The 288,358-nt window shown below is 40.9% G+C and overlaps 4 protein-coding genes, 1 long non-coding RNA gene, 2 other non-coding genes and 1 pseudogene across 15 annotated transcripts; 4 read left to right on the top strand and 4 right to left on the bottom strand.

The window, feature by feature from the left end:
• Positions 1 to 25,562: 25,562 nt before the first annotated feature.
• Positions 25,563 to 41,945, top strand: KLRG2 (killer cell lectin like receptor G2). Its single transcript, XM_060020984.1, has 5 exons — positions 25,563 to 26,419; positions 32,663 to 32,764; positions 33,491 to 33,636; positions 41,109 to 41,212; positions 41,699 to 41,945. Exons 1-5 carry the CDS (start codon positions 25,630 to 25,632, stop codon positions 41,817 to 41,819), a joined length of 1,263 nt encoding a protein of 420 aa, XP_059876967.1. The 5' UTR covers positions 25,563 to 25,629; the 3' UTR covers positions 41,820 to 41,945.
• A 16,543-nt stretch (positions 41,946 to 58,488) lies between these two features.
• Positions 58,489 to 128,849, bottom strand: LOC132431236 (putative RNA-binding protein Luc7-like 2). Of its 8 annotated transcripts, none has more exons than XM_060020975.1 (13): positions 115,567 to 116,048; positions 113,610 to 113,701; positions 112,571 to 112,654; positions 102,711 to 102,781; positions 101,041 to 101,135; positions 82,397 to 82,495; positions 79,272 to 79,382; positions 75,394 to 75,537; positions 70,884 to 71,060; positions 69,358 to 69,449; positions 67,137 to 67,166; positions 63,413 to 63,604; positions 58,489 to 59,763 (listed from the first exon to the last, which is right to left on the bottom strand). In XM_060020975.1, exons 3-13 carry the CDS (start codon positions 112,606 to 112,608, stop codon positions 59,586 to 59,588), a joined length of 1,227 nt encoding a protein of 408 aa, XP_059876958.1. In that variant the 5' UTR covers positions 112,609 to 112,654; positions 113,610 to 113,701; positions 115,567 to 116,048; the 3' UTR covers positions 58,489 to 59,585. The 8 variants fall into 8 exon arrangements, with proteins under 8 accessions (XP_059876958.1, XP_059876956.1, XP_059876957.1 ...); XM_060020973.1 differs by lacking the exon at positions 115,567 to 116,048 and adding an exon at positions 114,449 to 115,469; XM_060020974.1 differs by lacking the exon at positions 113,610 to 113,701.
• Positions 128,850 to 129,367: 518 nt separating this feature from the next.
• Positions 129,368 to 129,440, bottom strand: TRNAR-CCU (transfer RNA arginine (anticodon CCU)). Its single transcript has one exon. It is a non-coding gene; the product is annotated as a tRNA-Arg (tRNA).
• A 6,002-nt stretch (positions 129,441 to 135,442) lies between these two features.
• Positions 135,443 to 156,998, top strand: LOC132431235 (uncharacterized). Its single transcript, XR_009520688.1, has 4 exons — positions 135,443 to 135,567; positions 136,026 to 136,191; positions 145,983 to 146,120; positions 156,880 to 156,998. It is a non-coding gene; the product is annotated as an uncharacterized lncRNA (long non-coding RNA).
• Positions 155,669 to 223,175, bottom strand: UBN2 (ubinuclein 2). Of its 2 annotated transcripts, none has more exons than XM_060020971.1 (17): positions 222,501 to 223,175; positions 216,556 to 216,651; positions 197,068 to 197,169; positions 191,989 to 192,126; positions 190,983 to 191,086; positions 188,466 to 188,955; positions 183,460 to 183,530; positions 179,910 to 180,039; positions 177,153 to 177,271; positions 176,532 to 176,645; positions 175,806 to 175,949; positions 175,026 to 175,076; positions 172,782 to 172,824; positions 167,138 to 168,688; positions 160,725 to 160,956; positions 160,203 to 160,292; positions 155,669 to 157,050 (listed from the first exon to the last, which is right to left on the bottom strand). In XM_060020971.1, exons 1-17 carry the CDS (start codon positions 222,972 to 222,974, stop codon positions 157,001 to 157,003), a joined length of 3,999 nt encoding a protein of 1,332 aa, XP_059876954.1. In that variant the 5' UTR covers positions 222,975 to 223,175; the 3' UTR covers positions 155,669 to 157,000. The 2 variants fall into 2 exon arrangements, with proteins under 2 accessions (XP_059876954.1, XP_059876955.1); XM_060020972.1 differs by having other exon boundaries at positions 216,556 to 216,648.
• A 16,431-nt stretch (positions 223,176 to 239,606) lies between these two features.
• IFT56 (intraflagellar transport 56) lies at positions 239,607 to 276,005 on the bottom strand. Its single transcript, XM_060020970.1, has 18 exons — positions 275,900 to 276,005; positions 275,256 to 275,393; positions 272,827 to 272,919; positions 270,796 to 270,910; positions 269,272 to 269,321; positions 266,982 to 267,127; positions 265,889 to 266,060; positions 259,922 to 259,996; positions 256,057 to 256,159; positions 254,704 to 254,759; positions 253,529 to 253,582; positions 251,546 to 251,609; positions 249,293 to 249,381; positions 248,984 to 249,067; positions 247,745 to 247,814; positions 246,858 to 246,964; positions 243,604 to 243,737; positions 239,607 to 242,102 (listed from the first exon to the last, which is right to left on the bottom strand). The coding sequence occupies exons 1-18, from the start codon at positions 275,900 to 275,902 to the stop codon at positions 241,991 to 241,993; spliced, it is 1,665 nt and encodes a 554-aa protein (XP_059876953.1). The 5' UTR covers positions 275,903 to 276,005; the 3' UTR covers positions 239,607 to 241,990.
• On the top strand, positions 242,922 to 242,994 carry TRNAE-UUC (transfer RNA glutamic acid (anticodon UUC)). The gene has a single exon. It is a non-coding gene; the product is annotated as a tRNA-Glu (tRNA).
• LOC132431360 (large ribosomal subunit protein eL36 pseudogene) lies at positions 263,758 to 265,522 on the top strand (annotated as a pseudogene).
• Positions 276,006 to 288,358: the final 12,353 nt, after the last annotated feature.

Here is a 288,358-nt window from a genome sequence, read left to right as displayed (position 1 = left end):
TCCTGTGAACCGTCCCTTTCAGAGGCTCCCTTCTCACAGCCCCTCGCCAAGTACAAGTCCATTTCATCTGTCTGGCCGCAGCCTCAGTCTCCTTACGGTCTCCCTCGGCTCTTGCTTCCTCCTGTCTCAGCACCAGAGGCATCTTCCTAAAATGTGAACCTCACCAGTCCTTCAGGGCCCCCTCTACCTGTGGGCTTGGTCCAACTTCTTCTTTTTTTTTTTTTTTTTTTTGCGGTACGCGGGCCTCTCACTGTTGTGACCTCTCCCGTTGCGGAGCACAGCCTCCGGACGCGCAGGCTCAGCGGCCATGGCTCACGGGCCCAGCTGCTCCGCGGCATGTGGGATCCTCCCAGACCAGGGCACGAACCCGTGTGCCCTGCATCGGCAGGCGGACTCTCAACCACTGGGCCACCAGGGAAGCCCTGGTCCAACTTCTTACAAGGCTACAAGGCCCCTCTTTCAGGCTTCATCTCTTTCTTCCCCTTCTCTGCTGGCCCCAGACACACCCAACTGTGTTCTGTCTTTCCTCCAGGCCAGGAAACATTCTCTCCCCTCTGCCTGAAATACGTTTCCTCTTGGTCCTTCTCATCCCAACCTGTAGCCCCTCACACACCAGTTTGCCCACGTAACGTCTGCTAATGCTTCAGATCACACATCCTCTAGGATGCCACATTCGTTTGGATTCGATTCGGCAGACTGTAAGAGAAGACCCCAAGAGCAAAGGCTTAGACTCGAAAGTCCAATAAAAGAAGTCTGGAGCTGGTCAGCCCAGGACTGGGCTGAGCTCCGAGGTCATCAGGACCCAGTCTTCTTCCCTTGGGCAGTGTTTTTACCACCTTCTAACACACTCCGTGTACCTGTCTCTAGAGTTCCATCCCAGGTAAACCTGGGTCCTCCTACGTCTCCGGATACAGGCTCCTTTTCTTAGGGTTAGATCATAGGAATGAGTCCTGCCCACAAACTCAGAGGTTGGGGGGAAAAATTTGCCTTTTCCTTTAAATTAACTTAATTGTAACTTCAGGTCACCATCTGCTAAGGTGGTAGCAAATTCCAGCTCATTTTTTAAATTGAGATAAAATTCACCATTTTAACCATTCTAAAGTCTACAATTCAGTGTCTTTGAGTACATTCATAATATATTCACGACATAGTGCGACCATCATCACTATCTAATTCCAGAACATACCCTAAAGAGAAAGCTGGTCACCCCTCATCTCCCTCTCCTCCAGCCCCTGCCAACCACGAGCCTGCTTTCTGTCTCTATGAGTTTGCCTAGCCTGGGTATTTCATATCACTGGAATCCTACACTCTGTGGCCTTCCGTGCCTGGCTTCTTTCACTTAGCACGTTTTCGAGGGGCATCTGTGTTATAGCATATGTCGGTCCTGCATTCCTTTTCATCTCGGTCTGTTTTGAAGGCTGTTGTCCTTCCTAGGTGGTATCAGAGTCCCTGAGGCTTATGAAGGAGACCCTGGCTGGCACCTGTCCTCCGAGCCGGGCAGGCCCTGCTTCCTGGCTTTCCTGGGATACGGAGTCTCTGCTGGGGCTGGGGCTCTGGGGCCAGAGCTGCCTGTCCTGGCCACCGAGCCATGTGGCGCCAGAAGGCTCTCATGGAGTAGTAGTGACCCTGCTGCCCTGGAGGAGTCCCCAGACCTCTCTGCCCTTCCCGGGCAGGGGCCCGCCCTCCTCACCTCACCGCTTCTCCCAGGGCCCCCTCTCTCCAGGACACCCCATCACCTCTTCCGCGGCCTTAGGTTTTTAGTACAGATCAGCTTCATTTTCAGGCTACCTTGCTGTCTGCCCCACCACAATTATTAAGGCAAAGACATACAAAGCCTGGCGAATTGCTTACAGTTAGGAAATATGTAGAGAGCCAAACAAAAATTTCATGAGAATAGGTTATCCTGCTACCTGCCAGAGTGTCATGGTTGGCCCTGCATCCCCACATGCACTGAGCAGTTCTGGAACGTTGGTGTTTACTAGACCAGGAGGGCACAGAGTTGCGAACCCGAATGTGCAGGGGCAGACATTTGAAGGAAGGAAGGAAGGAGTAAATCCTACCAGTGGGGGCTGTGGGGGACCCCCTCACTCAGGTCAGTGGGTTATTGCCAAGTGGCCATGCTGCTCCAGTGTTAACAGCGCTTCCCAGCATTTTGGTGTTTTCCAAAGGGGTTGGAAAGATGAGTTGTCATATGAAACTTCATAATTTTTAATTCTGGCAAATAATTCATATTTTAATAGAAAACTTGTATAAGCCCAAAAATAACAGCCACAGCGCGCGCGCGTGCACACACACACACACACACACACACACACACACATATCTACATGATTGATTCAGCCTCTGGGCTCCCAGTTGACAGTCTCTGATTTAAGGATACACTTGATGTCAGGGACCCCATGTAGCACAAGACATCACAAACCCGTAGATAAATTGTCACTGGATAAGACCCCTGAAGACAAATACCTCCTAATTAGGCAAGGGCCTCATTTGCTGGCCTGTCTCCCCGTCTGGAAGGAAACTTCCTCACTGCTTATTATGTGAGGATACGGTGTGGGTCCTCATGGTTACGAGCAGGTGCTGAACTCGGAGGATATTAGGAAAGGTATTTCCATATGGATGAGGGCTGAACCTATATGCGGGTTGTAAGTTTCTCTGCTTATTCCTTTGGAGTAGGCTTGAGAAATCACACCGCCTACTCCCCATACATCAATGAAATCACCTGAGATCTGCAACCAGACTGCCTATTACTGTGGGACACCAGGAAGGTCTTAGCTCTTGGCAGTAAGAGGAGTAGGAACAGATCATTTATAACAACAAACATAAATAATTCACTTTACTGTCCGTAAGTTAATAAAGTGAAAAAATTGTGAAACCAACACAAGGAGAAGACTAAGTGCTGGTGGTAGAATATATTTTATTACATGGCTGTGTTTTGGCATAGTTTCCTTCGCAGAGTCTGTTCTTGGCTGTCTACAATCAAATTCTCATTGCCAAGTCCATGTGAGTATTGTTGTATAATTCACTGTGCTGCTTGGAGCCATGGGGTCTTCAAGGTCCTTCTTCCTTGGGTTCAGGAAGACACTGTCCTTTTTGTGGCACAGAGGAGACATCCTTCTGGTGAAGAAGTTCCTCTCCACCGGGGCAGAGCCTCCCCTCTGTCAAGTTGATGTGTATTTCTCTCTAGAGCGCGGCTCGTCTTGCTGAAATAAGTCTCCACTCCCCTGTCCCGTCCGTCTTTGTCACAGGGCCCCCAGTGATGTGATGGTGTGGTTTGTCCTCTGCTGGGTTTTGGTTTTGTTTTGTTGCGTTTTGTTTTGGTTTTGGCTTGCACAGTGCAGCTTGCGGGACCTTAGTTCCCCTGGGCGGTGAAAGCGCAGAACCCTAACCACTGGACCTCCAGGGGATTCCTAGGTCCTCGCTGGTTTCCATCAGGCCAGATGATGACTCTGAATCTTTCTCATCCTCAACCTAACCCTAATACACTCTCTATGCTGGCGACCCCAAGTAGCGCACACAAACAGATTGTTCAAGCAGAAATACTGAGGGTAGTCAAAAGACTTTGGCCAAGAGATTTTCCTATCCCAGAGCCAACTGTGAGACACGCTGAACAATGATACTGTGGCCCAGGAAATGAGCGTCAGCTCCTGGACGTGGGCACACCAAAAGAGGATTGTGGTGAGTAAATCTTCGAAGCGCCGGAATAATTTTGTATGGCCAGTGGTTTCCCGAAGGTTGTTCTCTGGAAGGAGGAGAGTCCACAGAAGTTAAAGCACGTGAAAGTGAAGGGGAGGGTAGGCAAGGCAGCAGCTGCGAAATCCCTGCGGCGTGGGCTTTTCTGCATCCAGGGAGAGAGGCACCGCGCTGGTGCAGCAGGGCCTGGAGGTCACCCTGGGACTGAGGCTTTGTGAGCTGGTGTGGGTTTCTCTGACAACACGATCCGCTTGGGATTTCAGGGGGCTTCCAGGCTATTTGTGTCCCAGTGCCATGGAGTAGGAACAGAACCACTGACTGCCCAGCTCACAGTCCTGACTCTGTCCCTTACTTCGTCGAGGTTTATTTGTCTAACTTCCTCCTGCCTCTGTTTTCCTCATCTGAAAATCAGCATCTACCCCAGTGGGTTGTTACGAGTAATGAGTTCCTGTAGGCGAACACGTACGAGAGACACCTAAGTGTCAGTTCGCGGTACTCGCCTCCTAAGTCCCGACTTTCTCTCTTGCCGTTTTCTGCCTCTCAGCCTGTGGTCCCTGTGCTCTCGGCTTGTTGCAGAAAATTCAGCTTTTCCAACAGCGCTTGACCGGACTCTCAGCCGTATTGGATTGCAGGTCACAGGCAGAAAGGGCCTCTCATGATAAAGCTGTATCTTCTTCTTTCTGTGTATGTTTTATTTTAACTTTAGTAAAAAAAACACGCAACATAAAATTTACCATCTTAACCATTTTTCAGTGGCATTCAGTACATTCATTTTGTGCAGACATCACCACCATCCACCTCCTGAACTCCTTTCATTCTGCAAAACCGAAGCTCATTACCCATCAAACAACTCTCTGTTTCCATCTCCTCCCAGCCCCTGGCAACCACTGCTCTACTCTCTCTCCCTATGAATTTGACTAGTCTAGTTACCTCATATAAGTAAAATAGTGCACCTAGTCTGAGTGGCCACAATTTAATTAGTTGCTTCATTACTGGGTAATGAGAATGGCCAGCTTGCTGCCGAGAAGAGAAGGCTCTCCACCTTCCTTGACTCAGCCAATTCCATATTCCAGGGTCACTTGCCAACCCCCCTTCTTTTTTTTTTTTTTTTTTGCTGTACACGGGCCCCTCACTGTTGTGGCCTCTCCCGTTGCGGAGCACAGGCTCCGGACGCGCAGGCTCAGCGGCCGTGGCTCACGGGCGCAGCCGCTCCGCGGCACGTGGGATCTTCCCGGACCGGGGCACGAACCCGTGTCCCCTGCATCGGCAGGCGGACTCTCAACCACTGCACCACCAGGGAAGCCCCCAACCCCGCTTCTTGATGCCAGTTTCTATAGCAGGACTCTTCCTAGGGTGAGCTACAGAAAGCCCTACCCAATTGGGTTAGGCAAAAAAGGAATCCATTGGCACATGTAACTGAAAGTTACACGTGAGCCCCAAAAGGGCTCCAGGTAGACCTAAGCCAGACTCTTACACTGTGTCATCAAGGCCAGCAGCTCTGTGTTTTGGTTCCATTCTTCTCCATTCTGCCTGCCTACTCAGACTCCACACAATGGAACGTGCTCCAGGACCACACCTCCCCAGATGCAAGGTCAGCAGGAAAAAGAGAGCTTCTCTTCCCTAAATAATTCAGTTAAAGTCCTGGCCCTGACTGACCTTGCCCGCACCCAGGTCATGTGTCCACCCCAAACCAATCTCTGTGGTAAGGTCTGGGTCATATGTCCAAGCCTGTAGCTGAGGTCAGGGTCATCCTCACCCAAATCACACGACTGAGAGTGGGGAAGAGACAAAGAAAATGCTACTGTCACAGGAAGAAAGGGGACAGGCTGTTAGGCAGGAAAAAACAGCAAATGTTTGCCATATAGACAGTGGAATAGTAAAGCCCTTTAAAAAGAATAAAGTAAATCAGTATTTGTTGATTTGGAGCAATCTCCAAGCTGAGTTAGAAGGAAGCAAGATGCAGAAAAGCAGCAGAGTGTGTGTCCACCTGTGGCCACCAAAAGATGCGTATGTGTTCACGTACGCGTGTGTGCTTGTACAGGCCTGAAGGTTTTTGCGAGAAAATACAAGAAACAGTTCACGGGTATTTACCTCTGTACAGCGGAACTGGGGGGCATGGGACTTCTTTTGTTTTCCGTCCTTCTGAATTTTTAGCTGAATATGTGTACATTTTCATTAAATATCAATTTACCAGGCCCCACCTTTAAGTCGTATTCAGAGCATCTGTGTTAGACTTGTTACCTCACAGGAACTGGGGAAGATCACTGGGTCCGTGGAATCTGTGGCCTGGCTGAGATTTTGACTGAGGGGCAATGGGTCTGGGATAGCGAGGCCCCAGGGCCCCGGGCCAGGAGCTGGGCAAAGCAGAGCCACCTGTCATGTTTTCTATGTCAGGGGTAGCGGCTGGGGAGCCCTTCAGAGGGAAAGGGGAGCTTGGGACTCAGCTCTGAGAGCTCACAGCTGGGCACTGTCTTCCTTTTTCAGGAACAAAGCGAAAACTAGCATCTGGGTGGGCCTGGATTTGGGGTCCAAAGCGTCTTTGGAAGGATCTCAGAGCAGCTACAAGTCCCCTCTTTGGCACCCTGGCCCCAAAGGTGCCCCCAGAAGTGCTTGATTTTACCTTGGCCGTGAACCCACTTACCATTATTTATATAAGGTGATTACCGTTTACATCTAGATATCGTGTAGCAGAAACATTCTGCAAATTGCTAAAACGTCAAATCAACTCTGCGGTATCGTTTCTAAGTGCAGGGACAGCGTCTGCCCCTGTGTGTTAAGACTTCATCACGTGCTGCGCAGGTGGCTGGGCCATCTGCTTACAACCTTCCAAAATTAGGAGCCCAGGAGACACCCCCAGACTCGTGACCCAGGAACTGCCAGCCACTTTCACAGACACCCCACTTCCCCAACCTGAAAATCAAGCCAAGAGAGATCAAAAGCTCTTCCTTCAACAAATTCTTTAACAATTATTGAGCATCAAATACACACTGGGCACATTGCTAGATGCTGGGAATACAGAGGCCAAGGACACACCCAGCCCCGGCCCTCGGAGCTTCATGATGAGAGCCCGAGCAGCGGATGGAAGCTGAGCCGCCTGGTGAGCACACTGGCTACCAGCTCTGAGAGTGAGAGGGCAACTGTGCTCAGCATTTCCTGATGGAAGCAACCTCTGCAGGCAAGAAAAACTGTTCCTGGCCAAAAGATTGACTTCACAATGAGAATGATGTCTCAGGCATTAGCCCTCTCCCTGGAGGGTAACAGGAACCTGCAAGTGACCCAAAAAACTTGCACCAAGTCTTTGTTGTATTCACCAAATCTGACTTTGTACTTTTTTTCTAAAATGACAAAAATAAATTTTTAAAATTATGAAGTTAATACATAAGCTGTTTTCATGCAAACAATATATAAATTTTTTAATTTTAAACTTTCGCTTGCATTTGGTATACTACATATGCTTCTAAGTACTTTTTAATATAGGTAAAATAAATATTTATGATTTTTTTTTTACAAAAGTTAATACATTCTGCAACTTGCTTCTTATGTCACATCATATAGCTCTCTTGCATTCTTTTTTAATACTTACATAGAATTCCACAGTTTGGAGACACCATAATTATTACTACTTCATTATTCTCCTAGGGATGGACATTTAAATTGTTTCTAATTTTTTAATAGCACAGGCAATGCTGCAATGAATATTCTAGCATATTTACTTTTGTGCCGTTGTACAAGTGTTTCTTTTTTTTTTTGGCTGTGTTGGGTCTTCGTTGCTGTGCACGGACCCTCTCTAGTTGCGGCGAGCGGGGGCTACTCTTTGTTGCGGTGCGTGGGCTTCTCATTGCGGTGGCTTCTCTTGTTGCGGAGCACGGGCTCTAGGCGTGCGGGCTTCAGTAGTTGTGGCATGCAGGCTCAGTAGTTGCAGCTCGTGGGCTCTAGAGCACGGGCTCAGTAGTTGTGGCTCACGGGCTTAGTTGCTCCGCAGCGTGTGGGATCTTCCCTGATCAGGGCTCGAACCCATGTCCCCTGCATTGGCAGGCAGATTCTTAACCCCTGTGCCACCAGGGAAGTCCCTGTACAAGTATTTCTATGGAAGAAGTTTCCAGAAGTGGAATTACTGGGTCAAAAGTTCTCTGAAATGGTTCAGCTTGAGTTTGAAGTGAAAATACTGTGTAAGTAAACATTCTGCAGAGCAGAGAGTTATTAAATAATGCACAAGATGAATTATTCAGAGTGATATTTAAAGCGTGCCCAAGGGTATGCTTTGTGCCTTTGGGCTGCCTTGTCAGAAATGTTCCAGTTTCCTCGTGAGGACAGGAAGTCAGCAGAGCAGGATTCCTGAGCCGGGGTCTCCCTGATCCCACTGACAGGAACGTGTGAAGGGTTTTGATGGCAGCATCAGAATTATTCACGGACTGAACGCATCAGTTGATCACACAAGAGGATGGATCACACGTGCGCATGAGGAGCCCTCAGACTCCTAAGTGCCGTTCTGAAGAGAGAACAGCACACCCAAGAGGCATTTGGGTGTCAGCACCTGTCCTCACACAGCACCTGATCCTCTTCCTGCTTAGGTAATAAGCTCCGGGTCAGTTTCTCACTTACTCAAAACTCACACTGTATATACTTGCTGTCTAAACCTCTTTTTTTTTCTTTTGGCTGTGTTGGGTCTTCGTTGCTGCGCGGGGGCTTCCTCTAGTTGCGGCGAGCGGGGGCTACTCTTCGTTGTGGCGCAAGGGGTTCTCACTACGGTGGCTTCTCGTTGCGGAGAGCAGGCTCTAGGCTCGCGGGCTCAGTAGTCATGGCACGCGGGGCTCAGTAGTCGTGGCACGTGGGCTCAGTAGTTGTGGCTTGCAAGCTCTAGAGCATGGGCTCAGTAGTTGTGGCACATGGGCTTAGTTGCTCCACAGCATGTGGGATCTTCCCAGACCAGGGCTCGAACCTGTGTCCCCTGCATTGGCAGGCGGATTCTTAACCACTGCACCACCAGGGAAGTCTCCAACATCTCTCTGATTGAATAACTTTCAACCTGAGAGAAGTGAGGGACCAAGCATCATATTTAGCCCCAAGTTCCCTGAATCTTACACAGTGCCTGGCACACAAGCGGTCTTGGCAAATGCTTCTTGTAGTATGGCGCAGACTAATGTCAGCGCTAGTTGGGCTGTTAATTTACTACTGGGCATGGGTAAATCACCTCCCTGCTGTAAGCCTCAGTTCCCCATCTCCCTGCTGGAGTTGTTTCAGGGCTGAAGTGAACCGTACACAGAGCCCACAGTATTGTGAATTGATATAAAAGGTGAGGATTAGAAAGTGGCCTCCGTATGTGACTTTTCAAATATGCCCAGACATTAAGGAACATTTTGGGGTCTCAAAAGCAGGTTAGAGTTTGTTTTTCTCACAGACATTTTACCATTCAATTAAATAGGGATTCAAAGTTGTAAAAAAAAAAAATGCTGTTTCCTGTAATACTAAAACTGTTTTCATTTTGAGTGGGGTAAGAATACAGCCTTTGAAACTTTTTTTAAAAATATATTTATTTATTTTTGGCTGCACTGAGTCTTCGTTGCTGCACGCGGGCTTTCTCTAGTTGCAGCGAGTGGGGGCTACTCTTGGTTGAGGTGTGCAGGCTTCTCATTGCGGTGGCTTCTCTTGCTGCGGAGCACGGGCTCTAGGCGTGCAGCCTTCAGTAGTTGTGGCTCACGGGTTCTAGAGCGCAGGCTCAGTAGTTGTGGCGCACAGGTTTAGTTGCCCCGCGGCATGTGGGATCTTCCCGGACCAGGGCTCGAACCCGTGTCCCTTGCATTGGCAGGCGGATTCTTAACCATTGCGCCACCAGGGAAGTCCCTGAAACATTTTTATGTTCCCTGGTTTGGCTTTGAAAACGACTGGTGAAAGTTTCTCTGAAGCTCCGCCCCCTCCCTCATTCGGTTTGTTTATTACCCACAGGTGACACCGATGGCCTCGCGGAGCCTCGAGCCTGAAGCCCTGGACAGGCATGTTCTAGAATGCCTGAGCCCAGCATTTTCGGCATTTTCGCAGAGCCGAGTGAATTCACACCAAGCGTGAGGTCTAATCGGGCCACAGAAAATTCGCTCTCAAGGGCCATTTCTTCTACCTTAACGGACTCATCGATAACTCAAACGCGTCGATTTTGGTGCCGTGATATGCGTGACTGTGGAGCAATTCCACAAGCTTCCAAGCACACTGCAGACTTTTATTATTATTGTGGTGGTGGTGGTGGTTGTTTAAAGTGTACAGCTGTGAGCACACAGAGCCACTCTGGTTTTGTGTCTGGTTTTGCCGCTTCCGCGAGCGGGCGCCACCTTCGCGGTGGCCTTGAGCCCGGAGGCTGTGCCTCGGAGGCCCCCGCTCAGCAGGTGAGTGTTCTCTCCCCATCTCGCAGGGCTCACGTCCTTGCCCTGAGATACTGCTTCACCTGAAAACAGCATTTGGGGGGCAAAACAGGTCCCAACCCGGTAACGAGGGGTCACTTCGCGTCTGCGCACAGCTCCGGGAGCCCCGGGTCGCTGGGCTGGCCCCTGGGTCGTCTGCTGGGGAAGGACCCCGGGACTGGGGGAGGAATTGCCCTCTGGAGCCACGCCTCCCGAGCCCCCGGGCGGACCCGAAAGTAAGCACCTTCCGTATCCGGCCTCTGCTGTCTTTGATTCCCTCCAGGGACCCCGCCTCGAGAGAAAGAGGCAGCCCGGCGGCGGGCGGCTTCCAGCAGCATTTTGCTTTCCCTTTACACAGGGTCGCCATCTAGTGACAACAAGGATGTACTACCACGTTCTAACTTCGGCAGGCTAGTGCTCCAGGTGTGGAACGTTCTGGTGAGTGCGGGAAAGCTCTGTGGTGGGGACTGGAGCCAGTTCCAGGCCTTGCTGGGGGCGGATGAGGGGCAGACCTTCCCTGCCCTGCAACACGCGGCCTGGGGCCATCTCCGCAGGGGGCGGTGGGTCTGGGGCAATGGTCGAGTCCGACCTCGGGTGGACAGTGATTTGTTCTTCAAAAGGGGAGGCCGGTGGCCCCCCTGAGTTCGGCTCTGAGAGCCACACTCGGCATAGGACCTGTCTGGAGGAATTCTGGCTTAGGATACCCCACTCTCTGTTGGGACTGGGAAAGGTGTTCGGGAAGACAAGGGTGCCAGATGGAGAGCCCAGATGGGCCTGCCTCGTGCCCTCCCTGAGCACACCTCCAGTTACAGACTCTGCAGATGGGCGAAGGGAGAGGGCTGACCTCCCAGGTTCCTGGAACAGTCTGGCCCTGAGCTACCTCACCCCCGCCATGTCCACTTGCTCCAGAACAGACCCAAGGGGCAGGTGCCTTCTGCAACTCAGCAAACATTCAGGTGGAAAGAGACTCCAGTCTCCTCTTTTTTAGAGGCCCCCGTATCTTTACTAGGGATTTCTTTGTAGCTGTCAACTTGGCTTCATGGAGGGAAAGCACCGTACCCCACATCCCCACTCTTTCAGAGAATAGCTTCTTTCCACAAGCACTGTGCTCCCAAAGGCGGCTGACCTCCTCCCCTCCTTGTCCTATATTGAGGGGGATGGGGAGAGGGGAAAGAGGGAAAGTTCTCAGTAGTCACCGCTCACTGAGCCCTGTGGATAGGTTGCCATATACGTTTGTGCAAGTTGCTCACTGCACAAGGGCGCCTGGCTGGGGGGGCCACTAGGATCTGGAATTCAGCTCTTACCTGATCACAAAGCCACGCCACCTGGAGGAAGGGGTACACTTTTCAAATTTACCTGCTCTCGGTGATCCTGCCTACAGGGGCCCCCTTTTCCTAATTCTCACAGATAGGGGCCAGCTGCAGCTTTTGGGGAGTTGGGTGATGCTCCTTGGAGAAGAGGCGCCTGCATGGAGCCCCAGCCCAGGACTCCTTGGCTTCTGTGGGCCCCAACTCACCTCTCTTCTCCCACAAGTAGAAATCCCCCCCGAGGTGCTCAGTGTATTAGCTGGAGCGGCAAACCTATTCCAGTGCTGCGGTCTCCATCAAGGGGCTCTGCTGGGGAGAAACGGCAATACTACTCTTGCAGAGGGTTGGTATTTGATTATAAGATTTTCAGGCAGAAGACATGTCTTTGCACCATTCTGCTGACTCTAGCCCAGTTCCTCAAGCCAGCCTGTGAATGGCTCACCTTCATTTCTCTTGTCCCAGAATATCTCAGATACACACACACACCTCTATAGACAGAAAGGTCATTACAGTTCCAGTGGACAGAGATTTAGGTGGGCCTAAGGGTGCGTTTATGTTTCTGCCACCTGGTCTATAAAATCTGGGTAGTTTAGCACCTTTTGATGTTTGAAATGGGACAGTGAGGCGTTTCCTTGTGGCCTGTCAAAGGCCCAGGTCAGTGTGTTTGTTTCCTAGGGCTGCTGTAACAAAGTATCTTAAACATAAATGTACTGTCTCACAGTTCTAGAGTCTAGAAGTGGAGATCAAGGCATCTGCAGGATTCCTGCTGAGGGCTGTCAGGGAGAATGTTGCCTTTCTCCTAGTTTCTGGGGGTTTGCTGGCCATCTTTGGTGTTCCTTGGCTTGTAGCCGCATGACCGCAGTCTGCCTTCATGTTCACATGGTGTTCTCTCTGCATGCATGTCTGTGTCCAAATCCCCCCTTTTTACAGTGGGTTAGGGCTCACCCTAGTGACCTCACCTGAACTAATTACATCTGCGAGGACCTTATCTTCCAATAGTCACACTCTGAGGTACCGGGGGTTAGGAATTCAACATACGAATTTGGGAGGACACAATTCAACCGATAGCATTAAGATCCCCCCAAAAGATAGCACTAAACCCCTCATCTTCTACCCATTGCCATGGTGACAGGAGGAGGGGAGGCTGGAGGGACAGGGAAGTTCAGCTCAGAAAAGCTACAAGAAAGCTTTTCTTTCCGTGTCAGGTTGGGATCAGGAGACTGTCTGATCCCCACGTAACTGAAAAAATCTCTAAGACAGACAAGCCAGACGGTCTCATGTTTATGCATCTCCAGACCACAAAGGAGAGAGAGGTTTTGGTAGCCCAAACAGACCCTGAGCTGTCTCAGCGGCCAGAGAAACACAGGTCTGTGGAAGGCTGGCCTGCTCAGCCAGAGCCGTCATGGTCCTTGCAGGAGGTTGCCCGTTAGGCTTTTGAAATTATACATTGTCTTAATCATCACTGTGAAGGTCTCCTCAAAATTAACAATAGCTTAACTGCCTGTTTTGGTTGTTGCATTTTGCTTGCAGAAATGGCACAGTTCTGGCTCAAAATCACAGTGTCTAAATCTTGAGCACTGTGGCCAGACTGGCTCTCCTGCCGCCTGAGTCATGGTATTTCAATCTGCCACATATGACAGTCACATAATCCCACTTTGGGGCTCTGATAAGACAGGTGGAAAACAGCCTTCCAATGGCCTGTGAAAGCTTCATGGGCAAACATGCAGTGGAATCGATAAGCCAGCTGGCTAGAGCTTCAGCCAGAAGACCAGGGGTCCTTACATTGCTGTTCATGGGTGGGCTTCAGGGAATCTGTGACCCCCAACACATGTATTTTATTAGGGAGAGGGTTCCCAGCATTCACTGAAGATTCAAAGGAATCTATAGATAAACCAGTTAAGAAATACTGCCCTAAAAACTCCCATCCCCCCCACGTCTTTATGGTAAATGAGTAAAGTCAATTTTCTTCTAAAGCACAGAAGCTCGTCATGAAATTGGGAATTGTTACTGATGGGAGCAAGACCTTTAACCTCGACAATGGTTATCTCCCAGTCTGGACCCTGAAGTTCCTGTCAAGGTTATGCATGTGGATCTGTAATTGGGAATGTGCAGGCTAGGTTCTGTGGTCCCAGAACGGCATATAACGTGGCTCCCTGTGGCCTGGGCTCTCTGATGGGTCCCCAGTAATAGAAGTGTCTGTTCCTTCATGGAGAAGGGTGAACCTTGATGGAGTCCATGAACTGGGTCCCAGGATTGTTAGGGATGTAAGACCCTTCCCCCAGAAAATCCTCCCTAGAGGGTTTTTATTCACATCAACCAGAACTGAGTGGCAGACAACTTCTACTTGACCAAAGGATTCACGATGTTTGTATTTAAGACAGACGCTGGTCCAGCGCCCCCTCTCTCTCTCTGTCTTTCCGTCTCTCTCTCTCTATTTGTCCAACCCGTCTCCACCACTCTACCCTATGATAAATAAATAGATGACAGATCGCTATTAGATAGATACATGTACATCCATGGTACACGGTAGGGAAAGTTCTCAGTCTGAATTACTATAACAGGGACAGCCAGATATCAACTTTTTTTTTTAATAATTTATTTTATTTATTTATTTTTGGCTTTGTTGGGTCTTTGTTGCTGCGCACTGGCTTTCTCTAGTTGCGGTGAGCTTCTCTTGTTGCAGAGCACAGGCTTTAGGCGCGAGGGCTTCAGTAGTTGTGGCACGTGGGCTCAGTAGTTGTCGCTCGCGGGCTCCAGAGCTCAGGCTCAGTAGTTGTGGTGCACGGGCTCAGTTGCTCTGCAGCATGTGGGATCTTCCCAGACCAGGGCTTGAACCCGTGTCCCCTGCACTGGCAGGTGGATTCTTAACCACCGTGCCACCAGGGAAGCCCAATATCAACTTTTACAGAAATAAAAGAAGAAATTTTAGCAAACTGTTTAAACTATTTTCTTAAATAGATTTCCTTCACAGCCAGAGATCTTCAGTAGCCTCCTCATCCGACATCGGGGTTCTTCACCAACTGATGAATTTGGCTTTTATTTTGGGGAAAGAAGCCTCTTTTTCTCTACTTGCTTGCATTTTTGCTTTAACGTCTTCTAGCAAGCTGGGGTGTTTCGATGCACATGGACAGCACCTGGGAATATCTCCGCCTCACTCCGTGCTGTGACCACCTCAATCCGGCCATCCCTCTCCTTGTACTTGACAGACTGGCAATCTTGTTACACTCATTACCGTGCAGGACTGGGTAGGGTCTGCACAAATACGCTCGCTGTTTGGAAAGCTTCTGCATGACATCACCAAGAGTGAGGCGTAGTGAGATCCCCCTCCCCAGCCCAGCCTTCTGCACGGGTGTTAGTGACAGTGAGTCACACTGTCGTGTGCTCCTGGTCTCCCTTCAAGGCTGGGGTCTTTACCAGTGTTATTAACCTGGGCCCAGGAAGGGCCTCACAAATCCCATTTCTGTGACCGTGAGGTGCCGGCATCAGGCTGGCAGGGAAGACGCGAGGCCGGGACTTGGAGGCAGCGTGTGGAGAATCCCTGGATTCTCCCTCTTGAGGAGGGTGGGGGTCCCTGCGACGTCTCACACGGTGTTTGTGTGAGACCCCTCCTCTTTCTCACATGGAAAGTTGGAACCCTTCCAATGCCTGAGACAGGTCTCAGGAAGCAGGCCCGCCTGGGGCTGAAGGTGGCTGAAGGGGCTCAGGGGAGGCAGGTGAGAGGGAGCCAGCACGGAGCACAGAACTGAGATGGACCAGGGCCTAGGAGGGCAGGTGACCCCATGCCTCCGACAGGCGACCCCACATGCCTCTGACAAGCAGAGGTAGCCAGGTCCGTTCAATCCCGACAGAGCCAAGTCCAGGGCCCGAAAGACAGTCAGGGGATCCCTAATGGGCTGTGCGGTTGCTGAGACCTTTCGTCTGACCTTTTGTCCCGAGCGACCTTGGGCTGCCTGCTGGCTCCAGTACCACCATCTAGCCTAGCATCTAGCCTAGCATCTAGCCTAGCATCCAGCCTAGCATTCCCACCTGCCCGGGAAGACCAGGCTCTTTGTCCTCACTGAGGTCTGCACTGCCAGGCCTACAGACGGTAGTTGGGGTCTTACAGGGAGACCCCACATCTTCCTCTGTGATCAGTCACCCACTGGGGCCTGGGCACAGGGTCTAGCAGAGGGTCTCTTGACCAGGGTGTGCATTCAACAGCACAGGCCGTGAGCTGCTTAGCCCCGGGCGCCCCTCCTCTGGACGCTGACGTGAGCAGGTTGGGCGTCTCTGGAGTTGAGCATCTCATCCCCTCTGCTCCTGACATAAAGAGACAAAGCTGATGTGTACAAAGAGTCTGATGCGAGGTTAGCCGTCTCACTCTCCTATAGACTCATTACCAAAACAGAGAGGTATTTTCTGCTTCTTCCTCTTCAGAGGGCGGTTGGACTTGTTGTCCTGGAAATTGAGGTGTTCCTAGCCCCAGGAGAGAGTCGAGTGCTTTCATTTTTAAAAGCCTAGACTCATAAAATAATCATAACACAGGAGGTTTAGGATAGAGGAAGACTCCAAGGACTGAGTCCAAAAACAGCCCAAGGATGGAGGAGACTGGGCGGGGACAGGTGTTCCCACAGTGCCAGAGACCTGCCCTGGAGGGACAGGGAGGGGGCAGGACCTCAGCCGGGGGAGGGCATGAGTGGATGCATGTGGAGGCTGGCTGGCCAGGGAGGAGGGAGTCTGTAACACAAAGGCTGGATTTGTCGGGGTTCTTCAGAGAAACAGAACCAACAAGGATATGTTTGTATGTATATTTCATATGTTTATATTTCCTATCTGTATAATTAGGAGCTGACTCACCCCCTTATAGAGGCCGAGCAATCTCATGGTCTGCAGTTGGCAGGCCGGAGACTCACTAGAGCTGATGGTGTAGTTCCAGTCTGAAGGCGGGAGGAGACCCAGGTCCCAGCTGCCCGCACCCACATGCGAGGGGTGGGGTTAAGCCTGGTAAAGACCAGCACCTGGAGGCTAATCTGTCTCAGGCAGAAGCAGCAGCACAATCAGGACCCAAAACCCAAGAATGGGCCTCCTCTTTCAAGGCACCAATAAATCCTGGGGTCCTTGTTTAATCTGCTTGCGAGAGGGAGCCCTGGAAATTGACTCAGAGTGAAGTTCTCATGCATCTTCGTAAGTGGCAGCTTGAATTGGATATCGTATGACTTAGGAAAATAAAGCAAGGTGACATTTCTTGCCCTTGAATGTTGAAAAGCACATCACTACCCATTCTGCATCTTTAGGAGCCCTGCCATCACAACAGTGATGCAGAAATAAGAAAGGAAGTTGATAGGATTCAACTAACACGTCGTTAATCTCTGCAGCTATTACCTAAGGTGAGGGGTTGAATTTTTTTTAATTTATTTATTATTATTATCTTTTTTTTTTTTTTGGCTGTGCCAGGTCTTAGTTGCAGCACGCGGGGTCTTCGTTACGGCACAAGGATCTTTAGTTGCAGCATGCGGACTAATTAGTTGTGGGATGCGGACTCTTAGTTGTGGCATGCATGCGGGATCTAGTTCCCTGACCAGGGATCGAACCCGGGCCCCTGCATTGGGAGTGCGGAGTCTTACCCACGGGACCACCAGGGAAGCCCTGAGGGGTGGAATTTTATAGAATGGGAGGCAGAGGTCAAGGATGGTAAGGATTCTGGGTATCAGTTCCCATGTGGGAGGGTATCCCACACAACCAATCAATTCTCAGACACCAGCTGGTTGTTCCACAGTTTAGCTCAATTCTGACACTGTCTACCTGGAGATAGTCAGATCCCACAGATTAAGGACTGAGTCCCACCAGACTGCCACCACTTCAGGTGTCAACTGAAAGTCCAGGTTGTCACCTGTACTTATAACCAACTGGCTATACAGCAGAGGTTCCCATGACCCCCTCCTTGTGTTGGATTAATTTGCTAGAGCGGCTCACAGGACTCAAGATACCAGTTTACTTACTAGATTACCAGTTTATTATAAAAGGATATAACTCAGGAACAGCCAGGTGGAAGAGATGCATGGGGCAAGGAATGTGGGCAGGGGCGGCAGAGCTTCCATGCCCTTCTCTCCAAGGGCACCACTCTCCCTGCATCTCCACATGTTCACCAGCCCAGAAGTTCTCCAGACCCCATCCTTTTGGGTTTTGATGGAGGCTTCATTACACAGGCATGATTGATTAAACCATTGCCCATTGGTGACTGATTCAACCTTCTGCTCTTTTCCTGTCCCTGGAGATCAAGGGTGGTACTGAAAATTTCAGCCCTCAGGACTTCCCTGGTGGTCCAGTGGGTAAGACTCTACGCTCCCAATGCAGGGGGCCCGGGTTCGATCCCTGGTAGGGGAACTAGATCCCACCTGCTGCACTAAGAGCCCTCATTCCACAACTAAAAGATCCCACATGCCGCAACTAAAGAGCCCGCATGCCGCAACGATGATCCTGCATGCTGCAGCTAAGACTTGGCGCAGCCAAAATAAATAAACAAATATTTTTCTTTAAGTTGAAATTCTTAAAAAAAAAAAAAAAAGGAGCAAAGAAAAGAAAGTTTCAGCCCTTTAGTCACATGGTTGGTTCTCCACCCTTTGGTGTGGCCCAAAGTCACCTTACAAACATAACAAAAGACGCCTTTGTTGCTCTCATCACTTAAGAAATTCCAAGGGTTTTGGGAACTATGTGCCAGAAATGGGGACACAGGCTAAATATATATTTCTTTTTCTTTTTTTTTTATAAATTTTTTAATTTTTATTTTATTTTTGGCTGCGTTGGGTCTTCGCTGCTGTGTGCAGGTTTTCTCTGGTTGCGGCGAGCGGGGGCTACTCTTCCCTGTGCTGTGTGAGCCTCTCATTGTGGTGGCCTCTCCTGTTGTGGAGCACAGGCTCCAGGCGCACAGGCTTCAGCAGCTGTGGCTCACGGGCTTAGTTGCTCCACGGCATGTGGGATCCTCCAGGGCCAGGGGTCAAACGCATGTCCCCTGCATTGGCAGGCGGACTCCCAACCACTGAGCCATCAGGGAAGCCCCTATATTTCTTATAAAATGCAATATCGCAGATGGTGTTTCCCCAGACACAGTGATTGAACCTGGAGATCTCTGGACTCTCATCTGAAAAACCAGGCTGTTGGGGCTTCCCTGGTGGCACAGTGGTTGGGAATCTGCTTGCTAATGCAGGGGACACAGGTTCGAGCCCTGGTCTGGGAAGATCCCACATGCCGTGGAGCAACTAGGCCCGTGAGCCACAGCTACTGAGCCTGCGCGTCTGGAGCCTGTGCTCCGCAACGAGAGGCCGCGATAGTGAGAGGCCCGCGCGCCGCGATGAAGAGTGGCCCCCCTGCTCGCCACAACTAGAGAAAGCCCTCGCGCAGAAACGAAGACCCAACACAGCCAAAAATAAATTAATTAATAAACTCCTACCCCCAACATCTTAAAACAACAACAACAAAAAAAAACCAGGCTGGTGGTCACCAAATCACACATATACCAGAATTCAAGACTATTGACACATGGTGGGGGAGGTACTGTGGACATGGCTCCCCGCTCCTGGCTGCAGGGAGCTCCTTGAAGGGAGGAAGCCAAGAAAAGGCAGAACAGGAGCTGGAGCCACCAAGATAGATGATGGAGCCCTAGTGACGGGACCACTCAGACCACAAGAGAATAGTAAACTCTAGACCAGGCAGGATCCAGTCTAAGTGGGGGTGAGATGGTTTTCTTTTCCTTTTTCTTTTTTAATAAGGTCTTTCCTTTTTTATTATTTATTTATGTATTTGTGTATTTAGTTATTTATTTGGCTGCGCCAGGACTTAGATGCAGCTCGCGGAATCTTCGTTGCCATGGGGGGGATCTTTGTTGCAGCATGCAGAATTTTTAGTTGCGGCATGCGAGATCCAGTTCCCTGACCAGGGATCGAACCCGGGCCCCCTGCGTTGGGAGCATGGAGTCTTACCCACTGCACCACCAGGGAAGTCCCGAGATGGTTTTCAATGGTGAGTTTTCACCATGGGCTAAAGCGCTCAGCTGTCTGAGTCCATAAGAGGAGGGTGGGTGGCCAGGACCCATCAAGGCACTGACAGCTGGGCCAGGCTTGAGCATGAGGCTGAGACCTCCAGAGAGTCTCAGTGGGAAACAGGGCAGAAGGCCAGGGAGGCAGAAGAGCCCTGTACTAAGGGGTTAGACGGGGAGGCTGATGAGAGATGAGAGCTGTGCCCCAAACTTACCAGCTACCTGCACAGTAGTGTTGAGGGACCCCTTATCCTTCCCAGCTGGCCCTCCCCGCCCTTCGGTTCCGGGCCTCAGTTTTGTTGCAGGAAGGAGAACCCTTTCCAAGGCCCGAGAGTGGGCTCTTGTCTAACACTCGGAAATGCATTGTCCGAGGAGACACACGTGCTGACACAGCAAGAGACTTTATCGGGAAGGGGCGCCCAGGTGGAGCTGGTAAGGGAACCCAGGAGGACTGCTCTGCCACGTGGCTCGCAGTCTCGGGCTTCATGGTGATGGGATTAGTTTCCGGGTTGTCTCTGGCCAGTCACTCTGGCTCAGGGTCCTTTCTGGTGGCACGTGCAACCGCTCAACCAAGGTGGATTCCAGCGAGGAGGATTCTGGGACGTTGGTAGGACATGTGGACGGGCGTCTCCTCTCTCCTTTTGACCTTTCCCGTATTCTTCTGGTTGGTGGTGGCTTGTTGGTTCCGTGTTCCTTACCAGGACCTCCTGTTGTAAGATAACTCATGCAAATTGTTACTGTCTTGGCCCGGCCAGGGCAGGCGGTTTCAGTCAGTGTTTCCCTAACAGTTTGGGAATGGGGACTGCCAGTGATAGGTTATCACCACCACTGGCGGCAGGTCGCACGGGGCAGGCAAGGGTCCCCCGCGTCTCAGGGGACTAGAATGTCTGGTGTGTCTCTGTATCAAGCAGTGCTGGAAAAACTTGCCAAATTCTTGTATTTGGGAGACATTTTCTTATGTTCCACTTTTTTCTCCATCCCTCTTTTTCCTGAAAACGGCTTTTTTTTTCTGATTATATAAATAGTTACCACCTTTGTCTTGAAATACACATGCTCCAGCTGTTAACATCTTAGCTTAGACTTAACATCCACATTTAGTCAGCCTTCCTAGTTATATACTCTAGGACTTTGTTTAGAGTTCGCGAGGCGTGCTTTGACTTGGGAGATCCCGATGCCCGAGGACTCGCTAGGAAGTCTCCTCTGCGGCGGGCTGACTTGGCTCCCGGTGGGGGGCGGGGGGGTCCTCCACATCTGGATGCCGCTCACCGAGGTGCTTCTGGGCGCTGCTGTCTTCTCCTTTTGCTGCTCTCAGACTGTGGCTCTAGGGGTCCCACGCAGCCTGATGAAGTCTTCTGCGTAGCAGCGGTGTGAGGCGGTGGGTGCTGGGGGGTGCTGGGGGGTGCTGCTTCTGCACTCATGTCCCTTTGTCCCCCCTCATCTCTTTCTGCCCCTGTCTTCTGTTCCCTGCACTGCTCCCATCCAGGTCTTTCCGGGTGTTGAGCCCCAGACCCAGAGAGATCAGCTGGGTGTGCCTCAATAGACAGTGTTACTATCTATTCATCAGGGCCGTCTATTCACACAGGTCAGTAACTCCCAAGCCCCAGTGCACTGCGTTGTAGCAGATTCCGGGATGGCGCTCCCAGCAAGGGAGGATCTTTGTTTTGACATGCCGGGAGCAAGCAGACGGTGGCTCAGGGAGCTGTTTTCCTGTCCTGTTACGGCTTCCAAGTCTCCTTGGATGAGCTTGCACGCGTCCAGGTGGAATATTTTCTCACCCCCGTTACAGCCTTACCTTTACCTGCTCACCTGACTGAAGGCCACCGTTTGTTCCTCCACTGGATTCACGTTTGTCTCTCCTCTAGCTGCAAGCGGATCCTTCACTAAATAACTGAGGCAGAAACAGGATGCCTTGTCCCTCCCAGCAGAAAGCTAATGTCCCAGAGAACAACAGGGATAAGATCGGGGTAAGGAGGTGGCTGGTGGAACTTGAAAGCGAGGCCCCGGCTGCTGAGTAACTAGGTCAACTCCTGCTCCTTGGCCCCAGCCCATGACTTGCATGGACCAGAGACTGGGAAAGAAACGTCCAAGAGCCCAGAGGACGAGGGGAACAAGATGCAGGAAACGGGGAGAAAAGACGTGTTTGGCAGTCGCAGATGCATGACGGCATCGTGAGTCTTCCACTTAGGAGTTCTGTGACCCTGGCAAGTACCTCAACCTCTCTCACTCTCAGTTTCCGGTAAAGAAGGAATTTTAGTGTCTTCCTCACCGAGTTATTGTGAAGAGTATTTACTCATAACAGCCGAATGCACTGTGTGAAACTTGATTGGATCCTAGTTTGAAAAAAATTGGGGGAATTTAAATACGGTCTCTGTAATATCATCTAGCATGGAGTACTTGCTCATTTCTTGGTGTAAGGATGGTATGGACTTCTGCAGAATACTATATTCGTGGGCGATACATGCTGAAGTATTTAAGGCACAAGTTTCGCGAGGTCTGAAGCACATTCAAATGGTTCGGCAACAAAAAGTACATTAGCATGGAGAGAAAGACAAAGCAAATATGATGAAATGCTGACTGTTAGAGTCCAGGTGGAGGGTCTTTAAGAGTTCGCTGTGTGTGCTTTCTATTTTTCTTAATGTTTAAAATTTGTCAGAGAAAAATCGGGGGAGAAAAAGAAGAAATGAGACAAGGTATGTCAAGTACCCTGCACAGCGCCCCATTCGGCAATGTTTATTTCATAAATATTCATAATATGTCACCAAGGTGACATCAGCCAAGAGCCGGGGATGGGCCTGCCAGGTACTGTCCTGGGGTTACAGCAGTGGCTGCCAGAGGGCCGGAGACAAATAGTAAACAATGAAACAAATATGTGAACACGTTGGCCGAAGACAGTGCCGAGTGCTATGAAGACAGTCACAGGTGAGGGACCAGGGACCCGGGGGTGGGAGTGCCACACTGGCTTGGCTGCCCCTGAGCCTCTGAGCAGGTGGAATGTGAGCTGAGGATGGACCGTGCCAGGGAGCTGGCGGTGCAGAGACCTCCCTCCGCCACCACCTGTGCATCCAAGGACCCTAGAAGAGCTCAGGATGCCACAGGGGGTGACATCGGCCAAGAGCCGGGGCTGGGCGTGTTTGCTTCCTCTCTAGGAGCAGCCAGCCATGGCTCAGTTTATGCTCTTACAACTCCTCAGTTTGCTCAGGTGGCCCCGGTACCATCAGCCTCCTGGAGCAGTGAACTCCGGGAGGGCGTGACAAGGGTGCCTGCTGAGCCACTTCCTGGAACCAACCGGTGATCTGGAACGGGCCTTAGAGGGAATCTCCATGGCCCTCTTCACAGGCCCTGAGACTGGCAGAGACTTCTCAGTAACACAATTAACAAAGTATGTTCAGGAGGCTTCCCTGGTGGCGCAGTGGTTAAGAATCTGCTTGCCAGTGTAGGGGGCACCGGTTCGATCTCTGGTCTGGGAAGATCCCTCATGCCGCGGAGCAACTAAGCCCGTGTGCCACAACTACTGAGCCTGCACTCTAGAGCCTGTGAGCCACAACTACTGAGCCTGTGCACCACAACTACTGAAGCCTGCCTGCTCTAGGGCCCACATGCCACAGCTACTGAGCCCGCGTGCTGCAACTCGTGAAGCCCGCGCGCCTAGAGCCCGTGCTCCACAACAGGAGAAGCCTGCGCACCGCAAGGAAGACCCAATGCAGCCAAAAAAAAAAAAAAGAAAGGTATGTCCAACCTCATTCGTAACTCAAGAAATTCAAGTTGAAATTTCACCCATCAGATTAGTAAAGACTAAGGAGAATGGAAATATCAAGTCCTGGTGATGCTGTGTGGACGACCCTCTCTCATCCTTCATTTGCTCAGCCTCTTGTGGGTAATCTGGGTCATTTGGGCCCTGTCCATCAAATTTGAAATTGTGACCACCCTTTGGTTCCATTTTAATTAATCTATTCTGAAGATATCATCAAAGAAGTGATTTTTTAAAACAATGTAGAAGGATGGTCACTGAATTATAATTGTAGCATTTGCAGCACTGCAGGAACTATGTCACGCAGAAGGAAACAACCCAAATGTCCACCAGGAGGAGACTGCTTAAATAAATCATGTATAGGTATGCATTTAATATGAGTGGAGTTTTGGAAACAAAATATATGTACGTGTAATAGCAATCGAGGTCAGTGTATGCATAGAAAAGACATCCAGAAGACTGTATATTGAAATGTTAATAACAGATGTCTCTGGGGCATGAAATCCTGGGCACTTTCACTTTCTACAGTGTGTCTTTCTGTAATATTTAAACTTTGTATCACAAGCATGTGGAGCCCACTTCTCTTGCTGCCCTCGGTCTCCCCGCTTGTGACCCCTCAGCGCCAGTGCGCGCCACCAACTTCCCACAGGCACTGTGGTCTACAGTTCAAATTCAAGATGGAATTTAGATGGCCCTGGGTGCCTCTGAGTCTGAGCCCAGCCCAAGGTGGTGGGCTGTGGCCGGGGGAACCAGGCCTTGGCGTCTCCCTCTTAGGGACCATGACACAGTGACGCACATCATGTTTTCCTCGCGGACTCGCTCTGAGCCAAAACACGTGTAAGATAAGAAGTCTTTGATTTTATAAACTACATATGTGATGATCGTCATCCCAGGCGAAGATATTTAAGCAGGAAAGCCAGTCAGGATGCTCCCCTCTCAGCTCCTGTCCACACCGGAAATGAACAAGCAGCCCATCTCAACAGGGACAGCGGCTGACTCTGAGAGGTGAAATAGAGGGACAGAAGAGACCTTTCCTTTATATTTTATATACTTTTTGAACTATTTTCATATTTTTAGTAATCTTTATTAGCCCTAAAAAAATAACTTACTATATGCCATCTCTTTAAAAATTGAATTTTTATGTAAGAATATACATAAATACCTTCTGTTTCTAGAAAGTGGAAACATTGCAGATAAGGTTAAGTCTCCTAGACGTTCCCCCCTGCCCCAGCCCAGACAATCTACAGCAAAATCCACTAGTATTATCACTTTGGTATGTATCTATCTTTCCACATCTTTTTAAATGCATTTTCAGGCATATATATATATATCCCCACATTAAATACATAGCCTGGGGTTGGTAGAGATTAAACATAAAGTGTTTTCATATAGTGCTTTCTTTCTGCTGGACTTTTTCTCTCAGTTGCTTGTCTTCAGGGAGCATCCTTTGCAGTAGTTTACCTCCCCTCCTAAGATCCTTCCCCTCCACATCCTGCTTCCTTCCCGTCTCTCAGGAGTAGCGAGTCTGTGGTCTTTCCAAATGCTGCTACCAAGATCACTCCAGCAGAAGTCCCTGGGGTAGAGTTGCCTGATTTGGCAAATAAAAATATAGGAGGCAGGTTAAATTTTAATTTCAGATAACGAATACTTTTTAAATATAAGTATATCCCACGGAGCACTTGGGACGTTCTTATACAAAAAACAAAAACACTATTATTTATTTATTTATCTGAAATTCAGATTTAACCGAATGGTCTGTATTTTATCTGCCAATCCTATCCTGGGGCACTTGTTAAAAATTGGCCTTATCCCCTTATGAGATTCAGTAGGTCTGGGTGGAGTCTGCCAGGAATCTGTATTTTTTTCATGGTATTCAGATTACTGGTCAGGGCTGGGAACCCTGTCCTCCACACCAGGCTGGCAGGGGACCAGGCTTCTCCCGCCGTGAAAATACACATTTTCAAGCTTATTCATTTCTCAGTCTTTATTGAGTTAGCCCAGTAGGAGTCAGGCCTCCAGAGTACAGGTCTCTGGGACTTCTGCCTTGGGGGAGTCCTCTAGGTGTGCCGCTCCTTCCCTAACTCTCAAAAATCAGCACGATGGCAGAGGGCTGGAGGGGGAAATGGGTGGGGCCAGAGACAAGGAAGAGAGAAGGGTCTGCGCTCTGGGCTCCCCCTTACCCGTCTCCCGGCTCTTTCTGGGTAACCCCTCAGCCAGACCCTTCTGCCCCTCTCTTCTCCTTCGCCAAGTAAAGGCGAGGCTCGGGGCCTGAAGGGGCGTGGCCAACAGAACCCGAGCCACAGCCAATCCCAGCCGGGTCCTTGGCTCGGAGGAGGAAGTGGGTGTGGCGACGGAGAGGGGCGTGGCTTGACGGTTTAGAGCGACTCGTCGGAACCAGTCCCGACCCGGGAGGCGAAGCTAACTCCCTACCTGGGCCCGGGTGCATCCCGCTCGGCACCTCTCGGCTGCTCCGCGTATAAAATGGAGGGAGCCCGGGCGGCGTCGGGGGAAGACCAAGACGGAGCCGAGTTCCCAATGGAGCCCTTGGGAAGCCGGGTCCCGGAGCTGGAGCAGCCCCAGGTCCCCGCGGAGGAAAGACGCCCTGAGAGTCCCGAGAGCAGCCCGAGTCTGGCTCCCGCAGTGAAGGAGGAGGCGCGCGCGGGCCAGGACCTGTCGGGCGGGAAGAAGTTGCCCTCGCCTCGACCCGCGCCCCTGCGGTTGCTGCCATCCAGCCCGGGCTACAGCGCCTTCCGCCGTCAGGAGTCGGCCAGCCCGGAGCTGCCGTCGCCGGGCCCAGCCGCGGCTGAGCAGCCCCGGGACGGCGAGACGCCGGGGGCAGAGCAGATGCTCAGGGCCGCGCCCGGTGAGCCGGCTCGGGGCGCCTGGGCCCCCATGGAACTGCAGGTGGACGTGCGCGTGAAGTCCGTGGGCGCGGCCGGCAGCAGCTGCGCGCCCTCGCCGGCGCCCTCCACGCGCTTCCTCACCGTCCCGGTGCCGGAATCGCCGGCCTTCTCCCATCACGCCTCCCCAGCGCACCCGCTCCTGCGGCTGACCCCGTCTCCGGGAGGCACCTGGGGCCGTGGCACGCCGCTGGCCGCAGCCCGGACGGAGTTAGACCTCGACGCCGAGGGTTGGGCCGGTCCCGCCGAGGGGCGCGCGGAGTCCCCGGGATCCCCCACGTGCCGCTGCCGCTGCCGCTGCAAGGAGGACGCCGTGCTCCACGCCGAGATGGACGGCGACAAGAAGCTGTCCCGCGTCATAAAGCTCGTAGGTAAGCGCGCGCCGGCGCCGGGAGCCGCGCTCTCGGGTGGGGGTCGACGAACGTGAGGCCCGCCTGCTACCCACCCAGCGTTGGGCCAGTGCGGCGGAGGAACCCCACCCGGCCTCTCTGGCGTAGAGTCGGTAACTTTTGGTCTACGTAATTATAATCCAACTTGCTGGCAGTAAAAGAATAAAACCGCTATTCTCCCTCCCCGACCCTCCAAGAACTTTCCCGTTCGCTCTTGGTGTGCGCAGCGTCTTTGAGAAGTAGAGGTGGAAGGAATTCCAGGCGAGGGGAGGTCTTTCAGGATCACGTGACGGCGGTGGCGGCCCGGCAGCACCGCGGTCTCCCGACTCCTTGCTTCGGCTCGCCGATCTCTCGCAGGTCCAGACTCCTTTTTTCCCTCTCGTATATTGAGGACCAGTTGACCCCTAACACTCATCCATTCAGCAGCTACTGCTGCTACTGCGTGGGGACTTCGGGCCAGACTGTGCTAGGGTGTGTGTGAGTTTTTTTGTTGCCGCGTGGCGGGTGGCGACTTGCAGGGAAGAAGAAAGAGCCTGAAAAATACAAAAATCCTGGACAAGGAACCAGAAGGGAGTGGCTGGTGAACTTGAGGGCATGGGAAAGCTTCCTGCAGCTAAAGCCCTGAAAGCTGAGTAGGAGTTGGGGGTGGTAGCGCGCCTTCTGGCTGGAGGGCCTGGAGGCCTCCCCAGGAGACAACCTGCTGAAAGCTTGACCGGTTGAGAGGAGACCGGTCAGCTAGACAGGCTCCAAACCCCGAGGGCCTCTATGCCAGGGGTTCTTAGACATGGTAGAGTTCAGGGGCTCTAATCACGCGGGGACTTTTGCAAAGTTGGGTGTGAGCACATTTTCTGCACGAGAGGTGTATCGTTTTCTGGTGCTGCTGTAACAAATTGGCACAAACTTAGAGGCTTAAAATGGCACTAATTTATTATCTTGCAGTTCTGTAAGTCTGAAGTCTGATATGGGCTCAAGAGACTAAAGGCCAGATGGCAGGGCTGTGATCCCTGCTGGGGGCCCTAGGAGATGATTGTTTCCTTGCCTTTTCTAGCTTCTGAGGGCGATTGAGTTCCTTAGCTCATGGTCCTCTGTATATTCAAAACCAACCAGGACTTCCCTGATGGCGCAGTGGTTAAGAATCCGCCTGCCAATGCAGGGGACACGGGTTCGGGCCCTGGTCCGGGAAGATCCCACATGCTGCGGAGCAAATAAGCCCGTGCACCAGAACTCCTGAGCCTGCAAGCCGCAACTACTGAGCCCACATGCCACAACTACTGAAGGTCGCGCGCCTAGAGCCCGAGCTCCGCAACAAGAGAAGCCACCGCAATGAGAAGCCCACGCACCACGACGAAGAGTAGCCCCCGTTCTCTGCAACTAGAGAAAGCCCGTGCGCGGCAACGAAGACCCAACGCAGCCAATAAAAAAGAGAAAAACCAGCCAGTGTCAGGCTGAACCTTTCCACTGCCATCTCTGGGGCTGTCCTGTCCTTTTGCCTCCCTCTTCCATTTATGAGGACCCTTGTGATGACATTGGACCCACCCAGAAATTCGGTATAGTCTGCCCATCTCAAGGTCAGCAGATAAGCAACCTCAATTCCATCTGCAGCCTTAATTCCTCTGTGCCTTGTAACCTAACATATCCACAGGTTCCAAGGATTAAGACGTGGACTTCTTTAGGAGGACATTATTCTGTCCACCACAATGAGTCTGTAGCTTTTTTTAAAAAATAAATTTGTTTATTTTATTTATTTACTTTTGGCTGTGTTTGGTCTTCGTTGCTGCGTGCGGGCTTTCTCTAGTTGTGGTAAGCGGAGGCTACTCTTTGTTGCGGTGCGCAGGCTTCTCATTGCGGTGGCTTCTCTTGTTGCAGACCACGGGCTCTAGGCACGCGGGCTTCAGTAGTTGTGTGACGTGGGCTTCAGTAGTTGTGGCTCGCGGGCTCTAGAGTGCAGACTCAGTAGTTGTGGCACACGGGCTTAGTTGCTCTGCGGCATGTGGGATCTTCCTGGACCAGGGCTCGAACCCGTGTCCCCTGCACTGGCAGGCGGATTCTTAACCACTGCACCACCAGGGAAGCCCAAGTTTGTAGCTTTTTTTTAATCAGATTAATAATAGGAGAGTCTGTGACTAAAAGGGTGGGATGATAAGGAAGTGAGGACTCAAGGAAGTGAGTCGTGGGGAGGTAACATGGTTGGATTTTTATTCTAGAAAGTGAGCTCTGCCAGCACTGTGGAGGAAGGTCAGGACAGGCATGAAATTGAAGGAAGGGAGACCTTAAGAGGTGATAGCACCAGTTCCGCAAGAGCCGATGAAGGTTTGATCTATGGCAGAGGTGGGAGGGAGTGTTCAAAGGTTGAATTAGAGAGTGGGGCCACTGCCCTGATGAAGATGCGCTAACAGGAAGAGTGGGGATGATTCCCGAGTTGCTGAGCTGGGTAGCTGAATGATGGATTGATTGGGTTGTCCTTGCAGAATGGAGAATGGGGGAAGAGGCGTGGGAGAAATAAGCAGGTACATTTGGGAGTTCCAGGTAGTGATGTCATTTAAAGGGAGAGGAGCCAGGCTTCCCTGGCGGTCCAGTGGTTAAGACTCTGCACCCCCTGCACACCTCCATGCTGTGTAGCACAGCCGGAAAAAAAAAAAAGGAAGAGGAGCCAGCCACAGACTGGGAAAGGAAAATGTAGGTGGTAGGAAGAAAATCAGGATGCAGAGAAGCAGAAAAAGGAGAGTTTCTGGAAGATGTGGTCAGCAGTGTCCAGTGTCCAGGGGAGAGGCAGACTTTGGGACTGGATGGTTAGGGAGAGCTGCCACGTGGAAACAATACTCTGGACATGAGGCAGGTAACCCGGGGGTGTGGAGAGGAATGACGTCAGGGGAGGGAGATGCCGGGCAGGAAATACTGCAGGGTGCATGCAGACACTTGATGCTTTGCGCTTCCTCTCTGGGAAGTGTGGGATTAAAGAACTTTCAAGTTCCTGGCTGAAGCTTGGTCTGAGAGAGGCTGCTTGGATGAGGATCTCTGCATTGTGGTTTCTGCCTGTGGTGGCCTTTACCGCCTAGATCAAGCTGGTTACAAGAAGAGGGCACACTAGGGCACAGGCTCAGGGACTTGCCCAGGCCAGTGCGGTAATGCTGCCACCCAGCTGTTTCATGTCCCCTCCTTGTGAACCCAAGAGGGAGGAGACCACTGTGGAGAGGGTTGGAGACGTCACTGCTTTGTCTCTTCCCTTGCTTTTTGGGGCAGATGTCCCAGAGGCGCTGTCCAGGTGTAAACTGAAGAATCAAGGACTCAGGGAATGTTCTATATGGGAGCCCTCAGCCCAGAAGAGAAATTGGCTTTTGCAGAGAGCCTAAAACTGGGGGGGAGGGACTTCCCTGGTAGCACGGTTGGTTAAGACTGTGCTCCCAGTGCAGTGGGCCCGGGTTCAATCCCTGGTCAGGGAACTAGATCCCACATGCGTGCCGCCACTGAGAGTTCCCATGCCACAACTAAGGAGCCCGCCTGCCACAACTAAGACCTGGTGCAACCAAATAAATAAACAAATAATAATTAATTTAAAAAATAAAGAAATAAAACTGGGAAAGAGCTGGATCCTCAAATGGAGACTATTCCCCTTTAGGTGTTGGTTCAGAGTCACCTCTTCTGGTCCCCAAGGCAAGATCAGGTGTCCCTATTCCATGCTCCACGGGCCCTTGTGCTGCCCAGCTCCAGCATCCCTCTTGTAAGTATGCTCCCCTGGATTCTGAGCCCCGCGGGCCATGGCAGGTGACAGTCTAGCCTTTCACTGAATCTCCAGCACCTGGCACTTAAGTGCTCTGTAAATCCTTACTCAATGAGTAGCACTAACCTCAGAGTGCAAGCACGTGTCAGAAGCGCTTAGTCCCATCCCCGTCCGGGGAAGGGGAGAGGCAGTTGGATCTCAGTGGTTGTCCAGCCTTGCTGCCGCCTGTCACATTGTACTCAACACATCAGGTGTGGAAGATGTGAGGAAACGGCCATCCTGACCCTGCCCTCCAGCAGTCCTCAGTCTGGGCAGGAGAAAACAAAAGCGCCTGGCAGTCTGGGATGGTGCCAGGAGGGGTACATTCAGAGGAAGAATGCTCTCAGTGCCTGGAGGAAGTGGAGCTGGGAGAGGTGATGTCCAGCATGGTCAGGCTCCGCCGGGAGAGCAGAGGCCACCGGCCGAAGTAGATGGACCTGGAGGCAGTGACACAAGCAGGCCTCTCACTGGCAGGAGCCCTTTGAGCCCCTGTGCTGAACTTTGTATTTGGAAGTTTGTATTTTATTTTTTTTAATAAATTTATTTTATTTATCTATTTATTTTTGGCTGCGTTGGGTCTTCGTTGCTGCACGCCGGCTTTCTCTAGTTGCGGTGAGCAGGGGCTACTCTTCGTCGCGGTGCGTGGGCTTCTCAATGCGGTGGCTTCTATTGTTGTGGAGCACGGGCTCTAGGCGCGCGGGCTTCAGTTGTTGTGACACGCAGGCTCCAGTAGCTGTGGCTCACGGGCTCTAGAGCTCAGGCTCAGTAGTTGTGGCACGGGGGCTTGGTAGTTGTGGCTCGAGGGCTCTAGAGCGCAGGCTCAGTAGTCGTGGCGCACGGGCTTAGTTGCTCTGCGGTATGTGGGATTTTCCCGGACCAGGGCTCAAACCTGTGTTCCCTGCATTGGCAGGCGGATTCTTAACCACTGCACCACCAGGGAAGTCCCTGTATTTCATTTTTTAAGATGCCCCCCTGCCCCCATTGGATAAACTAAGTCGCACAAAACCTGGCTCCACCCCAGCCATGGGATTTGACTAGGAGGAAGCAGAAGGTGTTTCAGTTGTGGGGTGGGAAAGGTAGTTGAAATGTAGACAATGACGATGGGATGAGCAGTGAAGAAAAGCAGCAGAGGGTGTGACCCTGGAGATGTCAATCCCAGATACAAACAGGAAATCGGGTGGTGGGTATATACAATGTCCATGGTCTTTTAAATGGAATTACTCTTTTCAAAGTAATGGAATATTTGCCACAGACTAACGCCTGCTGTTTCAGGCTTCGGGAAATATAATGATTGAGTTCTTAGGACCCTCACACTGATTATGTGGCATTCCTGACCCTCATCCCCAAGGTTTGGGTGGGTCCTGGGCCCCTTGCAGCGAGGTGTTTGCTCTGATTGATTTCACGCCTGAGTCGTGGCAGAGGTCAAGTTCTGAGTGCTCAGTTACTTCAGATGGGTGTGTCTTTCCAGGTGGAAAGCTGCTTATAATTCTGGCTGTGATTAAGCATTTACTATGTTCTACTCCTCGAGTTTTCCCCTCTGACTTCCCTGGTTACTCCATCTACAGGGCAGGGTGTGGCATCGGAATGTGTTCTTTTTTTTTTTTCTGGCCACGCAGCACAGCTTGCAGGATCTTGGTTCCCCGACCAGGATCGAACCTGGGCCCCCAGCAGTGGAAGCACAGAGTCCTAACCTCGGGACTGCCAGGGAAGTCCCTGAACATGTTCTGTCTCTGAGCCTTTGCACCCTTCCTCCCACCTGGAGTGTCCTCCTGTCTTCCTTTCGCCTCCACAGCCTCATTCCAGCCATCTGGTCCCCTAGGTCCTTGGGCGGCTGACAACTCACATCCATCTAGCGCTCTGCAGCCCGAAAGGCGCTCTCTGTGTGAAGCTTCGTTAGTGGCCTCCAGTGACCTGGAGAGATAGAAGAGGTAGATGTGATTCCAATGTTAAAAGGAAAACCACCAAGAACACTTGAGGGGCCCATAGAGTCAGGACTCGAACTTGAATTTGGGGGTCTGTCGAACTCTGAACCTAGCCTTCATTCCTCTCTTGTGTGGAGTTTGATCTCCTGCTACCTTTGCCTGTCCCGTTAGCTCCCTGAGTGCGGGGCCCTTGCCCCATCCTTGGAGCTATTTGTGCCCTATGTCTAATGCACATCAGATGCTCAATACATGGTTCTTAGCCACTTTCTTTCTTGAAGAGAATCTTACGTCTTCTAGTTATTTAAGAAGTGGAATATCTTCTAGCAGTTTTCTCCGAGGTATGAGAAAACTGCTTATAATTCTGGCTGTGATTAAGCATTTACTATGTTCTACTCCTCTACTCCCAAATTGAGTGGATTATCCTGGTGTCTTGGGCCTGAGGGTGGGCGATGAGGTGGGCATGTTGATGGTATAGGAGTCAGCATGGTCCTGAGTTGGGACCATCTCCTAACCTGTGTCTCCTGGTTGTCCCCTCCCCTCCCGCAGGGCTGCCCATGTACATGAGGTCCCTGCGCTGGGCCCTGGCAGTCATGGCCGTGCTCCTGGCGGTGTCTACGGTGGCCATTGTGGCCCTGGCCTCGAGAGCAGGTATGGGACCTCCCCGTCCCCTCTCCTCCCCCTCTCCTCCCCTGCTCCCCCAGCAGGGTGTCTAGTCCTTCTAGCTCCTTTGTGAGAATTAGAAAAAGACATGCCCCCCACGCAGATGCAGCGTGAAGACACAGGGCTCGGTGAGCAGAGGTAAGGGAGAAGAGCCCCTTCCTTCTGTGGACACAGCCTGCACTTGGAGAGGCCTTGTGCACAAGCTGTGCAGCCTTCCCAGGGCCTGCCCGCCTTGCTTACCCCTCCAAGGCTTGCCAGTTCCATGCCTCCAGATTTGCCCCCTGATTTTTTTTTTTTAATTTATTTTTGGCTGCGTTGGGTCTTCATTGCTGCACGTGGGCTTTCTCTAGTTGCGGCGAACGGGGGCTACTCTTTGTCGCAGTGCACGGGCTTCTCATCGCGGTGGCTTCTCTTGTTGCGGAGCGTGGGCTCTAGGCATGCGGGCTTCAGTAGTTGTGGCACGTGGGCTCAGTAGTTGTGGCTCGCAGGCTCTAGAGCACAGGCTCAGTAGTTGTGGCACACGGGCTTAGTTGCTCCGCGGCATGTGGGATCTTTCCGGCCCAGGGCTCGAACGTGTGTCCCCTGCATTGGCAGGCGGATTCTTAACCACTGCGCCACCAGGGAAGTCCGCCCCCGCCTCCCCGATTTTTGAACATCCACACATTCAGCTCTGTACGGTTTACCCTGCACTCACTGATGGTCTCTGTGCTGCAGGGGCCAGGTGCCAGCCATGCCCCCAGGGCTGGATGTGGTCCATGGAGCACTGCTACTACCTCTCTGCCGAAGCTGAGGCCTGGGAGGCCAGCCAGGCTTTCTGCTCAGCCCACCATGCTACCCTCCCCCTGCTGAGACACACCCAGGTGAGGAGCGGGGGAGGTGGGCAGGAGAGGGGCGTGGTTATCATTACAGATTACATTCTCAGTACTAGAAGGAACCTCAAAGATCTAGTCCAACTCTGTGTTATAGAAAAAGTCACCAAGGCCTGGAGAAATAAAGTGACACGCAGGAGGACCAGACATCAGGTCTCCAAGATGTTCAGTTTGCTCTTCATTCTAAGAAGTGGAAGTGGAGCTGGGGAGGGCTGGAGCGGAGATGCTCCCATCCAACCTGGTGACCAAGCACTTAACAGTGAGCTCAGGAACAAGTCTGTGCTGGCCGATCTGTGGGAGAGACACACGTGTACTCTCTGAGAGGTGGTCTGGAAAATAAATTACATTTAGTGGGTATTCCAGTCAGGTATTGCTATAATAATACTGGGTAACAAATCACCCCAAAAGTCAGTGACTTAAGACAGTAGGCATCTCTCTCTTGATCGCTGGTCTGTGGGAGGCCCGTGGATGGGCTAATGTGGGCTGAGTCTGGCAGGACAGCTCAGCTTCGGGATGCAGACTGGCTGCGCTTGGCCTGAGCCCGTGGATTGGGCTTGTGTTTGCTCCATGAATCTCGCGTCCTTCTTCTTGAGAGAAACTCTTTGTAAGAAAAATGGCAGGAGGGCAAGAACTGAGGACTTCTCATGTCATATGTGCTAACATTCCGTTGGTCAAAGCAAATAACATGGCCAAGCCCAACATCAAAGGGACAGGGTAGTATACTCCATGCCCCACTCCCACCCTGGGGGTGGAGGGGGAGGAGTGAATATTTGCTGAATAATAATCCAGTCAGTGGGTCTGAGGGTGGCTACAAAAAAGGACCGATAAACTGGATCCAAACCTTGGCTTAATTTTATCTAACTTAGGGCAGGTGCCAAGAATTTATATTAGCTGTTCTAATATGCATGAAAAAGCACCATTCTTTCAGTCAGTGCCTTAATAAACATTTACTGAGCACCTGTACTGCGTTTGGCACTGGGGATTCCATGAAGAGCCAGCCTCCACCTTCACGTGACTAAGAGCAGCGAGTGAGGCAGAGAGTAATCTGGAAATCTTAGAAATAGATGTTTAATTACTATATTGATCTATGCTATGAAGGGAAGGTGCACGATGCTCTGGTTATATATGACAGGAATATGTGATTGAAGGTCAAGGTGGGCAGGGCAGCGTGGACCAGAAAAAAAAAAAAAAAACCGGGAAACTAAAAACTAGTTCAGGAGATGGACAGACAGCCTCCTAGAATCCTCTGTCTCCTGCTTCAGTCTGGACTGGCTGCTCACGAGGCCTGCTACCCAGCTATTGACTTGGAATTTCTTTTTACCTTCATCCTCAATATACCTTTGCCTCTTTCCTGTGTGAGATCCCGTTTCCTAGATTCCATGTCTTTTCTTGGTAAAGCACACCCTCTATAAATTTGCTGGAAGACATTTGAGATCTCTCATGTCTAAAGATACTTTTATTCTAACCTCTCATTTGATTGATAGCTTGGCTGGGTACAGATTTCTAAGTTGGAAATAGTTTACCTCCAGAATTGTGCAGATTTTGCTCCATTGCCTTCCACCTTTTAGTCCGACCACTAAGAAGTCTCATTCACGCTGATTCCCAACCCTTTGTATGTGACTCTTACCAGCCCCCCTACCCCAAACTCTGGAAATTTTCAGGGTCTTCACCTTTGTTCTTATTCAGTGTTCTGAAATTTAACAATAATAGTCCTTTGTGGGTCTTTTTCTTCATTTTTATTTCTGCTGCCTTATTTGTAATTTTAAGAACTCTTTTTGGTTCTTCAAATGTTCCTTTTGTATGGTGTCCTGTTCCTGTTTCAAGGATGAAGCATCTTATCTCACTGTAAATACTAATTATAGTGTTTTGGAAGTTTTCTTCTGCTCCCTGCATTATCTCTGCTTTTATGCAAGTGCTTTTTATTCTGTGCCTTGGCATTTTCCTATACCTTGCCTCTAATATTTGAGCACTTTGGGGCTTCTCAATACAAATTAGCATGTTTCTCAGCTTCCTCCCACTCCACCCTTTCCTTGAAAAATCACTAGGCTTTCTTGGGTCCGCTAAGCCAATCAATGTTGTCCAGCTTCCAAAATTTTGTTGACATTTCTCATCTGCTGTTATCTCCTCCCATTCTTATATCCTTTTTCCCCCCTTATGTTATTATTTAAGGAAGTTCCCTTCTGTTCCTGTTTTACTAAGAGTTTTAAGCATGAATGAGTCTAATTTCATTGGATTTTTTTTGCATACATTAAGATGGTAATATCTTTTATGTTTCCTCCTTTAATCTTGTGGTTATTATTATTATTTTTTAAATTCTTGGCCTCTTGTAATAAGGTTTATTTAGCCAGGATTTTTTTCTTCCCAAAATACTTCTGTATTTGAGTTGATAATTTTACTTAAGATTTTCTCACATATGAAATTTCATTTCCTGCCCAGTCCTAAAATCAAAGGTATTCCACCCCACACTGCAGGGGAGGCAGCTTCTGTAGTTTTCTTTTCTCTGGGAGAGTTCTCATGAAGTGGATATAAAAATCTGCTGGAGAAAATGTTTTACATGAACATGGATTATTTTATTACCAGGAATAACACATTTTTCCAAAAAACATGGGGAAATGAAAAAGATACAATGTAGATTGAAAAAAGTCATGTGTGATCCCAATATGGTAAATATATATGCAAAGAAAACATACTGAACGGAAGTATATTAATAGCAGTTATCACTGGAGTCAAGATTACGAGCGATTATTTTTCTTCTTCTTTAAAGCTTTTTTAAATTGTCTAAATGTCCTACAAATAGTATGCACTATGATTGGGGGAAATACTAGCGTAATGGTAGCCCATGGAGGCAAGAGATCAGAATGTAATGTTTTCTGCCCAACCCAGCCTGGTTGCATCTACAAAATGAAGGCCAGTGGGAACTTGGTGAGTCCCTAGAGAGTGCCTGGACCCGACGAGGGGGGCGAGCTGGGCAGGGACTTAGCGGCCCATCTCCTGAGTCAGACCCACTGAGCACAGCAAGTGTCATCAGAAAACTGGTGAAGTAAAAGTTCCCTGCCCTCGGGCCTCTCATCAGACAGGTTCAGTCCACCATGACCTCGGACATCGGCTGAACAAATGGCCTCCCTGTGGCTGGGGGTCCTCAAAGAGGGGAGATGAGCCGAACTACCCACATCGCAAACGGAGCTTGAATTCTTTTAAAACTAAGCAAACAGGATCAATCATTTGTAACACAAGTATATATTCAGAAAATATATCACAAAGTTTGGATAAGCTTTTTCCAAAAAGGAGCTTCCAAAAAGCCCCTTGCAAAAAGACCAAAGTGAAGATTTGGGTCTCAGGCAGTTGAAATCCAGAATATGAGGACCGTGGAGCTCTGGAGTCCTGCTGAGTTCTGGACAAGGGCCAGAAGCTGCAGGAGGCACCAAGGCAGGTATGGGGAAGAGCAGCGGAGGACAGGCTGGCCGCTAGCAGAGGCCAGGCTCCACGAGCTGGGATGCGAGACCCCAGGGACACGCCAAGGTACCAGTAGTACACGCAGCCCCAGGATAGACATGTCTCGTCCTCCCCAGAGGTTAGAGGAAGGAGCGAGTTTCAGTGCCTCTGTGCCGCCAGTCATCAGACTCACTGGCCATTGCTTTAAGGTCAGCTTTGTTTTGCAGGGTCGGGGAAGGAAGAAGCTTCCTGAAACGTACACGTTGACTGTAAGCCACGTTTTGAGTGCAGAAAGATGAAAACACGAATAAATATCATAGGATTCAGAAAATTAAGTAGTTTAAAACATTTAAATATTAAAGCAGAAATGTTTGAAGGCAGAAAGTAGAGTGGTGGTTGCCAAGGGGAGGGGGAAGTGGGAGTTGTATAGTGGGTGCAAAGTTTCAGTTGGGGAAGATGAAAAAGTTTTGGAGATGGGGGTGGGCGATAGTCCCACAACAGTGCGAATGAACCTAGCGCCACTGAATTATACACTTAAAAATGGTTGAAATGGTAAACTTTATATATATATTTTACCACAGTTTTTTACTTTTTTTTTTTTTTTTTTTTGCGGTACGTGGGCCTCTCACTGTCGTGGCCTCTCCCGTTGCGGAGCACAGGCTCCGGACGCGCGGGCTCAGCGGCCATGGCTCACGGGCCCAGCCACTCCGCGGCATGTGGGAACTTCGCGGACCGGGGCATGAACCCGTGTCCCCTGCATCGGCAGGTGGACTCTCAACCACTGTGCCACCAGGGAAGCCCTACCACAGTTTTTTAAAAAGAAATGTATGAAAGGATGGAAAACAATTTACCTTAATTTTAATATGTAAAATATGAGATTTCAGGTAAATTCTGCTCAGGATCACATTCCCCTCCCCACACGTTGGTGGCAAAGTTGGATATGCACCAGCTGGAGTAGATGGAGGCCCCAGAGACCTGTGCCATTACGGAGCAGTCCTTTGACTGTGTAAGTCCTGTGTAAGCAGTTCTTACACAGAAGTTTCTAGAATTTACTTATATCTCCAGGCAATGCTTTTCCCACACCATAATTTTTGCTAACAATGGGAACAGGTTAATGGTGTCTGAGCTGCAAGGAAAAAGACGGAATGGAGTGGGTGGAGCTGGGTGGGGACAGGCCATGGCTCCTGTCACCAGGAGGCCCAGAGGGAGAGCCACATGGCCTGGGGTAGGACAGAGAGAAGGGAAGGATCACCTTGGCAATGCCAAGGCATCAAATGAGGTCACATATGTTGGAGTCGGACACGAAGCTTTGTACACCATCCAACAGACTGGAGGCGCCTCATTTAATGAGTGTGTACTACATGCCCTTGGCTGTGTGCACAAAACATCTCCCCATTTTACAGAGGACCACACTGAAGCTCTGAAAGGTCGGGACTTAACTAGGGTCACTTAGCTTGCAAGTCACAGGACCAGAATTTGAATATGGGGTGGCCTAGCCCCAAAGCTCTACTCTGCAGTGATAGCCCCCTTCTCGGCCCTGGGAGGAGCTCCAAGCTCTGGTGTGTCTTCCCGATCAGGCAGCTGATTGCTGCCAGGAGGTCGGGGCTGGCCAGCAGGAGCCCCGAGTCTGCTGCAGCCACGGCAGTGAGATGCTTGGAGCTGCTGTGCCCTCTGACTCGCAGCTCAAACCCAGCCCAGGTTCCTTCTCATCCCTTCCAAAGCTCCCACCCAACCCTGCCCAAGGGCCCCAGCCTGTGGAGTCCAGCCAGAGAGGAAATGACCAGCCCAGGAGAGGCTGTACGTGCGCCTGATGCAGTCTGGCCTTTGGGATTTCAGAAGGGGTAAGGTTGGCACCCTTCAGTCTGGAAGTTCCTTCTGGCTCTTCTCCCAGCTGTTGACCAGCTGATGTTCTCTTGAACGTCTGCACCAACACCTCTGGGAGCAGGGCTGGCCTGACAGCCCGGTTGTTACCTGTGGCCCTTGCTGGTTATTGGCAGTGACACAGGGGAGGGGGGCCAGTTTTGTTGAGCTGGTCTACTATGTGCTGGGCTGTCGTGGTCAGTGGTGAATAGGGCAGGCACCCGGCGCTCACCAAGTTCACTGTCTGATACTGAACACTGACCAGGAAGCCAGCCAGCCAAATGCCACACACCATGCTCTAAACTGTGAAGGTTGAGGCAGCCCAGGGGAGGGGGTCAGAATGGTGTCCCTACAGGAAGTGACCTTTAAACTGAGACCTCAAGGACAAATAGGAGTGTCACCAAGGGGATGGGCTTTCTAATCCCCAGGGTTAAATATAGAGGTTTTGTCTCTGTCAACATAAACACTTTCCTAGGGAAGAACTGAACATACATCAAATCTATGTCCCTTCTCGTCACTAACGCGAATGTGTGCTGCTCGGCGTGGGCTCGCTGGCGTGGTCTGCTTTTTTCCACTCGGCGTGATTTTGTATCCACGTTTCCTTGCGTAACTGCATCTTCCGTGTGCTCATCATCTTTAACAGCTCTGTGAGTTTCCATCATGTTGATGTCCCAGAATCTGCCTAGTTATTTCCTGACTGCAGAGCATTTGGGTGGTTTCCATTTTTTCTTTACAAATAGCAGTGTGATAATTTTGCGAAAGTTCATTTTCTCTCCTTTATGTACTTGGATTTCTTCCCCAAAGTGGAATTACCCGTCCGAGCAATAGGAACTGTGTTGCCACTCTTTTTTTGTAGCACAGATTATGTTCTGGAAAGACTGGGCTGGTGTGGACCACTGTCCCCACCTCTATCCACGAGTCCCCTGCACCAGGACTTACAATATTGAAACATCTTTTTCCAAGTTGAAACTTTTTAAATACGATTTTTTGCTTTAATTCATTACTAAAAATAAGATGACGCTGGGGACAATTATTTAAAAGAAAAAAGCATCTCCGCTAGCTCTCTAACATACTTGTTTTGCTTTTTGTTGTTCCTCGTGTGTCTGCGCCCATGTGCGTACACATTTTTTCATTCTTATAATCATGCCACAACTTTATTTTTATTTATTTATTTTTTTAAATAAATTTATTTATTTTATTTTTATTTATTTTTGGCTGCGTTGGGTCTTCGTTGCTGCGCGCGGGCTTTCTTTAGTTGCGGCGAGCGGGGACTCCTCTTCATTGTGGTGCGCGGGCTTCTCATTGCAGTGGCTTCTCTTGTTGTGGAGCACGGGCTCTAGGTGCGTGGGCTTCAGTAGCTGTGGCACACGGGCTCAATAATTGTGGCTCACGGGCTCTAGAGCGCAGGCTCAGTAGTTGTGGCGCACGGGCTTAGTTGCTCCGTGGCATGTGGGATCTTCCCAGGCCAGGGATCGAACCCGTGTCTCCTGCATTGGCAGGCGGATTCTTAACCACTGCGCCACCAGGGAAGTCCATGCCACAACTTTACTTTAGCTTTTTCACTTACTATAACCCTTCATGTACTATGACTTTTCCCCATGTTGCCCCAGGGACTTCATACTCACCCTTATTTTGAATGGTCTTCATAATACTTCCGGAACGAATACAATGTAGTTTATGCTCTTGCTGGCGACTGCATTGTTGACCATCTGCTCCCTGGCCGCCTCTGCAGCCTAATCAACCCTAGCGCTCTTCTCCTGCCCAGTGAGGCTACTTGCTGTTTGTCACCTGGATTGCTTTGTAGGCTCCCAGCTTTGCTCATGCCCTTCACCCCCTCTTCTCTGAGCTGCCTCGTTTCTCTGTCCGCTCAGTACCCATCGTGCATTGCTCGTGGGGATGGGCGATCACGTCCTGTCTCCCCTTGGGGAGGGCTGAGATGGGATTGCCCCCATTTCTGGTCCTCAGTCCTGAGCACAATGCCCGTCAACCAGCAAGCACCTAATACAGCCTCCCAATTCCTGGTGTTTGGGGAGGGATGAGTCGCTTCTCTAGCTTGTGGAACTGGGAACTTGCAGAAACCTGGGATGGGGGATGGGGTAGGGGGACGGAAGCCCCAGGTGAGCCGTGTCAGTGGCCCGAGAAGAATGACGAGCTGCTTTTCTCTCTCTCAGGACTTCCTGAGCAGATACCCAGTCACCAAGTACTCCTGGGTGGGGGCCCGACGAGGCCCCCAGGGCTGGCACTGGATCGATGGGACCCCTCTGCCACCCCAGCTGTGAGTGACCGTGGGCCTGGGTGGGCAGCCCCTCTTTCCCCAACACGCTAGCATTGGGCCCCCAGTGTGACCCACGTGATACCACAGCAGGCGCCAAAGGGGCTGGAGGGCTTCCCCTCCACGTGCCAGGTTCACCCCCCTGCACCACCCCCAGCCTAGGATGTCCCTTGGTTTCATTTAGTCCTCATCACCCCATCCCTTGTTTGGGTCCCACGCATTCACCCAAGAAGGACTGTCACCATGTTCTATGGATAAGGGGAGTGCTGCTCAGAGAGGTTTGGTGGTTTGCCTAGGGCCACACAGCTGACTCCCTGGGGCAAGAGGCGGGGCACATCATCATAACTCCTGCCTCAGAGCTCTTTCCAGACCCCCCCCCCCCCCCCCCCGGGCTCCATGCAGCGATCCCAGCGGTACCCAGGCAGCGGGCACAAGGGCTGGGAAGGCCCGTCAGCCTGAGTACCTTCCCTTCCTCTCGCCCTTCCCCAGACTCCCGGAGGAAGACCAGCAAGAACCGGATCTCAACTGCGGGGGCCTGGAGGGAGGCAAGTTCGTGGCTTCGGACTGTGCCTCCCCCAGACCCTGGGTCTGCGCCAGGGGGACCAAGTGACTTGGGTTCTGCCCGCCCTGAGCCTGCTGGGGGAGGCCAGGCTGAGAGCCGGGGCAGCCTCCTCCCCGGACCCAGGCCTCCAGGTCTCCCCGCTCTGCTCAGTGGCCCCGCCTCGGCGAAGCAGGGAGCGGACTCCTGGCGCAGGGAGGTCGCATCCCCGGGATAGGAGACGTTCTGCGGCCCCGCGGCTGAGCGCCCATTTGAGTGTCCAGCTGCTGAAGCGGATTTGTTCTGTGACCTTGTGGGTTTTTTTGGTTTTGCGTTTTTCCTTCTGAGCCTCAGTTTCTCCCTCATTAAAACGGCCACTTCTCATTCTCCCACTTAACCTGCCTAGTCACAGGTGTGCACCCTTTCAGGCCTAGAGGGACAAAAAGGATGAACGGTCACAGGTGATCCCAACCTGGCTTCTCATCGAGCCCAGGAAGTGAGTCTCCCATTTCGTGGCCTTGGAATTTGGCAGCGATGACATTATTGCTACAAAGGCCACTTCCAGGCGGCCACGCACGCCGACAGCATCCAGAGGGCAGCGCGCGAGACGTGGCCACCCCGGAGGAGAGAGGAAGGAGGGTCCTGTCCCCACCCCGGGGGTTGGCAGAGAGTAAGGTTCTTTGCGGTGACTGGCGTGTGGGACTGGCGGGGCGTCCGGCCAGCTGATGCCCAAGGCTGGGAGGACGCAGAGAGAACACACCCCCTCTTGGCCGGCGAAGCCACCACAAAGCTTGGGGTCCGAGGGAGAAAGGAAATCAGAAATGTGGGGAGGCGTGAGGCTGCTCTTCCTGCCACAACTGTGAGGACCGCAGCCTGAAGGTGTCTCCCACTGAGGTTCAGTGAAGGGCCTCCGGCCTGGAGGGAGTGGCAGCAAGGTGGGGGGAGGGTTTGCTTAGCCTCCAGCCTGGAGAGACTTCCTCAAAGGACAGGAGACTGACTGTACCGGCCTCTGGTCGTGGTGCCAGTCATGTGCAAACCAGCCTTCCTCTTTAAAGGCAGACCAGGTGTCCGAGCTCCTCAGAGAAACCTTTACTGGTCCATTTGAACTAAGAGCTCGTACAGAGTGCGGGGCTGCCCGGGAGAAACGGATGGAGAGTGCTAAGAGCACACCTGACAGGCAATAAAAATCTTAGACGCACTCTGGTGTTTCTCATGGCTTTCTTTTTATTTCAACTACAGATTAACCCCAGAGCTTGATGACATGCTCAGGTTGAACTCGCTTCAAAGCCCTTCTCGGCGAACGTCCGTGTCTGGTGGTGTCAGGCTGGTTTAATGTCAGCTTCAGGGCCACCAGCTTGGGGCCCTCTGGGCTCGGTGCTGTTTAGAATCGCCTGTGGAGCTTAAAAGATCCAGGTGCCCAGCGTGGGTGGTGTGATGCTGGGGCCTGGAAATCAGAGAGTTTTTCAGCTTCAGTTGGTGGGGAAGGGGAGTAAGAAAGTGACCTTTGACCTGCCGAAGTAGGAAGCTCCTAGTTACTGTCCAAAGTTGGCAAACGAAGGAATAGCAGTGTGCACTTATTATTTAGAAATGTGGAAACAAATACTAGAAGAGATGGCAAAAATCATTTAAAGTGGTTGCCTTAAAACTAATCTGATGCCGATAGAAGTCAGGACAGTAGTTGTCTTGGTCTGGGGGGAGGAGTATTAACTGGGCAGGGGGACCAGGGAATATTCAGGGGTGCTGGAATGCTCTAGATCTTGATCTGGGTGGAGCTGGGTACATACGTAAAAATTCATCAAGCTATATACCTAAGGTTAAAACACTTAAATGCCTGTCTCCAAGGAACAGGAGTGAGGTTACAGGAGTAGTGAGGTTTTTCTTCTTTTTCTTAATATACCACCTTTAGAACTATTAACATAAAACCATATTCACTTTTTTTAAATACCCATATTCATGTACTACTTCGATAAAAAGAGAAATTATATTTTTTGCAAGGTCCAAAAGATTCTGACGTGCAGCCTGGCTTGAGAGCGATGAGCTTCAGAGAGCATTCCTGTGACTGCCTTTTCTTATAACCTGTCATTATTTCTTTCACCGAGGTACATTTTCACAAGTTGCAGCCTCGCCTCACCTTCCGAGCGTGTCTTTCCCTTTCTACTAAGTGGAAGCTGGAAGGGTTCCACAGCAGGCTGGTCTGCGTGGAATTCCTCTGCGTAATTTTTCTAGTTTCTTTTCCCACCAGGCACTGCCAACGGCTGTTGTCTGAAATCCACACTAATAACGTTACCCCCAGAACCGGTTTGTTTTTTGGAGCTTTGGAGAACTGCCTCTGACACAGGCTGGCCCAGCAGCTCACAGCGGCCTCCGAGGTTACAGCTATGGACACCTCGTTTGTGGAAGGGTCACCTGTGTGGAGCACACACGTCCTGAGATTGGGCACAGGGAGCGACCCCCAAGTCAGGTTTTTACCAGCTTTTCTGGTAATTCTGATGCAGACAGTCTGCAAACCACATTTTGAGAAACGCTGTCTAAAAGAGCCCGTATTGCCCCCAGGGAAAAAAAAATAGTGTGTAGATATTTTGTCAACTTCACTGAGGTAAGAAAATGCACCCATCTCAGGAGTACCTTTTGACAACTGTTGGCACCCGTGTAACCACTGCCAATCAAGATGTGGAGTAGTTCCAACACTCCAGATAGTTCCCTCGTGTCCCTTTGTGGTCAATGTTCTCTTCTCCCTAATCTCCAACCCCAGGCAAATTTGCATTCTGTGTCTACAGATTAACTTCAGCTTGTTCTAGGATTTCACAGAATAGTCATTAAACGTACTCTTTTGTGTCTGCTTCTTTAGCTTAGCACCAGGTTTTAGAGACTCGTTCAGGTTGCCCCAGGTATCGGTAATAGCTCCTTTCTTTGTAGGGACAGATCACAACCTGTTTCTCTTCTCTCTAGTGGGTGATACTGCGGTTGTCTCCAGTTTGGAGCTTTTATGAATACAATGCTGTGGACATTCGGATTATCAGTCTGTGTATGGACGTGGGCTGTCAATTTTCTTGAGCGCCTCGGAGTAGGATTACTGGGGTGTGTGGTAAGGATGTGTTTAATTTGTAAGAAACTGCCAACGTGTCTTCCAAAGCCGCTGCGCCATTTTACAGACCCGCCAGTAACATACCAGAGTTCCGGTAGCTCCACATCACCAGCAGTCGGTGTTGCCAGCCTTTTCACGTTTAGACATTCTAGTGGATGTGCAGTGGTATCTCAGTGTGGTTTTCATTTGCACTTTCTTTTTTTTTTTTTAATTATTTATTTATTTTCGCTGTGTTGGGTCTTCGTTTCTGTGCGAGGGCTTTCTCTAGTTGTGGCAAGCGGGGGCCTCTCACTATCGCGGCCTCTCCTATTGCGGAGCACAGGCTCCAGACGTGCAGGCTCAGTCGCTGTGGCTCACGGGCCCAGCCGCTCCGCGGCATGCGGGATCCTCCCAGACCAGGGCTCGAACCCGTGTCTCCTGCATTAGCAGGCAGACTCTCAACCACTGCGCCACCAGAGAAGCCCTCATTTGCACTTTCTTGACGACCGATGTTAACTTCTTTTCAGGTGCTCGTGGCCATTCGTATATTTTCTTTTGTGATGCTCATACTGATGGTCCAGAGCCCATATTTGGAGAACCCTGCCTAAAAGACGCATATGCCCACCAGGACAGAGCATTTTAAAAGTGATGATACAAATGGAAAAATCTAAGATCTCCCCCCAACTTTGTGAAAATTTTCAAAATACAGAGTTGAAAAAAATGACATGACAAACACCCAGCTGCTCTCTACCTAGATCTAACAACTGTTGACATTTTGCCACATTTACTCTATGTCTGTATATACAAAACTGTCAAACCATTTGAAAATGAGTTGCAGACATGAAGACACCTCACCCCTAAATACTTCAGCACACATCTCCTAAAAATAAGAATATTCTTCTACATAGTTGCAATTCTACCATTACACTTAATGAAATTAAGTTCATATTCAATCTGTGCTCCAACTTCCCTAGTTGCTCCATTAATTTAAACAAAGGTCCAGTCGGGGTTTAAGCACTGTTAGGGGTTATCACTTGAGTCTCTTTCAACCTGGAACTTCTTCCCTGTAACATGGACTTTTTGAAGAGACCAGGCCAGTCTTGTAGAGTGACTAATATCTCAAATGTGTCTCATTTCCTGTAAACTGAAATGAGGCTTCGACTCAATATAAACATTGAAAAAAAATATTTTTGCTGTTGTTGAAGTATAGTTGACTTAAAGTGTTGTGTTAATTTCTGCTGTACAGCAAAGTGATTCAATTATACATGTATATACACACATTCTTTTTTACAATATAAACATTTTTGACAGGAGTAGTATGTGATTCACATTTCATCACCTGATAGAGCTTAACATTGATTTCAAGTAATTTGCACCAAATTTTCTCAAAAAGAAAAAATTCAGGGAGCTAAAACATGTAACTCATATATCCAAATTTGGATAAATTTGGGCGTTTCCTCTGTTATTCTCAGCTTTAGAGATAGTATAAAAGTAAAATAAGGCTACATAAAAAGGTTTTAGAAATGATACAGTTCATTTGCGCCTTTGTTGTTCCCTCCTGGGACATACCATTCACAACGTTATGCCAGGAACAGCCTCAGGCTCAGGAGCAAAGCGATGTTGGGCAACTTTGTCGTGACCTTGGGTGACCTTGGCTTCGCTCTGTTCCCTCCGTAAAATGGGCGTGATAGGATACAGCTCCCACCAGTGCCACAGTGATGCGCAAATCAAGTGAGACCAGGTGGGTCAATGTATGTCAATAATTCACTCCACGTTCGTTGAACATCAGTTGTGTTTCTGCGCCGGGTTTGTGGGAGGATGCAGAGAACAAGATCCATTCCCAGCACTTGGCCTGGCTGCCAGCGTGAGGGTGTGTTCAGGCAAAGGAATCACTGGGGATGTTGGGGGTTCTCCCTTATCTGCTCCGACCTCCTGCGCTGACTGTGGAGCAGCCGTGTGGTCTGACAGTGACCCCAGTTTGGGGGTGGAGGTGAGCAGGGATAACTTGGGAGGCAGACCTGACACATCGAAGCCAAACGTGCTGGTGGCGCAGTCCCAGTCCCCTGGCCATTGTTTGGTTCTGGAGCCCAGGCCTAAGCCAATCAGGGATGTCACTAACTGTTCCAAATGGGAACACGCCCCAACCGGGCCCCGGATGTGAGAAAAGCTTGCCATGCTCTTTACAGACTCAGGATGCCATGGTATTGAAACGGTGCGTGATGATGGGTCAAATCCATTCCACCTGCCTCCGGTAATGGAGGTAATTGAGGTCGTTTTAACACTTGCCTGTCTCCCAAACAGCACGTAGCCTGAACATGAAGATGTTTTGCCTGAGTTACTGTCCAGGAACTTGGAGTCTCAGATGAGCCGGTTAAGGCTGGATAGGATCACCCACCCTCCAGGGGTCACACATGGATGTCAGCTCTGTGACCTTTCACACGTGCAGAAGCCTGTAGCGTAGTTACGCCTGCGCAGAAGGATGATTCCTGCACCTTTTTCCAATCACCTTTCCCCACAAGCCCCACCCCTCACGCACCCTGCTTCTTTATTTGCCATCCTATAAATACCTGAGCCGCTCGCTTTCCCAGAGGCGGATTCGGCATCTGAGGTTTGTCCTCCCCTCTCTCTCCCCTCTCTCTCTCTCTCCCCTCTCTCTCTCTCCCCTCTCTCTCTCCCCTCTCTCTCTCTCCCCTCTCTCTCTCTCTCCCCTCTCTCTCTCTCTCCCCTCTCTCTCTCTCTCCCCTCTCTCTCTCTCTCCCCTCTCTCTCTCTCCCCTCTCTCTCTCTCCCCTCTCTCTCTCTCCCCTCTCTCTCTCTCCCCCCTCTCTCTCTCCCCCCTCTCTCTCTCCCCTCTCTCTCTCCCCCCTCTCTCTCTCTCTTTCCTCTCCTCTTCTCTCTCTCTCTCTCCCCACTCTTTCTCTCTCTCTCCCCTCTCTCTCTGTCCCCCTCTCTCTCCCCCCTCCCCCCCCACTCTCTCTCCCCTTCTCTCTCTCTCTTTCTCCTCTCTCTCTCTCCCCTCTCTCCCTCTCTCCCTTCTCTCCCCTCTCGGCTGGAATAAACCCACTCTTTGCCCCAAACTTTGGCGTCTCAGCGTTTGGTTTGCTGTGCGACGGGCACGATAAACCTGGTTGGGTAAAATTCGGCGAGCCGGGCAGGAGGGGAAGTTCAGATGGACCTTTTGCTTGGGGCTTTTTGGCCCCTTGCTGGTACAGAGAGCACGTGGAAAGGTCCAAGCAGCTGCCTGGTCCATTTGTTCCACGACCGTCCCCAAATTTCCCCTGCCAGGTGCCACCGACGTTTCATTTTGCAGCAGACGGTTTTGGGTTTGGAAGACATCTTGTGGGTGAGTAACTACGTTAAAGAAATCCAACTGTGCTTAAATTGTCCGATAATCCTGACCAGATCGTGGGCTGGGGGCCTGCCTACCTGGAGGGATTCTGGCCGACAATATAGAAGGTTACAGGTGCTGAGTTACTCTACCTGGGTTAGAGGCCCGGGGTTTTTGTCGTTGGTCTTGTTTGTGTCCCTCTGTGTCTGATTGTTTCCGTTGTTAAGCTTTGACTGCTGGGGATTGAGCTTGGTGATGGTGGCAAGGACCCTTAGAAAGACTTCATTATTGTGACCACCTGGAAGCAAAGCCCTTTCAAAATGGGAAAGGTTAATTCAGTTCCCCCTTGCAGCCCTCTAGGCTGTATTTTCCAAAATTGGGAGACGTTCAGTTATGAATCCATGGAAAAGAAAGTGATGGTATTTTTTTTTGTAACACTGCATGGCCATAATATCCTTAGTCTCCTGAGCAAAATGGCCTGTAAGTGGATCCTGAATTTACAATATAATTCTGCAACTAGATTCATTTTGTAAATGAGAAAAAACATGGGATGAAGTACCTTTAGATACAATGTTTGTATCAGAATAAACCTACGCAAAGAAGATGTAAGGTTATGGTCCAACAGGAAGGGAAGGAAGGAAACCTGTTTTGCTTCATGCTATTTCAAAGGAGGATGATTTGCCATTGACCCTATGTCATGGGGGCTGTTGCCCTTTCGTTTCCACTGTCTGAGCCACAGCCTCCGGCTTGGGCCCCTCTGGTCTCTGAGGGTCGAGAAATAGGAGTGAGCTCCCCCTTCTCATACCTGCTGCTGGATTTGGCCAGGGAGCTGCCCAAACTCAGGTGGGGCAACATCCAGCAAGGCGAGTCCCCACTGGGGGTGTGGATGCTGGGACCGGGCAGCCAATGGGGTTGATCTGGGTCCACTCCCACTTTCAACTTCAGAGTTATTTAATTGTAAGAACACTATGCCAACTTACAGAGATGACCCAAAGAGAATGGAAATACCTTTTCTCATCCTTTTTTTTTTTTTTTTAAACTCCAAACCTGACCTGGGCAGATGTTCAAAATTTATTAAATACCCTTCTCACTTCAGAAGAACATAGAATGGTGCTGGATAAAGCTCGGGAGGAGGCAGATGTGCTTCATGTAGACACCCCTGGCAGGCGGTAGGGGATGCTGGGAGCGTGGCTATATCAACAGGGGATCCTCATTGGGATGTGAATGTTGGGCGTAGGCCAAAACTCGAGTATGATTGAGATTGTATTCTTGCGGGATTTCAAAGAGGGATGCCCAGAGAAGCTTTAATAAAGTACAAGAGGTAAAAGGGAACCCAGATGAGGCTCTTTCAGAGTTTCTCGTATGGGTCTCTGAAGCTTAGAGGCATTATACAGATACAGAGTCTGAGGCCCCAGAGAATTTAAATATGGTTCATATGACTTTTATTGGTCAGGTTCCCCCCGCCCCGCCATATACAGAGGAAACAGAAGGTGCTCTTGGAATGCCGAGCCTCAACCTCTTGAGATTGCCTTCAGTTTCCAATGGCAGGGACCAGGCTCAGGAGAAAAGGGAACAAGAGAACGAAACAACAGGCCACTCTGCTGGCGGCTGCCTTACACAGGGAAGAGCCGGACCAAGCTGAGGACCCTACGAGGGACTTGGCAAAAGGTAGGAGGCCCCGAGCTTCTACTCGAACTGGGCAATCAGTAGTGGGATTTCTACCACCGTGAATACTGCAAACAGGAGGGACCCTGGAAAACAGACTATGCCATCCTAAGGAAGATTCTGGAAGAAGGTAAACAAGTGGCACATCAGATGGCTGAGCTACCTGAGAACGATAGGGACCCAGGGGCTCCCCTTAATCCTGCCAAGTCCATCAATATCTCGCATAGAGAACCCCCCGTGACTAGGACAGTAAGAAATCAACTTGTGGACTTTCTGATCAATACGGGGGTCACTTACTGCTTTATTATTATATTTGGCTGCATGGGGTCTTCATTGCTGCGCGTGGGCTTTCTCTAGATGTGGTGAGCTGGGGCTACTCTTCGTTGCGGTGCACAGGCTTCTCATTGCGGTGGCTTCTCTTGCTGCGGAGCACGGGCTTTAGGTGCGTGGGCTTCGGTAGTTGCAGCTCAGGGGCTCAGCAGTTGCAGCACGCGGGCCCTAGAGCGCAGGCTCAGTAGTTGTGGCACGGGGGCTTAGTTGCTGTGCAACACGTGGGATCTTCCCGGACCAGGGATCAAACCCATGTCCCCTGTATTGGCAGGTGGATTCTTAACCACTGTGCCACCAGGGAAGCCCCCCACTTACTCTGTTTTAAATATCCAGCTTTCTAAACTTTCTTTTGAGACTGTGTTTGTAAATGAGGTGTCTGGAGAAAACTTGAAAAAGCCTGGTCTCCAGCTGCTAGACTGTCAGATGGGGAAGGCTCATCTGAAGCAGCTTTCTATGTTGTTGTTGTTGTTGTTGTTGTTTTGGTCGCATGGTTTGCAGGATCTTAGTTCCCCAATCAGGGAGTGAACCCTGGCCCTTGGCAGTGAAAGCGCCAAGGACCTAACCTCTGGACCACCAGGGAATTTCCTGAGGCAGCTTTCTATACGAGACTTACTAAATACCAGGGTTATCTTTGCACCTGGACAAATGGACATGAAAGTACCACCAGAGCAGGCTTGCACGTTGCAGGCTTTATTGTTCCAACCCCCAAAAGGATAGCCTACAGCCATTCCCAAAGGGACACTGCAGAAGGTGATTTAAAAATTTGCCCACAATATTTGGAGAAATCCGGGCAAAAGAGTTGAGGGAACTTCAGCTAAACGAGGGAGCCCTGCTCCAGTATGTGGGTGATCTTTGATTGCTAGTAAGACAAAGGACATCTCAGACCAAAATACGGTTTTGGCTATGAACTTGTTGGTCGAACGAGGCTATAAGGTGTCCAAGAAAAAGGCATAGACTTCTCAGCCCTCTGTTAAACATTTGGGTTTTGAACTCTCACATGGACAGAGAGCCTTGCTCCCTGATGGAAGGGAAGCTGCAGCCAGGGTTGCAGCTCCTACTACCAGGAGACAATTTAATTACAGGACTCCTGGGAGTGTCTGGGTTCTGCTGCATTTGGATCCCCAACTTTGGACTTGTAGCAAAACCCCTTTAGGGAGCTCTTAGAGGAGGAGACGATGAACCTCTAGACGAAATCTTGAGAGGATAAACATCCGGTGGACCAGCTCAGTCCTCAATGGACGGGACCTCCTGAGGAACGTGACGGGAAATAGAGACTGTGCTGCAGAAGGGAAGCCGCACCCCGGATCCTCATCCAAACCTCAGCTGGTTCCAGACTCCCGACACTGACTTCTCCGAGTGGGCAAGGGAACCCCTAGCAGATCTTAAGCTGTGAGAAAGAAAATAAGGTGAACAAGACTGCTGCAGTGTTGGCTTTGGTTAAGTAAAATTCTTCAGAAGGCAAGTGACTTAAATAACGTGTTAGGTTACCAGAATGATTTCTTTTGTCTCCTCGGTATTTCTGACCTCCCAGGCTTGGAAGGACAATTCAATGATTAGGCTTTCTCAGACTGGCAAAAGCAGGTAACCTCTCTACCTGTTGCCTATGTCACCCAAAACCTTTTTTTGTATTTGACCATGCTGACCCCCTTGGTTATGCCTGTCATCAATTTTTCAACCACCCGCTACGTTCACTGATTCTTAGGATAAAAAGCCCTCAGATGTAGCATCAGGTTAGGCTAATCAACAGAATTTCCCGTCCTCTGTTTTTTAACTTAGCTGAAATTTGGTCCTCTCCTCGTGTCCTCAGATAAGACCATCCTGGTGTCTTCCCCCTTCAAGAGTCCACTTGGTCAGGATATTGTAGCAATCGTACTTACTTTTCCCAGCCCATGTCCCTTCCATATTTAATATCGAAGTGTTTCAGCCCAACTGGTAACGATCGAGACAGTCTAATAGGTAAAGGTAGGTCACAGATCCCTGGCTTGACGTGGGAAGTTTATCAATTTGTCTGGCATTCTGTGTGCTCCCCACCCCTGCGAAGGTACAGCTTTTTGGTTTTGATTACCAACCTCGGGCCTATGAATGCTGTGACAGCTGCCACATAGGTGCCATTTGCTTATTGGGATCAAAATGTTAACTTGATCAGGAGCAAGAGAATATTTTCAAATGAGCACTAAACAGTTTCATTACTCAAGTCCTTGTTAGGTCTACACGCCTTATCAGCAGGAAGTATCCAGGGCGGGCATTGCCATTCTTCCCTCAAGATTGAGGAATGAGGGACTTGCCGGGTGGTCCAGTGGTTAAGAAAACGCGATTCCACTGCTGGGGGCGAGGGTTCGATCCCTGTTTGGGGAACTAAGATCCCACACACTCAGTGCGGCCAATAAAAATAAAAATTAAATTTTTAATGCTTTATTTTTTTTTTAAGTTATAAAGATTGAGGAATGATCAAAAGATTTGGGGGACCGAAACGGTGCATGAGGATTAATCAAATCCACTTCACCTGCCTTCACTGATCAAGGTTGTTTTAATACTTGCATATCTTCTAAGGCCCGTAGCCTGAACAATAAGATGTGTGCGTGAGTTATTTCCCAGGAACTTGGACTCTCAACTGCATCTACTGCAGCTGAGCCGGTTAAGGCTGGTTAGGACCACCCACCCTCCAGCTGAGCATGCGTGGGTGCCTGCTCGGTGACTTTCCCAAACTACAGAGACTTATAGCTTAGTTACGCCTGCGCAGAATGATTCCCGCGCCTTCTCCCAATCGCCTTTCCCCACACGCCACACACCTCAGGCCTTTTTTTTTTTTAATTAAAGTATAGTTGATTTTACAATGTTGTGTTAATTACTGCGGTACAGCACAGTGATTAAGTTATACACGTACATTTTTTATATTCTTTTCCATTATGGTTTATCATCCAATATTGAATATAGTCCTCTGTGCTATAGAGTAGGACCTTGTTGTTTATTCATTCTCTATATAAAAGCTTACGGGGAGCTCCCTGGAGGTCCAGTGGTTGGGACACGGTGCTTCCACTGCAGGGGGCCTGGGTTCGATCCCTGGTCGGGGAACCAAGATCCCAAAAGCCATGCAGCACAACCAAAAAGAAAAACCAAACAGAAAGCTCATATCTCCTCACCCCAACCTCCCACTCCATCCCTCCCCCAACACCCTCACCCTGGCAACCACAAGTGTGTTCTATGTCCGTGCTTCTGTTTCATAAATAGGTTCATTTGTGTCATATTTTAGATTCCACACATAAGTGATAGATGGTATTCATCTTTCTCTGACTTCTCTTAGTATGATAATCTCTAGTTGCATCCATGTTACTGCAATTGGCATTACTTCATTCTTTTTTATGGCTGAGTAATATTCCATTGTATGTGTATGTACCACATCTTCTTTATCCATTCATGGACACTTAGGTTGTTTCCATGTCTTGGCTATTGTGAATAGTGCTGCTATGAACATAGGGGTGCATGTAGTTTTTGAATTATAGTTTTGTCTGGATATACGCCCAAGAGTGGGATTGCTGGATCATATGGTAATTTTATTTTTATTTTTCTAAGGAACCTCCATACTGTTTTGCACGGTGGCTGCAACAGCTTACATTCCCACCAACAGTGTAGGAGGCTTTTCTTTTCTCCACACTTTCTGCGGTATGTTATTTGTCGACTTTTTAATGACGGCCATTCTGACTGGTGTGAGGTGATACCTCATTATAGTTTTGATTTGCATTTCTCTAATAATTAGCAATGTTGAGAATCTTTTCATGTGCCTGTTAGCCATCTGTATGTCTCTTTTGGATAAATGTCTATTTAGGTTTTCTGCCCATTTTTCGATTGGGTTGTTTGCTGTTGAGTTGTATGACTTGTTTGTGTATTTTGGAAATTAAACCCTTGTCAGTCACATTGTTTGCAAGTATTTTCTCCCATTCTGTAGGTTGTCTTTTCGTTTTGTTTATGGTTTCCTTTGCTGTGCAAAAGCTTGTAAGTTTGAGTAGGTCCTGTTCCTTTATTTTCGGTTTTATTGCTATTGCCTTGGGAGACCTAAAAAAAATACTGGTAGGGTTTATGTCAGAGAATATTTTGCCTATGTTCTCTTCTAGGCGTTTTATGGTGTCATGTCTTGTTTAAGTCATTAAGCCATTCTGAGTTTATTTTTGTGTAATGGTGAGAGGGTGTGTTCTAACCTCATTGATTTACATGTGGCTGTCCAGTTTTCCTAACACCACTTGCTGAGGAGACTGTCTTCTTCCCATTGTATAGTCTTGCCTCCTTTGTCGAAGATTAATTGACCGTAGGTGTTTGGGTTTATTTCTGGGCTCTATTCTGTCCCATTGATCCATGTCTGCTTTTGCGCCAATACCAGACTATTTTGATTACTGTAGCTTTGCAGTAGTGTCTGAAGTCTGGGAGGGTTATGCCTCCTGCTTTTTTTTTTTTTTTTTTTTTTTGGTGGTACACGGGCCTCTCACTGTTGTGGCCTCTCCTATTGCGGAGCACAGGCTCCGGACACGCAGGTTCAGCGGCCATGGCTCACAGACCCAGCCACTCCGCGGCATGTGGGATCTTCCCAGACCGGGGCACGAACCTGTGTCCCCTGCATCGGCAGGCGGACTCTCAACCACTGCGCCACCAGGGAAGCCCTACCTCCTGCTTTTTCTTCTTCAGGATTGCTTTGGCAATTCTTGGTCTTTTAATGGTTCCATATGAATTTTAGGATTATTCTAGTTCTGTGGAAGATGTTATGGGTAATTTGATAGGGATAGCATTAAGTCTGCAGAATGCTTTGGGTAGTATGGCCATTTTAACAATATTAATTTTCCCAATCCAAGAGCATGCCACCCTGCTTCTTTATTCATCATCCCATCACTACCCTGAGAGCCCCTTGCCTTCGGGGAGGCAGGCTTGAGATTGGTTCTCCCATCTCCTACCTCAGTTAACTTGCAAAGACATCCTCTCTTTGTCTGAAATCTTGGAATCTCAGCGTTTCAGTTCCTTGAATGTCAGGCAAGATGAACCTGGTTTGCTAACAGTTTCTCTTCATCTGGATATCTGGCTCTGTGCTAACCTGAGAATGAAGGTGTCACATGGAACTCAATGATGTGAGCCAACAGACCCTTCCTTGTGTAAGGCTGTTTGAGTTGGATCTTGTGTTACAAGCACCCAACAGTATCCAGGTAAAGGAGTGCATTGTGTTTGGGACCCTAGGATCCTCTCCCAGAGCATCGTCTGCAGGTTCTGGTGCTGGCACTTCCTATGTGGCCTCACCTTGCTGGATCCCTGACTGAGAACCCAGTTCTGTGCGTCTGAATGCCTCGCTTTCAGCCGGAACCGTGCCATGCTGGCACGTAGTTTGGTCTGACCCTAGGTGTGCTTGTAGACCCAAAACCTCTGACATCCTGGTTTCTGCTGGTACTTGGAGAACATGTAGGTACACCTCACAGTTCTGAAACATCTGCTGCCCCCAGTACCTCACAGAGCCCTGCTCACCTGTGGCCCCAGCACCACTCTACTGGTAGTCCCATACCTAGCCCCCCCCAGTCTGCCTCTGCCATCAAACCCCTGTTCTCAGCCCTCTCCTGCCTTTCCCAACTCTGCTGAAGGTGAGATTTTTTTCTTTTCAAATTGCAACAGGTAATGAAAAGAAAGAACAACTTAGTATTTATTGCATTATTTATGCCCTGGGAAAATCTGGATACCAGTAGTCAAGGTATAATGAATAATGGATGTAAATAGCTTTTTTCCAGATAGGAAAAGCAGACAAGAAATTTCCCCCCGAAGTATCAGTATAGCATATTGTGCCGGATCAAGGTTCTGAAGATTCTGGGCTGCACCAGACCTAAACCTAAGAGATGCGAGGAGGGCTTGGGGGCAGGGGAGGCACTCAGGAAGCTCAGGGCAGCAGCTAATTACCAACTGAGGGGTATGTTTCAATGGCTTAACAATCTGCATAGCTGTACCTGTTCTTAGTTGAGTATCTACCTTAAATGCTTTTATTAAGCATACTTTTATTAAGTTATGTAATATTTTACTTGGATCTTTAATGTTAAACCCTGTAAGTACTTACGATTTTAAACTATCACCAACATTTGTTTATAAAAATTTACAGTGATGGGCTGTTACCTAACACTACCCTTTTGAAAAGGTACCATACTGAATGACAAATTACATTTGTCACAATGAATGACAAATTACTACCTTGAATGACAAAACTGTAATGCATGCTGGGCTCTGGCTCAAAGGGCTAATGTTGAAAGCTGTTATGAAATTGTATATGAAAGTAGGCTCTTGAACTTGGAGGGTAAAAATACCAGGAACTTGATAAATCAACCCTAAAACTAAGGTTTAACTTTTTATCATAAAGGTAAGAAAGTCTTACTGGGAAAAAACGAGTCTCCTTACAAATGGAGGGTTTTTTCTTTTGAGTTGATACTGTTGATATAGCTCAGCAATGCAGCTTTGGGGAAAATGCTTGCTGACAGTAAAATGAGGGTCTTAAATAAAATTAAATTTTTTTTTTTTTTTTTTTTTTTAATTTTTGGCTGTGTTGCGTCTTTGTTGCTGCATGCAGCCTTCCTCTAGTTTTGGAGAGCGGGGGCTATTCTTTGTTGCAGTGCACAGGGTTCTCCTTGTGGTGGCTTCTCTTGTTGCGGTGCACAGGCCCTAAGCGTGTGGGCTTCAGTAGTTGTGGCAGGCGGGCTCAGTAGTTGTGGCACGCAGGCTCAGTAGTTGTGGCGCAAGGGCTTAGCTGCTCCTCGGCATGTGGGATCTTCCCGGACCAGGAATCAAACCCGTGTCCCCTGCATTGGCAGGCCAATTGTTATCCACTGCGTCACCGTAAGTCCCTAAAATGAGGGTCTTATTGAAGGAAAATACTTAGCATAACATACCCAGAGGATCAAGTGTTCTTGTAAATGTGACTAAACTTTCTCTAAAGATAACAAAAAAAATACCAAATTGTGTATGAGAGAGACTTTAGGGTTATTCTAACTCAGAATGGTTACCCTGGCTCAAGGATGACTATCAAAAATGTACATTTACTCTGAAGTCCAAATACTAGCGGTGGGACTTCCCTGGTGGCACAGTGGTTAAGAATCCACCTGCCAGTGCAGGGGACATGGGTTGGAGCCCTGCTCCAGGAATATCCCACATGCTGCAGAGCAACTAAGGCCGTGCGCCACAACTCCTGAGCTCTAGAGCCCACAAGCCACAACTACTGAAGCCTGCGTGCCTAGAGCCTGTGCTCTGCAATAAGAGAAGCCACTGCAATGAGAAGCCTGTGCACTGCAACGAAGAGTAGGCCCTGCTTGCCACAACTAGAGAAAGCCCGTGCACAGCAATGAAGATGCAATACAGCCAAATAAATAAGTTAAAAACAAAAACAAATACTAGCAGTATCTAAGCCACAGAATTGTTCTAAAAGGATCTTTTAAAATGGGGTTATTCAGGGCTTCCCTGGTGGCACAGTGGTTGAGAGTCCGCCTGCCGATGCAGGGGACACGGGTTCGTGCCCCGGTCTGGGAAGATCCCACATGCCGCGGAGCGGCTGGGCCCGTGAGCCATGGCCGCTGAGCCTGCGCGTCTGGAGCCTGTGCTCCGCAACGGGAGAGGCCACAGCAGTGAGAGGGCCGCGTACCGCAAAAAAAAATACTACTACTACTACTACTAAAATAGGGTTATTCAGTTCAGGAACATGCAGGTGAGGTGACCCGCCATGGGCCCAGCCCCTGGATGATGATGATGTCCTTCACTGGCTATTGCTGACCTGTTTGTTGGTGGCCACTTAGATATATGTGGTATTTAACTCCACATATATCACTATGGTGGGTTAGGTTCCAGACAGCCTTCCTTGCACCTACCAGCTTAACCTTTTGGACCTCATTCCACACCCTAAGGTACTAAGGATTGAAGAGAACAGCACAGACCACTAGGAACAAAGTAGATAACAATTTCTGAGCAACCAAAAATAAATGGGTACTGATGCAGCTGGGTCTCCGATAAAACTCTGTATGAACTGAATGTGTGGAACCAAATATGGCAGGAAAACCTCATTTAATGAGGCACAACTTGGTAAGCTGGGAACGTGAGGTTTGTCCCCTTTAGATGTAAATCTGATGTCACTTAAAATGATTAGTTTCAGTTTCTGAGGCTTACGTTCCTGTCACATCAAATTTGTTAAAACTTACGGAACTAAAGATAGAAATAGTCCTTGAAAGGCTCTTAACTATACTCACTCACAGACCCTTATTTCATTATATTCTTGTTTTTCAAGAATCTCAAGTTTTAACTACTGTTTAAACACGAGTGGGTATATAGCTTTTCAATGCAGAAATCGTTAGTCTCATTACACTGGTTACACCATGTTTTTATTTCAATTTGCTCAATGTGAAGAAAAACAAAACAAATAAACTCAATTTCTTCTGCAGGTCTGGTCCTTCTCTACAGCGGTTGTTACAGACAGTCCTGAAGTAGCTGGAATACAGCCAGCAAGGGCCCAGGTGGAGCAACAATTCATCTTGCATCTGTAAGTATATATTTATTTCCTTTGGTGCCTTGCACAGTAAGGCACTATTAGTAACAGAATAGAAATGGCCACAGCAAGTAGTTCTAGTGACAATTTACTAGACAAGTTACAGTTTAATGGTGGTGGTGATTTTCATTTTATTATTTTTTACAATAAGGGTGTAATCTTTATACTCCACACACACAAAATAAAACAAGAAGTGCTTATGAAAGAGTCCCTGCCCCCACCCCCCATCTCAAAACATCCTGAACATAGCTATTCAATAGAACAGAAAAATCAAGACATGTTTGATTTCAAAATTTCAATAAAAAAGCAAAGCATGTAATGCAACAGCTGTTCAACCTCCCACTCTAAAATAGGCACCGTTAGACAAACAAAACTCCCGGTACTTTAAATTTCTCCAGCACACATTCCAGTATAAATGTTCTGAACTGTAATCAGCTAGTAATTAATAATGGGAATAGAACCTTAGAACAGAAGTTATATTGCTTCCCTGCACCCCTTTCTCTTACAGTTAGAGGGTAGAGGTATCAGGGGATACGGAGTCAAAGGAAGAAAAGAAATTCCCAAAGTTTGTTTTTTGGACGAGAAAGGAAGACAGCATTTTACAAATGTTCAAAAAATCCCAAGGCAAGTAACACAATTCATTCACTATCACTCCTACTAGAAAGAATAAAGACATCAGCAACTTATTATATAAAACTGTACTTTCAGAAGTGTATTACAAGTTCACCAGAAACTATGGATGTAGTTTTAGGCTTCATCAAAGAAAACAAGTTCAGATCAAGTTAGATGCTATACACCTAGCCTAGCTGGATCGGTGTCTGGAACTGCTCACTGTGTCACCCTGAACAGCTGTAAACTAAACAATAGTATGTAACTCCAGAGGAAGCTTAAGGATTGAGGATATGTACACAGCTAATTATATCTCCCCTGCTTCGCGCTCTTCAGAGCTCCTCCTGTCTTCTGATCTGCCATTAGCGCTCTCATAGGACCGCTTCTTATCTTTTCGATCTCTGTCACGAGGTGATCTGTCTCTTGAATTCCTGTCTCTGTCACGTGATGCTAAGTCTTGTTCTCTGAATCTCTCTTTTGAGGATCTGAAAAATATTAATTTGAGGAGCAAAATGTGTTGGGAAACCCAAAATCCAAATGAAAGAATCGGATAAATATTAAGGTACTGATTAGCTGAAGATATACAGAATGCATCCAAGAAAAGAGCACTACTGTATTTGACAAGGGTACTAAAACAAGGAGATGGATGAAGACAAATAGCTAAGGGTCAAAAACCATAAGCCAAAATGATTTACAGGACATTCTCATTATCTTCGAGGCAACCCTAAAGCTTCTCCAGTTCATAGCAAACATATTTAATATAAAAATAATATATAGACAATACCTTAAAGATGTTATCCAATGTTTTAAGAATATACAATAGAATGTAGATTCCCAATCAGATGGAAATCAGTGGCTTAGGACAGGGGTCAGGAACCCTTTCCTCTTTGCTGTCTGCCCAGAGGGTTAAATATTTTAGGTGTTGCAGGTCATGTGAGTGTGGGATACTCTTCCTTTTCTTTTTGTCAACCCCTTAATATAAAAACCATCATCCATAGCTCCCTGGCTGTATAAAAACAGGCTGTGGAGCCACATTTGGCCTGCAGGCAAGTTTGCCAACACTCAGGTAAGAGAACTAGTCAATGATATGGCTTTGAGCAACCATTTATTATTTAAAACTCTGCTTTATTCCTGCGGAGTTAGCTCATTCAACCGACAGAAAAAGATACAGAGAAAGATGATCACACTGTAATAAACCTTGATTAACTGTAACTGTTTAATACCACCTTTCCATTCCCATACCCAAGTCAAGAAGAAAGGTAATAAGCTCATACCAGAGATTCAATCAAAAGGAAACCCAAAGGACATTAGGGGATCAGAATTAATATGGAATCTTCTATACCTTCAACATCTAGAATAAATCAGTAACATATTACATTTATTTGGTTCTTCACGGGTGACATGGTACTTTTACATAATTCTCTCACTTAACCCACATTCAGAATTAGGATCTGAGGTCTGATTAAGTAATACTTTCAACTTCTAAGGCAGGGGAAAAAGTACTACCCTACTACCCAGTTTTAGAAATACAGTTAAAAAGGATTAAACCAAAAAGGTTGAAAGATTAAATGTCAATTTCTGGCATTCTACTTAATTAAGGTTTTAATAAGCTTAATTTAAAAATAATGTGTTAAATCATACAGTGCACATTCCTATCCATGTCTTTGTAGGAATGGAATATGAAGAGAGACGATTGAGATGATGCCTAAGAATAAGGACACGCATTGCTGGTAAGTCCCAGAGAAATAAGAACAAACTGTAAGTATCAACTAGTATTCTGCCAGAGATTACAGTGTCCTTATTACAGAAGCAGTTTTCACTCAGTATTTCACTCAAACTATCGATAATCCTGACAAAGCAGGCACCCTTCTACTAAGTAGATAAGGAAAGACAGGAGGGGTAATTAGATAATTTGGCCAAGGCCACTTTCATCCAAGTAGTCTGACTCTGAAGTCTGCACTGTATGTGTCTGAACGCAGCAGAAAAATGCAAACGGTCCTCATTTACCAAGGGTAACTGTTACCCGGAAAGGCCACAAGGAGAATCTACTTATATTGGAGACCAGTATCTCACAGTTGGAGCAGGAGAACGGCAAGTTATAAAAGACCTTTAACTGGGGCTAACCTTGAAATTTAAACTCAACTACTATGTAGGAATAACTTGATATTCTCTTTTATACAGTAACTGTAGATGGTAGTAGCAATTGTCTGCTAATTTTTGGCAAAAAACAAAATATTGCTTTGAAAAAGTAATTTGAGTATCAAGATTAGAAGTGCTCTTGGGAACAGAATAATTTTACAAAAATAATCCTCTTTATTAACAACATGCTGAAAATACTAGATGAGGGGTGTCAGGTGGTATGGTGGAAAAATTTCCTATATGTCTTGATTAACAGAGGAAACCTTAGGGACTAGGTCCCAGAAGAGGAGACTTCATGCCCTCTCTCCATCCCTACCACCAAAAACGACATTTAAGAGTTCAGAGACATCAGAAAAAATGACAGGTAGCCAAGCTGACAAGAGAAATTATCTAGACCTATCAACCAGCAAAATGATTCTTAAAATTTACAGTGCAGGTAAGATTCCTGAAGAATTGTTTTAAATGTATTTTTCTGGACACTGTACTGTGTGCCTAGTTTTAAGAATGAGATAAGTGGCCTAGAATTCACACCATGCGGAGCTCTGCCCTCATCAATTCCCTGCTCATTCTCTGCATTTGCCTATAATACCCAGAATATTTTTCCTACCTGGTTTTATCAATCGGATTATACCCACTCTAGGTTTTAGGCTATTCCCTGAAGCCATTTTTGTTATTGTTGTTGTTACTCTGGTACTTCCCTCACCTAATCTCCTGTATTATTTACTCTGATATCCAGTTTAGCACTTTGTCAGTGCTCATTATTGTCAAAGATGTTATTAGTCCTGTGTCCTAACTCACTTGAATAAAGCTGCTCAACTACATTATACTTATTTTTTAATACAGTAGAAGGGATACAATTATTACTGATTTAAAGTCTCCTGAAGAACTACTTGGTTTTCTAAGAGTGGAACTTAAATGTTCTCACCAAAAACAATAAAAATATATGTGAGGTGATGGAGGTGTTAATTAACTAGATGGAAGGAATCCTTTCACAATGCATATGTAGAGCAAGTTACCACAATGCCCACTGTACATGTCTTACAACTTGCTTTGTCAATTATGCCTCAGTAAAGCTGGGGGTGGGGGAGGGAACCTACTTGGAACAAGGCAAGAATATAAGGAATAAATAAAAGAGCCTATTATATCCAACGCAGTTTGTGAGCAGTTTTGGGGAAAGGCTAGCTGAGGGGGAAAAAATAACAAAATCTGCAGAAAGCTGTTAAAAATTTATCACGAACTTTATGTGGAGTAATCCACAGAAAACTTAAGATTAGTAGATACTAGGCACTCAAAAAATGTTTCTGTTCCATAGAAATGACCTGGCTTAAGGGCCATAATGGGACCTGAGAAGTTTGGGGAGCTTGGTCTATACAGACCATGAGTGCTTAAGGCTCCACCACATTCTAATCCTTTGTCCTGATTAGATATTCAAGTCCTTAAAACATACCTCACCCTGGGTCTGCTCTCCTTGCACGTTTTGAATTTTCATGCCAATGACGTCTAACTTCCTTTAAAATTCTGAACCTGCCCAACTAACTGTATACAACAATGCATATCTACAGTGCAGAATAAACAAGAGTATACGGAACGTCTGCTCTGAAAAAGTACACCAGCTCAAAGAAGTTCAGAAAACAGTAAGTCAGACAACTCTTAATGAAAGGACTTCTCAGAGTCCCTAATTCACCAATACATACTGGAAAAGCTCTAACAGTACTGGTACCTAAAATTATTTGCCCATAAAGTACTTTTTCCCAAGACACACTAAGCAGAGAAAAGCCATAACCTCTGCACATATTGGTTCCAATTTCTTACTCTTGCTCATAAGTATATTCTTTCTGAACTACCCATATATTCAGGAAAAAAAATGTTATACACTCACACACAAATGTGTACAAATTAGCAGATGCCAAGTTCAAACCACCAGTATTCCAAACCACCAGTATTCCAAGTCTAAACTGTAAAGGTAGTTCCATATCCTCCTATGGACCTCAGTACCTCCTCCTGGATCGCTCTCTGCTCCTGTCTCTAGAACTGTGCCCACTTCTCTGGTGGCTGCGGCTGCGACTACGGCTGCTGGAGCGGGACCTGTGGCGATGGCGTTTCTCTCGGGATTTGGATCGAGTTCTCCTTTTCCGTTCCCGTGACATGGAGCGAGACCTATGTCTGCGATGCTCTCTGGACCTGGATCTACAAAAGAGAGTTAGTTTTTAGCTTTGTTGGCACTACATTTCTCATTTACTAAAGCCTCCTCTTTAAAGAGAAACTATCCCTCAGTAGCCTTATTTAATGCCAATACTATTTCAAATCAGCTAAATCTATGCTAAAATGAATTGCTGATATATTAATAACTACAAACTAGAATTTTGAAATAAAAATTAAACAGTAGTTCTCAGAGGTCAATCAGTGTTGTATAAATTTACATCAGTAATATTTTTTACGAAGGAAACAATCTGTAACACTACTACATGCCAGGGATTGTATTATCTAGATGCTTTAAGGACAATTTCATTTAAACTTCTAAGATTTTTAGTACACTTTAGAAACAAAGTATGTACCTGATGAACATGGACAGAAAGGAGACACAAGATAAAGAATATTGTTTAGGATAAAGTTACTAACTTGCTGAATTGAAAAGGTTATATGACCATTGAAATAAGTTTAAATGCCCACAATGTGCGTTGTCAGTGTAATCAAAACAGTTAAGACAGTTCTCTATTCAAGTAGTACATAATTTATTTGGGAGGAAAAAATTAACATGCATAAATCATTTTAGAGAACTTTAACTGCAAAAAAAAAAAAAAAGTATTTACTTTTTGTAGGTGTACAGAGAAGGAAAAACACTTCTGTAGCCTCCGCTGCGTCACAAAACTAACTTGTGTATTGTGTCTGCGGCCAGGATGAGGATGGCATATATAGAGGACGTAAAACATTTGAGGGAAAACAACGGGGAAGAAAGGTATGAATTTTGTTAACAGCCGTTTTCAAAGTCTTGGAAACATTCTAAACTGGATTGTGACAGCTGTACAACTTTAATTTACTGAAAGTCACTAACCAGCACACTTAAATGGGTAAACTTATGGTATGGAGTGTAAATTAAACCTCAGTAAAGCGCTTTTAAAAATTTTAAGTCACTTTAAAGAATGAGGTATTTAATCAAATTATGAGAAGAGTGAGTTCAAAAGCACATTATTCAGATGATGTAACAACCACAGCTAAATAGAGTACTTTCACAATTAAATATTTCTGAAAAGAAACAGAGGGAAAAGATAAAATTCATTCCATACGAAGTTTTTATCAAATGATATTTTCTTTTATCACTCACTTTGAGCTATTATAACAAATTATTTCTCCCAGCGCGTAATTTCATTTTACTAGTTGTCTAGTAACACCATTTACTGGGTGCCTACTGCACTGCTCTAGGAACTGGGGAGACTGAGCAGCAAATACAGTCCTTAACCTCAGGGAGCTTATACTCTGGAACGAGGCCTACACAGATACGTAGGCAGTAAATAAAGATAGGTCAGGGAATAATGAAGGGTAAAAATGTAGAACGAAAGGAGGTGGTCATCTTTTGTATCGAATAAGCAGGAAAGGCTTTTCTTATAAAATCACATTTAAGCAAAGATGAAATGAAGTAAGGAAATCAGCTCATCAGCCAGCTCAGAGAAGACTGCTTCAGGTAGAGGGAACATGGGTGCAAAGGCCCTAAGGTGAGAGAAAGTTCAACATGTCAAAAGAATAGAAGAAACCCTTTTGGCTGCAATGAAATTAGCAAGGCAGAGTAATATCAGGAGTCTAACAAGCAGGATGACCAAGTACTTTGTCACTCAAACCAGGATGCTCTCAACATTAAATTATACAGAGGGAAAGGGGGAGCTATTAATAAATATGCTAAGAAATAAACTGTAACTACCCTAGGGCACATTCATCACTCTATAAAGCCATGGTGAGGATTTCAACTTCTATGAATGAAATGGAAGACCTTTAGAGGGTTTGAAGACAGGGCTGATATGATTTATTTCACTTTTTAAAGAACTCATTCTGGCCGATGTGTAAAAAACAGACTGAGGCGAAGGAAAGTGGACAACAGAAACAGAAATTAAGAAATTACTTCAGAGGCTATTGTAAATAGTGAGGTAAGAAGTGGCTTGGACTAGAGTAATAGAAATTAAATTTCTGGCCTGAATATCTAAAGATGTTCTATGTACAAAGAATTTAAATCTCTCTTCAACAAAGGGAGAAGCTTGCATTATTAACCAACCGGTAAAAAAGAACAGTATTGTCATTTAATATTTCTACTTCTCATTCTGGATTGAAAAACTCAACAACAATGTAAGTTAGTTGACACAACTGGTCCTGTTTCATGCCTTAGTTTTTTCGTGTTTTAAAGCAGAAATACCGCTGAAAGATGCTAAAAAGTAGTAGGACATCTAATGGAAACATAAGGTTTTTCTTTCATAACAACAAATGCTCTAGTTTACAGGGAAAAAGTTCTTGGGAAACAGTTACTCTTCAGAGTCAAGAATACTCAGAAGGTTTCAAAAAAGAAGATGTGATTTGAATAAGGAATGGTAGGATTTGAAAAAACTGAGAAAGGGCACTGTGCGTAGGCATGGACTCATTTGAGAAAGGCTCAGGGGACTTCCCTGGTGACGCAGTGGTTAAGAATCCACCTGCCAATGCAGGGGACACGGGTTCGAGCCCTGGTCTGGGAAGTTCCCACATGCTGCCGAGCAACTAAGCCCGTGCGCCACAACTACTGAACCTGTGCTCTAGAGCCCAAACTACTGAACCTGTGCTCTAGAGCCCAAACTACTGAACCTGTGCTCTAGAGCCCAAGAGCCACAACTACTGAGCCCGCATGCCACAACTACTGAAGCCCACACGCCTAGAGCCCGTGCTCGGCAACAAAGAGAAGCCACCACAATGAGAAGCCCGCACACCACAACGAAGAGTAGCCCGCGCGCAGCAACAAAGACCCAACCCAGCCAAAAATAAATTTATTAAAAAAAAAAAAGGCTCAAGACAGGAATGAGAGAACAGCAAGTGAAGAACTAAGAAGGATGAAGTGCACCATGTTTCCTCACCTTAGAAAGAGAAAAATTGTCAGAAACTAGTAAAAACTGTGTTTAAAAAAAAGGCTTCAAAGCCCACAAGTATTAGTGCCAAAGGTCAAAACAAAGTGTTATCTTGTTCTCTTTCTATTTAAAGGGGCATTTTAAAAATGCCCCTTCAAAGCTTTTTGGGATCACTGTACAAGGGGAGAAGTAATAAACTCAAAGTCTAGATTGGGTGCAAACAAACATTTTCGTTTCCCCCTTAATTAACTCACCATGGATTCCCTCATTCAAAATGTATCCAACTATTTATATTTTGAACAGGTACAACCTCTCAGAATGTGTTTCTTAGATGTACGACCCAAACTGATTTTTAAAAATAAATCCCGTCACATGTTTACTCTGAGCTTCTAAAGATTTTAATACAATGCTCTGAAATATTTCTAGCTTTCTCTATACTCCAGGGCACTTTGTGATTTTACTCTGATAAAACTAAATTGTAGCTCATGAGTATCTTCTGACCAACTTCTCAAATGACACTGCTCAAATGTGAGCTACGAAAGAATTAAGAGTACTAATTATTCATTTTAAGAAAGATATTTAATCTATAAAAACTACCTTTGGAAAACACAGCTTCACAACTTATCTTGTATAATACCTACCTTTTAGGATTCTTGCTATGTGATCGAGACCTAAAAAAAAAAAAAATCTATTTTTAGAACAGTAACTATAAAAAAGGAAGAAAAGGTACAATGTACTGTTAAAATTACATCCTCATTTCTAATTTTTATGTTAGTTTTATAAATATAAGGCTTGTATGTATGTACACAAATTTTTCCAAAAGGCACCACAAACTTTACAGACTTCACCACTCTGGCATACCCCTTACCTAGGCTACCTGGCTCTAAAAAAAAGAATATGCTCCTAGAAGACTAAAACACAACACAACTCACTAAATCTCCAAAAACCACCTCCTAGCCTGGAAAAAATTCGTTATTTTTATCTCTGTCATTTCTTCTTTCCCTCTGGGAACAGAATAAAATTTCTGATCTGTGAGACAATACTTTGTAATTATCACCTCACACTGTAATCCCTAGAACACTCAATTCAATCATACAATGTTTCTTAATATGACACACAATACTCTTACATAAAGTACTCTTCATATTTCCTAGCACATAATTAAAGCTCAACAGATAGTAATAGCTAACGTTACGGTTACTAGGAAGTCAGTCACAGGGGGTTTTTGGTGGAGAATATATACCATGGTTGCAGCATGACTTCGGATTCAGCCTGATGTAAATCTTAACTGTTTCCATCACTCACTATCTGTGTGACCTGGGCAGATTATGTATCTTCCCTCAGCTTAGTCTGTCATTTGCAAAAGAGGGATAGTAATAACAATTTCACAGGGGGCTTTCAAGTATTAGATGAATATAGGTAAATTCTTAGTGCACTGGCTGACACATCATAAGCATCAAGTGACAGTAATTTTTATCATTATCCTTTTCAATACCATAGGTGGAATCCCATTTTGTGTGTCATTTTCTACTTACTAGTAATTTCCTCATCTTCCATACTTAGGTCCATTTCTGAAACAGTGTTAACATTTTATAACTAATGTTAAAGGTAATTTGCCATTTGTCATTAAAGAAGTAAGATGTGATGTACTTTCTCATTAACTTTACACATGTGAAAATGTAGTCCTGCAAAGAACTTTGTTTTTCATTTGACTATCACCTCAGTTCAATAGTTTATACTAGTGGCACTATATTCTGTTGAATTTTAGCTTCAGCTGAGATTTCAAATACCATTGATATTGTCTTAAATATTACAATACTGGGCAATATTTCCACAGAAACTTAGTATACACAAAAGAGAACAGAGCTAAAGCTCTGAGGTAAAATTCACCAGGAAATGAAGAACATATATATCAACGGAAGAATGACAGCAGTTCCTCTAAACGGGAACATGTCCATATGTAGCTGTGTTTTGTTTTGTCATTACAGTGCAAAAAGATTACCTGTTACAAGCCATGTAACACAAATGAAGTCAGTTTAAATGTCCTGAAATAGACTGAGTGTAACAGGATCAAAGCTTGAAAGCAGCTGACATAACCTAGTCCTGTATTATCAAAGATTTTAATTAATTTAGGGACATCTGCTGAAGAGAAGGTATTTAAATTTCAGAGATACGTAATACAATTAAGGGAACACTATTAAGTTAGAACTACACGTAAATGTTTTGTGGCATACCCCTCCCATCTGAAAATTGCTGAATTTATAAACATGATGCCACACAACTTGCTGCCAATGTGTAAAAGTGACCCAGAACATGTAAACATTCTAAATATGAAGAATATGATTTTATCAACTAATGTCAATATAAAAAGAATTGTGCACATTTAGCTATTAATAAACGAATAAAAATTTTAACAGTTTATAGCTCCTAAACTGAAGAAATACAGAATCGAAGTACAATGTAAAATAATCAATGAAAGAAGCGGACAAAAAAATACCCAAAACTTCTATCAACAAGTATATATCATAAAATAGTTCCATGCCAGCCTGGTACAAAGCTAGCCCATTATGAAAATCAGAGGGCTAGAAAAGGGCCTTGTTATATATATATCTTGCTAAACATACAGATGTGAAGCAATCATTATTCCCTCTTCCATACATTTTGAAGGAAATCTCCTTAACTTAAACAGCCATAAGTTAACATACTTGAATAAACATTGTTTCACATGGTAATATTTTTAAGAGTAAACAGAAATTTCTCATGTCCAGATTTATTAACATCTACAACCTTGTATAATCACATCTCTTTTTAGAACCAGGGATGTTCAACTTCAGATACTTGGACTACTCAATTACTCCATACCTCCTCAGCTTCTCCCTTTCTTCTCTCTCCCTTTCTTCTCTTCTTTTCAGGCGTTCCTGGTTTCTTTTCTCCTGCTTCTCAGCTACAACTCTCTTAAAAAACAATGACAGTTCAAATAATACTAAATGAGAAGCATTATTTACTGGGCCCATTCTTAGTGAGCATTATCCTAAACTTTACCATATCTAACATTAAAAAGTTTTTAATAAGAATTCATTTTGAAGATTTGTCAGGTATAATCATTAAGCTTACAAGTCTGGTTTCCAAACTCTTTCCCCCCTTCCATATAAAATTTCATGTTTCTCCATGACTTCTTAATATTTCAAAGTCACTTTCACGAGATTTTTCTCCTCTTAACGTCTTCTGAACTCTAAACTCTTTAAAGATTTCCAATATAGAAATGTCTTCTGTTGACTTCTAGTTACAATCCTGAGGCTGCTGCTTTTAAAAAGTACCAGTGAAATGCTAAACAGTTCTGTTGCTAGGTCTATATTTGCAAAGGTTCCCAATTAGGTACCATTTTTGAGTTTTAACTTCAATCCAAACAATCATTTGCTATAGTGAAACTCTCTTTGTAATTTCAAAAACTTTACCCAAGGTCATCCTAGCTACTCCAAATACTGAGACGAGCTCACAGTTAACTACAAATATGGAGACGTGTCTAGGTGATTCTGATTCCACATTATTTTAAATGTCAAACTATGGATCCTGGGTTAATTTCAGTGATAACTGCACAAAAAGTCACTCCCCAGTGTTTCCCATCTTTCAGACAGTCCTCAGTTCATGACAAAATGCTACAGTGCCACCATTTTTTTAAAAAACTAGCCACATCAGATTGTTGAAAAGTAAATTGATCCTTTCCATTGACTCTGCTTATGTTCACCTCTTTAGAAATAACCTTTTTTTTGTTTGCTTATCTTCTCAGAACTCAGCAGACGAGTAAGAGCTGTGTTGCCTTTCTCACAACAGCCTATATATTTAATCGACAGTGATTGTCCTTTTTAAAAAATTGGTTTCTAAGTCCTTTCTGAAATGGGGGCAAAAGCATAAAACTAGAGGTCCTACCAGTTTGCTATTTAGTGAACTGCAAAATATTTCAAATAAATATTGGATCATTTTTTCAATCTTCCTTTAAAGTAAACATCATACTAAATTACTATTCGTTTTATTAAAAAAAGAAAGTATCACTGGAAATTTTAGGCATTATTTTAGAACCCAGTTTGCAAGGTTCCTCCCTAATTCAACATCGTATCCAAGACAAAATAGTACTTCCTCCCAGAGTAAGAGGATTTTTAAAGTCTGTTTCTCAGATATCATCCATTAAACAAGCTGGTATTTCCATTTACAATCCTACACTATTCAGTATGAATTGTTAACAGAATCACAGTTAAGAATAGTCTTGGAAAAAAAAAAAAGAATAGTCTTGAATCACAATCAAGAATACTACACAAAAAGACAACTTACACAGATCAAAAGAATGAGTGGCTATACTGGATGAAGTGAGGGATATTAATTTACCAATGTACCTTTAATTCTTCAAGCTTCTCTCTTATTTCAATAAATCCCAGGTGCAGTTTACCCCCAAAATGATCAGCCAGTCGTCTGTCATTATCATGAAGACCTAAATAGGCAGAGCAAACTTCACAGACTCGAAGTTTCTGCTGCTGGAAACTGGAAGCTGGCATAGAATTCCGATAAACTTCCTAAACAAAAGTGACAGAAACAATGTTCATATAAACTGCATTAAAATCATACAATTACACAAAATACACTATGTTTATACCAAAAATGTTTCTAATGAACACACAAAAGCATGACTATTTTGTCACGAATATTACAGATTCCCCATTACCCCAATCCTCTGTCCTCGGGACTTCTCCATTGGAAATGAAAGATCAGAGCCTCTTTTGTCAAGAAATACCATAACAGTAACATGATACAACTTTCTTAAAAGGCTTTCTCAATGTTCTGTTTCCTATAATTTTCGTTAAAAATGAGATGTAGCAACCCCAAAAGTATACATCAGTGAAGGATCAAGGAAGCAGCAGTTGCTCATGCTTTGGGAGAAGGACTGCATGTCTTCCATACTATTACAGCTTCCTTCCACTGCCTTCCTGCCCACATATCATTTCCCCCCTATGTAAATGCAGACAGGGCGTACAAATGATAAGACTTCCCATCAAACAGAGTAGCTCTAAAGACAAAGATGAAAGGTGTCTTATGGAGATTAAGATGTCTTGTACTCAAATCATTTTATTTATATTAAGTTCATTAATGAAATAATAATTATTAGTGGATTTGCGTATCCACTCTACTCTTTTTCCTTATTAACAGGATTCTGATTTTTGTTTGAGGCAGCAGCATGGCCAGCTAAAAACATTACATTTCCAAGCTTCCATGTAGCTTTTGCTAAGGAGATATAAGTGGACACTGCTTGACAGAATCTACAGGAAAGTTCTTTAAAAAGGAGTCAACAGATTCAGACGAAAATCATCAACAGCTGCTATAACCTGTGGATCAAGAAGCAATGGAAAACAGAATACTTACAATGTCAATACCAAGACACTTACTAATTACAAAAGGGAAACACAGTAACTTCACAGTGGAAAAATAGGTAACATCACCAGAAATGAACAAACCACTAACACATGCCTTTTGATAAGGCTGTAGCATTATTTCAGTGGTATTCCTCTCAAAAATCTAATGAGAGAGAAATATTAGACAAATCCAAAGTGAAGGACATTTTACAGAATAACTAGCCTATACTTTTCAAAACTGTCAAGATCATGTAAAACAAAGACTGAGGTACCAGATTATATTAGACTCTAGAGAAACATAACTAAATGCAATACGTGATCCTGGACTGGATCTTAAACAAAAAAAATTTTCTTTTCTCAAAACGAACATTATTGGGACAACTGGCAAAAACTGAACAAAGTCTTCAGATTAATTAATAGTACTGTATCAATGTTACTTCTTAATTCAGATAACTGTACTGTGGTTACATAATAAAATATCCTTGTTTTTAAGAAATACACATTGAAGTATCTAGGGATAAAGAGGCAGCATATTTATAACTTATTGTCAAACTGTTAAAATATACACACACACTCATGTAGGAAGGAAATGATAAAGCAAATGTGGTAAAATGTTGAAGAGTCTGGGTGAAGGACATAGGGGAATTCTTCACACGATGTGTTAACTTTTCTTAAAATATTTCAAAATAAAAAAATTTTAAAAAGGAAAACTGAAAACACAACACACAAGACGAGTCAACTCAACTTTTGTGCCTTGTCATTCCTCCTCTTTCTACTTACGCATAGAGGAAAGGCTTTAGGCTTAGTGGCCATAGTGCTACCACAAACTGATAAGCATAAAGATGAATCCACATAGTAAGGGTGGCTGCACTTAAAGTTAGAAGTAGCTTGTATGCTAGATGGCATCATGGAGCTACTGTACCAGCCCCAGGCTTCCTAACCTCAAGTATTTATTAAATGAGAAAAACAAAACCCTTCTTTGGTTCAGTCATTGTAAGTTAAGTTTCCTATTACGTACAGTTGAACACAATCTATAATAGGAAAGTAAACATTTTAATGCACTGTCCTAAGTAAAAATCAACTGATAATACATAACAGGCTAACAATATTGAGCTACTGGGTAATACTAGTAAATCACCAAGTATATATATATATGAAATTTTATGAAAACTCCAATATATGGAAGGAAAGTAATAATGATTGCTGGCTTCATTACCCAAGAGTCTTCTGGGGAAATAAACTAGCTATAAAATACTTTGTGCATTTTAAAATTCATAGTATTTATTTTCTGGATTGATATTAACTACATTTCAAGAAATCCTAATATTAAGACATTAAAACTATCTAGAATGGCTACTTGGTATATCTTTTCCCAGCCTAGAACCTTTACTCTGTGTCTTTGTATTTAGAGTGGGTTTCTTGTAGCTAGTATATAGCTAAGTCTTGTGGGGGTTTTTTGTTGTTGTTTTGTTTTGTTTTAAATCTAGTCTCACAATCTCTGCTTTTTTTTTTTTTTTTTTGCGGTACGCGGGCCTCTCCCGTTGCGGAGCACAGGCTCCTCTGGACGCGCAGGCTCAGCGGCCATGGCTCACGGGTCCAGCCGCTCCGCGGCATGTGGGATCCTCCCGGACCAGGGCGCGAACCCGCGTCCCCTGCATCGGCAGGCGGACTCCCAACCACTGCGCCACCAGGGAAGCCCAATCTCTGCTTTTTAATTGGATTGTTGAGACCATTTACATTTAATGTAATTATTGGTACACTGGGTTTAAGTCTACCATCCCACTATTTATTTTCTATATGTCCAATCTGTTGTTTGTTCCTTTTCTCCTGCCTTTCTTTTGGATTAAGTATTTTTTAGGATTCCATTTTATTGCTACTATTAGTTATAACTCTTTTCTCCCCTCCAGTGGTTTCTCTAGGGTTTATAGTACACAACTTAACTTATGAAGAAAGCTGGAGAGTCTTTTATTAACGTAAGATAAAGGAGATTTCAAAACAAGGGACATTAACAGGGACAGAGAAGGACATGTCAAAATAATGAAGGGTTAAATTAATCAAAAGATACAACACTCCTAAATGTCTATTAGCCTAATAACAGAGCTTCAAAATAAAACAAAAACTGACAAAATGAAAAGCATAAATAAACAAATCCACAACTATAGAGACTTCAACGCTCCTCTCATAGGCAGAAAACTCAATAGGATACAGAAGACTTGAAAAAATCTATTAACTACCTTGACTCAATTGACATTTATAGAACACTCCATTTAACACAGCAGAATATCATTCTTCTCAAGTACAGATGGAAAGTTCACCAAGACAGACCATATGCAGGGCCACAAAACAAGTATTGACATATTTAAGAAAACTGAAATCACACACATGTTCTCTGACCACAACAGAATTGAATTAAAATTAACAGAAAAAATCTGAAAAGAACAAACAAAAAACAAATCCAAATATGTAAAAACTAAACACATGCCTTCAAAACCCACAAGTTAAAAAAGAAATCACAAAGCAATATTAGCAAATATTTAGAAATGAATGAAAATAAAAACACAATCTATGAAAATCTGTTTCATACCTTCTAAGCTACCATCGTGCTTAGAAGAAAACTTACAGCATTAAATGGTCTAAAATCAATGATCTAAGGGGTGTGGGGAGGGAGGATTGGGAGCTTGGGATTAGCAGGTGCAAACTAGTATACATAGGATGCATAAACAACAAGGTCCTACTGTAGAGCACAGGGAACTGTATTCAATATCCTGTGATAAAACAGAATAGAAAACAATACATATGTATAACTGAGTCACTTTGCTACAGAGCAGAAATTAACACATTGTAAATAAACTATACTTCAATAAAATTAAAAAATAAACCAATTATCTGAGCTTCTGCCTTAAAAGGCTAGATAGTAAGAAAAAATTAAACCCAGGTGTGATACAGTTAGGAACAATGGAGACTATGGTAAAGAGGAGAGTACACTTTCATCCAAAGGCATTCGATTTTCTAAAAAATATCAGGGGGACCAAACAAAATAGAACTTTGTCTGCAGGATATCAGATTTTGATCTGTGCTGTGGAGGAAGAATGAGAGGAGGCTCCCAATGTGTTAGCAGACTGTACTAAGTAAGAAGGGAGAATACTATAGTTGCATGGGCCATGGAGTAGGGGGTAGGGTATCATAGTGACCATGTATATGAAGACTGCACGTGTGTGGATTGTGTGTGAGACTGTTGTGTATGACTAGCTAGTTTAGTTAATTTCATTTACTAGTTATAAATTTCAATAGGATCAATGACTCTAAATTCCAAAACCACCACTAATTTTGATATACAACCCATTAGTATGATACAAACTAGTTAAATATTTTTAAACTGGTTTAAATTTCCTTTAATAGTAGAAATAGTAGAAATTTTTCAATAATTTCTAGTCAAATATATGTTCTTTAGAAGTACAGACACTAAGGCTCTATAAACTACCATAAAGAATTTAGTTACCTCTGCTTCTCTTTTCTTTGCCCGTGCTTTCTCTACTTCATCCATTACTTTCTGGGATTCCTCCACATTCCCTTCAGCTCCTAGCTGTTCCACCTTAGCCAACAATTTACCGATTTCTTCATTTAACTCATGAACACGTTCTGCCTGGAGAGAATCAGAAAAGATCATGAATACAAAGCAGAATGTACCAAAGTTCAAAATATTGTATAAAAAGACATAAATTATCTAAGGCAATATGAGTATAACTAATGCTTTCTGAGCGTATCATAAATGAACTGGTGGGACATCAAGATGTTTTGAGCCTGCCTGCCTTTACTTCAGTGAATTCAGGGGTACAACTGATCTCAATGTAACTATTACTTCTCAACCTCTGCTCCGGCAGTGCATTCCAAGTATAAAATACATTTTTGTACACAATTTGGCTCTCTGTACCTTTCCAAACTATCTCTTTCTGTTCTCCAACTTCACAACAAATCTACACTTATAGTTTCCCAAACTTACCCTGTTGTTTTCTTCCTCTGTGACTTTGCACGTACTGCTCCCTCTTCCTGCGATGTCGTCCATTATTACCTCCCTTACCTGCCTAGTGTATGTCTGTCTATTCAGTAAGATTCAACTCAAGAGTCTATTATGTGAAGCACTGGTGAACAATCAATCACCACACCTTACCCTCACTTAAGACACTTAAGCAGAGAGGGCAATACCCTCCTTTGTGCATCTTTGTATCTTCTATGACCATTACTTTTATATATATCACACCACTTTAAAGACATCTATATACCATTTTTGTATTTCCAATGCCCAAGAAATAGCATACGCTCAAACATGAGTAAAAGAAATGAACTGGAGGATGTTCTTTAAAGCAAAGATATGGCTTTAGAGTCCAACTGCCAAACCAATTGACAGCCATGCAATTTTGGCCATATTACGTAACCTGAATCTACTTCCTCATCTGAGAAGTACGGATAATCTCACAAAGTTGTGAGAAACGAGAAAACCTGCCTGTACATGCACGCAGCACGTTACTGATATTCAGTAGACAAGCATGGCACCCTTCTCTCTTAGTCCATGTCTTTCCATTAGGATTAATTCTTGCCTTGCGTTTTGATATGCCTCCTCCTCACCACCACCATCATCGTGGGAATCTAGTTCATTCTTATTGTTTTAACAGCATATGATAACATAAACACAGTCTTTACTTTGGCTACAAAATAAGTACTCAGCCTGTGTGGCCAATAATATTAGTAAAGAAGTTTTTGTTTTCGCCTTTGGCTGCACTGGGTCTTAGTTGTGGAGTGCGGGCTCAGTCATTGCAGCGCGTGGGCTTAGTTGCCCCATGGCATGTGGGATCTTAGTTCCCTCACCAGGGATCAAACCCGTGCCCCCTGCATTGGAAGAAGGATTCTTAACCACTGGACTACCAGGCAAGTTCTGCAAAGAAGGTTTTGATTTGAAATGGACATCCAGTCCCAACAAAGTAGTGTGCCAGTAATCTTTCCTTCTTAAATTTACCTCAATCCAATATATTTGTCCCTCAAAGAAATCCCCAACTCTGTTATCATTATCCTACCACTTTTAACAAAATGTTATCTTCTGTAAATACCTGCCACAGAATGACTGCATTAACGACCCAAACTCTTCACCCTTCCTGCATCTGTGCCCTTTGCTACGTAACTAAGTACCATCATAACGCTGACTCTGAACCTGGCCATGTACCTGGCTTTGGTTAACAGGACGGTAGCAGATATGACATAGGGGAAGGCTTAAAAAATGCTTGTATGACTGGGCTTGATACTTTTGCACCTCTGCTACCACCATGGGAACATGGCCAGGCTAGCCTTCTAGGCCATAGTTCAGCAGCCTCCAGCCGACTGGAAGACATGTGAGTGAGCCCAGCTGAGACAGGAATGACTACCCAGTCAAGTTCAGCCTAAGTCACTGATTATAGACTCATGGGCTACATAAATATTTAATGTTTTAAGTTTTGAGGTAGTCTGTTAAACAGCATTTTTGTGGTGATATATAACCAATACAATACTGTATAAATCAATATAGCTGGGGTCTAGCCAACACCTGTGGATCTCTTTCAACCATGAGAAATGAGATTCCTTGTACTTTAGGATACCCATCTTTACAGTCCCCATCTTAAGGGAACTTTCCAGAAAAAGTTGGTTAAAGGTAACCCTCTCCTCAAACAAAGGAATCCATTTCCCTTTGTACACACATATATGAGCACTATATTTAATCACGTCACCTAAACTCTACTGAGTAACTTTGTCTCCATTCTGCGTTTTCATAAAATGTGCCAGACTATACTGAATAAAGTAGTAGTCAAACCAACAAAAGTCAATATGTGGACTTTGAATTCTGATTCAACAAACCAACTCTACACAGGAAAAATGAACACATTCTGGATATTGGATAATTTTTAAAAATTGTTACCTTTATGGATGTAATTTTGTGGTTATGTTTAAGAGGTGAAATGATATGACGTCTAGAATTTGCTTTTAAAATAATGAAACAATAGCACAAGACTGATGGCTTCGATCCATTGGGGTTCACTGTACTTTTCTATTTACTTCTTGCATATAAGTAGTCAACAAAACATTTTTAAAAGGTAGTGAGTAGAGTAGAACATCTGAAGAATACTCAAAACTCAACATTAAAAATATGAGCAATCCATTTGGAAAATGGGCATAAGACATATACAAACATTTCACTGAAGAGGTTATACAAAAGAGGTTATACAGTTGGCAAATAAGCACGTGAAAAAAATGTTCAGCATCAGTAGTCATTAGGGAAATGCAAACTGAAACTGCAGTGAGATATCACCACACACCTTTCAGAATGATTAAAATGAAACACAGTGGCACTTCCCTGGCGGTCCAGTGGTTAAGACTCCACACTCCCAATGCAGGGGGCACAGGTTTGATCCCTGGTCGGGGAACTAAAATCCCACATGCCACACCGCACGGCCAAAAAAAAAAAAGAGAAGAAAGAAACATAGTGACACCATCAAACGCTGGCATGATGTGGAGAAGCTGGGTCACTAACACTGCTGGCAGCAATGTAAAATGGTGCAGCCACTCTAGAAAACAGTTTGGCACTTGCTTTCAAAACTAAAAATATATTTACTAAATGATCCAATAACTGTATCCTTGGGCATTTATCCCACAGAAATGAAAACGTATGTCCACACAAAAATCTGTACGTAAAGATTTACTGCAGCTTTATTGGTATTAGCCAATAACCGCAATGTCCTTCCCAAATGTCCTTCAATATATGAATGGTTAACCTGTGGTATATACATACCATGGAATACTCGAAAATAAAAAGGAATGAACTACTGATGAACAACCTGTATGAATAGTAAGGAAGTTGTGTTGAGTGAAAAAAGCCAGTCTCAAAAGGATACATACTCCATGATTCCACTTACATAATATTCAATGATATTACATAATTATAGAGATGGAAAATACATTAGTGGTGGCCAGGGCCTAGTGGGGAATGGGTGTGGCTCTAAAGGGGTAACACAAGGGAGTATGTGGTGATGCTACACAGTTAAGTAACTTAATTATGGTGGTAGTTACCCAAGGAACACGTGATGAAACTGCACAGAGCTATACACACATATGCCTAACTGGTGAAATCTGAATTAAATGTAAGGATTGGCCCAATACCAATTTATTGGCTTATGATACTGTACTGTAGTTGTGTAAGATGTTAACCTAGGGGAGGCTAAAGGAAGAGTATGTAAAATTTCCCTATATATGTCTTTGCAATCTCCTATGGATGTAATTATTTCAAAATAAAAAGTTAAAACAAAAGTAGTGAGGTAGAACTATACTTTGTATTAATGAAATGATTGAAAATCTTACCTTTGCTGCAACTTCAGCACTGATCTCTTCCTGAGTTTCTGCTAATCGTTTCTTAGCCACTTCTGTTCTTCGATCACAGTCTGCAATGAATGACTGCAGATGATCCATAGCCTACAGTTTAATTAAAAGACAATTACTGCAAGAGAAATCATCTTATTCATGAATATCTTTACTCACAAATTACACTATTATTTAACATGCCACCATGGGAATAAAAAAATAAAACTGGGTTCAGTTACAAATTGAAAACCTATTCATCATCTATCAAATTGACAAAGAATAGACATAAATAATTCCCAGGAAAGGTAAGGCTATAAGGAAACTGCCACTCTCACGCTCTGCTGAAGGAAGCACAAACTAGCACAGCCTTTATAAAAAGGCACCATGGTAATCCTTATCAAAAGCTTTAAAAATGACCCCTGACTTAGTAATTTTACTTCTAGAAATCTGTTTTAAAGAAAGTAATCAGGGCTTCCCTGGTGGCGCAGTGGTTGAGAATCTGCCCGCCAATGCAGGGGACACGGGTTGGAGCCCTGGTCTGGGAGGATCCCACATGCCGCGGAGCAACTAGCCCCGTGAGCCATGGCCGCTGAGCCTGCGCGTCCGGAGCCTGTGCTCCGCAACGGGAGAGGCCGCGATAGTGAGAGGCCCGCGCACTGCAATGAAGAGTGGCCCCCGCTTGCCACAACTAGAGAAAGCCCTCGCACAGAAACGAAGACCCAACACAGCCATAAATAAATATAAATAAATAAAATTTAAAAAAAAAAGGAAGTTATCAGAGGTATATGGAGGAATTAATATTCAAAGATGTTCTTCACAGTGTTATTTTTAATGGTGAAAAGTTGTAAATACCCTAAATATCCAGGTAACACTTGGAAAATTTAATCCTCAGCCATTTAAAAAAGGTGTTAGTAGAACACGTTAAGGATATAAGAAAATGGTCATGATTTATTTGTAAATAAAAAGTTACAAAACGTTAAATGCAGCAAGATCTCATTTTTGTAAAATAAAGTAGCATAGAAAAAATGGAAGAGCATACATTAAATGTTAACAGTAATTATTTCTGAATATACGGATAATTTTTAATAATCTGTTTTCATGTGCTTTTCAAATTTTTCACAATGAAAATGTTACAATCAGAAAAACTTGCCCTTTTCTCAAAGAATAAACCACTGAGAATTTTAGAAGTGTCTACACTGCAAAAATCCAGGTCAATATTTATATAAAAGACACTCATCGGGCATGTATTAATATATCTATAATTAAATAATTCATTTAAAAGTAAACTTTAAAGATTTATTCCCAAACCAACCGATTTAGACTTTCATATCTTACTGTAGAGAAATACAACTAATTCAAAACACAAATGTTTAAAAATAAAAATTTATTCAACACATATCAAATTCTAAAAATGGTTGATTAACCCATGAATTTCATGAAAATGCAAAATAAAACCTTTTATCTGTGATGAGAAACAAACAACTATTTAATTCTTTTAGTTTAAATTTTATCTTTAAAAAAAGATGAACTAATCCATAAATAGTGCTGGGTCAACTAAGCAGCTATCTGGAAAAAGGGAGATCTATACCTCAATTCCTTATAACAGAATAAATTTAAGTTGGATCACAGATTTAAATATATAAAACAAAGCCATAAAAATTCCAGAAGAAATCATGAGATAGAATTCTCATCACATCAGGATAGGGAAGGCCTTTTGAATTAATCGAATAGATTTTTAAAAGATTAATAAGTTGGACAACTATACAAACATTTTGCAAGACTCACAACTACCAAAAAAGAAATAGGAAAAAATTGCAATGTATTATCTGATAAAAGGGACTAATTTTCGTTATCTGTAAAGAGTCAGTGCAAATCAATTAGAAAAATACTAACATCCAAGATTAGCAAATAGCACCCACCCCCTGCAAAATGTACACTGACAGTTCAATGAAAGGGAAATAAAAACAGATCTTAAATCTATAAAATTTTTTCAAACTCACTCATAAGAGAAATGCCAATTAAAATTACACTATATTTCACATTTCATCTATCAAAGCTACATAGAAATCTTGACAGCACACTATGTGGCCTATGGGAAATAGATAATTTCATACATACTGGTGGGAGTATAAATTGATAATTCTCATGGAGGGCAACCAGGCAAAACTGGCCTTTGACTCAGTTATTCTGTTTCTAGAAATTTAATCTGTAGATACTTGATATGTAAAAACAATGTATTACCATACCATAAGAGAAAAAGATTGAAAACACCACACCCCTACATCTACATGGTGAATTTCTGCTGTATTTTATGCCCAGTGTAGATTAAATCATAACACAATCACTTTAAGGTGTTTCCCTGACTGCTCCAGCCCCATATTAAATTATGTTTACATTGATGACTTCACTTCCATTAGCAGAAATTCCTGGAAGTTCAAAAAAGTAGATCGGGGGGCGGGGGGGCCCTACTTACTACTTTATCTCCCAAACCAAATGAAACATCTACTACCTCACTGATAAAACATAAAAGGTTTATGGTCATCGGTATTGTTGTACGTAATGCTGATTGGTACGTTTTCTATTAAAAAAAAAAGTCCCAATTATTCTCAGGTTTGTATAAAAAAAAAAGTCAAGAGTTTGAGCCCTTTAGATACCTAAATTGTACCTTCTATTTCCTCTAATATTTCTTCTATTAGTTTTACATAAAAAGCAACATTGTCCTTAATATCCTCCCTCTCTCTACATATATATTTACAAATACAAAAATAAATACGAATAAAAATTCAGTAATTAAAGGGCTTTATATACACTAGAAATTAGTTGTTTACATTTGCTTAAGATGGTATTTCCTTAATCACAACCATCTTAATTGGGAAGAATATGCTTAATTTTCAAAAGAATATATGACGTGCACAACTTTCACACATTTTCTTAAAATACCCAGTTTCACCTATTTTTAAAAACTATTGTTAGTCAAGAAAGTACATAATCTTAATTTAGTACTACCCTTCATATAATCACAAAAAAGATAATTTGCTAAGAGCCTTTTCCCATTAAGAGATATGAATCCATATTCAAAATATTTTACTGCAAAAGATAATCTAACTTGAAGCAAAATGACATACATCGAGTTCAAAGAAAAAATCTTGTTCTTTGGATGCAATTTCATAATCTGCTCTTAAAGCCAGGTCATGGACTTTCAGACATTCTCCAAGATCCATTCTCTGGGTGGGGGGAGAAAAAAGACATATATTATTAAAACAGAAAATATACTTTTTCAAAAATTCATTAACAACCACAATTCTCTTCAGAATAATGATTAAGTCATACAGATGTTTATTTATGGACTTTCAAATTACAAAATTTCACAGACAGGTATAAAACTTGGTGCCTGCATGGAATAACCCGCATGAATTCTGTCTACCAACAGATGGGAACCATGATCACTTGTGTACTTAAGAACACATGGACAAGGAAAAGCCTGTCAGAATCTGAGAAGAACTTCTAGCTTTTATCTCAAAACATATTTCACTTGGCCCTTTAACACAGAAAGACAAAGTTAATTTAAAATCAAAGTAGAGCTTCCCTGGTGGTGCAGTGGTAAAGAATCTGCCTGCCAATGCAGGGGACACGGGTTCGACCCCTGGTCCGGGATGATCCCACATGCCACGGAGCAACTAAGCCCATGTGCCACAACTACTGACCCTGGGCTCTAGAACCCGCGAGCCACAACTACTGAGCCTGCGGGCCACAACTACTGAAGCCTCCGCACCTAGAGCCCGTGCTCCACAACTAGAGAAGCCACCACAGTGAGAAGCCCACACACCACAATGAAGAGCAGCCCCCGCTCGTCGCAACTAGAGAAAGCCTGTGCGCAGCAACAAAGACCCAACACAGCCAAATATAAATAAATAAAATAAAATAAAATCAGAAGAACGAGCAAATCAAACTGCTGAATTATAGTCAATATTCTTTGAATAACATTCTAATTTTCAAATAAAGATGGAGTCCTCAAACAATAGACTGGTAATCTTGATATAGATTCCAGACAAGACTCCAGGTGAACTAGTAAAGAGATAATTTATTAAAACCCAATATAACTTCACAAAGAATAAGTATCTAGCCCCACTTTGATAAGCATATGTCAGGGAAATAAAATAAATACCAAGTAGATATTTATTTCAATAAGGAATCTACTAGGATCCTTCTACTTGAAATTCCAATTAGATATTATTTACCCAATTAGAGGCTTTTCTCATATCTGAGACAAAAATTTCTAAAATTCTGTCCACTTTTACATGTATCTGGGCAACTGATAAGATCTTTCATGAAATCCTTTTGGAAGCATACTGAACAGAAAAAAATGGGCTAGATGTAAAGATAATTACAGATGTGATTAAAGGTGATCAGAGCAAAGCAGAGATTTTCCAACTAGAGGTATGCCATCCCATCACTGGAATGTCACAGAATCTCTGCAAAGTTGGTGAAAGTAAATACAATGATTCAAAAAGGTATAGTAAATATTCCTTTTGTTTTTGTTACACAAATTATGCACAAAACTACAACAAAACATTGCAGCAGTAAAGTCATCCTTCAACTGACAGCTGAGTACCTAACTTGTGCCAAGCACTATGCCAGGTGCTTGGGACATAGCACCAAGTGACAAAAGATACAGTCTCCAACCTCATGGAGCTGACATTCTAGAAGAGGGGAAGCAAATAATAAACCATACTTGTGCCGCTGAACAAAGTTAAGTGATCTAATAAAACAGTAATGCTCCCATTACTGTGAGAGGCTACTTGGGATGAAGTAGCCAGAGAAGACCTTTCCGAAGAGGATACATTTAAAATGGATCTAAAAAGTGAGAGGAAGCACACTAACCTTAGGAAAAGCCAAGAAAAGAGTGTTCGAGGTTTACAGAAGATTTAGAAAGCAGATCTTTAAGTAAATATATGCCAGCGTTACTCAGAGGGAACTTTCTAGTAGCAGGGAACAGGACTCAAGTATCTACAGCACATAGGTCTGGGCCTTAGCTTTGTATATACTATCTAAAAATGACTTTGCCTATTTGACATGGTTGCCAACCACGTGGACATGTGTATAACAAAGGATATGATTATCAATTCTGTACAATATCCCAAGCTTTTTAAAAGGATGGTGAATTCACTGGATTAAGATTCAAAAATATTGATATACCAGATAAAATTTAGTATGAAGAAATAAATATGAAGTCCTACAGTTACATCTAAGAAGTCCAATTTACAAATAACTAGGTTATGAACAAAAAATCTGACAAACTGAAAAACTTACTAGTCAAAAGTAAGGGTTACAGTGTGGCATGACTGAGATCAATTTATGTGATACAAAATTAACTTACAGAATACAGTATGAGCAAAGTTGAGAAATCTCTTATTGAAGGCTGGTTTTAAAAGCAAACCCCTCTCCTCCAAAACACACACTGTTGTGTGCTAACACATTTCAAAAGTGGTATGAATAGGGCTTCCCTGGTGGCGCAGTGGTTGAGAGTCCGCCTGCCGATGCAGGGGACACGGGTTCGTGCCCCGGTCCAGGAAGATCCCACATGTCGAGCAGCGGCTGGGCCCGTGAGCCATGGCCGCTGAGCCTGCGCTCCACAACGGGAGAAGCCACAATGGTGAGAGGGCCACGTACCGCAAAAAAAAAAAAAAAAAAAAAGTGATATGAATAAACAAGATAAAGTGTCTCAAAACAAAGCTATACAAAACAGCCAGAGAACGGATGTAATTAGCTGGAGAAGAATTAAGATGTGAAAAGTCAACTGAAGAACTTTTCAACATGAAGCAGAAACACAGTGTATTATGGTCCCAAGGGACTCCAGAGAGTTAGACTTTAGTCCTCTCAACATAAGAAAATAACCTTCTAATAATCAGAGCTTTCCAAAGATGGAATAAGCTTTCTTGAGAGCTAGTTGCCAGATAACTGAGAGGTTCAAATACAGTTTAGACAACCATTTCTCTAGGGTAGTGAATAAAGAATTCAACCATCAGATAACTTTTATTCTTTCCTCCAACTCTGAGATCTTATGACTATCTTTAAAAAAAAGTTTCTTAATAAAACTATATTACCTCAGTTCTTAATTATGTAAAGGAATGAATGGGAAAATATAAATAGACAATGTCCTCAAAGTTATCCTTTCGGAAATAATAAGGAATATTCACCACCATTATAAAAGTCCTCATCACACTAATGGTCTAAAGTGTCAGTGTTGCTGAGGATGCTGAGATTTTCCAGGCCCCATTGCTTACTCTCATTCATTAGTCCCTGGATTAACAAACTAAGGAGTTTTCCAGTGATAAGAAACAGCAACTGAAACTGTGTGGAAATTCAAAGCTGCTTATTAGGCAACATTTATTAAGAAAAAACTGCAGAAAAACATTTAACACTCTTTATAAGAAACATGCAGGAGGGCTTCCCTGGTGGTGCAGTGGTTGAGAGTCCGCCTCCCGATGCGGGGGACACGGATTTGTGCCCCCGTCTGGGAGGATCCCATGCGACACGGAGTAGCTGAGCTCATGAGCCATGGCCGCTGAGCCTGTGCGCCCGAAGCCTGTGCTCCGCAACAGGAGAGGCCGCGGCAGTGAGAGGCCCGCGTACCGCAAAAAAAAAACAACGAACAACCATGCAGGAAAATAAGACAGGAATGAAAGAAGTTAATGGCAAAAAGAATGGTGTTACCCCCTTTGTTACACCAGCCTGTTGATTTCTTAATAATAATATCTTAATTAACATTAATCATTTCAACAATCCTATTTGCATATATTTCCACAGCTATAGTTGTTCATGCTATGCTTATTTCATAAAATGTTAAGACGTCATAATTGGAAATGCCTTTGATCCTGTGCAGCAGTTCTCAACCTAGACCCGGGGAGCTTTTAAATAATATCAGTGGAAGCTTCTGAAAACAGGCCCAAGCCCAACCCTCCAAAAACTGAATTGTAAAAGCCTCCCAGAAGTTTTTAATGTACAGTGTTGTGAACCACTCACTGATCCAGTTTTATTCCCATTCCACAGACAAAGGAACTGAAGGCCAGAAAGGCTGACTTCTTCAGGGTACTTATTAGGAAATCTGGTTAGCAGATTTCTAGTCTAACACCCCTTCCACTTTATTATGCTAGTTCCAATTATTTCAGTACTAACTCATCTTTTAATGTTTTTAGTTGACATTCATCCCCCGTAACATCTAAAAAAGCTCTGCACACAGCAGATATTCAAAGCAGCCGTCTACTGCCTTTCCTTCAGTAATCTCCCTTATTTTTATCCTCTCCATAACTATATTTCCAATCTGTTTTCAAAAACATATAAATTGCCTGCGTTTAACCTAAACATCTCTGTTGTCCACCCATATTATCCTTTGGCAGGAACTCCAGGCTTTCCTCAGTCTATCTTTAAATTTACATCGCACAACCAACCAAAAGAAGAAAAGCAACTACATGGGTCAAGAACAAAATGAACACCAAAAAATACCCAATTATATCCCTGTAGCAGAGGTGGAATTTTGGTGACAGGAGTAGAGCTGGGGGTAATATATGCCTTGGGGGGGATTTACAGAAGGGAAAATACGAGCTTCAAAGGGATAAGGATTTTTTTCTATTTTATCCACTATGTACCTGGGCCTGTATACAGGTACACAAGAATGCTTAAATAAATATTTAATATTTGTTGAATGAACCAAACTAGGAAAAGAGAGCAGAGAAGAACACTGGCACAGGGGGCCCTGGACTTAACGAGCAAGGGTGGTCAAGACGCACCCCAGGACAAAACTTGTCTGAGGTCTGGAGGGGAAGGTCTTCTTAGCCTCTCCGTGGATTATCTTCTTTGTTGGAACTGCTTTCCTTCTAAGGTGTTTTGAGCTATTCTTCTCTGTTTTTTCCTATGTGCTCCTCTCCTCCAGGAGGAAAACTCACTTGGGCTTTTCACCGTGCTAGGCTATAAGCCTCTGCAGCTTTGGTCTCGTCTAGCCCACCAAAGTAGATCTGGTGGCCAAAGCTGTAGGAGCCAGAAGAGCCTAGTTATAAGGAAGACCCCCGCCCCGCGCCCCCCGCAATAGCCTCAGTGCTTATTTCTTCAGGGACCCAGCAGAACAGTAGGTGTAGCAAGGCAAATTTTCAGAATCCTAGATACTAGTCATCTATTTTCCTCTGTCCATAACATCATTACTAACCACTTATTCTGGCATCATGTCATGCACGTGAAGAGTATTTAAAATAAAAAATAAGCCAAAATAAACTCAACAATTACCTGCCACTGTGAAAGTGAGTGAAGGGAAAGTATGCCGATGTTAATGCTCTCCGTGATCCTAGTCATCTAATTAAAAAGGCACCAGAGGGAACCATGATAGAACCACACCTTGACTAAGCATGGACCAATTCTCAAAAGCCAAATCAAACCTGACTTCACCACTGATAGTGCAATAGTGCTTTGAACACTAAGTGCACAGATATTTCCTGCTGCTAGTGCTTCTCTTTTGAAATAGGTGAGCTTCAAACTGAACAAATTAAAATGTTTGGTTATTTATTTTAACTTAAAGTAACTATTTATGATGAAAGCCACAGGAAGACTTTTAAATTTAACAAGTAATTTACTTTAAATTCTTTCTGCAAATTTATTCTTGGTATTTCAATTAATGGACACCTAAATTCTTAGATTATTGGAAAAATGCTTATTTTTAATTGGATAAGTTCAGTTCTGCATTTTGTCCTTTCCATCCTAAATTCTTTCCTCCACGAAGTTTTGACCAAATAACTATACCTACTTCTGATAACAGAATTCTCTTATAACCTCCCAACATTTTATGTTTTACTACTTAATAAAGTTGACTCTGTTAAGTACTTTTTAACTGTTCTTTTGAAGTTCCGAAGGTGACTATTATCTCCTCAAATGGACCCTAAGCATCATGAGGAAAATGGTTTATTTCTCTTATTTTTCCCTCCTACACAGAAGATCAGGTTTGCACAACCCATGACTTAACCATTAAATAAACTTGACAATTTGACTAAGGAATTCTACTTCTAGGAACTTGAGGAAACAAGTAAGTACACAAAGATAAATGAACAATAAAGTTTAACAAATGGTGTTTTTGATTTTTAAAATTAGAAACATTTTAAGAGCCTAACAAAAGGGGTTTGATTAAATGAATTATGGAATAGCCATATAATAGATTACATAGCCATTAGAAACAATGTTCTTGATACTAAGCGGAGAAAAGAGAAGATAGCAAAGAAAGACATATAATAAAATGCCATTTTTGTAACTTCCGATACAGATATTGCTGTGAGGTTGAAGATTTTGTTTGAATTTTTTGACAGTGGTTGAATTAAATGTAATGAGCATATGTTATTCTTATAAGCAGAAAAATCAATGAAGCCACTTCAATTTTGGAGAAAAAAATTTAAGGAACAGAAGCATGTGGAAATTGAACATCAAAATCAACAAAATATTACGGTAGTGCAAATCAAAGGGTTAACTTAGCTAATGGCAGTTAATATGTTAATGAACATATCAGTGATAGAAACGTGACACAGTAACAGCTCCAAGTATCTGCAAATATTTTTGCTTTGTTATATGTTAGTACATTTGCTCAGTTCTGTGAGCTAGATCCTAAAGGGAATTACAAAAAGGTATGAGAATATAAATTCGTGCTATCAAGGAATTTATATTCTCAATGAAAAAAAACAAGACATTAAACTAAAGCAACAGCAACAAATGTAAATAAAGATTACAAAGAAGGATTTCATTGCCATACTGCACACCAAAACCAAAACCAATTAACATATTAATAGTCACTGGGTAAGTAATTTAGGGAATGCCCATGTTGTGAAATAGTACATTGGCATTTAAAAAATGTAGACCGGGCTTCCCTGGTGGCGCAGTGGTTAGGAATCTGCCTACCAATGCAGGGGACGCTGGTTCGAGCCCTGGTCCGGGAGGATCCCACTTGCTGCGGAGCAGCTGGGCCCATGTGCCACAACTACTGAGCCTGGGCTCTAGAGCCTGCAAACCACAACTACTGAGCCCACGTGCCACAACTACTGAAGCCTGTGCGCCTGGAGCCCGTGCTCCGCAACAAGAGAAGCCACGACAATGGGAAGCCCGCGCACCACAACGAGGAGTAACCCCAGCTCGTCGCAGCTAGAGAAAGCCTGCGCATAGCACCAAAGACCCGACACAGCCAAAAATAATATAAACAAATAAATTAATTTATTAAATATATATATATCTTTAAAATAAATTTTTAAAAAATGTAGACCACTAATATGCAAGCTTCTCCAAGACAGGTGAGAAAAATTCAAAGATTCCATTTGTTAGAACACAGACACACATGCATGCACACACACTTGTATATGTACAGAAAGGACAGTGGAAGATGTACTTTGAATTCTTAATAGGGTTTAGTCCTGGGAAGGTGGGGGATGATGAATAATGGGAAATATTCATGTTTTATGCTTTCTTCCCTTATACTCGAAGATTATATTGCCAAAATAATAAACAAAGTAAGACAGAGTAGGCACTGACCAACTCAGAAAATATCCCTTTACCTCTCATTATTCATTTAACTGAGAAATTCACTTAATCTCTCAGGACTTCTCTTTTCTCAAGTACTTCAGGACTGCTATATGGATCAAATTACAGACTGACTAGATTTTAGAAGATTTTGAATGTGAATCAACACATGCAGAACTTACTCTGGACGAAGAGAAGAATGCAAGAATGCTCGACTACTTGGAAAGAAATATGATATGATAAAATCTGTTTCAGAAGCATTAACACCACACTACTGGTTGGACTAACATCCTTGTCAGACAGCAAGGAATATGTAAGAATAGACAGCAATATTGGTAAAGCACTAAAAGGAATATATACATATACCAGCTGGAGAAAAAGTGAAACAAAACCATGACAGCAGGACAGAGAGCACAGGAAATACAAACCCCTAGCCCAGCATTTGAACCAGTCCATATACTGTTCCAATGCCAATGCTATTTTCAAAATAAAACAAATCATCTACACTTTGACCTTCCTTCTTACATCTTCACTTTCTTCCTCCTCACATTTACAAAAAATCTCTCTTCCATCCATGGTCAGTCCCTGCTTCAAGACCCAGCTCAAGAAGCTTGCCTGGTGGTGCAGTGGTTAAGAATCCGCCTGCCAGTGCAGGGCACACAGGTTTGAGCCCTGGTCCGGGAAGATCCCACATGCCACGGAGCAACTAAGCCCGTGCGCCACAACTACTGAGCCTGCGCTCTACAGCCCGCGAGCCACAACTACTGAAGCCCGCGCACCTAGAGCCCGTGCTCTGCAACAAGAGAAGCCACCACAATGAGAAGCCCGTGCACCGCAAGGAAGAGTAGCCCCCGCTCGCAGCAACAAAGACCCAACGCAGCCAAACATAAATAAATAAATAAATAAATATGTATGTATGTATGTATGTGTGTGTGTGTGTATATATATATAAATATATATAAAGACCCAGCTCAAGAACAAGAGAAAGCCTAGTATACTATGGAAGAAGCCTTGAAATAACAAAACCTGGATATGAGTTTCAGTTATGCCACTATTGTCTTAAAACAAAAATTAAGGTTTTTCTTTCCTAATTCCAATCCTGTCACTCAAAACTAACAAGTCAAACATGAGTGGTGGGTGAAGAGGAATGGGGCACACTGCGCATGCACAAAGTAGCTCCTGCTTTTCTACTACTTCCCAACTTCTTAACTGCCCATTCTCACTTGAATGTTCTTCCTCCAAGTTCACTTTTTCCTGAGTACATAAAGAAAAATAAAGCTCTTCTTCTACCTTTTCTTAATGTATGTTTTTTTGAAGAATATAGTAGGATATACCTTCTTATCCATTTCTAATCCTAGATATGCAAAGATAGCTAGTTAAAATTAAAACAAATGGCCTTGCCCCACAAAGACTATTCTAATTGAGGAGAGGAAGAACTTATATAAATAAGAGAAAACAAGTGCACACTCGGTAGTATGGAGGGCAGGTGCTACACAGGGGTTCAGAGGAATTGTGTGTAGTAAGCCAGGCAGGATTTAAGTTTGTACAGAAAGGTTATTCCAGGCAGAGAAATGGAGATAGGCAAAAATGAGCATGCTGGGCAAGGAGAGTACTGAGACAACAGTGAATAAATCAGTCTGGGGCTTCCCTGGTGGCGCAGTGGTTGTGAGTCCGCCTGCCGATGCAGGGGACGCAGGTTCGTTCCCCGTCCAGGAAGATCCCACATGCCATGGGGCGGCTGGGCCCGTGAGCCATGGCCGCTGAGCCTCTGCGTCCGGAGCCTGTGCTCCACAACGGGAGAGGCCACAGCAGTGAGAGGCCCGCGTAACGCAAAATAAATAGATAAATAAATAAATCAGTCTGGTCAAAACAGAGGACCAAACTGATTTATTCATTCAAGGGAGAGAGAGACCTACTAAAGATTTTAGGTTTTGACCATATAAATAATAGGGAACCACCAAAAGTTTCTGTGTGGAGGCAACATATGATAAATTCATTTCCACTCAGGAATGACTGGCTTCTTTTCTTCACATTTAGATCTCTTCAAATGTCATTTCATCAAAAAAAGTTTTCTCCACTCACTGTCAGTGTAGCCCCTTGCCCACTGTCTCAGACTTAACCACACATTTTTGTCACAGCACTTAACATCACGCCTGAAATCACATTATTTCTTTTCACACTTGGTTGTGAAAGAACATTAGAATGTAAGCCCCCATCACTAAAACAGAAACCCCTGTCCACTTCTGTATCCCCAGCATTGCACATGGCACATAGTAGGTCCTCAATAAGTATTTAAGTGAATAAATGAATGAATGCTGATCTCAGCAATTAGCAACACTCTCAGAGAGATAAAAAAATAAATCACTTCTTGAAGGGGAATTTTTTTAACTTTTACTGTGAATTCTCTTTACTTTTTCCATTTAGCCCTCATTAATCTGATACCTCTTGCTTGCCCTTTTCTATTTCTTTCTCTGCTTAATTCCATTATTACCTAAATTTCATTACTGCAAACACTGTTATAATAAATACCAAAAAGGGGGGACACATAAAAACCTACCTGAATTTGGATATTTTACAAATTACATTATCCAATACATCAACATATATGCTTATATTTTTTGACCCTGTAGACCAAAAACGTCTATGGGGTAATATATATTCAAGATGTTTTATTCAATATAGGTAAACACCAAATGCTTTAAAAAGATCCCTTCGTGAGTAACTATCATCAAATTATTGGATTGGCCAAAAAGTTCGTTCAGGTTTTTCCGTAAGATCTTACTGGAAAACCCTATCAATCTTAAAGAAACCCAAACAAACTTTTTGGCCAACCCAACAGAAAGGATTATACTAAGTCATTTGATCTTGCCACCTGCACATCAAGACAGAATGCATCACATTTAAAAAAATACTTCCAGTGATAAGACAGTCCATGACTTTGCTTGATGTTTGTGGTTAATCATCTGTATAATAAAAATATGTTTCAAGTTTTTGGTTCTTACCATATGTTTGCTCTGTGTTCATTGTCTACATCTTCCAAATGATGCATTTATAACTCTATCCCACCTTTCTCAATGAACAGCCTCAGAGAACACACTAGTTTCTTCAGATTTGTTAAAATGCAGTTTATAAAACTGTGCCTATCTCCATAAAATGCAGTTTATAAAACTGTGCCTATCTCCAAAAAAGATCTGGAGAGTTCAGGGACTACTAAGTGATGATTCCTGGTTCTTAGGTAATAAGCATTTATTGAGAATCATTGTACAGAAAAACAAATGTGTGGGAATTCCCTGTCGGTCCAGTGATTAGGACTCTGCACTCTCACTGTCGAGGGCCCAGGTTCAATCCCTGGTTGGGGAACCCACAAGCTGCCATGGCGTGGCCAAAAAAAAGAGAGAGAAATAAATGTGACAGTGAAACATGCTGACAAAGTATCAGGCTATGAAAAACAACCTGCTTGAACAATGACTTCCAGACCTCACTCTGCTTTGCTTGGAAATTATTGGTCTTTGCTACTCTGTAATGTTTCAAGAGTCATCCTAAATGACAGGTCCAAGATTTAAGATCCACTTCAAAAAACAACAGGGGGTTTCCCTGGTGGCACAGTGGTTAAGAATCCACCTGCCGGGCTTCCCTGGTGGCGCAGTGGTTGAGAGTCCGCCTGCCGATGCGGGGGACGCGGGTTCGTGCCCCAGTCCGGGAGGATCCCACGTGCCGCGGAGCAGCTGGGCCCATGAGCCATGGCCGCTGAGCCTGCGCGTCCAGAGGCTGTGCTCCGAGACGGGAGAGGCCACAGCAGTGAGAGGCCCACATACCGGAAAAAAAAAAAAAAAATCCACCTGCCAATGCAGGGGAGACGGCTGCAAGCCCTGGTCCGGGAAGATCCCACATGCCGTGGTGCAACTAAGCCCGTGTGCCACAACTACTGAGCCTGTGCTCTAGAGCCCGCAAGCCACAACTACTGAAGCCTGCGTGCCTAGAGCCTGTGCTCTGCAACAACAGAAGCCACTGCAATGAAAAGCCCGTACACCGCAACAAAGAGTAGCCCCCGCTCGCCACAACTAGAGAAAGCCCGTGTGCAGCAACAAAGACCCAATGCAGCCAAAACAAAACAAATAAAAAACAAAAACAAAGCCAAAACAAACAGCAGGACAGAGGACATACGTAATTATAAATGAAATAAGGTAGCTGTGTGTAAAATATTTACTGAAGCTGGCATGCAGGTACATGAAGTTCATTATACAACAACTCTACTTTTACTTATAGTTGAAATTTTCTATTAATGAAGTTTAAAAAGACTCCTCAGGCTTCCCTAGTGGCGCAGTGGTTGAGAGTCCACCTGCCGATGCAGGGGACAGGGGTTCGTGCCCCGGTCCGGGAAGATCCCACATGCCGCGGAGCGGCTGGGCCCGTGAGCCATGGCCGCTGAGCCTGCGCGTCCGGAGCCTGTGCTCCGCAACAGGAGAGGCCACAACAGTGAGAGGCCCGCGTACCGCAAAAAAAAAAAAAAAAAAAGATTCCTCAAACTGATTCAATATTACAGAATAAAAATTAGAGTAAAATTAACTTGTATTTGATCTACAAAGACTGGACATCAGCACCATAGTTCATCTTATTTACATGTATGTATATTTGTATTTAACCATTAATCCAAGTCACGGACAAACATGCTGACCAACCTCAATTAGAGACAGACTAAACTAGAACACGATTCTAGAACACATGGTCTCTGGGTCCCCTTAAAAAAATCACTTCCATAAGCCTGAAGTATATTAACTTATTTTAAGAATATGAAATTAATGACTGCAAGATTATTCTCAATAACAGAAAAAGGTTATTTCCCAAGGACAGAAGTACCCCAAGTTGAACAGCTCAGGGTATTCATGTGCCAATTTGCCAACAATACTCCAAATTATATACTGGACTGGGTTTTTAAAGTTTAACAGTAAAGCTCTAATTATTCACTGGGAAGCCCTTAATACGCCTCTGATTTCCTAAGCACCAAATGTATTTTTGGTTTACTGCTTGTTAAAGGAATGCGTATTTTTGTAAGAAACCGAGAATAAAATATAAGCAGAAAATCTGATTAATATAAAGACACTTCAAAATCCAGATCTGGTAAAAACCTGGGCTATCTGGCAGTTTTGCAAATTTGGAAGCTCTAGAAATTGACGGTCATAGAAATTTAAAAACAAAAAAATTCAAGCCAGTCATCTGGGCCAATGTTTTGTTTTCTTTCTTTTTTTTTTAATTTCGGCCATGCCATGGCGGCTTCTGGGATCTCAGTTCCCTGAACAGGGATTAAATTAAACCTGGGCCACAGCAGTCAACGTGCCGAATCCTAACCACTAGACCACCTGGGCTAATGTTAAAAACATTTGTTTAAAAACGCCTAAGTATCCCAAAACAAACCCTTTCCGGAGAAGAGGTTATGCGTTTAAACTGTCTATAGACTAATTTTCTCACATCTGCATGTGAAACCACTGCTGTCATGTTTTGATACGCAACTCAATATCAAGATACTCTACAGGGCTTCCCTGGTGGCGCAGTGGTTGAGAGTCTGCCTGCCGATGCTGGGGACGCGGGTTCGTGTCCCGGTCCGGAGGATCCCACATGCCGCGGAGCGGCTGGGCGCGTGAGCCACGGCCGCTGAGCCTGCGCGTCCGGATCCTGTGCTCCGCAACGGGAGAGGCCACAACAGTGAGAGGCCCACGTACCGCAAAAAAAAAAAAAAAAAAAAAAAGAATACCCTCCAGCTCCTTATCTGTTAGAAGGTAATACTTTTTCCACAGTCATTAATTTTTGAAACTCAAAGTTAGCTTTTGGAACATTTATTTCACTTTCTACTTCTGGGTGATTGATTATTCATTTAACACAATGGAGCGACACCATTCTAGATGCTGGGGATATAGGAGTGAACAAAACGTCCTTGCCCTTACTATGAAACTTACGTTCTACTGAGTGGCTGAGAAAATTCTGTGTAGGTTTAGTTCTTATCACTTATTCTGCTTCTCTAAACTTTCATGGCTCCTTTAAATTTGTACTATCAAAGAGACTTCAGCAGTTTTAAAGTTCAGGTTTGTAGGTATCCAAGGAATTGATTATAACCAGGCCTTAAAAGAAAGCGTTAGAGAAGCAAAAAAGGAGTTTCAATTAATAAACTTCATTTTGGATAAAACCCAGAACCTACTGGGGACACCGTAAAATCAACTCAGGATTTTTGACAACCAATAAATACTCCCATCCAATCACTTCAAAAGGCAGATAAAATTTTACTATATTCCTGTCCCTAAGTATTTCACAATATCAGCTTTTCTTAAATTCTATTTCAGAGCTGCAGACTCTCTTTATAAAAACAAAATGTCATGGAAAAATCCCTGTATTTAAAATGTGTAAAAATTCCCATCAAAATAGGAAGGACTGGCCTGTCCCCAGGTCCTCAGTGAATGAGGTACCTCTAAGGACATTTCAGAAACATCTTAAAGTCACTGTCTTAGGTAACTGTGTTATCTAAAAAAACTAACAACACAACAAAAAACATTTTAAAAAGTATTCAGATTAAAATAACCCTAAGATTCCTGTGTGGTATAATATACTGTGATTCTTTGTGAGACATCTGACAAAGACAATTTCTCTGAACCTTAATTTTTCTATCTATATAAAATGATGGCCAGGGCTTCCCTGGTGGCGCAGTGGTTGAGAGTCCGCCTGCCAATGCAGGGGACACAGGTTCGTACCCGGGTCCAGGAAGATCCCACATGCCGCAAAGCGGCTGGTCCCATGAGCCATGGCCGCTGAGCCTGTGCGTCCAGAGCCTGTGCTCCGCAACGGGAGAGGCCACAACAGTGAGAGGCCCGCGTACCGCAAAAAACAAAAACAAAAAAGACGCAGACATAGAGAATGGACTTGAGGACACAGGGAGGGGGAAGGGTAAGCTGGGACGAAGTGAGAGAGTGGCATGGACTTAAATATACTACCAAATGTAAAACATATAGCTAGCGGGAAGCAGCTGCATAGCACAGGGAGATTGGCTCAGTGCTTTGTGGCCACCTAGAGGGATGGGACAGGGAGGGTGGGAGGGAGACGTAAGAGGGAGGAGATATGGGGATGTATGTATATGTATAGCTGATTCACTTTGTTATAAAGCAGAAACTAACACACCATTGTAAAGCAATTATACTCCAATAAAGATGTTAAAAAAAAAATGATGGCCTTACACTAGAAAACATGATGGCCTGTCAACACTAAAATTATACTATGATGAAGGCTATAAGAATTAGTAGTGGCCACTTCTGAATTTAGGATAGATGCATTATGAGAGTATATATTTCCATCTCTGCAGATCTTAATCTCAAGTTTCTGCTTTAGATTTAATGCCTTCTGTAAATTATTACTATCATATATCCTTTTCCTAGATCACTAGGAACTAAATGGAAAGATTTTTTTTAAGCACTTCAATATACTTATCTTTCCTTAGGGAATATATGTGCCAGAAATAATGTGGTTCATTTTTTTTGGGGGGAGGGGGACAACTGTACTTAGGTTTTTTTGTTTTGCCTAAATCTGAAAGGGGATGCTGTCTACTTTCTGCATGGTAAATAGAAGAGGGAGAAAACTAATTGTTCCAAAGGAGGAGAAGAGTGAGACTAAAACAAAAAATTCTGGATGAACAGGAAAATAATCCATGCCTTTGAAATATAAAAACTTCCTAATTATAGAAATATTCATGCTTCTTATAAAAACCATAATCTAAAGATACATATACACACAATTATTTTGATTCTCTGTTCTACATTTTACCTCCTCTAATTAATTTGTTAGCTTAAGAGTCAGTTATAGCAGAATAACCTACATGGGAAAAGAATCTGAAAAAGAATGGATATACATATAACTGAATCATTTTGCTGTATACCTGAAACTAACACATTGTAAATCAACTATACTCCAATATAAAATTAAAAAAAAAAAAGTTAGTTATACCAGAGTACCAGACTAAAGAATGGTAAAATGTTACAGGAGCATTTTCATCAAGCTGAATTCCAGGAACTTCCCTAGTGGCACAGTGGTTGGGAATCCGCCTGCCAATTCAGGGGACAAGGGTTCTATCTCTGGTCCGGGAAGATCCCACATGACGCAGAGCAACTAAGCCCGTGCGCCACAACTGCTGAGCCTGTGAGCCACAACTACTGAAGCCTGCACGCCTAAAGCCCATGCTCTGCAACAAGAGAAGCCACTGCAATGAGAAGCCTGCACACCACAATGAAGAGTAGCCCCCACTCACCGCAACTAGAGAAAGCCTGCAAGCAGCAATGAAGACCCAACGCAGCCAAACATAAATAAATAAAGATAAATATATTTTAAAAAAAGCTGAATTCCAAAAATATTCCATACTGTCAGTTATGAGTATATTTTTAGAAACGGTACTCTTCATCTCCAAGTGCTCAGTATAAAGTTCAACCTTTTTATAATAATAATAAGGCAAAGAATATATTTCTGTGTATTATTCTGCTAAATAATCCAGAATATTGATGAGTCATATTCTGCTGGAAGTGACAGATCTGAGGAACAAGGTCTGGAAAACTAAAGGGCAACCTTCAGTTACATAACAAAGAAAAAGCATTATAAAAAGTTACAATTTAGTTCTTTTCATCCTTGATCTAACGTCAAAAATAAATAAATAAACAAGCATCTTCAACACACGGAAGTGTGAACTATTAGATTCCGTGCCAAAACAGCGTGTGTTCTACAGAGACTGGATGCTAAAGAAGTCTGAGCTCTGTAATTACAAACCATTTGTACATAGGATAAACTGTTATAAATAGCCCTTTTTAGTAATAAGAATCATGAGAAAGTCACTCTGTGGATGATTTCAAGTTCTCAAGGACATCACACTGTGACAACCTTGGACTCTTACAAAGTCCTAGAGCCAGCCCTTAAAACTCTGCTTAAGAGGTTCACAACCACTTAACCCCATCCTTACATATGACAATCTCTTGCCTATTAAGATGACAAAAAGGAGATATTTCTCATACAGTGTTTCCCTGGCAAGTGCCTTTCCAAGGGCTTTCCTTAACTGTTTTTCATGTGATCCAAGACACCATCAATTTTAAGCCTCATCATTAAATTCTGTACTATAAGAAAAATGTTACAAATTAAAATAGTGTTCTTCTATCATCAATTTTAAGATGCATATTTCAGAGATATTAAAATTTGAAAAAATGTGCTTCTTACAAATCCAGCAAGAATTTTATAAGAAAGAAAGCCCAAGACCAACACTAATCCTTTTTATTTAACTTGATGAAGGATTAAGTATTACCTACAGAGTAGAAAACATGTTGAATAAAACTACAGCTCAGAAAATTTCGATTTGGTTCCAGTTTTACCTTAAATCAATACAACTAAATAATTTTGAATAAATCACTTTACTGTCATTAAGGCTAACTATGGAACATACACCCAACAGAATTATTTTGAAAAATAAATGAATGTGACTGCACTGTATACATTATAAAATGTAAAAGTACAATTGTGATGTCAGATTTTTTTCATTATTATTAATGCCATACCTGAAGAATATAATAATATGTCAAAGTCTTGCTATGGCTGGTTTTAAAGTACTAAAAATTTAAATTCTGCCATTTTATCAATTAATCTTATCCTCAAAATTCATTTGAAGTGACAATTTAGCCTTAAATATCATTAAATGTTAAATTTAATAATAAATGTGAAGAATCAAATAATACTACAGATAATTACTAATATTATAGATTTCAACTGTATTATAGCAGAGTACAAAATACTTTAATTATGGAAATTCTAAAGAGCAGATATGAGGGTTAATTATCTGTCACAGTCCTAATTCAAGTGCTCAGAAACTGGATGTCTTCCCTTTCAATATTATACTTAAAAAAATTTAAGTATTACATATTTTTTAAATGTTAGCTCTTCTATTCCTTTTAACATAATATAGTTTCGACGGTCTTTACTATTGGAAAAAGTGGTGTTTTTGATCAAAAATGCCTTGATACTTATGTATTTGGGGTATTTAACTCCTCCTATCAGGAAGAAACCACTCTTTAAGACTCTGAGCTTCCACTTCAGGGTGCACGGGTTCCATGCCTGGTTAGGGAACTAAGATCCCACATGCCACATGGTACGGCCAAAAAAAAAAAGAAGAAGAAGAAACCACTAATTTAGACAACTTTAATTAAGGGAACTCATTGCTTCTGCAAATGGAAGTTTGAAATCTTTTCTTCATTTCAGACAAATAACAAAGTCAGCTAAATGTTTAGGCCCTACCAGCCCTCCTCTGCTATCCTTGTGAATGGAAGCTCTTGAAAGTGAGTTATCATTTCAATCAAATCCAAAAGCCAGGGAATCAAATCCTCTGTCCCATTTAAATAGGTCCATCATCATGTGATTTATCTACCAAATTAAAATGATGCTCTCAGATTAACCAACATCACTAGATATAGAACTTAAATTAAGTGAGCTTTACATCATTAGGAGTAAGCAATATACGTGAATTTTAACCGACAACAATACTCACAAATTGTGTAAATTTAAGTATTTACCAGTATATTTTCCCCACAATGATTTCCACATTCAAATGTGCACAAATCTTAATAAAAATTTATACTGTTTTGGATGAAAGTCTACTCTGCTCAACAGTGAAGTAAACAATTTAAAAAATCATTTACAGGGCTTCCCTGGTGGCGCAGTGGTTGAGAGTCCGCCTGCCGATGCAAGGGACACGGGTTCGTGCCCCGGTCTGGGAAGATCCTACATGCCGCGGAGCGGCTGGGCCCGTGACCCATGGCCGCTGAGCCTGCGCGTCTGGAGTCTGTGCTCCGCAACGGCAGAGGCCACAACAGCGAGAGGCCCGCGTACCAACAACAACAAAAAAATCATCTATATTATTTCTGAACTAAAAGTGCAACTGCTGTATAATAACTGCCTCTATGTTTCAAATAAGAAATGCTTTTTAAAAGCTTGCTCTGAAGAATGGAAAAAATTATAAAGTAAAACTCAGCAATCATTTTTGTGAGGAATTCAATTATTGCAGATCTAAATTATCAACCTGAATATAAGGGATGCAAATTGCTGCGCTAACAAGTGTTTAAAAAAAAAAAATCACTGAATAATAATGTGACACGAAATTAAGACTTTATCAAATAGTTTGTTTTCGTAGTATACCAATAACAAAACAAAAGATTTAATAAACACGTACAGTTCCAGACAGGACATCATGGGGGCAACAATTCAGAAGGTGACTCTTGCATACTCTGTCATCACTGAATTTGATTCGTTGACGAGTAGTATCTCCTGTAATAGAGGAAAGTTAATAACATTCAAGGTTAGACAACTGGAAAATATTTGTTTTCTGAGAGCCCTACCATCACTAGCTTTGTATGTGTGGCTATACACACACACATTTATAAATCAGCTCAAGAGGGGTTAGTTTTTATATAATATCCTACAGAAAAACTATTTTAGACAACATGCAGTTGCAGTATGTGTACTGCACATGTAATTCAAATAGTCAAAGTGGGAAAGCAATGCATTCTGTTAAACAGAGTACTTCAGAAAAGCATAGCATGTAGAGCAGGAATGGACCTTAAAGATTATCGAGTCCAACTCCTTCATACTGCAGATGAGGAAACTGAGGCCCCAAGAGGTGTTAAGTGACTTGCAGCAGACCCACTAGGAGAATTTCTACTGGTATACAATGTTCCCTACTTGACACTAAGCACTGATTTATATTTTAATTATTTACATTAATTGAAAAACATAAAAAGTAATCTTGCAAACATTGCATACACACTGCGAATCCCCACTGAACCCCAGACGCCATTTCTTCCACTATTTTGTTCCAGCTGAAGTGTCTCCCTTTTGCTGCTGGGAGGAGTTAGAGAGGGTAGAATAACGTGTTTAAGAGCGTACAAACCTGGAAGAAGGACTTACACACCAGTCAAACAAAGGCATACTGCCTAAATGAAATGTTAACTTTAATGCCTCCAAAGGTCCCACACCTCCAAGTTTTATGTAGTCTGTGCTATATATGGCCAAACCGGGTACATTTAAATTCATTCTGTCTTCATTTAACATAATACACCTCCTGAGCAACAGAAGCACCCAACCTAATCAAATATGCCTATCTACTGAAAACTTTAAAGAATCTAAGAAAAAGAAAGGTAACTATATTAACAAAATATAGATGTTAGTTACATTTTTTTTGCTTAGAATCCCTTTGGGGGGTGGGGGGACTCTTAAGGACATTTCCTCTAAGTAAAATGATAAGCCCTAGGAAATGAACGTGTTTTATTTTTAGCCTTAAACTGATATCCTCATTGATGAATGAAAACCTACTGGTGAATTACTGAAGCGAGAACTGTTGGTACCAAAATAGACTTTAAACACCACTGAACTAAAAACTTTCATCTAGGAAGTGATTCAATTATCTAAATTAATTTGTTTTTCACATGTGAATAACAAAAAAGGTTAAAACTTTACCCCTTTCACATGGTCTTATTTTGAAGAGCTTAACTCAAAGTCAACTAAACACTATCATTTTTAGGCGGGGTAAGATTTTGTTCAAATTGTTTTAATTTGGTTAAAAAAACTTAAAGAACATATTCATTTACAACCAGGTTTATAAAATTTTAAGAATAGTAATTTATAGCTAAAATGATAGCTTCAGAGCAGTTCAACAATAGGTTTTCTAGAGGCTAGTCTCTAGTTAAAGTAGGTTATTTTTGACACCACAATTTGGAATAATTAATTTAGTGTTCACGCCTGCTACTATAATAAAGGTTATTTTGATGGTCCTTTTTTCCTTTTAAACACAACTGCTTTTGTTCCACATTCATTAACACATCTGAAAAGTTAGTGATAACTCACGGCTCGGCGAATGCGGGGCCTTTCTGACACTCCCTTGCAGACTGAAGTAGGCAGGCATAGATACATTGAACCTTTACAAATAAAACAAGGGGCCAGATTGTTCAGTCTGTATAGAATAGACTCTGCCAGCAATTTCAATATAGCATCTAGAAGTACATGTTGACTGTAAAGATTCTTGTATATGAAAACAAAAGTGAACAAAATCAGGGTTGTTTTGTTCTAAAATATTGACTTAACAAGTGTAACCCTAGAGAAGAATATGACTGATCACAGGTAAAAGTCCAAGGCTGGAGCTCTGTAAAGTGGTCCTTGGGCAAACTGGGGTTTTGAAAAATGTTTTTTTATAAAGTATATTTCATCAAGACTTTGGTGAGGGCCTTAAGCTCATGTCAGAATGGTACTCTGATGAGCTCACACCAGAATGGCAATGCTTTATTAGAGGCTTTTTGCTTTCTCGCATGTACCCAAATTATGCTAAGAAATTTAAAGATAATACAAATTTTTGAAGAAAAAAAAAACTTACGTATCTAGAAGTCTCCCTGCTACAAGTTTCTAAGTTTTTCAGTAATGCAACAGCAGTATTGTTTCAGTGCTTTGTCAAACTAATGGCTCAAGAATATGACAAGCCAGGCCTTTGACTAAAATCAAGATTCTCTGAAGTTTTACTAGTCAAACATTTCCTCTGAAATCACGACATAAATCTAATATTAAGACATATGTGCCTTGAAGACACTGCTATCAGATAAAATGAGAACAATTCCAAATATGAATTAAGCAAAATCATCCCTGAGGACCTTTAAGTGTCAGTTTCTATAAATGCCAAAAAGTATTTTTAAATAACTCCTCACTACATACGAATGGTTGCTCTATAAACATTTGATAACTGCAGCAAACACAATAAATACAGCTATCAAATATCAGCCTGTACAGGACAGAAATCTTTGTAACAATGAAATAATAAAATTCCTAATAATTTGAGATACAGAAATACCCTGAGAGGTACTAGCAACTGAATATGTTTATTGATATTTTTTAAATTTTACTTGAGAGACTTTAAGGTTAACATTTTAAAATAATTTGACTATATTACCATACAGTATTTAATAAATGTATTTTATTTGGGCTTAAGCCATGAAAGTATAATCTGGCTAAACCAACAAAGAATTTTAAAACAAAAATACTAGTAATATAAACTGTCAATATATCTGGCCCAAACCATGTTTTTCAAAAGAAACTAGGTAAAACAGCACCCACTAAAAAACAAAGGAGGGGGGAGAGGGAAACTATAATTAATAAGGAACAAATATGAACCAAATCTCCTTATAATACAAGGAATTACTTTATTAATTCAATGTACTTTATCTTTGGGTTTTCTGGGTATATATTCATTATAAAAATAACCTAAGTTAAAAGAACAATTGCTCTGTTACACTAATATTGGATCCAAATAATAGAATCAAGCCCAATACTGAACATATCCTCTGTGCTAGGCAATGGGATTACAAAGAGGCATTTAAGACAAGCTCTCTACCCTCAAGGAGCCCCTCATTTTCCTAGAGAAACAGGATATTTAAATGCAGTAACAAGTAATACAAAAGGAAGCATGATCCAAGTGCCAGATGAATGTTTGTAATGGATGAAATACTACCAAATAGTAGTACTTCAGGAATTCTAAGACTAGAATGACCACCAAGGACTGAAGAGGTTAGAGAAGGCTTCATGCAATGAGTAGAAGCCATTATTTGAAGGAAAGACAGGACTTAGACCAAAGGAAAGGGGAAAGAAGAGCATTCCAAACTGGCGGTAATACCTTTGACAAAGCTTATAGAGGCAGGAAGGTTTGGGAAACAATAAGTAAGTCGTATCTGGCTTTGGCAAATGGCTTCATGTAGGGGAATAGCAAAGCTGGGGCAAGAATAATATTTTTAGGGTAAAATCTGATTTAATTTTTTCTGCACCCAGATTTTAAATGTGTAAACAAAGAAAAAAGTTTAAAAATAATGGGGCGGAGGTTAGACCAAGTTATTTGAGTTCACAACAACAAAATGCCCTCTCCATAAAAACATGGCAGGCTCTCTTCTCTGTGACCTCCGTAATACTAATTAATTAGGCTTTGTACATAACTATAATGATGAGATTTGAGATTAAAAACTTGATTTAGAACTTTGAAAGGAAAAGTGTTCTTCATCTGAATGGAAGCATCAAAATTTCTATTAATGTTTTTTCTACCAAGCAACTACCTTCAGAGTAACAACTCTCTTAACCTCTGTTGTTCAACCTCTTCATGAGTTTCATGAATCATAACCTATATTTGAGAACACCTGAGTCATAGGTATACAATAAAAACTAGAATAAATATTATTCCTCTCAAGGTCTTTCAGTCACGTTAACAGAGCATGAGGTGCTACTGAGGCAGTTTTACTCAGGGAATATGGACAGCCCACTCTAAAAAGAAGGCTTCTGTCCAAACTACTCAAATATTGCTATTCTCAAAATAGCAATAGGGAGGGAAAGATAAACCCACTGTAAATCCCAACACTGCCATTTTATGGTCCTGCCCTTTCTGAAACAGACTTAAACTGTAGTAGCAACACTTAAAAATCTTAGCCTAGATGGTATCTGACATCATTTTACATGGTGCATGCTATTTTCCCAATATCCACCCCCTCCCTTCCAGCGCCAACCACCCTCTCCCACCCATACAAACAATAAATCAAATCAACTTTCATAGATTTAGGTGCTATTTTAAAAACATCAAAATTTTACTTTACCCATTCTCTCCGATGCTCCCTGTATTTTTTTAAGCTGTGAGTGGATGACCATGCTATGTGATCAACAACTGTGAAGGCTAAGCAAAAGTGAACTGAGTTTAGTATTGTAATTTCAAAAGAACCTTAAACTTTGTAATATTTGACATATATAATGGTATGCAGAATCCTTATTTTACCGCATTTTATCAGGCATTAATGGCAAGCAATTTATAAAAACAACTAGTATTTCTTTTGTACAGAATCAGCTAAGAGCTTAGCTTAGAGAAAACAGAGAAGAGAAAACTCAACAGCACACAAAGCAAATGGAAGCATCCTAGTTTATAAATGGGGCCAGAAGAGGAAAAGCTCTCCCACATTCTCCAATGTGACAACCAAAGCCCTCCCCACAGGCATACTTGTTAGGGGCCACGTGTCACTGTTGGCTTGGGACAGGGCAGGCACATTCCCTCTGAAATAAATTCCATGCCCTCTCAGTGAAAGGAAAGCCAGAGCTAGAAAGAGAGGTGAATAAGCCTAAAGCTTCTCATTTCCCTGTGCCCTCAAATCTTCAAATGTTCCACCTTCTTATTACCTACAACATAAGCTAGGACTCCACATAATAATGTGGGAACTATATAAAGACCAATTTCTAGTCTAGTAACAGAGCAGGAAGAGACCTGTCCTGTACAGAAAACACATGTCTTCATATGGACAAGTAAACCCCTATGTCTTCAAGTGGAACCAAGATAAAAGCTACTGCTTCACTGTAACTATTATAGCAAAGAACAAATTCGATCATTTTTACACACTCCTCCAATAGTCTCACCAAATCCACTAACATCTCCCACCTACCTTTGTTGTTCCTTTAGAATTTAGCCTAAAGCTCACCTATAAGAACCCTTTTATAATAACCTTAAAAGAAAAAACTCTTATTACTCCATGTTACCTTGATAATAAATACAGTTTAATTCATTGTATATTTATATAGTACAAAGTATAGGGTTTATTTTATGAAAAGATTCACTACCATGTCTTAACATTATATGATTACTGATGCTTTGGAAACATTTAATAGGACTCGATACATGTCAAACTTTTCAGGAATACATTTATTACAAAAGGAAAGAAAAAATACTCAGCCAAAGATGGCAGCGGGAAAAACTAATTAAGGCATTCTCCCTTCCAAATGTAATATCAAGTCATTCTTTCTAACAGAACTTATAAAATCATACTGAGTATTAGTAGAGGCTTTCCTTTCCCCCAGAAAATGCAAAAAATAATGGTACTGAAAGGCCATCCCTCTTAATTCTTTCATATGGTCCTACAGGTTTATCATTACAAATAGGTACCAATATCACCCCCACCATAATCACCATGACAAGCCCGACATTTTAAAAATGCAATGCCCACTGCAGAAGAAATTTCCAAAACAAGTTCATTCTTGCTGAATATGACCAAAGATTAATAATGCTAAAATAATTTTTTAAATCTATCAGCCTACTTGTCTATGAAAATCCATATAAAAAAATTATAAGGAATGAGACTGGGAAACAGCCTTGGTAACAGGACGGAAAGCTCAGGGTCTTTAAGAGCTAACAGAATGGTGAAGGAAATGTGCAGAAAGAAATACTGAAGTAGCTACATTCCAAGGGCTCTATTCCACCCCTGCCACAACCCTATCTTCCCTCATTATACAAGCACAGAATCTTGGTCACTGGCAGGGCTCAATGCCATCACATTTCTTCCAGGGGGATATATGCTTTAGGAGATCAACATATTCCTCCTCTTAGATTTAAGACACACATTAGAAAAGCCTGAATAAACAGTTACCCACAAATTTAGTCCTAAAAGTGGATTATATACAATTTGTTTTACGGTATATGTCATAAAGGGAAGTCAGTCATTAAAAAGTTGCAGCCTGCTAAATTTCATATTTCGATACTTACTTGCAGAACTGCAATTCTGATACAATAATACTCCTACTCTGGATATCTGGTGCCTTCTATCATGCAGAACTTTTTATACACAAAATTAGAAGTAACGAAAGCTCTCTCTGGCTATTAGGAAATAGCTGAAAAGAACCAAAGAAAAAGTAATTGGCTGATTTGTCTATTAGAGACAAGTTCTCCATAGTTGGTGATAGCTATAAACGCTAAGTAGAGCCTCCCCAAATCTAAAACTAATGAAGAAATAAAAAGGAAAAATAAATAAGAATATCAAAGGACAGAGGCAACAGACAACTCAATGATAAAGGAAGTTAAAATGAAAAACAGAGATTACCATGAAGGAGACTGAGCCTTACAACTATTGAAACAACAGAGCAGGAAAACCGTGACATAGTCACAAGAATTGCCTTTGGGGGAAAGGACTGAAACTGTGAAGGAGAACATGAGCGACTTCATTTGTAACACTTTACTTAATGAACAAATAACACTTGTTCTCCTATAGGTGTTTGGTGGTCTTTTATGTTTTTTAAAACTTTTTTCAAAATTAGACACCTATATGCAATCAGTATCACAGAATTTATCACTTAAAAATAAACGTAACTGTTCATGTGCAATCTTCACGCCCTACTGGACTTTCAGTCCCTCGAGAATTAGAGTCCTATGTCACTACTTTATTGCAGAGTCAAACGACAACAGAAGCAAGTACGTCCATAATCTCTAAGAAAAAGAAAGCAAGAAAAAAAGTGAAGCAACTCAACAACCTAGGGATATGCAGGTTCTAGTCCTATCAATTACTACACCCGAAAACACATCGGCCAGTATCAGAACACCATGTCTGGGGAAGTACTCCCTCTAATACTATGAGGCAAATTAAATCATTTGATTTATTTTCATACCAGAATTTCTCAAAATTCTAAAATCTGAGGTGAATCAACTGTTTTTCTAGTAAGCATGCCTTGCTGGTTCCGGTCCATAATGCAGAATCACAGCACTTCCCCCCAGTTTCTAGTCCAGGGGTTTTCTTTGATAATCAGCTTTTCTCACAGCCAGCACCTTTCACAATCCCACTGTGGAAGAAGTTGGTGAAATCCTGCAGAATCACTGACCACCGTGGACCAAAACATTAATGGAAAGGTAAGATGAAGCTAAATACGTAATTTCATCCTAGAAGTCTAGATGGACCTCTCTGGGGACTTCTATATCTCTCCATCTCATGGGTGTGTATTTCTGTCTATTTCTAAGGAAAAGTCATTTCTACCCAGTGGCTTAGGTATATACAGTTCAAGCAGCTTTCCTTCCGTATGAGCAACTAATACAGTATTTCCTAAAGTACAGGATTTGGACAAAAAATAATTTTAGATGTTATATGATTTCACCAACATGACATTTTAAACACCACTCAATCACTAGTGATTATTTATCATGATTAAGGCAAGAAAAAAGTTTCCACTTGGTGCTTAGTACGTACTTAATACAGCTAATGAGTTCTAATTTTTAGCACAGGGTAAGTGACAACAGACTCTAGTTATCTCATAACACCATGTTGTTTTCATTGTATTTATTTTTCTGGTGACATAAACTTTCATTTTAAAATTAGCTTAAATTTTCAGAAAGTGAGTTGACATAAATTAAACAAAAAGAAAACAGGGTAAAAAATAGTACAGGTGATATATGTGATTTACATTTGGGAAACATTTATCCAGAACAGAGTTTCTCAAACTTTTAATGTGCATCAGGGTCACATGAAAGGCTTCTTAAAACACAAATTGCTGGCCCCCATCCCCAGAACTTCTGATTTGGTAGGCCTGGGGTGGTACGTCCAAGAATATGTGTTTCTAACAAGTTTCCAGGTGATGCTAAGGTTGATGATCTGGGCACCACATTTCTGATAAACACTGATCTAGAACAATGGTCAGAAAGCTTTTTCTTAAAGGGCCAGATAGCAAATATTTTAAGCTTACCAGCTATATATCTCTGTTGCAACTACCCAACTCTGCTGTTGTAAGGCAAAGCAGCTATAGACAATATATACACAAATGGGCATGATTGTGTTCCAACAAAACTTTATTTACAAAGAGCAGGTGGGCCATAGTGCCAACCCTGATCTAAAACACACCCTCAAGTAACTGAAAAGGGTATATGGTATATCCTAGTAGTAGGACAGAATATAGAAGCAGCTGAACAGCAAGGTGTGTATATACTGTAGATACTATCCAATAAATATCCAACCTATTCTACTGAAAAGCAAAGCTTTGGAGAGTTTAACTCTGAAAGAGAAAACTGATGTCGGCAGAAACCTGAGGTCTCAAGAAAATAAAAACAATTTACCATGCATTCAGGAGACATGACAAAAGATTCAGCAAGGGCAGCTGGTTAAATTCTTTTCATGTTGAATCACAGAGGTCAACATCATTGCACATGGTTCACAACTAAATTAGAACATAAGGATCAGTATCTAGTAAGAGTATTTTAAGAAAAAAGTTTTGAAGACTCCTTTCTCTAGGCCATGTTAAATAGAAAAATATAACATTTATTCAGCTGATTGAGTTACATGTTACTTTCTAATGGCTTTGACTTTTCAGTCATAAGTTACTCAGTTAAAACAAAAACACTAAGCTGTAGCCAATTTCAGAGTTTTTACAAACTATTTTTCTCTCTATCCTCAATAATCTTACAAAACTGATTAACTGATCTATTTTGGCCTTGCCTTCTAATTTCTATCCCAGCAGCTGCTAGTGTATGAGATCTTAAACTGAAAAGAAACAGAATGACTTTTTTGCAGGTGCTGAATCCATAAGATTCCTGTCATAAACTTACCCTCCCTCCCACTCCCTCATTCTTTCTCCCCAAAATGTTCTAACTTTCCTCATCTTCACAGTCTACAGCTTCTCAGTAGACTGACTATTAAGTTGGGTATACAATCAATTATGTGTCCTCAATGAATATACTAACATTTCAAGCACCTTTCTGGAATTCCATTCTTGAGGAGTACCTGCTTCATTTATCTAGTCTTGGCCACACTTACTGTTTTAAGCCCTCTGCCTATCTTTGCAACCCCGAACTTGCCTGAACCCTTAGGAACATCAAGCTTTAATGTTGATATGAACCACCTGGTACTGAAACCCTCACTAAACCTCACCCCCATCCATGAACCTACTTGCCCTTGACTTCTTGCTACCCATCTTGAACATGTAGCTCACTACCATTTATCCTTATATGACATCTAACCCAAACCAAATCAAAGTATTTACTTGCTGCTTATAAAGCTTATGGACTGACAGACAAAATGATTTTTCTTTGCTTTTATTTTTTTACCCGAAGCAAAAGAAATGTCTTAGAAGCATAGATTTACTTGAGGAGAGCTAAACAACTGTAGAGAATCCAAGAACAATGCAGAGTTGTAAGAGGTGATATTATTATCACCTGGGCTGTTCTGTAGACAAATAGCTTTCAGAGTTCAAAGTGAGTTAAAGTTTTTTTAAATGGATTCACTATGTGGGTGTTAACAGAGTTTTCAGTGTTTTGGTACGCCTGGACTTCCGATAAAATCAAATATTTACTAAAACTCTGTTTAAGTTTATGTTTAACTACTTAACCTTATGTTTGCTAAAATTTCTTATAATGTTAAAGAATTTACAAGCTCTAGAGTTAGATATAGCCCATCATTATTTAAAAAAATGTATATTTGCACATTAAAGGCTATGCCTCCTTCACTTAAAATGAACAATCCAAGTGGAATAGAAGAATGACTTACAACTGACCAAGAAATAAATATGATTCATTATGTTAATGAGAGAAAATGAAAAGAAAATGCTCTCAGTGTTGATGACAAGTCAAGGAACACAGATTACAGTAAAGATGATTTTACGAAAAAAATCCACTGAAGAAAACGCTACTTCAATCGTTGATTCAATAATTTATTTTGCAGAAAGCCAGCGAGGTCATACTGTCCTATAGGTTCAACAGTTACATATCACTAAACTAGGTACTAGGTACAAGTAAATGATTTTCTGAACTGTATTTTCCTGGGTATCTCCTAGGATGCATATCCTTTTAATTTTACATCCCATAAACTACAACTACCATATATATACGTGATCAGCAAAAATATTAAATTATGATTAATGTACTCTATTAACTGAGCAAGAACATCATATGGTCAGAAGGATTACCATCAAAAACAGCTAAAATTATCTGAAAGCTTCAACTTCCCCTAACCATTCCCTAACCATAACGGACAACTAACTATGCTATAAAATTCTAATCTATAATCTGAATTCCATTAGTCTACTGGTTGTTTTTGAGGGCAGATGCCATTTCTGGCCTGGTATAACCTTTACAAGATGGTCTCTGTTCCCATTTAAGGGTTATAAGCAATTAAGAGGTATTTAATCCCCAAAACTACCTTCTGTAACTTCTTTAGTTGCTAAACTTAGGATATAATCTAAATTCACACCCTCAATTTTGTTTAATTCCTATCCCTGGAACCTTGCAAGGCCTTTCTGGGGTCAGGGCCAGAGACTTCTCATAACTAAACTGCACTTGTTGGCAGAAGGGCTTTAGCTAAGGGACATCCTTCCAATTAAACCAACCCAACAAAAGTAACTACAGTCTGTGTGAGGACACTAGGTTCCTCCAACCATCACACAGACAATTCAGCTGAACTGCTGCTTGACTTCTCCTGTGCTGCTCCTCCTTGCTTTCAAATGGAGTGTGTTCGGGGAAGACAACTTGCCCCTCTCCCTTCTATTAATGCTAACAACTAAAACAAAGGTAATTATAAAATTTAATGTATCTTAAACTTCAGACAAAATAAGATACTAATTTATATCTAGTTACGGTTCCTCCCTTTTAAAAAACTTAAAATATACTTATTTTTCAACATTTTTGAGGATAACATAGGAAATTACTTGGCTTCTCATTTAACAAATTATAGATTTAACTTGAGGCAAAAAAGGTTAAGTGACTTACCCAAAGTTACAATTAGAGGTACAGCTGGGGCTAGAAACCAGGTCTCCTGAGTCTCAGCCCAGTGCTCTTTTCCTTAGCCCATGATGCCTTATCAGAAAAATCCAAATACAGTCAGACCCCCAGTTACATGGGTATGAGTTACACTGATTCACATATACAAACTTTATATAGTGTGACCAATGTTTCAACTCACGCGGTACCCTGCTTCCATTTATGCAGTATGCCAGGCATCGGCACGATTTTCAGTGGCACACAGGCGGTTGCCACCACCAGGGCCCTAGGCAAAATTGCAAAGAAGGCAAAGTTTGTCTTTGGCCCTCCCACCTCCCTTATGCATTCCTCTCCCACCTCCTGGTCATCCCCCTGCCCAGCCTCCCAGCACCATCATGCTGCCCTCTGGTTGTCCAAAGCCTCCCACTTCCACCACTCACCCAGGACTGTCCTTTCTGGGAGTGCCCAGGGATCCAAAATTACCTCTCCATTTCCCTACTAAAACTCCTATTTCTGAGAATTTCAGTAAAGTTTAGGTAATCTACATGATTAACCAATTTAAGTAATTCAAAGTAAGTTACATTTAACAGACTTAAATCTCCAAGAAGTTTAGAAAGAAACTAATTAAAAATTCTAATTTGGGGGAGGGGAAGAGGAAATAAATCTTTCATTAGGGGGGCAAAGAAGGTAAAAGAGAAAGTACTCTGGGCCTCCTGTGCCACTTCAGATTGCCTCACAGACAGGACACTAAGAGTTGAGGGGGTGGTTACTGCCACCCTGACAAAATGAGTGGTTGCTTTATAGTCAGTCTCTGGGATTCAAAAGAAAAAAAATTGGACACAGCTGCTTTGAATACCCTCCTACCTACCTTTTCCATCTCTCTCCCACCTCTTGGATCCCCATTTCCACCTCTTAGTACCAAAGATACCCAACAGCATTCCCTGTAAGCTGTTCCTGTGTCCAATACAAAGCTTCCCATTATATGGTTTCAAATTACATGAGTTATTCAGGAAGGTATCCACGTCCCCCTATCCCTGGATAACTTCAAGTTGACTGTATGCTAAAAAAAAAAGTCCTAATTATTTAAAGGTCCTGAATCATAAGATGAAGTATGTAAACTCATTAACTATCTGGTAAGAAGGAAAAGAATACTCTGATTCTTGTCTTATATACATAAAAGAACTAATTTGGGTATCTAAAAAAAATTCAATTCTTTTCCTTGAAAGTAGTATGTTTCTTACTTCTGGCCCAACACAGCAGTGAAAATCCAGTCATTTCAGCTAAATAATATCGTGGACTTGTAAACATGGGTTCATTGGTAAATCCTCTTAGTCTGGAGGCAAAAAAAAAAAAAAAAAATCCAGTAACAGACACATAAAAATATAAATTTATTTGTATACAAAGCAGAGTGGATTTTTAAGAAACCCAAGTGTCTGCTAATTACACAAATAGAAAAAATATATATATGTATGTGTGTGTGTATATATATATACGTATACACATATATACACACACACACACATTTTAATTCAGCTTTGCAATATTAGATTGGCTACCTAGTTTGGAAATTTATCAGGTGATAGTAGTTACTCTGATTCAACTACCCTCCCAGTAAAATTAGGAAATTCAATCCATGCAGAAGGTACCCAAAACGGTACCCATCTAGGATTAAAAGGATCATGTAAAGTATGTCTTAAATGAAATGATTTCTATAATTTTACTACAAAGATTATTCTGTTAGCTAAGATTCTGGATTAAGTCCCTTCTCAATACCATATGTTATAAAAAACCATTCTTATCTAAAAGTGAAAAATGGTAACTGATAAGTTTCTCCAGTGGCATTTTTAATTAACGTTAACTTTCAAGGCTTTACTACACAAATGAAATTCATTTCCTTCCCAATCCTGCCTCCTCTCTACACAACCACAAGTAGGTTTGCGATCTACACCTATTTTTCTATACGTTCTACGAAGATAAGTTCCAAATGTGGGTATTTATTACAACTGAACTAGGAACACTGAAAAACCATGCAAAGTATACACTGCTATAACATTTGAATTCGATAAAATGTTTTACTCACATATTTTGCTGCAAAGCATTCAAGGAAATTGTAATAACGACTGCTAAAAAGTTGAGTGTGCCTTTTCTCTTACATCAAACAATTTAAATAACTTGTCAAAAAAAAGCATTTCTTTAATGGCTAAGAAACTATTTGCCTGAACAAGCAACATACAAAAATGAGCAAGTATTGGCTTTGTCTTTAAGAGAAAAAGTAGTGAACTAGACCCTTCCTCCATATTAGCATGGATTTGAGTCGAATATCAAAGAGTACATTACTAATTATCACCACCAAAAAAGCATCAGCATTTCATCTTATCTAGAAATTCTCTATGACAAAAAGCTATCCAGCCATTAGTGGTTTTCTATACAAGCTCTAACCTAAGCGCCTAAAAGGATCGTTGTTTCCCCTCAATTCTACTTCACTGGGCACCACATTTTCAAAATGGTTCTATTCGGGGCACAAGCAAGGTTTGTCAATATTTACTGAACAAAGCCTCTATTAAATTGTCTAACAAAATGGAGGTCTCTCGGAAAAAAACAGGCCGTAACATCCTTCTTTTCACAAAATGGGCCAAACACACCCGCTTCAAGAAACCATGGTTTGGGTCAGATTTTCCCATAAGAATGGTTGTTTCATCCCTGGGACTGGATTCCTAGTAAAGGTTTTCTCCGGACCCAGGTAAGGGGGTGGTTGATGGGGGCCAGTTCTCCCTGGATACTCTGGAAGGCGGCGACGAGGACTGATCCCAAAGCTCTGGGTTAAGGAATTAGTTCAGGGGGCGGAGGCTTTAGCGGTCCGCAGGTACCTAATCAGCGACAAAACAGGCCGCCCGCCTACGCAAAAGAGACGTGGGCTCTCCCGTCCCAGCCAAGTCAACACTCAAGGCTCAAACTCTCCTTTCGGCCTCCAGGCCCCGCCTGACCCCATTGGCAGCAGTTCCCGCCAATCCGCTCGGTCGCCGCCCCCCAGGCCCGCCTGCCCAGCCCTGATTGGATGGGACGGGAGCCGGGACCTCGTGTTACCAATCTAGGAGCCCCTTACTCAGCCACACACACAAGCCCAGGTGCGCCCGCGGAGACCCTTCCCTCGCCTTCCCCATCCCTTCCCCCACCCCCAGGGCACTGGCAGAGACTTACCGTCCCGGGAGGTGCCCATCAACTGGTCCAGCATCGCGCGCATCTGGGCCTGCGCCGACATGGCGGCGGCGTAGCGGGCGGACGGACGGGGGTGGGGCGCAGACCGGGCCCTCTCGGGCGGGGGGACAAGGGGAAGGGGTGGGGGAAGGTGAGACGCTGTCTCGGTTGCCGCCGCTGCCTCGAGGCGTGCGGAAAAGGGAGCTGGAGGGGTTGCAGGAGAGTCCGGGCTGCGCTCCTCACGACGACGCGTACGTGGAAGACAGCAGCCCCCGAAAGCGACCCTCGTTCCCTCACTCTCCGTCGGGTTCCTGGGACAGAAGCAATACCGGCTAACCAAGCTCTCGTCTCCAACACTGCCACCCGCCAGAAGACGTCAACCCCCCCTTCAAGCTCTGACGCCGCTCGCCGCCACCGTCGCCGCGACGTGAGCGCGCACGCTCCTCGCGCTTAGTCGTTTCCCGCGGGGGCTCCACCAACTAGCGTCCAACTGTATTTGCTCCGCCCGGCCCGTGCGGGAGGGGTTCCACCCTAACGGCTCTCGGGCGCGTGCACGCGGGCCTCTCCCGCCCCAGCCCTCCAGATCTCGCGAGACTCTGGTGCCTCAACGGACCCTAGAGCCGGATCCGCCCCGGGCGCGAAAACGCTCCAGGCTGCAGGTCTGCTAGGGCAGCGTTGCACGCTGTGCTGGCTAACCAGCCCAAGCTAGCTAGTGTGCCAGAGGGTTAGCCCGAGTCTAAAGTAAGTAGAGACCATACCCGTCCTTTCGACGGAGGTTAGCAGTCTTAGGAGCTAATCCGGGCGTATTCCTGACGAATATTCATTGACCGATTAACTCGTTTTTCAAGGGCCCACCTGAAAATCGTGTAGCCTCGACTCCTTTCTCACTGCTGCCCGACCCTCTACAGAAGGAGCCCTGGATATCTGACAGCTGGGTCATCTTCCTTAATCTATGCAAGGAGGCTTTAAGCACCCCCAACTGGAATAAATCAGGTTCAGGAAATAACGCCTGAAATTACTGCACTACGAAACAGGCCACCTACCCCATTCGGATTTGTCATCGTTACTTATATATAGCAGGAAGCTGTTAGTCTAAATTAGAAGCTATAAAAGTTAAGCAGTATTCTAACAAAGGAAAGGAGGTCATCTTGTAGAGAATTTTTTTCCTGCTTGAGAGCTAAATTTGAAGGATAAGGCCTTTTCAGTGTATCAGCAGCGCTGACAACAGAAAAGCAAGCCTGTGGGTTCTTAGCTTGCCATCACCCTGCATTCCAGATGTAGGTCGACCGATTACTAACTGTGGGGACATGCAGCGATTTATTTCTTAATCTCATGTCTAATGAAGATACATACCTTATAGCACTGTTGTGAGGACTAAATGAGCTAGCAGAAAATCCTAGCCCAGAGCCTTGCCCTGAGGTTTTAACTTATTTTTGTAAAATATTAATTCCTTAAGATGAGACATAGGTACTTTGCAAGGAAATAATGGTAAACTTTTTTGTTTCATTAAGATTTTATATACATTGTCTTGGAACTTATAATTTAATATCAACATCAGTAAAAAATTTACGTAAAATAACAATCATAGTACCAAGATCCTTTTTTTCTTTTTGGCTGCACTGCGCTGTTTGAGGGATCTTAGTTCCCTGGCCAGGGATGGCACCTGTGCCCTGCCAGTGAAAGCACCGAGTCCTAACCACTGGACCACCAGGGAATTCCCCCAAGATCCCTTTAAATGCATACTGGGCCAACAAAAATCTTAGAATCATCCTAGTGTTTAGTAACTGACCAGGTAGTTTCCCACCAGTTATTCAGAGAACTGAAAATTCAAACAACTCCAATACTTGGAATATCATCCTTTGAAAACTACTTACAATAAAAGAAAAATTTACAAATTAATATGTCTGAGAGGAATGCCCTATTACATATACAATACCCTTAGGAGGAAAATACACTAAAATGTTGAAATGTTATGTGTCAGTGAAGAGATTTTAGTTCTTGTCCCTCTCTTACTTTCTACCTTTCTGGTTGCTTACATTTTAGATGTATCTCTTATTTTAAAACAACCATTTGTTTTTCAATAGTCTGATATTCACTGTCTTTTAATTGAAGCATTTAATCATTCATATTCATGTAATTACACATGTGCTTGAGTTTAAAGCTCTTATTTTGTCTATTTGTCTCACCTGTTTTATGTTTAATTTTCTCTCCTTTCTTGTCTGCCTTTTAATCATTTCATTTTTTCCCCTTCTAGTAGTTTGAAAATTTTAGTCTGTTTTTATTCTTTTAGCAGTTACCCTAGAAGTTATAAGGGGCGTTTTTAATGTATCAAAGTCTTTACACTTCCCCCAGAGAGATAATACAGAGAACCTAGAAAACTAACTCCATTTAACCTCTTCCCAAGATACATGCTCTTGTTAAGCATGTGTTTTAGTTCTTTACTGTTTTGTTTTTTTGGCCGCACCCCGCAGCTTGTGGGATCTTAGTTCCCCAACTATGGATGGAACTCAGGCCCACAGCAGTGAAAGTGCAGAGTCCTAACCATTGGACCGCCAGGGAATTCCCAGTTCATGTTTTTTAAAACCAAGTTTCATATAATCGATGTTTGTTTATTTACCACTCTGCTTTCTTTCTGGAATCTCTGCCTTTCCATCTGGGGTCATTTCCCTTGTGTCTGATGTTTAAACTTTAGAACAGGAGTCAGCAATATACAATTGACCCATCAAATCCAGCCCATTGCCAATTTTTGTGAATAGTTTCATTGGAATACCACCAGGCTTACTGATTTGTTATCGTCTGTGGTTTTTTTGCGCTACAACAGCAAAGTTGAGTGGTTGTGACAGATACCATACCCTATGGCCTGCAAGACTAAAATATTTACTATCTAGCTTTTTAGGGAAGTTTGCCTACCCTGCCTCAGGGTTTGCTTTAGTGTTGGCCTGCTGGTAAGGAACTCTTCCATTGTTGTTGATCTGAAAAGACCTTTATTTTGCCTTTCTCAATTCTAGATGGATATTCTAGGTTGGAAGTTATTTTCTTTCAGCACATAGATTCTATCATTCTGCAGCCTTCGTTGCTCCTGGGAAGTCAGTTCTCAGTCTGTCACTCCTTTGAAGACAGCTGGCTGCTTTCAAATTTTGTTCTTTTTGCCTGTGGTTTTCTGCAACTTACTATGATGTATCTGGGTGTGGATTTATTTTTATTTATTCTGCTTGAGATTCACTGAGCTTTTAGAATCTGTGAACTGACATCTATCAATTCCAGGAAATTTTTAGCTATTCTCAAATACTGTCATTCATCAACTTCTGGACCTCCAAATAAAGTTTTCACTGTTTCCTCTATGTCTCTTTACTCTCTTCACATTTTCCACCTTGTCTTGCCAAGCTACCTTCTTGATGCTTTTTTTCTGACAAATTTATAGTTCACACTAATCTCCCTTCCAGTGTGTCTAGTCTGTTGTTAAACCCATCCATTAAATTCTTTAGTTTTTCAGTTCTAGAATTTGTATTTGGTTTTTCAAATCTAAGTCATTTTTTATAGTTTCTGGTTCCTTGATGAAATTCCCAAGGTTGGCTGTTCTTTGACCCTAGTGATCATAATTGTTTTGTAATCTGAGTTTGCTAATTATAATATCTGATGTTTTCTGTTTCTGTTGTCTATTTCCTGGTTTTCACTTATGGGGTCTTGTTTTCTTCTGTGTCTAGTTATCTTTGTGTGCTGACCATGTATATGAAAAACTATGTGTAGGCGTAATATAAGCCCTAAGTAGGGCTTAATGCTATCTTTCTCCAGAGAGGATTTTTATTTTTCTCTGATAGTAACTTGAAGTACTTGTCAAGGATCACCGTGATACAAATTCAATGCTTTAATTTCCCTTGGCACCAAAATGGCAAAAATATGGTCTGAAAGCCTGGCAAGGGCTTTTTTAATTTCCAGTTCAAACTTGAGGGTGAACTCCAGGGTCCTAGTTTAAAGTGAGTGTGAGTTTATTAGAGTGCCCACCTTGGTGGGCCCTGGACTTTGTCTTTTGCCTCACTAGCCCTATAATCCCACCAAAAATACAGGTCAGTTTCAATACTGAAGCTATTGCTACTAAACTGGCAAATGCCCTGAAGCCAAAAATGTGCCTTTGTGTGCTGCACTTACTTTTCTTGGTTCTTGTGTTCTAAGATTTGGCCTAGTATTTCCCTACTTATCTTAATAGCTCTTTAATGATTTTAGGAATTAAAAAAAAAATTTCATCCACGTTTTTTAGCTGTCTTCAACAGAAGGGTTAATCCAAATTACCTAGACTATCATTAACAGAAGTTTGTTCTCTTTGTTTGTAAACTTTTTTAATTTTTAAAATTTAGTAACTCTTATCTGAAAAAACAAAAACCTCTGTGAATATGTCTTTGTGTACATTCTAGCAATGATATCCATTCCTTCAGGAATAAGGTCTCATAAGGAAACAGGAACTTATAAGAACAGTATATACTCTTAATCTATACATGCTAGAAACTAGGTAATTAAAAATTAGAATAGGTACAAGTAGCATACATTTTGCTAGCCATCCAGAGCAGACAAATCTGCATTTTACTGTAATTTATAAACTAATATAGTAAATAAATAAAGGCTATATAGTAAAATTTAATACTGCAATTATCGTTGGGGCATGAGTACATACCTAACATCAAATTTTATAAACATGGTTCCTGTTAATTTAAATGTAGATTAAAAAATTCAAATTCTGGGGGACTTCCCTTATGGTCCTGTGGTTAGGACTCCACACTTCCACTGCAGCGGGCGTGGGTTTGAGCCCTGGTCAGGGAACTGACATCCCGCAAGCCACACGCAGCAGAATGTTGAAAGAAGGCCATGGCTCCTAGAACCAAATTTCGGTATGGCTAGACTGTCAAATGTAAGGGGAGTAGAGATGTGGCTCAAGATATTTTGCAAGGGCCAGATCCTGCAGGCCCTTCTTAAAGTTTAACTTGAAGGGTTGTAAGCTGGAGAGAGACAAGATCAGATCTGTACATAGTGGAATATGGATTGATTGAAGAGCACAATTTGGATTTAACGAGACCAATTAGGGAGGGCAGTGGTTCAGAGAAGAGATGCAGGAGATAAGAGGTCTGCGCTAGGGTAGCAGCAATAGCGAGTCAAGATTCTTAGGAGGTAAAATCTAATTTAGCGATTATTTAGCTGAGGATGTGAAGAAAAGGAAGCAGTCTCGAATAACTCAGATTTCCGACTTAAGTGGCTAAGTGAGAATGTCAATGAACTAACAGGGAACACCAGGGATTTTATGGGGGGATGAGGAGTTTCCATTTTAGATGCACTGAATTTTCTTTTTTTTTTTTTTTTTTTTGCGGTACGCGGGCCTCCCACCGCTGCGGCCCCCCCGCCGCGGAGCACAGGCTCCAGACGCGCAGGCCCAGCCGCTCCGCGGCACGCAGGACCCTCCCGGACCGGGGCACGAACCCGCGCCCCCCGCATCGGCAGGCAGACTCCCAACCACTGCGCCACCAGGGAAGCCCGATGCACTGAATTTGAGATGCCTTTGAGTCACCTAAGTGGTGGTGTCTGGCCGCTGGACGGGTCTATAGCTTGGCAGGGGGGGCTGGACTGGAGTTAGCCTGTTGATGATAATTAAAGCCTTGGAATGTAGGTGATCACCCAGGGAAAGCATGTAGAGTGTGAGATAAGGACCTAGGTCTGAACATGAGGAACACCAACATATAAGCGATACACAGAAGAGGAAACTGAAGACAAATGGCTACAATGAGAGAAGAAAGCAGAGAATGTATCATGAAAGCCAAGAGAAAAGGAAGGAAAGGTTAACAGTGGCAAATACTCCCTACGAGTCAGCAAGAGAAGGAATGATCCATTGGGTTTAGTGGCATGAAGGTCATTTGTAAATTTGCAAGGCAGTTCTAATAGAGGGCGAAAAACCAGACTGCAGTGGATTAAGAATGAATGGTCATGGGCTTCCCTGGTGGCGCAGTGGTTGTGAGTCCGCCTGCTGATGCAGGGAACACGGGTTCGTGCCCCGGTCCGGGAAGATCCCACATGCCGCGGAGCGGCTGGGTCCGTGAGCCATGGCCGCTGAGCCTGCGCGTCCGGAGCCTGTGCTCCGCAACCGGAGAGGCCCGCGTACAAAAAAAAAAAAAAAAAAAAAAAGAATAAATGGTCATGAAAAATGCATAAACAACATGGATTATTAACCTCAAAATCTGTACGCTGAGCAAAAGAAGCCAACTCAAAAGAGTAAATACTATATGACTGCATTTGGAGGAAATACTTGAACAGGCCAAACTAATCTATGATTACAGCAAGGAGGTCAGTGGTTGCCTAGGACCAGGTGTGGGGAAGGGGGGTTGTCTGCAAATGGGCACAAGGGAACTTTTGGGGTGCAATGAAAATGTTCTATAGCTTTATTGGTGTGGTTATTACACAGATGCATTCATTTGTCATTATTCATTCACCTGTATATTTATTATATGTACATTATACCTCAATATAAGTTTAAAAAATGTGGGGACTTCCCTGGCGGTCCAGTGGTTAAGACTTTGCCTTCCAAGATGACTAATAAGAAAATAAATAAATAAATAAACATTAAAAAAAAAAGACTTTGCCTTCCAATGAAGGGGGTGCGGGTTCTATCCCTGGTCGGGGAGTTAAGGTCCCACATGCCTCGCGGCCAAAAAACCAAAACATAAAACAGAAGCAATATTGTAACAAATTCAATAAAGACTTTAAAAAAAAATGTAGAAAATGAAAATTCACTCAATTCACTGAATAAATTCATTCAATTCATTGAATACATTCAATTTGTTTGCAAAGAGGAATGAGTTAGAAGATAGGAGCTGAAAAGATATTTGAGTTAAAGCTGAGTACAACTGACCCTTGAACAACATGTGTTTGAACTGTGCTGGTCCACTTATACGTGGATTTTTTCAATAATAAATACCAAAGTAGGGCTTCCCTGGTGGCGCAGTGATTGAGAGTCCGCCTGCCGATGCAGGGGACATGGGTTCGTGCCCTGGTCCGGGAGGATCCCACATGCCGTGGAGCGGCTGGGCCTGTGAGCCACGGCCACTGAGCCTGTGCGTCCGGAGCCTGTGCTCCACAGGGAGAGGCCACAACAGTGAGAGGCCCGCGTACCGCAAAAAAATAAATAAATAAAAAAATAAATAAATACCAAAGTACTACCCGACCCGCAGTTGGTTGAATCTGCAGATGCAGAACCGTGGAAGTCAGACTATAAATTAAACTCAGAGTTTTGACTCTGTGGAGGATTGGTGCCCTTAATCCCCCAAATTGCTCAAGGGTCAACTATAGTTGTTTTTAGATGGAAGAGGCTTGAGCATATTTAAATACTAATAGAATTCAGTGAGAGGAAGCAGCTGAAGTTAAAGGACAGTCAGAAGAGAAAAACAGACAGCAAAGGAATGTGATAAAGCATGTACCACATCAAAAACTATAGTGAGTTAACACAGTGCCAAAACCTCAGGAGTCCCTACTTTTAGGACATTCCCAGTATAGAAAGTTTATCACTAATACAGAGTCAATTCCGTCTATTTCCAACATTGAGTTCAGCTAATTCTGGATGGTAAGACCATTGATAGGAGGTCCAGGTTATTATATAAGGACAGAAATGGCCTGAGCAAATCATTTAAACCATGGGAAATAAGTTGTCTGTATTTCAGAAGACTGGTGGCAATAGGGCTTAGAGGAAGGGTTCATGATGAAAGAATAAGGGTGCGGTGGTTTAAGAAGAAAACAAGTTTTTCTTTTTTGTCAGGCACTTATGTACTGTGCAAATGTTTTATGTAAACATTATTCTCACTTATTACAACCACCTTGTTGGCATTCTCATTCTACAGAAGAGGGAACAAGCTCAGGACAACTAACCTACCCAAGATCACACAGCTGGTAAATGATAAAGATGGGATTAAAGCCTAGGTCTATATGACTGCAAGCCCGTAAGTATTTCTTACCCTTTTCGGCAGTTCTGCCTCAAATCTCTTTCTTTAAAAACGTTACGGGAATTCCCTGGCAGTCCAGTGGCTAAGACTCAGCGCGTTCACTGCTGTGGCCTGGGTTCAGTCCCTATTCGGGGAACTAAGATCCCACAAGCTGCTCGGCTCGGCCAGAAAAAAAGTTATTTGTTATACACACAATATTTTAACTAAAGGAATCAAAACATCAATCTATCCTAATCCTTTTGCTTTCTTCATCTTAGCAAAGTAAAACATCTTCAGATAATAATATACCCATGTCCATGAAATAACACAGGGGGAAATAGTATGTTAAACATTTTTATTTTTTTGATCAGTTCAATTGAACAAATGCTTGTTTTGACCTCTTAATACTATTATTCTAATGTTAATCTCTTAGAAGAGATGATGTTTTGAAGTGCTTGGAGTATTTTTGTTCAGATTGTTCTCCTAGTGAGTAGAACTGAGCCTTGCATTCAAAACACTGACTGAATAATTGTCTATGTAAGTCACTGTGGAAGACGCTTTATAGACTACAAAAATGAATGAGACAGCATCCTTACTCTAAAGGAGCTGACAGTCCAGGGAAAAAGAGATTATACGTCTACAATTATAATACCAGAAGAAACTGACATATACCACAAAGGGGGCACAGATAAAGAACTATTGGTAGTTCACAGAGAATTTTTATTTGTGGCATTTAGGGCTTTAGAGGCAAGGGGACCACTTATGAGTCTAGTTTAATACTTCAGCCAAAAGATTTCCAGTGCTTCAACTAGGACAGAGACAGTGATGCTAACAGTTCTTGCAAAAGCAGAACTTACTGACTGGATCTGGAGAGTGAAGAAAGAGAAATACAGAATGAAGCCCAAGTTCTTGACTTGGTCAGCCAAGTGCATTATGGAGCCCTTCACCCTGAGACAGAATTCAGAAGGAAGAGCAATTTGACATGGAAGGTAGACGGCAGAAGCGGAGCGGTCAGTGTGCTCATTCCATTGCCCTCTCCCTAGCCTTCCTGCAGCCTGCAGATGAGTGGTGGCCATGTTCTTATACCTAAGGGTCAACTCTGTCAGGCTTGGGAGATAACAGCCCCCCACTGTCTTGTTGACCTTAATTCAACCCACATCTTTATAAATATCCCTTCATTAACTCTCCTCAGTAACCCTGTATGAGTGTGCCATCTGTTTCCTACCAGGACCTTAACATCATATTTGTGTACTTAGATAAAAGGTATATATGTATAATTGTTTGTTTATGCATAGGAAACATCTAGAAACATGCCCACCAAACTGTTAGTAATCGTTACCACCTGGTAATGGGGGTTGGGAGAGGGGAGGGAGGGACAAGGGAAAAGGTAAGAGGGCTTTATTTTATGTCTGTACCATTTGAATTCCTTAATAGGCTGTATTACTTTTTAAATTAAAAAGAAAACTAAAGAGTTTTAAAAGTAAATCAAGAACATCAAGCAGCCTAGTGTAGGAACTTCAGAAAATTCACTGAGAGTAAAGATGAAACCTCCCTAAGAAAACCTCAGTCAACAAAATTTCAGAGAAATTCAGTCAACAAAATTTCAGAGAAAACCCCTAAACTTTAAAAAAAATTTAATGATAAATACATATTGATAGAAATTATTAAATTCTTGTATGAAGGCAGCATCCAAGGAATCTCTCCATTTTCATGGCTCCCAGCCCTTCCCTCCAGGCTGTTGGGGCAACTTGAGACCCACTAAGCCAGCCGACTCCTCCACTGAGCGCTCACCCTTGCCATGAAATTCCTGGTGAAGGGCCACATGTTCTCGGATGCTGCGCAGAAGGCAGAGATAGGTGGCAGCTTGGAAATGAAGCTCATGCTGGGCTCTGCACAACTTCTCACTGGTGACCTGGAGAAGTAGCAAGGTCAGATATTCTATTAACAGCCCAGCTGCAGATACAGGTCCACAGAGAAAGTTTTATTAAACAAGCATTCTCTAGAATGAAAGTAAATGCAGAGGACATACAAACATGTGTTTGTGTATACTTAATAACATATATAAAGACACTCTGTACATATATAGAGGCACTCTGTAACTGTTGATAATTAGGAAAGCTGGCACCTGTTAATCAAAGAGGAATTTTACAAAGAGTTTCACTGAAGCATTTCATCATGTCCTCAAATTTTAATACTGGAAAAAAGTTTATCTCTTGGTTCAACACCCTCATTTAACGAATGAGGGAACTAAAGCCCAGAGAGGCTCTATGGTTGGTTAATGGCAGAGATGGGGAATATAGTCAGGTCACTGATCATTAACGTCACCTAAGGAATAAAATACAGAACTTTCTCCCCTTCAAACAAATGAAGGGCTGCTTTATTTTATGTGACTGTGGACTTCGGTTAATATGGCATATGCCTTTCACTTCAATGAAAATTAAAAACTTATTTTTCTGAAAAATAGCTTTGTCCTCACCAGTAACAAAATGGTTTTATAAATAAAAGTAATATGCATATGTTCATACTACTTAATTATACTCGCTCTCACAATTTACTTATTCATCTGAAAAATCTGTATTCTGATGACCTTTAGAAGCTGGAAATGTCATATCCATTCCAAAGTGACTACAAACTTTGTTTTTTCTTCATCATAATTAACTTCCAGATTAAATTAGTACACAGACTTTACTTGACTAGTTTTATGTTCTGAGGCTGTGAGAAAGGGGCAGGAAAGGTAAGACAAAGATGTGTGCATAGCCTCAAATGACTTAAGGAGCCCTGTTCAAGTGTGGATTAATCTTTGGGCACCACTGCCTACATGTCTCTCTTTGACCTTTCTTTACTTGAATATCTAGGTTTGGAATCTGAAAACTAGAATGTGTGCTTTAAGATTTGCAGATCACATATATGAAAATGGCACCTATAAGCTGCTCAAAAATAAAATTCATCTGCTTTAATCAATTTAACTTTTTATAATTAAAAATTTATGAGTGACCAACACTAATGTCAAGCATCAACAAAGGGTAACATTCATTTCTATTATATAAGTCTAAATTGATAGAATTTGAAACAGGAATTCTATGTTAGTATAGGACAGAACGTAACTGATCTTGATTCAGCCTGAGTCAGAGGAGTCAGGAGAGAAGCATCAGCAATATTACACAGTAAATGAACCACAAGAGACCAAGAGATCTAATGAAATAGAAAATTGTATTTTCTCTATGGAGAAAGGGGAGATCCCTCCCTAACTGAATCCCTTCAGCCTAGGGAGAGGAGAGAGAAAATGGGCATAGATGATTGAGTTAGCTCTGAGCCAGCAGGAAATAGAACCCTTCCCCATATCCTCATATGCATTTCACAGAGTGGTGTTTCTGGAATTTTTAGCATGAATTTCAGGTGTATTTCCAAGGAATTTCAGAGCCATTACCAAGGCCTTCTCAAGGGCAATAATGTTGCCTCCATTAGGTACAACTATAATCATGTCACCTTAAAAATCTTAAGAGTGACTTCCCATTACATTTCCAATAAAGTTTAAATTGCTGCCTACCACCTACCTCATCTTCCTCCACGTCATCCACCACACCCTAAACCTTAGCAGCTCTCACCTGTCAGTTCCTCCACCTCTGGGCTTTCAGTTATGCACCTTCTTTACTTGGACCTCATCTTCCCCAACCCCCATTTACTTGCTAACTCGAATTTATTCTTCAAGTCCCTGGTTAATGAATTTCCTCCTGAAAGCCTACCCCTTCTGTATGCCAGGACCCCTGTTGTCTATTTACTCCCTTAGCACTTGTTTATTCTAAGTCCTTGGTTATATGGCTCCTCGGGTGGATTGTAAGCTTCTTAAAAGACAGCACCCATGTGGCTCTTATTCGTCGTTGTTAGCCAAGTTCCTAACAGTCCCTAATATTGTGACCTTTTAAAAATTAGTTGAGGGCTTCCCTGGTGGCGCAGTGGTTGAGAATCCGCCTGCTGATGGAGGGGCTACGGGTTCGTGCCCCGGTCCGGGAAGATCCCACATGCCGCGGAGCGGCTGGGCCCGTGAGCCATGGCCGCTGGGCCTGCGCGTCCAGGGCCTGTGCTCCGCGGCGGGAAGGGCCACAGCAGTGAGAGGCCCGCATACCGCAAAAAAAAAAAATTAAAAAATTAGTTGAAGTTTAGTTCTAACATTTTGCATTCTAACTTCCATGGTTCAGAAAATCAAGAGTTAGGATGACGGTTCTCCCCTTTCCCACACTGCTCAAAAGACGCTAAGTTTCCTTTGCTAAAGCCCAAGCTGACTCTCCAATTTATATTTCTGAGAAAGGCTGCAACGTCTTTCCAAGCCAGATCAGGAACTCTAGAGTCAGCAATTAAATGGAAGACTCTTATTTGGGAACCAAGTAACCTAGAGCCTAGCTGTTCCTATACATGTGCTTGTACAGGTCAACTGTCCCCGAGCCTCAGTTGCCCCTTTTGAAGAAAGAAACTATCTTCCATCCGATCTTGCCTAAGGGGTAGAAGGAGTGCGGATTTCACAAAGGGATTTTCCAAGAATGACGGCCTCCCATATGTACATATTTATCTACTACAGGCGGAAAAACTGTTGTCTGGTCACATATCGCGTTAATGTTGTAACTCACAGTACCACCTCATTAGAGGTTTCTAGTTCAGCTCTGCAAGGCACCATTCCCCGAAGCGGCGTAGTCCTGCTCTTCAAGAAGCGCCCAATATTTCCTCTCTGCATCAAAAACCGGTTCCTAGAATAGCTCTCCTCCGGGAAGGAGAGTGTTGGGTAGATGCTGTGGCCTGGGACTCTACACTCTCCACCAAGGACATCTTTTTTCTTGTCCCTCTCTATTTCCGCCATTTCACTTCCTTCTCACTTTCCCCTCCACACAGGCCAAAGACAGCCAATGAAATCCTCAGGGACGGCTCCACCCCAGGATGACTTTGCCTTCCCGCCGGTCCTCGATCTGTTTGGAGGGAACCAGAGCCTCAGAAATGAGGGCTAAGGCCAGGCGCGCTCCACCCTGCCCAGACCCGACTCTCCCTCCCTTCCCGGGAAAGGGACGCTGGAGCCCCCGGACACGGGCTTCCGTACCCGATGTGCACGGAAAGCCTTCACGAGGTACCGATAGGCCGGGGTGTGGCGATAGGGTCGGCCTGCGGCCGCGTTCAAGTAGCGCAACTCTCGGAGAAGGCCTCGCCAAGTACGCAGCGGTGACCCCAAGGCCGCCATTTTCCCGTCGTCCGAGCTTGGCGCGGGACGGCGCCCTACTCCCCTCTTACTCCCTCACCACCCCCTTGCTCAGCCGCTTAATGGTACGGTCGGAACCAGACTGCCGGCTCCCCCTATCGACTGCAGGACAGTGGAATGTCTCACTTCCCTTCTTTGCGGAGCGTTATTAATCGAACACCGAGCGGCGTCCTAAGGTGTTAAGACAAAAGCAAACGAAAGCCGAGTGTAACTGAAGAGCCTGGAGACAGGCCGGGCAAGGGAAAAGAAGGTCCTAGTTCCTTTCCTGACTGCGTCATTTCAGACGCCATTCGGTGACAGACCATTGACTCTGAAGAAAATGAGGGCATGTCGGAAGTGGGTGTCAATTTGAAGTAGAAAACTTTGAGAAGATTTTATGTCTAGAGGGGATGTCAAAATTCAACGTACTGACTTAGCAGAAATCTTAATGGGGTTACGGCTCACAAGAAGGGAATGGGAGTATGTTGATTCTCGCAAACTGTAGCCTCACACCTAGAAAAACCACGCATACATTTTCCATCTTTAAAGAGTAAAATTAAGTTAGTATTTTTCGCTATAATTGTTTAAGAAGGAGGAAAGGTAAAAAGTTTTATTATTTTAAAGGCAAAAGTATAGTCACCCCAGATGGGACTCGAACCCACAATCCCTGGCTTAGGAGGCCAATGCCTTATCCATTAGGCCACTGGGGCTTCGGTGAATAATGTGCTCAAACAGCGTATTCAATTTTTTTCCTCCTTGGTACGTCATCGTCATCTCAGCTTCTTTTTAACCTATCCTAGGAAACTACACTTAGTACCATTAATGAGGTGCGAGGCATGCTGGGAGTTGTAGTTAAGAGAACAAATATCCGCCTCACAGCTCCAAAGGTTTTACCCTCGAAGCAGCACCGATGCGCCGGACGGAGATCGGGCACGCGCACGGTTTTGCGTACGCGTTTCCTACGCGGTAGCTGCTGCGCCTGCGCAAAAGCGCGCATACGACGTCGCGGAGCCGAGTGCACTGGGCACGCTAGCCGAATCTCCCAGATTCGCCCGCTGAGCTTGTGTTTCGTTGGGTTTTCACCGGAAACAGCCGGCCCCTTCCGGTGTTGCGGCTTTCCGGACTTGGCTTGGCTGCATCCTGCCATTAGGGGGCGTGCGTAGCGGTCATTTTATTTCCGGTTGAAACACAGGCCATTTCCGCAGAGCAAGTGGCCAGTTAGAAACGGTTATCTTGCCTTCTGAATTGGCAGGTTAGTGGTAAACATGGGATAGCAGGGAATTAGAATTAGTTAATTCACTAGGAATTAGTTAATTATAAACAATTAGGAGTTAATTTTCTGTTTCTTTTCCTATTTGAATAAATTGGACAAGTCACTTCTGAGTCTCAGCGGACTAACCCCTTGCTTAAAATCTCGCAGTGGCTCCCCGTTGCCCGTAAGGTAAATTTCAGACCACTGGACCCTACCTAAATTGACCCTTGCCTGTGTCTTAACCTTCATCTCCTCTCACCTTCTGCTCAGTGTAGCCGAACTTCTCTGTCTTCCTCTCCACATTTTTTAAATAGATTTATTTAATTAATTTTATTTGGTTTTGGCTGCATTGCGTCTTTGTTGCTGCATGCGGTCTTTCTCTAGTTGCGGCGAGCGGAGGCTACTCTTCGTTGCGGTGCGCGGGCTTTCATTGCGGTGGCTTTTCTTGTGGAGCACGGGCTCTAGGCGCGTGGGCTTCAGTAGTTGTGGCTCGTGGGCTCAGTAGTTGTGGCTCGCAGGCTCTAGAGTGCAGGCTCAGTAGTTATGGCACACGGGCTCAGTAGTTGTGGTTCATGGGGTCTAGAGTGCAGGCTCAGTAGTTGTGGCACACGGGCTTAGTTGCTCTGCAGCATGTGGGATCTTCCAGGACCAGGCAAGCCCCCCTCTCCACATTTTGTGTTATTCCCTTTGCCTGAATCTTAACCATTCGCATTAATACTCCTATTTACCTTTTGGGCTTCAAGTTTCTTCGGGAAGTCTAGGTCAGACACTTCTCCAGGCCCTTATGGTCAGCATGGCAAAGTTAAAATGATTCACTTCACCTCCTGTGGGCTCCTCTAGATTCTCTATGTAATCTTACCTTTTACGAGCTATGTCACGTGTGTCTCAGCTTCATCATCTTCCTCACAAGCCAAGATGCAACTGCACAGACTCCGGACTCCCCATTCTCATGGGGCTCTCTTCATAGGTCCGTCTCAGGGGTCACCAGCTCTAGCTGTGCCAACTTGATCAATTTTTCACGTGGGCTGGAATCCTGATACTTCCAGAATCAACTCAAGAGTAAACCAGTATGACTTAATGTGAATGAATTGATCTCTCCCTGTCACACTCATAAAATATTCATTTTATCACCCTGTAATTCACAAGTGTCTGATATTTAAAAGGCAAATATGCAGGGAGTTAAGAAGAATGCTGTCAGCTATTTTCCTCTTAGTAGAAATTTGTTTATCCAACTTTCTAAGATGTAGCAAATTTAAGCCAGCTCTGAGGAAGTGGGAGAATTAATTGGAAGTAGGTTTTCAGTAACTGTTGATACGTTATGATAAGGGGCAATAAGACATAATTCTGAGTTCCTTTTTACTGAACTGCAGAGAGACTCTTTTCTTCCATTTTTACACTAAAGCAAGAGTAAATAGATAATCATAAAATGTTAGCTCTATGTAGCCACTAGTCACCAAAGATGGCCCCCCAAGATCTTCCCCTTTCATACATATGATGCTTCTTACATCAAGAGGTGAAGCTTATTACTCATCCTACTCACCCCTCCCACACCTGAAAGCCAGCTTAGGCTGGCTTTGTGACCAGATTTAACTAAAATAGAATGTTCTGGGACTTCTCTGGAGTCCCAGGCCTTAAAACTGGCAACTTTCACAATCTGCTTCTAACTACTATGCTGTGAAAACCCCACGGCCCATGAAGAGTCCTGAAATACGCCAAGCTGACCTCTCAGCTGACAGCATGAATTATCATGTTCAGTGAGCCATCTTGAGTGTCCCAATCCAGTGGCACCCCCAAATGACTACAGTCTCAACCAATGTCATATGGAGCAGAGAACTGCCCAGCTAAACCCAGTCAACCCAAAGAAACATTAAAGATAATAAAATGGCTGTCTGGGAATAAATTCCACTAAATTTTAGAATTACTGTGTGTCAACAGAAAACCAAATCAGTCTAGAAAAGTTCTTAGAGACAATTTAGCCAAACTTCATAATTTTGCAACTTTGGAAAATCTTTATATTCCTAGTGCAGGGCTACATACCCAAAGCCCTACAGAAGAGAGTAGGCAGGTAAACAAGAGTGAATCAGGCAGGTGGGTTCCTGCCTCCTGCACAGGAGCGAGACTTTTCAGCTCTATCTAGTTGCAAGTAGGAATGTGGTTACAGTGTTGCCAGAGCTGCTGATTTTTCAAGAGAAGTTGTAAATCCAGAATTTTTATGCAATGCCCCTTTAAGTGTTAGCAATCAGTTAAAAACAATACTGTCTGTCAAACAAAACACTTCTGTTGACCTTATATAACCTAGGGTTGCCAGGGTTCAAACTATGTCCTGGGGCACTTCACAGGCGACCCTCACCACAATCCTATGAGGTAGTACTCGGATTTTACCTACTTAGAAATGTGGGAACAAGCTCAGGGCAGTTTCTTGGTTTAGCCAACTTTACTGACTGCTCAGTGATAAGGCTGGTATTTGACCTCAGGCAATCTAACTCCAAAGCCTATTTTTTAAACTTAAAAAAGAATTTATAGCAGAAAAGGGATTTTTATTAAAAAGGTACTGGGTGATTCTCAGAACTTCCTGGTAAGGCTAGACACTAGGCTTAGAAGCTACACAGGCAAGAAACCTCACCTCAAAGTCTGTCCCAGATCTGGTCCAGTGAAAACACCAGCAGGCACAGTCGCTGCAGTTGCAGTGCTAACACAGTGACACTGGACAGGGGCTGGACAATGGCATCAAAGCTGTCGCTCCAGGACACTGGCAGTAGCTGGCTCCTCTGCTTCCACTTGTGCCAGAATAGATTAAGTCATTACCTAAGAGTCAGAGTTCTGGGCTGAGTACTTCTAATTAGCATGGCCTGGGTTATGTTCCCATGTTGTTCGGGGGAGGCTGGGAAAGCGAATATTTTGTCATTCGATGAATTTTTATTAAGCATCTGCTGTGAGGCAGGCATTTCCAGATGCCAGGGAAAGCACAAGTAGAATAGTTCTACTCATGAAGCTTCCATTCTAGAAAGGGGCAGACAGACAATAATCAAATAAACAAGCAAAACATAAAATTTATCAAATGGTGATAAATGCTATAAAGAAAAAGAAAGCCAGGGGCCAGGGATTGAGACCTGCTAATGCGTTCTGGGAGGTCCTTACTGATAAGGTGACGTTTGAGCACAGACCCAAATGACCTGCAGAATCTGCATCTTCGGGGGGGGGGGGGTGGGGGTGGTGTGTGTGTGTGTGTGTGTGTGTGTGTGTGTGTGGGCGTGGGGATTTAAGTAGACAGACCCTACCTCCAGTCTCCACCCACTGTGAGGCCACCATTATTCTGTCCTTCAAGCTCTGGGAGGGTACAGGAGGAGTTCTGGGACAAGTTTTCTATGCCCAGTGAAACTGTAGGAACAGACCCTGAAGGTCCAGTCTTAACACTGCAACTATAGCAGTGACTAGCTACCTGGCCATGAGCTTGGGAATCTGGGGGAAATTTTGGTGGGAAAGAGCCAGGACTAATGAAAGCGGGTGTATCTGAGAGTAGACGTTTGTAGGCACTCGCTTCCATCAATCGTGATTCTAGAGATGGCGTGTCTCAGGGCAGTGATTTCTAAACTTCTTTGATTGTGTATCCACTGTGGTAAAAATCCTGTGCCTCCCCCTTGTATTTATTTTTAAATTATATACATGTACTATTGATTCAATGTAGTAGACACATTTAAAACGTGCACAAAATAGAAATAAAACGTATATTTTAAAAAAGAAAAACAATATTTTGAAAATATTTTTATTTTATTTATTAACAGTAAAAAAGTACTAATTTCTCTCAGTAAAGAAAGATTATTATTCTTTATTTTATTGAAAATGCAATGTAATACAGTATGTTTTATTATTTTGAAAATCTTGGTTTAACACATCATTTGGGACAACAAAATCACATAGTGATAAAACATTTCTAAACATCCATTCTCAAATTTCTTCATTGCGTGAGTTTCTTTTAAAAAGGCAGTCAGTGCCTCACTTAGCTTTAAAATATCACTTTTAGCTTAAAAGGACCCATTAAGTATGTTCATTTCTTTCAGAAGATCAGCTATGCACCTGTATCCATCAGGGCTCCGTCAGAAAAAGAGAAACCACTGCAGGCTTTTCAAGCAGAAAGGAACTGAGTGCAGGGCATTCAATTCAGTAGACGCTTGACGGCACTATTAGAAGAGCTGCAGGAGTTAAGGAAAGCTGCCACTAACGTTCAGCAGTTCAGAGTATTGGGAGGTTGCTGCTATCACCTAGGTCAGAAAAATACAGGTCCCCCCACTGCTGATCAGAGCTGGTCCCCAAGTGCTCACGTAGGGGCTGATAGGAGATTACTTGGGAGCTACGGCAGAACTTTAAGTCTCCCATGGCCTGCCCGTTTTGCTAGGTGCTGCCAGAAGAAAAAATATCACTTTTTCCTCCCACCTACAAAATACCTCATGAATACATCTAAGCAGAAAGAAATCACATCCAGAACCTTGAAGGCAAGGAGTTTGGGAATGTTTCCATAAATCTAGCCCCTGTAATACATAAGGATATGGGAATGAATGCTGGCTGCCAAAAACCAGACTGCAGACCACACAGCAGCATACTCCTCATACCCTCTTGTCATCACAGAGGAGGACAGCAAATGAGAAACACTTGCCTCTTTTGCAAAAGAAAAATAGGTAATTTTTAAGTTTGACAACTCTTGTAAATACTTTTCAGCAAGATAGTCATTCCATCTGTGTAGTTTACAGATTTTTATGTCGTTTACTTCCCATTACATAGTAGTTTCTGCCATTTAAATGTCTTACTCTTAAGCAAATTAACCTTACTGATAACATCCTGTAGCATATAGACTGCAGTACATTATAATACTCAGAAGTAGAGGTGACTATTACCCAGCAAGCTGGACTTGCTAGATACAAGCAGAGAGCAATTTATTCCTCCTTCCACTGCTGCTTGTGCATTTCTTCCTCTCCGGCATGAAATCGTGGGTGGCTCACACAGCTTTCCTAGGAAATAACAGGACAGTTGGCTTTTTTTTTTTTCCTTTGGTTTTAAAAAAGTCCAGTCTGTTTAACATTAAAACTCCAAGCGTCATTGCTTAAGACCTCTCCCCATTGTCAGCTGAGGCTGCCACAGGGTGAAAAATGGGCAGTTAGGGCAGTAGGACACGTCCCACCTACTCTTCTGCTCTTCAAAGGCAACCTCTTCCTGGAACAAGCTAGACTTGTATAAACAGAAAGCAACTTTGTTTTCTCATGAGCGCCCCTACACACTTGCTGTAATGATTTGTTCTTATGGTTGGATGAAGTTTACAGCTTTACTCTTTTAGGTGACAAACAGGTTAAAGAGTTATCATGATCATTTTAAGAATAGTCTCTTTTTTCTAGGTATGAACAAGTCTCATCCAGGATCAGATCAAAACTTCAAATGTCAGTTAATTTAACATTTCTCTCCTCCTCCAGTCTGGAAATGTGAAGGAGAACGGGGGTCAGGATCAGTGTCATTTCTGTTTCTCACTACCTCCTGCCCCCTTGCTGGCTGCTCTTCCAGGCCTGTGGGCCGGTTACAGCAAGGGAAAGAAGAAAGAGGTAAGGTCTTACTTTGTTGGTAGAGATAAGCTGGTGTCCGTGTCCTCCGGGAGCAGCAGATTCCAGTGTTGCTTCTTTTTTTGTAGGTTCTCAATAGTTTCTCCTTCTCTGGGGATCTCTCAGCTGTAGTTCCCTTGTAGGCCATGCCTTCTCTAGTTACTTAGAATTCCTGCCCCGGCCCCTTAGTTTCCAGGAGCCTCCCCTCCACTGAGGTCATTCCATCCATCCAGGTGTTCCCTTTGGCTGGGTTCCTTCTTAAAATGACCAAATCTGGCTCCCTTTCTTGAGAACCACATCAGGCCCACAGGAACTCGGAAACTTTGGGAGTGTAAACCATTCCCATTGCAGCCTTCTCTCCTTTTCTGTCTTCTCCAGGAGCTAGCCACCTACTCCTCATTTGTCTTTAGACTTTTAGGAGTGAGTCAGACACCAGTTTCTGTGTCCCTCATACTCCACAGGATGTGTCACGCTCTCCCAATGGTCCTCTAGCAGCCTCCTCATTTGGCATGAGGTGAAGAGGAAGCACCACCACCCTCTCCTGCTTGGGGAGCGGAATGGAAACGTCCAGCATACTGACAGCTGCTTCCAAAGGAATCTTCTCACATTCTCTCACAGAGCCTGAAGGTGGGTGCCGAGCTCTTCCTTCCCAGCACTGAGCCAGTGCTTCCCAGTATCTAGTTCACAATCTCTTAGCATGTGGTGCACAGGTGATCTAGCTCCTTTTCCCTTTAGAATGTGGATGGACTTGGCACCTACTGTTTTGTTCTCAGCCTTTGGGGTTTCTGGTGAAACTGACACAGAAAGATTCCCACTTTAGTAAATGAAGTTACCACTGTCAAACCCTCCTTATGGAACTCCTGCTCTTTCAGCAGGACACCTGATGCACTGCAGGCAGCATGGGACAGTCTGACTTGTGAACTGGACTGTGTGAATGTACAGTTAATATAGAACTTTCTGATATTTACATATTAATTATTACGTATAATCTTATATTAATTATATTAAATTTTAATATTATGTGTTTATATAGAGATATAACTATTTTTATAGAACCTATATATAAGACTTTTGTTTTTTACATTATGGAAGATTAGATGTGCAGAGAAATCTCTCTCCATATAAAACACAAAGTCCTGGGTGAAATTTTAACAAACATAAAAATACATTTTTTTAAGTTTGACTGAGCTGACAGTAAAGGAAGCCAGAACAACCGAGGTCAGAGAAAAGGAGGTAAGTGAGCAATAAAAGCAACATTTGCCCTGAAGATATCTGCTCACTCCTGGTGGCCTACAGTCTAGATTTTAATTTGCCTCAGGCAGTCCAAAGGAAAGAAAGCCTCAGAGCAGCATGGTAGGAGGTCAGATCATAAACTCTTGCAAAATGATGGAGCCCCCAACAATTGACCTTATTGCTGGGAATGAAAAAAATATCCCTGACCTCACCAAGAGGAGACTTATCTGTCTCAACCTCAGCTCAGGGTTGGGTGGCAGGGTAGGGAACCTTCTACAAGAATTCTTAACCACCAGCAGTAACCACTCCAATACATTTGTGGCTGAAAGTCCTCCTGTCTGTGTGTCCTTGAAATCCTTAAGCTGAGCATTTAGTTTGAAGTGGTCCTGGGTTGGTAATGTTCCTAGAAGCCTGGAAGAAGCAAACTCAAATACTCTTTTAGAGGAACACACTTTAAAACAAGGCCTCAAAGAATGCCCAAAGCCAAAGTGCAGGGATATATAATAAAAAATCACCACACACATGCAGAAATAAGCCAGTATAAGCAAGTTAGTGGAAAACAATAAACTGTAGGATTGGACCTACAGTTTGGTTCAAGGTCTGACTCTGGTGCCTGGGACCTTGTGGGTCTGATGCTCCCAACCCACTAAGCATATGCTAGGGCCCTGACCTTGGCCTCTCCCCTTCGTATATATCACTAGCTGAGAAAGCTGCTAAACCCAAGAAAAAACAGGCTCACACCTGAAAATAATGAGATACTTGAGGAGTATAATCACAACAAAGAGACAATTAATGGAACATACCCTAATAGACAAACCAGAATGGAACAACACAGATCAAGAACTTAAAATAAGCATAATAAAGATCCTCACAAAGAGGCTAATAATAAGGAACAAGCAGTTACACAGAACCAAATGGAAATATATATGAAACATGTAATAGCTGAACAAACCCAACAGACTGGATAAAAACAATGGCTAGCTAGCTGAAAAGTGAATAATAATCTAGATCAGCTCAAGGAATTTTCCTAGAAGGTACTAGAAAGAGATGGAAAATATGAAAGAACATTTAAGAGATAATAATAATGTCAATATCTGTACAATATGAATCACAGTAAGAGAGAAAATGGATTTAGGGAAGAGATATTTAAAGAAATCATAAGTAAGAACTTTAAAAAAATGAAAGATAAAAAGGACTCCATTTCAAAGATCTCATGGAGTACCAAATGGAATAAATATGGAAAAACCAAAACTTCGACACATTACAGTGAAATTTAAGAACATTAAAGACAAAAACAAAACTCTAAAAGCTTCTGGAGAGAAGAAGCAGATAGTTCACAAAAGAATAAGAATTAGATTGACATTAGTCTTCCTAAAAGACACTGGAGACAAAGAAAACAATGAAGTTATATATTCTAAGTGATGAAGGAAAATAACTTAGAATATTATACCCAGCTAAACTGTTACTTAAATGTAAGGATGGAAAGATGATACATTCAGACATACAAGGCCTTAGAAAGTTTACAGCACAAAGGGTCTCTTTGAAACCTCTCCTGCTAAGTGAAATAAGTCAGACAGAGAAAGACATATACTGTATAATTTCACTTATATGTGGAATCTAAAAAATACAACAAACTAACTACCATATGACCCAGCAATCCCACTACTGGGCATATACGCTGAGAAAACCATAATTCAAAAAGAATCATGTACCAAAATGTTCATTGCAGCTCTATTTACAATAGCCCGGAGATGGAAACAACCTAAGTGTCCATCATTGGATGAATGGATAAAGAAGATGTGGCACATATATACAATGGAATATTACTCAGCCATAAAAAGAAATGAAATTGAACTATTTGTAATGAGTTGGATAGACCTAGAGTCTGTCATACAGAATGAAGTAAGTCAGAAAGAGAAAGACAAATACTGTATGCTAACACATATATATGGAATTTAAGAAAAAAAAATGTCTTGAAGAACCTAGGGGTAAGACAGGAATAAAGACACAGACCTACTAGAGAATGGACTTGAGGATATGGGGATGGGTAAGGGTAAGCTGTGACAAAGCGAGAGAGAGGCATGGACATATATACACTACCAAACGTAAGGTAGATAGCTAGTGGGAAGCAGCCGCATAGCACAGGGAGATCAGCTCGGTGCTTTGTGACCACCTGGAGGGGTGGGATAGGGAGGGTGGGAGGGAGGGAGACGCAAGAGGGAAGAGATATGGGAACATATGTATATGTATAACTGATTTATTTTGTTATAAAGCAGAAACTAACACACCATTGTAAAGCAATTATACTCCAATAAAGATGTAAAATAAATAAATAAAATACAACAAACTAGTGAATATAATAGAAAAGAAGATCACAGATATAGAGAACAAACTAGTGGTTAAAAATAGGGAGGGGAAATGGGGGAGAGGTAACATTAGGGGTAGGGGATTAAGAGGTACAAACTATTAGGTATAAAATAAGCTACAAGTATATATTGTACAACATGGGGAATATAGTCAATATTTTATAATAGTAATAAATGGGGTATAACCTTTAAAAATTATGAATCACTATATTGTACACTGTAACTTATATAATATTGTACATCAACTACACTTCAATAAGAAAAATAATAAAAAATATAAAATATAAAAAAAGAAAGAAAACTCTCCTGGAAAAAGTACTTTTATATATTTAATATACTAATATAAGTAAATTATACTTAATACACTACATACTTAATAAGCATATGAAAAGATGCCCAAAACCATTAGTCATTACGGAAATGCAAATCTAAAGGATGAGATATCACTTTATACCAACCAGGATAGCTATAACCAAGAAAAAAAAAAAAAGGAAGATAACAAGTGCTGGTGAAGATGTAGAGAAATTTAACCTCTTATACATTGTTGGTGGAAATGTAAAATGATCCAGCTACTGTGGGAAACAGCTTGGTGGTTCCTCAAAAAATTAAACATAGAGTTACCATATGACCCAGGAATTCCACTCCTAGGTATACACCCAAAAGAACTGAAGACATATATCCTACAAAAACTTTTACACAAATGTTCATAGCAGCATTATTCATAATAATCAAAAAGTGGAAACAGCCCAAGTGTCCATACTAATGAATGGATAAATAAAAATATAATATATTCATACAATGGAATATTATTCAGGATATAGATAGCTGGAATATTAAATTTAATATTAGGGCAAAAACACGTCATAAAGAAAAATGAGCGACATTATATATTGGTGAAAAGAACAATAGATCAGAAAGATATAACTAAAAATAGAACTACCATACGACCCAGCAATCCCACTACTTGGCATATACCCTGAGAAAACCATAATTCAAAAAGAGTCATGTACCACAATGTTCATTACAGCTCTATTTACAATAGCCAGGACGGGGAAGCAACCTAAGTGTCCACTGACAGATGAATGGATAAAGAAGATGTGGCACATATATACAATGGAATATTACTCAGCCATAAAAAGAAACAAAATTGAGTTATTTGTAGTGAGGTGGATGGACCTAGAGTCTGTCATACAGAGTGAAGTTAAGTCAGAAAGAGAAAAACAAATACCGTATGCTAACACATATATATGGAATCTAAAAAAAAAAAAAAAAAAAAAGTGGTTCTGAAGAACCTAGGGGCAGGACAGGAATAAAGATGCAGATGTAGAGAATGCACTTGAGGACACGGGGAGGGGAAAGGGAAAGCTGGGACAAAGTGAGAGACTGGCATGGACATATATACACTACCAAATGTAAAATAGCTAGCTAGTGGGAAGCCGCTGCATAGCACAGGGAGATCAGCTCGGTGCTTTGTGACCACCTAGAGGGGTGGGATAGGGAGGGTGGGAGGGAGACGCAAGAGGGAGGGAATATGAGGATATATGTGTATGTATAGCTGATTCACTTTGTTATACAGCAGAAACTAACACACCATTGTAAAGCAATTATACTCCAATAAAGATGTTAAAAAATATATATATATAACCAAAACTAACATAACATTGTAAATCAACTATATTTCAATTTAAAAAAAAGAAAAGATATAACCATAATGAACTCAATAAAACTCATGGTTCCTTGAAAAGCTAATAAGAACAAACCTCTGCCAAGACTGAATAAGAAAAAGGGAGATGATGCACATAAGCAAAACAGAGAATGAGGACAGGAAAACAAATACAGATACAACAGAGTTTATAAGAATAAAAAATATTATGAATACATTTCTAAGAAATTTTCTGCAAGTGGGTTGATTGTACATAGGTGTTACAGGAAAAGCACTTGACATAATTCAAATCATACTATGAGCAAGATTTCCAGAAAATTGGGAATAGAATTTACTTAACTTCATAAAAACTATAAACCAGAAATATAGAATAAACGCTATACTTAATGGAGAAAATTTAGATATTTTCCTGTTAAAATAAGAAACAAAGATGGGAACTCCCTGGCAGTCCAGTGGTTAGGACTCAATGCTTTCACTGCCATGGGCCCAGGTTCAATCCCTGGTCGGGGAACTAAGATCTCACAAGCCGTGCAGTGTGGCCAAAAAAAAAAAAAAAGAAAGAAGGAAACAAAGATGGCATTTTCACAACTACTGTCTGACATAGTACTTATTAAAGAGTCTAATACTCTAAAACAAGACATAAAAAGTGAAAAAACTGGGAGAGATTAAACTGCCATTATTTGTAGAGTGTATGATTAACTCAGTTGAAAAGTTAATAAAATAATCAGACAAGTTATTAGAATAAGAGAGTACAGCAAAGTTGCTGGATACAAACGCAACTTGTGAAAATCAACAGCATTCCCCGATCCTAGCAAAAGTCACTAGAAAACATAATAGAGATTAACATACCATACTTAAAATCTACAACTATAAAGTACCTAGAAATCCATACACAAACAATACCTTTACAGAGAAAATTTAAAAGCTTTACTAGAAGACATGAAAGAGGATTTAAATAAATGGACATACCATGAATGAGGTAATTTAACATTAAAGATTCCATTCTTTGTAAACTACAAATTAAATTCAATCCTAATAAATATTTCAGCTAGATTTTTTGAATGGAACTTGAAGATTTTATTCTAAAATTTATATAGAAGAATAACAATTCATGATTAGTTGAGTGAACATGGAGGAACAAAGAGGGAGACTCTGCCTACTAAATATTAAGGGAGACTATAAGTCTATACTGGTATGGAAATAAAAAGAACAATGGAATGGAACTGAGCTCAGAATAGACCATTGCATATATGAGTATTTGACATATGATAAAAATGGCACCAAAAATTAATGGGAGAAATACTGACTTACTAAATGGTGCTGGGAAAAAACTGGCCCACTAAATGAAGAAAAATAAAGCTGGACCCCTACATTATACAAGGTATAATGGACAACAGATGGATTCTAAATGAAAAACCGAATATTCAAAGGAATGTAGGAGGATATCTTTGTGATCTAGGGGAAGGGAAATATTTCATAACAAACCCCTCAAAACATAAGTTAGACAAAAACTGACTATTAAAAAAGGTTTTCTGGTCAATAATGGATGGCATAGGCAAAGTTAAAAAGACAGGTAATAGACTAAAATATCTGACATGTCTGAAACTGTTAAGAGATTATTATCACAATAAAAAGATGAAAATGCAATAGAATGAGAAGAGATGAACAGGCAATTCGCAGACTACCTATAGCTTTTCTCATGGTAATAAGGAATTGGAGACACCCTAGGTATCCACCTCTAGGAGGACGGATATGCAGAAAGTGGTGGACGCATCATATGAAATACTATGCAACACGTAGGATGTACAGAGAGCAACATGGACCAATATAAGTGAGAAAAGTAGAAAACAGCACAATTTATAGCACAGGACCATTTATATAAATTAAAATTGCATACACACAAAATAACACTACAAGTTATAGAAGAAAGCATGCATAACAAGGGGCACATATTAAAAGAGTAAGGGTGGGTACCTTTGGGACAGAGGGAATGGGGACTAAGGAAGGAAGGAGAAACGTAATTTATAATAAAATGAGGGAATAAGATCTTGTATTAAGTGATGAAAACCATGTGCTATGGATTGAGGCACATGATTAGTGCATTGCTTTGCATTTGAGGTACAATAAAGCAGAAATAAACTATATACAACACATACTAACATACAGTTTGGAAATGCAGCAGCCAATTGGCTATGAAGGGAGAGGCAGTAGTTGTCAGAGGGCTACCTGTGAAACCTGACACTTCGAATGCCAGGGCAGAGACAGATGGCTGGCTCTTGGTGACACTGAATCAGTCGATAAAGCTTTACCTAAACTAGGTTTACCTCTAGACGGCTCACTTACATGAATCGAAAGATTCCCTTAACTGTTTTGTTTAACAGACTTCATTTTTAGAGCAGTCTCCCTTTACTTTTTATGCCAGGGGTTTGACACCTGCAATGAAAGAATTTTAACTAATACTTATCCACTCCTGTACTTTTAAATATATATATATATATATGTATATATTTCTTAAGATTTTTTGAAAACACTGGTTTCACTTCTATATTTGGGGAAATTAGGAGAGCAAGAGGAAGCATGAATTTAAGAAGAAAAAGGCAGAAAAGAGACAGAATAATAGTAGCCACCATTCATTAGCTCTTCTTATGTGCTAGGCACTATGCTAGGTGCTTTCTATATCTTGTCTCTAATTCAACAACAAACCCCACCACTGGAAATTATCCCTGCAGAAGTGAGGAAACAGGCTGAAAGGAGATCCACATCTTGTCTAAAGTGCCACAGCTTCATAATGGGGACCTGAGAACCCAAGTCTGTTTAATGTCAGCCTATTCTGCATGCCGTGTCACCCTACTAGAAAAACGATAGTGGGAAATAGTGAAAGGTCGACACAGGGACACAGAAGAGGTAACTATACACAGAGACAGAGAAAACAAGCCATGTCAAGGCACATACTGATGAGGAAGAGCAATCTTACTAGATGACACCTGCATCAGAGGGGCTGTCACTGTCCTTTGAAAAGCTCACGATCCCACCTGCAAGCTAACGCAACCCTTCGCGCACCTAGAAGCAGTTCTTTTACTTCCAATTTTCAAAACTGTTTTAGAAAAGATTTCTTTTCTCAAGTATTCCTCAAAGCTTTACATAGATATGAAGCGATGCCACAGACTCCAGACACGAACTTTCAGATCTGGAATGTTAGTCACTATCATCCATCACAAAACGAACTTTTGACTGTTGGTTTGACATGCGTACACAGACCGCAAATACCTACAGGATATCACAATGTGACCTGTGAGAGTTACCTAACTGCCCATTAACGGATACAATAAATTATGGTACTATAACTATGGAATACTACGAGCTGTCAAAAAGTACAAGACAGACCTCTATGTACTGTGTGGAATAATCTCCAAGATAATAGAGAAAAAAATGCTAGGTATGGTAGAGCAGATACGTACGCTAAATTTATGGCAAAAGGTCAGATGCATATTTATACTTTTAACTGGAGAAATTGGTAGCAGTGGTTGGTCTGAGGGAGGAAAATGGGGCCATGGGTAGGAAAGATGCTTTGCGTTCACTGTATAATCGTGTATTTGGTACTTTTTTTCTTGTTAACTAAGTGCAAGCATAACCTTCCAGAAAAATCTTTACTTTAAATCAAGCAGTTCAGGTGTCTTCCTTCTAAGCCAGATCCAATTCTGGGATCTAGCAGGGTCTGAGTGGAAGAAATAAATTATTTCCTTTTCCCTCTCCCAGTGATGAGACAGCAAGAGGCTCCTTCCCATTTCTTTCCCCTTTTCCTCAACTAAGTCCACCTACTATTTCTTAAAAAAAAAACCCAAACCAAAAAACTTGCTAATGTTATCCATGTTCATTGAAAATACATTTAAGTAAAATGATAAAGATAAAAGCATTCATTTCACCAATCTTTATATTTTGGTGTGTATGTCCCTCCATATATTTTTTTCTGTGCCTATCTATGTGTATTAACACTTATAACTGCTCTTTTATTTAATACATGGACATCTTAATCATTTCTTCTGTTAAAACAATTTTGTTTAGTAGTAGTATTTTTATTTGCTTAACCAATCCCCTCTAGCACGTTAGATTGGTTCAAACTTTTACTGTTATGAGCAACACAGATGAACACACTCGTACAGAAACCTCTGTACAAGGCCATTTTCCCCTTAGAATAAATTTGCAGAAGCAAAGTAGCTCCATCACCAATTTGTTAACTTCCGCCTTCGAGCTCCATCTACAGTTGTCGATTTTCGTAACTAGCCACACTCTTTTCTGTGCCAAAGCTAAGGTCTGAGACGGTTTCTTGACTACACAGACAAGTGTAAAACGTACTTCCTGCTTTGGAGTTTTCTATACTCCTTTGAACCAGCCCCCCTTCTGGACACCGGTCCTTCATTCAACTCTAGAGAACTGGTTGCATTTCTCTACCTGCTTACTTCTCGGCTCTCTAAACTGACTTGGTTATTCTGAAATCCTTAACTCCTTGGGCCATGTTTTTTCTTCTTAAAAACTTTAAAAATATATATACTATATAATAAATAATAAAACAGAACTAGTATGAATGATAATAAAAGCTAACATTTACCTAGTACTTACTATGTGTCTTTGGGCTAAGTGCTTCACATGCCTTATATAATTTAATGTTAATTGAAGTTACATGAAAAAAAGTATTTCATGGTCAAATAAGCCTCAGGAAATTATGGGTTTAAAAAATCTGGTTTAACAATGGCACCTTTAATATGTTAACACACATTTACAAGATGGTGACAACATAGTTAAGTGTAGTCTTACTATTTAACTACAGATTTCTTGTTACTCTCAAGAACACACTTGCAAAACTGTCCTTAAATGTTACTAGTTTTTCATAAAAGCACTTGCAGCCTATCCGCCTCCCTGCACAAGGACCATGCCTTTTAAATTCTTCATCCTGATGACAATGCACTGAAAATACACTTAAGTACCACCACTCTTGTATTTGGGGGCTTATGTTATTTTCTGTATCTTCTATGCACATATACACTTATAAATGACAAAACCGTTCAATTTCTCTGACAAGTTGCTTTCTATCTTTTCATCCTTTTCCCACACTCTACCTGGATTTCTAAGGCTGAATTTTAAATTTTTTCTCTTAACAGTATTTTTCCTAAAGAAGTCCTCCACGAGACTAAAAGATGCTCACCTATGCAACTAATTCCTGTATCTACAACTGCAAGCCTTGATCCTGGAGGCACACTCACACACACACACACCCTATAACCTGAAGGAAGAACCTGGTAAGCCTGCATTCCAGACTCCCACAGTCTGGCTTCTCCTACTCACCCCCGTGTCTACCTCATACCAGCCTGGCCTCCTTCCTGTTTGTTCCTGACTCTGCTCAGGATGCTCCCTTTTCCTCCTTCCCAGCCAAATCCCACTTATTCTTGGAGGCCTAGTTCAAATGCCATCAACTTGACAATTCTCCCCAGATCTTTCCAATCCAATCTCTCCCCTGCTCTGAACTCAAATGTCAGATGGCCATGGACCACATCTTTGTGATAAATTTTGAACTGTTGGCTTTTAACTTCTCATGTGATTGCAAACTGTAAATATATGGAGGGTGGGGACTATGCCCTTACTTCTGTATCCCACAGCACCGAGCACAGTGTGAAACAGGCAAGAGATACTCAACCACCACTGAAAGAATGAGATATTAAAATCCAAGTTAGTCCAATGATACAACAGACACAAGAATAATATGTACATTCCTCTTTATTTAATACAACAAACACATAACACATACAAAAAGAAAAAACACTCATGTAAAAGGCCCTGTCACAAAGGATAGACAGGAAAACATCTACACTGAATCAAATAAGGCTCCTGCTTTAAAACAGGGGTTTGCTTAGCTACACCTGGAATATGAGCAAGGCTGTTACGAAAAAAAAAAAAAAGAAATCCCTGCACTGAAAGAGTATATCAATGGGGTCAATTTACTAAATTCACAGATCCACATTTAGGAATGTTCAAGTCCTCTCACATGTCCAAAATTCATCAGGATTTTATGAAATGTGATTTTTTTTTTGGTTAAAAAAATTTACCTGTCTTTCTTTCTTCTTAGAAAATAGTGACAAGAGCTCTTTAAAAACTACAGACCAGCAAACCACCCAAAGTTTGGAAAGATTTACCACTGAAGTTCAAAAAGTGTGTAGAACTGAGAATTCAAAGGCAAGATGGCAGTGGGAAGAAGAATTTAACTTAGTCATTTCCTGGTCAATCACTAGGAAATGCAATGGAAACAGCTAGGCTCAGTGCAGGGTTCAGTAGCAGCAGTTTGTCCATATTCCTGCTCTCATTAGAGCCGGAAATTAAACAAGCACCAGTTCATCTCAAAAGAGCCTTATACAAACACACACACATACATACCCACACCCGTCCACATGTCATCACCACCCCATTGTATTTAAATTTATTATTATTTTTTTTACTAAAATAATACAAAAAAGGGAGACAGGTATATTTACAAAAATCCATGGCTGGTACAGTACATAATTTTTAAGACACACTAAATGCTACAATCTTTCAGGTCCTGAGATTATTACAAATATCAACTCAAAGCTGTGTTCAGGTCCAGTTTTAAAGGAGGAAAAAAAATCCCAAAATATTAAGTCACACACTTATTTAAAATACAGTATATCCCTTCAAGTTAGCAAAAACACACCTCCCTATAAACAAATGCAGTACAGTAACCAGGGCCTTTCACCCGGAGGAGCAACAATTATGTAGGCTCCTTCCTTCAAGACTCGTTGTAAAACATGTTGGCATCTATATCAAGTGTGGAGGCGGCTAAAGTAAGAACATGATGTGTAACTGGAGGGAAGCTCCTCTACAGAGTGAACATTCACTGTATAAATAAGTCCTGTTTTTCCTTCTGTTACCAAACAAAAGTCTTTCCTTTATGAAAATTCATACCGCAAGGGTTGGAAATATGTGCTTAACCCAGACTAAAAATCAGAATCCTTATTTCCAATCATTTATAGTAAATAGGCCTGCAGTCCCACAATAAGTTTTACAACTGCAAATAAATTTTCTTGCTTGTAATAAAAGAGAAAACACTCATCACTTGGTTACCGTGGTAGATAACTTTGATTAACACATTATTTGGGGCACAAAATTTTCACCAGCCAGAGATTTCCTTTCCTTTTCTTTTAAGCTTTACAATGTTTAGCGAGCAACAAACAAGGGCAAGCTCCAGATTTACATACTCTTCTTAAGAACAATTAGATATTTTTGATACATTCTATAATATAGTTTTTCAATGACAGCCAACAAAAGAACAGTACAAAGCTTGAATCCTTTCTCTGGAGGCTGGCCAGGAAATTACGTATAGGTTGGAAACCTACCTCTACTGGTGAAAGGGCCCCTTGCTTATCTGAAGGTCTCAGAAGTATATGTAATTAATTATGTAACATAGCCAGGATTTTAAAAGTTGGCCAAACTTGGTCAACTTTCCGACTACCTATATAAAACAGTAATACATTTATCAACTGAGAATAACTTCTCTTTTAATGCCTCTGGCCAAAATTGGGGTAATTCTTGGTAATTTCACAGGTACAGGAAAGAAAACCCAATATGCGGGCACAGGGCACACTACCCCTGCAAACAGAATAGAGAAGCAAAAAAAGGAGGGAAGTTTATGGCCGCAAGGACAGAAAATATAATATAGCTGAGATGTGACAAATAAAGGGCAGGTTGTCACATAGAAAAACATGCCACTTGGCTGGTCTTGGTTACTGCTGACTCCTAAATGTGCTTAGAGGGTAGATGGAGCTGTTAACTTCAAAAACAGAAGTATCTCCAAGTTATCTTAGGTAATAATCATCTTGTTTGTATTTCAATTAGGTTTCCATTAGTGCTTTATTACAAAATATTTTAAAACTAGATTAAAATAGAATTATATTATTATTGGCAAATGGGAGTAAATAACGTATAGAGAGTTTTCTGAGGAACATAAAATTGGTACGAAGGATTCATATGGCCTCTCTGACTCAGACCTTTGCAAAGTAGGTTTATTCCAGGGGAAGTAATGAAAATAAGCAAGGCAGAGTATTATGTGAAATAAGAGGCCTAAAAAAGGTCTGTGTCTCTTCTGAATAATCTTGAAAAGTATTGAGGAAGCCATGCAATGTAGATGCTACTACATTATATAGTAGAGAAATCTATTTTTAACGCAAAGAAGAGAAAAGTAATTCAGGTCACCAGTGATGACTCTAAGTTCTGGACATATAGACCCCTTTGATTTTACTACTGAGATTTTTAAAAGTATTCTTGACCTGTTTGGGTAACAGTTCGGAAAAGTGTCCAAAATTTAAGTACTAACCCGATCTAAAATGTACATATGTAAGAAAGGCTGGAAAAAAGAAGTATTACAGTATGAGGAAATTAAACAAAGATCACAAATAGTTACTTTCAAGCAAACGGTACTTTGGGAGTATCTGAGAAAAATGTAATTTAATACTAAGTTATTCAAAAGCAGTCTGACTAAAATCCTACCAGTCCCTGTCTGAGTCTGTGCTGGGATGTAAACCGTCTCCTAGAAATGCCTATAGTCTTTACTTTTGAATTCAGTGGGAACACAGCATAGATGGCCAACGTGAGTGAGAAAAGGAGGTGAAAGACAGTTTAACCTTTCCTCCCCGGACTCTTAGCAACTTATGTTCTAGTGTAGCAATTGGTTGATGGAATGGTTAACTGAAGAGCTCAGACTAGAGGAAAGAAGAATGAAGACTAAAGAAAATGAAGAAAGAATAAGAATTTGACATTAATATTCAAAGCTTTTTAATTATAGTCTGACCATCTGTTTAGCTCCACAAACCTGAACACTGTGCCACAGAATCTAAAACTTTCTCAGAATTGAACACTGGGATGGTTTTATCTTAACCCAAAGACATTCCATGATTCTAACTACAGTTTGCACCAGTATCTGTACTTAGTTTTTGAATATAAAGTTCACATTTTAGGATAGATGAACACACAAAATATCTCTATTTTTATGTTTCCATTAATTTTCCCTAGAGGAACAAACACACATTCAACAAAACCCTTATGCCTTATTTCTTTGGGTAGAAGTCTTAATTAACATCTGTTATTTAAAGAATGGAAAAAAGAAAAAGTGTGGAAAATTTGTGTGTTTATCTGCATAGTTGATATTTAGAGGCTACTAACTAAGGCTTTATCTGGAAAAAGCAACAAAAAAACCAAAAAGTGACTTTTAAGGAAAAACATCCTATCACTAGAGATTAAATGGGCCTCAGCCAGTTCTGGGAATTAACCCAGAGGCTTTGTCTGCTTGGGCCTGGCGCTTTCTGCTGACTCACTTACACTGGATAATTTGTTCCTCATCCCCCTACATTCTCTTTCCTGACCCTGAATACGTGCTACAATTTAAATCTACACACACCCCCTAACAGATGTTGCTAAGCAATTAGCTCAGAGAGGCGGCATCCATTTTTTCCTGTTGTTGTTGTTTCCAATGATAAAAGGAAAATTCTATGTATTACTGCTTAATATACCCAGTGGAGGGTAGGATAAGATGACCTTCCTTTCCTCTTTGGAGTTGAGCAAAACATGTTTCCTTCTACCCCCGCCCTCCCCACCCCCTCCCCAGCTATGGGAAAAGAATCCTGCCTCCCCCCTCTCCCATTTTCCTACCACCTGAGCAGTTGATGGCTCCAACTCTTTCACGGTTGAAGAAGCATAAATTACAAAGGTAGACTGGCTAAAAGTACACCCAGCTGACTGTGTGTAGTGCTTGCCCCTTCAGTGCAAAGCTGGATAAACCTACAGTTACAGCAAGAGTACACAATCTCGATTTACAAGAAGGAGGAGACTCCCATTCATTCTTAGAAAGTTAAAAGTTTAGCTATCCATCACTAAACAAGTAATATAAGGAAATCAGACTGAGAATATGGCAAAGTGAGGCAGATAAAATGTTTGGGATCATTAATCAACTCCAATAACCAATCGTCCAAGCTTTAGCTAGCTTCAGCTCCACAACCTTGGCAAAGATCACACGTGTAATAATACCATAAATGGCTAAAAAAAATCTACTTATAATTAAGAAACTTAGTGTTATTTACCCCCTCCCCACTTATTAACCTGAAACTAAGCATTTTATCCAACCACAGATATAATATGTTTAAATAACAAATATGTATCTAAATTAGAATTCCAGTGATTTTTTTTTAAACCTAAAAATCATATGGTACTTTTTTATACCCATCATAGGGAAACATTTTTTAGCCTCTGCAGGAAAATGATAATACTTTTTAAATTATATAGGACATTTTAGAAAAACTCAAAATATTTTTGAAAAAGTCTCTGATATCCCTGGGAGGTAGGTGAATATTATTATACCCAATTTTCTAATGGGTAATCTGAGGCACAAAGGTTAAATGATATTCCCCCTAAACACAGTAATTCAAGAGTAACATGACTGAACTGAGGCCACCTGATAACAGTCTTGCTATCAGGTAACACCACCAGGAGCCTCTGCTTTCTCCTTTTTGGCCACCAGTCTCCTCAGTTAAAATGTAGTTAAAAGGGGGCATTTATTAGATATATCTGTACTGGGCTTTGAGGATTGGTTCAATTTAGTCTCCCTTAACATGTCACATCTGTTTTCAACAAGAAACTGATGAATATTAGCTATCGAATATTATGTTATTTTGCTCAAGGGAGAAACATAAATGACCATTAAATCGTATTAAGCCAAATGTAATTATTTGGCAAATAAGAAAACTGAAGCTCTCTCAAGAATGCTATGGGTTATATGAGTGTTTTTCCTCAGAATCTGAAGTCTTTCTACTTCTAAGTTTATTAACCTTTTGACAGATATGCAGCTATATGAATTCTTCAAAAATTATTTCCCAGAAGAATACATGATGCATTTTTAGTATTGACAAAGTTGCTAACTTCCTTCAAAACTCAGAAACAATACCATGGTTCTAACTCTAGCTCTCCCATGTCTTTAGTCTTGCCTGCCGTTGTGTACCTTATCAACTTGACCCAGAAAGACTCTAAGATTCTTGTTATTCCAATGCTTTCTCTAGTATTATGCACGCCAAGTTTGAAGGGCACAGAGTAGTGGATTACATCCAGGAATAGTCAATGAGTCCACTAAATTTATTTTACTTGTAACAACTGACTTATTTTATTTAGATCTATATCTATATATCTATATCTATATATATATCTATATATCTATATATATATATATATAGTTATAGCTGTTGTTGCTGTTGACTTCTACAAACAGATATTCAAAGGGGGAAAATAGTATCTTGTGAAAAGACAATTTCCCAATCTATCCATTTGAATTGACTAAAAGCAATGGAATAAACAAGGCAGTTTTGCAAGCATTAATAGGGGAGTGCTTAGAAAGGATGCAATGGTACAGCAGCTACTAGTTTTGTATATATATTACATATGTATACATATATATACAGATATATATATGTATGCATGTATGTATCTTACACATATATCCATATTCATATAAGGAAAAGGAAGAATATTACAGCATGACATGATCTTGGCAAGTTTTGAGATTCTTCCTCCTGAATCCCCTGACGTATTAGCCTGTACTTTAGGATATCTGAGAACAGTTTCAAAAGAAGGGAAAAAAGAAAGAAAAAAAAGGCACTTAACAAAGACAAAGGCCTGAACTGAGTATGTTTTAGAGGAGTAATATAAGCCATTTTACCAGAGCTAAGAAACGATCTACAGAGTTAAACCCTTCCCCTTAAATTTTATAAAATAAAATTGTTTAACATGTTTGTAATCAGTCATTTACCTACTACTGCATTTTTCTTCCACATCATTATTACAAAAACAAAAGTCCCCTAAAAGCAAAAACAAAAACAAACAAAAAACCAATCATACATGCACAATAGAAAGTAAAAGTGCCCTTTTGAGAACATAAGGTCAGCAGAAACTACAGTGCTGAAGCATGGGGCAAGTTCTCAATTTTGGCCTGATTACAGATTTCTCTCACTCTTCTAATTTAAAACAAGACAAAACAAACATCAACGAACAAAAAAAGCAAACAAAAATTCAAAACCTAAATGATGATAAAAAGAATACAGGGACCAGTGTGCTTTTATGGTACACCCCTAAAATAAAGTATCCTAATTCTATACATGGGTCAAATTATATGACAAAACCTCCTAAAAGTAAAGAACTGTAAATTAGATTAAAGTTGACCATTACAGGCAAAGTTCATTTTACAAATGTAGCAGCAAATCTGATAGATAACTGGAGTGCTAAGAGATGATCCCAAGGGACACAGCGTTCTCATAATCAATGGCAGTTTGAATAACAGTAGAATTCCATTTCAGAAAATGTCTTGAACCAAGTAGAGGTGGAAAGGGGTGTGGTAGAGGGCAACGATAGGAGAAAGATTAGAGGTGTCTGCCCTTTCCAAACCTGGGTAGTAAACAATTTAGATCTGCTTTGGGAAAAAAAAAATCCTGGGTTAAAAATCTTTTCAGATAAGTTGTTTTCAAACAGGTGTCAAACCCACAGCATTCAAACATGTGTGTGCCCGGTTCTTCCTCCTACCTGGGTGATATGATAAACTCTATTCAGCTTCTCTGATATTAAAAAATGTAATTTGGGCTAACAGCATCCATCAAAGGGGTGGTAGGCATAAAAGAATGTACTAACACAATCCTCTGATTCCCTCAATATCAAGATTTTGTGATTTCAGATTAGCCTCACTTCTTTCCCCAAAACTTAATTTCTTCGGGCTGCTTTAAAATCATGATTTCTTTTACCCACTGATCTCAGAAGCATATGAGAAAGAATTATAATCGACTTATAACTAAATTATTGCTTACATCTATTGTGGAGGCTCTGAATGAGCTTGACACTTTGCTCTCAGTCTCCAACGGAGGCTCAGCACTGCTATCTCTGGAGACAACTCTGCTGACCATTCATTATTGCTCGTGAATACTGAGGATTAACTTGTATGTACAGTAACAGCTTATACATCAGTGAAGGCAATTTAAAATACAAGACAGTTGAAAACAGCTTACTTTTCCTGAATCAAGAAATCCCGCTGAAATGGGACATAATTGTGTGCTGATTACTTTTACATCGGGGTGTTGCTAATGCTCTTCAGAAATACACATTGCTCTATATCCTTTCCAAATTACTCATCATTTTAAAAAATAACATAATTTGACTTTCAAGTGCAAAAATAGAATATGAGTCACAAGCCTCTGTGCTAAAAAATAACCGATTTGTATGTATGATTTTAGTAAGACAAACTGTAAAAATAGGTGACTGTACAGTATGGACACCATTTTCAATGTTATGGCCTAGAAAAGAAAGAGGTATTTACATGTAGTAACTCTTTGATCATACTTTTTAAGAAATATAAGGAAGTTGGTTTCACTTGTACAACAGAAAAGGGTAGTCTTGATTGGAGTGGCTTAAGGTAGTGAAAATGTGGTGCAGTGACGCAGAATCAAGACCAAAGAGAAAAGAACAGAATCTCCACGTATGAGAACTCCACAGAGCCAAGGGCCTTCAGTTATTTTTACCGGTTAGTTATAAACGATACTGGGGAAGAACTGATAATCCTGTTCTTCTCTAATGAGGACAGAGTCATCAGGGATCTTCACATGGCGTGATTCAGTTCATGGATTTAAGAAATTAAAGTTACTCCTCAACCGAAAGTCCCAATGAACTTATGTATAGATAAATATATGTGTACAGATATACACATGCAGATGAATACATGCACAGCTGTCCTCAGGAAGAGAGATTAGTGTGCATTCTGACTTCTCTCCTGGTACGGGAAGTAAAACAAAGGCAGCTTCCCAAAGGAAAGTTCCAATAGAATAGCAAGACTTCTTTTTTCTAAATTAAATAAAAGCAAGAGGTATGCTACACTGGAACAACTCAAGAATTGGATACGTTTCCCTAGTTAAAAAACCAAACAAACTTTAATCAAACATACTCAATTCAAGTCAAACCTATCTGCACCATCCCAATATCCTTCCAAAATATCCACCAGGGTTGATACAACATTCTTATTTGCTTTACCGGTAAACTAAATTCTTAGAGGCAAGTAATTATATCAATGATTCCTTTGAAATAATCCTTTCCTCTTACTGTAACAAGTTCTTAGAACTAAAGTTTTCAGTTATTAACTTTTTTTTTTTTTTTGCTATAACCAAGCCAATGTGACTCTGAAGTCAAAATATAGGCTTACAGATCTAAAGAGATCTGTGCTAATTTATTCACAGTCCTAAAGCTATTTGGAACTTCTGCTCATGAAAGTAAAAAAAGGGCCTGGTTAATACCCTTATCTGAGTAAATGTAACAGGATGATTTGTAATGAAAACATATGCAAGGAATCTTGCTACTACCAATCTGATGCTGGTTTTTTTAGGTTAGTCTGTTATTGTTAATGGATCAAGCTTACACTATTCTTGAGTACAGTCTGAAAACATTCAGAAGCCTAAATAGGAAGAAAACAGAGAGACTAGAACAATGATGAGGTGAAAAAACCCAAACAAAATGTATCCAAACATAACCATAAATTTCTCCCTTGGGGCTTCCCTCGTGGTGCAGTGGTTGAGAGTCCGCCTGCCGATGCAGGGGACACGGGTTCGTGCCCCGGTCCGGGAGGGTCCCACATGCCGCGGAGCGGCTGGGCCCGTGAGCCATGGCCGTTGAGCCTCCGCGTCAGGAGCCTGTGCTCCGCAACGGGAGGGGCCACAACGGTGAGAGGCCCACATACCGCAAAAAAAAAAAAAAAAAAAATCTCCCTTAACGTCCTTTGTTGAATATGCTATTTGCATGAGGAAGCTGTAATAACGGAGTCTTATTATATGCAGGTTTACTCACATATCAATACTCTGAGTAAATATTAGTAAAGCTTTAAAATCCCAAATGCTCCAAATCAATTTCACTACACTGGATATAGGGAGTAAAAATACACTATGATAGTTATAAAAATAATCCCCTGTACACATAATGATCCTAATTTAATTCTTCCCTTTAAAATACCATCTTCAAAATTCAAAAAAAAAATACATATATGCCATTTGAATGACCAATGAAGAAGCATTGTAATGCACACTTATACCTGTTTATATCAATAGTTAATAATCACCTGAAATACCACTAGCTAAAAGAACAGAAGACGTTGTGAACCTGAGGTGATGTTGGGGGAAATTTAAAGTTCATACTGGCAGGCCTGCAAAGGCTAAGTGGACCAAAGCCACAGCCCTATATCAAAGATCCCCATTTCTCAAGAGGAAAATGTGAACACAGTCACGTTTTAACATCAAGAATGGAAATAAGAATTAACCAGTCAATACCAGATGCACAAATCACCTGAAGAAGAGAGTTAAGTACCTGCTTCTGAATGGAAGATGTAATTGACCCTTTTACAAAAAGGGAACATCTAAGTTTTGTCTGTTAAGAGCAACGGGCTCAATATTTTGACTTAAAAATGTAATATATATCACTGTGCTAAAATGACTTTCCTGAAGCATCTTTAGTCCACTGACTTACATAGGAGTTGCTACACACTGGAGTAGATTCAAGTTTGTTCAGGATTGTTGAGGGTACGTGATTTATACTCAGCTACTGTCTGTATCAGACACAGGGTCATTAACTTTTTTTGTGGCAAATTTGCTGCACAGTCCACCCAGACATGATCATTACTCCTGACAAACTGGCCTAATTTCAGATATATTGTCTTTTATTATGCAATTATGTCTACAAGTGTTCAGATCCAACCCCCAGGATGGATGGAGTTTACCCAAATCCTCAATTTCCTTCTTCCTCCCCCGGGAAAAATCAAATTTGTATTTCTGTGGGTTTGACAACTGAGTCTCTTTCAAGTCAGTTAATATGGTAACTTTGTCTTTCTTTAGAAGAGACCAAAGGTCACTAACTTTGCACGAAAGCATTTCTTCCTCCTGCACCTGGCTTTACTCAAGTAATGTTTTCTTTTCTTTTTCCTCCTCACCACAGTGCTTGGGACGAGAGAATGTAAACATCGACAGAACAGCAGCCCTATGACCACATGAGTACTTTTCCATCAGGTAGATTCCATCAGCCAGCCAAGTGTGTCATCTCCTTTGCTTGCTGGAAGTCACTGAGATTTCCGTGGTAATTTAGTGTCCCCTTTACTTTGGCCTCCATCTGAGAAAAGAGATGTTTAATTGGTATGGGTCGGCATGTAATAAAAAATAAAAACAAAGCAAAAAGAACAATTAACTTTTAATTTTCACGTGGATGATGACATTGCTGAAAAGATAACCTTTAGTACCTTACGTGTTATATAGCAGTATAGAGGTTGGGAACATAAAGGAGATAAAAACTCAACAAGAATGATCCTCTTATCTCAAATGACTGGTTTAATTGGTTTTCAGTGTCCTACAAATACTATTTCAACAAGTATTTATTATCTCCCTCACTGTCAATTGTGTCAAATGCTGTGAGGATTATAAAGAAACATAGAAGACATAATCCCTCTCCTTCAAGGGACCTAACACATTTTTTGATTCCTTTAGAAGACAAGGTCAATTTCATTTTCTTGCAAGTGAGATTAAATTTCCTGCCACGACACAGCATTTAATAACTCTCAATTATTTATGTAAATGACTGGACCACACTGGTAGTGAAAACTCCAGCTGAGTCTTTGTTTTAGTCCTAACCTGGCAAAAGTTGTAAAAGGCAGGAAAGTTTGCTACTGGGAACAATGGTTTCTTAGTTTTACATATGGCTATGTAACTTTTACTGGGAAAATGCTGATCACTCAAGTTAAACTGGACATGAGTAGGGCCCAGTGACCTCTAGAGACAACAGAATATAGAGAAAATCTCTAATAGATCATTCATTGCCTTAGCAAGGAAAATTAAGCCCCCACCAGGCCTGAGAGAAAAAGAGGGAGGCACAAAGGGCAGAAATACACAGGTGTAAAGGAACAAATTATTGCATTCAGTAACAATCCTAAGGCTGGAGGAGACCACAAAAGTCACAATGCTAAGTCCACTCGCGTGAAACCTAAATTACTCGGGTGAAACATAAGCGAAACAAAAAAACTGCCTCCACTGAAGAAAAGATGTATCAATGAAACAAGACAATTATTTCAAAAGCTGTATAAACAGAATATTATTAAAATGAACTTGGTGACAACATCTAAGGAACTGACTTTTCCATTTATAATGTGGTATTATACCCTTGCATTTGTAGACAGAAATGATTTGACTTGAGGCATAATTAAATTCATAAAATGGCAGAGTGGGATTTTGCTCAAAGAAGCTTTGGTTAATTACCAAAATAAAATACTCATATTAACTGGACTGTGAAATTCTTTAGACCAGGGTTTGGTATGCCACCTCTTTTTATGAATAAAGTTTTATTGGAACCCAGCCACACTCATGCTACATATTGTCTATGACTGTTTTCCTACTGCAATGGCAGCGTGGAGTAGTTGTGATAGACTATGTGGACTACAAAGCCTAAATTATTTACTATTTGCAGCTTTATAGAAAAAGTTTACTGACCCCAGTCTTTAGATAAGGTCAGAAAATGAACATTAACTGAGCTCTTACTATGCACCAGGTACCATGCTAGAAGCTTTAATTTTTTTTTTTTTTTTTCGGTACGCGGGCCTCTCACTGTTGTGGCCTCTCCCGCTGCGGAGCACAGGCTCCGGACGCGCAGGCTCAGCGGCCATGGCTCACGGGCCTAGCCGCTCCGCGGCATGTGGGATCTTCCTGGACCGGGGCACGAACCCGTGTCCCCTGCATCAGCAGGCGGACTCTCAACCACTGCGCCACCAGGGAAGCCCTAAATAAATATTTTTGTTAAATTCTCATAAGAAGCCTATTAAAAACATCTTGTTGTCCTCAGTTTACAAGCAAGGGAAGTGAAGGTCAAACAAGTTAGACTTGCTCAAAGCGGCAGTCCTCGAATTCAAAAATCCCAGCCTGATTCTCAAATTTAGTGTCTCATACTTCAAAATGTTTTTACAATGAAAAATTATAAACTTTTAAATTTCAATTACTTGGAAAATACCGACAGTCTTATTTCCTTTCTCCCTCTGGAACAGTGGTGCTGGCCAGAAAACAAGATAATGTACCTACACTTGGACTATTGGGGTCATGTTGAACCACAAGAATCCCAGGTGTCTAATTCCTTGCAGGTTTCTACCGGTCTGCCCTCAAACATACAGCTCTAAGCCGGACTCATCCTACCAAGCTGTCATCAATACCCAGGGTGGAACTGCCTTAGTCACAGGGCAATTTTCCTTAAGCACTTAAACCTAATCAAGAAGCCCAGGAAGATCAGGACTGTTGACACTTGTGCCTACTTTGTGGTCCCCCATTTGCACAACTGTGGTTTTGTATTCATTCTCTCAAGGGAGAGTCTGGGGCAGCTTGCCACTTAGGTGCTTTAGAGGATTAATTACAACCTATTGCCTCAAGATTGTTCTAAAGCTCCCATTTCCACATTGTGGTCAACTGTAAACTTGTTCAACAATAATTTTAAATGCAGTGGCCAAAAAGAATAGTGAGGCCCCAGTCAACCTTCCTAAGTTAAGAGAGCAGCTGAGCGGCTCACAGATCCTGAAAATGGCCTTCAGAACAGTATCAGCGTTCTATGGGGGTCAAGTGCTGGTGAGAGCAAGAATCTGGAGGCCAGTGTTGTGTCCAGTGTCCACTATCCAATTTCAGATTTCAGAGCGATCTAGTTGGGCTGCAAATATATAACGTGTACAGTTTAAAATCACGTTAATTTAATCACAGCTAAGAGGCAGAGAAGTTTAATAGTTAAGAATACAGGCCATGGAGTCAGACTTCCTGGGTTTGTATCTCAGATTAAACACTTAACTACCCTATCATCTTGGGCAAGTTGCTTACCTCTGATTCAGTTTCCTGATCTGTAAAATGGGGACTGTTATCTCATTCACAGGTTTGTTGTAAGGGTTAAATTAGCTAATACATGTAAGTAGTCACAAGACTGTCCACTTAGTAAGCTTTCAATAAAGGTCAACTATGATTAATTACTGGACATGACTTTTGTACACTGTCCTATGAATTCTATTCTTTGTCATCATTTCCATATAACAAACATCTTCAAAAAGGCTCTCTGCACATGTAATAAAAGATCTCCTTTACCTATTTCCTTTCTGTAAGGTGTTTGTTGCCAATAAGGACTCAGTCACATGAAAATTAGTTTTTCCAATCTTTGTCGTTCCCTCACATGGTTTTCAGAAAAGACTTAAAATATATATTTGTAAATTTGTATAAATAATAAAGAGAGGAAGAAACAGGTGGCTTTCTTACCATTAAATGTTTGCGGTAAATGTGCAGGCAGAGGTGAGTGGGAAAGTGTTGCTGCATGCTGAGCTCCTGGCTGTAAACCCTTTAGTAAATCTGAGAGGAAAACAGACTTGTCAGTAATCTTCTTAAAACTAAGATTTGAGCCCTCTTAGATAAAAAATGAAAATAGTTTATCTAATGCAAGCACAGACCTTGACTTCTTAAACTAGAGCACATACGTTAAGAAATATTTGCATGTATAAATATAAGTGTGTATGCAAATGACCCAGCAAATCTGACTCCCGCTTATAAATTTCATTAAGATAGAAATGCGGAATAGACAGTTCACTTACAAACTATAAAAAAATTTCAGAGTCCAGTAATTTGACTTATTTTATATATATAGATGAAATAAACTGCATTTCTTTTTTAAAAATTCTATAATTTTCACTAACTCCAACTGGACTACTCTCAATTAGTATAAATTTGTGAAGTTTCCTGTTCTATCAAACTAGGTAGCCAAGTAAATAAAAGAGCCGCACTTACTCTGAGTTAGGCTATGGTGGAAAGCGGCTGAGGTAGATCCCGAGGTGGCTGTCACTCCAGCTGTGTCCGTTCCAAAGCCAAGTAGCTCCAAGGGAAACTGGAAGGGCATGGTCACTGGAACAAGGCCACCCAGCATCCCAAAAGGAGTCACATTTTGATTTGTTACAGACAAAGGTGATGTCATGAGAGTCAGAGGTGAGGCATTAGCCAATAATGATGCTCCTGCTGTGGACTGCAGAAACCAGGGGTCAAAATACATAAGAAATCAAGTCTTTAACCTGAATTGATTTATTTTACTTAATATCCTCATGGACACGAGACTATGTCTTACATCTGCTCTAACAGAAACTTTGGGAGACAGAAATGAAGACTGAAGCATAAATTACATTTCAAAGAGTGACCAATACTGGCTTTGGAAATACTTCTACTCAGCTCTTCATCACCAGTTTAGATTTCTTAACTGTTACTGCAATGCCTATATTAACACCCATTCACTCTCTTAATCAACTCATTTCTAACCTTAGATTTCCATGTTTGCTCTCAGCCCCTAGATCTGACACTGGTACTTTATTCCATATAATTTCAACTTGGTCTCTGAAAATGCGCTGTAATTTTACTGTTTGCCTTACAATCTTTTCCGACACAATACCTGCAGCTGTTGTTCTAGACTATTACTCTCTCAGATCCCCCAACTTGATACCCTGTACTTTCATCATAACAGCCATCCTGTGTCCTCCTCACCATTAGCCTTACCTGCCTCTTCCTCAGAAGCTGAACACCTGACCTGTGCCACGAATCCCACCCATGCAGAACTTTCTGTGACAAATGTCAAGCACTGCACCTTTTCCGTATTTCCTCTGCCTTCGCAAATATAGAGTCCTCTTACATTGTTTTACAACCACGCTGTTATTCCTGGCTCTTCCCCAACCCCTGGCAAAAACCTGACTTATGGATCTTCCTTTTATTATCAAACTTGCTGAATGACAGCCTCCTTTTTCCACATTATCTAGCCTCTCATTAACCCCTGAAGGAGGTTTCCAATTCCACTACTTTTTTGAACTTAGACTCCCAAGGCAAAAGGTAAATTAGAGAGTGTTTTGACACTCCCGGACCTGGGCTGTGACGCCATGTTTGTGCTTAGAAATACACTAGCACTCATGAGCTCTCATGGACAAATTACTTAAATATACTCTAGTAAGCTAATTTAATTCTTTGAACACTTTTCTATAAAGCAATTAAATAATTTTTTCCCATTTTGACTTTTTTTATGTGTACTTATCAACAAAGATTATAATCAAAATTTCGCAGTATCAGACATTATCTACTATAGTTTCTGCAATTTTGTAGCCTTATTTTATCAACTCAAAATTTCTGTGGTAAAAAACTTTACAGTTCTAAATTTGGTCAAGAAAACTGAATTCTCTGAATATTTGTTAATCAATAATAAGCATTAGCTATGGTCAGTTTTACTTTGTATGTTCATTATTTCTACCAGTAAATTATTAAGGGCTAATCATTTTATTTCTTAGTTAATGTATGAGAACAAGGTAGGTGATTTTCCCATGCAAAAATGCCACATTACATCATATATTTATACACTTAATGGTCCACAGCACTGCTGAGCAAAAAAAATGAAGAACATCCTCCCAAAGCTTTCTATTCTGGTTTTTCCACTAGTTCTCCAATAGCCTTCCCTTATCTCCTTTATTTATCTCTCAGATTTATACCTATAGTTCTGAACTCTCATCTCAGTTTCAATCCTGTTTAGCTAACCGTTTAGTGAAGAATTCCACTTGGATATCTAACACTCGCCAACTTGGCATGTCCAGAATTGAACTCATCATCTGCTACAATCACTTCCTTCTCGTATATGTTAAACGCTAGGATCAGTAGTTTCATTCTTTGCCACCACTCTGGCTTGAAACCTTAGTTTTTAAGCATCATGAAATGAAGAACAAGATGAGCTCGCAGTCAACATAACTTTTTTTGTTTTTTTAATCGCAACTTCCTCCCACACTTAAGTACAAATCGTTATCACTTTATGCTTGGACTTGACGATTTTTCTTACTTGCCGGTCTTTCCCCTCTACTGTGCCCACCATGATATACAAAATGGGTGATTTAGGAAAGAATTACTAAGTTAGAAACAACAGTGCTTCTGAAGCAAAAAAAGGATCCAGCATCAATTTAAGAATTAACAAGGGTTCTTTCTTTTTAATCTAATTCTATTTTAGTCTCAGGATAATATGGGGAACACACTCCAAGGCCATGTGCCCCAAGTGGAGCCCCCCTAGTGAGGAACATGAAACACTGCTAATAAGGAGAACTCTTCTATGCTTATCTGGAGGAGGCTAATGGAAGCATTAAACTGACAGAAAATGCAAATTAGGGCAACTTTCACAATTAAGTAACGTGTATTAGCAATAAAAAATGGCACCACGCCATAACTAACATTCTGTGCTTTTAAAAACCTTCCATAACCACTTTTGTTTATAAAGCTAAAGTGAAACACCAGATTACCTAAGTATCTAAGTTTCTCTCATAGAAGGTGGAGACCTTCCAGAAGTGGGATATCCCACTCTTGATATCATTTGGAAGCACACAGGAGAAGCTGTCAACATGCAGTAGGCAATCAGTTCGGGATAATGCCCCATAATCAAAAATAGTTTCCATGGCCTCCACATTTCATTCCTAGGGGAAGATATGAACGGGCACCTTGCTCTTCCTGTGGTGGGTATTACATTTTTCTTTTGACGACGTGTTTCATTTTGGTGAGTACATCTGTCCCCCATTCTCTACAACACCCAGAGTGATCTTTTGAAATATAAATCAGACCATACCACTCCCCTCCAACAGCTTCCCACTGAACAGAAGTACAAGCCCAAGCCCTTACTGTAGCCCACAAGGTCCTCCATCACATGGTTTGGAGTTGATCTGTGATCTCCTCACCTCCCCATCCTTCCCTGCTGTCTAGCCATGCAGGCCTGCAGGTCGTCAGGCTCTCTCCTATCTCAGCGTCTTCACATCTACCATCCCCCTCTTGCCTGGGCTCTTCGCTCTTCTCTCCAAACGGCTGGCTCCTGCTCATTCAATTCTCAGCTCTAATGCTGCCTCGTCAAAGAGGCCTTCTCCATCTCCCTGATCCACGTTAGTAGCAATCACACTTTAGCATATTACTGTTTTATTTTATTTTTATAGCGCTTAAAGTATTTTTAAGTACTTGTGTTTTGCTTATCTTCCTGCCTAGAATATACGCCCCATGAGAGGAGGGATCTTGATTCACCCCATTTCCCCAGCACCTAGAAGAGTGCCTGGCACACATTAAACACTTAGTAAACATTTGCTTAGTGAATTATTTTGGGAATTATAAAGTGGCAAAGACAGGATTCACAGAAAATCAATAAGCTGAAGGGCAAGAAAGAACAGGAAAGCCTTGAGTGGCAAGTTAATAAAAAGCAGGTAGAGATAATAATGTGAACCCAGAAAGACTTTAACTTTTGCTAACCTCAGGACCTGTCATGTTCACATCTGCAAACAGCTAAAGATGTCTTTCAGAAAGGAGTGGAATAGTTTATAGGCATAGATAGGAAACCCGTTTTTAGTGTTGGCCAGCTAGAAGGATAGGATCTAGAGGCCACAAGGTAGCTGATAAGACTTCAGTGAGATGCTATGTTAAAAAAAAGAACCTTAGGTTGACCAGAAGTTAGAAATAACCTTATTCAATTACTGATCTTTTCCTCAGTCAAACCAATAAGAAAGACAAAAAGGATCCGATATGAAGGCAGAAACACTAAGGTCTCCAAATCAGAAAGCCATTCGGAGAGGAAGAAAACCAGGGAGGAAGTAGTTATATTTTAGAAACACAAATTTTGCCACATAGTTTCCTTGCCAACAAACCAATTGGTAAACAACAAACCAAGTTGTTCTTCAGGGATAAATGATCAAATATAGGAAGGTTTCCAGGAAAAAAAAAGAACTGATAGATTCTGGAGATGACAAAAGACAGAGGGAGATTTAACTTTAAATTCAAAGAAAACAAAGCAAGTGGAAAAACAGCAATTTTTAACTACAGGAAAAAAGTCCAAAATTTATAATTGAAACCACAGTTAATGACACTTAGCTCAACAGAGACAATATTTTACATAGTCACAGATTTAACCAAAAGTTGTAATTTTAGTCTTTGAAGAAAATGGGAAAGGTAAAAGTGAGCTAAAAGCCTTATTTATCACAATGAGAAGCTGAAAGATAAGACTAAAATAAATAGTCTTCCATTCATTCTTATTTTTTGAAAACACAATTTTTAAAAAACACAAGAGAAAAAGCTAAGAGAGTTAAAAGTAGTTGACACTAGGAAGGAGGATCTGGGGCACGGAACTGCCATTTCGGTTATAATCCTCTCACATATTCCTGTAATCAAATTAAAGATTGATTTCAAAAACAGTCAACATTTTAATAAAGATAATAAAACAAGAATGTGGACTAACTCCTAGACCTTAGTTATAACTCAAATTTTAACATACAATCCCTAATCGGTTTTTTTTAATTTCTGATAAAAGCAAAATCATATAGATAAAACATCTATTTATCCTAGATTTCAGTTAATGAAGTATCAGTTAATTGAATTTTGTTCTATATTAGAATTCTAGAATTCATTCATTCCTAAGCCTACTTTAGTAAAGGCAGAGTGATGATTTGGGTTTTAAGTGTATATTGAATACCAACACTTAGCTTGTACTGAGTAGCAGAGACCCTCTACAGACACCAAGGGAAACGTATTTCATTAGATGTTCCTATTCCACATAAATAAGAGGCAGTACAAAGTTAGAGCACTTTCTTAGACAACAGAATTTCAGACATCAATAAAAGTCATATTTTCAAAGAATAACTGAGAAGCTAAGAAATAACATCATAAATGTTATATTTTTTTAAAGCTTCTTATGAAACAGAATATTATGTAAAATCCACTTTCTTGAAGAGTCTAAAAGAGTTATCAGGAAAGTATCAACACTGGTGGGATGATGGGTGGCTTTTCTTTTCTTTTTTTCTGAATTTCACCTACTGCGAACATGGATTATGTTTCAGGGGAAGGGAAAAAAGTTAAAGAAACCAAATCAGTAAAGTGAAGACAAATCTGAGAAAAGCCTCAGAATACAAAGAAGTGGCAGATAGATGGAAACAATAACAGAGAAGATGATATGAAAGGCAGAGAGATGGAATATATGAGTGCTAAAGAGTTCTCAAAAAACCTAGGCCAATGGATCAGAAAACATAATAGAACAAAATATTCTTGAGCTGAAAAAATGGGCAGGTCTGAGATTGAAAGATGTTACCATTTTTCTAGGTACACAATTAATGAAAACTAGATAAACCTAGCCATTATCTGGGAACACTTGATTTTCAAGAAACAAGAGAAAATGTGATTAGCATTTAGGCAGAGAAAACACATTACTTATAAGGGAACAAAAAGTCAGAATTGCCTCATACTTTTTTATAACCTTAATTAGTAAGTAAGGGTCAGCGGAGCAGTATTTACAAAACTTGGAGTTAGTGACCCAAGAGTCTTTATCAACTCAAGTGTGGTAGCACAGAAATTATCAGGTATGCAAGAGCTAAAGTAAAACAGCTTTCACATTAGCCTTCTTGAAAAGATTCCTTGAATTAGGTACTCCTGCTAAATGAGAGATAAATTTAAATTAAAAACTCACAAATGGGAAAAGTGTGATATAAATGGATTACCGATACTAACTTGACAGAGAATTATATATAAATAACTGTAAAATTTGTGCAAAATAAAAATTTTATTCGAAAAGACAAATGGTTAGAGGAAAAAAATAATATGAATGTCTAAATTTTATTAAATAAAAAATTATGGGGCTTCCCTGGTGGCGCAGGGGTTGAGAGTCCGCCTGCCGATGCAGGGGACACGGGTTCATGCCCCGGTCCGGGAAGATCTCACATGCCACGGAGCGGCTGGGCCCGTGAGCCATGGCCGCTGAGCCTGCGCGTCCGGAGCCTGTGCTCCGCAACGGGAGAGGCCCGCGTACCACCAAAAAATATATATATATATGAAAGTTGGCAGGAGAAAGGGGACTAGGATGGGGAAAAGAAGAGACATGTGAAGGTATGTTAAAATCATAAATGACTATTTTGTTCTGGACTTTAATAAGGTACAGTTTTAAATATGCATTTTAGTTGTGTTTTTAAAAAATTCTGAAAGTAAGCATGTAATAAAAAAAAATCCACATCCCAACAAAAATTTCATTCCCAGGTGTCTCCATCACTGTGATGTCAACATCCATAAGTTAAAAGTCATCATAAACAACTGATGATATTACAATAAAGTCATTAAACTGACTCACGAGAGAAATGACACCATCTTCCACTTTATCAGGTGAATGTGTCTAACATACATACCTGCACACTGGCTGTTGCCACTGACGACCCTGAGGCAGAGGACGGTCTATGTGGAGTAGACAACGGTTTAGTAGCACCCTGTGTTCCACTTCCTGTTCCCCCAGATAGACTAGTCCTATTAGCTCCGCTTGAGTTAAGGTTGCTACCTCTGCTGGCCGGTACATTCACTGCAATTCCACTCAAGCTATTCTTGCCGACAGTTCCAGTGGATGATGAGTTTGTTAGCTTTGGAGGGGCCTGAAGATTTTTTGTAGATGGAAGGCCTGAAGTGCGATTAGAGGGCAATAAATTCAAGGTGGGAGACTGTCTGCTGATGTTTATTCCACTGGGCTGTTTATGGACTGGGTTGTTACTGCTAGAGTGGCTACTCTGGGCCACTAGTGCATTTGGACTGGAAGAACTTGGGGATACAGTAGGTTTGGGAGTTGGGTTGGATTTAGAAATAAGTTTAGTTGATACTGAAGGCTTAGCTGACTGAGAGGGCTTGGGTGAGGCAGAAGGCTTAGGTGAGGGCAAGGGTTTAGGAGACGTGGCAGGTTTCGGAGATGCGGCAAGTTTTGGGGATGCAGCCATTGAGAAGGGAGATTTGAAACCCTGCGTGGAGATTTGTGACACCATTGCCTTGGCTAAATAGTTACTGGAGGTAGTGGTGCTAGGTACTGTCCTAGAAACCAGGGAGTGGGACCCTTGAGAACCATTTCCAGGTGTGGGAGTAGATAAGGGAAGGCGGTACATAAGTGGCTTATCTGAAGACTTAATAAGTGGGGATGAACAGGAAAGTTGGGGATTATTACTTAATTTCACCACTGGATTGGTCTGTGATTTACTAATAGTTGCTTGTAATGGAGACACATAGTTCTGTTGGACAGCTGAATGCTGGTGCACCTTTGTTACTTGTGTTAACGAAGAAGCATCTTGGGCCTCTGATGTTCCCAGAGCGTGAGAGGAGGCAGCAACTTGGGCTTGGGAAGAAGAGGAGACATGGGTCTGCGAAGAGGAAGAAGCATGAATCTGGCTTGACCTCTGTAGTCCTTGTTGAAGTAGCCTGGCTGGCAAAGGTTCTAAGGAAACTTTAGGGTTCTGAATTGAAGAACCAGCAATAAGGCCTGAAGAGATGCCAGTATGAGCTAAATCCTGGGGTTTCTTTGGTACTGGCCCTGTGTGGCCAGCAATAAGACTTGATGAATGTGCGGTCTGAGTAGAATCTAGTTTTTTGGGAGTAGCCAGTGGCAGTTTACTCATGATACTTGCTAATTTTTCCTCTCTCAGTCCTGGACGAGGTTTTGCAGTTGGCATACTTATCCTTGAGCCAGATGGAGGGCCCTTGTTCCCGTTGTTGATAACAGCTAAAGCTTCAGAAACAAGATCCAGTGCAGGTGGATGAAAAGAAAGTTCTTCATCTAGTGAGTCATCAAGGCAGATCGTCTCCTGGGCCGGTGTAGAGCTAGAACTGGTGGAGGCCACAGCAGATGTGCTAGAGCTCGTTGAAGGGCCACCAACTGAAGCCACCAAGGATGCAGGAGTTTTCTGGTCCTTTTTTGGACTACACTCCTAGCATAAACAGCATTATGTTGGAAAAACAAAAACGATTAATCAAAAATTACAAAGTATTAGATTTTAAAGGACAAAGGAATTCTCATAATTAAAATTCTACTAGAAATCTTATTTAGAGACTGTAAAAACCAAAATAATTTTCCAGAGGGTAGAGCTCCTAACTGAACTGTCCTCAAAAGCCAAAGTAACTGATGTATTGCACACAGCTGCCACATCTTAGTAAGCCATTCTAAGAAGGCTTAAAACCAAGCCAAAGGAACATTCATATACTAGGTCTACTACTAATGAAACCTCCTCTCCCCTCACCCACCTCTATCAGATCTTCAGATACTATTCCGAATCCATTTGTTCAGAGACTATTCTCTTTTTATCCTCCTTATACCTAGGAGAACTTCGGCCTTTATCTTTTTTATTTGTATTTTTTAAATCTTTTGGCCGCACCGTGCAGCATGCAGGATCTTAGTTCCTCGACCAGGGATTGATCCCGAGCCCCCTGCAGTGGAAGTGCAGAGTCTTAACCGCTGGACCGCCAGGGAAATAGAATCTTAAGGTAGAATCTTAAGATTCCACCCAGGGACTTCCCTGGTGGCACAGTGGTTAGGAATCCGCTTGCCAATGCAGGGGACATGCGTTTGAGCCCTGGTCTGGAAGGATCGCACATGCCAGGGAGCAACTAAGTCCGTGAGCCACAACTCCTGAGCCTGCGCTCTAGAGCCCACGAGCCACAACTACTGAGCCCATGTGCCACGACTACTGAAGCCCGCAAGCCTACAGCCCATGCTCTGCAACAAGAGAAGCCACTGCAATGAGAAGCCTGTGCTTCGCCACGCAGAGTAGCCCCCACTCGCCGCCAACTAGAGAAAGCCCGTGCACAGCAAAAAAGACCCAACGCAGCCAAAAATTAAAAAAATAATAATAAAAATAAATTAATTATATATAAAAAAGATTCTACCCATCTCGTATAGTATGGTTTGCTACGATACTGGCCCTCACTCTCTGCTTCCTTGCATTTCGGCCTCTTTGTATGCCTGTCCTACAGCTACCCATAGGCAGCGCATAGAGAAACTGGTACATCAAACTGGCAGAAGATTCAATTCAAGCACACTTAAATTACCTTTTCTATTCATTTTGGTATAAGTCATTTGTAATTTAGTCCACACATATTCACTATGAGCAAGGCACTATGCTAAGAAAGCAAGAGCATTAGGAATTAAAACTTGGAATACCTAAGAGAGAATATTTTCTGTTTTATCAAAAAAAATTAACTTTCTTAAAATTCAAGGAAGAGATATGAGAATTAGGGCACAGTTTAAAATATTCAAAGAGCAAAAGAATTTAAAAAGTATCTTTCTCGGGCTTCCCTGGTGGCACAGTGGTTGAGGGTCCGCCTGCCGACGCAGCGGACGCGGGTTCGGGCCCCAGTCTGCGAGGATCCCGCATGCCGCAGAGCAGCTGGGCCCGGGAGCCATGGCCGCTGAGCCTGCGTGTCCGGAGCCTGTGCTCCGCAACGGGAGAGGCCACAACAGTGAGAGGCCCGCATACCGCAAAAAAAAAAAAAAAAAAAAAGTATCCTTCTCTTAAGAAAAATATAAAGTACATGACTCATTTTATATTTATGATTAAGAAGAAATAAAACTACATAAAAATCTTTTCCAAGTTTCTTCAATTAGTTTCCTAAAAACAGACAAATCCAAATAAACCCAAACCCTTATATTATACATTAATTTACACCATGACAGCACTTCCTCTAACTACAGTAGGGAAAGCATGGAGAGAAAGGGTATTTACCACCTACTTTCTAAGGCATTAGAGTAAATAAGAATAATAAATTCTTATTTCTGTTAAGAATGCCACTACACTCTTTCTTAGCAATTTCTCTAAACTTCTATTCTAAAAAGTCGTGATTGAAAACCTCAATACCTTTTAGAAGTCTGTAGCGTAACTACATTAAGATCAAAATTGTCTGCTAAGATGAACAGCTAATGCAGATGAGACATGACTGCACTGACATGCCAACCAATCACATGATTAGTGAAAGCTGCATTACTATAAAAAGTACAGAAACTGAGAGTGTATCAAAATAACATTGGGAGTGTTACCAGTATAAAACTGCCATTTTAAGTAACTTTCTTTTAATTTTTCTTTAATATTTTTTTCTTTACAAAAATAACAGTAAATCCAGCCAAGAGAGTACTGTGTAGATTTATATTGGTAAATTGTTCAGGATATATATTTGAGCCGAAAAAGCAGATTATTCCATTTATATAAAATCTTAATTCAATCTGGATAAATGAATGACTGGATGGGCAGATGGATAGATGGTTAGATGGATGGATGAATGGGTGGAAGGAAAGAAGGAAGGGAGGCAGGGACAGACAGCCAGAAGAAGGGAGGGCAGATGTGTACCACAAAGTTAGGAGCTTTTTATTCTGTGTGAGCAGAAATTTCTGGATACTTTTACTTTCCTCCTTCTTACTTTTCTGTATTGTTTGCATTTTCTCCTGCAAGCATTTCCTTATATTACCTTTATAACTGAAATAGGTATTTAAAGGTCAGCAGGGCAGGAAAAAACCGTATCTGCAATACAGTTTTTCCATTTGGGGAAAAGGAAAGGGTAATTTAATCACAAAGAAAGGAACAAAACATAATTCCCCTGTAACATCCCAGCACACCCATTATTAGAATTCTGGTAAATTAATCATATGTTTAAATAGATGTATCAAAATTTAACCAACCCTTTATGGTGGGTATTAGGAGTTTAAAAATAAAGTCAAATGTCAAAACAAAGCATGAAGTCAACAGATTTAATGAAATACTGGCTCCATATTATTTGGATTAGAAGACAATGCAGGTTAACTAAGAAAAAGAAGACTATTTAATCTGTGTTCAAAGAGCCTCTAATACAATAAATTAAGAAGACCATGGAGTAGCAAATGTTGACCTTCTGGCCCTAACCTCACAAGCAAAGAAACTCTATTCAAAGAGATGAAGGCTATGGGAAACGTCTAAAACCTACAAGTTGTGGGCTTTCATTATAATTTTAATTTCAAATGATCATAGTTTTCACTTCTAGAGGTTATGCTTGGTTCAACTCTGCTTTGTCTACTTTGATCGGATATTTTTTGTCCCCCCTTCTACTTTTTTAAATATTAAAAAACTTAAGTTACTTTATGTTCTAAATCTAATAAATCCATCACTTGCCCTTCTTAGGGATCTAATTGTGTTGGCTGTTTCCACTGACTCACTCACAGTAACTTATTTCCTCACGTATTCTGTATTTTCAGATTGTAAACTCATGTTTGACACAGTATATATGTGATAAGCCTTTGAGGCCTGGGATGAAGGCACATTATTAAAGAGTGAATGTGATTTGCCAGTGCCCTGGGTTAATACTAATCTAACAACTTTAAGTTATTTTCGTAGCTTGAGGTTTTCCCAGTTCATGCAGGTTGTGTAAATTAAACTCCTAATCCAGAGAAAAATTTCAGGGAGGATTTCTTCTCCTAATCCAGAACCCAGGCCAAGATACACAAATTTCTTAGTCTTTCTGCTGGTGAATGGATTTCTTTTCCAGTTCTTTCTTTTACTAAAAATGTTATCCTTTGAGAGTCCCAGGTTTACGGAGAGTTTCATTCCAATTCCCAACCTATTTAAGTCTAAGAAAATCTTATCTGCTGTGCTCTGAGAAGGTGATAGGAATCAGCAAAGGCACCTAAAGGCAACTAAAGTTTCAGTGACAGATTAACACTCTGGCAGCTTCTTCTTTGTTTTGAGCCTTAGGAATTTCTCTTACATATTTATATTTGCAACCTCAGCGATGCTTCTGAGAGATATTTGTCATATTTTATTCAACACTTCTAAGTAGTAATAAGCCTTACAATTTAACTAATGTATATAAATTTCCCACTGCCACAAAGTCATCTCTTCTCCCAAATACAATGGTTTTAGGATTTTTACAATGTTTGAAAACACCCATCTTAAGAGTATGGTACCTAAAATACACGTGAAATACCATATAACCTTTTCATCATAAGGATGTATTTCAACAGTCACCAATTATCACTAATTAAAGATTTGGTTCATTACTTACCTTCACTTTGGGTTTAGGTGCAGGAATCACCTTTTTCTTTGCCCTAAGAGAAAAGATTAAAAAGGAGTCCATTTCAGGAGCAGTTAAGTCACTCATTAGGAAATGGTAACATATAATCTTGTAATTATATGGGTAAATAATTTCTTCTATTTGGGAAGTTCTCTGAAGGAACTATATATAAGTTATATAAGTGCTCAGTTTATATGTGAATATACAGCAACATGTTCCCCAATTTCAATTAACTAGAATAAAGGCCAAACCATTAGTAAAATGTGAAATGTGGATGATAGTTTTTTAAAAATTTAAATGTAAATACTCCAAAAAAGAAATGTTAAATAACTCAAAACAGGCTAACAAAGCTGCCTAAGGAGACTTATTTCAAAGAATTGGTAAGAATTTGTAATTATTTATAGAATAAGAGCTTCAAGGAACATTAAACTCAAATTAAACCATGCTAAGAAGTTGTAAATGAGATACTGTTTAAAAAACAAAACAAAAAATCCTCAAGTTTTTAAAGAAAATTATTTTTAACATAATAATTTAGATAAAAAATTTCAAAATGACAGAAAAAAGGCAATAAAAATACCATGGATCCTTGGAACCTTTGGGAACCAGTGTGGAGAATGTTTGAAGATTAAAAAAGGGTTGAAAAGCTAAAATACCTCACATGTCAGAATATTTCGACTTCACTAAGTTAAAATGCCATCAATTAAATTAACAAGTATCTTGATTAAAATCTACAACTTCGTTAAGGCAACAGTAATATTCATGACTTTCAGGCCCATATTATCACACAGATTCCGACTTTCTGATACAAAATGAAACATAAAGCCATAATAATGAGGCTACTAAAAAAGAAAAAAAAACTGAGGTAAAGGATCTATGTAAACACTTGCTTTAGAATTAAAGGAATGAATTATTTATACTTGAATTGTAACGTGATTTTAGAACTATAGGGAAATTAAAGGCCTGAAATATTATTGACACAAATACATATAAAGGCATAAAAAATACACATACCCCCCCCCCGGGATATCTAAACCACCTGCAACAAAGTAAACCTATAATGTATGAAACCAAACTACTCCAAATTTATACCCAAAACAACAAAACTAGCAAGATCTGAAAACCACACCAACTCAATACATCTCTGATGGTATACTAACAAAGTGTCCTTCCTAAAAGCTGTAAAAAATTCCACCTACAGGGGGCTTCCCTGGTGGCGCAGTGGTTGAGAGTCCGCCTGCCGATGCAGGGGACACGGGTTCATGCCCCGGTCCGGGAAGATCCCACACGCCGCGGAGCGGCTAGGCCCGTGAGCCATGGCCGCTGAGCCTGCGTGTCCGGAGCCTGTGCTCCGCAACAGGAGAGGCCCACGTATCGCAAAAAAAAAAAAAATTCCACCTACTATAACTGTATACAAGGAGAGGGGGAATTTTGTAACATTACCCAGATGTTAACCAGATCTCTTAGTGGAATACTGAACTACAGTGCTCGGTAAATTCTCAGTGACTTGCTAATTTTATATTTTATTAACCCTTAATACTACACTTCTAGGCAATAGAGAAGTAGCCTTAAGTTGTAGGTAAAAATAAAATCCTTGTCAAATTAACCAGTATTCACCCAAAAATGTAACCACAGAAAAAACTTGCCTTTTCACTAGAGACCCTTGCCTTTTCACTAATTAATTCTAAATTAATTCTTTAGTAATTATCAATACATCACTAATGAAAGATTCAGTTTTGGACAGAGGGAAGGACATGAAGAGTATGTTAATTTTGTAGAATAAAACACTGCAAGGCAAGGCTAGGTAGGATATATACAGAACTGTCTTGGAAAGCATGAGGATAACAGATTACCTTTGTAGATGGTCATTAAGAGGGAAAGAAAAAAGTATACAAAACAACTGGAGGGCAGATCCTCCAGGAACAAAGGAAACCACCAGAGCCTTCCTGTTTACATGGCTTCTCACTACCAGATCTCAGGCCAATATGTTACATTATGGATTCAAGTTTTTAGAGGCTAGCCTGAGAAGTTCTTTAATAGATAAATGTGTCCTGAGGTCTACAGAGTCAACAGTTTAAACGATTTTTAAAAACAAAAAAGCAGTGGTAAGACAGAGATTGTATAAATGTATGTTTAAGTTCTATTTTACCTAGCATTTAATAAATGATATTTTTGTTTACTAAATATCATAATGTGAATAAATATAAATGAAGCAATCTGGAGTCTGCATTTACTCACGGAGCAGAAGTAAGATGATTATGTACACTCCGACTTTCCTTAAAAAGCATTCTGGAAAAATTAAAAGGACACAATTATTTTTCCACAGCAGATAATAACATGATAATCACTTTGTCATTTTAATCATTTAATATTCAATAGGCTACTATTTGCTTTTTTACCAAATAAAGACTTATAATGGTACAGTAAATTCAATAACCTATTTTATGGGAAGTGTTATATTACCTCTTTATTTAAATCTTTTAACAGATTTCTGTTGATTTAAGATGAATACTTCAGGATGACAGGTTGAGACAGCCAAGTCTATTAATTTTAACATTCTTTACTTAACTCTTTAAACTGGGCTACACTTAGTTTTAGAGATACCACTCTACATTGACTATTTTCAATAGCACTAAGGCTGTGCCTCTTTTTCTACACTCTAAATCTTGTACTCAGTTACTTATCTTCATGATACCCATATAAAGTTCCCCTTCCAAAGTTCAAAACTTTCTTCCCCCCTCCCCTTTTCTCTTATTAGGAAATTCACGTGCAAAAAAGAAAAAGTGGTCGGTTAAAAAAAAAAAAAAAATCACCTTTATGTGTATCTCTATGTCCATGTGACTAACTGTTTTGTCTTTTAAGTGAGTGAAGCTTTCAAAGCAGACATCATCTGAGATGACTGTAAAGAATGTTAAACACACTAGGTTCTTAGGAAAATGAATGTCATATGTGTGTGTATATGTCTTTAATAACAGCAATAAAAAAGTAAAATAAAATCTAGGATGTCATATTTCTTACCTTGCCTGCATCCAGCCCTTAGGCCACAATGGTTTCACCTCTGTCTCCATAAAGGATTTAAGATAATCCTCAGCAGACTGGCTTTTATTTGGCTCTAACTCATAGCATCCCAATTTGATCTCAACAAGGTTACATAACAAAGTTCTAAACAGATTAAAAATATATATTTATATATAAATCTGACTGCAAAATTGTAGAAAATTAAGCTTGAAACAGATTTTTTAAAAGCACACAAATCTGACAGCAATAATAAAGACTATTATCTGAAGAATTCAGAAGATGACATGAAGATAGATAATTTCTAACATATATCATTCGGTGTACTATAGCCAAATTTCCAATATGAGATAATTTCCTTTGATACCTTTAATCCAGGCACCAAAGATTAAAAGGGATAGTCCTACAACTAAACCCTCCACTTGGAGTACAGAAATACTGGTAAGAAAGATGACTGGTTATATAAATATATTTAGTACTTCACCTCTGAAACCAGTATGACTTACTCAATAATAAGATTAACTTATAAAAAGTACTATAGGTAAATAAAAGTGATAGAACTCTAAGGATATTAGAACCAAATTAATTTTCTCTTGAATAAATTTTTCCTACACACTAACTTTTGGTTGCTTCTATCTAGTTTTCCATTTACTATCGATTCTTTTTATGAGAAACCTTACTTCTGCATCAGCTATTTGGTTAAAAGTGAAGGTTTTGGTTAAATCTTACCTAATGGTGTCATCCCAGTGGAATTTCTTCCTTGGTCCTATGACACGTTTCCCTGGTTTCTCATCATCATCTTCCTCAGATCCATTTTTTTCTCGTTCTTCATCTGTTTGAAACCTAAAAATGAAAACTATTTTATGAAGCAAAGTTTCAACCCAACACTGCCTATAATATGCTCCTTAGATACTTGTTGAATTGCTTAATTGAATGTTAACTCAAAAGACAGGGTAAATGAGGAGTCTACCTTTCCACATAATACTTTGAAGTTGAAGTGCATTATAAAGCGCTCTGGTAAATAAGGCCTTCAAACTCTAATATAAAGGCATGAACACTTATCTTTTGTATCCAACTTCAACCAGTCAAGTAGGTCAACATGTGAAATGTCTGACCAGTGTCAGCTCTAGCTTTGATCACATCCATACACTAAATCAAAAGACCTTTTGCCTTTCACACCAAAGCAGTTGAGTGGGAAGTGACTTGCCATTTAGAAAATATATTCAATTATACCACTTCAGTGGTTTATGTGGATTTCTACTTGGTGATGAAGTCCACTTAAGACCAATCTCTAACAGCTACAAGTATTTCTCAAATGCAAAAGCCAGTCCAAATAGAAGAGGTACATACTTGGCACACTTAGCTTGATTACGAGCCTGGCAGTCCTCCTGGTATTTAAATAGCTGTTCAGGCATGACATTGCTAACAGCCAGTTTCAGTTTTTGCAGAGGTTCTCTTAAACGATCATCCTGAGGAAAAAAAAACACTGAAAGTTTTTTCAAACATATTTACAAAACTTATTTTGCAAGCAGATCCTCAGAAGATGAAATTTGGGTTTTAGATATTGATCACACATTTGAAATGTTAGCATATTCAAATATGGACATTACTTCTAAAATGCTGACTTTTCATAATGCACACTGTATATAATAAAATTAGGATAACCCTACTTCCCAGAAAGCCAAGCAGAGTCCCAGTTTTTGCCTGTTGCCTCAGCATAATTATTAATAGTGCTCAATTACACTCTTAAAAATACTCCAGTAAATTATATGGACACTTTAACTGTAATAAAATGATTAAATAGAGAACAAAATCTACACTGTGCAGACTACTACCAGTTAATCCCCATTATGATGGGGAACTAGTACCACAAGAAGAGATCCTGCTTTGGAGGACCGGAATGCACAATTTGGTTTGGTGACTACCAACAGAACGTTGGCATCCTGTTTTCTTGTTTATTGTTAGTAACTGTGACTTAAGTTGTAAGCAAAAATGCAAGGTCAAGGCCAAAGTGAAAGAGGACAATGGGAGACTCTTATTCATGTCGGTTCAGGGCAAAAAGAAAAGTAGGTTTGTATCTGACAGCTTTAATCAATCAATTTATTTATTTCATCTTGCAAGTAACAAAATATATATGTAGCTATTTAGAACATACTCTTATTACTGTCATAGGTGCAGAAATATTAGACTTTGCTTTTCTTACTGACACAACTGTGTTTAAAATGTGATTTTTGGTAAGGAGAAGATTTTTAGGAATGCAATTATCATGTTATGGCAGGTGTGTTTTACAAATTAAAACATTTTATTAATAACATTAATTTTATTAATAAAAACAAAATACAAATATTACTAACAAGCATTTTACTTATTTCATGCATACCAATTAATAAATATTATTGCACATATGACAGTGTCTGCTATAAAATCCCATTTAAAAAAACGGAAGATCCAGTATCATGGTTTCTGGGTGATCTCATCTTAAGAATTACATAGCTGAGACTATCTGCCTGGGAACAATCCAAATATACATCAACAGTAAAATGAATAACTGAGATATACTCATACAATGGAATACTGTACACACAGCAGTAAAAATGGAGTTCCCCTGCATGTAAAGACAGATAAATCTGAGATGCGTAATGGTGAGTGTAAAAAAGCAAGCTGCGTAAGAAAACAGACACTATTGCTCCATTTATACGAAGCTCAAAAACATGTCAAACCAAACAATATAATGTTTAGGGATACAAAGGTACATGATTATACCATATAAAGAAAAGCAAGGGTTAGATAAATGTCTTTCTTCCATAGTCAACATTCCATAGTCAATGTCCAGGCATAGGCACAAAATCTGAGACCTCAAATAAATTTCATTTGTTCATTAACCTGCTTTGAATTGAGAAAGAACTACAGTTTCTCAATTCAAAAGAACTATTTTATTAGTAGAAGTATAGCACCTTTAACAAAGAATTCTATGCCTGTCAGATCACACCCACTGCGGTGACCCAGAGCACCACACTCAGTCCCCTATCTGTACCATGCTGTGCTTTGCGACTCTAACCCCCCGACCAGAAAAGTTCAGACTGACTCAAAATAATACCACCAGAGTTTTCACCCCAAGAATATGGATTGGGATGAGAAATCTACAGTCAATCTCTGTGTGTAGCTTTTCTGTAATATAAAACCTTGGAAATAAAGAAAACTTATCTGCAGATGCACATAAAAGGATAAAAGTGAGATAGGGCAAGAGAGGTAAAGAGAAACAGAGTTAATTCAGATTATCAGTTCCCATTCCTTCCTGGTTGCATTCTTGCCCTTAATTCCAGGAAATACCTTTATTCATAGAAAAAAAGTGTTCTTTTTTTTATCTTAAACTGCATCCAAGTTATTTTTTCTATAACTTGCAAGTTGTAAATATTTTTAAAATACATAGTCAAACAAATCATTAAAGGAAGAGTAATCAGGACAGTGAAGGTACTGAAGCCCATTTTATATGAAGTAAAGAAAGGGACATAATTTGTGAATAAACGCAAAAGGAGAATTAGGACCAATGGGATGGAAAGCACTTGGATTTGACTCAACATATGCAAGAACTTCCTGATATTGTAATGAAATAAGTTTCTGATCACTGGAAGCATGCAAACTTGCACAATTACTTAGAGGCACTGTAGTCGAGAAGAATCTAGCAGAACATGGATGGTTACACTAGATAATCTTTAAGTTTAAGTGCAACCCTGTGATTCTTTCCATTGGTCTTTATGTCAGTGTGAGCATATCTGTATAGGTCCATTTCAGGAATAAGAAAATTGAATTATACGTATGTCAGATTATTTGTTGAGGGCAAAGTTGTGTCAGTTGTGGAACTGAGGTTAATTTACCTAGTCCAAGAAGCATTAGAAAACATTATGTCTCATCTAAACCTCTCAATTGATGAAAAGCAATTTTTTCCCAGGGGATCCAACATGCTATGGTTACTAAAGAACATCCTATGGTTACTAAATATGTACAATACAATTATAAAGCAATTAGTATGCAAAAGCAGCAAACAGAAATCAGTCTCCTTTCAGGTTATAAAACCCCAGAAGCAGGTATTATTGTTCCTCCTCTTACCTGGACATTGAGATGTAACTTCTTTAGACGTTTTACCAGTGTTTCTTTATTGCATGGCACAAAAGCTTCAAGGTGGGAGTAGACACTGCTACGAATGACAGGGCCTAGTTCCTGCAGCTGTAACTCAATGCTGACCAAAAACAACAACAAATAAGTAGTACAGAATTTCTTTTAGGTAGTAACAAACAAGCAAGGAGGCAGAGGCAGTGATTTTTTTCTCCTTTTACCTTTCCATGATTTCCTAGACAGTATTTTTCAAGGAAAAAAACAAACAAAACCATAAATCGTAATGCTATAAAAAATTTCAGTGAATCTAGTTTAAGAGTAGAATTTATAACCCCAACAAGATGGCAAATAATTTTTTTGCTTCTTTTTTTTTTAATTGAGGTATACTTGATTTACAATACTGTGTTAGTTTCACATATATAGGAAAGTGTTTCAGTTTTTTATATATATATATATATATATATATATATATATAAAATTACTTTTTCAGATTCTTTTCCATTATAGGTTATTATGAGATATTTAATATAGACCCCTGTGCTATATGGTAGGTCCTTGTTGTTTATCTATTTTATATATAGTAGTGTGCATCCTAAACTCCTGGGAATTCCCTGGTGGTCCAGTGGTTAGGACTCCACGCTTCCACTGCAGGGGGCATGGGTTCGATCCTTGGTCGGGGAACTAAGATCCTGCAAGCTACACGATGCAGCCAAAAAAACCCACAAAAAACCTAAACTCCTAATTTTTTCCCCACCCCGCCCAAATAAGTTTTTGATGACAGGGGCAAAGTCTACATTTTTGGGTAAAGCACAGGAACTCCATTATTAACCAAAAACTCACTTCCTCAGAGAGACATCATACTTCCCCTCACCACCCTGCAACTGCTATACTAGAGTCACAGTTTCAGTGAATTCTTAGAGTATTTTTTCCTTAAAGGTGTTTGAAAAAATTACAGATTCAGAAGAGGTAAAGCCCTCCTGGCTACACGCACAGACTGTTTTATCCTTCTTTGTTTTCCTTATTGTGCCTCCACTGAACTAGATATTTAATAGTTTGTTCAATTTATTCCAGTTCTCCAATTCCTGCTAAAAGGGTATTTAACCAAACAGTTACTTCAAAAAAAAAAAAGGGAAGAGTTTGTAATAGCCACCATATTCTCAGCAAGACAAGCCTACTGATAAACAATTGAGGTTTCTTCCAGATGGAAGACAGTATATCTGGCAGTTGCTACTGTAGAAAGATGAGAACAGATGTTAATTTGAAGGTCAAGACCAAACTGGGGCCCTTGGCAACAAACTATGTCCAAATCATCATGTTTTACTATAGAAGAAGGTGCAAACAGACGTAAATATTTTCACAAATATAAGGTGCATGCAAAGATTCAATTAACAGCTTTTGCGGAAGAAAAGAAACCCTGCCAGATCAGATGTACCCAACACTTATAACATACACTGCAATTTCAGAAACAATGAAATGTGGAAAACTATACTCCTTAGAACTGACAGTTGAAAATTCTTGGTATTAGAGAAGTCAAATACAACAAAAGGATAAATAAAAAGAACTTTAAGGCCTATTAGAGCCAGAGGGTCAAATCAGAGGTTCATATGGAAGACAATCATTCCGGTCATGAGTCCTGTGTACAAACACTTGGTTAAATATTGTGGTTAGTTCTTTATTAAAAGTCAAGACTCTGGGTAGGAGGCATTCTAGGCTTTCCCCATTATAAAAGCTTAGTTAAAGCTGAAAATAGGGCTTCCCTGGTGGTGCAGTGGTTGAGAGCCTGCCTGCTGATGCAGGGGACACGGGTTCGTGCCCCAGTCCGGGAAGATCCCACATGCTGCGGAGCGGCTGGGCCCCGTGAGCCATGGCCACTGAGCCTGCGCGTCCGGAGCCTGTGCTCCGCAACGGGAGAGGCCACAACAGTGAGAGGCCCACATAATGCAAAAAAAAAAAAAAAAAAAAAAAAAAAAAAAGAAGACAAGGGGGCATAAGAAAGTAGTCACTAAAAGGGAAAAAATTCAACTCTGAACACTAGGGCTTGTAGAATTAGAGGTACACTCTCAGTGAAATAAAAAGCAGATGAGCTCCAAGAAAACTAGAAGATTCGTTTTAAGACAGACATGGCAGGAATTAACAGAGATGCTTCTCTGAGATGTTATATCCCAAGGATGATTCTTTGATTCTCTCAGAAGAGAAAGAGTTGTCCCCTTACAGAAGAGTAAAATAAAAAAGGACTGTCTCAGTCACAGGAAAAAGACCTGATCTAGAAAACTTAGGGCTCTTAGGTTAAAAAAAAAAAAAAAAAGGAGATAGTCAGATCCCAGATTTTGGAATCTGGGACAGCTCTGATGAGTAATGGTTACACTGTTCATTGAATCTAAGGTTTAAAAGGGAGCTAGGTAAAAGGAGGTGGAACAGACAGGAAGCACCTGCAGGCAGACAGAATCAATCTGAAAACCCCTGGCTAAAATAAAGAATAGGAACAAGAAATTCCTGTCTCCATGCTACTAGCATACTAGGTTATGTGTTTTATGAGTCCATGGAGACCAAAATGATTTTTTACGTACTTCAGGAGAATGAGAGATTGCATTAATTAAAATAGTTATCAAAACCAATAAGCTAATCCAACCTTTATATCTCATGAGAAACTATCTCCATTATATATTTAAAAGACAGGAATCGTAGTATTGGAAACACTGCCTTGTTTCTTTGTATATGATGCTACTGAACCACCAAAAGTAGGCATACATTATTTTCATCAGAGAGGAATTTGCTGCTTTTCCCAGGACCACTTCCTTTTTGCCCATTTCTGCTTGTAGCCAATTATATACTCAATTTCTGGAACCATGGTCAAAATTTATAAGCCTTATAAGGTTTATAAGTACAGCTTATGTGACCATAGTCTTAGAACGTGCAACTTCATTAATGTTAAACTCTAGCTAAGGTTGAAAATTATCACTAATTTAAATACAATTTATATCATAAACCAGCTTTCACCCCCTTTCCTTTCCAACTTAACATCTGTCTTCTCCACACTGCCTCCGTCCTACCCCACAAAAATGATTCTTCATTAAACCACACTTTCCATTTGGCTATAAATGTCTGTATGAATTATAATAAACCTCACTGGATACTAATGGAATTATTTTCCCCACATCTGAATCAAAGTAGAAGGAAAGTACACCAAATTTAATACAAACAATCAGAACTGTCCCAGAAAGGTATTTTCACATAACGTGACAAAGAATGCATTTAAATCTAGGATAATATTCAACCCATACAGCAGTCACTTGCTCTGGCAGTTATAACACTGGAAGCTTTGATTATCATAAGGGGTCCCGGAGAACCAATGTATGTAGAAGCATCGTTTTGCTAAGAAACAAATGTTAATCACACATGCTGTGAGGCCAAAAGGGAAGAGCTAATGCATGAGACTAGCCAACCACTCAGCATCTGTACCTCAAAGGCCTACTATATTTTTTAATGACTTCTTAAGGTTTAAATAATTTTCAAGGTTTCTTAATCAAAGAAGAAAATTACTTACTCCAGAAGAATATTATTCATATCCTGTGTAAAGAATTTTTTCCTTCCTTCTTCATCAAAAAGTTTGGCAGCCTAGAGAAACACAAGATTGTCAATATAACTCTCAATAAACACATTACACATTATACGCTTCCATATCTATTTACTTAGAATAAGCTCCTTGAGGGTGGGGCTATGATTAACTTCACTTTGTCCCAGCTTATTACCTGGCATGAGCAGGCAATGAAACAGTGCTGAAACAAAATTTAGCATACATAACATTCTTCCCTGTTACGTCTGTATTTCATTTTTCTGAATTTTCCTAAATTTAAAAAGTTACACAGGGGCTTCCCTGATGGCACAGTGATTAAGAATCTGCCTGCCAATGCAGGGGACATGGGTTTGAGCCCTGGTCCGGGAAGATCCCTGGTCCGTGGAGCAACTAAGCCCATGCGCCAACAACTACCGAGCCTGCACTCTAGATCCCGTGAGCCACAACTACTGAGCCCGTGTGCCACAACTACTGAAGCCCACACGCCTAGAGCCCATGCTCCGCAACAAGAGAAGTCACTGCAATAAGAAGGCTGCGCACTGCAACGAAGAGTAGCCCCCGCTTGCAGCAACTAGAGAAAGCCCGCATGCAGCAACAAAGACCCAATGCAGCCAAAAATAAATAAAATAAATAAATTTATATTTTTTAAAAGTTACACATATAAGACTTTTTATGGGTGCTATGGGTGTCTTGTGTATTTTGAGTATCTGTAAGGTTTGTTTATCAATTCTTGCTGTGATCTCCAAGATAAGAGAAAGCAGATGTCTCATTTTCTACAAGACAATACTGTCCAACGTGTCTGATATTCTATATATTATACTCATTACCATGTTTAATCTTCATAACAGCCAGTGGCATTGGTATTATAGCTCCCATTTTACAAACAAGGAACCTAAATCTTACAGAAGTTACATGATAATGCCCCCAAATCACACCGCTAGTAAGTGGTGAATCCAGGACTCAGACCAGAAGCTTTCTGACCTCAACTGTACAACAGTGTCACCCTGTACAAAGATACTCAGCTTACTGCAGCCAGTCTGGGTTCTACCTAATTACTAACAATGAAAAAATTAGCCACAGTCATTATCAAGGGATAAGCAACAATTAATTCAATAAGGACAAGAATAATTTCATCACTGTGTTTGTCATCTTAGCCAGTTTACCAGAAACAAAGAGTATGCAAACCAAGACACTGTACCATAAGCAAAATTTACTGGGGAAATAACAAAAGATAGTTTATCTTGAGATGCCCAAGATGTAAGACATCGAGAGGCCTGATCCAATAACCTGAGCAAGCCACATGCTGACTCTGTCAGTCGGCAGATTGATAATTTTACACTGTTTGACAACATCACATTCTGTAAATAGAGGAGGACAATTTCTGACATGTGCCTCAGTGCTTCTTAGAAAGGATGAAGACTGGGTATGTGTAGGGAGAAGAAATATAGGAAGAAAGCCAGAATGGAAACTAAACTTCAAGAAAGAGAATCAAAAGAACTCAAGAGGCTGAACAGTGGAAGATATGTTACAAAGTGAGAAAAGAGCAACAAGAAGAAAGTCCTTATCAGACAGATATGAGCATTTTAGGCAACAATGAATTCTCATCTCCTGAAGAAAAAAATACCATCTCCTATTTCAAAGAAAAAAATACAGAGAATTCACAGATACTAATAAGTGAAATGAATCTTCTTATTGATAATTTCCTACTAAGAGGTTAGGAAGTAGCTGTTCTAATCCTAGCATGGCTACTACAGAAAGAGTTTTTAGTATATGAGATATAACAGCACCTTACAAGATTGAAACACACTCATTACTAATCAATTCTGTTTATTAAGTGAATATGAATGGCATACAACACAGTGGACGGAGTGCAAGTTATGAAGCATGATGGTCCTGCCTTTAAATGCTGACTTTGCATCAAGCCTCACCCATTTAAAAATTATGTGGCCTTGGGAAATTGCTTTAACCTTTCTGAACCTTAGTTTCCTCATCTATTAAATGGAAGAATACTACCTACCTCACATAATTGTTGGAGGATTAGACTCCACAGTATATACAGTATTCTAAGCCTAGTCAGGGAACTGTCTCCTGAACAATAAATGATGTCTTGTGAAGCTGTGGGTCCCAGGAGCACTGCACTCAATACAAGGTATAGGTTTTTGCTAAATAAATAATAGCTGTTATTATTAATTATATATTGAAAAACCTGGATTACATCCCTAGCACTTTTTATTTAAAACATAAAAGAAACTAAAGATTTTAGGGGCAACATGGGATAGCAAAAAGCATGTTCTATTGAGTCAGGTGAACCCCTGTGTTTAAATTCAGGCTCCACCACTTACTAGTTGTGTGGACTGACCAAGCTATTTAACCTACCTCCACTTAAGTTTGTTAACCATAAAAAGGAAATAATACCTACACTTCATACATAAAGTGGTTAAGAATAGTAAATAAAAAACCTATTTGATTAATAAAATGATTGTATACTTTTCAAAAAATAAGCACAGAAAATAGCAAAAGAATGAAAAACAAAGGAGGGGGAGGGAACAATAAAACAGAATATAAAGGAAAATGACAGAATAAAGATGAATTATATATCATTATCATTATAACAGTGGTAGGTAAGATAAAATCTTAAAGAGAAAATCTTAAAAAAGACTCAGATGAGGTCGATAAACAAATTTCCATTTACATGCTGTCTATAAGAGAAAGAGCTAAAATAAGTCAAAAAATAAAAGAATTCAAAAAAAAAAGAGCTAAAATGAAGGTAAATGATGGGAAAAGCTATACCATGCAAAAATAAAGAGAAAGGAGTCTACAGTAAAATCAGACAAAACTGAATTCAAGGTGAAAAGCATTAATAGCACAGAAAGGGTCACCTTCAAGTGATAAATATCACAACAGAGATCTAGCCATCAAGAATTTTATGGGCCAACAAACAATACAGCATAGAAATAAACAAAGCAGAGGACTTCCCTGGTGGCACAGTGGTTAAGAATCCACCTGCCAATGCAGGGGACACAGGTTCGAGCCCTGGTCCGGGAAGATCCCTCATGCCACAGAGCAACTAAGCCCATGCACCACAACTACTGAAACCTGCGTGCCACAACTACTGAAGCCCGCATGCCTAGAGCCTGTGCTCTGCAACAAACAGAAACCATTGCAACAAGAAGCCCATACACCGCAATGAAGAGTAGACCACACTCGCCGCAACTAGAGAAAGCCCATGCGCAGCAACGAAGACCCAGTGCAGCCAAAAAAAATTAAATAAATAAAATAAAAATAGCTCATGAGTAAAATAAAAGATACTTAGAAATAAATGACAGTGAAAATCTTACCAAAAAAAGTAAAAAGAAAACAAAGCAAAAACTATGGTAAATACAAGTTATAACCTAAAAAACACTGGCAATGAGATACTTGAGCACAACTCTCTAAGTCCTGAACTAATAAATAAAGTACCTTAAAATAAGTAAAAATGTAAGAGAATTTAATAAGCCACAACCTCAGAAGAAATGCTAAAGAACAAAAGCAGAAAAAAGAATAGAACTGATAAACAGAATCCATGAGTCAGTTGTTGGAAAAATTAGATAAATCTCTCTCTTCCCTAATTCAGAAAGAGTTAAGAGAAATAAATACAACATAGAGATTAATAAATTTAAAATGTGATTTAAATGGTTACTATAACCCTAGAAGAAAGACACAACTTGTAGAATAATCCACACATTATACTTCGACTAACAATTATTTTTAATAACAACATATTTGCAAATGCATGGATTAAAATCCAGAAAAATTAGTTTAATAGTCGTTATCCCTGTTGGGGGTGGGGAATGTCTGATTATGGGGCATCTTTCCCTAAGTATAAAATACAATCGGGGGCTTCCCTGGGCGCAGTGGTTGGGGGTCTACCTGCCGATGCAAGGGATGCAGGTTTGTGCCCTGGTCCGGGAGGATCCCACGTACCGCGGAGCGGCTGCGCCCGTGAGCCATGGCCGCTGAGCCTGCGCGTCTGGAGCCTGTTGCTCCGTGGTGGGAGAGGCCACAGCGGTGAGAGGCCCACGTACCGCAAAAAAAAAAAATAATATATATATATATATATATATAAAATTGGGACTTCCCTGGTGGTCCAGTGGTTAAGAATCTGCCTTCCAATGCAGGGGATGAGGGTTCGATCCCTAGTCAGGGAACCAAGATCCCACAGGCCTTGGGGCCACTAAGCCCGCACCGCAACTAGAGAAGGCCGAGAGCCACAAGGAAGACCCAGTGCAGCCAAAAAAAAAAAAAAAATTATATTGAGTGTACAACTTCTGTAATCAGGAGAAAAAAAAAAGAGGACTAAAACATGGCATGGGTTCAAACAAACATGCTAAAGTAATTAAAAAAGGGCATTTTAAGCAAGGTTTGAAACATTTTAAGTCAAAATTATATTTCCCTGAGATTAAAGGGAGAAGTGTACTGACATACCTGGATTTGCAGCTAGTTAAATAAAGATTATGTACCCAAGTCAATCGGGAGAGGAATCTACTGTGAAATGCTAAAATCTCAACTCTTAAAAGTTTGTCTAGTGAGAACACAATGTATGCTCACTAAAGCTGCTGATTAGCTGGTAAGGATTAGCTGGTAAAATCGATTGCAGAATAACTAGTTGTTAACAACAGTTGGGACCAAGTTCAAGTACACTTTTGCATTGTTACTATTTGTTCCTACCTTTCTTCTATTTTCTTTACATGACTATGTATATATTTATGAAACCTATGCAGAAAAATATAAAGTGAAGTGAGATAATAAAACAACCAACTTTTATCCATGTTATAACTATATTTAAAAGAAAAAGACTATGCATAGAGCCAATGCTTAAAAGGAAATATAGAAAATAAAGTTACTTCTAAGTAGTTAGGATTATAGGTTATTATTTTTGCCTGAAAGTAATTATTGTTATGTTTGTGCAGCAAACACAAGAAAATTATCACACTTACTACACGGAGGTCTTCGATACGTTTTTCAAGAAGGACAGGCAGACCCTCTGGGAGTGTAGGTACCACCTTGGGCATAACTTGAGAGGCATAGGTTGGCTGGGTGGTGTTTCCATTCTCTCCTCCTGACTCAGACAGGGGGCTACCATTAGAAGCAGCATCCAGTAATCTGTCAAAGTCAAAATCATCTAGCATCTCTAGGGCATTTTCAGCTTCCTGAAATAGTTCATGTTCATTTGTGCTAACAAAAATGGGGAGGTCCGGATCAGCACTATTCAGATTTAAGTCCGAGACATCATTCCCCAATGCCACAGCAGCAGAGGGGGTTTTATGCAGAGAGGAGGTCGAGAAGTTCACTGGGACTTTAGGGTTAGACTCCTTCCTTAATGCATCCTTCTCTTTTTGAAATTTTCTTATCATGGCAGCTAGAGAAAGAGAATCTTTATAACGTTTCTTCTTTTTTTCAGATTTGTGTGAATTTAGAGCCACAACTCTGTGAAGAAAAAAGTGATCAGTTAGGCTATGTATGATTTTAAAGGTTAAAACCCCAATAAGCAGGCACAGAATTAAAATAATCATTTGATAGGTGAGGAAGCAAATTTGTTACTAAATTACACTTTTACAACGGCATCTTCATCATCATCTGGATTGTCACTTATGAAAGGCAGGTGAATGGCCATTAGAGTGAAGAACACGAAATAACGTCAACAGAAATAAACAAAACTGAATAGAGCTCTGGTTTATTAAGTATACGAAGTTAGGGAATTCCCTGGCGGTCCATTGGTTAGGACTCCTTACTTTCACTGCCAAGGACACAGGTTCAATCCCTGGTCGTGCATCTAAGATCCCGCAAGCCCCTCAGCGTGGCCAAAATAAAAAAAATAAAAGGAAATGAAAGTATACGAAGTTAAACTTACTACTCTGTTTGGAATGTTCATTCTTTAGCACATCTATAAAGTAGGCACCTAAAGAATTAACGAAGTAAAGAAATGCACTTTTGCTGAAAACAGAGTTGATTACAACCAGAGAAACCTACATAATACACCTTCACACTGGTACCCCAGGTGGTTTGTGCTACAAACTGCCAAAGAAATGCAAAATGTCTGTGTCAATCTGTGAGCCTTCATTCATTACCATGTCTTCTATCCAGACCCTATTCTATCTGCTACTACCTTCTGATCATTTTTCACTTTCCATTCTAGGAACAGCGTTCTGAGGCTTTCGGATAGATACGTGTAATTTTCAATGACAACTTTCTCCCTATAGGGACTAAGAGGAAAGGGTGGTCTCTGTTTAGCTATCACCTTCTCTAAAAAATCTTTTCTAAATTTTATGGCTTATATGCTTCTACGCGCACTACAGAACCTAAAAGATCATAAGTGCCTTACAGGTAGGCCAGTGTTTCATTTACTGTTATATATCCGAAACCCAGACAGTGTCTGGTACACAGTAAGCACTTAGTAAATATCTGCTGAATGAAATCAGTTTACAAATTTGAGAAAATGATAAATTCAATAAAAGGCATTACTTACAGTTTTTGTTCATAAAGAAGTTTACTTGTAAATAATGAATATTTAAAACAACCAGTAGTAATATTTTTTTTTCTTAATAATTTCTTAATGACTCAGGGATCACTATATAATCTCATGTTTAGGAGGGGATAAATACCTCCCTATATCAACTCTGGAGATACTGACAGCCCCCAATTCAGATGTACCTCCTCTGCTAAGGAGGGGAGGAAAACCCAGCCTCTCACAAGTTTTCGTCCCTTGACTCTACCTTGACTCTACAAAAAAAGCCATAGAGAAGTAGAGACAAATGGTAGCTTTATGACTGCAAGGAACAAACATTTATTCTTAGGACTTTTTTTTCTTTTCTTTTTCTTTCTTTCTTTTTGTTCGTGGTTGTGCCTCGCGGCTTGCGGGATCTTGGTTCCCCACCAGGGATCAGGAATTTCACCCAGGCCCCAGCAGTGAAAGTGCTGAGTCCTAACCACTGTACCGCCAGGGAATTCCCTCTTATGACTTAATAAGGCTTTTGAGAAATTCTACTTGGTTTTTTAGAGGCCATATCATTACCTAGTCACAAGCGTTAAGAATAGCTAAATAAAATCAATGACTTTTTAAAAAATATTAAAACGACCATAAACCGTTTATACAAAGACTACGGCCAATTGTCAATCCCCAGGCATCTAAGCTCAGTTTTAGTACAAGAAAATTAAAATAACATGTTCAATGTTTGTACCATCTCTTCAAACTGGTTCCTGTTGATAAAATGTTGTAATGAGCAAAATACTTAACAAATTTGTAAATCTGATCTAAAACACCTTAATCTCTAAGATGACTTCTACTTATTAATAAATATTATTAAAATATAAGTTGATAGGTCACTGACATTTATAAATACTGTATTAAATTAGACCCAGCTAAACTGAACTAATTAATGCTAAATATATCTTTCTAAAAGGAGAGTTTGTCATGCTACAACACTAGTTCCCTCATTATGTCTAATTTCACATACCCCAGTTGTTTTGGTACTTTTTTCCTTGGCTTCTTCTCCTTTTCCCCTTCCTCTTTCCGCTTCCGCTTCTTCATCTCAATATCATCTTCTTTCAGTTTGGGAATCTACAAAATGATTAAATGCATAACTTACCTAAGTATTACTGCTTTACTTGCTGATGTTATCAATCCAGCATCCAGGGCAAGTGGTTTTTCTCAAATTTCAGGGCACATAAGAATTGCTTGTTAAAAATGCAGATTCTTTGGGTCCATGAGAACTCCCACCCCTGGTTTTGGTTCAGTTAAAGGTTTGGTAGAGGCTTTTTGGGGTTTTTTTTTTTTTTTTTTTTTGCGGTACGCGGGCCTCTCACTGTTGTGGCCTCTCCCGTTGCGGAGCACAGGCTCCAGACGCGCAGGCTCAGCGGCCATGGCTCAAGGGCTTAGTTGCTCCGTGTCATGTGGGATCTTCTCGGACCAGGGCACAAACCCGTGTCCCCTGCATCGGGCAGGCGGACTCTCAACCACTGCACCACCAGGGAAGCCCTAATCTGCATTTTTAACAAACATTTTGGTGATTCTGGTACAAATATGTCTTTGGCTCACACTTCAAGGAACGCTTATCTGAGGACATTCTATTAATTTCCCAAATACAATATATATATTCTATAAAATTTGCTTTACATCTTAGGAAAAGTAACAGCTATTAACAGTCATTTCCATATCAAGTCTTAACGTATCCTAAAACCTCAACCTTATCCAGAAACAGATTATTAGACTAGATATGGAGAGAGAAGTTTTAAAAGAAGGTATTATATTAGAATTATAATAGAATTTTATGATATAAAAATAAATTTCCCCATATCTACATAATTTTACTTTAAAGCATGTAATTAACTATAAATTCATTAAACAATGGTTAGCATTTTACTTTTCCTTATATTCACAGCTGTAAAGTACAAGTAAAAATCAAAAAATATATCCTTTTAATTGAATGCTCTCATTACTGTTCCAATGTTGGATAAACTCACTTTGGGTGGCTTGTGCTTTTGGTTGTCTGTAATATCTTCTTCTTCAGTATCTGAAGCTTGGCGAAACTGGAGAGTGCCAGTGTTGATATAAAACCCTCCATATTTTGTTGTTAGAGAAGCAGGAACTAATTCGTCATACTAGGTTTAAAAAAAAGGCTTCAGATATATCTTATCTTTAATTCTATAAATATGTCAAAGAAATTCAATCACCATGTCAGAATCTTCCTTAAATCTTAACTGCAAAACTAACTGCAATGAGGATGTTTGTGAATAAATAAAGAAAAAGTTACTATCTGGAATAGAAATGAGCTCTGATCATTCAATATTTAAGAAATGAACTTCTGGAATGCTGAAGCAGATTCTAAATGTATCATCTGCCGAGAAAAATTGAAGGATCACTGCTATTCTTAATGACAAATGATTCTGATGAGAAACTGAAATAAGTTAAAACAAATGACTGAATGTCCAGGCAGCAAATGAATTTCATTTCTTACCATATTGGTATATAATTTTATTCATAAAGAGATTATAAAAAATAAAGGTTATTTCTTCTGCCTTAGCTCTAAGCTTTTAAGTAGGGAATATTTTTTAAACATATAAAAGAAAAATAGCATATATATATGTTTTAAAGGGAAGTAGAAAAAGAACTGCCCTGTTCGGTAAGCATACACCGAGGGCCCATAGTGAGCGAGGCACTTGGCTTCGAAAAAGAGACTCAAATTGTCTAAATCAGTCTGAATGTACTCTAAGCCTAGATTTTAAGGTTTATCATTATCTCACCTGATGAAGATGAAGAAAAAACAATCATTAAATGGAAGGCCAGTCTTAACTAAACGAAGATGTTCATGGCAGAAGAGAAAAAAAGGAACTACTTATCTAACAAAAGCAAGATACCTGCTACCGGGTTCCCCAGAACTCTATTTAAGGGTTTTCTTCATATTACATAATTAGTCTTTAAGAAAGTCATATTTGTAAGGAAAATTCTTTGCCATGGGCAAAAAATATACAGAACATATTAGTTATTCTAAAAATATTAAGGCTAAGTATAAAAGTTATGATTTTAACCTGTATCATTTTAAATTACATGGAAAATGGAAAAAGAAAGAATGTACATTTAATCATATTGAATCAAAAAGGAATGAAGTTAGAAAAAGAAAAAAGGAATGAACTCCTTTCTTGTCGCTCCACTTGAGGGGCTACTACTGTACAAAAACCCACAGGCAAGAGCTTCAGAAAGGGCCCAGTACTATCTGCAAGTAAAGGAGTGATGTGAGGAGTAAAGGATTAAAAGTGAAAAGGCTCTGTAGTAATTATTTTGAAAATGTGTCATTATGATAAGATAAATACACCTGTACTTTTTGCTTACATATACTTGTATACTGCTTTATAATTTTCAATGCTTCTTCATATAAATTATTTCACTTGATCTTCCTGATACCCTTTTGAGGTAAGGAAAATAAATATTCCCATTTTATAAGTGAAAACCAAATTCAGAGAGGTTAAGAATCTTGCCAGAGTACTTTTATTAGTTTATGGCAGAGTCACTGACTGTTTCCCAGCCCATCCACTATACCAAGCAGCATCTCATGTGGAAAACACACTCATCACTAGGTTACCAGGCAATGTGGATGTTCAATGTCTGTCTTCTGCAGTATTCTGCTGAGCTTTCCCTATCAGAACACTTTTCAGGAGAACAAACTCTTTATGCATATTTGATTTAGCCTTTGTTTTTGTTTTTGTTTTTTTTTCAAATTTAACTGGGTAGACTGTAGTTTTATTTGCTAAATCTGACAACCACACTAAAGTGACACAACCAATAAGTGACAGAGCAAGGATTAATACACAGCCTTCACTGCACTGTGAATTATAAATGTGCCAAGCATTTTTTTTTGTAAGGTACAGGAAATATTCTGGGTTTTTTTGTTTGTTTGTTTTTATTGAGGTAATATTGGTTTATAACCTTACATAAGTTTCACATGTACATTATATTTCTACTTCTGTATAATTTAGCCTTTTAAATACGATGTATTAAGAGGCAATGGATCACTGAACTTGAGAATCAGATTTACTAGATCCTTTGCCAACAACTAGCTATTGTGACCCAGAATAAATCACTTAACATCAATACTTCAAGGTTGTAAAACAGGAACAATATTACTTATTTCAGAAAGTTCTAGTGAAATTTAAAAGAGATAACCTAAATAAAAGCATTACTCATGTCTGGTATTATTATTATTTCTCAATAACAAAAACATTTTCTTTCGGTCTTTTAAAAATTTGGCAGCATAAGTGTTAGACTAAAAATAATATTCAAAAGCATTTATTTTCAGATATTATAGTAGTAAGTAGTATACAATTCTGAAAGTTAATTAGAACCAGATTATTATCACTCTCTATCGAATAATATACGAACAGTGAAAGCCTACTGGTGGGAACTCCCTGGAGGTCCAGTGGTTAGGACTCCACACTTTCACTGCTGAGGGCCCAGGTTCAATCCCTGGTTAGGGAACTAAGATCCCACAAGGCCACAAGGCACGTGGCACAGCAAAAAAAAAACAAAAATGGCCAACTGGCAATACAATCATTTTAAAAAACAGAGAATTATTTGGTTGGCTCCTAAGTGTTTTATGTCTGAATTACTGAATTATAATGAGAACCAAATAATCTATTAAGGACAATGATACAAAATTATTTTGCAAGTCAATAAACAACCTGTGCTTTAGTTCAATTTCCTCGTATAAAACAGGGACCTAACTTGTCCTATAAATGTCAGTAATTGTATAACTTATACAACTTATACCTATAAAATTTATCCTTATTTATTAGAGCAGTGGCTTTCAAATTTTCTTCACCACAACCCAAGTGGAAAATATACTACACATCAAAAGCCAGTGCATGGTACAAACACACACACATAATAAAAATCACATAATGTACCAGTGGTTTACTGTTAACAGCTCCTATTCTATTCTATTTTATTCTCTTTAAAAATGCTGGCCACAGTCTCTAAACTGATACACAGGTCCAATTATGGGTTATAAAAATCTGTTTGAAAAACACTTTATTCAAATATTTGGAATGCTACAAAGGAAAACATTAAAAATGCTATTTATGAAAGGTTACATACTATATGATTCCAACTACATGACATTCTGGAAAGGACAAAACTATGGAGACAATAAAAAGATTAGTGGCTGCAGGTGTTAGGGAGGGATGAATAGGCAGAGCACATACTTTTTTAGGGCTGTGAAACTATGCTGTATGACTGTATAATGGTGGGTACATGTCATTACACATTTGTTAAAACCCATAGAATGTACAACAACAAGAGTAAATCCTAAGGTAAACTACGGACTTTGGGTGATGATGCGTCAATGTAGGTTCTTGGACTGTAACTAGTATACCACTCTGGTGGGGGAACGCTGATAATGGAAGCTGTGTTGTGAGGGCAGGTAGTATATGGGAAATTTCTGCACCTTCCATTCAATTTTGCTGTGAACCTAAAACTGCTCTAAAAAAATTAACTTTACTAATTTTTTTAAAGCATTTATTTATTTATTTATTTGGCTGCACAGGGTCTTAGTTGTGGCATGTGGGATCTTTTCTTTTTTTTAGTTCGGCATGCAGGATCCCTAGTTCCTTGACCAGGGACTGAATACAGGCACCCTGCATTGGGAGCGCAGAGTCTTAACCACTGGATCACCAGGAAGTCCCAAGTTTATTAATTTTTAAAAAATTCTGTTTATGTAAACCTGAGTACATGGAATGTCCATTTATATATGGTTGAGTTCCCTCTTGGGTTACTTAGAATTCAAAAATCTACTTTACATATAATGTTAACACCAGTACCAATGCTTTATACTTGCATTATGCTTTTCAGCATGTCATTATCTTGAGTCTCAGAGTACAAATTCTGCTGGGCAAGCCACTCATAACAGAGAAAACTGGGTGATGCTAAAATAAAAGACTTGCTCCTGGTCCACAGTGAATTAGAAACCAAGTGAGGTCTAGAATCTAGGGCTTTTGACTTGAATGCCAAATCAAGGTCAATACTGTTGAAAACATTCCATGCCCTAACCTACAAAAAGGCTGACAACATTTTTGGTAATAGGAAATCCTCTCTACTCCAAAGGCACTGTCAACATTTTATTTCTACAGACTAGGCTTGTAAACCAGCTTATATCAGGACACCAAAATAACACAGGAGTATGACAGGGTATCCTGTACGCCTTATGCTGGAAGTCCTTCCTATCACTCTCCTACCACTATATGCCTTGTCATCATCTACACAACCAAGCACTGTAGTAACAGGAAAAAGAGGTACTAATTTGTAGGTAGTATAACAGCGGCCTTAGGGTCACTTTCTGTATATCCTAAGTAATCACTGAACACTGCAGAGGATATAATCCAGGGATTAGATTACTCTACTACACTGAGAAGAATGTAAGAACATATACCTTACCGACCCACCTAACAAGACATGCCTTTATTTATTTGCTGTGTGATCAATGGACTGCTGTAGTCCTGAAATGCTCTCCTGAATTCCTCTTCCTTTTATAAGAGAAAGAGGATTCCAGTGCAAAAGCTGTAGGGCTTGATCAAAACAGACAGTGATAAGGCCTGGCATTCAATTACCGCCACTGTAGTAAGGTTTGGCAGCAATAAAAATATTAAGTACATTTTAAAGACATGTGCCAGATTAACTTCAACCCAATAGCTCCAGTCTTCAAGATCACGTGGTTCTTATCTGGAAGTCATTTCAAAAATATACCTGCCCAAGTTTGGGAATATCAATAAAAATTCAAGATGTAAATACCCTTTGATCAATAAATCCCACTGCTAGAAATTTACCCTACACATATATTTATACTCTATAATTATCTTACATACATACTCAAGTACACAAAGAGAAATGTATACAGATGCTCAACTATTTGTAATCACATAAAACTGGAAACAATTTAGATGTATACTGAAAGGGGATTAGTTAGTAAAAACACTTGCTGAAACATTTAGTTTTTCCTTGAATTCTACTATCCAAATAAAGAATTGCTGCTATATTAAAGATACATTACTCACAGCCTCTGAATTATCAATAAATGGATCTGTCTCATCATAGCCAAAGCCTATATCGATTAAATCTTGTAGCCGATCCTTCCGGTGTTTACGGGGCTTCCCACCCTGTGAAGAACAGATATGTTAGACTGATTCAGTACTCATGCTGTTTCCATAAAATTAAAAAACACCTGTTAGAAAATAAACAAATCGGACCTAATGAAACTTAAAAGCTTTTGCACGGCAAAGGAAACCGTAAACAAGATGAAAAGACAACCCTCAGAATGGGAGAAAATATTTGCAAATGAAGCAACTGACAAAGGATCCATCTCCAAAATATTCAAGCAGCTCATGCAGCTCAATATCAAAAAAAACAAACAACCCAATCCAAAAATGGGCAGAAGACCTAAACAGACATTTCTCCAAAGAAGATATACAGATTGCGAACAGACACATGAAAGAATGCTCAACATCACTAATAATTAGAGAAATGCAAATCAAAACTACAATGAGGTATCACCTAACACTAGTCAGAATGGCCATCATCAAAAAATCTACAAACAATAAATGCTGGAGAGGGTGTGGAGAAAAGGGAACCCTCTTGCACTGTTGGTGGGAATGTAAAGTGATACAGCCACTATGGAGAACAGTACGGAGGTTCCTTAAAAAACTAAAAATAGAACTACCATATGACCCAGCAATCCCACTACTGGGCATATACCCTGAGAAAACCATAACTGAAGAAGAGTCATGTACCACAATGTTCATTGCAGCTCTATTTACAATAGCCAGGACATGGAAGCAACCAAGTGTCCATCGACAGATGAATGGATAAAGAAGATGTGGCACATATATACAACGGAATATTACTCAGCCATAAAAAGAAATGAAATTGAACTATTTGTAGTGAGGTGGATGGACCTAGAGTCTGTCATACAGAGTGAAGTAAGTCAGAAAGAGAAAAACAAACACCATATGCTAACACATATATATGGAATCTAAAAAAAAAATGGTTCTGAAGAACTTAGGGGTAGGACAGGAATAAAGACACAGACCTAGAGAACAGACTTGAGGACACGGGGAAGGGGAAGGGTAAGTTGGGATGAAGTGAGAGAGCGGCATGGGCATATATACACTACCAAATGTAAAATAGCTAGTGGGAAGCAGCCGCATAGCACAGGGAGATCAGCTCGGTGCTTTGTGACCACCTAGAGGGGTGGGATAAGAAGGGCGGGAGGCAGACGCAAGAGGGAGGAGATATGGGGATATATGTATACGTATAGCTGATTCACTTTGTTATACAGCAGAAACTAACACAACGTTGTAAAGCAATTATACTCCAATAAAGATGTTAAAAATAAATAAATAAATAAAACTAAGAACAACAACAAAAAACCTGTTAGAAGAATTTCCAAATGATTTCTGCAGATTAATTCCCCTCAGGAGGTTGAATTTAAGTCCCCTCACACCTTGAATGTAAGTTGTACCTAGGGACGTGCTCCCAAAGAGTACAGTATGACAAGGAGGAGACAAAGTAACTTTACAGTGAAAAACCGAACATTACTCAGCCAGGTGATCAAGGTCAACATCAACAGTGATAACGTCATGTTGATAGCATTACCCTTGACATGATGAGACACAAATGGCACTTTACCTTTGTGGTCTTCCTCTCAAAAGCCTATAACCTCAATTGTAGGCTAACCATGAGATAAACATCATGACAAACTAAACAACAAGAAAAACACCAAACTAAACTGAGGGACATTCTACAAATAACTGACCAGTGTTCCTCAAAGCTGTCAAGATTATCAAAAACAAAAATCTGAAAAACTGGCATAGTCTAGATAAGCCTAAAGAGACATAATAACTAAATGTCATCTGGTATCCTGGTTGGGATCCGGGGACTAAAAAAGGACATTAGGGGAAAAATAGTAAAATTTGAATAAAATGCAGCGTTAATTAATAGTAATGAACCAACGTTGGTTTGTTAGTTGTAACAAATCTACTCTACAAATATAAGATGTTACAGGGGAAAGTGGATGAGAACTATATGGAAACTCTTTATATTTTCTTTGCAAATTTTCTGTAAATCCAAACTAATCTTAAAATTATTTTTTAATGTCCTAGATTTATTTATACACATAGACATACAAGAAAATAAAAAATGAATGTATGCAAAAACTGGTGAAATCTGCAAGACATGACTCTCCTTTGGTTTCAATTCCCATAGTGCATGTCTCTCAATGCAGTGTCACTGGTTCTAATTGGTGAAAGATGGCTGAGTTTTGTGCAACATGGCTCTTAAATGAAAGCAAATTGTTTCATCTTATTTCCATGTAAAGAAATGATCTTTTCCAGTGTTTACGTGAAAAAAAAACAAATATGATGGACTTACTGAGAAAAGTCTCCAACATGGTACCATTTACTTTCTAATTAATTTGTAAAGGTAATTCTGACTAAATGCTATGTTTGTATTGCATACTGATGTTAAAAAACCTAATCCCCATAACTATGACTCCAGTTTATGTTTTTCAATGACCAAAACTTCTATTATACCATCACCACCAAGAGGGTCATTTTGGTGTGAGATAAAGTAATGGCTCTCATGTTTTTAGATTTTACAAGTTCCAAAAACAATTTTGGAGACCAACACAGGGTGGCAACCCTTTTATTTTGCTAAATAAGACCACTGAAGGCATAACTCAGAATAAGAACAATGCTTCTCAAGAGACACCAACTGGCAACTTAAACATACCTACACACACATACACACATGCGCACACACACAAAACGCATGTATATGCTTAAATGCAACACATAAATAAAGTGTCCTTATTTTTTCCATATGCTAGGTCTGCAAGCTGGAACTCTTACACTAGGTTACAGAATTACAGTGAGAATAAGAAGTAAGTAAAGGAAAAAGATATTTGTGTGTTAGAAGTTATTCTACCAAGAAAAAGTAACACACAAGCAGTTAAACACACCAGGGAATGTTTCACCCAAAAAAGAGAGAGAGAGTTCTAATAATATAAAAATCCACAGACAAAAACTAATGAGGAGGACTAGCCCTGTCACATATTAAATATATTTAAAGTTACAGGAGTTAAAATAGATATGACAGGAATACAAGAATGAATTTAATATGAAAAAGGCAACATTACAGCTCAATGGAGAGCAATTAATAAATAAATGGAATTAAAGTAAGACACCAACTTCATCTATCAAATTATAAACTTTTAAAATTCTGGCAAGATGGAAAAGAAACAGGACTGCTCAAACACTGCTGATAAGAGTTACCAATAAACCCCTTGGAAAGCGATCTGAAAGCATCTGCCAAGAAATTCTGCCATACGCTTACATTTTCTTCGTCTCTACTATGTTTTCTAAAATTTCTATGAAGTATTAATGCCAAAATGGAAATATACTAAAATAAGTTTTAAAACTCTTCATCATATTTGACTCAATAATTCTACTAAGTTACATAGCTTATTTTGAACTACTACTTAGATTCAAAAGTATCTGTTAAAAATGTATGCTATAGGGTTTCCCTGGTGGCGCAGTGGTTGAGAGTCCGCCTGCAAATGCAGGGGACACGGGTTCGTGCCCTGGTCCAGGAAGATCCCACATGCTGCAGAGCAGCTGGGCCCGTGAGCCATGGTCGCTGAGCTTGCGCGTCCGGAGCCTGTGCTCCACAACAGGAGAGGCCACAACAGTGAGAGGCCCACGTACCGCAAAAAAAAAAAAAAAAAAAAAAAAAAGTATGCTATAGGGACTTCCATGGTGGTCCGGTGGTTAAGTCTCCATGCTCCCAATGCAGGAGGCCTGGGTTTGATACCTGGTCAGGGAACTAGATCCCTCATGCCACAACTAAGAGCCCGCATGCTGCAACTAAAAGATCCTGCATGCCACAACTAACACCCAGCCAAATAAATTTAAAAAAAAAATGTATGCTGTAAAAAGCAATATGTGTAATCTACAGATTCAACACAATCCTTATCAAATTAGAACAAAAATTTTACAATTTGTATGGAAGCACAAAAGGCTCCAAAAAGCCAAAGCAATCTTGAGAAAAATGGAGCTGGAGGAATCAGGCTCCCTGACTGCAGACTGTACGACAAAGCTGCAGTTGTAAAAACAGTATGGTACTGGCACAAAAACAGAAATAAAGATCAATGGAACAGGATAGAAAGTCCAGAGATAAACCCATGCACCTATGACAAAGGAGGCAAGAATACAGAATGGAGAAAAGACAGTCTTTTCAATAAGTGGTACTGAGAAAACTGGACAGCTACATGTAAAAGAATGAAATTAGAACATTTTCTAACACAATACACAAAAAAAACCTCAAAATGGATTAAAGACCCAGACATAAGACTGGATACTATAAAATTCTCAGAGGAAAACATAGGCTGAACACTCTCTGACATAAATCTCAGCAAAAACTTTTTGATCCACCTCCTAGAGTAATGAAAATAAAAACAAAAATAAACAAATGGGACCTAACTAAACTTAAAAGCTTTTGCACAGCAAAGGAAACCACAAACAAGATGAAACGACAACCCTCAGAATGGGAGAAAATATTTGCAAATGAAGCAACTGACAAAGGATCCATCTCCAAAATATACAGACAGCTCATGCAGCTCAATATCAAAAAAAACAAACAACCCAATCAAAAAATTGGCAGAAGATCTAAATATTTCTCCAAAGAAGACATACAGATGGCCAAGAGGCACATGAAAAGATGCTCAACATCACTAATTATCAGAGAAATGCAAATCAAAACTACAATGAGGCATCACTTCACACCAGTCAGAATGGCCATCATCAAAAAATCTACAAACAATAAATGTTGGAGAGGCTGTGGAGAAAAGGGAACCCTCCTACACTGTTGGTGGGAATGTAAATTGGTAGAGCCACCATGGAGAACAGTATGGAGGTTCCTTAAAAAACTAAAAATAGAGCTATAATATGATCTAGCAATCCCACTCCTGGGCATATCTCTGGAGAAAACCATAATCTGAAAAGATACATGCACCCCAATGTTCACTGCAGCACTATTTACAATAGCCAAGACATGGAAGCAACCTAAATGTCCACTGACAGAGGAATGGATAAAGAAGATGTGGTACATATATACAAGAATATTACTCAGCCATAAAAAAGAACAAAATAACGCCATTTGCAGTAACATGGGTGTACCTAGAGAGTGGCCTGCTGAGTGAAGTAAGTTAGACAGAGAAAGACAAATATCATATGATCTCACTTATATTTGGAATCTAAAAAAATGGTACAAATGAACCTATTTACAGAACAGAAATAGAGTCACAGATGTAGAAACAAACTTACGGTTATCAAGGGGGAAAAGTAGAGGGGAGGGATAAATTGGGAGACTGGGATTGACATATACAAACTATTATGTATAAAATAGATAACTAATAAGAATCTGCTGTATAATACAGGGAACTCTACTCAATACTCTGTAATGACCTATATGGGAACAGAATCTAAAAGAGTGACAACAAAGACCCAACGCAGCCAAAAATAAATAAATAAATAAATTTATTAAAAGAGTGAATATATGTATAACTGATTCACTTTGCTATACAGCAGAAACTAACATAACATTGTAAATCAACTATACTCCAATAAAAATTAATTTTTAAAAAAAGGAGGGCTTCCCTGGTGGCGCAGTGGTTGAGAGTCCGCCTGCCAATGCAGGGGACGTGGGTTCGTGCCCCGGTCCGGGAAGATCCCACACGCCGCAGAGCGGCTAGGCCCGTGAGCCATGGCCGCTGAGCCTGCGCGTCCGGAGCCTGTGCTCCGCAACCGGAGAGGCCACGACAGAGAGGCCCACATACTGCAAAAAAAAAAAAAAAAAAAAAAGAAAGCAATATGTTAAATCAGGGGTCCCCAACCTCCAGGCCAGGGACCGGTAACAGGCAGTGGCCTGTTAGGAACCGGGCCACACAGAAGGAGATGAGCAGTGGGTGAGCAAGTGAAATTTCATCTGCTGCTCCCCATTGCTCACGTTACCACCTGAACCAACCCCACCCCCATGTGTCCATGGAAAAACAGCAGTCCCTGGTGCCAGAAAGGTTGCGGAACGCTGTGTTAGATGTCAGAAGGAACTTAGATTTAAATATGAAGTCTCTGCCCTAAAGGAAGTTAAAAGAAGATAATCTACTCAACAAATTAACTGAGCACCCACCAAGTGCCAGCCTTCATGGATTTTATATTCATAGTATTGTGGAGAAGGGAAAGATTAAATAATCATAGTAGTAATAAATGGTAAAAAGGGAATTATAGGTGGTACTGGATTTTTTAACAGAAGACCTAATCAAGGCTTTCCTGAGATATTTATGCCCAGACAAGGATGAGTGGAAGTAATCACTTGTGGAAGCCACAGAAAGTGTTGGAACTGGTAAGTAACCTGGTAAGATTAGTGCTTTAACAAAATCACTCTGGCCATTGTGGTGGGGAATGAACACAGTTGGGGAGATGAGTTAGGAAAGAAAAAAATGCAGAGATTTGCAAGAAAGTCACAAGTTAGTGGGGGCATAAAACATATATTTAATTACCAATCATGATAATGATGATGACAGCCACCATCCACCGAGGGCTGACTTTGCATTAGCACCTATTCTAAGTACAACCATATATTATTTCCCATTTAACAAATGGGAAGAACTAAACCTTGGAAAAAACTAATAACTTGTCTAAGCTCACAGAGAAAGTAACAGAGCCAATTTTCAAACTCATGACCATCTGACTCCAAAGTATCATTCTATTAAAAGTCCTGTAGGAGAAGTGATAGAACTTCTGAGGTCATTTTTCCACTCGGAGACACATAAAACTCAATACCAAAACTCAAACCAGTGTTCCTGCTGTCAATCATCTCCAAATTAGCTTCCCCCACTTGACATTTCCATTTTATTAAGTCTATTTTTCTGCCTTAAAACTTCATTATTAACTAAAATTACAAAGGTTGATGACAGCAAGCATTAACAAGGATGTGGAACAATCCAAACTCTCCTACATGCTGCTGCAAAATGATACACCCACTCTGGAAAACAATTCGGCAGTTTCTTATAAAGTTAAACACACACTTATCATGTGACCTAACAACCCCTCTCTTAATATTTCCTCAAGAGAAATGAAGACATATGTTCACACACACACTTGTGTTCCAACGTTAGAGCAGCTTTACTCTTAGCACCCACAAACTGGAAACCATCCAGTGCCCATCACCCAGTAAGTGGATACACAGACTGCGGTACATCCATACGCTATGCAGCAATAAAAAGGAAGGAACCACTGATAACATGCAAAACATGGGTGCACTTCAAAAGCATTATAATAAGTGAAAGAAGCCATGTACAAAAAGACTATAAGATTCCATTTATAGGAAACTCTAGAAAAAGAAAAAACAAAAACCAAAAATCTACAGAAACAGGAAGTAGATCAGAGGTTGCCAGGAGCCAGGGCTGAAGGGGAGAGGATTATCTGTAGAGAGATAAAAGGGAACTTTCTGGGGTGATGAAATTTTTCTATATCATAATTGTGGTAGTGGGTACAGGACTATGTCTATTTACCAAAATATACCAAATTATATACCTGAATGAACTGTATTTATTTATACTTCAATAATGATGATTTTTAAAAACCCTTATTATTTCTACTTCAACTCTCTCTCCCCACAAACCTTTGTTCAAATGATTATTCACATCGACAGCTTCCTCTCCATTCTAACTGCTGTTGCTTATAATCGTGGCCATTGTTTTTCACTTAAATGTAATGAATGCCTTAATTAGCTTCTCCTTCCTCATATTGATTCTCAATTCATCCTGCCTAATATCTAATATTTCTCTGATTCCCTTGCTCAAAATGCTTCAGAAGCATCCTACCTATTACAAAATATATCCAAAACCCTTAATAAGGCAGTAATTAAATACCTTCTAAATGTTGGCTCAAACCACCCTTCCAACTTTTTTCTTAGGATTTTCTGACTTGAACACTTCAATCCATTCAGTTTATAGATCCACTCTCCTCCCAAGCACACTTGCTTATCTTTCCTCATGCTTCCCCCTTATTGGGAATAATCTCTTATTCCTCTCTGAATTCTCCCACCCTTTACTGCTCAGCCCAAGTTTTGGGGGTTTTTTCTGAAATAAATTTAATTTATTTATCTGTTTGTTTGTTTGTTTAAGGCTACGTTGGGTCTTCGTTGCTGCACACAGACTTTCTCTAGTTGCGGCATACGGGGGCTACTCTTCAATGGGGTGCGCGGGCTTCTCATTGCAGTGGCTTCTCTTGTTGGGGAGCACGGGTTCTAGGTGGGTAGGCTTCAGCAGTTGTGGCACACGGGCTCAGTAGTTGTGGTTCACGGGCTCTAGAGCGCAGGCTCAGTAGTTGTGGCGCACGGGCTTAGCTGCTCTGTGGCTTGTGGGATCTTCGCAGACCAGGGCTCGAACCCGTGTCCCCTGCATTGGCAGGCAGATTCTTAACCACTGCGCCACCAAGAAAGTCCCTCAGCCCAAGTTGTAAACCTTTTCTCCTGGATGTTTTCTACTCAAAATCACAATGATCTTTTTCTGCTCTCCTAACGTACTTTTTGTCTAGGCACAACTAGCTGCCTAAAAAAGATTTACGTAGGGAAAACTAGAAAAACAAATGGGTTCTGTTTTAATGGGCCCAACAAGACACATGCAGAAGTCCAAGTAACTTATGCGTAAGTAGACAGATTCAGGAACATTTAAGTCTAGGCAAGGCTACCAGTAGTTAACCACAGGAAAAGATAGCAGTTATTAATAGTTCTGAGTCCATATCTAATATATGCAATAAAATGGTTAAATAAGTAAATGTGACTCTTGTCAATGACAGTAACCAAAATGGCTAATGCTTTTACTTAACTATAACAGTATTAATCTGACTAAAATAGGCTCTCAGAAGTATAAGCTTTCCCAAAAATCATATCAATTAAAGCATCATAACAATGATAAAGGTATAAATTATATATACTATGACAAATCTATGCAATATTAACAGCCATTTTAAAACAGTGTGGTAGAAGAATATTTAATAATATAGAGGGCAACAAAAGCAGTTCACCAGATGTTACGTATAGTTCAGGCTATTCACAGAAAAGGTAATAATGATGTTCACTAAGCATCTGAAAGTGTTCAACCTAACTGGTAATCATGGAGACAACATTAACATAACAAGATACTGCTTTTTCAACTATCATACAAATAGTAGGATCTCATTTAAGAAAAACACAACAATATACATCTACAGCTATATATTATATATATAATGCTCAAAGAATTGTAACACGTAGATAACCATGACCATTACCAGTGTGGAAGGGATAAAACTGGAGGCAGTGGTGAAGGAAGACTTTGGCTTAATATGTATATTTGAATTTGTTTTTAATAACTGGAATGTGTTCATGTAATACTCAAGTGATTAAAAAAAGTGCAAGAGAGGACGTACATAAGCTCATATGCATTTTTAAAAGCCCTAAAAGGGTACACATCAAACTATTAACAGTGGTTATGCCTGGAAGTGGGCTTAGAGATGATTAGCTGATTTTTATTTTCCTCTCTGTTTATCTGTATTTATATATTCTTTTATAGTGAAAAAAATCTTTGAAATATGTAAATGCTTACATATACATAGATCTCTTGGGCAAGAAACTCAGTGATTATTTCTGAGAAGGGAGCTGATTAGCTGGGAGTTAGGGGTAGGAGGTAGATTTACTTTTCATTATTTTATCTTTTGTATCTTTCAAATTTTCATTAAGTGCATGTACTACCCATTCAAGGAATTTTTTTTTCTTAGGTCTGGACCATCAAATGTTCAACATCATTTACTGTTTGACTCCTTATACGGTTCTGCTTCCCAGGCCCACTGCACGGAGAGTTTTGGATAAACTATATGCGACACACCCATGCCCATGGTGGTTCTTTCTTAAATCCCTCTCCACTAGCCAGGGTTACATTGTCTTTGCTCTACCAAATACTGGCTTGCTGCCAAAGCATTACTGTTGGCACATCCCAGTTCCCTCCTGCATCACAGAGGCCAACAGAGCACAGTTTTTCTGGCCTCGGATTACTTTTCTTCACCTTCTGGCCTTACTGGGAAAACTCCAAGTCCCCGGCCTGGCCTCTGCCCTACCTTCCTTTTTCTATTCTCCAGCTTACAATTCTCTAGTTCCCCAATTATGCTGAAATCCAGTGATACGCAAATGATATAAAGTGGAGCCAAATTTTTGACAGTTGCCAAAAAGGCACAAACCAGTTAATCCACAAAAAAAAAAAAATTTTTTTTTTTTTTTGGCCGCACCATGCGGCTTACAGGATCTCAGTTCCCCAAGCAGGGACTGAACCCAGGACCACAGCAGTGAAAGCCAGGAATCCTAACCACGAGGCAACCAGGGAATTCCTTTTTTTTTTTTAAATCCACAAATATTAAAATTCACCTAAAGGAACTCAAGACAGATTGGCAAAGGACTATATTATCACGTCTTCCCTACTGGGCCTATGTTGAGTTGCTGTCTTTTTCAGCATCTGTGGCAAAAATACACTCTGCAGTAGCATCAAAGTCTGCCTTGATAAATTCTCTGGCCTCCTCCAGTTGTTGATGTTGCAGTTTACACAATAAATGTATCTTATAGAAATACAAATTTTATTTTCCAAATTTAAAAAACCCTTGAATTTTGCTACATCTAAAATGAAGAAACCCCTTTAAATCTACTCCCCTAGGGCACTAGTTCACACACTATGACTCAGAAAAAAACTAGCTTACTGAGTCATTAGTACCTGCTTTAACCTGATAATCAGTGTTTCAAGCCAATGAAGTCCGATTACACTGTAACACTAAAATGGAAAACAAACAACAAGTGTTCTTAGTACGGGACCCCCTATTGCCTTCAGGTAATAAGAAAGCTAACTAATAACAAGCTTTCATTGATCACCTGTGGAAGACAGAAGAATCATGACACTGCTAAGACTCTAGTCTGATAACTGAGAAGAAAATATCTGCTGGTCACAAAGCTTCCTGTTTGTTCCAGCCCTGTCACAACCTTATCTTCTACCTTTACTAATTTTCTTAACCTACCAATAGAAAAGGGTAGAGATTTAAGTCAGTGGAAAGACAGTCAAGAGCTGACTTAACAGCACAGAAATACTATACACAGATTTCTATAATCACCACTTACGGATACAAAACCTTCCTCCCAAATACCCTAAAACTGCTGATTCTCAACTGTTCCTAAGGGACTGAAGGAAGATGAAGAGAATTTATTTACCTCAAAGAAGCCAAGGACTTAAAAGGGCATGTCATGGCAAGCAATTACAATTGATAACTGCACTAAAGAAACAATTATTTGAGTGGAGAAGTCTCCCTTGCCCTTTAAAAAATCCCACCCCTCAGACTGCTTTGAAAGGTTACTATTTCCCATTTTTATTGTATTTGTAGGACTACACTATTACTGGCCAACAGAACCTAAATACACTGGTATTTGTGCTTTGTAAGTAGAATTTATTTTGTGGTGGTATTTACAAGTTGGCCCAAACTGCTTTACCCAAAGCCCTACCAAGTTGATCCTTAGAGACCAGACCTAACATAATGCTCAAACAAAGAGAGGAAAACCAGCCCAGGAAGTTCCCAAGGACGCTCTACTGCCTCAGCAACTGTGGATGATCATCTAATAATATGAATAACAGATAGAATTCTTAAAATTCCCAGATAGGGTGCATAAATGCTTTCTAACATCCACTTATATCAGTCTCATATTTGAGGATACTTTTCAAACAATTCATAATTATTTTAAGTATAAAAATATTTTTCCTTTCCACTCAGTTGAGTAGTATATATCATGAAGAAGCCAATTTCATTGGAAATTATACAGTTATTCCAAGATATTGCCATCCTTTAAAAAATAACTGGACAAAATCAGTTTTAAGAGCCATACCAAAAGAAAATCAAGACTTTTTATAAATATACTTTGTTTTTGATTAAAAACAGAGTTAACTCTATTTCATCAAATGCCTTATTTGTAAAACTGCTCAAAATGACTTTTAACTCATCAAATCTACCCTTATCCTCCCTTTTATTTATTTATTATTATTATTTTTTTGGCTGGGTTGGGTCTTCGATGCTGCGTGTGGGCTTTCTCTAGTTGCGGCGAGTGGGGGTACTCATCGTTGTGGTGCGTGGACTTACTGCGGTGGCTTCTCTTGTTGCAGAGCATGGCCTCTAGGCACACAGGCTTCAGTAACTACGGCACACGGGCTTAGTAGTTGTGGCTCGCAGGCTCTTGAGCAGAGGCTCAGTAGTTGTGGAGCACGGGCTTAGCTGCTCCACAGCATGTGGGATCTTCCCAGACCAGGGATCAAACCCGTGTCCCCTGCATTCTTAACCACTGTGCCACCAGGGAAGTCCCTATCCTCCCTTTTAAAATAAATACGAAGCTACTTAGGGCTCTGAGAGTCCAAAATCACAAAGAATTAAGCATCAAAGGTGGTACTATCAAAGGTGGTATTCAAAGTCTATGTGGTGTACTAAGCAGATTTTAAAGTCATAATGTGATTTTATACATGCTAATAAATGCCTGGCAGAAGTACATGTCTTCCTGTTTAGAGAGTCATTCAGATTCAAGCAGTATTAACTGCGATGTATCAGGTATTGTGTTAAGCACTTTCATTTAGATTATGGAATTTATATCCAATTCTAGGATAGCATGATCTTTCAAGATGGCTGGGGTAACACAGTGAGAAAAATCACTAAAAGAAATCTGCCAACCACCATAGGTTATCCTATGCCCTAGAAGGCTTAGAGAACAAGTCTACACCCATCAAACCAAACCTCATTCCCTGATCTACCGTATACATGGCCTCGGAAAAACATACACAACCTAGAAACCACCTAAAAACGGAACTGGACAGTAGGATATTTAGTCTCCACATTTGGAGCCTTAAAACTGGGAATGAGGAAAGTCACGGGGGCCTCTTTAAACTGTATCCTCCTTCCTTCCTACAGTAACCAACGAGACAAATGTCAAATGTCAAAACTCGGACTTAGCTATTTATTAAGATTTATGTACAACAACCAATTTAATATACTCTAAGTAAAAGTAAGTGCTGAATACTTATACTGCTCTGTTCCCAAAAGAACATTTAGCAATTGGTGCTGAATACACAGTGTCACATTACCTGAAGAGTAACATAACAGGAAATATGACATAGACAATAAAAATAGGACAGAATGGGGGAAAAAACACAAACCAACCATTCAATACAGGGTTCTATACTCTCCATAATTTCTGCTATCACCAAAGCTGTCTCAATCCTCTTCCACAAGCAACTGCTGCAGGATAAGGCACATCCTATACTCCACAAGTAGCCTTCCCTTCTCCCTCAGGTGGCCGCTTGCTCCCCCTCACTCAACTCTCCAGCACAAGCAACAGCTAGATATACTAAAGACCACAAAAAGCCCATAAACTTGCCTCTCAGGCCTTCCAGTAAAACACAGAATTTATCACTAACATCACTCTTGGACGCAGCCACATCTCAATGCATCCAATATTTTTTTTTAAACTATACATGTAAGATTTATTTTATACTTTCCACCTCCTTGGTCACTGGACCTGTTATTACATTTGTCAATTTTCTGAGATCAAGTTGCATCCCATTTTTCTCCATATCTGGAAACCCCCAATTGAGTTTAACTTGCTCCATTCTCTGAAACTTCCTACAAACGCACGCTCCTCCACAATGGAAATGGTACACGCCCCCACATGTACCACCAACCACTCTGCTCACAGACAAGAAAGGGCAGAATGTAAAAGTAGATGAACTGATGACTTAAATATATTAGGAAAAAAATAGTGAAGCAAGTACACAAAGGTCTCAAACAAAAGCTTGAGAGCCGAATCTGACCCACAGAGGGACATTTTGTTTGGCCCAGTAGGTGTTTTAGTTAGAAGCCCACATTTAAAAGTAAGATATAATCAGATTTCCCTGGTGGTGCAGTGGTTAAGAATCCACCTGCTAATGCAGGGGACACGGGTTTGAGCCCTGGTCTGGGAAGATCCCACATGCCACAGAGCAACTAAGCCCGTGTGCCACAACTACTGAGCCTGTGCTCCAGAGTCCATGAGCCACAACTACTGAAGCCCGTGAGCCTAGAGCCCATGCTCCGCAACAAGAGAAGCCCATGCACCGCAACGAAGAGTAGCCCCCGCTCGCCGCAACTAGAGAAAGCCCGCGCGCAGCAACAAAGACCCAATGCAGCCAAAAATAAATAAATAAATTTATTTAAAAAAAAAAAAGTAAGAGATAACAGAGTAAAATCCAGATTTCAGCCTTCTTTTGAGAAATGGAAAGATCTGGCAACCCTAAGCCCAAATTCCTACAAAGTAACACAGGCTGGAACTGAGTAGCAATGTCCCCTTTAGAGCACGCACTGTCCCCTGTTTGGAACAATCCCCCACCTTTATTGTCCATCTGGCTTGCTTCACTGATTAATCAGGGGAAACTGGGGACATCTGAATTTGCTACTCCTGAATTTCAGGCACTAACGTAACTAAAGGACAGTAAACAATAGGTCAGTAAATATCTTCATTTGTTGCTTAACAGTGATCTTTTGTGAGAGCCTAGGATTGGACAAGGTCTCTTCTCCCAGGCGACTTCTGGCTGATGATTTTCTTTTTTTTTTGGCTGCGTTGGGTCTTCACTGCTGCGCACAGGCTTTCTCTAGTTGTGGCGAGCAGGGGCTACTCTTCATTGTGGTGCACGGGTTTCTCATTGCAGTGGCTTCTCTTGTTGTGGAGCACGGGCTCTAGGCACGTGGGCTTCAGTAGTTGTGGCACGCGGGCTTAGTTGCTCCACAGCATGTGGGATCTTCCCAGATCAGGGCTCGAACCCATGTCCCCTGCATTGGCAGGTGGATTCCTAACCACTGTACCACCACGGAAGTCCCAGCTGAGGATTTTCTTAAAGGGCTCCAAATAATCTGTTGTAGTCTTTAAGAAGACCACAATAGTTAAGAATATGTAAAAAGTGACTGGAGGATGAAAAATAAAGGCTACTTGGAATAGAATGCCTGAACTAAAAGATCAAAATCAGTGGAGTCATCAATTAAAAGAGGTTAAAACCACATAGATGTTTACATAAAAAGAATTTATGACAGGTACAGAATAAAAGCAATTCTCTACAAGAATGATATGTTTTAATTTCTGTTTTATGCAATGAAGTAATTCACTGCATTGGTCTAGCCCTTGGGATAATCAAGAGGCCTGGTTAATATATCTGCCCGGGCTTCGCTGGTGGCTCAGTGGTTAAGAAGCCACCTGCCAATGCAGGGAACATGGGTTCAAGTCCTGGTCCAGGAAGATCCCACATGCCGCAGAGCAACAAAGCCCATGAGCCACAACTACTGAGCCTGCACTCTAGAGCCCATGAGCCACAACTACTGAGCCCACGTGCCACAACTACTGAAGCCCACACGCTTAGAGCCCACGCTCCACAAGAGAAGCCATGGCAACGAGAAGCCCCTGCACCGCAATGAAGACTAGCCCCCGATCACCACAACTAGAGAAAGGCCACGTGCAGCAACAGAGACCCAACACAGTCAAAAATAAATTAATTAATTAAAAAAAAAACATAAACACACACACACACACACACACACACACACACACACACACACACACACACACACACACCTGGCTGCCTGGAAGGGAGAGAAAAATATTAGGTGTTTTAATGTCTATTCTTTTGCAGAATTAATCAGTTACTTGCTACCTCTTTAAATAAATTATTTTTCAGAAAAGAAAAAAAAGAATGATATATTTAAGTGACTGAACAGCATTTCACATTTAGATAGCACTTTAAATATTTCAAACACTAATAATCTATTTTTCATCTTATTTCGACAAAACCCTTGTGGTATAAAGTTGACTAAGCAGACCTTATTTTCCCCTCACACATACTAAAGCATAAAAAAACCAAGAGCCTTCACTAAGGTCACCTAGCTAGTTATGGCAAAGAGAGGATCAGAATCTAGCTGCATTAGCTCATAATCCTGGGCTCCTTCCACTACAATATATTGCTGCTGGTGCATCTCATCCATTGCTAGCCTACAAAGGGTAGAAAGGAGGTTGAAAGTATCCATTCAAGTCTCCAAAATTCCTTCCAATTTCAAGAATGGGACTTCTACTCACTTTCAGGTCCCCAAAGGAGAGTCATTCATTTCCATAGGCCACTGCTTGGCCCTGAATTTGTGTGTCATATGTATGTTTTGTCTTCCCAATGATTTTGAAAGTTTCTCCAGGAGGCGGCAAATACCATGTCTCTTTGTATGTCCAACAAAAATGCTCAAATGTTTTATTATTTATACACAAAACTTAACAAATAACTCCATCTCTCGTTCCAAGAAACAAAGGGCTAGAAGTAACCTTAAGCGATTTTCAGAAATAATGACAAGGGGGGCTTCCCTGGTGGCACAGTGGTTAAGAATCTGCCTGCCAATGCAGGGGACACGGGTTCGAGCCCTGTTCCAGGAAGATCCCACATGCCATGGAGCAACTAAGCCCGTGCGCCACAACTATGGAGCCTGTGCTCTAGAGCCCGCGTGCCACAACTACTGAAGCCTGTGAGCCTAGAGCCCATGCTCGGCAACAAGAGAAGCCACCGCAATGAGAAGCCTGTGCACCACAATGAAGAGTAGCCCCTGCTCACCCGCACGCAGCAATGAAGACCCAACGCAGCCAAAAAATAAATAAAATGTAAATAAAATTAAAAAAAAAGAAATAATGACAAGGACATCTAAGTTATACGATGAAGGGAAAAAAGTAAGAAGAAAAGGTAGCTAGGGATACAAGTTTTATCTGTGTTTTATAAACCTCAAAGAACTAAGTCATCTTTTTGTCATCTGCAAAAAGAGAAATCTAACTTTGGTGGGTTAATATTTTGCAAATATCTAAAAGATTTTCTTTTACTTAAGAAATATATATATAGCATTTGTATAAATAAATATACAACATATATGTATAAATATACATATAGATGTCTCTATATGATATGCCTGAACACCAATAAAAATCTTTGTTGTTTAAGAGTGATCTTTTGTGAAGCCTAGAGCCTAGAGCTGGCAAGATATCTTCTCCCAGGTCACTTTTAGCCTGATGATTTTCTTAAAACGTTCCAAATAATTTGTTATAATATGCATATTTAACATTCATGAATATAATATTCATGGCATGCTTTTCGGTTTATGCACATAAAGCCTTCATGAGGTAGGACATTTTAAATCTCTACTTAGAATGGAAATAAGAGAGTCAGTAGCCAAAATAAAAATCTAGAGAAGAAATACAGCCCATTAATTTGGATTATAACAAGAATAACATTTTATCCCTGCACAATGACAGTGCTTGTATATATCCTAGTTATTTGAAACAACTTTACACATCAACCAACTTCTTCAGAACATTGGTTTTTCTATGCCAAGAACTATCCAAAAGCTTCCCAATAAGATTTAATGCTAACCGTGAGGTACATTACTTACAGGATATGCTAGGAATTTTCCACTTGCAAAGGGCAATCTAATCCTTGGTGTTATAACCCATGGGGAAAAAAGGCACTCTAATATAGTGTTGGAGGGAGTAGAAACTGGTAATTTGATAATACTGTATATACCAAAACTATAAATGCATAAATCTTTTGACCTAAAAATTCCCCTTCTAGGAATCTGGTCTGAAGATAAACTTGAAAATGTATGAAATGGCATGCTACTAAGTAATTTACTGCAGTACTATTAGAAGGGTAAATTTTTGGAAACAACTGAAATTATGTCGGGACTAGTTAAATAAACGGTGATATGTCCATACAGTGGAATACCATGTAGCCTTAAAAATGAGAGAGAGAAAGCTCTCTTTGTCCTGATATGAAAAAAATCTCCAAGATATAGTAAATGAAAAAAGCAAAGAGCAGAACCATGTAATGCATTCTGTAACATGTGTAAAAAGGGGTGCGGGGTAGGGGGAGGAATAATGTATATAGAGAGATACACATAAAATATCTCTGGAAGGACACCCAAGAATATTACTTGCCTCTAGGAAGTGAAATAAGGTGGGTGGACAGTAGAATAAAAGGAAGATTTTTCACTCTATATTTTTTTTCATTTTTGAATTTGAACCATGTAAATGTACTACCTGGTTAAAACATTAAATTTAACCAATGTATTAATCTGTATAAAAAGTTTAGACAGTTATTTCAGGATTTATAATCTGAGAACACTGTATTATAATTAACACTACAAATGTAACAACTTTGGCTATTTCTTCCATGGAAACACCCATTAGTCCACCCCTAAAGATATTATACAGCCACAGAATACAGAGCCACAAGGGGCTGTGAAAAACCTGAACATCTCAATTTACAGATAAGAAAACTATGGCCCAAAGAGGTTAAATAACCTCACCAATGGACACAACTAGTAGCTGGCAAAGTATGGCCTAGAACCTGACCCACATTTCAAAATATTCTCATGTATTTTCTCCATCCCCCAAACTGTTTCTTCACTACCGCAAAGAGCCAACAAGTGTCCACCAAGACCGTAGCTGCATTTTGAAGATAACATGAATGACAGAGCTAGTGTGAGCTAATATCCTATCTCTGTGAGATACTTTTCAATGCTCACAGGGGAACCACAAAGGGTAAGGTCTTGCTTCTCCTGGGTCATGTTTTAGCAGAGACAAAGGGTAGTTAAAGCCATAAGATAAAAATGGGGAGGGGATAGGGGGGAATCTTCCAACAAAGTCAATTATACTAGAAAAATTGAGAATAACATTAAGCAACTTTACAATCAGGTAATTCTAATTTATTTTTATATTAAAACAAACACCAATCTACTGTGGCAAAGAATATAAAATGCACATGAATTTTAAGGTAGACAAGATACTTATAAAGAAATTTCATGCTGCTTCTGATTGATCCTGAACCCAGTGGCCTAGAAGTACACACATGCATTCTCTTAAACTCTTAAGAGGCAGGAAGGCTTGAGAACTACTACACCAAAGGAATTAAAAGTGTTCTCAATGGCAGTGGAAAGAGCAAAGGATTAGAGCTAGACAGACCTGGACATGCAGCCTCATTCTTGCCATTGTGTGACCTTGGATCAGTTATTCAACCTTAAGCTCAGAGCCTGTTCCTTCATCTGTAAAATGTGGTCCATATTACTTACCTTGGAGTGCTGTTATAAGGATTGGAGATATTGATGATAAGCAAACTGCCTGAACTCTAGAAGGAGTACAATAAATGACAGCTACTATTACAGCCATCACAAACCTATCAGAATCTTTATAGGACCAGCTAACCATTTATTGGGGTTCAATCTGTTAGAACAAGATAATGTGAGCAATGGATGCTATCAGCCCTCCCAAACTGTCACAGAAAAAAAAAATAGGCCAACAGGATAAAATTACCTATGTGAAAAGTTTATTATACTTACATATTTCATTTCAAACTTCTTAGCCAACATTTCCACTTCTTGCCTCTCTTGATGATCATCATTGAACGGGTCTTCCATGTAAATGGGCTTCTTCTGCTTCAAAGTGAATGGTAAAAGAAATAGAAATATTAGTATTACTTCAACCAGAATTGAATATATCTAAATTTAAAACATGAGTCAATTTTTCCAAATATTAACAAAGTTAGAAGCATTAAAAAGTAACTAAAGGGCTTCCCTGGTGGCGCAGTGGTTGAGAGTCCGCCTGCCGATGCAGGGGACGCGGGTTTGTGCCCCGGTCCGGGAGGACCCCACGTGCTGCGGAGCGGCTGGGCCCGTGAGCCATGGCCGCTGGGCCTGCGCATCCGGAGCCTGTGCTCCGCAACGGGAGAGGCCACGGCAGTGAGAGGCGCACGTACCACAAAAAAAAAAAGTAACTAAAAAGGGACTTCCCTGGTGGCACAGTGGTTAAGAATCCACCTGCCAATGCAAGCGACATGGGTTCGAGCCCTGATCCGGGAAGATTCCACATGCTGCGGAGCAACTAAGCCCGTGCGCCACAATTACTGAGCCTGTGCTCTAGAGCCCGTGAGCCACAACTACTGAGCCTGCGTGCCACAACTACTGAAGCCCCCACGCCTAGATCCCGTGCTCTGCAACAAGAGAAGCCACTGCAATGAGAAGCCTGCACACCGCAACAAAGAGCAGTCCCCACTCGCCGCAACTAGAGAAAGCCCGCGTGCAGCAACGAAGACCCAACACAGCCAAAAATAAATAAATAAATTGAAAAAAAAATTTTTAATAAAAAAGTCACTAAAAAGGAAACTAATACAACACTGTAAATCAACTACACTTCATTTAAAAAACTAAATTTTTTTAAAATTAGAAAACAAAAAATTCAACAGTAAAAAAAAAAGGAAATAGAATGAAATGTTGGTTTATAGCAAAAATATTTGCAGTTTTAATGAACTCTTACACATTCTAAAGTTTTTTGGTGGTTAAGAACTCAACAATTCAAACTGTCTTCACCCACAAAATGATCTATGGTTACCCCATCAAAAATAAAAAGGCCAAAGAACCCAAGAAAATTAGGTAAACATGAAAATCCCACCTATAACTCTAGTTTGAGATCTTCCCAACAAAGATTAACCACTTTGGTCAGACAATGCTTCTAAAAGGTTATTGGAATCTAGGTTATTACAATCAACATTTAATCATCTGCCCTGAGTTAGCACTGGAGTATCTGTAGCTGCTACAGCTTTTTGCTGAGGCCTAGCATTGACCACCTCTGTATCACCTACATCCTGTCAATGAAAATCCATTCAGAAAATACATACGACTTGTAAACGAAGCACAAAAGTTCAATTGCTACAAACAGATTATATTATCATAGCTTCTTTCTAGCAAGGAGAGTGAAAATCTACTATAATGCATGGTTTAAAACACACACAAACAAGGCTCCCCTGGTGGCAAAGTGGTTAAGAATCCACCTGCCAATGCAGGGGACACGGGTTCAAGCCCTGGTCCGGGGAGATCCCACATGCCGTGGAGCAACTAAGCCCGTGCGCCATAACTCCTGAGCCTGCGCTCTAGAGCCCGCGAGCCACAACTACTGAGCCTGTGTGCCACAACTACTGAAGCCCATGCACCTAGAGCCCATGCTCTACAACAAGAGAAGCCACCGCAATGAGAAGCCCACGCACCGCAATGAAGAGTAGCCCCTGCTCGCCACAACTAGAGAAAGACCGCGCGCTGCAACGAAGACCCAACGCAGTCAAAAATAAATAAATAAAATAAATACATTTATAAAAAATAAATTAAAAAAAACAAACACAGACACAGAGCTAGGATCCCACATTTGCCATCTATTGACCAAAACAAACAAAAAGATACATCACATCCTTCACTATTTTCACAGACACATTTCATAGATATACATATATACACACACACATATATATATTTCAATATACAAAAAACCCAAAACGAGGAGCTACATGTGGATAAAAATGCTATTTTCATCTAATTATGAACAACTAAGAAGTCCATTTAAAAAAAAGGCTAGATGCTATTACTGATGTAGCATCTTCAAGCAGTAATTAAAAATGAAAATATATCACAGCTGAAATATTAGATACAGATTTGCCCTGAAGGGCAAGAAAAAATGCAGAAGGGATGAAGATTTGCAGTTTGAAACTGAGATACATGATCCTGGCTATTAAGTCTGAGACATGATTAATCTAAAAATATGACAGAAAAATATGGACATAATGAATACAAAACAATTCATCATACCTAGGGCATTAGAATTAAAGGATACATCTTAAAGCTTAAAGGAATTTTTGAATCAATTTTTTAAATTATCTATTATAATAAGTAATATATTTATAGAATCTTTTATTCCAATAGGAGTTACCAATGGAAAATATAAATATGACCTGAAAGGAAACGAACTAGCAGAAATAGACTGGTGATGAAATAAGAAGTACTAGGCATATTCAGGGCATAGCCTTAACTTGAGACTAAAGTTAAGCAGAGTAAACAACCACCATGACTTGCTTGCCATTATAAACAGTTTCCTTCATGTCACTATGAAATCCAAATACTAGGTCTTACTACTGGTCTGACCCATTTTATATGTGCAAATATAAATACACGAATATATATTTTTAATAAGAATCACCTTATACACCATTCTGAACTATTTTATGTAGACTTTATATAGGCAGCAAAAGTAAATCTCTTATTTACCCTTGCTAGTTTATAAAAATAAACTTAAGAAAACTGAGTCACCTTTCTTTCACAGTTAAGAAGTAACGCTTATCCACAATCAAGGCTCTAAGTAAGCTTTACGTTTTTCAGGTGAAAAGATCTGACAATTAGTAAATATCAAAATTACCAACCACCCACAGGCAAAAGTGACCCAATGATTCTGTCTCTTGATGTTAACTCATTAACGTCATTTTCAGGAGAGCTTTCGTATATGTTATCCGAAACATGCAGTGTGACAAGCAATGGAATATCATAGAATTCTCTGGTAACAATATAATCACATTAACACTATAATCATTTATTTTCTTTTTATACTGAATGTTCAATTAACCATGTTTATAGGAAGATGTTTTCTGGTTAAGTGATTTTCTGGTTTACTAAGAGTTAAAAAAGAATTTCTTGTGTATCAATTCCCCTTAGCCAGAAATGGTGAACAAATTAATCTTTCAGGATAGAGATGATTGCAATGTCTCAGCCTCAATCAAGGATCAATACTCTATAGATAACAAGGTTAAGGGTTTAGCTAACCTGTGTCCTGACAACCTAGACGAGGTTTTGTTTTCCATATTTTGCCAACACACGCTCATTTAATTGTTTTTCCGTATTAATAAGAAGTTTAGAAAAATTTCTAACTGCATTAGGTTAATTGGGGTTTTACTGTTCATTTCGTATTTACAAAGGGGGATGATTTAAATTCACCCTAGTACAGACGGTATTCACATGTAACAGATTTTTTTATACTTAACACCTATCAAGTAAAATCTTATTGGGTGATAGATGGCTATTTCAAAATCTTAGAAACTTTTCTTCTTTTAATTTTACAAGATCTCTTTTCCTCCCCTTTCTACTCTAACCCTGCTACATAGTACGTCGTTCAATTACAATAACTTAAAATTAAAACTATTTTGAAAATATTACAACATCACTAAAAATAAACTGGACTCCTCCTGAGGGCAAATTTGGGAATCACCACTTTGCAGATCAATTCTATTGCTTACATTTCGCTTTTTGATGGTTTCTCTTCCTAGGATTTCCTTTCATGGAAATGTGACAACTTCATTTAGAAAGGTGTTTTCTACACTTTCTTATGCAATAAATATGTTCACTGGGAGTAACCATAGGAAAATCTGGCAAGTCTTTGTTGCAAAGGTACACTGTATAAGCAATGGATTTTTTGGTTCAGTGGAATATGACAAATGATATATGGCTGAATGTACAAGAAATCTGGACTAAAATACCCCAAATTGATAGTGTAAACAGAAAAATTAAACTGAATTATTCACCTTTCTCCTATTACATGAAACTATTAATTCTGATATTATCAAGTTAATACGATAGGGTATCAAAATTAACTTTATACTTATAATTAAAAGATACGTATCTATTATTAGTTTATCATAGTATCAATATTACAGCATAAAGAGGGTCATAACAGAGGTCTTTGTATATCTACTATAACTCTTATTTCAGTTCATTTTGGCAGGACTTTCTAAATTTAAACTATATGAGTTAATTGTAAGAATTCTGCTTTACTAAGAATTGGTACTAGCATGGAAAAAAGTATTAATAAGACACATATGAGCACTTTGTACACCAGCCTCCTTATTTGCAAAATGTGGATAAATGTGTCTGTCTCATGGAGCTCTACTGGACTAAATTCCACAAGCCATGTACTACGCTTAGAACTGTGTCTAGCACATTGTAAGAAATCAGTAAATGTTAGCCATTACTATGTATTTTTCCCAAATATAATCACCTGTAACTTATGATGTAGATTAGGAAGTAAAACTGCAAGTTTACATAGATTAGAAGAGCAAACATAGTACAATTTTTTGAAAAATGCTCCAATCCAGTATTTGCAAAAATCTTTTGGGGAAAAAAATGGCATCACTTTATAAATGACAGGGGCACTAAAGTGAATCTAAAGCACAAAATGTTATGTGGAAATGACCAAAATGATCTCTATCCTTAACAATTCATTTTGGTTTGACCACACAGCAGTATTTGTAAATAATGATCAAAAGATTAGTTGGCCTTACAATAAACAAAATCTAGTGACGTTGTTTAGTATGATATTTTTAAACTAAGGTATTCATTTCAACTATAAAGATAATTGAAGATGAAAATAAAACAAGTGACTTCTGGAGTCCATTAGACCTGTGCTAAAGCAAAACCTAATAAAGAGCATAGTCTCTAAACAACAGAGGAAACTGTTCTCTTATTATTGTTACTCTACCATTTCCCTTTCTAGTTTACTTCTGAACATCACGAACCAACAATAAAAATTAGTTATCAACGAACCTCTCTCCTATCTCCATTGTTCACCAGTTCCACCAAAGGCATACCTATATATTTTCAATAAAGTTTTTAGAAATTCAAAGCTAAGTTTTTTTTCATCACTCTTCAAAAATTACAATGGCCAAGTGCAATATCCTCCAAGTAGGACCAATAAACTAATGATATGTACTCAAACAAGGATATGATGGTAGGCACCAAATACGAGACACCCTCCCATTCAATTATTGTATGAACACTAGAGAAAACAAAGCTAAAAAGGTTTACCAATATCAACACGAGAGAGAAAAATAAGGAACCAGATAACTAACCCACGTAACCTCCAATCCTAAAGTGGAATCCTTACTCTGAAAATGTTTAGATTACTTTTAAATCCCCTTTCAATTAAGATAAATACCCCACGCTCAGAAGCACATCTCAGCACCCAGCACAACAGCGATGAAGGTAAGGATGATACTGGAGAGGTTACACAATCTCTCTGCTTCAGACTGGGGGGCGTGTCCCCCAACTGGAGCTCCGCAAGCAAAACCCAACAACGCAACGTGCAGGGCCCCCAGATTTTTTGTGGGAAGCCGAGAGGAAACCTGAGGTTTCGAAAGGTGCAGAGGGAAGCCGGCTTGGAACAGCGTTTGGAGCGGGCGTACGATGGCGGTGGCGAGGGGGGGGTTAGTGGAGCCGGGTGGGAGCCTCGGCCAACACTGGGGACCAGAGGAAAGCAGCACCAACCGCCCGTCCACCCGCTCGGCCCCTGCCCCCTCCAGCCACCCTCTGGGGCAACCCGAGACACGCAAGGTGGGCTTCGGAAGGGGCAAACCACTGGGGGAGGCGGACGGGTCCTGAGGCTCCCGGGGTCTAGGGGATGAGGGAGGGATCTTCTGTACCCGTTGTTCTCCGCACAGCAACAGCTCCGGGTAGCTGAACTCCACGCAGCTCTCGTCGGTGGGATCCTTGAGCACCAGCTCCAGGCGCACTGTCTCCTTCGACGGCCTCTGCTGCGGCTCGGCCCGGGAAGCCGACTCCCGCGGCGGAGGCGGCTGCAAGTGCAACTGCGGGAGCGGCGGCGGCGGCGGCGGCTCGGGCCTAGGGGGCTCGCGCTGCAGCGACATGGGCGGCTCGGCGCGGCTGACCTCGCGCTGGGGGAGCGGCTTCTCCCGCGGCGGGGGCTGCGCGTCCGACCGGGGGGCAACCTCCCGCGGGGCCGACTGCTCCGCCCGGGCCGGCTCGCGGTACGGCTGCGGCTCCAGTCGGGGGGGCTCGCGAGGGTAGTCGGGCTCGCGTTCGGCCCCCGGGAACTCGGCCTCGCGCCGCCTCACCGGTGACAGGCTAATAAACGCTACTCTGCGTGGCTCCGCCATCCCCACTGTTCTGGCCCTCTGCCTTCGCTCGAGCCGGCGCTCGGTTCTACGCCGAGTTGTTTGCCTGCCTGCCCTTCCTTTTGCTCTCCGTCGCTTTTCTTCCCTCCACCACCCTCAGCCGTCGCCGCCGACGCCACCGTGAGTGCGGACTGTCCCCCCTTCCCCGCCACTATGTTCTGATGGGCTCCACCGCCATCGCCAGGATCGTTGCGGCCGCCATGTTGGATCCCCCACATAAATAGAAGCAGGCCGCTGAGCGGGCGCATGCGCAGACAGGAGACGCTCACATCCACTGTCGTGGCTGTGGCTCAGTTTTCCTCTTTTCCTCCCAACAGCCTGGAGTCCAGACAGGTCAGCGGAAGTGACGTCATGGCAAGACCGGTTTCCTTGGAAACAGAGACGCCGTCTGCGCCCTTCCTAAAGGGGAGGGGTCTGGGGTTTCCGGAGAAGCTTCCTATTCGCACCTGGAAGCCAGAGGCGCGTTTGGGGCTCGCCCAAAGGCGAGCGTCGGAGATGTGCCTGGGACGGATCTGGCTATGGCGCCGGTCGCCTCCCGCTCTCGCTTTCAGAGAGTTGGGGTTGTCAGCTGGTTAGTCAAGGCGGATGCGGGGAAAGGGTAGAGGGACGCAGGGACCAGCCTCGGTGTATGCCCGGCCAGCACCCCCGCAGTCCGAAGTATCGGGGGAAGAAAGGAAATGGCTAACTCCAGCCGAACTCGCCCTGCGGCTTCCCTGCGCAAAGCGCGACGTTGACTCCCACAGGCCTCCCGTTCCTAAACCGACTCCTGTTTTTCTCGCCCAGCTGCAGGGAGGATTGTGTGACACGGTCGTAAAATGCTCAGTAACGTTTTGCAGTTGGGAAATTGAACACGCAAATGAACATGGGCTCGTTCATAAAGTCTAAACTGTTTAAATTAATTTTTAAAAAAAGACTCTTCTCAACAGAGTTTGATGGTATTTTATGGGACGTACTCTCTTGAAAGTGGAATGCTAAATGACCCATTTCCGGTAGGAGAGGAGCCTTAATTGGGAAGGCCTCATAGTCACACCTGTAATAAACTAATTGAAATTCACCTTTAAAAGAATGAGGATTACCATCCATTTTAATCCATTTAATGGAAAACAAATCTAAGGGCTCGCCTTCCACACCTTCTGTTAATTCAATTAACCGGATTAACAATGTTAACACCTACTGATGACTCTTTGAGTCAGTATGATGTCATAGATGAATTCTGAATGGGTTCCGGTTTTTTGCCCTCCTATTACTTTCCCTATTTGTATAAAGATGGTGTTGGAATCGATGGTATGATGTTCCCTCGCAGTTCTCAATTGCTCATACAAAAATCCTAAATACTTTTTTGGAGGAGTGAGGGCCTTCGAAGAGGCTGGGAATAGGTCAAAGTCAATTCTTGTTCAATGCAAAGTCAGAATATCTTTGTCTAAAATATTAGATTACCTAAAATGTGTAAGATATTCATGCTATCTAACTGTAATGCTGTAAGATCAGTCATTCAGTTTTTGTTATATATAAAATATCCTGTGAGATCAAGCTACTCATACCTTTTTATGAATAATTAGTATCTAAAACATCTTCAATTCTGATAATTTCACAAACTCTCAAATCTCATGTTGAAGATTAATGTTCAATCCAGGGTGTGGTAATCTTGCACCTATGGAGAAGTGTATTTATAGAAAAAGGGCAAATCAATCTGATCCTTTAATGCCTTTCCATTAATGTTCTATCCTAGAGGCAGAGCAGCAGGATTGTCCCCAAATCCCTGTCTCCCATTTTACCCAAAATGAATTTACCAATAAGCTTAAAATGGCTGCCTTGTGGAATTAAGCAATAGGAAAAACATAATTGACAATAGCAGAGACAAACAGAATTAACATAAATAGGTAGATTTCAAGACAGTTCAATGTCATGGTAGTACTTTTTATGTTATTCCTCTCTGAGGAAGACACGTTTAAGACTAGAATGTCTTGGGAAGATCCAAAGGCAGAATATCACAAAAAAAGAAAAGCAACTGCAAAAAGACTGTGTAGGGAGTGAACTTGGTGAATTGGCCAAAAGGTCAGAGTGGCTGGAGCACAGTGAGCAAGATGGGGAAAGATGTAGGACACAAATCTGAGACAAGAATAAAATTGTATTTCACACCTTACAGAAGGATAAATATCTAATGAATCAAAGTTTTAAATGTAAAAAGTGAAATCAGGCATGGTGCCAACATGTCTGCCATCTTGGGGCAGCCATTCCTGCCTTCTTCCAGCAACAGCGGGGGAAGCTGGATTCCACGATGGCAGCAGCAGGGTTCGTGGCAAGAATCATGGCTTGCAGGCTGCCCCGGGTGGTCTCGTCTTCCTGCAGCTTGTAGACCCTCAGGCTTAGGAGCTGATTCAAGCACACAGCCTTACAAGGGTAAGGTGTTCTTGAGACGATCTGTACCAAATCCATGACTGAACCCAGTGAACACTGCTATACAAACGTTTAACATTCTGGCAGCACATGCGGAGACCTACTCTTTTAGCCACCGGCTGCTGGAGACAACCTCGTAGACAAATTGCTACCAAGTCAGCCTGTTCTAGCTGAATGGCTATTGTAGACCCTCATAATCTGACTTCATAATGGAGACTGCCACACTCACTGCTCTGTGGCTGACAGGGTCGTGGTGCTCTGGCTGGGTGTCAGACCTCAGCCTTTGAGGTGGCAAAGCCAAGTTCAGGACTCTGGATCACCAGAGTCCTTCTGGCCCCATGTAATGTCAATCAGCGAGAGCTCTCCCAGAGACCTCCATCTCAATGCTAAGACCCAGCTCCACCCAACGGCCAGCAATCTCCAGTGCTAGATGCCCCATGCCAATCAACTAGCAAGACAGGAACACAACCCCACCCATTAGCAGAGAGAATGCCTAAAATCATACTAAGTTCTCAGACACCCCAAAACACACCACCGGATGCAGCCCTGCCCACCAGAAAGACAAGATCCAGCCCCACCCACCAGAACACAGGCACCAGTCCCCTCCACCAGGAAGCCTACACAAGCCAGTGAACCAGCCTCATGCACTGGAGGCAGACACCAAAAACAATGGGAACTATGAACCTGCAGCCTGCAAAAAAGAGACCCCAAACACAGTAAGTTAAACAAAATGAGAAGACAGAGAAATATGCAGCAGATGAAGGAGCAAAGTAGAAACCCACCAGACCAAACCAATGAAGAGGAAATAGTCTACCTGAAAAAGAATTCAGAGTAATGATAGTGAAGATGATCCAAAATCTTGGAAATAGAATGGAGGAAATACAAGAAACGTTTAACGAGGACATAGAAGAATTAAAGTGCAAACAAACAATGATGAACAACACAACAACTGAAATTAAAAATTCTCTAGAAGGAATCAATAGCGGAATAACTGAGGCAGAAGCATGGATAAGTGACCTGGAAGATAAAATAGTGGAAATAACTATCGCAGAGCAGAATAAAGAAAAAAGCATGGAAAGAATTGAGGACAGTCTCAGAGACCTCTGGGACAACATTAAGCACACAAACATTCGAATTTAGGGGTCCCAGGAGAAGAAGAGAAAAAGAAAGGGTCTGAGAAAATATTTGAAGAGATTATAGTTGAAAACTTCCCTTCCCTAACATGGGAAAGGAAATAGTCAATCAAGTCCAGGAAGCACAGAGAGCCCCATACAGGATAAATCCAAGGAGAAACATGCCACGACACATATTAATCAAACTATCAAAAATTAAATACAAAGAAAAAATATTAAAAGCAGCAAGGGAAAAGCAACAAATAACAAATACAAGGGGATCCCCATAAGGTTAACAGCTGATCTTTCAGCAGAAACTCTGCAAGCCAGAAGGGAGTGGCTGGACATATTTAAAGTGATGAGAGGGAAAAACCTACAACCAAGATTACTCTACCCAGCAAGGATCTCACTCAGATTCCATGGAGAAATTAAAACCTTTACAGACAGCACAAATTAAGAGAATTCAGCACCACCAAACGAGCTTTACAACAAATGCTAAAGGAACTTCTCTAGGCAACAAACACAATAGAAGAAAAAGGAACATACATGTCAATAATTACTTTAAAAGTAAATGAATTAAATGCTCCAATCAAAAGACATAGACTGGTTGAATGGGTATAGAAACAAGAACCATGTATATGCTGTCTACAAGAGACCCACTTCAGACCTAGGGACACATACAGACTGAAAATGAGGGGATGGAAAAAGATGTTCCATGCAAATGGAAATCAGAAGAAAGCAGGAGTAGCAATTCTCATATCAGACAAAATAGACTTTAAAATAAAGATTATTACAAGAGATGAAGAAGGACACTACATAATGATAAAGGGATCAGTGCAAGATGAAGATATAACAATTGTAAATATTTATGCATCCAACATAGGAGCACCTCAATACATAAGGCAAATGCTAACAGCCATAAAAGGGGAAATCAACAGTAACACAATCACAGTAGGGGACGTTAACACCTCACTTTCACCAATGATCATCCAAAATGAAAATATATAAGGAAGCACAAGCTTTAAATGACACATTAAACAAGATGGACTTAATTGATATTTATAAGACGTTTAATCCCAAAACAACAGAATACACTTTCTTCTCAAGTGCTCATGGAACATTCTCCAGGATAGATCATATCTTGGGTCACAAATCAAGCCTTGGTAAATTTAAGAAAATTGAAATTGTATCAAGTATCTTTTCTGACCACAGCACTATGAGACTAGATATCAATTACAGGAAAATAAAACTGTAAAAAATACAAGCACATGGAGGCTAAACGATACGCTACTAAATAACCAAGAGATTACTGAAGAAATCAAAGAGGAAATCAAAAATATCTAGAAACAAATGACAATGAAAACACAATCAAGACAGTATGGTTGGTACTGGCACAAAAACAGAAATAAAAATCAGTGGAACAGGATAAAAAGCCCAGAGATAAACCCACACACATATGGTCATCTTTGATAAAGGAGGCAAAAATATACAATGGAGAAAAGACAGCCTCTTCAATAAGTGGTGCTGGGAAAACTGGACAGTTACATGTAAAAGAATGAAATTAGAACACTCCCTAACACTGTATACAACAAAAAAAAGTGGATTAAAAACCTAAATGTAAGGCCAGACACTATCAAACTCTTAGAGGAAAACATAGGCAGAACACTCTATGACATAAATCACAGCAAGATCCTTTTTGACCCACCTCCTAGAGAAATGGAAATAAAAACAAAAATAAACAAATGGGACCTAATGAAACTTCAAAGCTTTTGCACAGCAAAGGAAACCATAAACACCACCAAAAGACAACCCTCAGAATGGGAGAAAATATTTGCAAATGAAGCAACTGACAAAGGATTAATCTCCAAGATATACAAGCAGCTCATGAAGCTCAATATCCAGAAGACAAACAACCCAATCCAAAAACAGGCAGAAGACCTAAACAGACATTTCTCCAAAGAAGACATAGATTGCCAACAAACACATGAAAGAATGCTCAACATCATTAATCATTAGAGAAATGCAAATCAAAACTACAATGAGGTATCACCTCACACCGGTCAGAATGGCCATCATCAATAAATCTACAAGCAGTAAATGCTGGAGAGGGTGTGGAGAAAAGGGAACCCTCTTGCACTGTTTGTGGGAATGTAAAGTGATATGGCCACTATGGAGAACAGTATGGAGGTTCCTTAAGAAACTAAAAGTAGAACTACCATACAACCCAGCAATCCCACTACTGGGCATATACCCTGAGAAAACGATAATTGAAGAAGAGACATGTACCACAATGTTCATTGCAGCTCTATTTACAATAGCCAGGACACGGAAGCAACCTAAGTGTTCACTGACAGTTGAATGGATAAAGAAGATGTGGCACATATATACAATGGAATATTCCTCAGCCGTAAATAGAAACGAAATTGAACTATTTGTAGTGAGGTGGATGGACCTAGAGTCTGTCATACAGAGTGAAGTAAGTCAGAAAGAGAAAAACAAATACCATATGCTAACACACATATATGGAATCTTAAAAAAAAAAAAAAGGTTCTCATGAACCTAGGGGCAAGACAGGAATAAAGACACAGACATAGAGAATGGACTTGAGGACACGGGGAGGGGGAAGGGTAAGCTGGGACGAAGTGAGAGAGTAGCACTGACATATATACACTACCAAATGTGAAATAGATAGCTAGTGGGAAGAAGCTGCATAGCAGAGGGAGATCAGCTCAGTGCTTTGTGTCCCCGTAGAGGAGTGGGATAGGGAGGGTGGGAGGGAGAAGCAAGAGGGAGGGTATATGGTGATATATGTATACATATAGCTGATTCACTTTGTTAAAAGCAGAAACTAACACACCATTGTAAAGCAATTATACTCCAAAAGATGTTAAGAAAAATAATGCAATAAATATAATATTTCACTTTCACATTTTTCAATAAAAATAATTGTAGTTTCTTCACTTAAAAAAAAAGAAATCATAAAAACTTTAGAAGAAATCAGGTGAGATTTTTTTTTAAAACTCACACTAGGAAAGGCCTTTCCAAGTATGATTGATAATTGCAACTATTTAAAATAAATTTCATGGGGCTTCCCTGGTGGTGCAGTGGTTAAGAATCTGCCTGCAAATGCAGGGGACACGGGTTCGAGCCCTGGTCCGGGAAGATCCCACATGCCGTGGAGCAACTAAGCCCCTGCACCACAACTACTGAGCCTGTGCTCTAGAGCCAGCGAGCCACAACTACTGAGCTCATGTGCCACAACTACTGAAGCCCAAGAGCCTAGAGCCCATGCTCTGCAACAAGAAAAGCCACTGCCAAGAGAAGTCTGCGCACCGCAAGGAAAAATAGGCCCCACTTGCCTCAGCTAGAGAAAGCCCACACACAGCAACAAAGACCCAACACAGCCAATAAATACATAAATAAATAAATAAAATTTTGAAAAATAATAAAATAAAATAACTTTCATGAAAGAAAAACAGCATCAGTCAAAAGGCAGATGACAAACTGGAATAAAATTGCAACACCTTTCACAAAGAGTGAATTTCCCTAATCTATAAAGATCAAGGAGACACAACAGTAATAACCTAATAGAAAAATGGGGAAAGACATGAACAGATAGTTCACTGGAAAGGAAATAGAAACGGCTATCAAGTGAATGAAATATGCTTAACCTGACTCAGTTGCTGAATGAAGGAATATGTGCATTTCTAATTTGATAAATTACCCTCCATAGAATGTATCAATTTATATTCTACCACCAATGCATGAGGGTCTCTATTTCCTAATATCCTTGAAAATATATTATGTTATCTGCCTTTTTAAAATATTTATTTATTTGGCTGCGCCAGGTCTTAGTTGCAGCGTGCGGGATCTTCGTTGCCGCGTGTGGGATCTAGTTCCCTGACCAGGGAGCAAACCCAGGCCCCTTGCATTGGGAGCGTGGAGTCTTAACCACTGGACCACCAGGGAAGTCCCTATTAGCTTTTTTGATCTTTGCCAAGCTGATATATTTATTTAAATGATTTTAGTGTACATTTCTCTTATGATAAGTCGATATATTCACTGGAATTTGAAGCAATCTTCAAAAACATGTTTCATCACTAAGATCTATACTTAAGTGAAAAAAACAACATGCAGAACAATATTTAGTATACTACTATTTGTGCAAAAAGAGAAAACATTGTGCTAAAGGGGGGAAATAATGTATTTTTTTTCCCTTTAGAAAACTTTATTCTGAAGTGACAAAATGCACAGCATATGTTTCTTTTATGAAAATCCATAGGTAGATTTTTTTTAATATAACATAGTTGTACAAGGGGAAATATGTTTTGTTAGTATAATCTTACCAAGAACGTGAGAAAGGAAAGACTGATATATTGAAATATGTTTGGCTTCTGGCAGAAAGGTACCGTTCTGAAGAAATGAGAAAAATAGCACCAGGGCCGATTAACCATGCCTCCCCCCTATTATTTATATATACATAAAATATCTGGATGTAGACACATGCAACTGAAAAGTGATCTGTGGAGGGACACTGTGTGGCTTGAAACAGAAGTGGTTTAACTATCAGCTGGAGATAGTCGAGGTGTGCTTGTTTTGAGCTGAAGCCAACTCTGGTAGCTGAACATTGGCATCTTTTTTTAATTTTTAAATTAAGGAATTCTTTTTTTTTTATGGGCATCATTTTTTTCTTTTGAATTTTATTTTATTTATTTTTTATACAAATTAAGGAATTCTTAACATACAGGAAAATGCATACGACAATGAATTTTTCTTCTTGTATACAACCCTTTAACCACTACCCATTTCAAGATACATAAGGTTTCTTTAACCCCAGAAAGGTCTTTCATGTTCCTTTCCACTCAGAACTCTCACAGAAGTTACCCCCATTCTGACTGCTTTCACCATAGATTAGTTTTGCCTGTTCTTGAAACTTACATACACAGACTGATATGGTATGTACTCATTATGTACTATTATGTCTGGCTTCTTTCAATCAACACAATGGGGTTTTCTTGTTTGTTTTGTGTGTGTGTGTGTTTTCTTTTTTGGCCGCATTGCGCAGCACGTGGGGTCTTAGTTCCCCACGAGGGACTGAACCTATGCCCCCTGAATTTGAAGTGCAGAGTCTTAACAACTGGACCGCCAGGGAAGTCCCATGTGTGTGTTTATTTTTTAAAACATTATTTTTAGTGGGAATTCCCTGGCGGTCCAGTGGTTAGAACTCGGCTTCCCCTGCCAAGGACCAGGGTTCAATCCCTGGTCAGGGAACTAAGATCCTGTAAGCCGTGTGGCACTGCCAAAAAAAAAAAAAAAAAAAGTTAAACATTATTTTTATTCATGGTGAAATACACATAGCATGAAATTTACCATCTTAACCATTTTAATGTGTACAGATTAGCAGCATTAAGTATGTTCACATTGTTTTGCAATCACCACCACCAACGTCTATCTCCAGAAGTCTTATTTTTTCTTCCAGTTTTATTGAGGTGTAATTGACATACAGCACTGTATAAGTTTAAGGTGTTCAGCATAATGATTTGATGTACATCGTGAAATTATTATCACAATAAGTTTAGTGAACATCCATCATCTCATATAGATTCAAAATTAAAGAAAGAAAAAAATTTTTCCTTGTGATGAGAATTCTTAGGATTTACACTCTTAACTTTCATATATAACAAACAGCAGTGTTAATTAAATTATTTCTCATGTTGTACATTACATTCCTAGCACTTATTTTTCTTATAACTGGAAATTCGTACCGTTTGACTGCCTTCATCCAATTCCCCCTGCCCCACACCCCCACACCTCTGGTACAAAAATCTGATCTCTTTTTTTGAGTTTGTTTGTTTTTGAAGTATAATTGACCTACAACATTATGTTAGTTCCTGATACTCAACATAGTGATTCAATATTTCTATACATTTAATCAATATAATGGTTTTGAAACTCATCCATGTGATTGCATATTATCAGTAGTTTATTCTTTTCCTTGCTGTGTAGTATTCCACTTACAAATATACCACAATTTGTTCATACAGTGATCTTATTAATGGACATTCTATATACTATTCAGCTTTTATCCTTATAATTTTCTGTTTTCCAATTTCAAGGGAAATGTCATGGAGTTCATGTTGAATAGTTCCCTTGAGCAGAAACTGTTTTGTTGCAAATTGTGCTGTAAGTAATGAAATACTAATCACTTAGTCTTGAACAGTTCCATGAGATTGTAACCATGGGGCAAGGCTATGGGAATTTCACACAGCAGAAGCTAGAAGACTAAAAGATTTTGTATGAAAGTTAGATGCTTGAGATGGAAAAAGCTTTGAGTGTTATTTGGCATAGCTGGGCAAACATTTTTCAACTCTTCTCCTAATATACAAATATTACATGGACATTTGGGACAGAGGAGGGCGAAATCAAAGAGGTTTGGAATAGTTAAGAAAACTTTATGGAGGAAAGAGGGACAGACTTCTTAAGGATACAGATAAGGGGAACAAGGGAAGGCATGACCATAGAGTTAGAAATGGAGTATGGTGGCCTGGCAGGATGGAATGAACTGCCATTCCCCAGCAGGGCTGAAAGAAGGGCAGTGGGATTAGAACTGAATAATACTAGAACTTTTGGTTTCAAGTATCTTAAAAGAAATCAACATAAGCTAGTTGGATACTCAGAGAAGTTTGTAAAGCAGATGCAGGAGTAATTCCTGCATTCCTATCCCAGGGAAAGGAATGCAATCGGGTCCCAAGAAGATGGAACCAGAATTAGGGACTAGAAAAGCTACACAGACTCCCGGCAATATTCTCTCTGTCTCATTGCTGCTTCTCTCTCAAATCTGTTTCATTCTGCTCCCCTCTCTCTGTGGACTAGCTTTCTTTGCTCCCCAAGTTACATGATTAAAAATATGGCCTTGTTATACTTTCCCCAATTTTTTTTTAACATCTTTGTTGGAGAGACCAGCTCAGACTAAGACAAGAAACTTTTACACCCAATTCCAAAATCATAGAAAATTTCTCTGATTGACCTATTTGGGTCAGGTGCTCACCCCCAGATCAAACAATTGTGATGAATGTATGGCTACCAGGAACTTGTGATAAGGTGGATGGAGTTGGGAGCGGAGGGCAGGATGCTGCTCCAAGAAAGGGTATGGGGTCCACTAGGCAATCCACCAGATGTCCACTATCTGAGATGGCAGAGCAGAAATATGGATGTTGCTTTGTGGTGAAATCACTGATTTACTGCTATCCTGTGACTTTGCTGTTTGATTATTGATGCCATTTTCTTTGTTGTCTCTTCATAACTGTTACATCTTCATTGAGAAATGGACCCTTTATCGTTCAAAATGTGTTTCTTTCACTTGCTTAATGATTTTGACCTGAATTCAACCCTATTTGATTGTGACACCTGCTCTCTTTTTATTTGTTTGTTTGTTTGTTTATTTTTGGCTGCGTTGGGTCTTCGTTGCCGTCTGCCAGCTTTCTCTAGTTGCAGCTGGCAGGGGCTACTCTTCCTTGTGGTGCACGGGGTCCTCACTGTGGTGGCTTCTTTCGTCGCGGAGCACGGGCTCTAGGCACGCGGGCTTCAGTAGTTGTCGCACGCTGTGGCACGTGGGCTCAGTAGTTGTGGCTCACGGGCTTTGTTGCTCCGCGGCATGTGGGATCTTTCACGGACCAGGGCTCAAACCCGTGTCCCCTGCATTGGCAGGCAGATTCTTCTTCTTCTTTTTTTTTTTTTAACATCTTTATTGGAGTATAATTGCTTTACAATGGTGTGTTAGTTTCCACTTTCTAACAAAGAGAATCAGCTATACGTACACATACATACCCATATCTCCTCCCTCTTGCGTCTCCCTCCCACCCTCCCTGTCCCACCCCTCTAGGTGGACACAAAGCACCGAGCTGATCTCCCTGTGCTATGCGGCTGCTTCCCACTAGCTATCTATTTATTTGGTAGTATATATAAGTCCATGCCAGTCTCTCACTTCGTCCCAGCTTACCCTTCCCCCTCCCCGTGTCCTCAAGTCCATTCTCTACATCTGGGTCTTTATTCCTGTCCTGGCAGGTGGATTCTTAACCACTGTGCCACCCCACCTGCTCTCTTTTTATTTGCATTTGCCTAATCGTATTATTGACCATCTTTTTATTGTCAGCATTTATGTGTAAACACCACAGAGTTATGTTTTGCTTTGTGATCCAATCTGTTAATCTTTTTTCTTTTAATAGGTGAGTTAAGCCCATTTACATTTTGATATGAAAGGTATGTTTGAGCCCAGATCTCTCACCTTATTTTATATCACGCTTTCTCCTTTAAACCTTTTAAAAAATCCTCCATGAGGTTTTGTGTATGTTACTTCTGATAATTTAGAAGGTTTATATTTTTGTTCTAATGGGAAAATTTTATTTTTTTTCATTTATTTACTTTAAAAATATTTATTTATTTATTTGTCTGTGCCGGGTCTTAGTTGCGGCACGCGGGATATTTTAGTTGAGGCATGCGAACTCTTAGTTGTGGCATGTGGGATCTAGTTCCCTGACCAGGGATCGAACCCGGGCCTACTGCATTGGGAGTGCAGAGTCTTAGCCACTGGACCACCTGGGAAGTCCCTAATGGGATAATTTTATAATGAACTTAATCCTCAATTTCTTTGGATATTGTCATAATTCCATACTATGATTGATGATGAAATTCATCTATTTTTCTCTTTTTGTATACTTTATGTTTAACCTGGTATTATAAAATACAGCTTACATACTACTTGATTTGTCACCTTTAATGATATCTTAAAGATGAAATATCAGTGAACTACTACTATTTTCTACTTTTCTGTCAGTAGAATATTTGGTTACAGCTTTCATAAACACATCACCAATATTCTAGTGATATTTTTTTGTCCAGCATTTGACTTTCTTCTTTCCTCCCTCCCTCCCTTCCTCCCCTCCTTCCTTTGTTTCTTTTCGTTTGTATTAATTGTCTATAGACCCTTAACCGTGTTGTCTGTTTGGGTTATGCATCTTTGAAGAAAATGAGTTTTCCTGGACTAGCTATCTTGGTGGGTATGCATGTCGGGGGACCCCAGGACCATGTGCCCACTGGCAGGTATTTACCTAAGACTCGAGGTTTTGCATTTACTCTTCCCCACCTCCTTTTTAAAATTTACATATTTTGGGCTGCATTGGGTCTTCGTTGCTGTGCACGGGCTTTCTCTAGTTGCCGTGAGCGCAGGCTTCTCATTGCAGTGGCTTCTTTTGTTGCGGAGCATGGGCTCTAGGTGCGCGGGCTCAGTAGTTGTGGCTCTCGGGCTCTAGAGCACAGGCTCAGTAGTTGCGGCGCACGGGCTTAGTTGTTCCACGGCATACGGGATCTTCCCAGACCAGAGATCGAACCCGTGTCCCCTGCGTTGGCAGGCAGATTCTTAGCCACTGTGCCACCAGGGAAGTCCCTTCCCCGCCTCCTTTGATAAGGAGCTGTTCACAATGATGTCATAACTGCTACAGGCAAAGTGCTTCCTGCAAATATGGCTTGTCCAGTCTTTTGGTTTGCTTGGCCTCCTCTGCTTCTCAGAACTAAACTGTAGACTTTTTCTCTTTTTTTCATTTATCATTTTGCAATGAAATATGAAGATTTAGCTTTTTCTCACACATACCCTGCACATGGACACTTCTCACCCGCACACCCCCTCCCCATACTATTGGATCAATTTTTGGTTGAATCAGTGTTCAGTGCTTACAGTTTTCTGACCGTATAAACTCTTTTTACAGCTGAGCCGTGAAATATGTTATGATTACTTTTCCTTTCCTGCACACCTTATTATTTGCTTTGTTTTCTAGAGGCTTATCTCCAAACTCTCACCCAAACTCTCTTCTCAATACGTTAACAAATGAGGTGTTCAATTTAGCCTTGAATGAGTCCATCCTGAAGCTTTCTGAGCTGCTCTTGTCTGTATTGGTTGATCTCTGAGACTGTAGCAGAGCTGTACTGAAATACGTCCCCACTCATACTGCGGGCATTCCCTCCACCCTCTCTGTTAATGTGGAGCCCCCTTTCTTATATGCTACATTTTCTCTTTTCCTTAGTTTGTTCCCATATTTTTGGTGGAGCACAAAGTTCAGGAGCTAATTTTATGAAATTAAATACATGTCTGAAAAGATATTCGTTCTACTACATACTTGAATGACAGTTTCTAGTTGGAAATAATTTTTCCTCAGAATTCTTAAGGCATTGCAACATTGTTTTAAAGCTTCCAGAGTTGCTATTGAGAAGTCCAAGGCTACTTATCGATCTGATTTTTGAATGTTTGTGTGCAACCTGTGCCGACCTTCCCCAGCAGAAGCTCTAGTTCTCTTTGTCACCAATGTTTCTATAATTACCTTTTTTAGTTCCACTGACACGCTGGACAGAAGCCCAGGTCTCATTCCAGTTTCCAAATAGTGGTTGCGACCATAGAGAGTGAGCATGAACTTAAACCTGGGATTTTTTTAAAAATAGCTTTTTTTATACCAAAAAAATCATATGTATTAATAGATCTATATATATAGCATATATATGTTGTTACATGACTGTATACATTTGCCAAAACTCATAGAACTATAAAAAACATAAATATATATTTCACGATTTCCTCTCCTGTCAATGGGTATTTGGGCTGTTTCCAGGTTTTCCCTGGGCACAGTGCTGTGAGGATCATTCTTGTACGTATCTCCTGGTGTACATGGACAAGAGTCCATATCTCATGGTATACATGGACATGAGTATCTCTTGAACATATACTGAAGAGTGGAATTGCTGGGTCATGGCATGAAACTACAAGTTTACAAAAAAGGCCATACTGTTTCTCAAAGAACAAATGAAAGTAGATAAATAGGAACAATTAAAATTAAGATTAAACATCTGTAAATATTACTCAAGGCTTCATTTATGTTATCTTCATCTGACATAATCGTTGACTTATTCTCTATATAGTTAAATTCTATACTCCAAGTTTCATTTAAGATTCACTTCCCCCATGTAGCCTTTTCTATGTGACCTATTCTACAATGTTTTTCCCTGTTGAATTTTCTCAGTAAATGTATAAGCTATACTATCCCATAATTTCATTGCTTTTACAGTACCTTGCAATTAGTCTCTATGTCACTGTTACATACATTTTCATCCTAACATGAGCTGTAATTTTAAAAACTTGAATAACATGTCTCAGCTTCATCATATTAATAGCTACTCCTCAGTTAAAAACTGGCAAAGGAGAGTATAATTTTATGTATATAGAGGAAATTAAAAATAGAAGGACATGTGTAATTATTAACTGTACATAGTAGAAAAGACCTGTACATATTTAGAGATGCAGTAAGATTCCCTTGAAATTTTTATTAAGCATTTGGTTATGTCTAAGTTATGGTGCAGAAACCTAATTCAGAACCCTGCCAACAATCAGAGATCCCTGAAAATCCAGTGTTTTTTTTTCCCCGTAAGGGAGTTCATTTACACAGATGGACTGAACTTTCCATCTGGTTTTGTTTCCCCCTTTGCTTTGGTTGGTGGGAAGCTTGAAAGTGAATTTCTGGCCCATCTTTGGTAATTCTGGTATGTACTTTTGTGTATGAACTTTACTCTTCCTTCTATCTGTTAAGTTTTCTTGTACATATACTTGGTAACTCACCTCAAATTGTTTCTGGAACACAGTGAAATATAAGTAACTGACCAAATAAATACATGAATACATGAATCAATATACAAAAAATGGTGACTTGAATTAGATCAAATGCACCCATAGGTTATGGTATGGATGCTCACGTCTGCGCTTCCCACCGTCCTCTTCCCTGATGTTCACCTAGCAGGGTACTTCTTCCTGTATCTGAGGTTTGTAAACTGTGTTGCCTTGAGGGGCAGCCTGAGTGGTGGACATGCTGCATCTGCTTCCCTTTGCCCTGACCACCAGGACAGTCCCTATTGTACTTGGCATCTAGACTTTATTTAAAGAGAGGGTTTTGATGCAAAAGAGTGCAAACTTGTCTATATACTATACATTCGATATGCACACATCAGCTGAGTGTATTCACCTATCGTTTTATTGTGTGCGTCTCATATCTTCACATATTCCTACAGTCCGGAGTTGAGGTATGTTATGGGCAACCATCAGGTCTCTAGCTCTGCTTCTCTGAGAGCATCTCTGAATAGAAGACTGTTTGAACGTTACCATAAAATACATTTAAACCTGAGAAGTATTTTATAGGATGAAGAAGAGAGATGACTATTTACCTAAGTCATATTGAGGAAGTCATAAGTACAGGAACTAGTAAATCACTAATTCATTTTGCCATTAGAAAGTAAATATAACTTGTGATTTAATGCCCACTTGCTTGCAACTTTTTAAGTGTATCAAGCCACAAAGAAGGAAACCAGTCCTTTGGCTTCTGTGTACTTGGATATATGTTGCATGTGCTACTCACATGGCAGAAGCCTGGACATCTTGCTAGCCGTTGAGTTCCAGGATCCATTCTGGTTGCTTCTCCAAAATGAGGTAGGGGGTGTCCCATATGTATGGATACAAACATTCCCATTGCCTTATTTTATCTCTCAATAGCTTCTTCCTATTGAGAAAACAGTCACACTTTACTGTGTTTAGTTGTGTATACTTCTGTTAGACTGGGTTATCTATCAGGACTGTGCGTTATTTCTCTTTGCATCCCTAGCATCTAGGATATGCTTGGCACACCATAAAACAACAATTAGATGGGAACCAGAATACATGAGGTCAGGTCTCACAAGTCCCCTGCTCTACCAGTTACTGTATGTTTAATTATTCAGTCAACAAGTATTTGGGAGCTTTCTACATATGAGGCGTTATATCATGCACTGGTCAAACAACTTCTGGAATGGGCTGTAACACAGTAAAGAGCCAAACCTAATAGGACTGAGCAGGAATCACAGGCCTTAGCGGACAAGTCTTCTCAGGGGATATCTACTTTCCCCTCAAAAAGAATAACTTGTGAAGCCCAAAACTTTGTGCTACCCCTTTACTCTGGGGTCAGGAAAGAAAGGAGAGAAGGCACATGACACACCCAGGGCCCGCACTCACACTCAACAGAAAACTATAAATAACCAAATAATAAGCTTTAATTTGAATATGTTACAGTGGAATATAATAATTCTTTTAAAGTACAAAAATAATTTAAAAATTTTTTTCCATTTGCAAGTAATATCTGCTACAGATTATGAAGAGTACACTGATGCTATGAACTGTACACATTACACTACATCCTAAGCCTGGACCTCCCCCTCTCCATGCAACACTACTCTGCAATCTTGAGGCCCACCAAGATGTTTCAGAAGTAGCTATCCTTAGTAACAGAATTGGATAGTATCTCTCTTACACTAGTCTTTATGTTTTTTTTGTCTCAATTCTACAGATTAAAAACTTTTTAAAAAGTTAATCTAAAATTCTGGGAATTGCTCTTTTTGGAATATCTTTTTTTTTCCAAAAGACAGGAAAATGGCAGGGAGAAGCTAGAGTGTTAAGCTCAACAAGAACTCATTTAAAAGTAAATCACCATCAGTGGAAAAGTTTTCCAAGTATAGGAAATTTGAAAATAATAGCAATTAACTGGAAGACAAATTTCATTGCAAAGAACCACTGAAAAGTTTCATGTGTCTTTTTCTAATATTACGTTTCCTAATACTTTAAGTGAGGTAACGATCACAAGGATTCTAAAGATTATAGCAGGTTCTGTCCAGATCTGACCCACCTTGTAACTTAGATACTGAGAACCAATTCTTGAAAAAACAGAAACAACATAATAAGGAACAGAAGCTTTGGCATATGAAAAATGATATAACTTTGCTTTATAAAATTCAGTTTTTCAGGTCAGTTTATTTATTTATTTTTTGCGGTACGTGGGCCTCTCACTGTTGCGGCCTCTCCCGTTGCAGAGCACAGGCTCTGGACGCGCAGGCTCAGCGGCCATGGCTCACGGGCCCAGCCGCTCCGCGGCATGTGGGATCTTCCCGGACCGGGGCACGAACCCATATCCTCTGCATCGGCAGGCGGACTCTCAACCACTGCACCACCAGGGAAGCCCCAGGTCAGTTTATTTTGATTTGTGCTCTGAACTGATTAGATCTGGGTCTAAATAAAAGACTGGAAAACTGGTCATCTTCCTGAGCAGAGCTGGAAGAACCCCTTGCAACTGTCCAGAAGGCAAAGGCTCTCTGCCATCACAGACCTTCTTTCCTTAGCTGCTCCGACTCCTGCCATGTTCCCATCTCCATTCTATATATGAATTCTTCATCCACAGTGGATGCTGGGGGTATAGGTGGGAAAACTGACACTATTCTTCTTTAGTGCTTCAAGGAATTATGAGTTTCAGTTCCCAGGCTGGATAGGGATGGCTCTGCACTTTCTATACCTGTAATACTTGTACCTTAAACTAACAGAAAAAAATTATGTAATATAGAAACAAAGGTAATCTGGTACATAAAACATGTAGGTCTATCTTCTGAAAATAGGTCGTGAGCCTAAAAATGCTCAGTTGTGTAATGGGTTTATATTGTGAGAGCTCGGAAACATTGGGCTAGGATACGACTTAGGACAGAGTCCAGCCATTAGGAAATCCCTCAAAGGGCTCTACACGATCCATATTCTATTAACATTACATTAAGAAATAAAATAATCTTTGTAGCCCTACTTTCAAAACTTGATGTTTATTCAGCAGGATATATGAAGAAAAACCTAACCTGTAATGTTACCTAAATTACAGTGGGGAAGTGCCTGATGAGATTTTTATACTGTTTCTTGAATATCTTCAAATGTACCACACAGATTTTTTTCATAGTACTTACCTTTAAAAAAACTGCAATATTCAGGTTACTCCACTGCAACTGTGTTATTATCAGCAAGAATTCAACTACTGAAAGAGTAATCCCATAAGCCTATTATCTATTAATGACTGGACAGTCTGATAAAGGATCTTACTGCCATTCTTAGAATCATGTAGCTATTTATAACCTCTGCTCTCCCAAGATTCAGAGCTGCACTATTAAACTTTTTATGGAATTTCCCAGTAAAACAGGATAATGTACATAGATGGCTAAAATTAAGATGACAGAATGATGGTGACCTTTGAGCATTAAAGGCATTTGTTATTGCAGCTTGGAGACAATGCCATGGAATGCTAATATGTAAAAAAAGTTATGCCATTCTCCTTCAAGTCAGTAAATCACATAAGAGGACTCTGAGTAGTTTTAGAAGAAAGGCACCAGACAAGTCCAAAGTCTTATTGGTCGTCGGATCATACAGGAGCCACAGCACAAATTATGGCTCTTAGTTCAGCCAGGAGGCTCGGTCTAAGCAAGCCAGTCACTGATCTTGAGGCTCGAAGAGCAAGGAAGGAAGTGTCAGTAAAACAGAGCCCCGCATCTTACGTAAACTTGAGGAGAATGATTTCCAATTTTATGTCAACGTGGTGACTGGCTCCTTAGGACCCCGGAGCTAGTTTAGACAGGCACTCTGTTTTCTTTGGCCCATTTCTTCATGATCCGGATGATATACTCTACTTGGGTGTTACCCGTGCTTCTCAGTAAATGGAGCACTTCTCGAAGGGTCTCTCTGAGGAAAAGATTTGAAAGGACAAATTGTTTCAGTAAAGAATGCAAATTAACAAGTAAAATAAACTTGTGACTGTTCTTCATATGCTTCTGATATGTGTATACGGTGCATTCAAAAACCGATTACAAACTTCCTAGCCTTCTATTCTTTGAGGCCATAGTAAAATGGAAATTCTGTGAAATCCTTCTCACCAATCCAAGTTTTCCTTGTTTACTTCTACTATCTATATATATGCTATTTTTTGTCTTAATATGGCATAAATATTTCCATTTCTATGCTTATTCTGCATGACAGAGTAGAAAGTTGTATCAAGGAGCTGGGTTCAAAGAGTTGGGTTCAAATTCTAGCTCTGTGCTAACAAGTGACTTAACTTGTCTGAGCCCCAGATTTCTCCTTTGTTTAAGGTGGTAATCACCCGAAACTGGGTGTCATTGCCATATCTGTAAAATTTTACAAAGCCAGGCACAGATTATTTCTTCAAGAAAAATAATATATTAATAAATATGGAAGAGAGGAAAGTTAATGACCAAGATTTGGCAAATGTCAGTATTTATATTTTAAGTAACTTAAATTTAATTAAAATTTAAACTCATGCTTTAAGTAATGCAGACTAAAACTTCCCTATTACCTCATCAAATCTATAGATGACTGTCGATTGACCCTCTTCCCTAAGAGTTCTCTCGTGTTTTCTACGTTTTCCCTCAAGTATCTTCTTTCAACTACCCAAATTCTTTTCAACTTTTATTTAGGAGTGGTAGTAGATACAAGGCAGGAAGTAATTTTTGATAGATTATTTACTTATTAAATAGTCATGGGAATTCCCTGATGGTCCAGTGGTTAGGACTCAGCACTTTCACTGCTGGGGCCCAGGTTCAATCCCTGGTCGGGGGAACTAAGGTGCCACAAGCTGCGTGGAGCGGCCAAAAAAAAAAAAAGAGTCGCATCTTCTGTTTATACATCAGTAACAAATACATTCCACAAAGTTATTTTCAGAAAACTGAATTTAGTTTTAAGTAGTTTAACTTTAACAAATGGAGCTATACGCCACTTAATTTTATGTAGACTTAATGTCTCAGTATTTCCTGGAATATGAGAAGGCAAAAGAAAAAAAAAGAGTTATTAACCACACTCACTCCATTTCTAATTCTTTGAGGACTAAACTAAGAGACACAAGAAAAAAGCCAAAAGGCAAAGAAAAGAGAAGAAGAGATTGAAAAAGGCATTGTATGAAAATGACAATTCATTTGCAGCCAAATATATATCTTGCTCTTATACTCGAGAGCTGTAGTATACTCAATGTCCCCATTATACACAGTTTAGAATGATCTGATTCTATAAAATAAAAATTCTGGAGGAAAAAGGTCAGATAGAAATATAAAACTTAACCTTTTATTCATCAAAATAATTTTTAGTTTTCAGAAGACATGATCCAAGAAAGCAATTCTCATCCCCCAGGAACCAGCAAATGCATAGAGGTAGTGTCTATTGTCTGTCTACTTACTTGGGTTCTCTCCCAGCTAAGATCATCTGGAATATGCCTACACAGGCCCCCCTCTTGCCTTCCCAATATTCAGGGTTGGGATCCAGCCTCTCTAAGACATCAAATGCTTTGGCTGAATAGTAAAACTGGCCCATCTGAATAAAAGAAAGTACTGTGGTAATACTTGTAGTCAAAAGATCACACAGAATGAAACTAAATGTAAAGATACCATGAAACATAATTTCATAAAACAAGTGCATGGGTAATGACAACACTTGCAATTAGCAAATTAGATAAATTTCAATTCCTTATTAAAACAAGAAGGAAAATCACAGTTTGTGTACATGAGTTCAGTTTAAACCCCCTTCCCTTCATTAAGTTTTCAACAATATAACATTTCTTCTACATATAGTCAAGTTACACTGTAATCAACATATTTGTCATTTCTTCTAATCATATTCTAATCTTGAGGATAAACTCTGATGACTGTGATTTGAACTGGTTATTTTTCAAGTTTCCTCAATACATCCTGTAGATGACTACTATCATTCACTTTACGCTAATATGATCCCATTCAGCCCAAGAGGATGGTCTTTCCCTTACCTTGTCCCTAAAGTCTCAGAATGCCCAGATGTACACTGACTCCTACTCTAAACAGCAAGTCTTTTAAACATTTAATTCATTTTGACAAACTTCTTTCCCAAATATACTACACATTTCCTTGGCCTTGTAGAGTATGCTGACTATCATTAAATTTTGCTTAGATGAGGTTTCCTGATTGGCAATCATAAATGTATAGTGTTCACTGAAGTCTGCAAATTGCTTGGCAATCCTCCTTACTCAGTGCGGTTTCGTTACCTTTCCTTTCCTGTGAACTGTTGTTTTACACCTTTGCCAATTTCCTAAGATCTCTACTGCATCTTAGCTTAGCTTTCTTCTATACTTCATAGGGAAGACACAACTCTCCTTCCTTCAGTTCAAATTATTCTTGTACTTTCATTACTCCTTCCCTCTTTTCTGCATATCTCTCAGAAAGAAGTGTTCTTATTCCTTTTCAAGGTTAATCCTTCTTCCTATAAATTTTTCTCCTAAAAATTTTTTCTTTGGTAAAGAAACACACCAAATGGTGTGGGAAACATACATGTACAGTTTAATGACTATAATATCAATATAAGTGTAACTACCACCCAGGTCAAGAAATGAAACATTGACAGCAAAACAGAAGCTCTGTGTGTCATGTCCACACTACAACCCTCTCTTTCCCTATTTTCGGTAACTAGTAGTCTGACTTTTATGGTCATCAGTTCTTTGACCTTCTTTATAGTTTTATCAGCTATGTAAACATCTTTAGACAATATAATTGAGTGTTGCCTCTTAGTAGGTTAGCTATATGAAATAAAGCTGTAAATATTCTTTTGTGTCTTGTATATGTTTTTACAATTCATCTATATTGCTGGATAGAGCTCTAGTTGGTTCATTTTTTAAAGTCTTTTTATTTTAAAATAATTATAAATTTACAGGAAGTCACAAAGATAGTACAGAGTGGTCCCATGTCCCTTTCAACCAATTTCCCCCATTATAGCTTATACAACTGTAGTACAATATCACAATATCAAACCCAGAAAACTGACATCACTACAATGTGTATGTACAGTTCTGTCATTTAATCAAATGTGTAGGTTCATGTAACCACCACCCCTATCAAGATACAGATCTATTCCATCACCGCAAAGCTGTACTCTCCTCCCAGCTGACCACCCCTAACCTCTGGCAATCACCAATTTTTCCTACATCTCTATAATTTTGTCATTTCAAGAATGTTATATATATGAAATCATACATCAGTTTTTTAAGATTGTGGTCTACGTTATTCTCATTGAATCTGCTTCCTAATCCAATTCTCTTCTGTACCTAGCAGTGCTTTCTCAGGCCTCTTGCAATTCTATCTAGTTGCAGATTTGACATTTTCCTTCCTTGGCATTTGATAAAATAGGAACAAGAAAAAGAGTAATAAAAAACACTTTGTTTTTCTCTCTCCTGGTTCTTTTCTTTTCCTTCTGTTCATCTTCATCCTCTGTCTCTTTCACTGACTCTTCTTTCTATTTCTATCCCTTAAATAGCGGTGTTCCATGTGGTTCCTCACCCCATTCACTGGTTAATCTCATTCTCTCCCATACTCCACTGCTACTACTGCTACTGCTACTGCTACTACCACCACCACCATTAACTACTGTTAACTTCTAAAGCTACATCTCTAGTCCGAGCCTCTCACATGAATACCTGAGCTCCAGGCTCACCCTGATAATTTCACACATGTAATATCTCTACCTGGGAGCCCCAAACACAGATTTAATACATCTAAAATTGAACTAAATTCCTGTCTTTTATGTTTTATTTTCCTCTGCCTTCCCTAACGCACTTAATATCATTGCCATCCACCAAGTTCTATTAAACATTTTCAAGTTTCCTATGTTTTAAATCCTTTTCCACTGATGGTGATTCACTTTATAATGTCGTGATTCACTTTGCAATGAGCTATTATTGATTAATTTGATACTAGACTCTCTTTACCTGACGTTTTCCTGTCTTTTGGACAGGAAGAAATATTCCCAAAATAGGAGTTTCCAGAATTTGAGGCTAACTTTTTAAAAAGCTTTTAATGTATAGGATAGGGCCCCAAACTCCTCCCTCTTCCCTGCCTTTCCAACTCCCTACACACACACACACACACACACACACACACACACACACACACAGTTCGTCTACTATTTGCACCATGGTTTTCCCAAAGGTTTGGTTTGCAACTCTCTTACTCTTCTTACTTTACTCCCTTATCGGTAATCTCACTTTTTTCAGGGTTTCAATTACTATTGAAGTGGTGATGATTTCTCCAGATTTGTCTCTCGATGTCAGAGGACATCATTCTTGAGCTTCAGAACGAAACTTCCAATTACCAGATGAATATCTCTATCTGCATGGTACCTAAAGATTCATAGCCTTTAGAAATCTAAAACCTCCTCTCTAAACCACTATTTCATACACATTCTTTCATATTTCATTTATATGTATACATGTTTTATGTACATATAAAACCCTGAAATGCTGCCTATCTCTGAGTTCAGTTCATTCATAAAAGGGATGACATTTCTGATATCACGATGCGAATCCTCTCACCTATAGCCATTTAATCTCTAGGACACTTTCCCCTAATATTTAGTCAATGCAGCAATGTGATACTGATCTTCACTTTCCCCTTAGGTCTCACTCAGACGCACCTTGTAGCAGTCATTAGCAATGAGCTGTAAGAGGCTAAAGGACTCGCCAGAGGTTTCCATCTTGAGATAAAGTTCCCAGGCTAGTCTTGGTTTCTTATTCATAATGTCTACAAAGAGAAACAAAGATTTATGCTTTTTAAATGTACAAGAAATACACTTCTGCATCTTGCTAGTCTATGGATTTGGTTCTATGTTACAAATATACAAAGTAATGGTAAGCAGCCCTTACATGGGAAAGCTTACACTGTCGGCATTAAGCTGGTTTCCCCGTCAGAACTCTACCATACTTAAAATACTTAAGTTAGGCTTTACATAGTTATATCTTTTTAGAATGCGTTGACTTCCAGTAGTTCCTACTTTGCTCATCTGCTGAAAAGTCATCTATCATTCATTCAATCCCACTCATACAGTTCCAGCCTCACTTAGAAATCTAATTGCTAAAATTTTCCCATGTCTTCAAAAACTCAGTGAACATTTTAAAACCAAGTGAAAAAAAAGGAGCAAGAGAGAGACAGACAGACAGAGACGATAGGCTCTATAGTACACACAAATTATGTTTTTGACATTTTATCACTTTTCAGGCCTGCACCAAAGTGAAAAGGTAAAATTAGCATAACAATATCATTTAACAAAAAACAATGTAAACTCAGACTCTGGAAGCTTTACGAGGCTAAAGGAAGAACTTGGCATCTTTTAGGACTGTTTATGCTACGTCAATGTCATATGGTAGAACTATTCACAGGGTAAACGAATGTAACACATGTGCGTGGCCATCCTTACTGAGGCGCATTAACAACACTTAATCTCAGAGTTTACTCATTCTACAAAACAAAATGAGAAAACACTCAATAAAAGCATTCCTCTATAACATTTAAAAGAAGACTCACAGCACCGAGCTAGCCAACTGAGGTAAATGTAGTCATTTTTCATCTTCTCACTTTGGATTAAAAGGAAAATCTGTAAGAGGAGGAAAAAGGGAATAAACGTGAAGATGCTTTTACAATAAAAATATCCATAGCAGCTTGCCTTAGATTAATGAGCATTATAAATGACCAAATTCTATACAGGCCACTGAGAAAAGTAAAGGACAATTTTTGTGCTGATTTTAAAACACTTCTCTCAGTTATTGATATCACAAGGTAACATGAGGTTGGTGAGGATATAGAAGATTTGAACAGAATAATTAACAACTGCACATGCTACTGGGCAATAAAGCAAGTCTCAACAGATTTTAAAGGACTGGTGTTATACAGACCACACTCTATGACTACAATACAATTCAGTTAGAAATCAAAATAAAATAACCTGGAAAGGACAACATACACACTTGAAAATCATGAAACATGTTTTAGATTAACTCATCGTCAAAGATAATAAAAAGATCATTTCTAAACATAATGGAAATTAGAAAATACTTAGAATTTGAATAATAATGAGTTGAGTAATTTGTTGAATAATAACAAAATTGAATTAAATAATTCAATTGAATTATTTTGAATCATTCAGATAACGTATGGAGTTAGAAGTCAAGATAGTGGTTAGCCTTGTGGGAAAGAGATCTACTCAAAAAGGAGATGGGTGCATTCCCAGGGTTATGATAATATTCTATTTCATGATCTGGGTACTGACTATTTGGGTATGTTCACTTTAAAACTTCATCAAGCTGTGTACTTTGATTTGTATACTTTTCTCCATGTATGTTATGTTTTTATAAAATTTATCCAAAAAAGGAAAACATGAATGTGGTTATAAAATCTATATATCTATTTATATTGTACTTTTTTTTTTTTTTTTTTTGCGGTACGCGGGCCTCTCACTGTTGTGGCCTCTCCCGTTGCGGGGCACAGGCTCCAGACGCGCAGGCTCAGCGGCCATGGCTCACGGGCCCAGCCGCTCCGCGGCATGTGGGATCTTCCCGGACCGGGACACGAACCCATGTCCCGTGCATTGGCAGGCAGACTCTCAACCACTGCGCCACCAGGGAAGCCCCTATATTGTACTTTTTAGTATAACCTAAGAACAACAGAACTTTTAATAATCCTTTACCCTTAAACTTTTTATTTGAGAAAAAGATAACAATGTTTTTAGACAGAATTATTCAAACGCCTTCAAAAGCAAGTACCCACCTCTTCACCCTCGCTGGTATTGCCAGTTGCAGCTTTGGCTTGAGCATAATTAAAGTTAAAGATGTCATCATTATAGAAGTAACTCTGAAAAACATCCCAAGAACAGGTCACACTGAGCATTAACATATAAAATATGAAAACATCAGTCATACCAGGTAAACACAAAAATAATCTTAAGGAATTAGCTGATGCCACTACTACCACCACAGTAAAAGGGTGGTAGTAAAAGATACTCTAAAAGTATCTTATCTGTGACATACTATATACAGTATTTTGTATACAAAGTCATCTAGAAAATTCTACACTGACCTTAAATGAGTTGAGGTAAATCAAGACATCATCAAATTGCTTAAGGAGGAAGAAACAGGAAGCCATGCACTGCCTCCCTGGTATTGTATCTGAAATGGAATGGGAAAAGAAACCAGGTGTATTCATGAAACTAAAAGTTCTCTTTAGGGGCTTCCCTGGTGGCGGAGTAGTTAAGAATCCATGTGCCAATGCAGGGGACACGGGTTCGAGCCCTGGTCCGGGAAGATCCCACATGCCGTGGAGCAACCCATGCGCCACAACTACTGAGCCCGTGCTCTAGAGCTCATGCTCCATAACGAGAGAAGCCACTGTAATGAGAAGCCCGCGCACCACAACAAAGAGCAGCCCCCGCTCGCTGCAAGTAGAAAGCCTGTGCGCAGCAACAGAGACCCAACGCAGCCAAAAATAAATAAATAAATTAATTAAAAATAATAGTTTAATAATATTAAAAAAAAAAAGTTCTCTGGGCTTCCCTGGTGGCGCAGTGGTTGAGAGTCCGCCTGCCGATGCAGGGGACACGGGTTCGTGCCCCAGTCCGGGAAGATCCCACATGCTGCGGAGTGGCTGGGCCCGTGAGCCATAGCCGCTGGGCCTGCGCGTCCGGAGCCTGTGCTCCGCAGCGGGAGAGGCCACAGCAGTGAGAGGCCCACGTACCGCAAAAAAAAAAAAGTTCTCTTTAGCTGAACTTTGAGTTATTTTATAATTTAGAGACAGGAATGTATTCCAAGACATCTTTCTAGATCCTGAAATTACAGATTCTGTTCAGTGGACAAAACCTCAGCATGATGGAGGTCACAGTACTCAAGAATGACCGATAATCTCTCTTGCGGTTAACAGAGTCCCACATGAGCACATGTTCTACAGGCTACAGTTTTCCCCAGATCTTTTCCAGGGCTTTGATTCTCTCACCCAACTCCAACACCTGCACACGCAACTAATGTGACTTAGTATCCATCATTACTCATCTAAGACAACCCAACACTTCTGGTCTCAAATGGAGAAATACTTTGTCATGGAACCATCTGATCCTGATCCTGACCAACTTTTTGTCCGATAACAGATGCGTATTTGAAGTGGCAGAGGATTAGGATAACGCCTGGCCCTCACCACTGCCACTCCCAATCCTCCTTCCTCTGCTCAAGATTTTTCCCCCAAAACACTTAGCACAGATATACTATATAATCTATTTTTTAAAAATATTTATTTATTTATTTGGCTGTGCACGGTCTTAGTTGCAGCATGCAGGCTCTTTTAGTTGCGGCATGTGGGATCTAGTTCCCTGACCAGGGATCCAACCCGGGCCCCCTGCATTGGGAGCGCAGAGTCTTAACCACTGGACCACCAGGGAAGTCCCCTATAATCTACTTATTACATTTATAGTCTGTTCTCTCTAGACTGTACACTGCACAAGCATAGGGGGATTGGTTTGTTTTGTTTACTACTGTATCCCCAACACCACAATACACTTTTGTTGTACAAATGAATTGAAATGGGGAAAGAAAATATTATCCAACAAATAGTTTTGGTGAAACATTTGAAAGAAAATGAATATCCAGGGGTGATTAGAATATTTAACCATCAGTTCAGCATGAACACTGTTCATCAGAATAGATGCCAGCCATGGACAACTGGTACAGACAGCCATATTGGTTCACACTGGCTAACTGTCAGCCCTTTTTAGATCCCTTTCTCAAATCTTACACTGAATCTTCAGTGATGAGATTGATAGTTTAATAATAAAAATGAAGCCACAAAACTACTGGTGGGAAATATAGGTGAATATTATATAACTTCAGGGATAAGAAAGCATTTTCTAAGCTTGATACCCATGTAAGAAATCATTATAGAAAAGATAAATAAGATATGTTTTTATATGGGAAAAAAATACCATAGGCAAAGTTAAAAGCAAATGACCTACTGGAAAAATATCTACAGCATGACAAAAGTTTTATACATAAAGAGCTCTTGAAAAATCAATAAAAGTTAACATTTCAAATAAAAGACAGAATCAAATTTTTAAATCTCTTATGAACTAGAGAATATACTTATTCTCCTCTATTTACATATCCTCTCCTCCCATTTTAGCTGAGATGTTAAGAAGGGCTAATTCAATATTCTCTCCTGTGTCTGAGTTTCTACTTTATAATGGGAAGCCTAACAGATATATCCCTGGACAGAAAATCAAACTTCACCAGTCAGTATATGACCAACTCCAGTTATAAATCATGCTCACAAGTACAGATTCAGACATACCACATTCACTAGCTGATCCTCCCACCAACTGGAAGAACTGCTGGGCAATTTTCATATGATCCTTCTGAAAAACAAAGCAGAGCTGATACAGAAGAATAAGCTGAAAATACATTATTTGTATTACTTTGTGGTTTTAACATATTTGTCAGGATTTAACATATACCCTTGTTTTAAATCCTCCCCAAATCAATAGTACTAATTCTTATTAGCATAAGCAACTAGAAAATGATAATATGCAATTGAATTAAAACCTATTTAGAGTCAGATAGAAAAGAAGAAAAAAATCCAATTCCCAAATTCTATCTTAAAAGTATCTTCATTGGGCTTCCCTGGTGGTGCAGGGGTTGAGAGTCCGCCTGCCGATGCAGGGGACACGGGTTCGTGCCCCGGTCCACGAGGATCCCACATGCCGCGGAGCGGCTGGGCCCGTGAGCCATGGCCGCTGAGCCTGCACATCCGGAACCTGTGCTCCGCAACAGGAGAGGCCACAACAGTGAGAGGCCCGTGTAACACAAACAACAAACAACAACAACAACAACAACAACAAAAAAGTATCTTCATTAAATTAACTAATTCATTCAACAAATATTTATTGCTCTTTTATCATATATCAGACCTTGTGGTAGGAGCTATGGCTATAACAAGGAGTATTTATTAAATAAAACCATTAATTTATTCAATAGCTTTTTTTTTTTTTTTTTTTTTTGTGGTACGCGGGCCTCTCACTGTTGTGGCGTTTCCCGTTGCGGAGCACAGGCTCCGGACGCGCAGGCTCAGCGGCCATGGCTCACGGACCCAGCCGCTCCGCGGCATGTGGGATCTTCCTGGACCGGGGCACGAACCCGTGTCCCCTGCATCAGCAGGCGGACTCGCAACCACTGCACCACCAGGGAAGCCCTCAATAGCTATTTATTGCCTATCTACTACATGAAGCACTTTGGAGTGAGCTGGAGATAAAAAGATTTATTTATATTACACTTTGTTCCAAAAAGAACTTACTATGCCATATTCAGAGGAATAAAAGCTTAATTTTAGTCAGCATTTTGGTACTTATAAAAAGCTTTTCCAGAGAAACAATTATTCCCATTTTACAAATGTCAAAATTAAAGCTCAGAGGTATGCAAGGTGAAAAAAAAGTCAGTGAAGGGACTTCCCTGGTAGTGCAGTGGTTGAGAATCCATCTGCCAATGCAGGGGACATGGGTTCGATCCCTGGTGGGAAGGGATCTGCAGAACAGCTGAGCCCGTGTGCCACAACTACTGAGCCTGTGCTCTAGAGCCTGCACACCGCAACTACTCAGCCTGTGAGCTGCAACTACTCAGCCTGCGAGCTGCAACTACTGAGCCCATGCACCGCAACTACTGAAGCCCGCCCACCTAGAGCCTGCGCTCTGCAACAAGAGAAGCCACCACAATGAGAAGCCCGCACACGCCACAAAGAGTAGTCCCCGCTTGCTGCAACTAGAGAAAGCCCGCACACAGCAGCAAAGACCCAACGCAGCCAAACAAATAAAAATTTAAAAAGTCAGTGAAAATAAGAATGAATTTTTGCAATGATTTGCTCTTGTTATTATATATACACACTGTTTAACAATTGGGCTTTTTTTTTTTTTTTTAACCAAAGCAGCAATTCTTAGGGTTGTAGCTTTCTTTTTTTTCTTTATTTCATTTTATTTTGTTTTATTTTTTTGGCCATGCTGTGCAGCTTGCAGGACCTTAGTTCCCCAACCAGGGCTTGAACCCGTGTCTCTGGCAGTGAGAGTGCCAAGTCCTAACCACTGGACCACCAGGGAATTCTTTTTTGTCTTTAAATAACCCAGAATTCTTTTCACAATGGAATCTGGACTGGGGGATATGGAGAAATAAAAGGAACTGCAAAAGAGCCTATTTGTAAGCTTATTGCTGTTGAAATTTGATGTTCATTTTGATCTTTTCCACACACATAACTTTGCAAGCTACAGATTACCAGTGATTTTATACTCACCGAACCCATTTCCTGGCCAAGGGCTGCATTGACCACTCCTTTGAGGATATACTCCTGGACACATGGAATATCACTAATTAATTTAAAAGGAATGTGGAACTATGAGATATCTTTCAAATAGACCATTTGCATCTATTTAATGCTTTATATATATTATCAAAAGTTACCCAAAGTCACTTTTCTCTGTTCTATCCCTGGTTTGAATGAAAGAATTAGCAGACTTTCATTTGTTTCCCAGGAAAGTATTCATATAACAGAATTCATCATATTTGTAAATTCTCAATCTTAAGCAGAAAAACTCAGTGGATACTCACAGGAATTAAGTTTTATTTTTATTTCAATTCAGTGGAAAAAATTAACAATAAAATGTTTATGTAATAATTTTTACATCTTATCAGTCACTGCCATTCTCTGTGATAGCATCATATATATATTATCAATATTTTTCCCTTTCCAATGATATAATAACCTTCCTTTGTTAGTGATCCCTTACCTCAAAAGGAAAAAGTATCCTCTGATTCTCCTTTGTAAGGTATTCTTGCTTTTGGAGTCCTGAGGCCTCACCTGTATCCCCTTCAGACTTGGTTCTGTTCTTTAACAGATACTCTCCTTAGCTTTATCAATTTTTATGTGGGTACTATTTTTATTTAAGAGGGCTCATAAAAAGAACAGAAGATGCTGAAGCCTTTAATACACTGGAGAAATATACCTGTTTAGATCTAGAAACAGTTTTCAGTCAGTCTTTCACTCAGTGAGTGGGATGCCTACTATGTGCTTAGTATACATAGTGTTGGAGATGCAATACAGACACAATCCCTGACCGCAAGGAGCTAACAACCTAGCAGGGGACAAAGACATAGTACAGACAATCATACTGCTGACGTAAGTTTCTATATCTAGTTTCATCAGAATTCTAGATTTCAGTATTTTCAAACATCAACCCTTTTGAGGAGATGACCACATATACAGGAGTTTACAAATATCAAAAAGCCCAGGATATTCATTCTCATCTCAAAAGTCTCACATAAAAAAAAAAAAGTCTCACCTAACATTCCTAGATCAATATATACGATCTTTCCTGAGATTCTACAAGCAAGAATCGTCTCTAAGATGCCTTCTGAAATTCCACTTTCAACAGAACTTGGTTAGTAAAAATGCAACACATTCGCAATTACCTGAGGAGTAGTAGGTTCCAGATCCTTAATTAAGTTGTAAGCTTCTTGTACATCATCTGAAATATAAGAAATAAGTAGCTATACTAATCTGTATCCTAGCAAACTCTTCTGAAACAGTCTCCCAAACGATAAGATCCTTCAAACATTCATGGGAAGTATGATTTGTTTTTTTTGTCTCTTAACTCTCCATCAAGTTCAATGTTGAGTAGTAGATAATCAAGTATCTGTAGGAAACCCATATTAAGCCATGGAGCACCTAAAAGTTCAAGCCAAAAATAAGGAATGGGGAAGTATATGCCAATGGCATTGTAATTATATAAGGAAAACAACCATTTTTTTAAAAGATATATAAAGTATGTAGGAGTGAAATGACATGAAGTCTGGGATTCGCTTTAAAATATTTCAGCAACAAAAATGGGAGAGGGAGGACAAATGAAAAAAGACTGGCAATATCTAGAAGACTGTTGAATCTGGGATGCATATTTGGGTGTTCATTTTGGATGTTCATACTATTAACTTGTTTTGTTTATGTTTGAAAATTTTTAGAATAAAAATTAATTTATAAAATATATAAAGTGTTTCTTTAATTCTCGTCTAAAAGCATATTTCTTTGTGCTTATATATCAAATTAGAGAGAACTATTTGCAAGTTCATGTTCTTATGCTAATAAACACTTACATTTTCCTCGATGAGGAATATGTTGTCTGGTTGGTTTCTACCATGCACCTAAAAAGGCCCACACTGTTAGTCCGAGGTCCATGACAGAGTGCCAGCACCACTGCATGGTAACTCCTACCCTGTACTCACAACTGTTAGATAAAAGACTGTTTTAGGCATGTGTCTAACAATTTTATCCTTACTTAGGGGAAACAAATATCACGTTCTCTTTGCATCATACTATTTCTCATGAGAAGCTGGGGGTACAAATAAACAGAAAGGCAGACAATTAGAGCAAATAAAAAACAATTAATGATGAAAAAGAAAAGACTCAAGAAAATGTAGATGTACATTACACATAGGGGAACACAAGAAAAAGAAGAAACAAGGGAGGGGAAGGAAAAAAAAACAGAAAAACTGAAATAGAATGAATAGAGAACAAAGGGCAGAAAAATAAGAGGAAAAGAAAAGAACAGAATGAGTGAGAGATTGGAAGCAACAGAACAGGAAAGAAAGAATAAAGAGAAAAGGCACAACAAATAAATACCAATAAATTTGTTCTGTCCTACGAACCTGTTGCAAACATATTTTTGGAAGTACTATGAATTGATTTTAAAGATTAAGCAAGTAGTTCAGTTAGAGATTAAATGTTCTAAAATATCTTAAATAGGCAAGACCAAGACACAGTTTTCTTACCTTGACGAAGGTAGTAAATCACTAAGTTTAGCCTAGCTTCAGGAATGACATCAACCAGGGGAGGCAAAACCTGCAAAGCCCCTTCACCTCCTCGGAAAACAACCTAAAGACAGAGAAACTCTGCATTATGGCAAAAACTATGAGTTCACTTATTGGTAGAAATGTGTAAGCAGCTGACACAACAGTTATTCTTTGAAAGGATGAATATATTTTTGAAGCCCTCTCTATAAACACATGACCCTGACCTAATTAAAACCATCCTAAATTATAAGAAATAGAATAAAGGCATAACCTTATTGCATACATTTCCTTCTCTCCTCGTAAGAACTGTAGAAAACTCATAAAGTACCCAATAATTACTGAAACTTTTTTTCTAGACAGATATTCTCTATCAAAAACTCCATGAAGGAATTTATATACTCTTTCTGAGACCGTTGCCTCACCTCTAAATGGCATTAGTAATGTCTACCTTTCAGGGTTATGAGGATTAAATGAGTTAAAGTGGGCTAAATGTGTGGCTCATAGTAGGTAATATTTCATTTAGTTTTTCAGTAAATATTCATTAGCACTTACTATATGCTTGGTATTGTAATAGCAGGGCTACATCAGGAACAAGTCACGCCCCTGTCACTATATAGGCTATACTCAGGTGGGGAGAGACCCTCAAAGAGCAAACTTAAGTATGCTGTCGTATGATAATAAAGGCTACAGAGAATAGCTAAAACAAAAGCACCATTCATGAAGGACAGTTTTGCATACTGTTCTGTACTCAGAGCCTAGCACAGTATCTGGCACACAGTTATTTCACAAATAAATATACAGAAATCAAGGCAATCAGGCATAAACTACCTAATCTCTTTGTTCTACATCAAAATATCCATATGGTCACCTTATTTGCTTCCTCCTTGTCTGAGATACTCCCTTCTCCTGCCAAGATTAATTCCTACATCTATCTTCTTTGATGTCAAAACTTCTGACTCCATCTAGATCTTGTTTCTGCATTAATCAATCATTCTATTTCATTAATCCCGGTCCCATTTCTCAACTTCAAACATGCACAAAGGTTTCTGCTCTCTTGAAAAATCTTCCACTTGGTGCCACTGTTCCCTCTGGATAGCACCTTATTTTTCTCCTTTCTTTCAATGCCACACTTTAAAAGTATGTAGTTCCCTGCTTCAACTTTCTTCTCATCCTCTCACTCCTTAAGTTCCCAGAAAACTTGCTTCTGCTCTCTGCACACTAGTAAACTCACTCTACAAGTCACAAATTAACCCCTTTGGCCAAATTCAATGGACTATTCTGTCCTCTTGCTCCATGACATACCTGTAGTTTTGACACTGATGGAATAGCATGACAACAATAGCACTGTCTACTATATGCTTACTATATGCTGCATACTGCTTGAGGTACCTTATACACATTACCTCATTTCATCTTCACAAGGGAATAAGGTAGGTACTGTAATTTCCCCTATTCTACATATGAGAACATGGAGACTCATCAATGTTTTGTGACTTACCCAATGTTACAAAGCTAGTACATGGTATAACTTGATTTTGACCTCAGATCTGACTCCAAAAGTAGATGTTAATAACAACAATTTATATTGCTTAATATTTTTCAGGTTTTGTTTTAGACATTAAGGTAATCTGTATTCATTGGAAAAAACTTACATATACTATTAACAACAGGAAAAAGGAAAATTTCCATTTTTTCACTTTTCTCTTTAATCCCACCCTCCAAGAATAATTCCTATTGCTAGCTAATATGCATCTCCCAGTTATACATACATATAACAGTTCTTTATTCTGGCTGTATATTATGTCCACTTGGGAAACTTTTAAGAAAAGTACTCATGGCCGAACCCTAGCCAACCATTCAGTAAAAATCTCACCCATCATTATTTTAAAAAATCTCCCAGGTGATTAAAATGTGTACCTGTAATGACATTACAGTTAGAAGCAATCTAAGTGTCCATCAACAGATGAATGGGCAAAGAAGATGTGGTCTATATATACAATGGAATATTACTCAGCCATAAAAAAGAACGAAACTTTGCCATTTGCAGCAACATGGATGGACTTGGAGGGCATTACGCTAAGTGAAATAAGTCAGACAAAGAAAGACAAATACTGTATGATAACACCTATATGTGGAATCTAAAAAATGCAGCACACTAGTGAATATAACAAAAAAGAAGCAGACTCACAGATATTGAGAACAAACTAGTGGTTACCAGTGGAGGGTGGGGAAATATAGGGGTGGGAGAATGGGAGGTATAAACTACTGGGTGTAAGATAGGATACAAAGATGTATTTGTACAATGCAGAGAACATAGCCAACATTTTGTAATAACTGTAAATGGAGTGTAACCTTTAAAAATTGTATAAAAATCAGAAAAAAATTTTAAAATGACATTACTGTTGACCCTTGACAATGGTGGAGTGGGTGGTTTACAGGCACTGACCATCCACACACTTGAGAATCCGAGTATGATTTATAGTCAGCCACCCACATCCACGGTTCCTCCACATCCGAGGATTCAACCAACCTCAGACCGTGCAGTATTTACGACTGAAAAAATTCTGTGTATAAGTGGACTCATGCAGTTCAAACCCGTGTTGTAGAAGGGTCAACTGTACATTATCTAGGTGCTTTTTCTCGCCTGCCCTTTCTTGAGATATTTTCTTATCTTCCTTCTTCCAGCCACTTAAATACAAATGCTCTCCTGGAGCCATGTTTTTCTCTGTTTTTAACCCTTTCTTCAACTATCACTACTCTTAAGAAAACTCTTAAACCTGTTCTCTGGTCTTAATCTCTTTCCAAGTTTAATTTCCAGACTACTACCTCTAACACATCATTTTCCACAAAAATTAATCTGTCTTTAATTTGTAAACTAGACTAGAAGTGAAAAGATTAGAGGCAGAAGCTTATAATAAAAAATAACCACAGAAAATGCTATCTGTGATGGAGGTCTGAATTAGAGGAGGAATGGAATGAATATAAGACAATACCAACAAAGAATTAATAGGATTAAGTGACTGAGTAGCTATCAGAGATAAAGGGGAAGAGAAGTCTAAAACAACTATAGTTTTCAGCATTCATACTCAGAGACTTGGTGCCAAAGAAGGTACAGAGAAATCAGAAGGAAAAGTAGTAGTCATTATTATTGCCATTTTCAGATGAGGAATCTGAAACTCAACAATATTAAATAATTTTCTCAATGTCCCGGGTGTCTGAGTTGAATGCAGCTGCTTTGCACCCACTCTACTGCATAGTCAATGGAATCAAACTTGAAACTGCATCTGAATGTTTTTTTTTTTAGCAATGGCCATCATAATCCAGTCCTAAACCTAACCCCCTTTTTACTTTTTCACTAAGTAAAACTTTAATTTTTCACTGTGCCCCAGTACACTTTCTGTTCTAGTAAATTCAAACTGCTCACAACCTATCACATATGTCTTCTTCATTCATTCATCCATGTCCCTGCCACAAATGAACCCTATAAATCCCAGCCATCTTCCAAAGACCAGCTCAAGTTTTACTTCCATCAGAATATCCTTCCCATTTATTATAACCCAAAGGGATATGTTCCTTTGTCTTTGCCAACAAAATGAACACGTGGATCTCACTGCCTTACACTTCTTTCTAAATGCTATGTATTACTGCCCTCCCAATAAGGATTTGCTTGAGGAAAGAACCTGATACCTTAAACTCATTCTCTCTCCTCCACAGCAAGAAAGAGTTTACTTAAAGTAGAGAAATAACTTGTTGAGATAACTCCCTTCATTCATCTTTCTAACCACTGTGATGTACCAAAATAGGGTAGGCCTCAAGTCAGTCAAGACTGCAAACTATTATTCACCAGATTGTGCCTGATGAGCTCTTTAGCAAATTCAAAGGAAGAAGAAGCGTTGTCCATCAAGCTTTTGAGTTCTGCCTGAAATTAAAAAAGGAAAGCCTTATGAAAATGAGAACTGTATAGTTCTTATATCACATATAAAATGTTACAACATTTTATAGTTGACAAAGAATTTAACATGCTGTTCCACTTGTTCTGCAGGACTCTAAGAAATGATCAATGTAATTACTATTATCCTCATTTTACAGATGAGAACATTGAGGCTTATAAACATTAAGTGACTGAACCTTACACTAAGTAGCAAGTCTGAAACTGGTGAACCCAAGTTTGTAGACTCACAGAGTTAGTCTTTTCTTTCAGGTGACAAACTTTTAACAACTAAGGTTGATTCTTATAGCTGACCATTCCACCTATGTCTTGAATTTTCATACTATCTCCTTCCTGCTGAATTGGCCTTAATTTACATGATGCAATTAACATAAATTCTCCCCTCTATGTTATTATTTATTAGACCTATCAGATCTCTTCTGTATTGTCGTGCACCCTTAACTTCCCTTAGAAGAAATGGTCAGCCATTTCCACAGCGTCTTCACTAATGTCCTAGACTCACTTATCCCCTTCCTCAGCTTTCTGCTATTCCCATCTTGCCACTCTATAATTTTTTTTTTTTTTCCCAGCACGCGGGCCTCTCACTGTTGTGGCCTCCCCCGCTGCGGAGCACAGGCTCCGGACGCACAGGCTCAGCGGCCATGGCTCACGGGTCCAGCCGCTCCTCGGCATGTGGGACCTTCCCGGACCGGGGCACGAACCCGCGTCCCCTGCATCGGCCGGCGGACTCTCAACCACTGCGCCACCAGGGAAGCCCCGCCACTCTATAATTTTGATTAAACCTCCTCACCTCCTTTTTCTACTTCCATCAGTGGGTACCTAAGTTTTTCCGGATAAAATAATTAAATCCTTGATTATTCTCACTAAGCACTACAAACTTTTTCTACCTGATGTCACATAGGAATACACACTTATTCAGCAATCCATTTACTAATCTCCTCTCTTGTCCACAGCAGTAATTCCAAAGCCTTGGGTCAGGGGTCCCCAACCTTTTTGGCACTGGGGACCAGTTTCGTGGAAGACAATTTTTCCACAGATGGGGGGCAGGGGGATGGTTCAGGCAGTAATGGGAGCAATGGGGAGCGCAGATGAAGCTTCGCTCGCTTGCCTTCCACTCACGTCCTGCTGTGCGGCCCGGTTCCTAGCAGGCAGCGGACCAATACCGGACTGTGGCCTGGGGCTTGGGGACCCCTGCCTTGGGTAATATTAGGCTAGTTCAGCAGTTTTCAAGCTTTTGGATCTCAAGATCTTTTTTAAATCTTAAAAATTATTAAGGATCCCAAAGAGTTTTTGTTTATGTGGGTTATAGCCATTCATATTTATTGTATTAGAAATTAAAACAGAAATTTTAAGTAATCAATTAATCAAAAGTAGTAATAAACCCACTACACATTAACACAAATAACATATTTTTCATTAAAAAAACTGTATTTACCAAAACAAAAATTTAGTGAGAAGAGTGCTGTTTTATATTTTTGCAAATCTCTTTAATGTCTGGCTTAACAGATGACAGCTGGATTGACATATCTGTATCTGCAATCAATCTATTTTGAAATCATGTTGTCCCTGGAAAACTTCACTGCACACTTGAGTGAAAAAACAAAATCTTTTAGTATTATGATAGCTTTGATCTCAGGCAGGGCCAGCCAGGAATAAAGGTGAGGCAAGTGAGCTACCTAGGGCGCAAAATTTAAAGCAGCACTCACTGCACATGAAAAGATGTTCAACTTCATTAGTTATCAGGGAAATACAAATCAAAATTACAATGAGCTTCCACTTCACATCCACTGGTATAGCTAGAATAAAAAAGTCAGATAAGAAAAAAAAGTCAGATAACAACAACTGTTGGCAAGGATGTAGAAAAATTGAAACTCTTATACATTGCTAGTGGAAATGTAAACTGGTGCAGCCGCTCTGGAAAACAGTATGACCCAACAATTCCACTCCTAGGTATATACCCAAGAGAAATGAAAACATGTTCAAAACATGTCCAAAAACATGTATACAAATGTTTACAGCAGCATTATTCATGATAGGAAGAAGGTGGAAACAATCCAAATAACCATCCCCTGACAACTGGAAAAATAAAATGTGGTATATCCACACAATGGAATATTATTTGGTCATAAAAATGAATGAAGTACTAAAACATGCTATAACATGATGAACTTTATAAACATTACGGTAAAGTAAAAGAAGCCAGTCATAAAAGATCACATAGTATATGATTCCTTTTACAGGAAATATCCCAAACAGGCAAATCCATAGAGACAGAAAGTAGATTAAGTAGTTGCTTAGGGCTTGGTGAATGGGGGTTGATAGCTATAGGGTATGGAGTTTCTTTTTGAGGTAATGGAAATGTTCTAAAATTGACTGTGGTGGGAATTCCCTGGTGGTCCAGTGGATAGGACTCCGTGATTTCACTGTCGAGGCCGAGGGTTCGATCCCCCATCAGGGAACTAAGATCCCGCAAGCCTCATGGCACAGCCAAAAATAGAGGGGAAAAAAAAAAAGAAGTGCTTAAAAATAAATAAATAAAATTGTCCATGATGAAGATTGCACATAGTGGTGAATATACTAAAAACCACCGAATTGTATACTTTAAAAGGGTGAACTGTATGGTATGTTACATATATCTCAATAAAGCTGTTAAAACATAAAATTATAAATAGAAGATGTAGGTCATCTTATAATATGTTAGAGTGAAAATGACCTTTCTAAAAGCACGACAACTTGATAGAAATCATGTAAGAAATATTCCTCATGAAACATCAATACGTGATTTTACGTTCAAATTTTCTGTGTCCTATATTAGGGTTTTGTCTTTGCAATCTAATTCATCAATCTTTGTCTTTAATTGAGAAATCAAACCTTTTAAATGTAATTACAGATAAGCTGGATTTGAAAAAGGCAAAACAATAGGTGTTTAGAAGCCTATAAATGTGACTGTGTTCCAGCCTATGAAATCTTTGATAATTGCTCAGTTCGCTGAGAGTTTACAATGTATATGAAGGTAAGGACTTTGCAGACATCACAGAAACCTACAATAATGCAGTACTATTAGCTTGCATATTTTGCAGATAATGCTTAAGGAGGTTAAGTAGTGCACTGAAAGCCACATAGCTGGTAAGCTAGGATTGGAATACGGTCTATCTGATTTCAAAGCTCCTGCTCTTAATCACTACCGGAGCCCTCCCAGTTTGAGAGGATAAAATTTCTTTATCCTCTGAAACCAGTTCTTCTTCCTTTTACCAGCATCCTATATTCACTGCTTCTACTTCTTCATCATCTACTTGTCATCCCTCTGCCATATCCTTCAGGACAATTCTCAACCCAAGTGATTACTCATTCACTCTTTATCTCCTTGCCACCTAGCTTCAACACCCAATAATAATGATACCCTAGTCAGAGTAGGAAACCCCAGTTAGGAAATCCAATGGCTTTTTCTCAATCTGCATCTTTATTGACTTCTTTTGAACCTCTTCCTTCTTCTAATGTGATTCACCCTTAATTTGTTAGTCATATTTTAAATTTCTCATTCAACCATTACTTAGTTGGCAGCAACTTTGTGTGTGCATTGTGCCAGGTCCTGGGATACAAATGCCAAAGGACAGTCTCAACCCTCAATGAGCTTGTCTAGATTAAAGATAATTAAAGCAGGTTAATGAGGCCTTGCTCAGGTAGGATCCGCCACCATCTGGACCCTCAGGGCCCCAGTGCAGCTCAGGGCCATGGCTCTGTGCTGGCCCATGGCCATTGGCCTCAACAAAGGCCACAAGGTGACTAATAACATGAGCAAGCCGAGGCCTAGCCACCGCCACGGGCGCCTCACCAAGTATACCAAGTGTGTGTGAGACGTGATCCAAGAGGTATGCAGCTTTGCCCCTTAAGAACGGCGGGCCACGGAGCTGCTCAAGGTCTCCAAGGACACGTGGGCCCTCAAGTTCATCAAGAAAAGGGTGGGGACACACTTCCATGCCAAAAGGAAGAGACAGGAGCTGAGTAATGTCCTGGCAGCCAGGAGGAAAGCAGCAGCCAAGAAGGATGGAGCTCCCTCCCCTCAGTGCGTAATAAAACCTCTTCAGAGAAAAAAAAAGAAAATTAGGCAACTACCAAATAATAAGTATGATTTTATACATAGATATAAAATCATATATAATAGCCATATTATTACCAATTACTTGTTGGTAAGATATAATAACCATATTATTTGATTACATTTAAATAATCATGCTTATTACTTGGTAGCTATATTATTATGTATATATATAAATTAAGAGCAAGAGGAATGTACACCTAAGTTTGCAGTAAATTTTAGTGGTTAAGTCTCTGGGCTTTAGAGTCAGGGTTTGAGACCTGAATTTCTCACTTGTTAGTTGTATAACCTTGGGTAAATTGTTCAAAGTACTTTAAGAATTGAGTGAGGGCTTCCCTGGTGGCGCAGTGGTTGAGAGTCCACCTGCCAATGCAGGGGACACGGGTTCGTGCCCCGGTCCGGGAGGATCCCACATGCCGCGGAGCGGCTAGGCCCGTGAGCCATGGCCACTGAGCCTGCGCGTCCGGAGCCTGTGCTCCGCAACGGGAGAGGCCACAACAGTGAGAGGCCCGCGTACCGCAAAAAAAAAAAAAGAATTGAGTGAATCATTACAGATTATTTCATGTTTACTATAGAAGATCAGAATGCTTTGGTGTCTGGGGAGAGAATGAACTATACAATATAGAGCCCATTATAAAAATTACTAGAGGAATGTCTGCTTTTAAATGGTTTAATAAAATTAACATAGGTAAACACAAACTATATCCTCTCGCTACCAAAAAAAAAAAAAAGCTTCTTCAGGTACCTTTGACATAGTCATCTACTGCTGGAGAACTTTACCAAATCAACATGCAATCTACATGGACACAATTTCAAATGCAAAAGCATGCCTTTAGTGCAGTCTGGTATCCTGACATGGACACCGCCAGACCTACAGCAGATTGGTTAGCCATGCCACCCATACCAGACTCTGGAAAGAACATGTGCGGACAAAATGTAAACATGTAATAGGTTGGACCTTATACTAAAATTGGCAAGGTCCCCAAGACTGACTCAAGGTAGAAAGGCAAGAATACACTTCTCTTCTTTCATTTATTCTAAACAAAACTCTAATGAGATCAAATTGCAAATCCAGTTTACTATTAAACTGCTGATGCTGGGAACTAGCCAATTAGGCAGACTCCAGGGACTCTAGTTGAAATGAGTATTCCAAGAATGTATTTTATATAATATCGATATATAAATAGACCACTCCATTGCATATTAAGCAATTTAATTGATAGGCATTTCTTTTGCCACAACTGACCACCTTTATCGACATAAACCATGAAAAGTGAATCTGGGCATATGTTAAGGACGTGTTCTCCAACCACCAGCTGCTAAACACTGTTTTACCCAGCAGTTGAATCTGCTGTTGGTGTAAAGTATGTTTACATACTTTATAGGGAAATACAGGGTAATTCAAACTGGAATTAAGTAAATTAAGAACCAATTATGGGACTTCCCTGGTGGTGCAGTGGTTAAGAATCCGCCTGCCAATGCGGGGGAAACGTGTTTGATCCCTGGTCCGGGAAGATCCCACATGCTGTGGAGCAACTAAGCCCGTGTGCCACAACTACTGAGCCCGCATGCCACAACTATTGAAGCCTGCGCACCTAGAGCCCGTGCTCCACAAGAGAAGCCACCGCCATGAGAAGCCTGCGCACCGCAACGAAGAGTAGCCCCCACTTGCTGCAACTAGAGAGAGCCCGCGCACAGCAACGAAGACCCAATACAGCCAAAATAGAAATTAAAAAAAAAAAAAAAAGAACAAATTTCATCACTACCTCAGCAGCTTTGCCATTGTAAAGGCGAAAATGATTACAGGCCTTAAGATTGAGTGCGATGGTACTATCAGGAATTTGCTGAAGATAAACAGCCAGAACTTCTTGAGACACATCATAGTAATCCAGCTTGTAGTAACACAGGGCCACATAAACATTGAGGGCAAGGTACTCCCTATTAGATGAAAGAATTAAGGATTAACAATTTAAGTCTACTTCATAGAAATGTTGTCAAGCTACAGACCTTTTTAATGGCTCAAATGGACAGCAAGGCAAAGAGGACATTTCTTCTTTTAAAGAAAAAAGAAGAATATAATCAGTGTAGCATCTTTCTTTTTGTATTATAATATTTAAGTGTTTTGACATAAGCAGAGTAAAAGATGACAACTAGAGGAGAAAGGGAAAAGTTCAACTACTACCTATTCATGTTTAAAAAAACTTACATAATCAGTAATCGAGTATAAACTCAAATAAGCAGGCAAGGCAAGTAGATTTGACGACTGAGAATGGGAATGGGTGGGAGATTGTGACAGTAAAGCAAAGGAAGGGAGAAGGGAAGTGTATGAGATATTTTGGGGATGCAGGAGAGAAGCCAAGTGGTCAGTGATAAAGTTGGAACATTAATTCTTCAGAATGATTTGTTTCCAATTTTGTCAGCAAGTTACCTACAGTGTAACCAAAACACTGAAATTGATACACCTAGACCATGCATTTCCAACAGGTGTGATATCACCCACAAAGGGGCAAAAATTGGTTCTTATGGAGAGGTGGAAAATCATACTCATTTTATATATAAAGCATAGATATACATGCAGTACATAAACAGATATACAATATATCTATGGTACTGAAACTTCATGGGAGGGCAATTAACGGGAGAAAAATCTAAAAAGCCTCCTTGGTAGGTCAATAATGAAATAAAGGTGGAGAAACCCTGATCTAGACAATAAGGAGTTCTTAATCTCACCAGATTATTAGCTAAATAGATTTGAACACATGGTGATATTAGATCCAAAGGACACTAGGTCCTCAGCCAAACTAGGTACAGAAGAAAGTAACAAAATGAGATTTCAAGGAGACATAAATGGACACAGACCTGTTATCTAGCAGTATTCGCTTATAAATATCAATAGCTTCTTGGTAGTGAGATCGCATATAGTGGATTGAGGCCAAACTGAGTTGATCTTCTGTGATATCCTGAAGATTCTGATGAAAGTTCATCAATTTCTTCTCATCATTAAACTAAAATTGTAAGACAGCAAAAGACGTGTAAAGATTCACATTAGAGTACGGTTACAGAAATCAACACCTACGTAATGGATATTTTAACTTCCCCTTCTCCTTCAGCCATTTGTCTCTGTTCTATTTCCCTTCAGCTCCTGGTGGTCTTTACCTCTCCTTCAGAGAAAGAATAAAAATAGTCTCTGGGGACTTCCCTGGCGGTACAGTGGTTAAGAATCTGCCTGCCAATGCAGGGGACACGGGTTCGAGCCCTGGTCCAGGTAGATCCCACATGCCGCGGAGCAACTAAGCCTGTGTGCCACAACAACTGAGCCTGCGCTCTAGAGCCCGTGAGCCACAACTACTGAAGCCCGCGCGCCACAACTACTGAGCCCGCATGCCACAACTACTGAAGCCCATGCACCTAGAGCCTGTGCTCCGCAACAAGAGAAGCCACCGCAATGAGAAGCCCGTGCGCTGCAACGAAGAGTAGCGACTGCTCGCCGCAACTAGAGAAAGTCCACGTGCAGCAACAAAGATCCAACGCAGCCAAAATAAATAAATAAATATTAAAAAAAATTTTTTTTTAAATAGTCTCTGGAGGCAGAGCCTTAACAATGGAAAGCCTTTAAGTTACAGCTCATATTAATTACTTGACACTCTTCTTCTTACCTTCTTTTCTTTTCTATTTCTTTCTTTATATCTTCTCCCTTTCTTTTTTCTCTCTGTCTCTATCTTTTTTACATGCTGTTTATAAGAGAGACATTTAAAATAGAAGGACACAGAAAGATAGAGAGTGAAAGGATGGGAAAAGATACAATAAGCAAACACTAACCAAAAGGGAGCTGGTGGAGCTACACAAGTACGACAAAGTAGTCTTTACATGAAGAGAGATTTTTGGAGATAAAGAGAGACATTTCATAATGATAAATGTTTCAGTCCACTAGATGGACATAACAATTCTAAATCTGTAACACTTAATGATAGTCTGCAAAACATGTAAAGCAAAAATCGAAAGAACTAAACAGAGAGACAGATAATTATAGCATGAAGGTTTTTTTGTTTCCCCCCGCACTGCCTGGCTTGCAGGATCTAGCTCTCTGGCCAGGGACTGAACCCGTGCCCTTGGCAGTGAAAGAGCAGAGTCCCAACCACTGGACCAACAAGGAATTCCCCAAATTTTTAAATGCACCAAAAATAATTATTTTCAAATACTACCTTTGCACAATTAGATAAACTTCCTGTAAAATAATTTAGTACTATCAATTAAAAGCTTTAAATTTTTATTGTTCATACTCAGTAACTCAGTAAGTCCATTTTAGGATGTTAGAATCACATTTTTATCATTAAAATTAAAAGCAATCTGGAAGTTAAATAACTAGAAGTGTTGAATGAATTGTGGCACATGCATATGATGGATTGTTATTTTAAAAAGTCTGGTTTTTAAGACTAGTGACTCAGGGGTACACTCGTACTACAAAGATAAGTTAAAAAAAAAAGCAGAATACAAAAATATATATTTAACATGAATCCCATTCTGCAAAACAAATGAACAAAAATACAAATATGCATATAAAAAATAATTACCCCAAAAGGAGATATGCCAAAACGTTGAAATTCAGTTAGCTTTAAATATGGTAGATGTTATATCTTTTTATTGCATATTTATATTTTGCTTAATAGAATGTGTAATTTTATAATATGAAAAATGATTTTAAAAATTATTTTATGACATGATCAAAATTATTGCTATAAGGCAATTCTGAAAGGTATGTATTTACTTTCAGGAGTCAGGACAAGGTGTCTTTGATTCTGTTTCCTAAGAGACAATAAGATGGTGGAAACAAACTAATCTTAAATGACTACTGCTTAAGAAGAACTAAAACCTAACATTTCTGAATAAATAAACAGAGTAAAAAAACATTAATGGGGGAGAAAGTCCTATAAAATTAACACCTGTATTCTACTTGTTCTAGAAATACCATTAACGAGACTTTCTACTTAATTTTCTTTCACCCTTGTTGGTAACAAGAAGAAAGAGAAATATATTTTAAAAACAAAAAGTGTGAAGTCAATTACACGTCAATTAAAAAAAGATATACATAAAAAATTTTTTTTAATCTTACCACATTAAAACAAAAAGTGTGAAATAGGAACGGAAGTACCTTGTGAGCCAAGTGGAAGAGGAGGCGGTTTTGAAGTCGGCTTTTTGGAGCTGTGAAAAAAATCCAAGGTGCTTATTAAAGAACTCAATTGTCTATGGCACTTAGTCCCTTGCAGGAATGACACGAGACAGATAAATCTTCCCAAATCCTTACCTACTGGATCCTGCTACGTCTCTGCTATAATATATTAATGTATTATTTTAGTCTAGTCCTACTGCAGTAGCAGCGACATCACCAAGAACCAGAAGGAAAATGCTCTAAGGTTCCGCTCTTGCCCACACTTCTTCCTCCTCACTCTATGGTGCTGAAGCACAGCACGGCACTCCTCCCAGTTCCAGCAGCAGCCCACCCTGTGTAGTTCACACACTGAAGCAAACACCGGAAGCAAATGGTTACGGTCATCTCAGTACATGTAGGAATCCACTCTCATTCAGCTGGTCTTCCAGTGTTCTTTGTCGATTCCTTCTGAAATCCCCTTTTCATAATTACAGTGCCATATTTTCCTAAATACTAGCCCCGTCTCCATTTCATAGATCTTCTGGCATGATAATCTACCATCTAAAACAGGGAGCCAAGCAAAAAGGTGAACACCTCTTAAGTTCCAGATGTGCTCTTGGAGAATTTTCCTAATTCTAGACACTCAATCTTATATCTCTTTACAACAAAAAGTCATACTTCAATGTATAAAAAAGAAAGACATATATGGAAAGAGAGATAGCTACCTTGATCACCTTACATGTGTCTAACTGTTCTAGGCATAGATAAAGTCTAGAAACGTGAGATAAATAACTCAAAGACCTTTATAACTAAATTAGGAAAATTAGAATTCCATGACTCTGAACTAGAATTCTATCTAAATATGTATATATCAGTTAATTCTCTAAGATTTCTACCCTGAAATACATTCTTCCCTAACATATTTCCTAACAAACATTCTTTTGCCCACTTTCTCTACTTTTCTTTGAATTTAATTTGATTCATACTCTAATTATTCTTAATCTTTCCTCCCATAGTTCCCTTTTGCCCTACTCTATTTGCAAATTTGAGTCCAGCTCTCCTAAGTTGACTGTCCTGGTAAGTAAAGCAAAAGGGAAGAAATCTGGATTCTTCAAGTTGAAATTACTTGGCTTCTCATTCAGAAGCAGGAAAAGAAGCTATAAAATGCACATTCGTAACAGCTTGAACAACTATACCCAACTCCTACCAACAGCATGAACTTCCTACCACAGTGGAGCCTAAGAAAGGCACCTTGCCCTTTTTCTTCTCTCGTCCTTCTGCTTTTTGGCTTTAGCTTCTGAGGAGGTGAACTGGGGAGGGTAAGCAGCACACAGATTAACTCTCTTTTTAAACATAAAGTTGCTAAGATCCAATAGTCTTTCAAGAGTAAAGCTTTTTTTTTTTTTTTTAGCTTTCTAATGTCACTTGATTTTTCCTCAATAGAAAAAGGAATTAAATAAGTTTTAAAATCTTCAAAATGACTCTTACTATTAGTGAGAATACCAGATATTAAAAGGGCCCATTTACCTTTAAATCCAGCTGCTTCGGCTTGTTTATACATTCCAAGAAAAAAGTAGGTACAGGCTAGGTTCACCCAGACTTCAGGATTGCAATTTTCCTCTTTCGTTGCATTTTCATATTCCTGAAACATACATTAAGCAGTGATCCCTTTCAGCAGTAGGGTAATCAATGGGCCATTCCTTTATGTATAATGGAATAGGAGTTCTTACTGTGACTGGGCAACTTCACATTTAGGGACTTCTATATGCTCCTTACCTATTCTATACCTGTAATATTAAATACTGAAGCTGGGCTTCCCTGGTGGCGCAGTGGTTGAGAGTCCACCTGCCGATGCAGGGGACACGGGTTTGTGCCCTGGTCCGGGAAGATCCCACATGCCGCGGAGCGGCTGGGCCCGTGGGCCATGGCCGCTGAGCCTGCGCGTCCAGAGCCTGTGCTCCGCAACGGGAGAGGCCGCGACAGTGAGAGGCCCGCGTACCACAAAAAAAAAAAAAAAAAAAATTCTGAAGCTAAGGCTCAATCCTACCCATGCAGGGCTGTTGTCCACATAACCTTACACTTGTTTTCTTTTTCCCCTTTTAATATTGACATGGGCTAACAAACTGCAGAAATGAAAAGCAACTAAAACAATTTTTTTGCTAACTTAAAAAGACATAAAAAAGATGCCTTATTAAAAATGCATAGGTTCAGTTAACTTAAAATCTGATAACCTTAATACCCCACAAATTTCATTTCATTCTAATTGTTCTCTGGCTTTGTTTATTTGGCTTTCCACTTTTAAAATTTGGTGTGTTCTTCTGTTTTTTTTCCTTTTAAGGACAGTTTCTGAGATTCATTTTATTTTTAAAATAAAAATAAAATTTATTTTATTTTTGGCTCCATTGGGTCTTCGTTGCTGCACGCGGGCTTTCTTTAGTTGCGGTGACCGGGGGCTACTCTTCGTTGCAGTGTGCAGGCTTCTCATTGTGGTGGCTTCTCTTGTTGCGGAGCACGGGTTCTAGGTGCACGGGCTTCAGTAGTTATGGCACACGGGCTCTAGAGCGCAGGATCAGTAGTTGTGGCACACGGGCCTAGCTGCTCCGCAGCATGTGGGATCTTCCCGGACCAGGGATCGAACCCATGTCCCCTGCGTTGGCAGGCAGACTCTTAACAACTGTGCCACCAGGGAAGTCCCTCCATAAACTCTTTTACTATTAATCAGTCTTCCCCAGATGCCCTTTTTCTTTCTTACTCTGTTTGGGCTACTCTCTTTTCTCCTTTATCTTTCACATATACTACCAGCTCCTATTCTGCCCTTTTCACATCTTCACTTTTCCTTCACTGATTTTGTTGCTTTTGTTCATATCACTTCCTCATTACCTGATCTTGGATACTTTTCATTTTAGTAGTGCAGGTTATTTTAATATCCTTAGATTACACTTTGATAGTAAGAATATGTGGGAAAGTTCCAAACAATTTCATTTATGAATTAAAAATTATTTGACATAAGGCATCTACAATTTTATCTAGATCCATAATTCCATAGATTGTTAATTACATTGCAGGGTTTACAATGACCAAGAAAAAAAACTTTCAAAGCTATACTTAAAAAATATAAAGATAATATAATCTTTCCTATGTCTAAAATTAACCACACAAAACAACAATGAACTTCTTTTTGAGAAAAGAATCGTGAAATTTTTTATCAAAAGGGCTTATTTTTCTTCTCCTGAAGACTTCCTTAAGAAAGACTAATATTAATATATTGAACAATCTCATTAGTATATATTTAAAAGGAAAAAGTAAACAGACATAGATAAATATGCTTGAACATATACAGAAGATTTCTGAGGCAACACATCAAAAAAGAGCCAATGGTTACTTCTGTTAACAAAGAAATAGGATTGAGGAAAGCATACAGGGTGACTTTTTTTCCTTTTTCCTTTGTTTCGTTCTATATTGTTTGAATTTTACCATGAGCGTGTATTATTATAATACAAAGCTTAATAACTTTTCAAAACCCTTCTGTTATAAAAAGAAAAGTTTCTTTAAACTAACCTCTAAAGCTCTCTTGTAGTCACCCAGATGAAAAGCACAGTATCCAATCCACAAATTAGTGTCCTCTTCTTGTTCCCCAACATGACGTTTGAACTTCACGTTAAAATTTCATGAAAAAAAAAATCATGAATACTTTGAATAGTACACTCTCTGTTAAACACTGCTATGTTAAGTTATTAATGAACAATAGGAAATCACAAATTGTAGAAGCAAGGTAATCTCAGTTTAATTAAACTGATACCTACAGAACTCAGCACAATTACCTTTATCTCAAATATTTCACAATTGTTTTTCTGTGTTTACTGACACCCTACTCCAGAAAGTATTTAAGAGTTATCCTCATAACAATTCTGGGTGATATATAAGGAACATAAGAATTATGTGAAATATTTAATGCCAAATAACTGAAAGTTAGTGAAATTAAGTGATGGACTCAAGGCCACATACAGCCAGTAGGTGTGGTGGCAGGGACCACCGTAGCCCATGGACTCCAAAGCCCATGTTTTCACCCCTCCATGCTCTACCCCGCATTCATCTTCATGCTTCAAACCTGCCCCGTGAGCACACACGTACATTTATTCATAGGTTATAACCTTTCACTGAGGAGAAGCCATTAAATCATTCTATTACCCTTCAACAGGCTTACCAGGGCCTGCAAGAATTAAAGATGTTTAGAAGACCACCTAATCATTTATGTCCATTATGAAAAAATATTCATGAATTCATCAGCCAATGAAAGAAAAGCCCTGTTTTGGAGGAAAGGAGTGAGACCTTGAAGGAGGAGTCTGAATGACCATGGCAAGGTGAGATTTTTTTTTTTCACTCTATATGGTGGTAAGTCAAAAACATGGGTAAAAAAAGTAAAAATTAAACAGATCATCATTAACTGTGGTGACCTAAATAGGAAGGAAATCTAAAAGAGTGGATATATGTATACGTATAACTGATTCACTTTGCTGTACAGCAGAAACTAACACAACACTGTAAAGCAACTATACTCCAATAAAAATTAATTTAAAAATAAATTAAAAATTAAAGAAAAACAGATCATTGTTACAAAACCTCAGGTGCCTCGACCATTACAAGATGAAGACATCTGTTGATACTTTCTTGTCTGAATAAGAACTTACTCCTGTAGCTAACTCCATAATATTAGAAATTCTCCTCTCACCAAATACTGTGAATTTGAGTACAGTGCCTTAAGTCTGAAAAAATTCTTATTTGAGGTCTCCCTGAATTTGCCCCAGGAATTCCCTGGAGCCACAGGAGAGCTCACGACACCTCCTCATCCTAAACCACGGCAGTTCCCATTCCCATCCATCATGGCACTTTGGCTACCTAAGAATGAAAGCGTAGCGCAGAACCTCCCTGACAACTTACAGGCAGCGTGGGATTACACAGTAAGGAAAGTGTGGTCACTGCCTCAAAGAAAAGAGAGAAGAGAAAACAGACTGACAAAAATTACACATGCATCTACCACTCAGTCCACTGATTTACAGAGCTAGATGGTCCTTCCAAGTCAACTCCCCCACTTTAAAGATGAGAAAGCTGATGCCAGAAGAGTTAAGCAATGTGCTCAATACCAGAGCACTGGCAAGAAACACAGGACTATACGTGAAAGACTGAGAAAGATACATAAAGCTAATTAAAACACTTATTGTTGATAGAGTAATAAGGCTGTTGTAGTGCTTTAGAGAAATGATTATGGAACAACACAGCCAGGCTGTGCTGTCAAAACTCTTCATCTCTTCATTCTTTGGTGTACCCTTTCATTCTTTTATAACATATGCTTCCCAGAAAGCCGTTTCCCAAAGTGCAGCATCTTTGGAACATCTACATCAGAAGCACTTAGGCTACTTGCCCAAAATACGGGTTCCTGAGAACCACTGTAGGCTGATTCTGTAAAGAATCAGAATCCCTAGGGCAGGAGTCCAGGAATGTACATTTTAATAAGTACCCTAATTCTGATGCATATTAAAAGTTGAGAACTACTGCCATAGAGATTTGAAATATCTTCTGAAGATACAGTATTTTTAGACAATAAGCATGCAACATGGTAGAATTATTTAAATTTGATCAGAATGTTACAACATATAATAGGAATAAACCATAAATTGGTCAGGGGGTGGAATGAACAACATGTGAACTGACACTGTATTAAATGTCTCTCTACATTTTTAGGCTGGATTCATCATCAGTGGGACTAGATATAATTAAAACTGTCCCTCGAGAAATAAGTCTATCATTTTAGTTCACCTTTAATCAGGTTTATAGTTAACTTGGAATCTGGAATCTGGGCCTGACAAGATTTACAGAAAGTCCCAGAAGGCACCCACCTGTTCCAACAGCATAGCAACCAGCATTCACCCATGCATTCCTCTATATTCTGGTTTTTCACCTCCTAAGAAGCAACCTTCTTTGGACATTACCTCCAACAGGGTAATAGCTCCAGTGAAATCTCTTTGTGAAAGTAGCTCCTCTAGTTTTGGAATCTTCCTACCTTTCTTCTTTCTTTTGTCAGTATGCGGTAGGTCCCTGCCTACAGCAGGTTTGGCCCTTGAAAGCATCTGTGAAAGAAACAACAAAGACAGCTGTATGATCCCATTCCGATGGTCAATATTAAACTGAGAGTGACGGCTCCAGGATTTATAAGTCAAATCCGTAACAACGAACCCCAGGTAAGCGTATTCAAATTCTTTCTGTAACATGTTATTTTACTAAAAGGGCCATCACCCTGTGTTTGAGCTAACGAAACTGCTACTCCCTAGTTCTTTATCTCCCCCAATTAGAGTGAGGTAAGAGATGCTTTCGCGCAGCTGCTGTCATCTCAGCCTTCCCTCGGTCCGCTTTCCAGCCCACGCGCAGCTCAGGAGTGGGGAAATGGAGAAGCAGGAGGGAAGAAAGCAACGATGTATTTACAACTGCATCCCTGTCCCCCGTGGGAACACGGGGAGGGCACAGACACCATCCTCTGCTGACAATCCTAGATTTAACCCAGAATTATGTCTGGAACCTCTAATCTCCAGTCCCAGGACCTACTCAGAGTTCTCCCTCACTGTTCAAAGCCACTAACCATCTTGGCGTCAGTCTTATGAATCCCCTCTGCAGACAAACAGAAGGCCGGGCCTCAGCGCGCCTCGGCATCCACAAAGCTGGCTCGGTCTCCACAGCAACCCCGCTGGGGGACTGGTCCGTGCAGGAGTAGCGCCCGCCGGAGAACCGGTGCCCTCCACGTCTTGGTTCCCCTAGGCTTTCACCGCTGCAGGAGTGAAAGTTTCTCCGGAGGAGAGCGTTGTTCTCTGTGCTGACAGCGAGAGTTTGACTCTATCTCCGTGAGTTTACTTTAGGAAAAAGCGAATTAGAATGGCATTGTTTTTCAAATACAAGTTTCCCGGGAAAGTAATTTTCAAGGACCACTTCCGGTTTGGATCGCGTTGGGCTCCTGAGCAACACGGGGCGCTGACTGGCACGTGATCGCCGTCTCTTGTGCAGTGCCTGAAAGCTTAGGAAAAAAATTCTGCCGAACCGAGGAAGCCGATGTTTGGAGGCGGGAGTTCACCAGAATACGGTTTCTTATTTCCATAGAGAAAGCTACCCTGTGATGTGACGTTATATTGTGATTCCTGCTCATAGAATTTAGAATAGAACCTCTGATTTGTTATAAATAGGGAAACCCAACATGGAGTCACAGTGGCCAGTGTGGCACCCATCTTGATTGTTTCTAAAGATCTGATGTAAGATTTGGAATATGTAAATTAAGATAACTGGAGTGTGAAGTCAAATAAGTAAATTGATTTTTTTTTTTTTTTGGTGGTGGGAGTTGGCTGTGTCACAGGGCTTGTGGGATCTGAGTTACCCAACCAGGGATCAAACTCAGGCCCTCGTCAGTGAAAGCCTGGAGTTCTAACGGCTGGACCACCTGGGTCCAGTAAATTGTTTTTAAAGGTGTGGGGAAAGACTTAAAGAAAGATGCATAACATGAGTTGTGCGTTTAAGTTTTATTCGGGATCTTTCTGAGGACTAAAGCCTGGGAGACAGCCACTCAGTAAACTGTGGCGACTACTTGGTAGAGGTAGGGGAGAAGCCAGTTTATACATGATTTTTGGCCAGGGCATACCTGAAGTCAAGCATATATCTTGGTAAGATTACTACTAATCGTAAAGAACAGATGTCTCCAGTTAATCTTTTCAGCTTTTCTGTGTATGGGAACATGCAAGAATCTAGGGTCATTAAAATTCTTCCTGAGATATACATCTAACTATCTGTGGGACCTGCCTGTTCGTGTGCGTCCAAAGCACAGATGCCTCATTCTGTGTTCACCTTAAATTCCTCTAAGAGTCCTACTGTCAGTCAGCAACTGCGGTGGGTTACAACTGAACTCTTGTGGAAATGGGTGGTGAGCAATGCTCTTTGTCTTAGCGATCCTAATTTTTCGGGGTCCACCCCTGTATGTTGACTTTAAAAAATGAACAACCTAAAGTTGACAGTTATGTTTTATTTGGGGAACCTTACTAAGGACTATAGTCCGGGAATTAGCTTCTCAGATGGCTCTGAAGAACTGTTCCAAAGAGGTGAGTGAGGAGCCAGGATATATAGGAGTTTTTTGCTGGGAAAAAAAAAATGTAGTCAGACTTCAAAAGATTAGTGCTAATTACAAAAAACAGACATCTCAAGTAAAGGGTTTTAATGCTTTTCTATGTATGGGAAGATGCAAGTGTCTGGGCTCATTGATATTATTCCTTTGATATGCATCTTAACTAACTAGGGCCAGTATCCTCTTTTTCTCCACCCTGAATTCCCCTCAGGATGCACTGTCAGGGCAGCTGCAGTGACCGTTGGCTTGATGGCAGACAGCATTTTTTGTTTACTGAAATAGCAGGCAACATTTTTTTGTCCACAGGTAAGGCTCCTTGCTGCTGGGGTTGTAACTTTTGCACCCTAGGGATTGTACCTCACAAAAGACAGGGTCTGAGTGCAGTTGCTGGAGAAGGGTCTCGATGGACCGCATGCACTACGCTCGCTGGAGACTGCCCGTGTCAGAAGCTGCCGGAGTAGAAGGTGATTGCTGAGAAAAGCCAGCGCCATGCAGGTTGCCGCTGCCTACATCTAGAACCCGTGCCTGCCATTTGCGTTGAGGATGCCTCCCTTCCCCTATCTCTCTTCAAAGTGGTTCCTTAAACCCTTTATTTTCTTTACTGTTGGGTGTGACTAATTTGAGTGTGTTGAGTGCAATAAGCCAAGTGATTTTAGCCTCTTATACAATTGGCTTATGACATGTTTTACGACTTCTCAATCCCACCATTCTTCCCTGGCCTTGTTGCTTTGGCTTGTGGCCAACACCCACACACAGTAAGGAACTATAATATGTGCTGGGTGGATGACTTAATTTATCTGTCTTACTCCTGAACCCAGTTAACACAGATGCAAGGGTAGTCTAAAATCACCGAATCATGGAGTACTAGAGCTGGAAGGGACCTTTAAAGGACATCTAGTCCAACCCTCAGAATTAACAGACTAAGGAACTAACATCTGGAGAAGTGAAGTAATTCTCCCAAGTGTATAGATAGTTGTGTTGTAGTCGAATTACATTACATACCCCCTGAATAACTAGCCCTGTAGAGACTCAGGTGTACCATAAGCTCATAGAAGGCAGGTATGACTTCTTAGATTCTTTCTCATCCTCCTTGCACTCTAGCTCCTGTCCCCGCCCCTCACCCTCACCCACAATCACTTGGAGAGTAAATGGGTGACTGCATATCTTCATTGCCAGATGTATACACTTTTGTATACATGCAAACATGGATAAAGACTCATACCACAGGCACATGCATAGTTTCCCCTCCGGCCCCCACCCTCTGGGAACCACTAACCCATCTTCTCTCCGTGTGGACTTGCCTGTTTTGGACATTTCGTATAAATGAAACCATACAAAGAGAGGTCCACACACCGGATGTCTAAATACTGAAAAATTTAAAATCAGCCTAGCAGACTGTTAAAATGTTTTATCCTCTTGCCTTGACAAATACACCATCACGAAGAGGGTCACGTTCCAATTTAGAATTCTCAGACTTCTTGGAATGCTGTTGGGGGAGGTGGCAGTGTGGAGAGAGCTACCCCCGGTGCTCACTCAGCCCACGCCCTTCTCTTTTCAGCCCATCTCTTCTCTTCTCCATTCTGCACCATGAGAGGCTCTGCATGTGTGTGGCCACCCAGCCCCCAAGTGCAAGGGTAGTCACCCGCTCTCCAGTGAGCAGTCACCCCCAATAGCCCTAAAGGGAGGACACACGCTGGGAAGAGACTGGCTCAGGTATGGAAACAGGCTTGGGGTGGTATGGGCAGGGAATTCCGAGTCCTGGGCACCGTAGTGTGGTGCGGAGGGCTGCAGGAACCCCTCAGCTCCATTGCCTCTTCACATCTGGTGCAGGGTGCAGTCAGGGCACCGAGCCCAGGGCCGGGACCCCTTTCACCAAGGTCTAAGGGCATTGTTGCTTATTATGCTGTATACAACCTTGTCGATCTTGCTAAATCCATTAAAATGATCTCTGGGGCTTCCCTGGTGGCGCAGTGGTTGGGAGTCCGCCTGCCGATGCAGGGGACACGGGTTCGTGCCCCGGTCCGGGAAGATCCCACATGCTGCGGAGTGGCTGGGCCCGTGAGCCATGGCCACTGAGCCTGCGCGTCCGGAGACTGTGCTCCGCAACGGGAGAGGCCACAGCAGTGAGAGGCCCGCGTACCACAAAAAAAAAAAAAAAAAAGGATCTCTGATTTCCAGTAGTTTGTGATACTGCTTTAAACCTCTAAATCCCTGTAGAAGCTGTTTGAACTGTAGCTGTAATTATGAAGGGCAGAATATGGCATTGAGAGTACTTGAGAAGAAGCTATTGTTCCCAGCTATAGCTCTAAGAATCTAATGTGTTACGAAACATGTAATAACATAGACACACAAAAGCTGGTTGCACGGGTAAGAGATAAAGTTGGAATTTGCAACTTTATTGCAGTTGCAATAGAACAGCAGTTTCTGAAGAATTGTTAAAATGACCCAGGTTGTGATGATGGTTGTATGCCTATGTAAATTTACTGAAAAACTGATTGGTGGTTCAACTGATATCACATAGCCTGATATCACGCTAATGTGCCCCGGTCCGGGAAGATCCCACATGCCGCGGAGCGGCTGGGCCCATGAGTCATGGCTGCTGAGCCTGCGCGTCCGGAGCCTGTGCTCCACAACGGGAGAGGTCACAACAGTGAGAGGCCCGCATACCGCAAAAAAAAAAAAAAAAAAAAAAGAAAATGTAAATTATCTATAAATTTATAACCACTTATTAACACCTGTTAACATTTTGCCTTTTAAAAAGTGATTTAACCAGTACTAAAGGATAATGTAATCATAGCTGAACTACTGATAAATTGGAGAACTATGTAATAAGAAATCTATAGGTGATAATTGTTGAAGCTAGGTGATGGGTACATGAGTGCTTATTATACCATTCTATTTTTATATAGAAAATTTCCATAATCCAAAAATAAAAAAGAGGTACCTATTTGAAAACTCGCAAAGTTTTCTGTATGGCCAAATTTTTAACTGAAATGAATTAAAAACATAGGAGTCAATATTTATTTCAATATAAAAGTTAACTTGCATTTATCCTAGTTAAAACTAAGTCTATATGAGGATACTGAGCAAACGCATTTTCAACTTCTGATTTGCTAATGTAATTGTTTATTTGGTGAAAAGATAATTGGAAGATGAGAAAGCAATATAGACATCATAACATGTACACAGGAAAAGTACTAGGTGTTGCAATCCCATGATTCCTAAAAGAAGAAGCTCCCTGTGTCAGCCCGCTGCTGAGGTGCGGATCCTCGGAAGGTCCGTTTTAGTTCATCCCCTAGTGCTGAAGGCAGCTGCCAGCAAGAGCTGAAGGTGACATAGAGTTGTGTGCTTTGAAGTCAGCAAGTCCTGAATTTGAATCCTGCCTCCCCTGCTCCTACTGGTGTGAGCGGGTTACTTAATTCTCTGAGGTGAAATAGAGGTACTGTAAATAGAGGTACTAAAGCCCGCCTCACTGATTTGTTTACGATTCACCTGAGGGCTTCCCTGGTGGCGCAGTGGTTGAGAGTCCACCTGCCAATGCAGGGTAAGAGGGTTCGTGTCCTGGTCCTGGAAGATCCCACATGCCGCGGAGCGGCTGGGCCCGTGAGCCATGGCTGCTGGGCCTGCGCGTCCGGAGCCTGTGCTCCGCAACGGGAGAGACCACAACAGTGAGAGGCCCACGTACCAAAAAAAAAAAAAGATTCACCTGAGATCATTTATAAGTGAAAGGTGATATAACATAATGGTTAAGCCTGTAGCTTCAGGAGATAGACTGCCTGGGTTCAGTTCTTGGCTCTAGTACTTGCTTTAGCTGTGTGACCTGGGCAAATCACTTAACCTCTCTGGGCTTCAGTTTTCTCACCTGTAAATGGAAGATGATAATAATAGTTCTTACCTCCTAGGTCCATTGGTTGTGAAAGTTAAGCAAATTATACACAGAAAGCATTTAGAACAGTGCTGGGCACAAGGTCAATGCTATTACATGTGCTTCCGTCTTCGTATTATTTTTTATTGAGATATAATTTACATGCCATAAAATTCACTACTTTAAAGTGTACAATTTAATGGGGTTTTTGTATGTTCACGAGAATGTGCGTCACCGTTAATCTAATTTTAGAACGGTTTCGTTACCTCCAAAAGAAACGTGTGCCCGTTAGCAGTCACTTCCTATTCACTCTTTTCCTGGCCTTCCTGACAATCATCAGTCTATTTTCTGTCTCTGTGGACTTGCCTATTCTGGACATTTCATGTAAATGGAATCATACAGTGTATGACCTTTATCTTTACCTTCATGCACTTAGCGTAATGTTTTCCAGGCTCATTCACATTATAGGATATACTAGTAGTTCATTATAGGATATACTAGTAGTTCATTCCTTTTTTTTTTTTTTTTGTGGTACGCGGGCTTCTCGCTGTTGTGGCCTCTCCTGCTGTGGAGCACAGGCTCCGGACGTGCAGGCTCAGCGGCCATGGCTCACGGGCCCAGCTGCTCCGCGGCATGTGGGATCTTCCTGGACCGGAGCACGAACCCGTGTCCCCTGCATCGGCAGGCAGACTCTCAACCACTGCGCCACCAGGGAAGCCCAGTTCATTCCTTTTGATGGCTGAATAATGTTCCATGGTATGAATGCCACATTTGTTTAAGTCTTCATATTATTTAAAGCACTTAACACATAGTAAATGCTTAGGGCCTGGTGGTCTTGTCAGCATCCCACCCAGTGCCATAGGGTTCAGGGCACAGCCCCAGTCCTATTCTATCCCAAGGGGAATAGTACTCAAGGAAGAAGCCCAAGCCATGAAAGGCCACCCTGATGCAGCCTGCTGTGGGCCTCTCTCTGTCTGCCATGCCCAGCCATGTCTTGACCTTCCATAAAGTGGTATCAGAAATCATGAGTTCCCCGTTGTCTCTCCCAGTCACACATAACCTGATAACCTGTTGTAATTCCCACTCTCTCTCAACTGCTTGTTTCACTTAATCTGTTCTTTTATTCCTCCTCTGGACCTGATTACCTCCCCAGTTTCCTTACACAGTGCACATTACTTTGTGTTTTGGACCTTGGTTTCTTTGTGTATTTGGGGATGTTGTATTAATTATCCATTGCTGCATAACAATTTACCCCCAAGCTTAATAGCTTAAAGCAATCAATATTCTTATCTCCCATGGTTACTGAGTAGCTCCCATACTGCTGAGTAGCTTAGCTGGGTGGCTCTGGCTCAGAGTCTCTCCCGAGGTTCAAGTTGAGCTGTCAGCTGTGGGGATGTAGTCATTGGACCTCTTGGCTGGAGCTGAAGGATCCCATTCCAAGGGGCTCATCCACATGCCTGGCAAGGTAGTGCTAGTTGTGGACAGGAGGCGTTTGTTACCTGTCATATGGGCCTTTCCATAGGACCTCTTGAGGGTCCACACAACGTATCAACTGGCTTCCCTACGGTGAGTGATAAAAGAGTGAACAAGGAAGTCACAATGTTTTTTATGACCTAGCTTTGAAACTCACGTTGTCATTGCTGTCATATCTCACTGATTACAGAGATCAGTCATATGCATTGTGGGAGGGGACTATACAGGGGTATAAATACCAGGAGGTGAGACTTGCTGGGTCCTAGCTGGCTGCCACATCGAGCCATTGTCTGCATGCCTGTGGCCTGTGCCTTCAGACGAGTGTTATCGAAAGGTGTGCAGCCTGAAGTTCCTCATTTTAACACCACCAAAGCAAAGTATAAATTCATCCTCGAAGAGGGAAATGACCCTTCTCACTCTGAAGTCAACCCCTCCACCTGTATACTCCAGCTTCATCCCGTCCCAGTTCTCTTCCTCCCAGGGAGCCTTGTTGCTGCCAAGTTCAATGTCAGAAGATCCCGTCTGCCTGCTCCTCACCTCTGCCCTCCCCTGTCTGGCTGACTAATGCCCCCTCTGACTCCCATATCTCCTGGAGAGCATCTGTTTGCCATGGACTTTGGACATTCCATCTGACTCAATCCTCCAATGTTTATGTACTTTAAATTTCTATGACTCAGCATAGCTAACTCGTCACTGCCTTGTGTATGTTTTGCTTCCCTCCCTGATTGGTGGTTCAACTGATTCGCATAGCCTGATATCACGCTAATGTGTCCTAGCAACTGCAGCTTTGCACTCTCCCCAGATATATTTCTTTGAAACTTTCAAATATGCCCAGATCTTCCAGTAAAACAACAGCAATAAATAAGCAAACAAATAAACAAAAAATCTCTCTAGCTACCCAAGTAATTCCTCTCTTCTCCTTTCCTTGTCAATCCTCTAAAATGAGTGCTGTATTTTGATTTCCAACCTGAGCATTCTGAGAACTCTATCGAGTAAGTTGGAATATAAGATTGTACACAGAAATTACTGACAAAGGAGTACTGTCTCAGGATACAGGATTTAGGGGGTACAAGGAAACTGTATGAACAAGTAGCCCAGATCTCCATGTCACTCATTACACTTGCACCAGCACCCCTCCACCAGCTTATACCTATGGCCATATGAGGCGGGTCCCATGTAACCAGTAAAGGAAGAAGAAAAAGACCAAGCTGGGAGTATGGCTGAGTCCCCTCAGTATGTGGGTACAAGCTGAAAATGGAAGGCAGCTACATTACAGTCATACTTAGGGGAGGCCTTGAAAAATGGTGGTGAAGGAAAATCTCCCCAAAGGAGGAGCTTTCAGATGTGCACTAGGTCATCTGCGTTGTGTGGAAGGAGAATGGCCCAAGGTCAGAACAAATGTGGACTTGTGGACAGTGATGTGTGGCCTGGCTGGTGTCTAGAGGGCCTGAAAGAAAAAGATTGTAAAATCAGAGACAAGAAGAGCTGGAATTGAGGCACATGGATGAACTATAGGAGTGGATGCAAAGTGGGAAGTTGTTTGTATAATGTTTTAAGCCCACTAGTAAATATCCATAACAAAAGATGTACCAACTAGACAAAGTAATTTGGCCAGTTAATGTAGCCAGCCTTGGTCAGAGCAGCTGTCCCACCCCAGCTACGTGATGGGTACCAAAGAGCCTACAGTGGCCAAAGAGACGGAGGCAATACAAAAACCTACAGCGTGGACTGTCATTTACCAAAACAAATATAGCTACTGCCGCCTCTAAATGTCCAATGTGCCAGCCATTAAGACCAAGGCTAAGCACTGTTCCTTAAGGAGACCAATAGGATACTTGGTGACCAGTTGTGACATTGTGACATCTTTTTTCCTGAAAGGGCCAGAGGTTTACTGTGTCAGGAATAGACAGATTCCAGGTATGGGGTTGCCTTTCCTGCCTGCAGAACCTCAGTAGCACCACTCTGGAGGCTTAAAGATTGCCTGATCCACAGACATGGGATCCCACATAACACAGTATCTGACCAGAAGATTCTTTACAGTAAATAGAGGAATGGGCCCATAAACATGGGATCTACGGGTCATATCACACACAGTGTAATCCCAAAGCTGCTGGTTAGATAAAATACTGGAATGGTCAGTTAGAGGTGCAGCCGAAGCTCCAGCATGGAGGGAATACACTGCAGTGATTATATTTCCTCCAGGACATCGGAGTATACTCCTTCAGGCAGATAACGCAGCTGTGTCTTCCACAATGGGTGGAAGCATGAGTGGCCCCAGTTAGCATCATTCCAATGACCCAATGGGGAGGAAGAAATTTTCCTCTACCCTTCCAGGTTCTTTTGGCTGGTCAAAAAATTAAATTGACATGAGACATTAACAGAAGAAAATCAAAGTTTAATATCATGTATACATGGGAGAGATGCAGGAAAACTGAGTAAGTCCCCCAAATAGCTGAATCGCTCACCTTAAATACCATCTTCAGCTAAAGACAAAAGAGCATGTTGCGGGGGGTGGTTTGGGACTTCAAAGGGGAAGAAGGCCATTCACACGGAGATGGAAAAGCAAACGTTTGGTAAATAAATGTTTGCTGGGTCAGGCAGAAACAACGGGACACAGAGTGGACTCTGATCTCTAGGCCCTGTTTAGTGTTTCCCCTACCACCCCTAGCCCATATTCTTTGCAGGTATCGCTGGTGATAGCTCTATTTGGGAACAGACCCTCTATCTAAATTTTTTTTAGGCAGTTGTGGGAAGGTCAGAGTTTCTTCCTGAGTCTTTTGGGCCTTGATTATTTTCAGCTGGAAATAATCCACATGCTAAAGTGATATTAGGGGGCGGCAAGTTTTGCTCTCCTACAAATCCACTGAGCTTCCCTGTCCCCACAAGTCCGGGTTCTGCGAAATTAGAAGTCTTGGTCCCCAAAAGGGGCACATTCTTGCCTGGGGATACAGCAAATATCCCATTGGATTACACGTTATGGCTGTCACCAGGCACTTTGCCCTCCTAGTGCTGAGAGACCAGCAGTAAGACAAGGAATCACTGTCTTATCAGAGGTAATTGACCTGGTCAGCAGGAAGAGGTAGGGCTGCTGTTAGAGGGGGCAGAGAGGAATATGTGTGTACTCCAGGGACCTATTTGTGTGTCAGTTGGTACTCTTTTGCCCAACTGTGACTGTGAATAGACAAGACAAGAGCAGCAACAGTGGTCTGAGAAGGTGCTTGGACCTCTTAGGAATGAGGGTTTGGGGTGCCCACCCAGGTGATCTACTGAGACCACCTCAGGGTGAGGGGAATTAGAAATGGATAGTGGTACCATCCTCGAAAAGTCTAGAAACAACAAATGCTGGGGAGGGTGTGGAGAAGAGGGAGCCCTCCTGCACGGCTGGCGGGGATGTGAACTGGTGCAGCCACTATGGAGAACAGTATGGAGGTTCCTGAGAAAACTACAAATAGAGCTACCATATGATCCAGCAATCACGCTCCTGGGTATATACCTGGAAAAGATGAAAGTTCTAATTTGAAAAGATACATGCACCCCAATGTTCTTAGGAACACTATTTACAACAGCCAAGGCATGGAAGCAACCTAAGTGTCCATCAGCAAATGGATAAAGATGTAGTATATACAATAGGATATTAGCCATAAAAAAGAATGAAATAATGCCATTTGTAGCAACGTGGATGGACCTAGACATTATCATACTAAGTAAAATAAGTCAGAGAAAGACAAGTACTATATGATATCACTTATATGTGGAATCTAAAAAATAGTACAAGTGAACTTTTTTACAAAACAGAAATAGACTCACAGACACAGAAAATAAACTTATGGTTACCCAAGGGGAAGGGAAGGGAGGGATAAATCGGGAGTATGAGATTAACAGATGCACACTACTATATATAGAATAGATAAACAACAAGGATTTACTGCATAGCACCGGGAACTATATTCAATACCTCGTAATAAACAACAATGGAGAAGAATCAAAAAAAAAGAATATAGATATATACATATGTATAACCGAATCACTTTTCTGAACACCTGAAATTAATACAATATTGTAAATCAAATATATTTCAATAAAAAAAGAAAAAGAAATGGATGGTTGTGGAGGGAAGTGATGAGGGCCAGTTGTGGTCCTACAACCAGGTGCAATGACAGAAGCCGTAGTTCATTCCATTAACTTCCCTCTTCTAAGTTATTTTTCAGGAAGAGTGGCCCATCGGAGTGCTGAAAAAGCTGTTTCCCAAGCACAGATGGAGAAACAGATCCACATGGCACGAAAGGTGGACTAGAGCGGACACAGGGCGTCACTCAGATTTCCCTTCAAGGCAGGGCTTGCTCCCCAGCTGCAAGGAGTGTGTTTAGCTGAGCGCCTCCAGCTGTAGCTCCTTCAGGATTCACCTCAGTGACTAAGCTGAAGTCAGGCACTGCTCCAGCGGCCCCTGCCAATGAACATCCAAAGCAGTGGTACAAGGGCCTAGGCTTTTCTGCCCGAGGCTAGTCTCTTGCTCCCATCGGGCCAGCGGAGACCTTGTGAGGTCTGCATCGTGGTTTGACAGCCCTCACAGACCAATCCTGCTGCTTCCCCTGACTTTCTCTGGCGTTACACTCCAGGAGATCTGTACTCTCAACTCCATATCAGTGTCTGCTTCCTGGAGAACCCAACCTGTGACAACACAAATTTCCTAAATCTCTGCTTTTTTCCTCTCCACAACCCCTTAAATTGTTTCTCAGGGCCTCAAATTGAGGGGAATTTTAGATCTCTAATCCCAACCACTCTAGCCAAACTGTACTCTTCTCCAACCTCCTTTATACCCCGTTGCAGCACTTAACCACGGATTCCCTTATGTTTTAATGTTTTCTCATGTCTTCCCAAAAATAAGCTCCTTAAGTGCAGGGACTATTTCTTAAACTTCTGTATGTTCAGAGTGACTAGCTAAAGTAAGGGCCACACAGAAGATACTGTGGTGAATTTCATTGATTTGATATTGAAAGCCCAGTCCCTGGGAACCTGTCAGACCACAAATCAGGCCAAGTGGATTAAAGGAAACTATAAAGTAATAGCTAGAGGGAACCTAGCTTTCGCTGGTTTTCATACCAAAGTACTGTATTCCTAAGAGACTCTGATCATCAACCATGAATCACCAATCTGAGAATGCCCATTAATCATTTTGAAGAATTTCTAGTTTGACAACTGAATTCTATCATTTAAAAAAAGGTTTATTACTTATCCCATCAATGACCCATTTCACCTGGGAGTGTTGGGAGGAAAACCTTTTGCCTCTTCCAATTTGAGTCCAGCGATTGGGTCCTGCAAATTAACTGACAATAGACAGATTAAAAAGAGAAAAGACAAGATTTATTTAGCATGGGGGGGGGGGCAGTTTTCAATAATGGAAACCTCCTGGAAGAGCCTGAAGTAACTTTATATATCTCAATTTAACAAAAGGGGGGTTTTTAGGACTTCCGTGGGAGAGTATGGAAGGTTCTACTGGGCTTTTTGATGCTAATTGCAATGGACATTCTGTCTCCAGGGCAACTGAATTAGCAGGAAACTCCCTTGGAAAGGGTTGAAAGGTAGCTGTATTTTCAGGAGGA

Source organism: Delphinus delphis, chromosome 9 (genome assembly GCF_949987515.2).
Source record: "Delphinus delphis chromosome 9, mDelDel1.2, whole genome shotgun sequence".
Classification (NCBI taxonomy): domain Eukaryota; kingdom Metazoa; phylum Chordata; class Mammalia; order Artiodactyla; family Delphinidae; genus Delphinus; species Delphinus delphis.
This window is presented reverse-complemented; position numbering and strand designations above follow the sequence as displayed.

Bases quoted from the DNA above. Each gene is read 5' to 3' on its own strand.
- UBN2 (XM_060020971.1), bottom strand. From the start codon at position 222,974: ATGGCGGAGCCACGCAGAGTAGCGTTTATTAGCCTGTCACCGGTGAGG. The intron at 191,087-191,988 runs GTGAGTTTATCC...ATCATTTTGTAG, and splicing joins AAAAGCACAAGCCACCCAAA to ATTCCCAAACTGAAAGAAGA. The intron at 180,040-183,459 runs GTAAGTAATTTT...GTTTTTGGTCAG, and splicing joins ATGAATAATATTCTTCTGGA to CATTGAGTTACAGCTGCAGG.
- LOC132431236 (XM_069541025.1), bottom strand. From the start codon at position 128,733: ATGGCGGCCTTGGGGTCACCGCTGCGTACTTGGCGAGGCCTTCTCCGA. The intron at 69,450-70,883 runs GTACATTGGTAA...TTGTTTTTTAAG, and splicing joins AGAAGCTTGAAGAATTAAAG to AGAGTTGTAGCTGAGAAGCA. The intron at 63,605-67,136 runs GTAGGTATTATA...TCTCTTTTGTAG, and splicing joins CATAGCAAGAATCCTAAAAG to ATCCAGGTCCAGAGAGCATC.
- IFT56 (XM_060020970.1), bottom strand. The intron at 267,128-269,271 runs GTACTTCCGTTC...TTACAATTTTAG, and splicing joins TCTTCCACTTGGCTCACAAG to TTTAATGATGAGAAGAAATT. The intron at 259,997-265,888 runs GTAGTGATGAAA...TTTTAATTTCAG, and splicing joins ACAATGGCAAAGCTGCTGAG to GCAGAACTCAAAAGCTTGAT.
- KLRG2 (XM_060020984.1), top strand. From the start codon at position 25,630: ATGGAGGGAGCCCGGGCGGCGTCGGGGGAAGACCAAGACGGAGCCGAG. The intron at 33,637-41,108 runs GTGAGGAGCGGG...TCTCTCTCTCAG, and splicing joins CCCTGCTGAGACACACCCAG to GACTTCCTGAGCAGATACCC. The intron at 41,213-41,698 runs GTGAGTGACCGT...GCCCTTCCCCAG, and splicing joins ACCCCTCTGCCACCCCAGCT to ACTCCCGGAGGAAGACCAGC.